Here is a 285,356-nt window from a genome sequence, read left to right on the forward strand (position 1 = left end):
CTCATGGCTCACACGGGTCGGAGCTGTGGACATGCCGTATGCCTCCGCAGCAGAGGTGGACCAGGGGGCCCTAAAGCAGAGGTTCTCAGCCTGTGGGTCGCGACCCCTTCGGCGGTCAAACGACCCTTTCACCCTGCATATCAGATATTTAGATTCCGATTCCTAACAGTAGCAACATTACAGTTATGAAGTAGCAACGAAAACAATTTTATGGTTGGGTCACAACATGGGGAACTGTATTTAAAGGGCCAGAAGGTTGATAGCCACTGCCCTAACGGCTTAGTGTTTGTGTGATGCAAAGTTGCATGCTGAATTGTGGGCACGTGCACACCTTCTGAGAAAAGGCTTCCCGACCTTCATCAGGTTCCCAAAGAAGAGTAGATTCAAAACCAGGTTAACACCCACCACTCTGAGAGAAAAGAAGGAAGAGGAGGGGGCGGAGAAGGAAAAGAAGGGGAGGAGGAGGAGATTGTGTGAATTTGTTCAGATCTCTATAAAAGAAATACAATGTAACTGTTAAAAGAAAAAAACAACCCATTACTCTAAACTCTCTTTCCAGGCCCCACCCTAGGGTGCCTGGATTCACAGCCACATGTTACTCCAAACTGTGTTCTAGCCATTCTGGAACATTCCACATACAGGGAAGGCCCTGTGTATTGGCCCAGCCTCCTCCCTCTGCCCCACCCCCACCCCCACCCACTGCTGAAGCTAGATGGGGGTTCAGGACATGGGAGTGATCATCTCGGGTCCCCATTTTCCTCCTCACTAAGCTGCAGACTCAGGCACCTGGGCAGGGGGGTCGATGTGCTGGGCGCTGGTTCCTTGGTGCCAGTTCTTCTCTCTGGGTCCCAAGGAGTCTGAACCCCTCTCATTTCTCAGTGGGAAGGACCCAGAACCCCATGCCCTCCCCACACTCTCCAGGTACCCAAATCCACAGAAGTCTGGTCTCACCACCTGCCCTTTGGGCACTGAGTGTTTTATTAGAGTCCCAAGTTTCATCCGCACCGCGGAAAAAAAAAAAGGAAGTGGGAAATAGAGAGAGGGGAACCCGGACCAAACCCTAGACCCCTCCCCCCAGTGGAGCCCAGGGCATCTGCCCTATTGGGCCAAGGAAGACTTCATTAGATCCCTGAGGGCCCCAGGAGGAGGGGGCTGGGAGCAGCAGAAGAGGGCTGGGGGCCACTGCTTCCTGTCAATGCCCCAGGCCAAGGCCCTCAGTATAGATCCTACCCTTCCTTCCAAGGGCTATAGCACCCTTCTCTGGGAAGCCTTGGCTGGCCACCTCCTCACCAAACCCTGAGGAGGAAGTGCTCCCTTGGGCAGGGCCTGAAGCTACGCTATCCTCTGCCTGTGACTCAGACAAGGGCACATGAGAATACCAGGGCCTGCTCAGTCATTAGGCTGCATTGCTTCTCCCTTCTTCTCACAGGCTCTTCTTCCATCCACTCCTCTCTTCCACCTCCTGCCCTGAGCCCCTTTTCATCTCAGGCTCAGATTCAGTTGCGGTCTGTATGTCCCACCTCTTGTCATGCACAAGGCCTGGCTTGTGTGGCCTGGGACCAGGGAATGAGGTGAGGCCTGAAGGGGAGAGACTGGCCTGGAGAGAAAAGGTGGGACGAAGAGTGAGCTCCCTGGCTCTTCCTGGCACTCCTGGGCCTGGGGAGGGGTTTGGGAGGCTGTGGGGCCAGCCTCCAGCCCTCAGCCAGGGTCCTCCTGCAGCCAGCTCAGGAGGAAGCAGCTCCCCAGCCTGGATGGTGCTACACCAAGGGTTCGGCCATTCTTCTTTCTGTCTAACTTATATCCTGCTTGCTGTCCCACCTCCTTGCCTGCCTAGTGGTAGAGAGGATCCAAGGGCCCTGCTGAGTGGGTAGGGGCGGCTCCCAGGATTGGCACCTTCAGAGATGTCCCTGGGTCCACTGAGCTGAGATCCCCCGCCTGTGAGCTGGCATCAAGCAGGAAGTGGGGCAGGGTGATCCCTGTGTTCGAAAAGGCTCTTTGTTCCCTGGACATGGTGGGAGGGCAGAAGGTGGGGGTAGGGACCCTCTAGAAGCAGCAGAACCCAGCTCCTCCTTGTCTGCAGGGCACCTACCCTCAAGGTCTTCCCTGGCCCTGGGACCTCTTTATAGCAATAGGGTGTATGCCCCCCATGGATCCTGGGGCCTGACCCCTCGCGCCTCTCTCTGTGCCAGGGGGCACCACTCGGGATCTGTATGGGCTCAGAAGCCTCCACTTTCTGAGCTGCTCCGGCTGTGGTAACTGGGACTGGGGGTCCGGGAGGGGCTGCGCGTGTGACTTCGGGTCCCTCCACTTCGGCTGCTGTAGCTTCCGTGGCTGTGGCCAGGGCTGGGGCTCCGGCTGGGGCTCCTGCTTGAGTAGTCACTGCTCAGGCAGCTGGAGGAGGAGGAGGAGGGGCTGGGCCGGTAGTAGGGGATGGGCCGCTTTCGGGCACTGCCAGGAGGAAAAAACTGATTACAGACCATCCAGGGCCCTCACTTGGGCCTGGAGCCCCTCCCCAGCAGTGGCCAGGGTTCTGCTGCCTCAGGTGCCCCCCCCTCCCACCCCAACAGGATCGGACAGTCAGTGGTCACTTGCCAATTTCATGTTGATCATTTTGTTTTTCCTCACTTGTCTGCAGGGAAAGGGAACCCGAATCTAGACCTGAGTAGGTGCTCAATAAATATTTGTTGAATGAATGTGAGTTTTAAATATAAACAATTCACATCAACCAAGCTAAGCGGCGGCTTCTGTGCATGGAAAGGTTTGTGGATATGGCCCAGCTCTGCTCCTCTGGTCCCCACAGAATGGAGGACTTGGGGTTATCAGGTCATGTGAAGGGAACAGGAAGAGACCCCTGGCCACTGCTGCCCATGCCCACAGCCTGGCCCAGGCCCACTGGCCCCCTCTCCTCACTCAGCTACCTCCCACCAGCCCTGGAGTTAGTTTGAAGCCAGGAGACTGTGACCCAGAGGAAAGAAAAGAGAGTTGTTAAGGGGGCGGCAAAGCCCCATCGCACTGGGTTAATTCTAAGGAAGAAAACAGGTGTACGTTAGTGGGAGGAGGAGGCAGCCTGGGAGAGGGGCTGCGGTGGGTGCCAGGTGGTAGGTGTGGGAGTCTGCCAGTCTTAGGACTTCCCTCTTACGTCTGGTGATGTCCCAAACCTGGTGGTCTGGCCTTTAGCTCTGGGGTGAAGGGAGGAGACAATGTGATCATCAAGGCCTAGGAATCCGTTTGAGAATCCGATCACATGAGAGCTGAAAAGATGCTGAGGGAGCCCTGCTAATTGCTTGGACATGAGAACAGGCACCCAGAGAGGCCCCCGATCTCCCAAGGCTGCCCAGTAAGGCTGCGGCAGAGCTGGGCTCAGAATTTTGCTTGTGGCCTTCTACCCCATGGTAGGGATCTAGGACTTCTGGGTGATTTCTGCAAACACAGACCATCGGCTCACCTGGAGACCCAGGCCCAGACCCTCCAGCCCTGGCAGAGAGACTCTGATCATGGCACAGCCCCACTGGACTGTGTGGGAAAGGTAAGAAGGAGGGTTCCTCCCACAGCTGCCCCAGAAACCAGGCTGCTGGTGCCCCCTCCTCCAAGTTCCCCAGGGGGCTGGAAGGTGAGCGGTGAGGTTAGTGAGAAAAGGAGAGGCAGACAGACAGCTGAACAGAGCCAGATCAGCTCACATGGGCATCTCCCCTGCAGCCTGTGGAGAGGGGGTCCACTTGGCCCCCAGGCTGGCCACAGGCCACTCAGCAGGCTGGACCTTGAGATGAAGGAGAAAAGGAGACATCATTGCCAGGAGATGAATGGAGGGAGGGCGGGTGGGGCTCCCTGCATGTGGAGCAATGATGGGCTCTTGGCAATGATGGGCTCCTCCCATCATTGCCAGGAGATGAATGTAGGGAGGGTTGGCTGGAATCTTCAGAACTTAATTTCAGGTGTGTCTCTTTCCACCCAGACCCAAGTGCAGATCTCCCTTCCCTCCATGGGCCTTCAGGCCCCCACCGGGGACCATGCCCTTCGTGAGGCCTTCCTCCCTCTGTCTGAGTCCACCCCCTCCCCAGCGCCACCAGGTCTAGCCGCTCTCCTCTCAGAGCCCTCTCCCCTTTCCTGAACCCCCACTCCCTCTCCTCCAGCCTTCTCCCCTCCCTGCCCTAGGTTCAGTCGGCCCCTCCAGGAGGGCCTTCACCCCCTGGGTCCCTGGCTGGTCCCCGGCCCCTTCCTACCTGGTGATGCGCCGCGGCTCCATGAAGCTGGGCGAATCCCGGCGCCGCTTGCGGATGGGCGAATAGCTGCGGGAGCGGCGCCGCGCGCGGGCGGTGTCGGCCTCGCCGTGCCTCGCGCGGCCCTCGCCGTCCTTGTCCCTGCGAGGCCGGGCCCGAGGTGAGCGCCACCGCCGCGCGAGGGCGCCCGGGCCTGCCCTCTCCCCGGCACCCATCCTCCCCCGCTTACCCCCCCCCCCCCCCCCCCCCCCCCCCGGGCACCCAACCTCCCCACCACCACCCCGCGCGCACTTACCGGCCCAGAAGCTTCTTGGGCGACGGCGAGCGGGTGGGGCTGCGGACCCTCCTCTCGGCCGAGCGCGACCGCGATTTGGAGGGCGAGTGGCTGGAGCTCCACGAGCGAGGGTGGGGGCCAGGGCTGCGCGACGAGCTCTTTCCCTCCGGGCCGCCGTGCCGGCCGTGCACGCCCGGGGACGGGGAGATGCTGGCCGGGCGGGCGCGCGGGGGCCGCTCCTTGGCCCTGCGGGAGGGGCAGGGCGACAGGGAGCTCAGCCGGGGAGAGGTGGGCTCAGCGGAGAGGCAGGGACTCGCGCGGAAGGGGTGACGGGGGAGAGGATGTGTTCGAGATCGGGAGGAGGGGGTGTGAGCTGGGGATGGCAGGTTCCTGGAGGGGTACGGTCTCCAGGGAAGGGAAGGGGGGCAGGGAGACATCGGCGAGAAAAGGGGAGAGTGATCAGGGCAGGGAGAGTCCAATGGAGGGAGAAGAAAGCTCGTGGGGGTGGACAGAAGAGAGAGAGAATAGGGGGGAGATCAGGGGGAGGACGAGAGGGCTCCCGGGTCGAAGGGGAGCGGCCAGGAAGGGGAGCTCAGTGGGCAGTGAGGGTGGAGGACTCGGCGGAGGTGGGCGTTCCGCGGGGGTCGGGGGCAGTGCGGGGAGGGGAGCCTCCACTCCCGGGGACCGGGTCCGCTCACCGTTTACCGTGCCCGCCGGAGCCAGGCTCCGGCCCGGGGTCGGGGGCCCCGCCACCGCCCGAGTCGCTGCTGGACCTGGCCCTGCTGAGCGAGCGCGACGGGACCCGGGGCGGCGCGGGCCGGGCGCGCCGGCGGCCTCTGCGGCGGGGCGCGCCCGCGGGGGACCTGGAGCGCCGCCTTCGCCGCCGCCGCCGTCGCCGCCGCCGCCGCCTGGCCTGGCCGCCGGCCGCGCGGTCTCCTCTGCCCTGCGACGATGGCGCCGAGCGCGGGCTCGTGCTCTCCTTCCCCCGCGCGGGCGACGGGGCTGCGCCGGCCTCCGCCTGGTCGCCGACCCTGGGCGAGGGCGAGCTGGGCTTCTGACGGGGAGAGAGGCAGAGGGGAACGGGGGTGCGGGGTGCGGGGTGGGAGACGGAGAGAGTGAGAGAGACAGGAGAGCGGGGACGGAGAGACGGAAGCAGGACAGCAAAGATAGGAGATGAGACCCAGGAGAGAGGCAGAGGCAGGAGACAGGTGAGTGAGGGGAGACGGGGACAAGATAGAGAAGCAGAGACCAAAGGAGACGAGGAGCCCGAGAAAGACAGAGAGAGGACAGATGAAGAGAAGGAAGGAGAGGCCGAGGTGAGAGAGCGGGTGGGTGGGGTGGGGGGAGAGAAGGAGAGAGGGCTTTCACCTGGCTCAGGCCTGGGGCTGCCAGTCCCGGAGCATCGCACACACGGTTCCCCGCGCCTGCCCTGCCTCTGCCTCTCCTGAGTGTCCACCTTCTGGCCTCAACAGTGCAGCTCATGCAAGGTTCTCAGCATGCAAAACACAAGAGGAACGGAGCGGAGGGGTCGGGGGCTGACAGGGAGAGGGCTCCAGGACGGGCACGGGGCTGGCATCGCTCCCCTCCAGGGACGGACGATCCCGGCAGAGAGAAGAGAGAGGGGGGGCACCGGGAGGCCCCGCTAGGGCCAGCCCAGCAGCCCAGGCCCCCAGCGTGGGGGTGAGTGAGGGGATGGAGGGGGCACACGGCACACAGATGGGGATGGGGGCGGGGCAGGACAACTGAACTCAAAACTAAACCGAAGAAAGGGAAGGAAAAAAAAAAAGAAATAAAAAACAAAATCCACAAATGTCATTAGATACCAAAATCAAAAACAATGTCTGAACTCCTGGGGAACTGACATTTTTCTGTTAACATTTTTCTGTCTTTGTTTTCCGGCCCTGCAGAGACCTGTGGAGCTGTCAGTAGCGCCCTACTGTCTTTCTGTTTCTCTCTTTTCTTTTCTTTTTTTTTTTTTTAGGTTCTGATTTTTTTAAGTCCCTCTTGGTTAACGTCCACTTACCAATAAAGTGGCACTTCCTCCTTTAGTAGGTAAGATGTGTAAGAGAAGGGAAAAGTGTGGTAGCGTAAGTTCATCATTAGATTCACAAAAATGCAAGAGAGATAGAGAGAGAGAGAGAGAGGAAAACTCAACCACCCCATTCTAGGCCTAGAGGCCACACTGCCTCTGGAGGAAGGACTGGCAGTGCCTGGCTCCTTGGGCCTGAGCAGGCACCTCCTGGGTAACCATGACCTTTGGATAGAGATGTCACATGTTTTTCCAAAAATGGAGTTAGGACACAAGGATCTGGATACAGAAAACCAGAAAGGACACCTGGTACCTTCAAAAGGGCCCTGACTGGAAATCGGGGTCCAAGAACCTGCCACTACCTCACTTAGGGACACCGGCCAAGTAATGTCTGCTGACTGGGCCTCAGTTCCCCCATCCACACAGTGAGAACGTTGGGCTTTGCTTCCTGATGCTCCTTCCAGAGCAAATATTCCAGGATTCTTTGCATGCCCCCTGACCACCCTCTCCATCCCCCTCCCTCCAGAGAACTGACCCTCCTCCTGTCCTTGGGCTTTCATCTGGTAACAGTTGATTGATTACACTTGTCTGTTTATACGTCTGTCCATCACTCTTACCCCGCCCCCAGTAACAGCACCAACTTGACTTTGACTACCCCCAGGGCAGATCTGGTGTCAATTCAGCTCTGAAACCTGAGTTTTTATCACAGAATTTGGCACCTAGTAGGGCCTCAATGCTGTTTGCTGAGGAAGAAAGGTCCTTACAAGGACCAAGGCTAAATCAGGAAGTCTTAAGTCAGGGGCAGGGTCTAGGCCAAGTTCTTTTGACAGACTCTTGGATGAGATAACCTTGCTGCCAAGGGCTGGAAGGAGTGTGGTTGGCATGACCCTTGTGCTTCCTACAGGGGGCAGGGTGGTGCCAAGGCCATTGTGTACAATCCGGGATCCAGCCTGGGCATGAAGGTAGAGCCAAGAAGTCAGCCCTATTGGTGGAGAGGCATAGCCAGCTTGTGAAGCAGCCAATGAACACCAACCATAGAAGCTGAAAGCAGCTGATCAGAGCCAGATGGGCCATGAAGACCTCCTCCTGGAAGAGCCTGGTGTCTCTCTTTGGGGCAGAGGCAAGCACAGGTGGGCAGAGTAGATATTACCAGGTACCAAGGTACCCTTTGAGCACCCTTACTCTAGCTAGGCCAAGAGACATGGAGGCTGGGTTGTTCAGCCATGGCCCCTCTGAGTATCATTTCCATTCGCAATAGATATTACCAGGGACCCTTGGCTCCCCAGCACATATGCCCTCCACCCCTGCCAGTATAGCTCCCCAGCCCCCAGCACTAGGCTCTGTCATCCAGCATCCTTTTCCTTCCAGAGAAGGCAAATGAAAAAGAAGTCTCCAGGTTCCCCAAATGTCCAGTATCTTTTCTATCCCCTGGGTTGTCAGAGTGTAGAACAGATACTAGGTGGGGGAGTGGGTGCCCTGGCAGCCAATGCATAGTACTCACACCTAAGGAGACACTGGACCCCACCTTTTCGAAACCTTTGCTTGCCACTTTGGCGGCGGTGGTGGTGGGGGTAGCAAGGCAAGTAGGAAGAATATTAAACTTGGGAATTAGGCCCTGGATGTGAATTCTGCTCCAACCCAGACTCTGGATCTAAGCCACTATTTCTGACTCCAGGGGAAAGGCCAGCAGGGAGGGAAGAAGACCAAGGGCTACCATGTTCTTTCCCACAGGCGCTGCAAGGCCCTCTATACTTCCCACTGTTGGTCTGGGAGTATTAGGAATAAAAAGGGTCTGGGTTGGGTGGATGCCCACCCCCATGATGTTGCTGTCCCTAACCATTGAGGCGCAAGTCCCTGGGCCAGACCCCTTGTGCTGAGCTGGACCCTTCCTGTCTGGCTGGTCTTGAAGTCCAATCTCTTTTCCATTTCCCTCTCACCTCCTCCAAGCCAATTGGCTGCCATAATCCAAGATGCTGGTAATTGGCAAAGTGAACACACTGGAATCAACCCTGATGTGAACTTGCTGTGAGGCCTTAGAGAAGTGACTTACCTCTGAGGCCTCAGTTTTCCCATTGGGAAAATGGTCATAACTGAATCTTTCTAACAGGGTGGGCCTGTTCAGGGGTTGAGAGGTTCTTTCCGGAGTACAAATGACTCACTGTTTCCGCAGAGACAAATAGGGTCGGAGGAGTGCAGGAGGCCTCGGGCCCCGTAACATGTCCCCTAAGTGCCAGGATGATGGAGGACGGGAGGAAGATGTTGCTAGGTAGGTGGCAGATAGCGCCTTCCCTCAGGGGAAGACTCCGGGGGCCAATCTCAGCCTTATCCACCCATCCCTCCAGAAGTCCTTATGAAAGGATTGCCATGACCCTGCCAGAGGGTGATCTTCATCCTCAGCTTGGCTGGGTCTCATTCTTCAGGAATTGAGGAAGATAAGGGTCCAGCCACCATAGATCTCATTGCCAGATAGGACTGGTGGCCAGGGACCACCATGCATCTCTCAAAGCCTGTTCTGTGTGAGTCCTGTCACTCTTGCCTGGAACTATTCTCCCCTCTCCCTCTCCTCTCTCACAGCCTGGTTAATGTTTCTTTCTTCTTTACAGTCAGCCCAAGGCCACCCCCTCCAGGAAGCCTCTCCTGAGCCTCACCCTGAGTCAGGCACGCTCCTCTCTGATCCCACAGACCCTTGTTCCTTCCTTCAGTTTGAGTTGTGCCAGCATGTGCTAGGGCTGGGGCTACCCTGATGGGCAGAGCTCCCCATCCATGGTTCAGCTTGTCCCCTCTCAGGTCTGCCTGCCTCGACCCTGGCATGGATACTCAGACAGGGCCTGGCACAGAGGAGTGCTCAGCAAATGCTTGCTGTGTGTGTGTGTGTGTGTGTGTGTGTGTGTGTGTGTGAATGAATGGATGAGTGAGTGAGGCTAGACCTCACCTGACTCTGAGTCCTACTCCCAGGAGCCCCTCTGCTCCTTGGTACCACCTGCTCCCAGATATCTTTTTTTTTAAGTTTCTTAATTGTTTTAATAAAACTTTACCTCGGGTTCAATTTATATGATACCTAAACAGCCATTTGATTCAGTTAATTTGGAGAGAAAAAAGTACAATGATATTGGGTGATCACCAACTTCCTATCCAACATCTTTTCTTTTTGCTTATGTAAGAAATTTTTGAGGTGGAAAGACAAGGGGAAGAGAGCAGCAAGGGACAGTGTGGTTGCCTGAGCCTGGTATTCCTACAGATAAGAATAAGTGAGCATCTGGGGCAATTAGCCCCTCCAGCTCAGCATTTGAGGGTCCTGTGTCTGGGTGCCTGGTCGCATCAGGTACTCCTTGAGGTGGGGCCTCCACTCCTCCATTGGACCAGCAGTGCTCTCTCCCTCCATGAACAATTTCCTTGTCTGCCCTCCTAGCACCACCAGGATTGAAGAATGTTCTGAGAGGGTGAGCAACTGGGGACTTGCCCCTGGTTTCAACATGGGGGAAGATGAGCCCTTCTTTTATCAAAGATGAGGTCCAGGGAGGCCTCACAGGGTTGGGATGTCAAACTTCTGTAGCTGCTTCTAGGTGGGAAGAAAACAGTTTAAAGGGCAGAGATGGGGAGATGAGATCTTTGAGGACCTACCTCTGTGGCTGGATGAGCACTGGGCTGGAAGACATAAATCCCAGGACCTAGCCTAGTTCTGCCCTAACCTTGGGGATATGTGGCCTCTACTGACTATTCTTTCTGGATCATTCTGTACATTAAACTCAAATTTGGAAGATGGAAGGATGCTGGGGGAAGGAGGGAGCCCCTTTCTAGATTGGGTAGTGGTCCAGAGAGCAGAGGGTTAGCTTAGAGTTCCTTCCATCCCCCACAGAGACTTTTTAAGTAAAACTAATAAGTCCAGTGCCTACTCCTGCAGTTCACTCCCCACCCAAAGCCCAACCACCATCACACCCCAAAATGGAGCTGTGGGATTTAGTCCTGGTGTCAGCTGCTGCCCCAAAGTCCTGCAGCTCCCACCCTAAAGGTCTGCCTTCAGCCAGGGCAGCACCTGCAGGAGCCCAGCAGGCCCCAGAGGATGGGAAAGGGCTCTCTTCCCAGGCCTGACCTCAGCCAGAACTTCCTCCAGGATCCGGAGGGCAAAGGCCCAGCACAGGCCCCTCCAACAAAGATTTATTGCTCAAGTCACCCCAGGGGCTGGCAGGGGTGAGGGGTGAGAGGCTTAGCAGTTACTCCAGACAACAGAAATCAAATTGGCTCAACCACAGCATAGAGTTCAGGATGGGAACACAAACTTGGAATGCTAAACCACACAGAAATGCATTCAGACAACAAAATGAGAAAGAGCATGAAGGAGGATTGGGAGGTGGGGGTGGAGGTGTGGTGGAGAGGAAGAAGAAGGAGCAGGGAAGGTGGGAATGAGGGAGGAATGAACCAGAAAAGTTGTTGTTGGGGGGCGGGGGGTAGTCAAGAAAACCAAACGACAAACCAGGAAACACAGCTTTGTAGCTCATTTGGAGAAAATGCAAGTTACAAATGAGTAGTCACTAAAATAAAGAAAGAAAAGGGAAGGGAAGAAAACCAACCAGAGTGAGACTGAGAGAAAGAGGAAGAAAACCACATTCAAACCAAGCAGAGTGGCAGGGCTTATCTGGAGATGGGAGCGAGCGAGCGCACAGCTGAGCTGGGATACCTACCTTCTCAGTGGTCAGGGACGGGAATGCAATAATAAAAAAGAAAAGAAGGTCTCCGCATTGGGAATGCAGAATGGGGAAAGACAGTGACTTTGAGCTGCTCTCCCCCTCTGAGTTGGCATATGGCAACTAAGTGTGGCTTTTGGTCTAGTCCCAGGGACAGCAGGGGCCTCCTGCCCAGCCATTTCTGTTTGCTTCCCCCCCTCCCACTACAGGTTCCAATAGCCAAGCTTTTCTTAACTCTTTAAACAACAGAAAACCTCCAGAGGGCATGCAGGAAGCAGCTGATGGAAGCAGAACCACAGGGCGGGTGAAGGAGGGCTTGCAGCCTGGGGAGAGAGGCCCATTTCAGGGGGGGGATGGAGAGAAAGAGACAGAGAGGCTCAAGGAGAGAGAGAGAGAGAGAGAGAGAGAGAGAGAGAAGAGAAGAGAAGAGAAGAGAAGAGAAGAGAAGAGAAGAGAAGAGAAGAGAGAAGAGAAGAGAAGAGAAGAGAAGAGAAGAGAAGAGAAGAGAAGAGCAAAGGCAGAAGGAAGAAGGAAATAGAGACACAGAGAAAGGTGGACCCAGCCAGAAAGAAGAAAGAGAAGCTGTTTAAACAAGGCCAATCAGAGTGGACAGATGGGGTGAAGTGGGAACTGTGCATTTAAAAGGGAAGGCAACCACAGATTCAATGTGGAGGACTGATCCTGCCTCAAGTCAACCTTATTCCCTTTCCCCCTGGCTTCAGCACCCTTTAGCAAAATTCATCCCTCCTGCTTTCTGGCTTCAGCCTAGAAGAAATGCCAAGGTGTCCCTTCCTATTCTGGCTTCCCCATTCCAGCCACGGTCACTGCTCTCTCCTGGGGTGTCGAGGAGAGAGGCCTGGATGAGACAGGTCAGGTAGTGCCATGGACACCTCTTCTTGGGGTCACTCTAGGCTTCCCATTTTGAGATGAAATTTGAACCAGAGGCCGAGGCCAGAGAGCCTGGGGGCCTTGCTCACGAAGCATCTCAGCAAATGGTGAGGCTTCCCTCGACACTCCCAATGCTAGGGCCAGGTGGAGCCAAGGAAGGGGGCCCTACTCCTATGGCTGCAATCCCTGCACACCCTATCTGGCCAGTTCACTGGGCTTTGGGCTCAGTACCTTACTTTTCTACCCCACATTGTGTGACCTTGAGCAGCTTCCTTCCCCTCATTGTGCCTCATTATTTCTATCCCCACATGGGTGTGAACTTTGAGGGCTTAGGGCTCCCCGAGTTGCTAAAGCTGCAGTCATATAAAGTTGTGCAACACCAGGCTCACCTATACCCTGGGGAGTTCAGAGAGCCAACAACATCTAGAGGGGTCCCCAGGAGAAAGGTAAGAGCTGAGGCCCCCAGAATCCACTTCCCAAGTCCTCTTCCTCCTCCTCCTCCTATTCAGGCTCCTGAAGTGTGCTTCCCATTGACTACCATCTCCACATCTTGGCTGTGGCCGGGGTCTTGAGGTTAGAGGGTCTCCTTTTTAGATCTGCCTCTAAAATGCTGTGTGTCTTGAGCTGGTCATTTGATCTCTGTGAGCTGCAGAGAGCAGTAGGCAGCAGAACCCAGAAATCCCTATGGGGGTTCAGCCCTGGCCTGGGATGGGACAACAAAGAGATGTTGGGAGCCAGCATCCTATGGCCTCAGTCTCAAAACTGGATGGATTTTTTTTCTCCTTGTTGGGAGTGTCTGGCTTTGAAGCCCTCACCTGAACTAAACTCTCTCCGGTGTCTTCAGCACCCTCTTCCAGGCTCGCCCTGCCATGCCTAGCCATCATCTTATGCTAGACAGAACCGAGGAGACACAGGAAGCTCACTGCTCTGGGAAGGTCCCTGGGTGACTGGGACAAGTCTCTCCCTCCTTGGGTTTCCAGTTTCTCTCCAAAGTTCCTTATAGACAGGGACCCAGAGTAAGGTCTGCACCACTTTTGTTCATTTGAAAGCTGAGGCAGTTCCACCAGTGCCCTTTGCCTGGGGTTGAGGGAAGGGAAGGCTGCTGCAGATTTGGCAGAAGCTGTTGGCCTGGGAAACGATTTTTTAAGTGTTATCTTCCCTTTTAAATTCTGATTACAAAGGAAAAATATTTATATAGAGGTATGTATATGATTGATGTTCACTGAGATTCAAAAACCATTTCTGCATTAGGAGGAGAGGCTCCCACAGTAACGCACAAAAGCAAAATTCTAGAACAACAGAGAAGATAGAAAAAACCCCAGAGAGATAGTTTGCATTTCTGTACATTACAAAAGAAAAAGAAAAGGAAAAGAAAATACAAACAAAAATGAAATAAAATAACAGGAAGAGTTACAGAAACTTCCCCACCCTCTTCCCTTGCCACTAAACAAGAAATGGAATCACAATATTACCACGTTTCAAATGGGAGGCTAAAAACAAAAACAAAAACAGAAACATAGACGGGGTTAAGAATGGTGAGCTTTTCTTTTTCCATTTGTCTCTCTCTCTTCTTTTAAAGGTGAGAGTCCAAGAATACCACCCCCAGTGCTTTTCCCAAAAAACATTTTTGGTTAATGGCAAAGTCTATGACCCCCATCTCACCTCCCAGGAGGCAAGAGAGAACCAGCCTCATCTCACTTTAAGAGAGGCTCTAAGGGCAAGGAGGGGATCTGCGTGCAGGTGAGAGGCAGGGGATGCTCAGCAGTCTCTGAACTCCCAGAGCCCAGAGGCTAGAGAGAGAATTGGGGGACCATGTTTTGTGAAAGGAGTAACGAAGTGTTGCCTCCCAGGAAACTCCCAGGGCAATGTCAAAATGGAGTCCCACTTTGAGAGGGAGAAGATTGGGGTGCTGCCAAGGCTTCCTCCCCAGGCCAGCAACTAGGCCACCTTCCCTGACTGCTGGCTCCTAGGGTCTATCTAGTTGCTGTGACCATTTTGTCTGCACGTGCCCAGGCTCTTGTGGGGGCTACTGCTTAGGCATCCAAGGCTGGGGAGGGGACCAGCAGTGGGAAGGGGCCTCCTTTCCATCCTGACCTGGAAAAACATGCCTTTCGGTGCCTCCAGGAGAAGGTGTTTGGGGGCACTGTGCTGTTCAGGCTTTGTGCCCATGGGGTAGGACATTGGGCACATGTCTCAGACCTGTCCCTGTCCTGTTTGCCCTCAGCTACCTCTGCATGCTCTCTCCCACACCCAGGACAGATCCAGGGACATTGGTGTGATCCTTCCCACGTGGCCCGACCAGGTCCCTCAGCGCTCAAAAGCCTGGCACCCTGTCCAGGAGGGGCAGTTTCCACACAGGTAACGTCCTTAAACAAAAATTAACCTTGAGACCAAAAGCCTTTTGTCAGGTGCCCTTCGACTTTCCTTGCTGAGGTCCTAGACTAAAGGTATTTGAGAAAAGAAAGGGAGTGAAACGAAAACAGCCAAAAATCAAAACGAAACTGACATGTACAGGATTGCTGCTGAGACCTGAGGTCTGGGGAGGAGCAGCGCCCCCTCCCTGCTAGGGTTTCTGGGCTGCGTGTGTGTGGGTGTGTGTGTGTGTGTGTGTGTGTGTGTGTGTGTGTGTAGGGGGGACGGGACCTGCAGACTGCCCACCCTAAGTCCCCTGTGCCCGCCCACTGCTCCTGTCAGTGCTGTAGTCCCTTCTCCCTGAGGGGGCCTCTACACTGTACTCTAATATCAACAGACAAAAGGGGGCTACAGGCCTCTCCTGGGGCCTAGGAGAACCCCTACCATCCAGTTGCGAGCTCCTACAATCACCATACCTGCCCACGGGTTTCAAGAAATCTGTGCGCCTCCTGGAGAATGGATGAGGACAGTTTTTGGGGTGGTGTTGGTGTGGTCTCCCAGGGAGCAATGGGTACACTGGAAGGTGCCTTAGGAAAGATGGGAAGTGGAACCCCCAGGTTTGAGACACCTGTCCAGATGAGGGCAGTGGCTGGGAAAAGGACCTTAGAAATGCAGCTCTGTTGTGGCAAGGGGTCTGGGGTGGGGGAGGTCTAGTGAGGGGGCTGAGGGGCAGAGAGCACTCAGAGAGGGGGAAGGGGCTTGGTGAGGAGAGGGAGGCTTAGGGCCCAAGTGATGCCCAGGGGAGTCGTGTCTCAATGGCCACGCCCCCTCCCTCCTCAATATGCCTGGGGGAGGGAGGCTAGAGATCCTGGCTCCTCTTCAGCTCCTTACCTAAATGGCTGAGTGTCGCGGTGGTAACCCTCTCTGACATTCACTTTGCCAAGCTCAAGGGTGGCCCAAGCCTGCAGCACCCCCACCCACCCACCCACCCAGGACACTAGAGCCAGGTGGGCATAACAACCAAGCACTCCAGGCCGCTCCCATTCAAGGGAGGGCGCAGGGGAGGGGGAAGCGGCGGCCTGAGGAAGGCGTGCAGCACCCCCGCCCCGTTACACACTCACTGCCTCCCCGCGCGGCAGCGACTCCCCCGCCCCAGCAAGGCGCAGCCCGCGCGTCGCAGGAACCCTCTGCAAAGCCAGGCATACGTACATCTGGCGGGCTCTGCGCCAAGCCCGGGCGGCCCCCCTGCGCTCCGCTCCGCTGCCGGCTGCCTCCGTTCTGCTGGGGCGACCCCCATCCGCTGCCGCCTGACAGGGAAGGCGATCGGCTCCCGCTGGACCGCTGGCTGCCCGTCTTCCGACCTTCGCCTCGGGGCTTGGGGCTCAGCCTGGGGCAGGGGAGGTGAGGAGAGCCGGCGTGGGACGCCCCTCTACAAGAGGCCGCTTCCCGCAGGAAGGGCAGCCCCCTACCCGCCTTTGCACTGCGCCGGGAACGTTTCTATTTAGAAAGCCAAGCCCCACGCACACTGCCTTGATTTCCATTCAAGGTCTGGGATGCCTAGCCCAGTTCCAAGTTGGCACTGGCACTGCCCTGGTAAACTACCCACTGATTAATTGCTGCTTGTCTACCAGCCGGGCTCCCCAGCCTCGAGTATATTTAATACGCAGAAAGCCGAGCTCAGCCCCAGCAGAAAGCCGGGCTCAGCCACAACCTGAGTGCTCCCAGGGGCCGGGGACCAGGGACCTACCTGCTGGGCGATCTGGAATCACTGTCCTGGGAGGAGAGTGAGGGGCTGTGGGAACTTCCGCTGCTGTGGCGATGGGACCTCCGGCCTGGGGACTCGTGTGGCCTGGGAAAGAAACCAGCCTGTACCTAAGTTCTGTTTCCTGATGGAAGCCACAGCTGACCAATTTCCCCTCCCCAAGTCTCCTACAAAAATAACGCAAAGGCTGTCCACACCGGTGCAAAGCCCAGCCAGTCCCTGTGGGCCATTGGTGGGAATTAGGAGAAGGTGCCTTTTCCTCCAGATAACCCAAGCCCCCCAAGACCTCACTCGTCCCTCAACTGTTGTTCTTGTGACCCTGGAGAGGTGCAGGGGAGTTACAAGGACTGAGCTTGAAAAGACCCTGGACTCGGAGGCAAGAGGCCTGGGTTCCAGTTCCAGCTCTGCCACTGACTCGACTCTCGAGGGCTCTTGGCTTACTCTCTGGGTCTGAATGTTTCCACCTGGGCAGGGGGTACAAAATGAACTACCTTCAAGAGCCTGATTCTGTGATTCCAGGGGGCCGGGTTTGCTGTGTGGGAAGAAGGGCTGAGGAGCTAGAGAATGGGGAAGAGTGCTCACCTCTTCCTCTCTTTGTTCTTCTCTTTTCTTTTGCTCTTGGGGCTTCGAGATCTACAGAAAGCAGAGGCTAGGTGACAGCACAGCCTGAGCCAGGCAGGGGAGAGTGAGCCTCCAGGGAGCCCAGCTGTCCTATGTGTGAACCTGAGATTTGTTACCCCCCTCTGACCTGAGCCTTCCTGGCAGATATGGAATTGCCCATCCCACTCCATGCTCCGGTTCCTTCGATTCTGCCAAGTCTGTCCCTTCCTTCTCCAGTAGATCCTGGCCCATGATCACCTTCTGCCCGGGCCCTAACTGCTGCTCCCTCTGGGAGTGCTAAATGGTGATGTGGCCACACACCCAGAAGGAAGGCTGACCTGCCCTTACTGGTATCTTCTGCATCAGTCTTGGGACAGGCCCCTCTGATGAGTTATCAGGGTGGGGAGTGGCCCTCCACACTTCATTTGTGTCCCCTATGCCCTAGGTCTCCTCGGATGGGGCCGCTCAGGCAGAGCCCAAGCCTCCTGCTTCTCTGTTCTCTAGACTGTGGCCCAGCCCAGGGTCAGTCACCAGGGGCTTCAAAAATAAATGCTTTCCCTTGGGTGTGATTTTCCTGCCCTTGGCATGATCTCCCTGCTTTTGGATTACTCCTCTGGACCCCTATCCCATCCCATCCAGCTCTCTGGGGTGGGCCCCACAGCCCAATTCCTGCCTTTGATTGAGAGCCTTCTGATTAGCCCTCTAAGGTCTCACCTCATGCCGGGTCCCATAGGTCTCTCAGCCCCACCTCCCTGATGCCACCAAATTCTGACTCAGTCCACCAGTCCTGAACAGATGCTTTCTTCTGACCAAAAATGAGGTGATGCTAAGAAACACTGGGAGGTATTTCTCACAGGATCAAAAGGAATGGGAGGCAGATCTGGGAAGGAGCGGGGACGGAGTGCAGGGGCAAAAGTTTGGGTCTAGAACCCATGTTGCATGCTTGGGTCCTCAGTCTCCCCATCTGGAACTGGGGACTCGGCTTCTCCTCAGGGCTGCTGGGAGGGGCTCCGGCTCTCATGCCAACCACAGGGATGTGACTGCCCCACATCTTTCCCTCCATGCTGAGTGTTCTACTTTCTCCACCCCTGCTTCTGCCTGAGCTCCTATCTTTCACTTCCTCCTGTCCTCTCTCCCAATCCATCCTGAGTAAGTCACTGTCCTGCTTCAAAGGTTCATGTTGGCTCCCAGCCCTGCCTTGGTGGAGGCCATCTCCATAGCAGTCAGGCCTGTTGGGGGTTGGCACCTGCCCCTCAAGATTCTCCACCTCTAGCCACAGCCCACCCACTCTGTCTCTGCCAACTGAGGCATCCTTTTAACTGGCATGCCCTTTTCCTGAAAATTCTGCCTTCTAACTGACACCTCTATGGACACACGACACTGGGCCTGCTGTATTGTCTGGAAATTCTTGGGGTTCCTACATCAAGGCTGACTCATGGGGCAGGCAAGGATTGCAAATCACTGGTCTTCATTGTCCTCCCCCGACCCTCAGTCCCCTGCCTGGGGCTAAGAAGGAGTCCCTGGAGGGGGAGGGCAGAGCAGGGCAGGACCCTCAAAACCCGCCTCCCATCATGGCTTCCTTTGGGCCTTGGTCTCTGCAGGGGGGCATCAGCCTCTAACCATATCCTCCTATCACACCTCCACGGGGCACCGCTCACCTGTGCCGTCTCTTCCTCCTGGACCCAGAATCAGACCTGTAGGGCCATACAAGGGTTCTCTTGAGTCCATCTGGGGTGACTCAGGGACACCCAAGCAGCACAGCCCTGGTCCTGGGCCCCATGGAAGTGAGAGGAAGCCCCAGGAGAGGGAGGGTACCTGTCTTTGCGGTGCTTCTTCACACTCTTCTTCTTCTTGCGCAGGGGTGAGGAGCTCCCACAGCTGCGGACAAAGGGGTGGGAGGTGGGCTCTAGTGAACTGGGGCCTGGGAGGTGGAGGGGTAGCTGGAAGGACTAGGGAAGGCTGGGTGCCTAGGGCTCAAAGCTGGAAAGGGATTCCAGGTCATGAAGCCAACTGCCTGCTGTACAGAGTGAACCGAGGCCCAGAGGGTTGGCAAGGTCCCTGAAGGTAGTTGATGGAACTGCCCGTGTTGTCCCTGGTCACCCTTCTAGCCTCCTTGGCATTGTGAGAGGGGGCTATTTCAAACCAAAGGCTGGAGGCTGAATGGTGGGAGTTCTGGGCTTGGTGGGGAAAAGCTGCTGGTGTCCAAGGTCCAGGTGCTGAGGTCCAAGGCCTCCTGCCTCTGGAGATGGCCCTGAATCTCACCCACCCACAGACAACCCCCCCACCCCAACCCTTCCTGGTCCTTGCCCGCCTTCATCACTGACCTGCACTCCGAGTCTAGTCTCCTCTTTTTGCTGAGGGCCAGGGGAGAAAGAAGGACAGACAGTTGGACGGGGTTAGTTGGGTCCCCAGACGATTGCCAGGGTCTCACTCAGGACAGGGGAGGGGGAACCACAGATGAGACCCTGGCAAACCCCTCCAACCCAGGCCACTCACAGAGGGGTGGGGAGGGCAGGGCTACTGGGGAAGGAAGGGCAGAGGGGTACCCATCAGGTGGTCGGGGTCAGTGTGTCTAGTTCTGGGGCAGAGGGTCTGAGAAAGAGGCCAGCGTATCCGGTTCTGAGGTCTGGGACGGGTGAGTGCCGATGTGGGGACTCAGAGGGGACGTGTGAAGGGGAGGGGCTAGTGGAGTGCGGGCCTGGTAAAAGGAAGGGGGTTGAGTGAAGGCGGGGTCAGTAGGGGGAGAGCACTTCGTTAGGGGCCGAGGCTCAGCGAGGGCGGGCTCACAAATGCGGCGGTGGGTCCCAGCAGACTCCGCGGGAGGGGGGACCCACCGCGCCCCTCCCGCCCCCCCGCAGCCGGCGGCGCTCTCACCGGCTCCTCCGGTGGCTGCCTTTCTTTTTCTTCTTCTTGGGAGGGGGCGAGGCCGAGCTGCTGGACCAGTGCTTGGTCCTGCGGGAGAAGGGGCGGGGCGGAGGTGAGGGGGCGGGGCGGAGGTGAGGGGGCGGGGCTGGCGGAGGTGAGGGGCGGGGCGGAGGTGAGGGGGCGGGCGGAGGTGAGGGGGCGGGGCTGGCGGAGGTGAGGGGCAGGGCGGAGGTGAGGGGGCGGGCGGAGGTGAGGGGGCGGGGCTGGCGGAGGTGAGGGGCGGGGCGGAGGTGAGGGGGCGGGGCGGAGGTGAGGGGGCGGGGCGGAGGTGAGGGGGCGGGGCTGGCGGAGGTGAGGGGCGGGGCGGAGGTGAGGGGGCGGGCGGAGGTGAAGGGGCGGGGCTGGCGGAGGTGAGGGGGCGGGGCAGAGGTGAGGGGGCGCGCCCACCCACCCGGGCCCTGCCCTTCCCTCCGCGCCGGGCGCTGACCTGTAGCCCCGGTGCCCGCGGTAGCAGGCGGCCGGGCAGTCGCAGTCCACCTGGCCGTCGTCCTCGTCGAAGGGCGCATACTCCAGGCCTGGCTCGGCGCCCTCGGGCAGCCGCGGTGTCTCCGCCACGCTGCCGGCGACAGGGACGCTCAGCACCGGCCGGGCCTTCCCGCCGCCCCTTTCTCAGTGCAGCGCCCAGGCCTGCTCCGCCCCAGAGGTCCAAGGGAGGCGGGGTGCGGCCGGCTCCGGGGTCTGCAGCCTCGACCCCTAGACGGTCAGGCGGGGATTTGGGGAATCCCGCGGGGAGCCTTCCTTACAGGACTCCCAGCCTTAACGGTGCCATATTTTGCAAAAGAGAAAAAAGAGCAGGGAGCCCTCCCCGTCTAAGTTCCCTCTACAAGTCCTCCCTCTCTCATCAGTGAGCCTCCTCCTGAGTGAGGCCCTCCCCTATTGAGTCCCTTTCCCGCACAGACTCTGTCCCTTTGTCCCATTCATTGCACCCCCAATCCAGCCCTCTTTCCCCCCATTGAGCCCCTTTCACGGATCCCTGTCCCCTTTCCCCTCGCTGCCCCATTCTCCAGCCCCTTTCCCCTCTCTAAGCCCGCTCATCCTCTCCAGCCTTCCTTTTCCCTCACTGAGCCCCCCTCACTGATAAGGTTTTCCTTAACCCCGCTGTCCCAGTCCCTGAGCTGCCTCCCCCTGCCCACCCAACTGCCTCCCTCCCCCACACCCCTCCTTCCTCCAGCCCTGGCTGCCTCTCTAAAATATTCATAGCTTCCCCTCGCCCTCCTCTCTGCAGCCTCCAGCCTCCGGAGGCCGCCTTGCTCTTCTGCTGCCGAGCTGTCATCAATCACTGCCTGGCGGCAGCACTCCGCCTCGGATGCTCCCCATCCATCTTGCAGAGCTCTCCCCTACACTCAGCAGGGCCCCTGGTGGTCCTGGCCCTGCTCTTGGTTCAGGAGCCCAGCCGTCAGCCAGATGTTTGCACCCTGCGGGCATGTCAGAGAATGATGCTTTTTTCCAAATGGCAGCTGGACTTAAGGCAAGCGCATGAGTTTTGAAGCTGCAGTTGTGCCATCATCACACACGGTCCCTAAGTCATTGTATGGCCTGGTGCCTGTCTGCCCCCTCTCTGAACCTCTTCTCCAAGATGAGAGTGATAACTGTGTTATAGGGCTTTGGGAGAATTCGCTGAGGTAACCAGTGCTTTGCAACGTTGCTTTTTAGTAAACATGCCCAGAAGCCACCCTCTAAAAGCCCAGCTCCAGGGTACCGGTTCCAGGGTGGTGCCCCCCCAACCCCCACTATTTTTCATTCCATGCTGGCTCAGACAATGCCCCTTCTGCATGGAGGCTCAGTTACCCTCCCTCATTGCACCCCTAATCCAGCCCTCACCTGGCTGGATTCCATTCACTTGGCTCATTCTTCCTCTGCCCTGAGAGAGAGGCCAGGACTTGGATGGCAGAGTGTTAAAAACATGACATGAGCTTTGGATTCACACAGACAGGTCTGAATCCAGGCATGACCAAGCTCACTGAGCCTCAAGGTCCTTATCTATCCAACAAGGAAAGAATATCCCAGCTTTGAGGAGAGGATTAAGTGAGATTCTGTCTTTGAAGCTCCTGTTGTCCCGTTGTCCCCCCACTGCTCCCCCCCCCCCACATGGTCACCACTGTTAGATGGGGAGCTCAGTCTGACACTCACATACCAACACCTCCTCTTGCAGGGAGAAAAGCAGTTGTGACACATGAAAGAGATACAGGACAAGAAAGGCAGACCACAGCGACAGAGGGAAAAGAATCTTCAGAAACAAATCTCCAGCAATCTGCTAATCTAGAATCTCAGTGATGCCATTCGGTTCCCTAACATGACCCTGGCAGCCTTGAAGTCATCCAGGTAGTACAGGAGGTTTTTCTGGAGTGATAGGGGAGAGGCTGATGTCATTCCCCCCACCCCCACAGAGTCAAACACCCCCACATCCCTTCACTCAAACCTCTGTGCTCTCCCCACGCTCCTCTCCCGAAGCCAGTGGCCTCCCACCTCCTGTCCCTGTCCCTGAAATCCCCAACTCACCCCCCACAGCCCTCAGCCACACAAACGCCTGACACATAAAAGATAGTCTTTAGCAAAACGTAAGGGCATTCCAACCTTGTTTGGAGCCAGTGAGAGAGGGGGCTTCCGCTTATCTGGACACAAAAATGAGGACGGCTACTGACAAAATAAAGTAGCTCAGTTTGGGCGCTGCCTTCTGCAGGGAGCCCTTCTTGCCTCCTAACGTCTGAGCTGAGTGAGCCACTGAGTGTAGGCCCTCACCGAGCCCCAACCCTCACTGTGCCCTCCTTAGTCTGCTGGCCACCCCCTTTCTTCCTCTGTCCTGGGACAGAACTCTCTCCCCTCTACCCCATCCTCCCTCCCTAGGGCCTTGTTATTTGGCCTCTCTCAGTCTTCAGTCCCTTCTGAGAGGTTTACTTGAGAGCAGGCACAGGGTGTGAGTAGCAGGCTCAGGGAGAGGCACAAGGTCTCAGAACCTTCTGGTAAGACCTGTTCTGGGAGTTCCAGGGATGTCAATGGGAGTAGGCCTCTTTTGCTAGTTTTGTGGGGCTGGTACCACCACATCTGCTTTGCAAGATCTCCCAGGGTTCTCCTATCCTGACTTTCCTAGATGACAGTATCACTAACAACAATATTTTCTAATGTTTAAATAGTTCTTTGCAGCTCACAAATCCTATGTAGAGCTACTTAGAAAAATTGCCCCTCCCCCCATTTTATAGATGAGAAAACTGAGGCCCAGAGAGGTTAAGGGACATCCCCTATGGTTTGGGGACTTTTGAGTAAAGAATGTAAGTTCACCTGTGCAATTGGCTTTGAGAAGTTGTGCAAACAGGATAGCCCTTGACTTAGCGGCTGGGCTTCCCTGCTGTAGGTGTTCGCTCAGCTGTCCCCTCCCTACTTTGTAGACACAGTTGAGTGGGTGTGTACTGAGCTCTAGATTTGTTTAACATTTCCTACTCTTAAGTTCATGTGTGTGGTCTAGTTTACTTCTCAGCACGGCCAGGAAATCAGCAGGGGAGGCACTCCTCCCTGGGACAGAACAAATCAAGCCCAGGTAACTGACCACAGCAGGCCCAAAGAGTCCACTGCAGAGGGACCAAGAACACATCGAGGATGAACACAGCACTGCACGGGGCACATGCTGGACGGGCTGCCGCGGGCAAGGTTCTGACCTGGGAAAAGACCGCCTGTCACGTGCCCTTCTTCCCGCCAGCAGTTTTGCTAATTAACTGGTTCTGTTTTCCATTATCCAGGAGCATAATGGCCAATTGACAGATGAATGAGTCCAGACAGAAGAGGGGCAGATCCCCGGCAAAGGCTCTGCCCTCTCTGCTCCTGCTCATTCACTCAGCCAGTGTGCCAGGCCTGCCAGGGGCCTGGAGGGAGGGGGGTTGTGGGGTTTAGTGACGGCAGGAAAACAGATGAGTCAGGCCCGAGGCCTCTCCTCTATCTTCTCAAAATGCCGGGCAAAAATATAACACTGTGCATATTATAATTACTAATGCAAGTGCCAGGTACTATTCTAAGCACTTTACATGTATTTAATCATTTAATGCTCAGAACAAGCCTCTGATGTGGGTACCACCATTAATATTCCCATTTACAGATAAAATAATGAGGCACAGAGAGGTCACACTCCATCTAAAATTAGATGCACAGAAAGAAAAGATGGATTTTCTCACTGTGTTAGAAAGTAGCTTATGAATTTTGTTCTCTATAAACCCTCTATTCCAAACATTTTGTTGTATTATAAAACTATGAAAACAATTATTCTTAAAAGTTGTCATTGTCTATTAGAGTAAAAAAAGAAAAAAGAACTGACAGCAGCCCCAAGAAATAAAGAAAACATATGCATTCCAAAGAAGAGAAGGTTTTACTTTTATCCTGGCAATATGGGCAAAGTGATTTTTAGAGGCAGCCTTGGATGATGGGGTGTTTTGAGTCTGTGCAGAAAAGGCTAGGGTGTTTGAGGCTGAGGGCCCAGAATGAGAAAAGATATGGGAGTGAGAACATACAGGGCATAGCTGAGAATTGCCAGTAGGTCAGGCTGGCTGCTGTGTGATGCTGAGAGTGGGAGACCAGGCTGGGTCTAGTGTGTGGAGGCCTTGAATGCCAGACCAAGGAGTCCAGACTTGATTGCATGCATGATGGGGAACCTACAGAAGGTTTTGGGGGCAAAATAGGACTCCCTACACCAATCATTTCCAAAGACAAAAGTCTCTAGATCTCTGAGACCTCACTATTTCTCTCCATCACCTCTCCCCCAGCTGCTCCACTGTTCTCTCCACAGTTTCATCCATCTGATCATCTTTCAAAGGGTAAAGTCTCCATGCACCTGTCTGACCACATCACACCTTCCACTTACTCCCACCATCTATGGGATCACATCCAGATACTGCAGCAGTGTGACGTTCTGGTATCCAGTATGGAGGGTAGACAGGTGGAGTGTTGGTTGAGGTGGGACTGCCCCAAGAGACTGTCACTCAAACCAGTCAATCAACTTAAGGAAGACTGATGACCCCTGGGGATAAAAAGCTCTGGGAGTGACTCTGTCTTTGTTGAGACCTTTTCCTGAGTGGGAGTTGTCATGGGCTCTTACAGTTCGTAGACAGTTAAAATCAGACACACACACACACACACACACACACACACACACGGTGGAAACCCTTCAGCTGGCTCTTCTTTGTCATCTTACTCTGAAAGGGCATTGAATTTCTACACATCTCAAATTACCCGTCTATGAGTGCGTGTGGGGTATCAGGGTCAGGAAGCCAAAGGCATGAGCAGGGGGATTGCTGGGTGGTCAGAAGGCTTTATAAATCCCTGAGAGAATCTCACAGTTGGCAGAGAGGGTGGAGAAACTCAGGCAGAGGGGAATAAGTTAAGATCATCTAAAACTCGAAAAAAGGCTGGATTAGCGCCTCCCCAGAAGACAGACGTTTTCCGCTCAGCTGATTCCTACAGCCAGTCGGCCTGGTGGTCAAATCCCTCTAGTGTTAACTACAACAATTAAGGCTTGGCTAGAACAAGACTGCGCACAGAGACCACAAGGGGGTGCACCAAGAAAGCATAAAAGATGCGGAGACAAAAAAACATGACAGAAATGGAGGATATGGAGCTAAGAATCGCAATTTTGAGGGCTTGCCATAAATTTGTGCAGAGCCTCACGAAAACTAATGAGACCCTCGATGCTACGATAAAGAAATTAGAAAGTAAGCATACACGGACTGAAATAAAGAATATTATACCCAATAGCAGACCAGAGGAGCTCAAGAATCAAACCAAAGATTCGACAAAAAACACCCAATTGGAAAAGCAAAATGAAAAAAGAATCCGAAAGTGTGAAGATAGTGTAAGGAGCCTCTGGGACAGCTTTAAGCGGTCTAATATCAGAATTATTGGAGTGCCAGAAGATGAGAGACAGCAAGATATTGAAAACCTATTTCAAGAAATAATGGCAGAAAACTTCCCCCACCTGGAGAAAGAAATGGACTTACAGGTTCACGAAGCGCAGAGAACCCCAAACAAAAGGAATCCAAAGAGGACCACACCAAGACACATCATCATTAAAATGCCAAGAGCAAAAGACAAAGAGAAAATCTTAAAAGCAGCAAGAGAAAGAGGCTCAATTACCTACAAGGGAATACCCATACGACTGTCAGCTGATTTCTCAACAGAAACTTTGCAGGCCAGAAGGGAATGGCAAGAAATATTCAAAGTGCTGAATACCAAGAACCTACAACCAAGATTACTTTATCCAGCAAAGCTATCATTCAGAATTGAAGGTCAGATAAAGAGCTTCACAGATAAGGAAAAGCTAAAGGAGTTCACCACCGCCAAACCAGTATTATATGAAATGCTGAAAGGTATCCTTTAAGAAGAGGAAGAAGAAGAAAAAGGTAAAGATACAAATTATGAACAACAAATATGCATCTATCAACAAATGAATCTAAGAATCAAGTGAATAAATAACCTGATGTACAGAATGAACTGGTGATTATAATAGAATCAGGGACATAGAAAGGGAATGGACTAACTATTCTTGGGGGGAAAAGGGATGTGGGAGATGCGGGAAGTGACTGGACAAAAATCATGCACCTATGGATGAACACAGTGGGTGGGGAGTGAGGGTGGAGGGTGGGGTGGGAGCTGGAAGGAGGGGAGTTATGGGGGGAAAAAAGAGGAACAAATGTAATAATCTGAACAATAAAGATTAAAAAAAAAAAAACCATACACCTATGGATAAGGACAGTGGGGGGGGGGGGTGAGGGTGGAGGGGGGGGGTGGGAACCGGGTGGAGGGGAGTTATGGGGGAAAAAGAGGAACAACTGTAATAATCTGAACAATAAAGATTTAATTTTTAAAAAAAAAAAAAAATAAAATAAAAAGATCATCTAAAACTCGCCATTGCCAGGCCTCCCTGTGATCATGGGGATCGTGGATGTTATGGATTGAATGTTGTGTCCCCTCCAAATTCATATGTTGAAACTGTAATCCCAAAGTGATGGTATTAGGAGGCAGGGCCTTTGGGAGGTAATTGGGTCATGAGGGTGAGAGCTCATGAATGGGACTAGTGCCCCTATAAGAAGAGACAAGAGCCCTAACCGGTTTGGCTCAGTGGATAGAGCGTCGACCTGCAGACTCAAGGGTCCCAGGTTCGATTCTGGTCAAGGGCATGTACCTTGGTTGTGGGCACATCCCCAGTAGGGGGTGTGCAGGAGGCAGCTGATCGATGTTTCTAACTCTCTGTCCGTCTCCCTTCCTCTCTGTAAAAAAGATCAATAAAATATATTTTTTTTTTTAAAAAAAAGAAGAAACAAGAGAGCTAGCTTTCTTTTTTGTCATGTGAGGATATAAGAAGGTCGCAGTTTACAACCCAGAACACATTTCTCACCTGAACCTGACCATGGTCTCAGACTTACCGCCTCCAGAACTGTGAGAAACAAGTTTTTATTGTTATACAACAAGGCCACCCAATCTCTGGTATTTTTGTTATAGTAGCCTGAGCTAAGATAGTGGTGCTGGTCATCTGGTAGTGATACATGTCTGCTGTGTGCTAGTGACTATTCTTCACATTTACATTCATTGTCTCATTTAATTTCCTCAACAGTCCTATGAGGCAGGTACTAATATCTCCACTTTATAAGTAAAGAGGTGGAAGCCCAGAGAAGTTAGGGACCTGTTCAAGTCGCACAGCTGGGGTGTGGTGGGGCAGGAATCCATAGCCCAGGCGGTTAACATTGAACTTAAAGGTTTGGACAGATGGAGTGTCTGACACCAGAGCCTGCACTCTCCCTCCACTACCCCGCACTCTGAGCTAAGAATTGAAGGTCTACAATAAGGCACATACAGGACCAATCTCATCTCTGTGCCTCCGGCCTTGGGTTCAGCACCACAAACAGCTCCTCCCAGCCCCTGAGTAATCTAGGGCGCACCATCAGCAATCCTTAGTTTGCTGTAGTCACTTTTTGGAGTGACATTTTCACACCATACTGGCTGCCTGAACTAAAAGAAGCCTTCTGGTCGAACCCCTTTCCTATGTAAAGGAGGAAACTGAGGCTTCAGGGAAGATGGGCAAGCTGCCTTGTTCTAGGCACCAGGGATATAGCAGTAAACAAAACTGATAAAGATCCTACCTTCATGGGGTTCATGTGCTAGTGGGGTCCCAGGATCCTGCCAAGTCTATATTGTCTTCTGCCTCCAGACCAGGAGTTCTCCCTGACTGTCAAGTCTTCCAAGGACCCTTTCCTGACTGACAACCCTAGCCTGTCCCCCTCAGTTTTCCAACTGAACATGCACAGGGCTGAAAGGTTCAAGTGGCCACATTGTCAGGAGCTGCCAGTAATTCCTGGTTTCAGGTTTCAGGTTTGTGTTCCCACCCAGAGAGCAGGAGGCACGTCTTCCCCCTCCTCTCCTCCCTCCTCATTGCACTAGCTCAGAGTTAGGCATGCAGCACAGATCCTCAAGGACATTTCTTTTGATGGTGGAGACACTGCAACACTCCCATGGCATATTTCTCAGCGCGTCCCAGTTCTTAAATGCATCATTCACTTGTTCGTTCACTTAAGGAAAGATAAGATCAAGACTACTGGAAAAGACCTGGGAATCATCCACTAATAGGAGAGCGTTCAGCTGTAGAAGGGATAAGATTCCCCCAGGAGAAGACGGAAGGCAGAAGGAAGGAAGAGACCTGAGGACGTGACAGAACCTTGGGGGGAGGGGTACCAACATCTAGGAAGTGGGCAGGAATAAGGGAGACAGCAGAAGCCATCAGAGAGCCAGGAGGAATTCCCAGAGAACTGCATACTGGAAGCCAGGGGGGAAGTAGGTTTTCAGAAGGGGAAGCATAATGGTGGAAACACAACTGCCAGAGAGGTCAGGCCCACAGCATGGTAGAGGCCATAGCCTGAGCAAGTCACCACATCTGCATGGCTTAAGGAAGTGGAGACAAAGCATGCCACACACTCCAGAAAAATGTGATTAAGCCCTAGCTGGTTTGGCTGAGTGGATAGAGCGTCAGCCTACGGACCAAAGGGTCCCTGGTTCGATTCTGGGGAAGGGGACATGCTGGGTTGCGGGCTCAATCCCCAGTAGGGAGTGTGCAGGAGGCAACCAATCAATAATTATCTCTTATCATTGATGTTCCTATCTCTCTCTCCCTCTCCCTTCCTCTCTGAAATCAATAAAAATATATTTTAAAAATTTTTGATTGAGAAAGGAGAGAAAAATGTGGGCTGGTAGCTGGAGGAGAAAGCAGAATTGAGGAAGGACAATAACTAGATTAACAGGAAAGAGCCCAGGGGAGGGAAAAAGGGCAGGCTTGAGCTGGAAGGGCCCAGGGAAGGTAGCAGGTAGAGTCCAGAGGAGGCCTCACACCCTCACACTGGATCGGAGGGGAAAGGGCAGATGAATTCCAGAGGAGTCCTGGGTGATTTGAGGGGGCACCAGTCCGAAAGCCAGGCCCTGTTGGGTTTGGAGGTGGTGCAGGCAGCAGCAGGAGGATCTGGTTTACCAGGAGGTTTGAGAGAGGAAGAGAAGGGCTGGCCTTGCTTTGTAGGGAACTGGCTGGCATGAGGGGGAAGGCACAGGAGCTGTTGAGGGCTGCTGGGAGTTCTGGGGGGCTGGAGAGAAGGAGTTAGTGGTGGCATCACCTATTCCCACCAAGAGGAAGAGGGAGAGGCCAACTGGGCATGGCTCCCCATGTCACCTGTGAACCCCTCACAAGCCTGAGGCTGCTCTGACTCTGCCTTCACTCCTACCCAGGCCAGAGAGGGGAGGTTTAAGCGAGGTAAGAAGCAGGGAATGCCACAACGGGGCAGGGACACTGAGGCTTTGCAAGGGGAAGATCGATCAGAGTGAATTCAGTGACACCCAGTGCACACTGCCTGCCAGGCATCTGGCCATCCAGACATGCCTGGACACTGGGGCAGGCTGTCCCGCCCTCCCATGGCAGTCTGCTCCATTCTGTAGTTTTGAGTGGTCCCCAGTTCTTCTCTAAATGAGACAAAGTTGACCTCCCTATAACTTCCCTGTTTATCCAAAGCCCTCCTGGGGGCCTATAACCCACCAGTCCTGTGACAGGTATCTCCTGCCCTATGACAGGTGCAGAGATGTCACACACACACACACACACACACACACACACACACACACACCCCAGCTCATGCTCTCTTTCTCTGACAAGACTTTGGCCACGCTAACAATGGCATTTGGTGTGTTGAGTCTTGCTTTCGAGAGTACATGTTTACTCTAGAGGCCATTGTATGGGTGGTAAGAGTTGGGGCACAGGGACTACCTTGGGGTCCCACTGTCAACCTATGACAGTGCTTGGGGTCAGAACATTTATCAGGTTTCCTGATTTGCAGCCTATGATTCCCTGACCTGAGTTCTGGGCTGCCTCTCCCACTGTTGGGCCATAGATAGAACCCAGGGAGCAGGGGCAGGTCCCAGTGATGCCCTGGGGCCCTGCCTTGTGCCTGGGCCAAGCTGGAGCTTCCAGTAGACAGAGTCCATGTCTCTCTTCTCTTCCTTGAAGACCCCCAACTCTCAGAAGGAGCATTTGGAAAGGCCCCTCTGGCACCCAGCTGCTGTCTGAGCCTGCACCCTCCCTTCCCCTGCCCCCACACAGGTGGCACTCACATGTGGCCTCCAGGCCGGTCCTCCCTCGTGAGCATTCCCTCCTTCTCCATCAGCATCTGCCGGAAAGTCCTGACCTTCTGCCGGGTTTCCTCCTCAGAGTACCTGCAGGGGTGCAGGGAGGGTGATGACTGCTCTCTTCCTGCCTGTGTCCTCCCCTGCCCCTCCCCCAGCCCTGTCAAAAGAGCACTTTCCAGCTTGGGATGATCTGTCCAAGCAAGGCTTTCAACGCCGCCGCCGCCGCCGAGGAAGCTCAAGGCCTGCCCACTTTGTACCAAAGCAGCCAACCAACCAACTAAACAAACAACCAGCCAGGCAAACAAATAAACGAAAGGAAGATCTGTTCCCAGAGGTGGGGAGACCAGCGAGGTGAGGCTATGCTCTTCCCCTGGCCCTCACCCACCCCCAGGGCAGGCCCCCTCCCACATCCCGACGACATTCACTCTGGACACATTTCAGGGAGAAGTGAGAATCCATGGCTTTTTCTGCTTTCCGAGCCTCAAGGACATCTGATCCTCACAATAACCTTGGGAGGTTATGGAGCATCCCCATCTCTGCAGGATCAAGGCTGCCAAGTGGCTTGCTGGGGATCCCAGTGCTAGATCCATTGTCTCTCTCTGTGTGGGTGGTGGGGTGGGGTGGATGAAATCTGTGCCTTGAATGGAAGTTCTCACTTCTCTCCTCCCTTCTCCCTTCCTCCCTGAGCCAGGTCTCAGGCTAGGGATCAAAGGCCAGAATTCTCTACTCCTTATCCTCACTCCTACACCCTGGAGTCAGTCTTCACCCTCTCTCACTGCTCCACTTTGACAGCTGCTGCCCATTATTGGGCAAACAGGTCTCAAGTGTGAGTGTGACCATCATTTCCTATTCTCCTCTCTCCTCATATCTCTTGAGGTCAAGCCTCTCAGCCGAGGCTATGTGGGACAGTGATTAATGGGTGAGGCAGGAGAGCCAGGCAGTCCTATTTTTGAGTCCTGGCACCCCTCCCCGCCCCCCCAATTGCCTAGCTTTGTGACCTTGGACAAGTTCATACACTTCTCTTAGCCTTAGCCCTTACATCTGTGACATGTGATAGTAACCTGCCTTTCAAGGTTATCATAATGATTAAGAGAGATGATGCATATACGGTCCTTTGCCCATCACATAGTAGGTGCTCAATAAATCATAGTGATTGAGGATTTTTGTTCCAGAGTGATGGGAACAGAGGGTCTAGCTATCCCAGGCTTTCCGCCGTTTTCTACTCCAGACCCCTGCCAGACCAGCAAGGTCCCAGGTCAGGAGCCACCTGGACCACTTCTCTCTGCATTCCCAGGAGGCAAAGGCTGACATGGAAGGGAGGCTGGTACCCAAGCCATTCACTCTTTGTGGAAGTGGCAGCATCTGCCAACTTCAGGCCACACAGGAGGCCTGGCTAGCATTGGCCAAACCCTCAGACTAAAAGTCAATGATGTCTGTGTCCCTTGTCCCCACTCCACGGTATGGGAAGGACATGCCAAATTTGTTCCTGCTTTGGGGACTTCCTGGGTTGCCCTCTGGGGCTGGGGTGGGATGAGGAGACACTGTATTTTAAAAGATTTCCCCAGAGTGGAAAATGTTTCATTCTGCTGTCCTTGCCCAGACCTAGGGCTCCTAGATAATCCCTTTCTTTGTCATTAATTTGATTTTCACTGTAGCTCTGAGGGGGTGGATGGCCTCACTATTCCCATGTTATAACAGAGGAAACGGAACAAGGGAGAGGGGAGGGCTCAAAGCTCCACGCCCAACTAGGCTACCTTGCCGCCACCACCATTGCCATTGTGTCCTCACAGGAAGGGACCTTGGTAGGGTGGGTGGGGGATGTTTGTGGTGGGGGTGAGAACATCACATTGCACGGGCTGTGGGCTCTGTCCCCACCCCTATGGTGATTGCAGGCTGCACACAGAGGCTACCCTGGAAGGTGTTTCCAAATGCAGCATCAATCACCAGTGAATTAGCCGGCCATCCATCAATATTAAGGAAGGGATTGCTTTTTAATGAGGCCAAAGAATGCGTGTTCCTGTGACTAGTGGGAATATTTGTCAAATGCCTGAGAACCTGGTAAATAAACGCGAATGAACCAGTGTTTCTAGAAATGGATATTAATGACTAGCTTTGATAACAGGGCAAGGGTCCCTAGTGTTTGTGGAGCACTTGCTGGGGACTGACTGGGGGCAGAGGAGCCCTGTCATGCCTTAGTCCACAGGACCCTCAGAACAATTCTGGAAGGCAAGTAATTGGGGCTTGCCCAAGGTCACAGGCTTGGGCTAAAAGCCTGGGTTGTTGGGTTTCAGAGTGGCTGTGGCTTTCACCCACCAGGCTGCAACTAAGAGATGGGAGGGGAGGGGGATGGTGACTGGAGAGCTACCTTTGTGGGAGACTCCAGTCTAAGGACCACCTGCAGTAAAGATTGGGTGGGAGGAAGGGCCCTGACTGAACATCTGGAGACCTAGTGGGTGCTTCCCAGAGAGGTACAGGTCCTTAATGCCTGGGGACTGACAGCAATGACATGGCCAAATGTCTTCCCCTTCCATCAAAGGCTGCCTTCACCTGGTAAAGGTCCTCCCAAGTGCAGTGAGGGGCTGGGCTCATGGAGGAGGAGGGGGTTCAGCCAGGGGAAAGAAGGGTGGGGAGGGAGAGGAGCTTCCTGAGGAATGTGCCTTAGGGTTCCCTGAAAGAAGTCATCCCTTCTGTTCCCTACCCACACCCAAGCTCCCTTCACTCCTCTCCCCTCAGCAGGGTTTGCAGGTTTAAGGTCCTGGGGCTCTCTGCAGAAGGAAACTCCATCCTATTCCCTACTCAACCCTGCCCCGGGGATCTCCTTTCTTCTGCCCACATCCACAGCTCATGGAACCTGTTTTCAGCTGCCAGCAGAGGCCTCCTTTTGGTCTGTTTTCAGTAGCCTTCCATCCATCACTCTTTGAAGAGACCCTACCTCCCCTGTCCCTCAACCTGGTCCCCAGCTGGAGGTGAACACCAAGTCCCCGTGCCCATGTTTTTTCCTTATAAACCCTGCAGGAGGCCCTGGACCCGGGCCTGCCTTTCTGATGGCCTTCCTGATGGCCTTCCACTGGTGGCTCTCTCTCTGTTTGAGCCTCAGTGTCTTCCTGGGCTCCACAGGGACAGTGAACTGTGTCTTGGCTGCCTCTTGAGAAGTCCAAGAGGACTGGATGGACAGACAGAAGTATGGTTTGGAAGGACTGCTGTACCCAGGCTGTCTGCCCCGATGTGGCTCCAGGCCCAATCCCACCCACTGGCATTTCTGACTTCTCAGCTCACTGATAGTGCATATCTGATGGACAGGCCCTGCTCCCAACTTTGTCTCTCTCCACAGCCAGATCACTCCTTTCAAAGTACTCAGGACAGATGCAAAAGGGAGCTTTGGGACTAGTAGCTTTCCTTGGAGCTGCACAAATGGGTAGGCTTTGCTCCTAGGTTTGTTTGTTTGTTTTGCTTTTTTTGTCTTCAGCCTCATGTGGAGGGCTGTCTTCACTAGACTTGCCAGGGAGGTCCCTCACAACTCCTCCTTCTCAGCTGGACAAACTCCTACTCGTCCTTCAAGGCCCATTCGAATGTCTTCTCCTCTTAAAACCTCTCCTCTGAGCTCCTGAAGCACCTGGCCCTCTCCTGTCCTGTCCTGTCCTGTACCGTGATTCTAATCTGTTTGTGATGGCGCTGGTTGTTAACATGCTTGTTTCCCTTTGGAGATGGGGAGAGACTTTGAGGAAGTAACTCCGAACCAACGCTGGGTCCCAGCATGGCTCAGCACAGTGCCCAGCACACTTATGTGCCCCATGACTGGCTCTCACCTAGAGAGGATGAAACCAAGCTTCCAGATGTGGCTGCCAGCAGCATTCCTTTGCTGAAGCCACAGGAAGCCCTCGCACATAGTAAGGGTCCATTGTGCTTTCTTGTCTGGCTGCAGCCCGTGCTTGGCAGCGTTTAGGCGCTCGAGCCGCCGATTTTATAGAAGGGGAAACCGAGCATGTTTACATGCCTCTCTCCCCCACTGGACTGGACTGGATGTTTTTCAAAGGCATGAGTTGTGTCTCCTTGGACTCTGTGAATCTGAGCTGGACATAGAGTGGGTGTTCAAGACAGTTTATTGGCTGAATGAACAAGTAAATGAATAAAAAGTTCGGTTGGGCCGAAACCAGTTTGGCTCAGTGGATAGAGCGTCGGCTTGTGGACTGAAAGGTCCCAGGTTCGATTCCAGTCAAGGGCATGTACCTAGGTTGCGGGCACATCCTCAGTAGGAGGTGTGCAGAAGGCAGCTGATCGATGTTTCTCTCTCATCGATGTTTCTGACTCTCTATCCCTCTCCCTTCCTCTCTGTAAAAAATCAATAAATATTAAAAAAAAAAAAAAGTTCGGTTAGGTTTGCAATGGTTCCACTCCTACTATTTCAGACTCCCTTCCCTTGGTCCCTTGCCTGACTGGGTTCCAGGGTCCCCACACTTGCCTAGCTCCGCCCTCCACCCCCGCCCCGCCCCCGCCCGCTGGCCCTGCCCCACAGCCCACAGGTTCCCCGTCTTGGGCCCAGCGGCACGCTCACCCCTGCTCCTCCATCATCTCCTGCAGCTCCATGCACTTGAGCTCCACGCGCCGCTTGCGCTCGTGGTCCAGGATCTCGCGGTGCGCGCGCTTTACCAGCCCTGGCTCGGCGGCGCGCATCTCCTCCTCGGTCCGCGGCCAGTTCCCCGAGGAGGCGCCTGGCTGCGGGAAGCCGTTCGCAGCATCGGGCGGGGACGGCATGCTGGCCGCCCCGTTGTTCACGGTGGAGGACATAGCGGCTGGCCCCGGAGCTGCTGGCCTCGGCCCTGTGGGACAGACACAGACACGAGGCGAGATGGTCACTTCTCGGCCACCTGCTAAGCTCCTCTCCGCGCGGGTTAATCCTGAAGATTTAAAGGCCCACTCATGGCTCTAATCTGCTTCCCCTCAGACTGCGGAGGGGGGTGGACAGCAAGTCTGCACCTTTGGGTCACATCTCAGAGCAGGAGCGGGGATTGGACACTGTAAGATGGGTGAATGCAGGCGGGACTATAGATCATTTCTAAGGGGCGTTGGCTTGGAATAGAATCATTTTCAGGGACCTATAACCACCAGGGCAATCCTCTCTGCCTTGTACCAATGCCTGGGCCTGTCCGCCTAGCCTTTGCCTGCCCACCTGCTTGCATCTCCCCAGGCAATCAAATTAGTCCCTGGGAAAATTTGTTAGTTTTATTCTTGTTTTTCCTTCAGGGTCAGTTTAAATCTCCTTCTCCCCAAAACACTCATTATCCTGGCTCTGGCTGGTAGGAATCACAGACCACATGTGCTCCCACCTCCCAGGGCAGCCCTGCAGAGATGGGAAGACAGAGCCTTCTCCAGGCTTCGGGGCACTCCCACCGCAGATGCAGTGTTCAGTCCCCACTTAGATTTGGCTAACTGCTCCCAAACCAGCAGGCCAGGTGGGGGCCTGATCCAGATTAGAACCCTCCTTTGTTCTGGAAACACTACTTCTGAAGATGTGACCAAAAGTGGCACTGACATTAGCTTTCCAGGCAGCCACATCCTCCTACAGGCTCGGGGTGACATGGGAGTCAGCACGGCTTGGGAGGTAAGAAGTCCTGGCTCCACAGTAGGCCCAAGGTAGAGCATATGCATGCATTTGCGTGGGCACACACAAGTATGCGTGCACACACACACACACACACACATACACACCAAGGACCTATCTTAACAGAGGGAGGCACCTTCTGAGCTATTTCCATTTCCTTTCTCCAAGGCTCTGCTAGTTGCTAAGCAACAGGGAGGCCTCCTTCTCAGGGAGTGGGATGCCAGGGAGGGGAAGGGTGGAGGGAGGTGGGAAGAGAAGAAGAGACTGGGCATATCTGGACATCCTGGATGGACCTTCCCTGCAACACAACCCCCAACACACACTCCCCTTACTGGCCTCAGTGTGATGGGGATGGGGGACATTCAGAGACACAGAGATTGGAAGGCAGAGAAGCAAGAGGGGGACTGTGAGAGGCATAGAAGCTCTAAAGGGGACAGAGTGAATATGGTTATGAGAACATAAACTCCTTTATATGTCTATCCTCTTAAGTCCCAAGTCCCTGGGTTCCAGGCCATGCTCCTCCACTCCTTTCTGAGTGACCCTGAGATCATCACTCCCCGTCTCTGAACCTCTGACCCCCTCCTGTGTCTGGGAGCATCATCCAGACTCTTCAGGAGAGGAGGGCTCTTGGGCGTTTACAGACCAAAAATGTTCTTTTAACCTCTCTCCTCCCCAAACCCTGTAGGCATCTTGCCTGTCCCTATCCCACCGTTGCACCCCAGCTCCACCAAGGCTTCTCCTGGGGCATCCATAAGCATCACCTACTCTCCAGCCCCCATGCAGAGCTCTGGGAACTCTGCTCCCCGCCCCCCTGTCTTGGCCACTGTGCTTAGCTCATGGGTGACACCTCTGTATATTGCTCACCTGAACCAGGGGCATGTATAGAGCTTGGAGACCACCACTGTCCTGGCCCACTGTAGCTCACCTATCATCAAGTTTGGCCCCTCATCCTCTCTTTTCAACATTGCTCACATTTATCCACTTCCTTCCCTCCCATTACCATCTCAATCCAAGCCCCTCACTCTGGTCCACTTCAGCCTGAGTGTCCTGCCCCCCTGGCCCCTCCCCCCCACCCTCTCCATCCATCCTGCATCAGCAACCTGGGAGATCAGTCCAGGAGCAAATCAGGTGTCATGCTCTGATTAACAGCCTCTAGTGACCTCCTGTCACTTTGGCTGAAAGTTGTGACACAACCTGCCTTTTGATCTGGCCTCCAAGCCCCTTCCAACAGATTCTCCATCTTTCTTGTCTCTCCCTTTCCCTGGGACACTTCCCCTGACTCCTACATTTCTTAAAGTTACTGCTCGTAGGCATCACCACCTTCTGGAAGCCTTCCCTCAGCCCTCTGGAAGGTGCTGCCCTCCCAGAGCTCTTGCCACTCACTGTTGTCACTATGAGTTCACGGGCCTGGCTCTCCCAGGCTGGGGGCAGTTTAGTTTTCTGCTCCTAGTGCCAGCAAAGTGCCCGAGCAAGTGGAACTCAATGCATATGGATAGAACAAATGGAAAACAATTATAACGGGAGGCGGGATGGAGGAATGCCTGGTACTGCCCTCAGTACAGCCTGCAAGACCCCTTCATGCTTTGCCCTGTGCTATCCTGCAGCTTCATTCCTTGATACACTTCATCCTGCAACCAACATCCAGCCCCTCAGTCTTGGTCATGTGTTCCCAGACAAGCATTCTCACTCCTTTGTGCCTTTGCCCATGTGGTTACCTTATACTGGAATACCTGCTCCCCTCTTCTCCATCTGGGGAACTTCTACTCATCCTTCAGGGCCCAGCCCAAATGTCACCTCCCCTGGGAAGCCTTCCCCACTTCTGAGGAAGGATGAGTCATTCCCTGCTTGACTCCCACTGCTTTTGTCCTCACCTCTTTAGATACAGTGGTTCAACTTGTTTTCATCTGACCCCTGTTCTAGACTGTGAGCCCTTTGAGGGGAGGAGACCGTCCCTTCATTACAGCTTCTCAGAGCCTCCCCAGAGCCTGGCAATGCCGGAGGCACATTGAAGGTGTGGGTAGAAAGCCAGGTTTTTAGCCATGTTGCTCTGCAGGCTTACCTTCTGATGCGAGTAAGGCTCCCCAGCCTAGAGCTTGGCCCAGCTCCTTGCGGGCAGGGGAAGAAGAGCTGATGGGGGCAGTTCTGAACAGCAGAGTCAGATCTCCAGACCCTGAGGAATTCTATTCCCAGCACTAGGAAAATGTGTGGGTGAGATTGCTGGGCTTCTGGGGGCAATCTTTCAGGGTGCGAAGGTACAGGGGGCAGGTGCAGTCTGCATTTTCACTAGGACAGATGGTGGATTCTCCCAACTTCTGGTGAGTTGGAGGGTGCCAGGCTGGCATCTGAGGCTGGTTATTAAAAGGATGACCCTTTAACCCCTAGAGAAGAGGCAGGGGTCATTGCTCACTATGTTAGGGTTGCTGGGCCAGCAAACCAGGGAGCTACTGCAGGCACATGGTCTTTCTGTGAGGCACTGACGTTATCTTTTATGAAATCCTTGTGAGATGTCAGAGGGCAAAGAGACATCGTGCTGGTGGGAACTAATAGCCTGTATGGTTGTAATTGGTGGATAGAGTGACCTGTGTTTAAGAGAGATACTTAATAGGTCAATGTCACATTAGATGGAGGTATTTAATGGGGGACCATAGGGCTCTGTCCTCACCATTGATCCAATATGTTCACCATTGACTGGAGGGAACTTTGACAATCTGATAATCAGATTCACCAAGGATACAATCTGGGAAGGCTCATGAATTCAGAGTCAGAATCTAAAAGGACGCAACAGACTGGAGCAATGGAAGGAATCTAAGAAGGTGAAACAGGATAGTGAAAAATGCCACATTCTGGAGCTAGGTCCCAAACTAACTTTCTAAAATTGGAATGGGTAGAAATGCAGTGGTTCTCAACCTTCTGGCCCTTTAAATACAGTTCCTCATGTTGTGACCCCCAACCATAAATTTATTTTCGTTACTACTTCATAAGTGAAATTTTGCTACTGTTATGAATCGTGATGTAAATATCTGATATGCAGGATGGTCTTAGGCGACCCCTGTGAAAGGGTCGTTCGACCGCCAAAGGGGTCGCGACCACAGGTTGAGAACCGCTGGTATAGAGGCATCATATTTAGGAAGGATTTAGAGGTTTTCAATGGTCAGAGATGCAATCATGATGTGGCTGCCAAAAGTCTATGTTATCCTATGGTATAGCAACAAAAATATGATGTATAGAATAAGGAAATGATAAGAATATACAGATGATCAGAATCCCTATCTTTAAATATTTAAAGGATTGTAGAGGATATAGGCCAAACCTAGCTGAATCTGCTGGAAGCTTATAAGTAGGTAGGGTTGCCAAATTTGGCAAATAAAAATATAGAATGTGCAGTTAAATTAAATTTGAATTTCATGAATTTCATATTTGGGACATACTTATACTAAAAAAAATTATTCACTGTTCATCTGAAATTCAAATTTAACCTGGTGTCTTGCATTTTATATGTTCATGTTACCTGGGACTCACCCCAGATCTAATGAATAAAAATCTCTGGAGGTTAAATTGTTAATGTTCCCCAGATGGTTTTGATATAGATCATGGACTAGCAATTGGGAGCCCTGTCAGAGCAGCAGTTCTCACATTTTATCAGGCCTCAGAGTCACCTGGGTGGCTTGTTGAAACCAGAGGACTGGGCCCCACCCTGAGTTTCTGACTCAGTAGATCTGGGGTAGTGTCTGAGAATTCGAATTTCTAACAATTTCTCAAATGCTGACCTTTGACCACACTGAGAGGAACAAGGTCCTAGCCAATCTCTCCCACTATCATTCTGTCCCCTTCAGAGACTCACCCACTGTTGGCCTTTGTCCCAGAAGACAAAGCCAAATTCCTTCAGGGAAGTCATCTAGAGTGAACTTCAGCTAAGTCCATAAAAGATTGCCCCCCCCCCCCACCCCAACAATCAAATCTTAATTAAAAACAAAACAAAACTAAGCAGTTCAGTTCATCCCAGGATGAGTGAGTTCCCCATTACAGAGACTGTTCAAGCAGGAGATAGATACTATATTCACCCAAACACTCACCCAACATCTACTCTGGGCCCCACCCTATGAAAGGCTGAGGATTTGGACATGAACAAGAGTCCATCCTGGCTATCTGGGAGCTCGAAGGCTGGCTTGGGAAACCAATAGTTATCAGGTGTAGTGTCTGCAGCTTTGCCTGGTTGGTCAGGGCAGGATTCCCAAAGCGGGTGGGAGGGGCTGTAGGCAGGGACACCGGAGCAGGTGAGGCCTGAATAGAATTCAAGAAATAGACTCGGCAGGATGTGACTGGATGTGGATGAGCTGATTTGAGTGACCAGGTAGATTGTACAGCCATTTACTGTGATGGGGAACGTGGAGGGCAGATTAAGAGTGTGTTGAGGGTGTGGGGCTTGTGGGGGTCAAGCAGGCAGATATGACATCTAGAGCCATAGCCCTAACCCTGACCCTAACTTGCCAAGGTCCCTGGGGACACTGACACAGTCTCTTTGGAGGCAGAGCAGCAAATGAGAAGTCTTTTCTCAACTGCTAATTGGCTGTTGGACCTGAAGAAGTCTCTTCCCCTCTCTGGACTCTTGTTTCCCCCACTGGCCAATGCAGGGAGCGGGGCTGGACTCAGAGACTCCACAGGTCCTTTCCTAGTCTGGAAATCTAGGTAACTATAAATGTGTACTGCCAAGCCTTCAGCCCCCCTCCTTCCTGCTTCTATAGCCACTGCTGCCGCGTCCCCCCCCCCCCCCCCCCCCCCCCCCCCCCCGCCAGAGCTCCGCCCTGAGGCTGTCTCCAGCACTGGGTCAGGTCCCAAGGGCAAGCCCATGGGCTGGGCCAGCCAAACCCATGTGCAGATTAAGTCCTGCAGATCTGAGTGGTTAAAGAGCCAGACCTCTAATTTACAAGCCTCATAGCTGAGTCCCTGGGCATTCCTTCTACTCCCAGACCCAAGCCTGGTCCCTTGAGTAGAACTGGCGGAGACAGGATGGAACAGTTTGGCTGCTGGTACCTGCAAGTCCAGCCCTGCTGGTAGAGATTAATTGAAGGTGAAACAGTCCATCTGTACTGCAGTGTCCAGTCTGCTGACAGGCACGGAGCCTCCCAGCTAATGAGATCATCACTCATCCTGGGCTCAGAAGGGTGAGATGCTCGCTCAGATCGGTAGTGACCTGGCTGGGTCTGGGGAGAGGGAGCAGTGGACGACATATGTGTCTGAGGGGGAGACTGGGCCTTGCCTTGGGGAACTCTGGTTTGAGGCAGAGACAGGGCTATGCTCTTTGGGAACTCATAATCTGAGTGACCTTGTCATGTGCCTTAAATTCTGTGCCTTGGTTTCCTTGCCTGTAAAATGGAACTAATAACAGCACCCTCCCCAGAGGTTTGTTGTAAAGGATGAATACATGTGAAATGGTACCACAGTGCTTAGCATGCAGTGAATATCTCATACATGGTACCGATGTTCGTTATTATTTGTCAGTGGTGACTGTCCTGTTTTGGACTTGGTGGAGTCCCTAGTCATCCAGGGGGAGATGTCTAGGAGCCTCAGATCATGGGTCTGGCACTCGGGAGGCTGAGCTCGGGCCTGATTTGGGAACTGTCATTACATAGTTGGAGACTGAGACGGGAGAGTGAACAGGTTGCTGATTGTGGAGGGAAGAGAGAGCAGAAGCAGGAGCTCAGGGCAGGAGGTGGAGGTCATTTTGAGGAGCCTGCTGAGGTGACATGGGCCACTATCCTATGGCTGGCCTCAGCAAACTCCTCCCCTCCCCACCTCACTCCCAGGGCATCAGCCTCCAGCACCAGTGGCACCCACCTAGGGCCCCCTTTGTTCTGGAGGCTCAGAAGCCTCTCTCACCAGGGGGCAGCGCTCACTGACCTGGGGGCCCTTTTCCCTGCCTCCACCTGCCAGACACCTCTCTCCCCATTGATGATGCCAGGACTCAAGGCCTCCACACCTCAAACGTACAGGTTCCCAGAGCTTTAAGTAAGCTCTCGATCCCCAGTCACATACAATATAACCACATTCTTGCTACTAAGGTGTTTCTGTGGTCCCCCACAGGCCCAGGAAAGCCAGGTGTGGGGTGGGTGGACAAGGAGCACTGGGTTTGGAGTCAGAGGACTTGAGCTTGAATTTTGGTTCTACCTGTGTGACCAGGAAAAGTCATTAAACCTCCTGAGCCTCAGTTTTCTGATCTGTAAAATGAGGACAATACTCCTTACCTCACAGCATGGTGGGATCGCTCATTCTTTCAGTGACAAGCTTGTTATGAAGACAGACCCTAGTTACACCCCTCCGTGCACCCTGGCTTGGTGCTGGGGTAGTAAATATGAGACCAGGGAAAGTCTGCTTGGCCTGGGAAGGTCAGGGAAGGCCTCACAAAGGCCATGGTTTTGAATTGGCCCTTTGGACGACAAATTGCTCCTTGTAAGGAAGGGAAAGTCCAGGTGGGGGGCAGCACAGGCTAAGGGTAAGGGCAGGCAGGGGGCAGCCCTGGGGCTAAGTGGACCAGGGTGGAGTGGAATCATGGTGGGGACTGCCTTCCTTTGAGGTGGGGGCTGTGAGCGCAATGTGAGGCCTTCCAGAGAAAAAGCCCAGCGTGAGAGAGAGGGTGGAGAGGGACATGCCTCCTGGATTTCCTGGAGGAAAAGAATTCTTTGTAACTGTCAGAAACATGATGGAACTGACAAACACACATGAAACCACATACCTAGGTTGTGAAACTAAGTCCAGGTCTTTGTAAAAATGAGTGTGCAACAACAATGGTTTGTCAAGACATTTATCCAAGCTGGGAAAGAACACCCATCTCACTGTGTCCAAGGAAGCTCAGGGTGTCACCCCACCTCAGTCCCTGACACTGAAGCCATGCGGTACCTGTGACACCGATGTGTTTCCTGAGCACTGGGGGGAGGGGCTCTCCTGTCAACCCCACCCTTCCCTGTGGGGACCTTCTCCAGACTCCATGAGCCTCTCCAGCCCAGTGGCTACAACACCCTGAAAGCCTTCCCCATGCTCCCTGCCCAGGAGGGTGGGTTGGCGTGGGGGGGGGGGGGGCGGGGGTAAAGGCCACAGGATAGGGTGAAAGCCCCTCAGCTTAGGAGCAGGTCAAGCCCTCATGTCACAGCTATTCAGCGAGTGGGCACTCTGGGGCCCAGCAGAGGGCAAGAGAGAGATATAGGGGGAGAAGCAGTGATGCCTATAATGTAGCAAGGTAAGTGCTGGAATGGCGGACATGTAGAGACATTAGCTGAGAGGGTGTGTGTGAGAGAAGGAATATAGTTAGGAGGTCTTCCTGGAGGAGAGGTCTTGAAGTATACGTAGGAACTGGTGGGACAAAGATGGGGAGGAAGGATGTCGCGGGTAGAGTGTGGGGCGTGTGTGAAGAAAGCTTAATGAGGAAAGAGGGAAGAGCATGGCTTGTTGCACAGCTGAGCACAGTGGGTGGGAGGAGACAGCGGAGCTAGGTCTGTACCTTGCAGGCAGTAGGGAGCCAGAGAAGACTGTGGAGCTGGAGAGGCCATGATCAGATCTGCATTTGGGAAAGATCTCTTTTGCTAACCGGTGCCTTCACTTTTGCTGGCCCTTACCCTTTAGAGAGAGGTGTGAGCCTAACTCCACATGAACTTGGTCACCATTAATCAAGGCAGACATAAAACTTGAAATGCATCAATAAATAGACTTGATTAAAAAAAATCAAGACGGACATGTGCAGATCAGCAAGTGACAGAAGAGCCAGCCTATGTTCAAATCACTTACTATGTGCCCCACGGTGACCTAACTTCTGTGCTGTTTCCTCATTTGTAAAATGGTGTTAATATTAGTAACCCCCTTAGGGTTGAGGGAGTTAACCCATTAGTTAAGGGCACTTACTAAGTTCCATGTCCAAATACCTTTGCTAGTATTACCATAAACAATGCCAACCAGTCTAAACCACTACAGGCATGGGTTAACCAGTGGGACATATAGATCAGTATCAATCACAACAGATTATGTAGATAATTTACCATTCCAAATCAGTACCAACTTGTGAAGACTAGAAGGCCAACAAGGTCACTTTTCACAGATAACAACCCACATGGACCGGTGGAGACCAGTATTCACTGCTAAGAAAATGCTGCAGGGTGAGGCCTGGGAGGAAGGCGCTGGGCCGCTGGCAGTGAGAGGGTTAGCTAAGCGAGCTTCCTCTCTGCCTCCTGGGGACTCTCTCAGGAGGGGAGGGCAGGAGATGCTGGCTCTGCTACTTGTTACCCAACCCTCCTGAAGATGCTGTGGGGGAGGGGGGAGGGAGAAATGCTGAAAGCCTTCCTTTCAATTATTCAGCAGCCAGAGCTTCCTGCCGCCCCTGTTGGAGCCGGAGGAAGTCCTTGGCCAGAGTCCCCAGGCTGGGGCTGGCTGGGATGATGGAGTGCTGGTTCCAGGAGGGCCAGGCAGCCTGGCCGACAGGGGTGCTGGTACCATATCCTGGGCCTGGGCCTCAGTGCTCTTGGTCCTCTCCTGCCCTCCTCTACCCAGCCCTGTGCTGGAGCTGTCCCCTGCCCTGCAGTCTCAGTCTATGCTACGGAATGGAGGTGTTGGGGCTGGCTACGTGCTCAGAAGCAAAAGGGGAGATCCAGGGCAGGCAAAGGAAGGAGGGCAAGCCCACTGACCACAGGAGAAAGCCCAGGTAACTTAGCTGGCACCTGGGTCCTGGGCATCCTGTCCAGCCCCCGATATGTCTCAGACACACGGCACTCTGCTCCACCCAGGAACACACTGGTCTATGCTGGTCCCTCTACTTGGAATGCTCTTACCCTTCCATTCATCCTACAAGACTGTTTAAGCATCACCTCCTTGGTGAAGCCTTCCATGACCTCCACTGGGGGACACACATCTGTGGTGCTCCTGGAGCCTAAGCCCCCTGGCTACCACTCTCAGCATTTACCTCTGTTCTATTGCGGCTGTTGGCTCCCTGGCCTAGTGAGCGCTCTCCAAGGGCAGTGACTGGGATGCTTCCATTTTCATGTCCCTGATGCTCAGCATAGAACTTGGCACAAAGCAGCCATCTGTGAACGCTTGTGGAAACCCAGACTGTGTTTGGACTGACAGTGAGCTCACTACTTGTGTTTTATTACTGCCATCTCTGGGGACCTCAGTGAGAAAGGTCTCTAGTTACTGCTCTTAATATGCCTAGACTTTGTGTGTTGACATTTGCATGGGTCACATGGTCATATACTTTGTAAGCCCTGGAGTCCAGCTCTGTCTTTGAAGGGATAGGATGGACTTGCCTGCCTCTCAGCCTAGGGTCCCTGTTCCTCCTGTTCCTGTTGGCTTTGATTTGGGTTCCCAGAGCAGAGGATCCGAGTGGCAGGTCCCAGGGACAAGGAACCTGCTACTCAGAGAGGCCCACAGGACAGGCCATCCACCTAGGTGAGACCAGTGCAGACCACTGGAGCCCAGGACAGGCCATAGTGGGCCTCAATCAGACTGGATACATCAACAGAAGACGGTGGGGAACTCACAAACCACAGTAAACCAGTAATATACAGGTCAGTGGAATGGAGCAGAACCCGTAATACTGATCATTGAAAATAATACAGACCAGTTCCACCCAGTAGACAGATCTGTATAGAGCAATACTGACACCAAATAAGCAAGTAGTATTTTAGCCTCCCCTGCACTCTAGTGGAACAAATAAATTCCTGCCCCTACCCAGCCCATTCTGCTCCTATTCAGGGCCCTCGTTGGCCTTCAGGGAGCTGTAGCCATCCAGCCAGGGAGCAGGCAGCTTCCTGTTGCTGTCTGAGCTAGAATGTAGATCTGGGAGCCTGAGAAAGGATGTCTGATGGCATGGGCTCCCACGGAGGTGGTGATCTCTGTGTCCGGGGGAGGGTCCAAGCCAGATGGCGTTGGTGAGGTGTCCTAGGGAGAGCCGTGTAATTACGTGTCAGGACTCCATGCTCTCCAAGGACCCTGCCATGCTGACCCTGGAGTTAAATCAGAGGAACCCGTATGCTCTCATCTGCTTCTATCACCCCCTTCATCTCCGTCTCCTCCCCATCAGGACCCAGCCCTCCCAGGCTCACACCTGGGAGCTGGGCTGAGGAAAGGTAAGATGAGCTAGAAGCTCTGTAACCAGATATCTTTTCCTCTTGGTGCCTCAGTTTCCTCATCCAGATGACATGTCAGGAGCCTGGGCCAGGGTAAGGCTGGGCTGAGTCCCTGGCAGTCCAAGACAGAGAATAATCAAAGCTGTGGGTGATGTGCCTCCCTAGGAGCTATCAGGAGGAAGGGTGTGCTGGGACAGTCAGATAAGCGCCTTCTACCCACTGGGGCTGGTGACAGGAGAAGCCAGGGGCAGCTGCCTCCACTGCCTACACCATCTCATTATGGAAAATTCCCTCTATTGACTCTTCTCTAATCAGGCAGGCTGCCCTGGGCATCCCCCCCAGGTTTCTGCTGGGCCGGGTGAGATCAAAGAGAGCCGGGCTGGGGGCTGGAGCCTGGAGCCTCAGCTGCCATTCTCATCGATCCAGATGCGCCTCTTGTTGCTAGGCAACAGCCTCCAGTCTCTCCTGTTCCTTCCTCCCCCCAGGGGCTGCAGGATAGGGCAGTTAAGGGGTGGGGGAGAGACCCCACATTCATTCTCCAGGTTTTCTCACACCAAGCTAGAGAGCTATGTCACCAAGTGGGGAGCCCCTCCACCTGCCCAGGAAGTGCTCCCCATTCTGGAAGCTTGACCCTCTCACTAAGATGAACCCCTTTCTCCCCTCACATTTGAATTCATCTCTAGAATATTAAAAATCCACACCTCCTCTGCTCCATGTAAGCACTCTCTCAGGAGTACAGGCCAGGGACTCACCAGAGAGGGGAGGGGACCCTCAGGGGGTCAGTGACAAAGTCAAAATAAGACTGCAGGCTACCAACTTCCAGCTCAGTGTTGGACTAGATATGAAAGCCATTTAATCTTGAGAGAATGGCTCTGAAGACAAACTCACACTCCCAGTTTTGAGTGGGTTGGCTTTTTTTTTTTCTTTTTCCAAAACGTAGGATGCATTTCATAGTAGTTTTTTTTTTCTTTTTTGTTTCAAGTGCTATAATTTAAAACTGTAAGTTGTGCTTTAAAACAGGCATTAAAATGTACTATGAGTTTTGGGGGCTGTAATTGACTAAATAATGGAAATCTGATCATTTTGTCATAGTTTAATATTTTGCATATTTTATCTCCCTGATACTGCTCCTCCACCCTCTTTTTAAAACTGAATATGCACATTTCATCCCAGAAGTTGTTATGTGGTGACCTACTTATATCATGGCTGATTTAGGGTTTTAATGTCTCTCCCCCTCTGAGGTCTTCACAGCCCTTTGGGATTGAAAGTATCTGGCTCTTCCCTCTGGTCCCTCATTAAACCTTTCTTTCTTTCTTTTCCTTTCTTTCTTTCTTTCTTTCTTTCTTTCTTTCTTTCTTTCTTTCTTTCTTTCTTTCTTTCTTCCTTCCTTCCTTCCTTCCTTCCTTCCTTCCTTCCTTCCTTCCTTCCTTCCTTTCTTTCTCTTTTAATGCAACTAAGGAGGAGGAAGAGGTGATGCACTTCCTAAAGTGTGAAGATCCAGAACTCAGCTGTCAAGGGTCCAGCCCTGAGAACCGCCGGGAGGTGCACAGGCCCTGGGCAGCAGTCCTGGTGTCCACTGCCTGCCACCGGCTCCCCCAGCTCCACAGCACAGTGACAGCTCCTCCCTGACTCCCCTGCCAGCCCCCGTCACACACTTCAACTCTGAGAGGCACAGCTTTGCAGGGTCCTTGACAAATGGTAGCCAATTAATGTCAATTAATCTGATTAGCCTAAATAGTTAATTAAGCAGTTAATTAAAACATCATTGACAATAACCTGAGGGATTGTGGGTGGGAGGCATGAATGATGGGGAGAGGGGTCCCTCTTTGCTCTGGGAAGGCACAAGCCCTCTAAGGTCAGATTGGCAGTGAGGGCTGCTTCTGCAGCTGGGGCTTCTCCCACCTTGCTCTGCCGTCAGCCCATAGAATTGTCACCAGGTTGTCTAACCAAACCCAGCCATGAGATTGCTCCCAGCCCCTGGCCAGTGTCAGAGGGTCTGAATTCTATGGGAGAGGCTGAACTTAGGGGAAAAGGCCTTCTTTCTGGGAAACTCATCCTAAAAGCCCAGAGAGGATCCTGGCTTTTGTTGCTGGACCCTCTCACCAGCCCCACCCAGACCACACACCTCACAGCTTACAACCCCATTAAGACTGAGGACTTCCCCAAGCTGCAGAGCAGCCCTAGAGGGGAGCTGTCATCCTTAAGCCCATCCTACAGATGGGGAAACTCAGCACGTCCCACATGCCATGCCCTGTGCTTGCACTGGGGACCTGCAACCACAAGTGACACAGGGTCCCTGCCCTCAAAGAACTCGTAGTCTGTGCAGCCTCTGTGGTCCTACCACATCTTGCCTGGGTGATGCTGGTACCTCCATATCCTCTGCTGTGACCTGGGTCCTTCATAGGACGTTCTGAGGACTACATGAGTTAGTACATGAGACCCCTAGAGCAGTGGCTGGCACGTGGGAAATTCTAGATGAGTGTTGATGCTGATTACTGAGCGAGATGGAAAGGCAAACCGGGCACTTGGGGGCATGCAGAGGAGAGAGCCCGGAACGAGCATTGCACAGAGACATGTGAGCAGAGTCTGAAGCTCAAGGAGGTAGAAAAAGAGGAAGAAGGGGATCCAGCTAAAGGGAACAGCAGGTGCAAAGCAATGAGGCATCAACTCTCAACTCTAAATGTACAGTCACCTGAGAGCTTTAAAAAGTACAGACCCCCAGGCCCCACACTCAGATTCTGAATGGGACGGGTGGGTCCCAGAAATCTGCTTTTTATAGGATGTTCTAGAAATGCTGAGGCAGGTACTCTGCTGTGGTTCTGGATGTCCCAGGTTGGGAGGAGCAGAGCTGCAGAAGGAGAGGCCCCAGGCCATGTGACCTGTGTCCTGAAAGCACTCTGCAGGCCCCCCCTCTTCTCTCCATCTGTCCAAATCATGCTCGCCCTTCAGGGGTGACCTTCCTAAAACAGCTCTGGCTGTGTGCTTACCTGCTAGAAACAGCCCTTGGTTTCTCTGCCACCTACAGAAGAAAGGTTAGACACCCCACCTAACAATAAGGCCCCTCCCGAGGCCTCTCTCCAGCCTGGTCCTTTGTCCTTCAGGCCAGGCCCTGATTCTCCAGCCACACTTTTCTACAATTGCCTGGTGTTCTTCCCTCCTCCATGGTTCTGCTCATGCTGTTCCCTCTGCACAAAATGTTCTTCCCCTTCTTCCCCTCCTGGCAAACCTGTGCTCAGTCTATGAGGTCCCATCTGTAAATACTGGCTCCAAAGTCACCTGGTCAGGCAACCCTCCCGCCACCACAGATACCCAGCAGCTCTAGGGATGCTCCCACATAACCCATATTCCATGCCACAACATCCACCAGTTATGGGCCTTGCTCCCCACTAGACTGAGGCTGGCTCTTCCCTTTCTCCAGTGCCTCCTACAGGGTTTGGGGATGACAATGATAATTGAGCTTTTCAGTTCAGAGGACCTGCTGATAAAATGTTCAATGAATGAATGAATGAATGACCGACCATCTATGCTTTCTGAAGTATGAGAAGAAAGGGACAGAGGAAGAGAGAAGAGAGGTGTTCTGGGGATAATAATGGGTGGGTCACAAGAATCAAGATGCATGTGTCAGACCATGCCAAGCAAGGAGGGGAGACAGGACTGCGGAGGCAGGGCCTGCTGAGTGTCCCAGCTTCTTTACAATCCCAGAAGCCCCCTCTGGGATCCTATTTGGAGAAGGGGTGGCTGGGCTCCCCTGCCAGTCCTGAAGCTTACCCTCCCCAGCCTGGGGTTCTCTGTCTGATACTGAAGTCTGTGCCAGCAGCTGGGATGGGCATGGAGGACAGGCTGCCCCGCTTCTCATTCTGCCCTTGCCCCGTGGGTTTTCCTTTCTCCCTGAGTGAACCTAGCTTGGAGCACGTGCACATACACCCCTGTCAAATCTCCCAGAGGAGTGTCTCTGGTACCTGTCCCCTCTCGCACTCTGCCATCACCTCCTCCCTGGCCTCTCTGCCCTTGGTCTCTTTATCTCCATCCTCCTCCTTCCCCCACCACACGCAGCCATAGCAGGCTCCCTAAAGTGCACATCTGACCATTTCATGACACGGCTCCAAAGCCTTCCATGACTCGCATTGATTTCCAAATAAATTCCCAGCTCTTACAGTGGTTTTCAAGGTCCTCATAGACCTGAGCCAGACCACCACTCACGCTGGATCCAGGAACGCCCTCTGTGTTATGACTACATCAGATCATTCATTGTCCCCTTAGTTCACCAGGACGTTTGTGCTGCTGCCCATGCTGTTTTCTGGAGTGCCACGCCTGTGTCTGCTCTGTCTGGTACCTTCCCTGTCGTTTTCCAAGGTCCAACTTCAATGTCCCTCTCCCAGAAGCCTTCTTTGGCTGCCACATCACAGTGGACATCTTAGTCCCAGTAGAATCTCAATAGGTTGTCACTATCAGTTCCCTCCACTAGTCTGGGAGCTCCTCAAGGTCAGGGTGTCCTCAGTGTTCCTACTGTGCCCAGAATATAGGAAGCAGTGATAGATGTTGATTGTGTGGTCACACACTCACATGACCACCGTCTCTGGGGAGTACACTGGGTATTCTCCTTCCTCGGGAGCATTCAGACCCACCACCGGAGTCACTTCTCACGGCACACGTGGAGGAAGGTATCAGTTTGCCCATATACAGGAGAAGATTAAGACCTGATTATGGAGGTTGGGGCCCAGGTGAGATCGGAGCCCAGAAGATTAGCAGTTGCCAGATTTCCAGTACTGAGCTCTTTCTTCTAAGGTTTTGTTGGATCCAGGCTCTCGCCCTCTTCAGGGGATGTATGACTCCCTCATGCTCCCCCTCCCCCAGGAGCCTTGACTCTGCCCACCTTTGTACTGACAGCGGGTGGACTGAGGACACAGCCTCACCTTAGTCCCTGGCTGACACTGTCACAGCCCCATAGCCATCCTCTCCAAGGGAAACCACAGCCAGCAGCCCCTGAAGGTGTGCCCCACTCAGGAGGGCAAGGGAGGGGCAAGGTTCTCCCTGCAGCTTTCACTGGTTCCCTGGGAAGCACCTCCACCCATGCCCAGCCTTCGTATGGCCATTAATTGTAAGCTTTTTGAAGAAGCTTTAAAGACATCAGAAAATTTTCATGATAGAGTGAAAAAAGAGGATGCCATTTTCCCCAACAGCATCTTCCCAGTTATTTAACTCTAAGTACCTATGAACACAGGGACAGAATCCTGGAAGGGAATTCTCCCCCTTGCTTTGTTCACAGTGGCTCTCTTTGGGTCGTAGGTATCTTGATGATTCTTATTTTATCTGCTTCCCAAATCTTGTACAATAAAGATGTGTCATTTTTTAAATCAAAGCACTTCAATGAAACTTACTTTTACCTGTCTCCATCCTGGGGAGTCTGGGGGAATGTGGTGGGAAGGGGCTCATTATGGGGAGAGGTTTCAAAGCCACAGGCCATACTCAATGCTAGAAAATGAAGGCCAAGAGCTGCTCAGTACAGTAAGCTGCCTGTACCCCAAGGTCCTGTTCACTGGGTCCAGGCTGCCTCATGGCTCTCACAGGCCCTGCAGGATGCTAAGGGAGCTATGGCACTGCCCACCAGCTCCAGCTGGCAGAGCAGCTTCTGCAGTGGGCAGCAGGCCAGGGTGGGGGTGGCAGGAGACTGAGGCCAGGCTCACTGCCCAGGAAGTGGTGCTGCAGACGGCTGGCTTTTGGTGGCAGGGTGGGAGTTCCTGGGGGTTGGGGCTGCTCAGGAGCCAAGGCCCACATGGCCCCTGAGGTCTTTCTCCCAGGCCAAAAGCCTGGGCAACCTGGAACTGGCACACCTGCCTAAGTCCCCTGAGAGCCCCATTCTGGATGACATGGAATCAACAGGACTTGGCCTTTGGGGATGGAGCTGTGCCCTCCTGGGCTCATGACTCAAAGGAAGGTGAGGGGGCAGAAACCCAAAGGTGTCAGCAGGCACTAAGCCATTATGAGGATCTAGGCTGGGTCAGGCTGGGGTCTCTAATGAGCCCATCACTGTCATAGGCCCTTCTGCTCCTCCCACCCTCTCACTGATCTCTCTGTTCCCTCATTAAGCACCCCCTATCCCCTTCCTCTCTGAATCCACTCTCACTGTGTGCACTCTCTCTGGTCCTTTCTTTCCTCACTAAACCCTTCCCCTCTCTGAGCTCCCCATCCTTTCACTGAGCCCAGGTATTGGAATTAAGAAGGAACTTCTCCATTTCTTATCTGGCTGCCCCTCCCCACTGGACCTGGACTAGTTATCATATCGACCCACCCCCTCTGCAGGGCCCTGCATCCTTTCTTTAGAGCAATAGCTGCAAAATCCCTCCCTGTCCCCAAGACTCCACGAATAAGCCGCAACCATTGCACCTGGACAAGGGGCCTGTGCCTATGTGCCTTGGGGCCTCCTGGACTCCGGCAAACAACTCTGGGAGGTGTGTGCAGGGCATTGTCAGTGAACCTGCAGGTCATCTCAAATCCTGGGCCAGAAGGCTTCTGGCTGGAATGTCCAGACGAGTTATGGGCCTAAGTCATGTTTTCTCCCTTAAGTTAAAACCTCAAGTTTATAGGTGGGAGGGATGGGTACATTTTACATCTCAGCTCCAATGAATAAATCAAACCTTGAAACCCTGGAGGTGACTTCTATTTCTGCAGATGGAACCACAGGATTTCCAATGTACAGATTTATAGAGCAGAGAGATTTAAAAATCTCGGTGCTAGCAGGACCTTTGGGGTCATTTACTCAAGACCTACCATTTTGTGGTTGAGGACACTGAGGCCCAGAGAAGAAAGAGACCTGTTCAAGGTCATACAAGAAGCCAGGGTCAGAGATGGGCCCAGGAAGAAAGTCTTTGGACTCCTGTCCCAGAGCCCTTTAGTCACCTCGACCACGTGCCACCCTCCAACTCCCACTGGCCCTCGGTGCTCTGGTTGACCCTCCCCCGGGGAACCTGGGGAATTGATGACACAGTGGTGTGTGGAATCCACACTGGCTCCTTAGGCAGTGGGCTAGGGTTGCTCCAAGACTTTGCTCCATGACCTTGGGAAAGTCACATCGCTTCCAAGCCTTGTTCTGCTCCTCTGTGAAAAGGACCAGGTTACGAGGATGAAATGTACCAGGTTATGTGAGCGTGAAATGAGATAATGTATGTGAAGTGACAGGTCTATGGCAGGGGCTCAGAGTGTGTATAGGAGGTAAAGAAGAGGGTGGGCTCCTCCCATCTCCTCAGCAGAGCCCCAGGCTGACTGCTGGGACAGGAGGAGCTTGATTCTGCCCCTGAAGGCAGTAGGAAGCGGCAGAGGAAGGGGAACGTCAGTAGAGGAGGCACAGGACAGCCATGAGGCAGTTGCTTGTGACCAAGGCCCCATCTCAGGGGTGAGGACTAACTGCTTCAGAAAGGAACTGGCAGTCACCAGCTTGCCCAGGTCAGCAAGAACCTGGCAGGCTGAGGAGGAAAGAAATGGGTGCAGCAGTGAACAGATGGACCTGTCAGACCCAGACTCCTCCTTGGCAGGCATGAATGACAGTGGCAGGGGTGGGTTGAGGTGGGGGCACCCAGCTGGCCAGTTCAAAGAACATTCCACCTCCAAATATCCCAGCGACCTTGAGGGAGTCAGCTCCTTCCCGCACTGTACACCTTCACCCATATGCCTCAGGCTCCCCACCTGGAAAGCTGGCGGCATGAGTCAAGAAACTGACACTGAACTGAGCTTTGATATCAAGGGACTGGGACAGGTCATCAGCTCCACTTCTGCCCTAGGGAAGACTGCTTGTGTGGCTTCATGACCTTGGGAAAGTCAGTCAAGTCTCCTGTCTCAGCTGTGAAATAGGGGCAATGATGGCTGCCTTGGGAAGTTTTTGTCAGGATTTACTGAGTCAAACGTAGCATTGTGCCTAGCATGGAGCTGGTGTCAGGCCCTCAACCAATGCCCACATCCCCTGGGAACAGAAAGATGTGCTTTAGACATGCTAAAAACTTTCCCACCTTTATCCAGCTCCTTCTTAAGAAATTCTTACTTGCATTCAATTGACTAACACTTGCCCAGTATTTTACAGCTTAAAAATAGTTTCCCATCCATTATCTGGATTATTTCTTTGAACAGCAAAGTAAATACTATTAACACTATACTTGTTTCACAAATCAGGAAACAGGCTCAGAAAAGTTAAGTGGCTTTTGAAGTCACATAACTTAAATTTGAACCCATGTCTCTCAGACATCATAATCCATGATTCCAAACCTATCCACCCCCACCTCTTAAAATCCAATCAAGTCTTTGGTCACACTTCAAGAATTCCTCCCTCACCCCTCACCCCTCACCCCTCACCTCTCACCCCTAACAGGAGAGTGGGATGGGGTATGAAATTAAGGAACCAAGAAGATGGCGTTATGTGGGAGCAATTTCCTAGCCAGTTTGGTCCTATTTTGGGCTGGAGAAGAATCTGGCATATGCTGGGAACACGACCTTAAGATGCCCCCTTGACAGAGAAATTCTCCAGCTCCTGTCCTGCTCTCCATCAAAGTGTCTGCCTTTTCTCTGGACTTAGGACAAAAGACCAGCACAGGCCCCCTGTTGCCAGAAGTGGGTGAGTGAACGAGGTCTCAGGGGAGTAAGAAGTTGTGGCTAAGATAGAGCACAGGCATCGGAGTCCCAGGCCAGAACTGGCTGCCCTTCTCTTGCTCTCCCCCAAATCCTTCCCCACCATGAACCTGCTGTCAGGAGCAGGAACTGCAGGAGGCTTCGGCACTGTCCAGGCAGGAGCCCTGAGAGGGAGGGGGAGGAGGATGCATGACAGAGGCTGCGTCTCTTCTCTCATATCTCCTTTTTACCAGGGATTTGCTCTGGGTTTAGGCTCACTCTGAGCTCCAGAAACTCTCCTTGGGCACCGAGAGAGCCCACAGAAAACCCCACTAAACTCTTAGTGGCTATTTTCACTTCGATGTCCTCCATCCTCTTCCCAGTGTGAGGGTAAATGCCATCCTGTTGGAGACCCAGTTCTCATTGCCAGCTCCTGCCTTCCCCGGGGGCTTATGGGCAGGTGAGAAAGGGGCTACTTCCTGCTGGACAGAAGCCGAGCATTCAGACGGGGGGCCGGTCCCTCCACCACTCCCAGTGACCAGCATCTCCACAGGGTCTCTCCCTTCCCCAGGGAGCAGGTCTTACTCCTCAGTTGAGGGAGGGCAATTGGACTGCAGTTGGAGGGCTCTCCAGCATTCTCATGGGCAGGCCATGGTCATTTATACCCAGAGGAGTCTGTCCGTGACCCCGCAGGGTTCTCACTTTCTCCATTCCTCTCTGTGAAATGAACAACGTTCCTCATCTCTGTTCTCCAGGTGCCTCGCATCCCCGACCAAACACTCCAGCAGTCCCCCAACCTACCGTCTGTTAGGGGGCCTGCAGACTCTGAGCTCCCCAGCCCAGCTAGGGAGGCCCGAGATTCAACCCCGCCCCAGCCCCTCTGGGAAATGCCCCCGCCCCACCAGGGGCTCTCACCTCCCTGCTGACTGCCGCGCTCCCCCGGCCGCTCGAGCCAGGCTCTCCCGCCCCGCTTGTCCAGACTGCCTCCGGGCCGCCTCCTCAGCTGGGCAGGGCAGCTCCGCGGGTCTCCACAGCCCCGCGCCCTCGGTCTCCGCGCGGGCGCCGCCGCCACCGCCGCCGCCGCCGCCGCCGCCGATTGCTGAAATGCTGGACAGCGCACCACCATGGAGGCGGCCTCCCTGCCCGCCGGCGGGCCAGAGCGACTGGCGCCCACAGCGCCCTCTGTAGGTGTGGAGGCCCTTCCACCTCCCAGCAGTGGCGAGAAATGGGGCACTGGGGGATTTCCACTCAGGGAAGTCTGTTCCACTCCTTGCGGGCGGGGGCACGCCAGACCCGAGAGGCATCCTGAGCAAGGGAGGTTATTTATTTGGACCGGGAGTGAAGTTCGGGATGCTGAGTTCTGGCTAGGACACTGCACAGCAGATATCTAAGAGGGCCCACCAGTGAATCATCTCCAGAGCACCCCTTTAATCGTGCATTCTGGTGGCCGGACTGAGGTCGGGTGGGCTGCTAGTGGAGGACGTCTCAATGGAGGAGAGGAATTTTGAGACTGGGGTCACTCGACCTTCCGTAGTGCTCACTCGGTTGGGCGTCTGGAGTCCTGAGTTCAAGTCACCCTTCCGTTACTTTTCTTGATTTTGGATGATCTGTCTGTTCTGTGGCTCTCGGCTCCCTTTCCTTGAGTGAGCTGGCTGAGTGGCAGAAATTCAGGGGCGGGCTCCCAATGGGAGTTGGGAGCCCAGAAACCTTTCCCTAATGGCAGCCAGGAACGTGGAAGCCTTCGCTTGGAGCCCACCAGTGGTGCCCCCCTGGAAGCTTCCCTGCCCCAGCAAGCCAGGCTGAAAGTACCTGAGTGGGCATGAGCAGGGCTGGGAGGAGGGTGAGGCAAGTGAGGCAGCTTTTAAGAAGGCATTTATATGACATTGAGAGTCATCCCTGGGTCAAGTGTATGTTTGTTGTGAGTCTGTGTGGGTTTATGTGCATGTGTGCCCATCTGTTTATATGTATAACTGTGTGTGTCTGTCTGTCCGTGTCTGGAGTCTGTGTGTGCCCTCCTCCTCTCCTCTCTCTTTTCCCCCCAAGTTTCTTCACCCCACCCTCACATGCATCTCCAGTGTGTGTGTGTGTGTGTGTGATCCTGATACTGCAGGCCCAACCCAGTCTGCAGAACAAAGCTTGGGATGTGGGAGAGGGATGGGCTACAGCTGCTACTGCCATTACCACTGCCCCATAGCCCCAGCAGCGAGTCCTCTGCTGGTCTCCTGCCTTCTGGCTGCATGAATATTTCATCTGCTGGGCTTTTCCTTGGGTTGGCCTAGCACCAGTGTGCTTGTTCCCCTGTTTGGGAGGGGCTGCCCCTTTCGCCAGGCTGATCAGGGAGTCAGCAGATCAAGGGCTGGGGAAGGGCCCCTGGAGGGCCTGCAGGCCTTTCCTTGCCTGGTTATCTGTGGCTGGGTGTGTGGAGAGGGTGTGGGGGAGGCCAGAGAAGGTACAGGGAGGGTATCCTCTCTGAGTGAAGCCCATTTCTTAAATTAAGTCAAGTTGGCTTTAAACCTCACCACACTGATTTGGTTTCTGCCAAGCCCTGGCCTATGTTTGAGACTATGCCTAGGAATACGTTGCCCCAGTTAGGCATACCTCCTCCTGCCCTCCCCCTCATCTGCCTCTTGAAGCCCCTGCTCCACCCCCCAGCTTTACAGTGGGAGCTGCTTCAGGGGAGAAGGAGAGAGGGCCCTGCAAGCTGGCTGGAAGCAAGCTTTCCTACCTTCCTTGGGCCATCTATTCTACTACACATGAGATGCAGAGCCCCGTTGCACTCTCACCCCTTGCACTCCCTGGCCCTGGCTCAGGGGAATAGACCTCTATCCTGGTTTCCCTATCGGCCTGCTAATTTTCTAAAAAGGGCTCCTTCCCTTGTGTTACTCATTTCAATGAATGGCATCACCATCTGTGCTGGCTTCTCTCTGTTTGCTCCTCAGAGTCTCTTCCCCACCCATCTCTGTCCTGCTCTGGGCCTTGGGAAGCTGACCTCTGCAGACAGGTTCCCCAAGCTCCCTTGCTCTTGACTTCTGGTTGGATTCATCTGAGGAGAAGCATCACCAGGAGAATGAAGGGTGGGAGGAGAGAGAAATTAGGTATTTATTCCCTTGCTGAGCTCCTCTCCAACTCTGGTCCAATAGCCCTTTGTCCACAGCTCCAGGTCTTCTGTCCAAGTTCTGGCATTTCTGGCATTTTTTTCTTCCTTGTGGCACTTCAGGCCTTGAGGTGGTAACAGTTCCCACTGTTATAAGTCTATTCTTTATTGCTCCGTTCTCATATCCCCACCCACACCTCTGTGCAGAGTCCCGTCATCAATCTCTCTCCAAGTAAACCTGTGGAGGGGCTGTCTACTTCATTCTGGGCCCCTGATCCATCCACCCTCCTCCTTTAAGTCTAGTCTCAAGTCAGAACTCTGTGAGACCTTGAGTCCTCCAGTTCCCCCTTCCTACAGACCTTCCACCTCCTGGAACTGTCCCTCCTCTTCAGCCCCCTCCCCATGGTGTCTGCCTGGGCCAGGCCTTGCGTGGTCCTGGTCCCCTGCATAGTATCCGCCCCTCCCCGTTTACTGTCTCCTGGAACACACATCTCTACTCCAATAGCACTTGATAAATGAACCCTTCCAAGACCTCCCCATATAAAACAGCATCTCCTCGCCCAACACTATTTTTCACTCCTCTAAAGGAATTACTGTGGTAAAGTATACACAAAAGTTACCATTTTAACTATTTAAAATGTACATTTACATTGTTGTGCAGCCATCACCCAAACTCAAACTGAAACTGCACACATGAAACATTAACTTCCCATCTCTTCTCCCCTGGCACCCACCATTTTACTCTCTGTGTCCATGAGTTTGACTACTCTAAGTACCTCATATAGACAGAATTATACAGAATTTGCCTTTTTGTGTCTTAGCATAAAATCCTCAAGGTTCATCCAGGTTGTGGAATGTGATAGAACTTTTTTCCTTCTTAGGACTGGATATTTTATGATATGGGTAGACCACATGTTGTGTATTCATTCATTCATCTATCAGTGTACATGTGGATTGTTTCCACCTTTTGGCTATGGTGAGTAATGCTGCTATGAACGTAGTGTACAAATATCTGTTTAAGTCCCAGCTTTTAATTCTTTAAGGTATATACCTGAAAGTGGAATTTCCATGTCTTAATTTTTTGAGGAACCACCATACCATTTTCCATAGCAGCTATAACATTGTAATTCCCACCAGGAATGCAAAAGGGTTCCAATTTCTCCACATCCTTATCACCACATATAATTTTCTATTGTTTTTGAAAATATAGTAATCCTAATAGGTGTGACTTGGTGTCTCATTTTGGTTCTGATTTGCATTTCCCAGATGACTAATGATGTTGAGCACCTTTTTGTGTGTACCTTGCCATGTGTATAGCTTCTGTGGAGTACCCCCATTATTTTTATCTTATTGCCATCTGTCATATTACCCATCTACTTACGGTTTTTCTCTCTCTCTTCACACTCTAGACTTTGCTCACTGCTGTATTCCCAGTTTCAGCACATAGTAGGTATTCAGTAAATATTTGTTGATTGAATGTCTAAATGCTTCCCTTGATGGTTTCTCAATCCATCTTCTGCCTAGCTTCACCACCCAAAATGTTGTCTGTCTTACATTCTGCCATAAATAAACCTCTATGGAACAATAGTGCCATAAATAAACCTTTCCAAAGTAGGCTTGAGACTCAGTGTCTGATTCAGAACCCTGCACCTAGAGCGATTCAAGCTCTCCCATAGCCCGACTCACTTGCCTTCAATCTGTCACTAAATTTGGCATTGTCCGCCTTCCCTGTCTCCTCGCCCACCAGCCAACGCTGCATCTCCCACTAGCCTTTATATTTGCTGCAGCACCTTTTTCTGTTTCCATGTCCTTCAACACTCAGCTCCAGGGCCAACTCCCTTTCCAGGTGCCCATCCTCCCACCCCCTGTTGCCTGATCATCTCTGCCAGGGGCCTCGTGCTCAGAGGCAAGGGCAGGAAAGACCCTGTGATGAGACACCTGGCCAAGCCAGGCTGGTGTCTCCACTCACCAGAGTTCCCAGGCCCAGACAGTGGCTTATAGTGACCTTGACCTCAGAATTAGCTCTGCTCTTTCTCTCTTATTTTGCCCTACCTCTGCCACCCTCTCTCTGTGCCACCCTGTGTCTAGGATATGAACTTCATGAAGGCAGGGTTGGGTCATGGCTACCTCCATATATCCAACACCAGCAGAGGGGAGGCAAGAATCATTGCTTGTTGAATTGAGTTGTCTGGTTTTTTTGTCTGTCTCGAAGCTATTGTCTGTCCTCCTCCTCCACCCCTTTTCCTCCCTCTCCACCCCTCAGTTTGCTCTGCTCTCTTTTTCTCTGGCTCTGCCTGTCTCTTTCCATTTATATTTTTGTATAATGTGAGGTAGACACACACCTTGGGGGCACTTGGTTTTGAAGTCATTCCCTCTCATCAGGTGCTTCTCAAAGTGTTTCCTCAACTCTCTGCATCAGGACCACCTTAAGTGCTTGTTAAATGTAATGGTGTCTGAGTGCTCTCCAGACCTACTCTAATGGCCATCTATTGCTGCGTAACAAATATTCCAAAACTTAATGACTCAAACAACAACCATTTTATTAGATCTCACAAGTTTGTGGATCAAAAATTTGGGCAGGACTTGTCTTAGTGACTCTTCTGCTCCATGAAGCATTAAATGGAATCACCTGGTGGTTTTCAGCTGATTAAGGGTTGTGGATTGGAAGGTCTGGGCTCTGGTGGGGATGGCTGGAGGGCTGGGCTCAGCTTTCCTTCTTGCCTTCTCCAGGTTGTCTCAGGCCTCCTCTTGTGCTGTCACTAGCAGAGTTGTCAGGCTTCTCATATGGCAGCTCAGGGATCTGGAAGCAACTGTTCCAAAAGAGGGAAATTAGAAGCTGCTAATCTCTTAAAGCCAGAACTCAAAACACACATCACTTTCCCCATTTTCTATTGGTTAAAGCGGTTACAGAGCCTGTTCGATTTAAAATTGCACTCCCTCACTTATATTCAAAGGTGGGGGACATAGATTCCATCTCTTAATGGGAGGAGGGGCCAGGAATTGGTGGCCGTCTTTAATCTGCCGTATCTCTGAAGTCATACTCTTTGAGTTGGACCCACAGTCCCTCCTGAAATTGCAGAACTGATGCTATGGCCCTCATTGACACTAGAACTCATACTCCTCGTACTCCTCGTGCCTGGTGCTGTTCCCCTGCCCAAAGCCCAGATTGCTGCTGACTAGCTGTGTGGCGTTGTGAAAGCCTCCCTGAGCCTCAGTTTTTCTAATCTGTAAGATGGGGCTAGTAATACCTCTCTCTGAGGGTTGTATTCCTTTTCTAATTATTATAGATCTTCTCACTGCCATAGCTTGCAGTGAATTGGTGATGTAGGGGAAAGGCCAGTTCTGGTGTCTTTTTACCTGGAAAATAATAAAAACTGGCCTCTATATCCCTCTCCCCATCTGATACCTTAATTGTTCACTCTTTGCCCCTGGTCCAATCCATCAGTGTTTCTCTGCTGCTGTCCTTTCTCTCTCCACACTCCCTTCCCTGTCACCCTGGGGCCCCCTCAGAGTCCAGCACTCTGCTGGGCCCACACTGTGTTCGAGAACCACACTGCCTCTTCCTCTCTGTGCCTCTCTGCCTGGCCCACCCCAGGCCTCTTCCTCTCCATGCAGCCTCTCTCTCTCTCTTTGCAGAGCCTGGGAAATTGAGGAGGCCCTTGTGGCAGACGGGCAGGACTGACCTTGAAGCAGATCTTTAATAAAAAATGAGCAGAGGCGGCAGCCTTCCCTATTCACCTCCCCTAGGCTCGCTCCTCCTTTAGGTCTCCTGCTTTCCTCTCAACTTGTAAATCTACCCTAAGGGGCCATTGCTCCGGTTTAAGCATTGCCTTCATTTGGGTCCTTTGGGAAGGTGCAGATCTCTGGGATGTAATGTGAAGGAAGGAAGCTTTTGCTGGGACCAGGGGAAGGGGTAGAAGAGAGGAAGGGGCTATACTCTGAGATTGTGGGCTCTGCCTGCTCTGCCTTAGGACTTTACATGGGAATTCCGTCCCCTACCCAAGGCCTCACAACTGAGGCAATGGTTTAGCCCCACCCTGGCCCAAGGCCATCCCTGGCTGGAGTTGGGGGATTATACACTCGGGGGACTTGGAATTAAATTCCCCACAGACCCAGGTTCCCCTTAGTCTGGACCCAGGAGTGAGAGTGGCCCACTTTGAACTCTGCCGTATCCCAGAGATTATGCTCATCCTCATTACCTCTAATTCTCACAATGAGCCCATGAGCTGAGGATCATTGTCCATCTCACAGATGAGATCACTGAGGGTCAGCGAGGTTCAGAGCTGCCCATAGCCCCCTAATCCATAGGTGACCTGGCCAATGACTTGAGCCACAATATGGCTGACTCAAAGCCAAGCTTGCCCCCTGAACCACTGGCCTCAGAGCTGTGCATAGGTCTTATTTCTACTTCCCAAGTCTGCGGCCCTGGCCCCTGCCATGACCAGGGCATACAGCTCCTTCTCCTTCCTGAGGCTCGAATCCACTCAGGCCCTCGAATGTGGGTCCTACGGGAGGGACAGACCTCCTAGAACCAGATTGCCAATTCCTCAGCTCTTCATATGTCCCCTTCTCCCCCTGGACCTCTTGGGACCCCAGAGCCCACCGTGAGCTGTCCACATGGTGGGTGTGTGACTCTGGCCAGTGGAGCTACTCTGCCCCTTAGTTCTTGACAGGGTATATAGAAGGTGTAGATATACGTATGGATGTGTGTACACAGAACGTGGATATAGTGTTGTAAAGATGTGGGGAAAATGAGTAAATGAATTTGCAAATTAATGAATGAGTGAGAAATCATTCAAATGGATAAGTGAATGAGGCACTGAGTCAGTGAATTCTGCCCTCCCAGCAAGGTAGAGGCAGAGCAAAGAGATTGTGTCCTTTGTGAGCTCTCCCTCCCTATGAGGCCCACAGTGACAGAGAAGCCCACCAAATGTTCATTCTCTGCTTCCTGAGAAGAGAATTGTCAATGGGACATGAATGCCCATCCAAGGACTATATCTCCTAACATTCCTTGCACGTATATAAACCATGTGACTAATTCTCACCAATGGAATGTAGGCAGAAGTGACATTTTCCTGGAAAAGGCACCTAAAGAGCAGGTGGCCCTCTTTGTCCTCTTCTCCTGTCTGTTGGCAGGATGCTCAAAACTCCAAGTCCCTGGGGAGGGGAGAGAGAGCCACAAGATGGAAGGAGTTTGGGTACCTGTATCATCACATGGAGAAGAGCTGCCTGCTGACCAAGAACATCAGCATAAGACTGTTATAGAATAAGAAATAATAAGTAGTGATAAGTTACTGAAATTTTAGAGTTTGTTATAGCAGCTAACATTGCCCTAACTAACACACTTATATAAATTAACTAGAGGCCCAGTGCATGAAATTTGTGCATGGGTAGGGTCCCTAGCGGCTGCCTGCCGGGGCCATCCTTCATTCCCCACCGCCCCCTGGTGGTCAGCGCATGTCATAGCGAGCAATCAGACTCCCAGTAGGTTGAGCTCCGGAGGGGACACTGCATATTAGGCTTTTATATAGAGAGGTTATTCATTGTCAAGCTATGGATTTTAGCCCTGAAACACTCAAGCAGGGGCTGTGGAGACTCTTGACAGGTATCTGTGATGAGGGCCAGCTAGGTCCTTCATCCTTTGCCTGCCGTCAGTGGGTAGGGAAGTGGGGACAGATAGCATGACCACACTGCTTTCTCCTCACCTCTCACATTCAGGAAAGGGTTAATGTTGCTCCTGAGTTGGGAAGGACTCAGGTGCAGGGGTTAACAATGACTAATTAGACAAAACTAATCTACAGTGTTAGAAGTCAGAGTGGTTATCCTTGGGAGGTGGTGACTAGAAAGGGTACAGGAAGGCTAGTAATATTCTGTTTCTTGATCTGGATGCTGGGTACATAGATGTGTTCAATTTGTGAAAATTAATTGAGCAGTATATGGAAGATTTCTACACTTTCTGGGTGCATATCATATTTTAAGAAAAAATAATTAATGCCCAGGAGAGGGAATGCTAGAGTGAGGAGAGAAAATGAGTGAAAGAAGACGGGATGGAAACAAGATGAGAACGTCAGAAAGGGACAAAGGAGGGTTTTGGGCAGGGCAGAGAGCAGCCCTGCCCCTTTAGCCATCGCTGTAGCCTTGGACATACGCCTTTTCTCTGTCCTTGGCAGGTCACTATAAGTCATCACCCACCACCCATTGTCCCTCCATCTTACACTGGGCACCTACTATGTCCAGGAAGCATTCAGACTGTCCCCCTAGTGCAGGGGTGGGCAAACTTTTTGACTCGAGGGCCACAATGGGTTCTTAAACTGGACCGGAGGGCCGGAACAAAAGCATGGATGGAGTGTTTGTGTGAACTAATATAAATTCAAAGTAAACATCATTACATAAAAGGGTAGGTCTTTTTTTTTTTTTTTTAGTTTTATTCATTTCAAACGGGCCGAATCCGGCCCGTGGGCCGTAGTTTGCCCACGGCTGCCCTAGTGGGTGTCCTGGCCTGAGGACCCTTACCCCCAAGAAGTGTGTGGCGAGCTATCCTTGGAGGCCTGGGGCAGAGGCCCCTCCACATTTTCCAACCTGGTCAGGGCACTGGTGGGGGGTGAGAAGGGAGTAGGGGAGGCTGCAGAGATAGCAGCTGAGGCTATCTTGAAGGATGTGACCCAGTTTTATCTCCAGCATCTGTCTCTCAGCAGAATAGTTTCCAGTCACCTGAACCCATTGCACACATCCACATAACACACACGCATCCAACTCACACACAGCTCACATGTATCTCACATCCATGCCACATGCATGTCCCCATGCTCCTATATATGCCCCATATACACGGCCCATAGACACATCCCAATTACCTGTCCCACACCTGTGCCTCATATGCACATCCTGTGCACACACCCCATACATGTGCCACAGTCATGCCTCATTGCTGTTGTTATGTGCCATTGAGTTCGCTCTGATTCCTGGTGATTCCTGTAAATGAGTGATGGTCACGATGTCCTGTCCTCAATAGCTCTGCTCAGCTGGGCTCATGTCTGTGGCTCCTTTTATGGAGTCAATCCATATTTGGTCTTCCTCTTTTCCTGCTGCCTTCTTTTTTTCCCAGCATTATTGCTTTTTCCAAAAAACCCTGCTTTCTCATGAAGTGCCCAAAGTAGGACAGCTTCGGTTTTGTCATTTTTGCCTCCAGCAATGTTTCAGCTTACTTGCTCTAGGATCCATGCCTTGTCTACTCATCAATGTACACACACTCACAAACCTATCTACACCTCCTCTACACCTGTACAACCTCAGACACTCATCGCATCACACAACTCCTGACATACACAGCACACACTTATACACACCATCATGTACATCCATGCACAGAAACATGCACCAGCAAGGTGTGCTGGGACAGAGATGCCTAGAGATGGCCTGCCTATGGGAGAAGCACATCCACAATGAACCAGACCATCAGGGACCCAGAGGTAAGAGTGGATTGACTGAGGGTCCCTTCATGGGATACTAGCCCGGGTGCATCTCTTCTATGAGGCCTGACTGTGGTCCCAGAGGAGCCTTCTCCGAGCTGTGGAAATCCTTACATGAAAGGACAGATAACTCATGTCCTTGCAGGGATCTGCCAGAGCCCCAAGCTCAGCCCGAGCTGACCCAGCAGGCTGAGTGAGCTGAGAAGCAGAGCCAGGAAGGAACTCCTGGGAGTTCCCGGGCCTTGGACTGGACCAACCCCAGCCTGCCCACTCCAGCGGCCCTGTTCTGGGGAGAGGCAGATGACTTGGGGCAGGCTGTCAGTGTGGGACAGGGAGAGAGCTGGCCTGTCTGGAAAAGGCCCGCACGTGTGTGCGTGCACACATGCAGCATTTATGCACTTAACTGCACACTAAAAACCTCCCAATGCACTAATGTCAGCAGGGTCTCTTTCTGCCCCCTGGTCTTGCTTTAATTACTCCTTCAGGGACCCTGGCAGGCTGAATTTGCTTTTTGAGCTAGAGGCCAGCCTGCTCAACTCAGATAAACACTCACAAAACTATCTATGCCTCCTCTACACCTGTACAACCCTCAGACACACATTGCATCACACAACACCTGACATACACGCACATACTTAACCCCACATCAACATGGGCCCCACATGTGCATCCATGCACAAAAACATGCACCAGCAAGATGTGCTTGTGTGTTATGTGTGCAATGGATTCAGGTGACTAGAATCATGCTGGCCCAGCCCTGTGTGTGTGTGTGTGTGGGTGTGGCGGGGGGGAGGGCGGGGGGGTTGGGAGGGATGTAGTGAGACCCTGTGCATCTGTGAGGCCTGTGGCTGCTCCTCAGACCCTGCTTCTTTATCTCTGGCTCTTGCACGGCCGAGCCAGAGCCCTCCTCCCAGAAGCCCCACCCTCAGACCAGGAGGCTCCTTGTGAGCCACCGGGGCCCTGACCTCCTAGTGAGGAAAATCCCAAGGATAGTCACCAACTATTGAGTGCCCACTGTGTGTTGTAACCTTGGATACTTAATCCTGTCAGCAAGCCTGGCAATGGGCCTCATCAACTCATTTTACTGGTGTGGAAGCTGAAGCCAGAGAAGTTAATTTGCTCAAGGCTCTACAGCAGTGATGGTGAACCTATGACACGCGTGTCAGAGGTGACACACGAACTCATTTTTTTGGTTGATATTTCTTTGTTAAATGGCATTTAAATATATAAAATAAATATCAAAGATATAAGTCTTTGTTTTACCATGGTTGCAAATATCAAAAAATTTCTATATGTGACACGGCACCAGAGTTAAGTTAGGGTTTTTCAAAATGCTGGCACGCCGAGCTCAAAAGGTTCGCCATCACTGCTCTACAGCCTTGGGGACCTGGAGGGGTGGGGAGGTATAGAGTGAGGTGAACTCTTTTTTATTTTATTTTATTGACTGGTTTTGAGAGAGAGAGAGAGAGAGAGGAAGAAAGGGAGAGGGGGAGAGAGAGAGAGAGAGAGAGAGAGAGATTTGTCGTTCCACTTATTTATGCATTCATTGGTTGCCTCTTGTATGTGCCCTGACTGGGGATCAAACCTGCAACCTTGGTGTGTTTGCATGACGCTCTAACCAACTGAGCTGCCTGGCCAGGGCACAGCGGGAGGTGAGCTCTTGTTGGCCTTCAGCAGCCTCATCTTCTAGGCTGTCCTTCAGGACTACTCCAGCCTTCTGGACTCTTCCTTCTGGAAGGTTCTGTTGAACTGGGAAGCATGATGTTCAATTTATAATGAAGCATGGTGCCACAGTTTGTGTTCTATCTTCACGTTTTGCCCCTCTGAATACCTTCTATACGGCTATTTAGCTTTCTCTTTAAATCAGCTCCTGTTTGTACTCAGCCTGTATGAGCAATGCAGGCCAGAATGTACTGTTTCTAACCTTTAAACACACATCGCAATAAATGTGTCTAAGTCACGTCAGGGCCCGTTAGGGAGACCTTGCCTGGCACCAATCACCGGTCGTGGCCTCTGCTTCCGTGCCAGCACTCTCCCCCCTCTCCTGTGGCCTCTGCCACAGTCCTTCCCTCCCAACAGTGAAGCCATGACCTTGCTCCTCCCCCCTGGAAGGCACCTTGGGCTGGTGTCTGCTCAGGCTTCTGTGAGGACTCAGGTCCCACCCACCAATCACTGCTGGCAAGGTCACTTGACTTGAGCCTCAGTTGCTAATTGTCCCTACATCCCCATGCCCAGTAGGTGCCTAAGACAGAGAAACTGTCCCGTAAAGGCAGCTAAAGCTGCACTGGGCTCATACTGGGGTGGGGCTGGCTGGGCAGTTCCTCTCTGCTTTCCTGTTTGTGACAGAGGCCTCCTCACAGGCATGCAAGGAGATGGCAGCCGTGGAAGTTTCTGGGCGAGAACAAGATGCTCTTCATATACACTTCATATACACACACCACATATCATATACACATACTACGTGTACCACCCCACACAAACATAAGCACATCAAATATCACACACACCACGCAACACACACACTCACACACAAAATCACCCCAGCCCATGAAAAGAGCATTTCCATTTCCAATCACCCCTACCCAGCCCCACCAGCCCGCCTGCCCCTGTCCCTGGCAGGAGGGAAGTTAACCTAATTACTGGCCTGCAGTCTGCCTAGCACGAGGCTCTCAGCCTGGCTGGGAGAATATTAACACCTGCAGGAACCCAGGAGGGAGCAGCACAGCGGAGGGAAGTTATTTTTAGTCAGTGGAGGTGGGGTTTGCGGTGGAGCTGAGCTGGTGGCTTAGGGAGGAAGGGGCTACACAGAGTGATGAAGAGCTATGGTCAGGCAGACCGGGCAGCCTGGCTGTGACCTCTCCTAAGAGGGACCAGGCCAGCCTGAGGCTCCCAGGAAGGGAGGGAGGGGGCTGAGAGAAGGGGAGGGGCTTGCCAAGACTTCCTACCAGAGCTGTCCGACTGGGCTGGGTTGCCAGCTGGGGAGAATGTGAAATGGCTCTAAAATGGGGAGAAGGCTCTGTGTGATCTGACAGCCTCCCTCCCACACTCACAGGCAGACATACAGGATGGGAGAGCAGGGTGGTGCTTCTCTGTCAGGCCTCTGAGAGTAGCTGGGCAGTTGCAGGGGCTGTGACTTCCTCAAGGCATGTCAGTCTGTGAATGGCCGGTCCCTCCATTCAGGCCCCTGATCTGAGGTCAATACCCTCCTCCATCCCTTAAGGAATGCTGCCAAGAACCTGCCTGCCAGCAGGGGGCACAGTGAGAGCATCTCCCCTCCAGAAGCACATAGACTTCAGAGCATAGTGAGCCAGGAACCCAAGAAATCCAAGGTCTGGTTTCAAGAGACAGAACCAACCCACATGCAGGGAGAATCTGCCCCGTGGTGGAGGGAGCTACTGGGAGACACGAGATGTCTAAGACACACCCCTACAGAGGCTGCAGGCACCTTGCTGAAGGGCGAAAGTTCTGCAGCTGGACTTCCAGGGTTTTAATCCCAGCTCCCTTTACCTGCCGTGTGACCTTGGACAAGCTCCTCAATAGTTGTACCCACCTTCAAATGTGATGAGGAGTAAAGGGATTATGCCTGCAAAACACTTAGGAGGGGTACACCAGTTTCCTGTGCTATTGTAACGATGATTACAAATTTAGTGGCTTAAAACAACACAAACTTATTATGTAACAGTTTTGTAGGTTAGAAGTTCTAAAACCAAGTGTCAGCAGGGCTGCGCTCCTTCAGAGGCTGTGGGGGAGAATCTGTTTCCTTGCCTGCCTTTGCAGAAGCCATCTGCATTTATTGGCTCGTGGCCCCTCCCTCCATCTTCAAGGCTCAGTGTACCATCTCTAAATCTCTCTCTCTCTCTCTCTGACCTGCTTCTGTCATCACATTTCCTCCTCTGATTCTGACTCTCCTGCCCCTCTTTGTAAGAACTCTTGTGATCACAGCAGGCCCAACCAAGTAGCAGGGAGAACCACCCCATCTTAAAGTCTTTAATTGAACCACAACTACAAAGTCCTCTTTGCCATGGTAGGTGACATATTAACAGGTTCCAGAGATTAGGATGTAGACATCTTTGGGGGCCATTATTCTGCCTCCCACAAGGAGGCTTGGGAAGCAGTGAGTGCTCAGCAGACATGAGAGAGGGAAAAATGCTCACTGCATGGATAGGGTGATCCAGGCCCACAGCTGAGGGATGGTTTAGCCAATAAGGGTTTCCAGGGGCTGCTGGGGAAAGTTGGCCCTGTTTTAGGCAAAAAGAAACATCAGGATAAGGTACTAGAGACATTACAACAAACCCCTGGTACACAGCTCTTTACAGTTTGTAAAGGGCTTTTCATGATGATGTCATAGATGAGGAAACTGCGACTCACCAAATGGGTGACACTTCACCCAAGGTCACTCAAGTATAAATAACAGAGTCAGGATTTGAATCCAGGACTGTTTGACTCCCAGTTTCAGGGGTCTTCCCACCACATCCTAGGTGCCTTTGCCCACCACAACTGATAAATGCATGATGGATTAGAGGCCAGAAAGTCGGGAAAGCTGGGAGTGGGCCCCAGGAGACGTACACAGGGCACTAGGCTTGGGGTCCAGCCGCCAGAGCTCACACAGCTTGAGCTCCCTGCACTGTCACTCAAGCTGTGTGAGCTTGGGCAATCACCTCGTCCATAAAAGGGCTGGTAATGGGTGGTTGCTGCGTAAAATGACAAGACCCATGTATCAGCACAGGGAGTGGTGCTAGAGTGTGGGATTAGCTCAATAACATGCTTTGCAAAGATACACTTTTGATTTTTAATTTCACAAGCAATACTCATTGTACATTCTGGCCACTATTGCAAGGGATTTCTCACTGCAATATTTATCAAAGTATATTTGTTTCCTGAGGTGGCTGTACAAACCACCACAAACTGAGCGGCTGAAACAATAGAAATGTGTTGTCTCACCATCCTGGAGGCCAAAGGCAGAGTTGACTACTTATGAGGGCCATGAGAGAAACCTGTCCCAGGCTTCTCCCTTGCCTTCTGGTGGTTTGTGGGCAATTTTTGGCGTTCCTGGGCTTGGAGACGAACCACCCCTGTTCTCCCTGTGCACATGTCTGTGTGCAAATGTCTCTTTTTTATAAGGTCACCAGTCATTTTAGGGGCCCACCATACTTCAGTGTGATCTCACCTTAACTAATACATCTGCCACAGCCCTATTTCCAAATAAGGTCCCATTCTCAAGTGCTTGTTAGGACTTCAACATATGAATGTTTAGGGACACAATTCAACCTACAACTTAAAATACAGAGTAAAAATCTGGGAGCACCCTACAAACAACACACACTCCAAAGACACTTTCCTCCTCCATTCTAGAGATTCTGGAATACATTCTAGAACACACACTAACTGGCATGTATTCCTTCAAGACCTTTTTGTATGCATTTACAGTGGGGCCTTGACTTACGAGTGTCCTGACTAAAGAGTTTTTGCTTTGAGTTGCGAGCTAAAATTCGGGTTACGAGCCAGCTTCAGATACCCCACCGCTAGTTGGCGCAGCGAACGTCACAGTGAACGCCACATCAGCCCAGCATCACATGTCTCACTGTTCACTTTTTGATTTGACATACGAGTAATTTGAGTTACGAGCTCCGTCACGGAACGAATTAAACTCGTAAGTCAAGGCCCCAGTGTACATTCAAACACAATAGGTTTTTGGGAGTGTTTTATCGTGTATGGAATCATTTAATACATTCACTAAGTTGTGGAGAGCCTTTCTTATCAGATGAGCGCTTCATTTATTAGCTTTGGCCTCAGGGAGGTTGATGGGGTAGATGAAACCACTGGGAAACCACCCCAAAGCCAGCATCTGGACCCTCCCCTCTGGCTAAAGCATGGCTAGAAGGTCAGCAACTCGGTGCTGTGCTGGGGGCGGGGAGCTTGATCTCTAGGCCAGCTCTCCATTTCTCTGGTCAATGAAAGAAAATACAAACCTATAGAAATTTTTATGAGTTTATTTGAGAACATGCCCAGAAGTAAGACCTCAACGGGTTGAGAAAATGCTCTGGAGAATGGTAGTTATGCAGTTTTTTAAAAAATGCATTTAGAATCAAAGAAGAGAAAGTAAGGAAGGTTACATAAAATCCATTGGTAGAAGGTTAAGGAGGCGTGAGAAAGCAAAGTGGGAAATTCCTCGGATTGGATAAAAAGCAAAATGGAGAGAGACTTCTTTTACGTTGGTGGATACAGGAGAGTTAACATTTAACATGTACAGCACATAGAGATGGTATGCAGGCAGCAAGATAACAAAGAGGAGTCTCATGTTTGTGCTCTGGCGCCTGGAGTTGTGCCTCCGAGGGGTCTGGGAAAGAAAATTACTCTGACATTTCTGTCATCACATAAGAACAATGTGATGAGCTGCGTAAGAACAATGGACAGGGCTGCGTAGGGTATGAAGACTGACCTTGGCTAAGAAAGCTATAGGACGGGGACGTGACTACCTTCTATGATCTGCCCAGTTAGGAATTTATGACCAGACCATTCTGTGTGGGTACTTTCCATCACTGAGCTTGTCAGGTCTGCCAAGGAGTCCCCTTTACATTCACACTCTGCAGAAGGGGCCCCACTCCATGGCAGTACTAAAATATTTGATCATCAGGAGCACTTTGGCACTGGCTAATCAGTTCGGAAGATGCCATGCTGCCAGGCATTACCCCTTTACCGAGGGGAGGGCCAGGGTGTCCCAGGGGATGAACTGGCAGATTGGGGCAGCAGCTGTTGATTTGTTGGCTGGTGTATTTATTTCACAACCAGATCAGCTGTACTGGTGTAAGCCAGTGGCAGACCAACCCACCTGGCCCTCCTTTTGGCATCTGGTTCTGGGTGGCCCTATTCGACTTTGAGGGAATTTAATTTAGCATTCAGAAGAGGAAGAGGCGTTAAGAAAAACAAAGTTTTGGTTGGTCAGCTCCCCTGCTTTCAGAAGTTGCTCCCAGCAGTGAGCCCATAGGCCCAGGATGGCAGGCAGGGGAGGGTGTGGGTGGCCTCTTAAAGTGGGTTAATTGAGGAGATCCATCTTGAGATGTCTGGGAAGCACTCTTGTGAAACTCAGAAATGCAAGCCCCGGGAGGCCCCAGGCCCAGTGCCCTTGTGGGGCCTGCTGGAGGAGCTGCTGCAGATGCCTACACAGCTGCAGGCCTCAGGCCCTGGGCCTTTCCCCCTGGGTTTGTGTTACTTAATCCTCCGCCACCCGCTTCTGTGGCCTGCCTTGCTGTCTATACAGGGAGGAGCCCAGGGTTCCCCATTAACAGAAGTGGGAAGTTATCCCCCAAGCTGCTCTGCCAACTCATTTTGTGTGGTATGGCCTTGAGTGTATTGCGCCATTTTGTGGGGAGGAGGGAGTTTTCTTCCCAGACCCACTTCCCCCTGTTAGTTCCCTGCACTGATATTGTCTCTAGGCCCTGCCTCCAAACCTGGGTGCCAGTTACCACAGCCCTCCCTGGCCTCCCTCCCACCTGCATTATCCCTGTTTGAAAGTGGCTGCCCCTCCAGCCTGGGTGATCAGAGACCAGACAGGTCATGGAGCCAGACTTGGCTCTGGAATGCTAATCTCACTCCACCACCTGACCTTGACAGTCCCAAGAAGCAGTTTTGTAGCCCCAGCCTCTGTCTCCCCCTCCAGGCTACTTGGTGGAACTGCAGTATAAATCTCTCCTATGCTGAGAGGTCAGGGTCATTCACTCTGCTTTCCTTTTTTTTTTTTTTTTTTTTTTTTTTTTTTTAATATGGAACGCTTCACGAATTTGCGTGTCATCCTTGCGCAGGGGCCATGCTAATCTTCTCTGTATCGTTCCAATTTTAGTATATGTGCTGCCGAAGCGAGCACCACTCTGCTTTCCTTAATAAAATTACCCAACTTGGCTATGTCTCCCTTGGATTAAATGGCAGCCTCTGCAGAACCAACTCTTTCACCATCTAATTACCCTCATTGTGGGTGCCCCACTGCTTCCACACCAGCCTCCTCAGCTCTCTAAAGTCTGGTTCTTGCCTTCTCCTGGCAAAGGCCTCAGCCAGCTCATTATGGTCATTAACACCACTAGTGGCCCAGTGCACGAATTCATGCACATTGAAAGGAAATTAATTAGAAGAAATGTTTTAATATCACTATTTGCTCTTTCTCTATAATAGAAGTATCAACCAAATTCACGATCAACAATGACAGATCGAAACACATGTGTGCAATTGGCGCCAGCAAGAGCTTTATATGTATCAATATATATGATATATATGTATATATATCAATATATATGTATATCTATATCTATATCTATATCTATATATTAAACTTGTTTAATTAGGCCTGCTTTCTGATTTAGCTAAACTTTTTCCAGCCCAGTGAAGCACCTCAACTTCTCTTTCAGGTAATTGTCAGCAGCACAGTAGTAAATATCAATATGAAGCAGATTATTGTGGATCATGCACAGGAGAACAAAGGGTAAAATATTAAACTGCAATGTTTGACTATATTCTGCGCAGTGAGAAAACCTGAAGTCATTTTCAAGGTCCACCATTTCTTACTTCTTTTCAGTTGGGTCAAGTTTCTAAATCTCCGTTTTCCGGCCAATTAAAAGAAAAATAGGATTCCACCGAGTCTCCTATCTACCTACTCCAGGACTTCTGTGAGGATCAAATGAGATGAACCATGGGAAAATGCTTCACAGACATTTGGTTAAAGTGTGAAATGTTTCCACCTGGCTATAAAGCAGGTCTGTTCCTGGGCTAAAGAAACTGCAAGGAGGCTAGTCACTAGGGAGCAGAAGCTGGGCATGGCTACTTGACATCATTACTCAGATGCTTAGCATATTACCCTTTTATATATACACTAGGGGCCCGGTGCACGAAATTCATGCACGGGGAATGAGGGGTCCCTCAGCCCGATCTGCACCCTCTCCAATCTGGGAGCCCTCAGAGGATGTCCTACTGACGGCTTAGACCTGCTCCCCATGGTCCTCTGCTCTCTGCGGACCTGCCTGCTTGATGCCACCGTAGGCCCTGGTGTCTGCTCTCTGTAGGGGACTGCCTGTCCTTCACCGCTGGGGTCAGGGGCAAGCAGCGCCCTGCTGTCTTCTCTCTGGCTCACCACCGCAGGGGCAAGCAGGGCCCTGGTGTCTGCTCTCTGTGGGGGCCCTGCAAGGGACTGCTTGCCCCTCGCTGCCACGGACAGTGGCAAGCAGGGCCCTGCTGTCTGCTCACTTGCTGCAGGGGACGTTCCGGCCCCGTTCCTGGCTGCTTGGGTGTGCGCCAGCTTGGAGTGCCTGGGTCCTGGGGATGTTCCCACCCCAAGCCCGGCCGCTTGGCACCTGCAAGCGTAGGCCCGGCATTCCGGACTTCGGCCGCTCTGGGCCTATCCACCTGCCTACAGGCTCAGATCGGCCTGGCTCCAGAGGACGCCTGGCCCTGTGACAGGGCTGTGGCCAGTTTCCCCTCCTGTCCCAGCCAATCCTGCTGGGTTTCCCCTCCTGTCCCAGCCAATCCTGCTGGGTTTCCCCTCAGCTCCCAGACGCTGTGGCGGGTTTCCTCTCCCGCTCCAAGAGCTGTGGCGGGTTTCCCCTCAGCTCCCAGGCACCTTGGCGGGTTTCCCCTCAGCTCCAAGGGCTGTGGCGGGTTTCCCCTCCCGCTCCAAGGGCTGTGGCGTGTTTCCCCTCAGCTCCCAGGTTCTGTGGCGGGTTTCCCCTCCCGCTCCCAGGGCTGTGGCGGGTTTCCCCTCAGCTCCCAGGCGCCTTGGCGGGTTTCCCCTCAGCTCCCAGGCACTGTGGCTGGTTTCCCCTCAGCTCCCTGGTGCTGTGGCGGGTTTCCCCTCCCGCTCCTATGGCTGTGGCGGGTTTCCCTCCCGCTCCCAGGGCTGTGGCGGGTTTCCCCTCAGCTCCCAGGCACTGTGGCTGGTTTCCCCTCAGCTCCCTAGTGCTGTGGCGGGTTTCCCCTCAGCTCCCAGGGCTGTGGCGGGTTTCCCTCCCGCTCCCAGGGCTGTGGCGGGTTTCCCCTCAGCTCCCAGGCGCCTTGGCGGGTTTCCCCTCAGCTCCCAGGGCTGTGGCGGGTTTCCCCTCCCGCTCCCAGGGCTGTGGCGGGTTTCCCCTCAGCTCCCAGGGCTATGGCGGGTTTCCCCTCAGCTCCCAGGGCTGTGGCGGGTTTCCCCTCAGCTCCCAGGCGCCTTGGCGGGTTTCCCCTCAGCTCCCAGGGCTGTGGCGGGTTTCCCCTCCCGCTCCTAGGGCTGTGGCGGGTTTCCCCTCCCGCTCCCAGGGCTGTGGCGGTTTACCCTCCCGCTCCCAGGCGCTGTGGCGGGTTTCCCCTCAGCTCCCAGGCGCTGTGGCGGGTTTCCCCTCCCGCTCCCTGGTGCTGTGGCGGGTTTCCCCTCAGCTCCCAGGCGCTGTGGCGGGTTTCCCCTCCCGCTCCCAGGGCTGTGGCGGGTTTCCCCTCCCGCTCCCAGGCGCTGTGGCGGGTTTCCCCTCAGCTCCCAGGGCTGTGGCGGGTTTCCCCTCAGCTCCCAGGCGCCTTGGCGGGTTTCCCCTCAGCTCCCAGGCCCTTTGGCGGGTTTCCCCTCAGCTCCCAGGGCTGTGGCGGGTTTCCCCTCAGCTCCCAGGGCTGTGGCGGGTTTCCCCTCAGCTCCCAGGGCTGTGGTGGGTTTCCCCTCAGCTCCCAGGCCCTTTGGCGGGTTTCCCCTCAGCTCCCAGGGCTGTGGCGGGTTTCCCCTCCCGCTCCCAGACGCTGTGGCGGGTTTCCCCTCAGCTCCCAGGGCTGTGGCGGGTTTCCCCTCAGCTCCCAGGCCCTTTGGTGGGTTTCCCCTAAGCTCCCAGGGCTGTGGCGGGTTTCCGCTCAGCTCCCAGGGCTGTGGCGGGTTTCCCCTCAGCTCCCAGGCTCTGCCCATTCCCCTCCGAGCCACTGCCCCTCCTCGCAGCTGCTGTGGCTGGGCTTGCCCTCCCAGCTCCCACCTCCGACCTCCGCAGCCTTGGCTCCGTTTCTGTCCTCGAGGCCTCTACTTAGCTCCCTTCTGTACTGCTTGGCCTCTATGTTGTCCTCAAGTCTTCCCTTGCAACTGGTATATGCAAATTAACCGCCATCTTTTAGCTTCTATAATTGAAACATTGTATCTTTTGGAGATGCTGCTTCAGGAGCTGAGCCAGGCGGCAGCAGGCCTGGGGAACCTTGGCTTCCTCCGTCACTGGAGCAAACAAGCCTCATGTTCGGCTTCAAGCTGCCTGGCTGCCGGCCGCCATCTTGGCTGACAGTTAATTTGCATATTGCCCTGATTAGCCAATGGGAAGGGTAGTGGTCGTACGCTAATTACTATGTTTCTCTTTTATTAGTGTAGACTAGAGGCCTGGTGCACAAAAATTTGTGCACTCGGGGTGGGGGTGGGGGGTGTCCCTCAGCCCGGCCTGTGCCCTCTCGCAGTCTGGGAACCCTCAGGGGATGACCACCTGCTGGCTTAGGCCCGTTCCCCGGGGGATCGGGCCTAAGCTGGCAGTCAGACATCCCTTTGGCAGCCCGGGAGCCCTCAGGGGATGTCCACTTGCCAGCAGGGAGCAGGCCTAAGCTGCAGTCGGACATCCTTAGCGCTGCTGAGGAGGCGGGAGAGGCTCCCACCACCACCACTGTACTGGCAGCCATCATCCTGGCTTGTGGCTGAGCAGAGCTCCCCCTGTGAGAGCACACTGACCACCAGGGGGCAGCTCCTGTATTGAGTGTCTGCCCCCTGGTGGTCAGTGTGTGTCATAGTGACCAGTCATTCTGTTGTTCTGTTAGGATCAATTTGCATATTACCCATTTATTATATAGGAGGATACAGGCCTGGTGCATGGGTGGGGGCAGACTGGTTTGCCCTGAAGGGTGTCCTGGATCAGAGTGGGGGTCCTGCTGGGGTGCCTGGCCAACCTGGGTAAGTGGCTGATGGCTATTTGCAGGCTGGCCACAGACCCTTCAGGGTGGGGGTTCCCGCTGGGATGCCTGGTCAGCCTGGGTGAGGGGCTGATGGCTGTTTGCAGGCTGGCCATAGCCCCTTCAGGGTGGGGGTCCCTACTGGGTGCCTGGCCAGGCTGGGTGAGGGGCTGATGGCTGTTTGCAGGCTGGCCATGGCCCCCAGCCACCCAAGCTCCCAGTGGAGGATGGCTGGAACCAGGTATCTGGAATTTATTTATCTTCTATAATTGAAACTTTGTTGCCTTGAGCAGAGGCCACAGCCAGCCAGGGCAGGCAGGAAGCTTGGCTTCCTCCATTGCCGGGGCAACCAAGCCTCCTGCTTGCTCCAGCTCTGTGGCTGCTGGTCGCCATCTTGGTTGGGTTAATTTGCATATCACCACTCTGATTGGCTGGTGGGCGTGGCTTGAGGCATAGCTGAGGTGCGGTCAATTTGCATGTTTCTCTTTTATTAGATTAGACTAGAGGCCTGATGCACAAAATTTGTGCAAGGGGCTCAGTACCTCACAGCCATGGTGGCTGCCATGGCCCTCAAAGCCCCAGCATTGTCTGGAAGGTTGTTTGGCTGCCTGGTCTAATTAGCATATTATGCTTTTATTATTATAGATAGATACACTCAATCCCTGGGTTTTTTTTCCTCACAGAGGGGAACAGGAATCTTGTGTCAAGAGGTGACCAGAAGGCAGGGATAGCAGCCAGCTCTGGGACTGGGAGGGGTGTATAATTGAGGCTTGAAAGTAGGGGTGCAGTTAGTTTAACCCACACTGATAACTAACTGGCTGATGCACTTCTGGGAAGTGGAAATGGACCTGGGAGATGCTGCTTTTCCTCCATGTCCCTGTCATTTTTCCTGTTCACTATCATCCCCTTTTGGGCCCTCAGCCTTTGAGCTGTGGAGCATCCCCAGTAGACATCTTTCCTACGTGGGTGGGGTCTGCATCGTAACAAGTCCCATCCTAGAACTGTGTCACCAACCTGCTCAGCACCTTTGTATCCTGTTCCCACTACCCAGAGGATGACCTAGCATTCAAGACCCTCCAGAATGACCTCACTACCATCATATGCCCTATGCTGCTAAACACTTTACCACTTGTCCAACATGTCCTGAGCCCATTTCAAGCCCAACCCACTCCTGCTGCTGCCTGGTGTGCCCAGCCTGCCCTCCCTGCTGGACTCCTACCCAGCCTACAGGGCCAGCTCAAATGCCATCTCTTCCTCCCTCCTGGATTATCTATATGGAGCTATCTTCTCTGATCCTGGCCTCTGCCAAATTATCTAGAAGCAACCTTGTCCTCTATCAAGTCCTGCACTCTTCTAATTCTTACATTCCTGGCTTCTTTGTAAGCCCTGCAAGGGCTTTAGTGAAGAGCTCTGGGGTAGCCAGTGTCAGTGTGGTGGGCAGCCCCACCTCTCAGCATAATCTGGAAGAATCTCAAACAGTTTAGCTTCTTGACCCTTCTTATTTTATAATCCTCACCTGAGGATATTTTTCCATTGATTTTTAGAGAGCGGAAGGGAGGAGACAGAAACATCAATGTGAGAGGGACACATTGATTGGTTGCCTCCTACACCTGCCCCGACCTGGGCCAGATCTCTAGCCTGCAACCGAGGTACATGTCCTTAACTGGAATCGAACCCGAGACCTTTCAGTTCGAGGGCCGACACTCTATCCACTGAGCCAAACCCTTCTTGGGCTGTTAGATCAGAACTTCTGAGGGGCGAGGCCAGAAATCTGAATTTTATGCAAACTCTGGGAGGTACTGATGTGGTAATCACTGGTATATGGGACGGGCACTGACCTTTGTAAACCAAGACAACCTTCTCTGAGTCATCTGTACTAGGTCCTGCCTGTCAGGGTTGCTTCAAGGAAGGATCCCATGAAATAGCAAACACACCCAAGATAGAGCTAGCACAATGCTTCACATATAAAACCACTGGGAGGAATTAGTACAAAGTACAGTGATGTTCAGGACTACACTCTTTGTAATAGTGAACATCTAAACCACCTAGTTATCCAACAGTGGAATACATTTTCTAGTACATTCACCCTAGGGTTATCCAGCTATTAGAAGTGATAGAGGAAAATACATCCACACTTTCACCTGTGGTGGCTAATCTCCAAGTTGGCTCTCATAGAGCCAGGCCTCCTGGTACTCAGATCTTATGTGGTCAGTGCACTCCCACCAGGCACCTGGGCTTGCCTTGTAACTTGCTTTCACCATGATGTGGCAGAAGTAATGCTGTGCCAGTTTTGATCTTAAGCTCAATGTCTGACAGCTATTACTCTTGCACTTCTGGGAACCCTGAGCCATAAAGAAATCTGCCCACCCTACAATAGAGGCCTCATGAAGAGTGAGGCCCGAGACCTCATGGAGAAGTCCCAGCACCCCCCCCCCCCCCCCCCCCGCCCCCCAAACACCAGCTATGTGCCTGAGCCATCATCTTGAGTGTGCCAGGACCTCAAAACTGGAGGAGCAGAGCCTTCCAGCAAAACCGGGTCAACCGGCAGGATCCTGAGACATAATAAAATGGCTTAAAAGCAACTAATTAGGTGTGTGCGCTACATGGTAACAGATAACCAGACAAGCTGCAAAATGGCACATGAAGCATTATCTCAACTTATGAAATATGCAAAATTAAGAGGACAAATACTATTTATTAGCAGTGATTTTTTTCTGCTTTATTTTTTGCCTAAGTTTTAGGTTTTAAACAATGAACATGTATAACTTGTTTTAAGAAAACAATGATGTCATATTTGACTGTAAAATCCATTTGTTTCAGTTCCACTGGGTGTACCTAGCTCCACCCCAACCTGCCCTTTCACCTTCAGTGGAAGGCCATCACCACTTGTCAGAAAGTTCTCCATTTCCACTGCAAAGACTATGGATCTATGGAGCAGATGCACCCAACACTAAAGGGAATCAGGTCTCCCTTTAATTCCTTGCGTTTGTCCTAAGCCCAGCTAGTACAATAAAGTCTTTCTCAGGTCACTGAGGAAGAGAGACACAAAGCTGCCTTTCGTCAGGATAGACAGCACTGTGTCCTCAGCCCTGCCACCCAGCTGGCATTTTGGTCTTTTCTGCCCCCATCCTAACTTTTCTCACAATACTGGCTATGGGAGGTTAGTCACTTGAATATTACGTTCCAACTGAAGAGGACAAAATTCAGAGTGGAACAGAGGTCAGCCAAGGCAGCCCCATTGTAGAAGAGGGTACTGTTCTCTTAGCCAGAACACACCACACAGAAAGAACCAGGGGCAGAAAACAGTGGCCTGGCATCAGGCACCGAGCTATTACGCCATGCGGGTGAGAGGACACTGAGGAATCAGGCCTGAGCTGACCCTTCTTAGTTTACACTGTGGAATGCAATGGTGAAAGAGCAGAGCTGGGAGGAGCCGTTACTGATATTTTTGACTTTCTTGAAGCTGCAACTGAAACCATCTAGCTTCGGTCTAATATTTAAATAACATGTAGTTTTTATTTGTGATGAAAGAGATGCCAGATACTCTGAAGTCAGCTCTAATGGGGAAGAAAGCACAATTTTTATGGAAGAGACCTTGAAAAAGAATATCAAAGCCTGCTTTTATTGATGCACCAGTAGTAAACTGACCCATGATCTGGAAGGGATGGTAATGTTAATAGATATCCATCATCAAAACTGAAACAGAAAGATACCTGAAATGGCTTTTACAGTGACATGATGCCTTAATAACTTAAGGAAATGGATTGCTCACTAACTGCTTTCTCATTTCATGTTCTTTACAAAGTCTTCTCCTTTCTTGATTGAGGCTTTCAGCTCAGGAATGGCCTCAGCTATCATCTTCTCTTCAAAAGAGGAGATTTTGCCAATGCCTAGATTCTTCTCAATGCCCTTTTTCTGAAAGAGAGAGGAGACAGAACCGTTTTTACAACAAACTTAGTTTCCATGAATGAGTTTGTTATGGAAAACCCAACTTTAACTTCACCACCTCTGCCTAGATGATCCACATCTGTGGCTCTGGGCAGCCGCTGCAAATACCCAGAGCTCAGGCTTCAGCCAGACAGTCCTAGGCTGGGATCTGGGCTGTGACACTATCATGTACCCTGGACGATGGTTTCCACACCAAGACTACTTCCTTACCTATAAAATGAGCAAACTATCTACCTCAAGGGAGGCTGTGCATACACGTGGAAGACTTGGCACATCAAGTACTCCACAAGTAGTAGCACTTCAAATTATTCTCCCTGACACAGAGCATACGTTTGGGTTCTAGTTTCTTTTCTAAGTTGGTAAAGACTAAACAAACATTTTAATATCCACCTGAACTGAATGTAATTAGGTAGGTGAGAGTCTGACACTAGGAAAACAACACTGTCTCTGCTACTGTCCATCTCCGTGGAAAGCCCTTCCTGACCCAGACAATCAGCCTGTGTGCTCCTTTCCTAAAGGTCTCACCACATCCTGCTCCTGCCTGTGCTGAACTGGTTTCTGAATTAATCTATTTAGTGTCTGTCTGTCCATCAGAGAGAGCCCCTGAGGCCTGAGGCCATGTCTTCATTAACCTTTGAACATCGGGTGTCTGTGGGAAGGGCCTCTTTATGGCCCAGAAAGTACCTAATCTGTTTCTTTCCGGGAATGAGATGAAGGCCCGCACACATTTACCTGATTTCAGCAGTTCCAAACTTAAGAAATGGAAACCTTGGCTTGATGGTGTGTGTGAATGAGATCTAGGGGCAGTGGCTCACTGAAGACTCAAGAGTCAACCAAGCAAAACACCAGCCTGTCTGAAGCCAGCAATGTGACCAGATGGGCTCCGTCCTAGACACCAGTTTCAAGGGAACAATCAGCAGCACATTCCAAGAAGGAAAACCAGTGGGATGAGGAGCAAGGAACCAGGAATGCCTGAACTGGGAAGTGTAACAGCTGTGCATCATCTCCAGACTTCTCTCAAGGAAGAACTAGGCTTGGCAGGCCCTGAGGTCAGAACAAGAACTAACAAGTATAAGTTACAGGGAAATGGCTACAGGCTGGGGTGGAGAAGCCTCTTCTTTCAGAGCAGCCTGTGGGAGCATCTCTTTCAGAGAGGGTCTCATCAGGAAACACACTCAGGCAGCCACTGATGACCAGCTGTCAGGCCCACAGGCAATCAAATTCCTGTGCCAGGATGTGCCACGCCCATAGTTTCTCCTTGCTCTTAATTCTGTGATGCTCTTCAACCCTCAAAAACCTAAGCACAGGCCATGCAGTGAGATGCAGTGACTGCAAAAAAGAACTCTGAATTATGAAGCAGCCAGACAGGGCAGAGCTAAGTCTTAACTAGCGCGAACTCGCTGTCCAGTCAAGAGACCCAGCTTCTGGGATACATACCCCCAGCAGCAATGGTGTGGAGAAATAGGAACAGTCCGTTTCTTGGGACTTAACAAAGGAACATTCGACAACTCCTTCCTTTCCGTTGATTGCATCCAAAAGGGAAAAGACAAACCGCGCTCCAGCATATGCCATGGACAAGGTGGCAGAGCCTAGGGGGACACAGAAAGGTTAGCCAAGCTAGCACAGAAGACTGTAAAATCCTGGTAAGCCTGCCCTGCCAGCTAAATAAAGCACCTGTAAAATCTCTAGCTTTAGTCGTCGAGAATTTAGGTCAGCAGTCCTCAATTCACCAACTCATGAATGGCATGAATTAGCTTTGCCAACCTCAAACACCACTCTACTCCACCGAGTGGGCCGAGCTACCCTCTGATATAGGGTTTTCTATCAAGTGAACATATAGGAGACTTAGAAAAAGGTTTGCTCCTTCAGTCTTCAACTGTGAACTCTTAACAGTGACTCTGGCATCAGCACCCCACCCATGAACTGCCTCTGAGACCCTACCTGCTCCAGCTTTAGCCTTGACCACCTCCGTGCCAGCCTCCTGGATCCGTCCAGTGAGGGTTGTCAGCTGGTCCTGGGGGAATTCCACCTTGGGAGTGCACTGCAAGCAAAAGTCACAGGGATCCTGTGAGCAGGTTCAGATCCCATACTTTCCTCACCCTATTCACAGAGAGTTCCTTGCATCATCAATACATGGAAAACCAAGAGCTTTTCTTTAAAGAAAAAGTCAACTTTGTTGGGAGGTGTAGTGTATTCCCCAATCATTTTAAAGAACTTTTTATATTTTTACTAATTTTAGACCCAGAGAAAAATTGTAAAAACAGTACGAAGACTCCCCTCACTTGTTTTCCTCATGTTAAGCACAGTGCAAATAGGAAGAACAGGAGATGAGTACATCCAAACTCCAGACCTTATTAAAATTTCACCACTCTTCCCCCTACTGTCCCTTTTCTGTTCCAGGACCTATTCAGGACCTTACCGGCAATCGACTAGGTTATTTCATCGTAGCAATTCTCTAACAGTTTCCGTCTTCCCTTGTCTCTCGTGACCTTGTCAAGAGTACTGCCACTCATTTTGTAGAATGTCCATCAGTTTGGATCTGTAAGGCGCTTCCTCAGGATTTTGTGTAAGGTTATGCATTTTTGGCAAGATTAGCACAAATATTTTGTGTCCTTCTCAGTGCACTGTACTCGGGTTTATGAGGTTGATTTGATATTATCATTCTTAGTGGTGTTACCTGGTCTCTAGTCTAGTTTTCACACAAAGCAGCTTTGCCTGCTCTGACCTCAGCAGAAATTCATGAATGTTTCTATCAGCAGTTTTCACTGTATGCTGGAGCTGGCTGCTTTGAGCACCTTCTGACTACTCTCACCCCATACAACTGTGGACCCCTGAAACACTGACCACAGCCCCACACCAGTCAAAAAACCCCTGGACAACTGGGGTGGGCTGCATCCATAGCATCCTTTCAAAATACAACAGATCTTTGTTATCTTTGTCAGTCTGTCCTGAGTGCCTCAAAGTGGATCTTAAGGCTTCTTGGCAAGGTCACAAACATACCTGAGAGATCAGGGGGATGATGGTCTTCCCAGCATGGCCACCAATGACAGGAACATTGACTCGAGCTGGATCCAAACCCTGGTCAACAAAATGTGAAACATGATTAACTTTGAACAAGCTCTTTTGAATATAAAATATGTCACATCTATCCAAAACACCGATATTGGAAAAATCCACAGAACTCAGAAAAAAACAAAAAAATTAGAAGAGACTGACTCCAGCCTTGCGCAAATCTACCATGGCCCCACCCCATAGTCTGACATCAGTCTGAACACAGGCAGTGAGGAGTAACTTGTCATCTTGTGAGGTCACGAGGTTTCCCCTTTATAATGAGTTGAAAACTGCCTCCTTGTAGGCACCCCCTGCATTGGTCCCTACAAATCTATCTTCTCAGAATCAAAGGATAGTCCTTTTTCCCACAGCTACTGTTATTCCAATGCACAAGTCCAGACTCATGTGCCCACACTTTGTCAAAGAACAAGTCAAAGTAAACTTCAAAACAATTCCGGGAAACGAGGGGAGAGAAGTCTGTTAACTCACACAGTGATTGGGACAGAAAGAACAAAACTGGGAAGGCTCCGAACACCCTGGCTCATTAGTGGGCTAGCCGAGAGAGGCTGGTTCGTTTGTTAAACTGAGGTACAATGCCCCTGAGAATCTGTGAGCCAGGTATTCTTATGACAGTCAAAAAACGAATCTGGTGGAAGTTATGGGTCAGAGGTAAACCTTTTCCAAATACTGCAGGTGCTGAAGAGAGCAGCCCTAAGTTAGGAACCACCAAGCCTCTGGTGGGTGGGTGGGTGGGGAGCGGAGGGGACCTGGGTAGACAGGAACAGCAGGATCGACTGAAAAGCAGGGAGCTCAGAAGCCAAGGTGCTGTGCCAGTCACCAGGGTTGCAGGCATGGAAAAAGCCCCTGCTTTTGAGAAACCTGATGTCTAATAAGACGATACAAAGGGCCGTTCCAGCACAACACTATGGAAGCCAGAGGAGCACTTCATCAGCATGGGAAGGCTTCCTGGGACTGACCTCATTCCTCTGGGAAGGAACAGGACTTCCCCCAAGGGAAGCATATTCTAGGCAAAAGGAGAAAAGGCCAGGGGGTATGAAGAACGCATATAACATCAGCAGAGTATGACATGTAAACTAGACAATTTCTACGAGCCTAGTGGAAAGGGAATGCGGAAGTAAAAGGGGTCCAGATGGCTGAGAGGGCTGAGGGAGGAACCAGGCACTGGGAGCTTAAGGGATCAATTTTGACTCAGGCAATTTTTCAGAATGTCAGACTGAGGTAAAGGGCAGTTTACTTAACTGACACTTGTCAAGCACCAGATTCTCTGGGAGGGGCCAAGATCCTCCATCCCCCACCTCTAACAGTAAAGCTTCTAGGCTGAGAAGCACTATCTAATAGGATTTTCTATAAAAATACAGCAATCAGCCCTGACTGGTTTGGCTCAGTGGATAGAGCATCGGCCTGCAGACTGAGGGGTCCCAGGTTCGATTCCGGTAAAGGGCATGTACCTTGCTTGCGGGCACATCCCCAGTAGGAGGTGTGCAAGAGGCAGCTGATCGATGTTTCTGACTCTCTATCCCTCTCTCTTGCTCTCTGTAAAAAATCAATTATATATATATATAAAAATGCAGCAATCATATGTGGCCATCCAGAGCACCTGAAATTTGACTAGTGTGATGGAGGACATGCACTTCTAATTTGATTTATCTAATTTAACAGCCGCATGTAGCTACTGCACTGTGCACAAGTAGGAGCCCAGTGGAAACGGTGTGCTCTGACAGCTGGCAGCACCACGGGAACCCTAAGAGAATGAGCACTATGGCTTCCCGGAAACGGGGGTACAAGCTTCAGGAAGCTAGAACTCTGGCTCTCCAGCCTGTGCACTCTCAGCTTCAATGTGATCTTCTCCACAAAGCCTTAAAGTGTCTCTCCATTCAACAGAGCTCCCAAGGCCTGGGGCTATGTCTTATGGACCTTGATGACCCCCACACCTAGAATCAAGCCTGAAGAACATGGTGAAGTATGAATTAAAGTGGGTCGTCATCAACACTCCAGAGACAGACCTGTCTGGTGCATAGGGGAGTAAAATAAAGGCCAATAGTCCTGTGTGTGCACTTCTCACTAAGGTGTGTGCATGACAATGATCCCTACTTTAGAGAGGCTCCTCTCATCTGAAAAGTCAGGGGAAAAAATGGTCTGAAGTTCAAGGAAACTTTTTGGGGCCAAAATAAATGGTTCTGCTGGATCCACAACCAAAAAGATTATACAGCCCTAACCGGTTTGGCTCAGTGGATAGAGCGCCGGCCTGCGGACTGAAGGGTCCCAGGTTCGATTCCGGTCAAGGGCATGTACCTTGGTTGCGGGCACATCCCCAGTGGGGAGTGTGCAGGAGGAAGCTGATCCATGTTTCTCTCTCATTTTTTTTTTTTTAAAACTTAATTTTTTTATTTTTATTTTTTAAATATATTTTTTACAGAGAGGAAGGGAGAGAGATAGAGAGTTAGAAACATTGATGAGAGAGAAACATCGATCAGCTGCCTCCTGCACATCTCCTACTGGGGATGTGCCCACAACCCAGGTACATGCCCCTGACCGGAATCGAACCCGGGACCTTTCAGTCCGCAGGCCGATGCTCTATCCACTGAGCCAAACCGGTTTCGGCTTTCTCTCTCATTGATGTTTCTTACTCTCTATCCCTCTCCCTTCTTCTCTGTAAAAAATCAATAAAATATATTAAAAAAAAAAAAAAGATTATACAGCGAGTTGAGGCACGGAAAACCCCAGACCTAGCACTGATGCCAAACCCACGCCAGGGCGAGTCCACAGCTCAGTCCAGCAGCCCAGGAAAAAGCAAACAGCTGGCAAGATCAGAACTCTCCGAGAAAAGCTACCACAGGTAACCCAAGAACGGGAGTCAGAACTACAGCCCGGGGACAGCAATTCTGCTATCTTGTCCAATAATTTATTTATTTATTAACAGGTAAATCCTGTTAATACTAGTTTTCAGAGGCAATAAGCTTGGAGAGCACAATTCAGTCTAGCCAATGAGAAACCCAGAGAAAACCTGAACCTCTAAAGCATCAAGAAGAGAAGAGTAAGCTAAGTCAAGATTAAAGCTACTGGTTTAAACCTGCAGGGGCCTGCTGATGCCCCAAGAAAATGTGAGAGCTACTTCCCACCACAGGGCAAGTTATTAAAAACATTTAAGCCCAGCCAGGGTGGCTCAGTGGTTGAGCCTCCACCCATGAACCAAGATGTCACCGGTTTGATTACCGGTAAGGGCACATGCTGAGATTGCAGGCTTGATCCCCAGTAGGGGGCGTGCAGGAGGTAACCGATTGCTGTTTCTCATTGATGTTTCTCTCTCTCTATCCCTCTCCCTTCTTGTCTAAAATCAATAAAAACATATTTAAAAAAATAAAAATACTTAAAACTCCCAAATTACAAGTGACCTGTAAATGCCCTGATGTCTTCTATGCCCATAAAAGAACCAAGGATGGCCCAGAGAAGTTCAGAAACGGGAGCTTGAAAGATACCCGATGTGGCTCTTACCTTCAGTTCTGCAACAAAAGCATTGGCTCTGACAACGTCCAGGGTTGTCACCCCAAATATCTTATTGGGGTTGTATACTCCATGCTTCTTAAAAACTTCAGATGTGATTGGGATGGTGGAGTTAACCTAATAAATCCAAGAGACAGGTATAATTTGCCAGGCATTCTGAGAACACAGTCATATATCGAAGGAGATGGGTTACAGCGGTGGACTTCCTCTTCTGCCAGAGTGCCTCCATCCCCCTCCACATGAACAAAGAAACTATGCACTGCAGCAGGCACTCTTCCTCTTGGTGGCCCCTGAGCCCATAGTTCAAATATGCACGACACCCTTGAACTATCAACTTTAAAATGTGATGATGGCTACACAGGGCATCTCCGACTCCAGCTAGAACTTACACCTGAATGGCCATTCCTAACAAAAGAGCATAGCACAGGGCTAAAAGCTCAGATGGCAAAGGGTCAAGTTCCAGTTCTTGTCACTCCATGTGGTTACCCGGAGAAAGCTACTTTAACTCCCTAAGACTTGGGTTCTTTATCTGTAAACGGGGATAAAACTACCTCATAAGGCTGTTGAGAAGATTAAATGACTATGTACATGGCAAGTGCCTAACACTTGGTTCACAGAAACATTATCATTAAAACAAAACAGCAAGATATACATCAGGCACTATTCAGCTCCCTGATAAAAGAAGCAACTGCTTCCTACTTTTGATCAAATGGCCCTGTAATACTCAGAGGCCAGAATCCAGTCAATCAGGAGGGAGGAATGAATGAAGAGGGCTGCTGCTAAATACAACCCAAGGGCCTGCTCGGACAGTCGTGGGAACCTTCTCAGAGAGGACACAGCACTCACAGAGTTTCTGAACTGAAGATTAAGCAGGCAGGACCTGATGTGACTGCATATGAGAAACATGTGTAAGTTTGAGAAGAAAGGGAACGTTGGGGGACCAGGAATTGCAAACCCTGGGTAGAACATAGTAAAAGGAGTTCAACAGGCTCCCACAATCATGGCTGGAAGAAGCCTTAAGAATGGACTTATTTTCCAGGTTGAGAAACTAAGATTATTCAGATAAGGGAAGTGATTTGCCCAAAGGTATACAGTTGATGAAAAAACCAGGTTAAAACTCACTTAGTCTATGCCCGAAGGAATCCTTAGGAAATAAATGTAAGGACCTCTTTTTAGTTCCCCCAACTTACATTTCAGTATGTTAGTCTGATTATTCTCCCTATAAGACATTAGCACACTTTTGCTGTGAGCTTTCATATGTATCAGCAACCTACCTGACAGCAGCACTCACCGGATTTGCAATGACACAGATCATGGCCTCAGGGCAATTCTGGGCACAGGCAGCAGTCAGGTTGGCCACAATTGTGGCATTGGTGTTGAACAGGTCATCCCGAGTCATGCCTGAAAATGATCCAATTCAAGATGTTCACAAAGCACAGGACAAATTTCTAAATATGTGCCAAGAGCTGTTTATTAGCTGGTATAGGAAATTCAAACAAGAGTGACACAGGGTCCCCATTTTATTTATTTAAATATATTTTTATTGATTTCACACAGGAAGGGAGAGGGAGAGATGGAAACATCAGTGATGAGAGAGAATCATTGATCGGCTGCCTCCTGCACACCCCACACTGGGGATCGAGCCCGCAACCCTGGTATGTACCCTTGACCGGAATCGAACCTGGGACCCTTTAGTCCGCAGGCTGACGCTCTATCCACTGAGCCAAACCAGTTAGGGCAGGGTCCCCGTTTTAAGTTAAACTACCTTGTAGGAAAAACAGTTCAGTGTGACAAGTGCTGAAACAGAGGTCTGTGAGGGTGGAGAGTGGGGATGGGAGTCAGGAAGGGTGATATCTGAGGAGGAGGGTCATGTCATGAAGAATTCCCAAAGTGGAGACAGGTGGAAGAAAGGGCATTCCAGGCTGGGGAAGAGGGATGAACAGGAAACACATAAGGCCTTGATTTTTATCCCACAGGCATGGAGAGCTTTGAAATTTTTTCTGCAGCATAGAGATCTGACTAGATCCATTTTTCATGGAAAGTCACTTCCTCAACTGACTTGTAGGGCAGTTTTTCAAATACACACCTGGTTTTCTTGGGACTCCAGCTGGAATAACCACCAAATCACAACCTTTCAGGCAGTCTGACAGTTGCTCAGGTCCGAGGTAGCCTAGAAAAAAAACACCCAAGAGAGCAATCTTATAGTTTGCAACCAAGAGAGGCTAGCACATCTATGGGGACAGAACCCAGAGAACTGCCCTACCTGTGTCCAATGCTGACCATAGGCCACAAGAAAGCCTGGCAAGCCCACCTGTGATGTGATTCCTTTCCTTGAGGACTGCCACTCTGTGAGTCTGACATTTCTGGCTGGCAGGAATGCCCCCCTTTCACTCTACTTTCCTAGAGCCTCCATTTGCCCAGGTCTGGATTCAGAACGGATTACCCCTCCAGGTTTGCATAACACCAAACCAAGCCAGCTGCTAATCTTTACTCCCTAGCATATGTAAGTCCTTCTCAGCTCCCAGTTAGAAGAGTTGCTTACTCTACATCATGATCATCCTAATAAAAGCGCCATCTTAGGGTCAGACCAGAAGGCACACTGAAGGCCACGAAAAAAAAAAAACCAAAACCCTGTGCTGATAAAAAAGAACTCTAAGTATTAGTACCTATTTTGTTTATTCCTAGCATCTGAGGAAAATAAGGTCTACATTCAAGGATTTCAGGGAAATTTGCTCCAAGACCAAATCTGCTTTGATTTTAATAGACTTTTTCCTTATTTGCAAAAGCTTTCAGAAACTGCCCTGACCGGTTTGGCTCAGTGGATAGAGCATTGGCCTGCGGACTGAAGGGTCCCAGGTTCCATTCCAGTCAAGGGCATGTACCTTGGTTGCGGGCACATCCCAGGTGGGGGGTGTGCAGGAGGCAGCTGATCGATGTTTCTCTCTCTTTGATGTTTCTAACTCTCTATCCCTCTCCCTTCCTCTCTGTAAAAAAAAAATCAATAAAAAAATATATTAAAAAAAAAAGCTTTCAGAAACTCAAATCTACAACAGAAAAGAAAATGAGCAAACAAATTCAGAGGGACTATGGAAGGCTCATAAACATATGACTTGACAGTCAGCCTCCTGTGTTGTTTGCACCTTTCTGGACAGTAATTTGGTACTTTATAGTAACAGCTTTAATGTAGTCACACTTACTGTAAGTGCCCTAAGGACTCTAAGAAACAAGATATAAAGATGAAGATATTTATCACAGCTTATATATTTATATTTAGAGGAAAACAGGAAAGAACCAATGGCCAACAGTATGGGAATAATAATAAGTGATAAATTATAGTAAAGCTTTAAAAGGATGTCACCAAGAACTTGGTACATGGGAAATGTTGCTAAGATGTGAGGGTAAAATAAGCAGGACATAAATTTTTATAGACTCAAGTCCAAAAAAGTGTGATCATTTGTAAAAGTTAATGCTAAACTGAACATGAACATCCCAAGTCTCTGAACATCTAGTTTCAACTAAGGCTCTTACTATAAACTTGGATCCTAGCCTCTTAGGGAGAAGAGATGTAATCCTCCAGGCCCAGCGTTGCCCAGTACCTTTCACAGATGCTCTGGTCTCAATGTGGCTCAGATCTGCGGCCACTCCGGGTGTATGAGCAATATCATAGAGGGTCAGGCGGCTCACCAAAGGGCTATTCTTCAGGAGAAGCGAAAGGGGCTGCCCAATTCCTCCGGAAGCCCCGAGCACAGCTACTTTAGCATTGTTCTAAAAAGAGCACAGAGAAAGAACTAAGATAGAATCATCATTAAATAGATTCACATTAAAAGGATACCTCCTGCAAAGTACTGCACTGGCCTCTTATTGCACAGATGCCAAAGGAAGATACAACTGTAATTCTACCATCCAAAGATCCAGTTTCCTTGTGAAGGTTAGAGGCATGCCTCAGGAACATGGGGAAGAACTCAGGTCTGTAGAGATTTGTGACAGGGTATACTTATAGCAGCCTCTGAAAGATGAATAAGCTTTATTCATTCAGGCAGCTGGACTGGTAACAGCAGCCTTACTTTCAATCTGCAATTTTAAAAACTATAAACAAACATTTATTGAGCACCTACCCACAGGCTAGCCATCACACATGGGACTGCAGGAATGAAGACTCCTGCTGGCTCTGGAGGGGACAAGCAAGCAGATGTGTGAGGAGCTGAGGGAAAAGAGCTATGTATACTGTGTGCAGAAGAGACAGGGTGGCAATCAACTGCCTGGGGAAGAGGGATCAGGTAAGATTCCAGCATAATCTTAGCTGGAGCCTAAGGCAGGATTAGGAGGGATGGATATGTTTAAAAAGCTCCTTCTCTCCCAGGTAAGTTATATCTGCATGCAGCCCTAGACTCCTTACCCCAAATCAACTCCCAAACTCTGTTTTTTATCAGAATCACCTGCTGAGGTCACAAAACAAACAAAAACAACAGGCTCCTTCAAATAGGCTCTATCAAGTTCCCCAAGTGATTGTGACACCAAAGTTTGAGAATCACTACTGCTCCACATCAAACAGCAGTTGGCTTGGGCATGTCAGCTGGAAACTTTAAAAGTGATAGCTTAGTTGGGGGTAGGGGGTGGGGGAGGAGGGGAGGTCGGTCCAAAGAAACTGCCTCATTAAAATCTGAAACGACAAACCTAGAAGCATCTGTATCACTTTATTGGTCAGCTTACTGGAACTAAAGTCATAAAACCTGACTTTAAACAGCCACTCAGAGCTAAGTAGATCTAACTGGTCATCATCTAATTGCATTCATTTTTTAAAAAACAGCTTCATTGAGATGTTAGTTTCCATACCATACAATTCACTCATTTAAAATGTACAATCCAATGGTTTTTAGTATATTCAGAGTTGTATAATCATTACCCTATAAAGCAACTTATTTCCCATTTCCCCGGCAACCACTAACCTTCTTTCTTCTCTATGGACCTGTCTGTGCCTATTCTGGATATTTCACATATGAATGGTATCGCACAACACATGGCTTTTTGTGTTGGCTTCTTTTACTGATCATAATGTTTTAAGGTTAATCCATGTTGTTATCAGTACCCCATTTCTTTTAGCCATTCATCAGTTGGTGGACAACTAGGTTATTTCTACCTTTTGGCTATCATGAATAGTGCTGCTATGAAGATGCATGTATAAGTTTTTGTGCAGACATGTTTTTTTAATTTTATTGATTTTTTAGAGAAAGGGAGAGGGTTAGGGAAAGAAAAACACCATCGATCGGCTGCCTCTTGCACACCCCTACTGGGGATTGAGCCGGCAACCCAGGCATGGTGACCTCTTGGTTCATGGATCGATATTCAACCATTGAGCCACACTGGCAGGGCTGTTTTTAATCTCTTGTTATATACCAAGGAGTGGAACTGATGGGTCATGTGGCTACTTCATGTTTAACCTTTTGAGAAACTGCTAGACTGTTTTCCAAAGTGGCTGATATTCATCCATTAAAGCTCACTACAATTCAACAGGCATCTACATCTATCTGCTATGTGCCAGACTGACTTGCCTGCAAAGTCTGGCAAACTTCATAAACACCACCTAGTGTAACAAGTGACACTGAGGCAGATTCTCAGAAGAGCAGCAGCACAAATAGGGGGTGGAATAAACTGTTAGAGGGGGTTTTGAAGGATGGTAGTTTACCTGGTAGATAATGGGGGGAAGAGACAAGTAGTCCCAGCAGTTCTTTATGACTCTAGCACTGTTGGATACATATGGAAAAAGGAAGACAGGAGGGGCCAAGCACAGAATTATCTGGTCCTGGTAGGCAATGGGGAACCACTGAAGGGCCTCAAAAGCTGGGAAGAACATGACCAGATCTGGGTTTATGAGACAGAGTGGAAGATGGACTGGAAATATACAATAGAAGCAAGGAGACTACTGTAATAGTTTAAACATGACTGAAGAGTGGGATAAAGGGAGCAGCAAAGATGGGTAGATTATGAGGGATTTGAGGAATAGTAGCTATAAACTAAGTCACCCCCTTCCCATCTTCACCCAAATGGTGAGAAGAGGAAGGAACCTGGGGCGACAATTTTCTGGCTCAAGCAGACAGCATTGCCTTTAACCAATAGAGGGAACTGAGGAGAGTTTAGGGGTTTTGAAGAAAGAATGAATGGTTTGGCACACTGAATTTGGGCCACTTGAAACATCCATGCACTGTAGGTCCCTGGACAAAAGACTTGGTCTGGAGATCATAGTGTCTGCACTGGAATTAATGGAAGCCAGGAACATGGACAAGGCACAAAAGGGAATAGAGTGAGAAGAGCACTAGGGACAGAACACCAGCATTTAAGGCAGCGGTTCTCAACCTGTGGGTAGCGACCCCTTTGGGGGTCGAACGACCATTTCACAGGGTCACCTAAGACCATCGGAAAAAACATATATAATTACATATTGTTTTTGTGATTAATCACTATGCTTTAATTATGTTCAATTTGTAATAATGAAAATACATCCTGCATATCAGATATTTACATTACGATTCATCACAGTAGCAAAATTACAGTTATGAAATAGCAACGAAAATAATTTTATGGTTGGGGGGTCACCACAACATGAGGAACTGTATTAAAGGGTAGCAGCATTAGGAAGGTTGAGAACCACTGATTTAAGGGGTGGGAGGAAGGTCACCCCCAGACATCTTTAACAGCCAATTCAATTACTACTTCTTGGTGATCTTTCCTACAAGAGGCAGACTTTATTATATAGTAACTAGAGGCCCGGTGCACAAAATTTGTGCACTTTGGGGGGGCGGGTAGGGAGGGAGGTCCCTCAGCCCGCCCTCTTGCAGTCTGGGAGCCCTCGGGGGATGTCCGACTGCCGGCTTATGCAGGGAGTGGGCCTAAGCCCGCAGTCAGACATCCTTAGCGCTACAGTGGAAGCGGGAGAGGCTCCCAGCACTGCTGCTGTGCCCATCAGCCATGAGTCCAGCTTTTGGCTGAGCAGCGCTCTCTGTGGGAGCGCAATGACCAGCAGGGTCAGCTCCTGCATTGAGCGTCTGCCCCCTGGTGGTCAGTGCACGTCATAGCAACTGGTCATTCCGCTGGTGGGTCGATTTGCATATATTAGCCTTTTATTATATAGGATACTTTGCCTGAAACTCAAGTCATCCATCAACCTCATTTACTGGGAACAAAATGTTAACAGCTGGCCATTTATCAGGGTCTGCTCTGTGGCAGGCACTGAGCTTCATCTTTCCACATTTAATTCTCACAACTCTATCTATATATATAAAAGCCTAAGTGACCGAATGACAGAACGACTGCTCAACACAGGAGCTGCTCCCTGGTGGTCAGTGCGCTCCCACAGCAGGAGCGCCGCTCAGCTGACCGACAGGTGCCAGATGCAGGGCTCATGGTTGGTGAGTGGTACGAGCCTCTCCCCGATCGGGACTGACTGGGCGTGAGCCTTTGGCAGGTGCAGCGGGGCCAGGATGAGCGGGAGAGGCAGGCGGTGTCGGACTGCCGGTTTTAGCCTGATCCCCACAGGCGACACTGAGGGACCCCACTGTGCACCAGGCCTCTAGCTACATAAGTAATATTAACAGACACATTTTATTTTAAATATATATTTTATTGATTTTTTTACAGCAAGGAAGGGAGAGGAATAGAGAGTTAGACACGTCGATGAGAGAGAAGCATCAATCAACTGCCTCCTGCACACCCCTCCTGGGGATGTGCCTGCAACCAAGGTACATGCCCTTGACCGGAACCAAACCTGGGACCCTTCAGTCCCCAGGCCGACGCTCTATCCACTGAGCCAAACCAGCTAGGGCAACAGACTCATTTTATAGGTGAGGAACTGAAGCATAGAGGTTGTAATATACCCAGACTCACAAAGATAGCAAGTGATGAAGCTGGGGTACAAGCCTCACATAGGCAATTTGAATCCAGAATTTGGGATCTTAAAAGGAGTCATAGAGAAAATAGATCTATTCTAAGTCCTCTTCTAGCGCTTACTCCCAATATTATACAAAAGGCATTCTTCCTGTCTAGGTCTCACTCAAGTCCCAACCAAAATTCCAGATATTCTCTGTGTTGTTGTTTCTAAACTAAACTTACAAATGAGAAGGGAACCTATTCCTGGCTGGCAGCTGCCAGGAAGTTAGGAGACAAACTGAGAAAAGATAGCAGATGCAAGAACTCGAAGCACTGTGTGTGGTCATCTAGGACAGCCATCTACTCTGGATCCTTTCACTATTACTACTCATTGTATTCGACAGCAACTGATACTGGTAATAATGAGCTTCTGTTATCAAAAACAAAAATCAAACCAAACAAACCCAAAACCAAAACAACCCCACACAGTGCAATCTGCTTAAGGAGTGAAAACTCTAAATGCATATACTACAACAAAGATTTGCATTTTTTTAAAAAAATTCTCACCTGAGAATATGTTTTTCATTGAGTCTAGAAAGAGGGAAAGAGAAAGGGAGAGAGAGAGAAACATCGATCAGTTGCCTCCATACTTACCCAGACCAGGGATTGAACCCGAGACCTTTTGGTGCATGGGATGATGCTCTAGCTAACTGAGCCATACTGGCCAGGGCTTTTATTTAAGTTGTTCCTTTAAAGATGAACCCTAACCGTGGCTGGTGTGGTTACAGCGTCATCCCACGCACCAAAGGGTCTCAGGTTCAATTCCCAGTTAAGGGCATGCACCTGGGTTGCAGGTTAGATTCCTGCGGCATATGTGGGAGGCAACCAACTGATGCATCTCTCACATAGATGGTTTTCCCTCTCACCCCTCCTCCTCCCTTGAACTCTCTCTAAAAATATCAGTGGAAAAAATATCTTTTGGTGAGGATTAAGAAAAAAAAAAAAAGATGAACCCTTGACTTCATAGAAAATTAGTCAGACCAATTCAGAGCCTGAGGTCTGGCAACCATATCCACTTCCAGATCTTCAATTATCACTTCCATATCTTTTCCCTAAAGGCAGGGACTTCTAAATTACAACTCCACATTCCCAGTTGTTAGGCATTCCACTGGTCCCACAAACCCAACTGTCTAAATAAATTTATCTTCTTTACCTCTCCCATCCCAAATGGCACCTGTGTTCTCCCAAATTCAAACCTTTGAACCAACTTCTGCCTCCTCCCTTATTAGAGACACCCAGTTAGGACATGAAGGACTTGGCACTTCAAATATCTTCCCATTATCTAACTTAGGTCCTCAGTATCACCTCTAAACCATCCTTTGTAAAATTCCAAGTTTTAATCATTTCCTTGCTCAAAAAGCTTCTGAAGTTCCTCATGCCCAAATTACTCAGCCTGGCTTCTAAGGCTGTCCAGAGCAGTGGTTCCAATGTGGGAAACAGGATAATTCCAGGATAAAAATGGCAAAGTCTGTGTTTTTGTTTTTATCTGATAAAGAATTAAACTCTAGCCCTAGTAGGTTTGGCTCAGTGGACAGAGCATCGGCCTGAGGACTGAAGGATCCTGGGTTCGATTCTGGTCAAGGGCACATACCTCAGTTGCAGGTCCAATCCCAGCCTTGGTCAGGATGCATGCGGGAGGCAACCAATCGATGGGTCTCTCTCACACCTGTCTTTCCCCCCTCCCTTTTACTGTCTCTAAAAATCAATGGAAAAATATCCAGGTGAAGATGAACAAAAAATAAAAAAGGAACTCTAGCAAGAGACAGATTGACCTGATGCCCTCACTAGGGTCCTTAAGTCAATCAGTCCTATATGACACACAAGATGAACACAACATAGCAGCAGGAAGAAGGGGGATGACCTCCTCATTCACTCTGCCACTTCAGTGTGCTGAGGTGGTTATTGTTTGTATATTACAAAATCTCATCAACTTAGTTAATATTTATAAAAACACAGCCTTTAAGTAGTGGAAGCTTTACAATGAGGTGAGAATCTTTGGTAATCCAGGTTAGTTTAGTTCATGATCTCTTTGGAAAAGAGCTGTCTCCAAACGCGTTGACCTTTTCCAGGTTGAGCAGTGGTTGTCAACAGTATACTGCTTAGCAACTGTCTTGAAAATGGACATAGAGTAACACTTGCTTCATTTACACATGCTTTTTAAAGTCTCTTATAGTTTGTTTTTAAATTTCTATTTTTTGTTTGTGCTATGCTCTAGCAGATATCTGTAGAAATAAACATATTGAGGTTGCTGTGTTCTACACATTTTTACTGTAAAGGATACAGGACCTTAAGTCTCTAGACCAGCGGTTCTCAACTTGTGGGTCGTGACCCCTTTGGGGGTCGAAAGACCCTTTCACAGGGGTCGCCTAAGACCATCGGAAAACACATATAATTACATATTGTTTTTGTGATTAATCACTATGCTTTAATTATGTTCAATTTGTAACAATGAAAATACATCCTGCATATCAGATATTTATATTACGATTCATCACAGTAGCAAAATTACAGTTATGAAGCAGCAACGAAAATAATTTTATGGTTGGGGGGGGGGTCACCACAACATGAGGAACTGTATTAAAGGGTCGCGGCATTAGGAAGGTTGAGAACCACTGCTCTAGACCAATTGGCTCAAACTCATCTTTCTGACACACTGCCTTTCCAGCATCTCTACTTGTATGTGTAACAGGCATTTTAAACTCAACATATTCTCCACCTGCCCCAAGCTGCTCTCTTCCAGAAGTTTTTTCCCATCTCAGCAAACCCCAAAGCCTCAGAGTCCTCCATGCTCCTCTTCCTCTCAGCACCCCTCACCAAATCATGTCAATAAATCCCACTGTCTTACCTTTGGGTCAGTTCCCTTCTCCCACTCCTCAGCATCAATCTTCATCACCTCTACAGTCTTAAATTGACTCACTTTTGGCTTATCTCAAGTGCTACTTCTCATTCATCTTGATACCCCCTGCAACACCCAGCCCAATTCTTGACAATCACGGATACTCAAGATGCTTATTTTTCACATGAATTAAATACACAGAAAAGTGATCTGAAGGACAGAAACTAAATAAGAAATCTGGAATCTCCTTTAATAATCACCTCCCTTTTGGGTGTGGCAAGGTAGGCATCTCCTGGGTTTTGATTTTGTCTTCACCTGGGGCACTTGGTAATAATAGAGGCCTACATCCTACCCTCTTTGAATAAATCTTGGCCTCTGTTCTTTATTAGCTTTTTGGTGGTGATTCTGCCACACGCCAGAGTTTGAGAACCACTGTCCTAGAAAATATAGCTAAAAATAGCCTAGGCTTTAGTAGTCCCAGGCCAAGTAACGCACTGTTACAACACCGGGGGCAGGCCCAGTCCACTACAGCATAACGATCCTTCATACAAGTCTGTAAGAGGAAGTAGTGTTCAGGTTCTTGAAGGCTTGATGGTGATCAGGAGAGCTGCATTTTACTACTCTTAAATGACTGTGTTAACTGTGGACCAGTTCTCTACCCTCGGTACCACGCCTATCTGCACTATGGAGTTAATAATTACATATTATTTGTACGGATGCTGCAAGAACAAGGTTATTCACTCAACGTTGCATAAAAACATAAATTACTTCCGACCCTAGATCCCTGGCTTCTCAACCTTGAAGGATTGGAGTCTAAGAGCAAGCAAGGCCTCCGGAGGACCCCGGGGGTGGGGGTGGGGGGCGAGCTTGGGGATTCGAAGAGGTGGCACTGGTTCTGGAGTTGGGCCACCGCCCCCTCTCCCCCCCGCACTTCCCGCCCGGTATCAGGACCAGCCTAGGGTGCCCAACCGCCCACCAGTACCCGGCGGCCCTGCGGTGCAGGCTGGCCCCCGGGTCAGGGCGGCTCGCGAGCTCGGGACGCACATGGCACAGGGCCGGGGGCGGGCGGGGGGGGGGGGGGGCTTCCGCCGGCAGCCGGCCCCTCGTCGGGCCTACCTGGGCCGAGGTGCTGAAGCTGCGGCGGAGAGCGGCGCCGGCAGGCCGAGCGAGGGCGGAGAGCATGGCTGGGGCGGGCAGGGCGCAGACCAGAAAGCGACAGAGCTAGCGCGGTTTAGTGACTCCAACGACCTCCACAGGATGCAGGGCCTTCTAGCTCCGTTCCGCGGGGCCTCGCGAGAAGAGCCCAGCTTCCGGCCCCGCCTCATCTCCCAGATCTCGCGGTATCACGGCTGTCCCGCAGGAAGGCGGGGCGACGCTCCCGGCCCAGTGGGAGTGCCGCCCGAGGCTGGTTCGAATCGAGTCCTGGGTGGCGGGTCGCGGGGAGCGCTGTAAGATTTGGGGGCGACACTCTCCCTCCCAAGCGGTGCAAGAGGACGGGGTTTAGGCTGGAAGAGCCTTAGAGGAGCCATTTTCCAGGTGGGGCTCCAGACAGACTCTGGCAGGGAGACCGGCCACCAGTCCCGCAGCCGGCCTGGCGGCCTGGGTGCGGTCCGAGCCCCCCTGACCGCAGCTGAACCCGCCACCCCTGCCCCTGGAAGGGAAAGGGGCGGGGAGGAGAGGTTGAGAGTCCCAGAGGTGGGGTGGCAGGATGGGGGCTCCTTGAATCTGTCCCTCTCCTGCACCCCTTTCTCACACTCACGTGCCGCCCACCCCCTGTCCCACTGGGGCACCGCAGCTGAGAATGAGCGACGGTGAGCCCCGACTTAGCTCTAGGTACTGTTGAACGAGCTTTACAGGACAGCAGCCCCGGGGTACAGAGGAAGAAACAGGTATCTAGGTAACTCTGTTTTCACCCAGTTCCTGCCCGTCAAGTGTGGCCAGCAGTGCTGGGAACACGACCACATTGTTTGTGCTCTGGGGACGAAGAAACTGTGGCTGCAGTTAAGGGGCTTTGTTCAGAGTTTACTCAGACAGAAAATAACGATGTGGTTCCTGCTCAAAGGGAGTTGATAATTTAAATTTAATATTCATTTCCTCCCTCCTCCCTGCTATTTCCTGGGCATATAAAGGAGCCTTGCTGTCAAAAAGTTCAGAGTCAAGTGGGGCAGGTGGATTTGCTGCAGTTTGTTGCCTTCAGAGAGGAATGCACAATCCCAGTGTGGGTTGGTGGGGAAGGGCGGGGCGGGTGTGTGTGTGTGTGTGTGTGTGTGTGTGTGTGTGTCTATGACTAAGCCTGCTTGGAAGCGGTTAGTTAGGAAAGCAAAGATTAAAAGAACAATTCCCATTCGTGCTAAAGACAAGGTAGTGCATGGCGACTGGTTCACTATTTCCTCCCTCCCTTCCACTTGTTTATTGAGCTACTAAAATATGCCAGCCCAGTCTTGGAGCGGGGTGTTCCACTGTGAACAAGATCCATGCATTTTATGCCTTTAAGACACTCAGCATCTAGTGAGAAAGAGGTAAATGGCAAGCAGCATGATGTGGGCAACACTAGGAGAGTTATGAGGTACCGTGGGAACACAGAGGCGGTGTATCTAACCCAGATTTGGGGTGTGGGTGGGGCCCGTGTGAGAGAGGACCTCCGGAGGATGAAACATCTAAGCCAGTGGTTCCCAAATTTATTTGGCCTACCGCCCCCTTTCCAGAAAAAATATTACTCAGCGCCCCCTGGAAATTAATTTTTTAAAAATTTTAATAGCAATTAAACAAAGATATATGTATTAATGTTTCTACCTTTTTCGTAAAATATAGTAAAGAAAGGTGTAAATTAGAAACATTGAAGTTTGAAATTATGAAACTGTTTATTGAACTCAGAATAGAAAGGTAATACAAAAAAAGTTAAAACAAATGCACCTGTGGCCATCACCGCCCCCCTGGATCGCTGCAGCGCCCACCAGGGGGCGGTAGCGCCCACTTTGGGAATCACTGATCTAAGCTGAGAGACGTACAGGAAGAGTAGGACTACTCAATGGGCGGATTCAGCTCCAGAGGAGGGAGAGATCCTTGCCTGGGCACTGGAATTCTCAAAGGAGAGGGCACTAGGAGCTGGACCTTTTACCATGGAAAGTGTTTAAAGGAGGAAAGAGCCCAAAGAAAACCCTGGAGGTAGGAAAGCCTAGGCCTATATTCAGGGGACAGTGAATAGATAATTTCTGATGGAATGGGGTTGAGAACAAGCAGTGTCCTCTATCTTGCCACTGACCACGTTCTCTGGTTAATTATTTACCTCTCTGTCTTACCACTAGAACTTTGAGCACCTTGAGTCAGGTATGTCTTTCATCTCTGTGTCTTTATTGTCCAGCATTAACCAGGCTGAGAATGATGCTTTGAACTTGGGGAAAGTTGAATGGTTTTACATAAAGCTGGAAAAAGCAGGTTGGAAAAACCAGATTGTGTAGGACCTGTGAACGTTAGCTGAGAAGTTTGTATTTTATTTCTTGGGAAGCAAGTGTTTATCAAAACTGTGAAGATTAGACTGACCTGGGCATGCTAAGGGCTTCAAGGGGAAAAGGTGGGGGCAGGGAGATTGTGTAGGAGGCTATCTTATGAGATCAAGATCTGAGCGATGATGGTGTTCATAGAAATGGAGAACATGGGGCCAAAGAGGTAACAGACTTAAGGGCTTAAGAAATGAATGGAGGAATGTGGGAAATCAGCCGGAGAGAAGTATATCTGTATAGAAATGGAGTTCAGGGATTGTGTGGAAGGAGAGCTGGCTGGAGAAAATAAAGAGCTCCATTTAAGATGGGCTGAATTGGAAGTGATGGTGAGTTGTCCATATAGAAGTAACAGTAGACAGGTGGGGAGTTACTTCTAAGAAGAAATGTGGGATTGAAATTCAGGAGAGAGGCCAGGCCTGAAGTCATCCCTCTCAAAGGGAAAGTTAAGGCCATGAGAGAGAAGCTAGAATCACAGATTCTCAGGCTCACTCCCACAGATGGGGCTCAATACCCTCCCTATCCCTGCCAAGTTAGCCCTGTCTTCATCTCCACAACAACTCACTACCTCCCAAGTCCTTTACTGGGGCCATGCCAAACAACTTGACAACAAATCTGCCTTTACAGTCAGCTCCTATCTGCTGTATCAAGCATTAACTGTGCCAGGTGCTATGCTCTGCTTCGCCCATGTAACTTTTCACTGAACATACAGGTCTGTATTCAAGAAGCCGAATGCATCATAAAACAGATTTATGTCTTCATTCACACTCTTTCTTGAAATATTTGGTTGCCCTTGGATTACTTCTAGTCACCAGGACAGACTCATTGCAATAGCCTAAATGTCTAGTTCACATTAATAGTGAAAATTCTGAATTTGATTCAAAATTAAAGCAACTCTCCTCTAGCTTTCGTTAGGCTTCTACCTTTCCAGAGGAGGGTGGTTGACGTCTGTATTTCTCCATCTTGCTCATCTCCCCTGTACCACCACACCATGCAGACTGAGGCTTCAGACCCATTAATATTGGTGGAGGGGGATGTAAGAGTAGAGATGGGGCAAGAAAGGTCTCTTTGTCATGTGGCATTAGTAGTCTGTGAGCTTGATGAGAGTTTACCTGATTCTTTCCTCCATGCAGTGCTTTTGTGGGTCTCTCTTAACTGCAATTTCCTTGACCTAGGGGTTACACTTGTCTTGCTGCTTTCAGTTGCTCCCTCAGCCCCTGGTTTCGGGAATCCTATGCAATTGGTCCCTTAGCCCTCCAGGTCACTCCTCCTAGGCAAAGTCCATTTAACATGGCTTCTAGTTGGCCCTCTCTCCTGCCTGGGACACATCTGGTCTATAGGGAACACTAATGCATCTTTTGCCTCAACAAATTATGAGGGTACAGACCCTTTCAATGCAGCTGCCTCAGACTTTTCCAGGTGAGGGCCTACCACCAGCTTCTGTGCCTGGATAAGCTTCAGAGGGCACAGTCCAAGCTATTCTAGTTTCATGAATTGTGTATGTTTGAAACTTGTGTTTCAATCTTGTGAGACATGGATTTTGAAAAAAGAAAGAAGGGTGCTAAAAGGAGGGGGCTAAGGGGAAATGAGGAGGGGGAAGGATTAGGTCAAAGGATGCTTATCTCTCTGGGAGAAAGCTGGAAGGGTAGTCAGGGGCAGTTGGGGGGGGGGGGGCGTGCTTTCATACCCAGTGTCTTTAAACTTTCCAGGTAGAACTAGAAAATTATAGAGAAGTTGCTCAATGAGGACTCAAGGAAGGTGAGGAGGTTTGTATAAGAGTTGTAGGCCTTGGGGAAATCCTGGACAAATGAGAAATGATGAAAAAAGGATTCACTGGTGGTTATGGGAGCCAAGCTGAAGTTCTATAGTGTGTACTTTCTGTGTGTCCAAGTCCTCATCGTTCCCTATGCCCAGATCCCACACGAAGATCATGGACATACAAGTTGGGCTGCAGATTCATATCCTTATACACACCTGTGTATTCACATCTTTTTTCTTTAAATCCTCACCTAAGGATATTTTTCCATTGATTTTTAGGGAGAATGAAAGAGAGAGGGAAAGACAGAGACAAACATTGATGTGAGAGAAATACATCAGTTGGTTGCCTTCTGCATGAATCCCAACCAGGGCCTGGGCCGGGGAGGAGCCTGCAATCAAGGTACATGCTCTTGACTGGAATTGAACCCGGGACCCTTTGGTCCACAGGCTGACGCTCTTTCCAGTGAGCTACACTGGCTAGGGCTGTATTCCCATCTTTGAACACATAAACACATATATCTACACGGGATTTATTTTTAGTTTTGATTGTCATATATGATACAGTATACCAATCTTAAGTGTTCAGTTGGTGGGTTTTGTCCATTTATACCCTTGTAACGTCCACCCCAAACATGTGACAGAATATTTTCATTCCAGAAAGTTTTCTCATGATTCTTCTCATCAGTTCCCCAAGACAGCTACTTCCTGTCACCATAGATTCATTTTGCATGTTCTTCATTGTATATTTTTATACACAATATACAAATACATTGATACCCACCTTGCCCTAATCCCACACGAAGACAAGCCACACATATCCACATATACTGACCATTTTGTACCTTAGGCTTAGACGTGTTTATGAGCTATCAGATGTTTGCTATTAGGTCACATACTGTATAATAACCTACTTTCTCTTCAAACCTAAAATCGTACCTCAAGTGAAATATTTTAAATCTTTCCTTTCAGAACCTTGGAGCTAAAACAAAGAGAGAGGAGGTAATCATTCCACCTTGCATGGTAGTTTTCTTTATTTTCCTCTAGGGTATTGGAAAATGGGGACACATATTTTAAAATAGCACCATATTTAGATAGATAGATTTAACTTTTAGTTGTGGCCCATTCCTGCTTAAAGTCAAAAGGATTTGACTCTCCAAGATACATTCCAGTAGAACAACTATAAGGTTATGGACTGGCAGAATAGAGGCAGCAGGAAGCTGCTAGCAAAGGGTTCCCAAGAGCTTAGAGTCACTGATGGTGATAGAGCTAAGTCAGAAACAAAACCTTCAGTCTTCCAGACCAGTCAGAGGTCAGGGAAGTGAGAGAAAAGCTGAGTCCAGAGCCTGGTCAGGGCCAAGAACCCATGTAAGGAGCAGAAGGTGAGGCCTAAGCCCATCAAAGAGCAGGCGAGTAACAAGTGCTTGGAGGCAGAGTTGGAGGAGGTGAGACCAGACATGGTGGCCACAGCTTTTGGGAGATGGTGTTGCAGTTCACCAACCCTTATCTCCGACAACTGATTTGCTGCATAGGTAGACCTGTCAACTTCACAAGACCACTAGGTATCTCTCGGAAGCAGTGAGCCTAGTTTTGGGGACATGGAAGTGAAGGTAAGATAGAAGGTAAGGGATAAGGATGTGAGCAGCTGGGTCTAGACTTCACGCCCATACCTGATACTTCTAAAATACAGAGATACTGGCAATCACTAATAGGACCTGTTGCCCTTCTGAAACAAGAGATTTCTGTACCACTTCTGTATCCTCTGAAGCTCTGGGATATTGTGGCCTGGGACTATGACCTCTAGCTTTCAAGGTTCAGGCACAGGAAGTGTTAGGCTGGGATCAAGGAAAGACTGTATCAGATCCTCGGGTAACACCCCTGGTCCCTATCCTATATAATAAAGGCCTAATATGCAAATCGACCAAACAGTGGAATGACCGGTGGAAGGACTGGTTGCTATGATGCTCACTGACCACCAGGGAGCAGACGTTCAATGCAGGAGCTGCCCCTAGTCCGCAGGCCCTAGGCCAGCCAAGGGATCCCCTGATCGCCCCGCCGGCCACCCCACAGATCAGCTCTGATCGCCAGCCAGGCCTAGGGACCCTACCCATGCACGAATTTTGTGCACCAAGCCTCTAGTCACTTTTAAGCTTGGCCCGATCCTGCTATGGTATTTGGCCTGAGATTCTTTGAAGGGTGCTTTCTGTCTGTTGGATTTGTAGCCATCACCGGCTCCTAGATGAAGTTGAAAAGAGAGAGAGGATAGAAGTAAAGGAACTTCTGTTTCCTAAGCTCCCACTCTATGCCAGGGTCAGTACTGGGCAGTTTATATCAGTTATCTCAATGTAACAATCCTGTAGCCTTTCTATTGTGTATTACTGCCTCAATTTGCAAGTGAGGGTATTGATATGTGCCACTGTATTTAAGCCTTGGTTACCCTGGCACAGCCTCAGTTTCCCACAGAGAACCAGGGGGTAACGGGGCTGGCTGTGGACCCTGACTCATATCTGTGCAGTTCTCTCTCTGGTCCCTGCTCAGTCTAAGTCAAGAGCCCAAAGTGAAGTTCATGGTCTCTCTGGCTTTTCCAGGGGCATTAAGTGATACTCCTTTTCCACCAGAAACCAATGCCCATGAATTGTGCCCACCCAAATTGAGTTGCGATGAGCATTAGTCTAAGCTCTCAGTGTCTGGGAACTCCTGTGAGAAGCCTGGGGTCAGGCCTAGCCTCTTACAGCTATGCAGTCAGTCAGAATGGAGGGGCCAGGCATTGAGAAAGGCTGGGTCCTCCAGTTTCCCCTTCAGTTTCAGGCTATGGCAACCCCTTCCAACTGACTGCTTTCCTCAAATATAGACGTGCTCTCAGTAGAGCTGAGCTCACCAGACCCACTGCAGGACTGCTCTGGCCTGACTGGGAGAGCCATACACAAGCCCCCTGGTTTAGAGTTAGGTCATCGCAGGGAGGGTGAAGAACCTTATTGGTGGGTGTCTAGTGTTTTCGGACAAGGCCTGTGCTGGCACACTGCTCTCCTGACAGAGTAGGTGGCTTTGCTTGCCACCCAGAAAGTTGTGTGGATTTCCCTAATGGGTCAATGAATAGAAGTTCAGTCTCTCATTCCATCAAACCAGATCTGCAGAAGGTGCTCCCTCAGACCTCCCTTCCCACCTGCATGCTTCATCAACCCAGCAAGAACTATCTCACTAAACTCCTTGAAAGTCTCTTAAGAAGAGCAATGCTGTGCTGAAAGAGTCCAAAGGGTAATGTCTTAATCTTGCCTTTTGACTCCACTGTTGAAAACGACTTGGTAGAAATAATTAGTACAAATGAAATTCACAGTGGCAGAAACTGTACTCAGTAAAATCTGATCGAAGAATCAAATCTTTAATGTAAAATTCACATGGAAAAAAAAGACTTGATTTTGGAAAAAATAATCTTGGCTAAACAAAATGGAAAGTGAAAAAAATGGGAATTAGTTAACTGAAATATATAAAATCAAGGAATAAATTAACTTAATGGAATCCATTAAGGAAAATACTTTTGGCAAAATCTCAAAAATAGTGTCATAGTTTTATGTAAAAGTGCAATATCAAAATATTCTTAGGGCTCAAACAGTGGAGCCAGAGCATCTTAAATCCTGTAGATTTCAGTGCAGCGTTCAAAGGGATGTTCGCTCTCAGCCCTCTACCCATCCGGGCTAGTGGTACCAGCTCATGGGGTTGTGTCATCTCTCAGAACCCTGTTGTGAGGTTCAGAAACTGCTCTCATCCCCCTGCACTTGACCAGCACATGAGGGGCAGTTCTTGCCTGACCAGGGAGAGTGCTCTCTGGGAAGGAGATAAGTCTGAAGAAGTTGATCCCTGTGGCTGAGTTTTTACCTGGATGCCAAGAGGCAATCCCTTGGGCTAGTGAATAAAGTGATGGAGGTTGTAATGGGGAACTATAGGTGGGAATTTAAGGATGGGGTGTGAGCGATAGGCCCGATAGGTGGCAGCCAGTTTTTAGGTTGGCTTAACGAAGTGGTTGGACCCAAAGCCTGTCCTCTCTCCCCTGTACTCACCACCTCTAGAATGGCCTGCAGACAGGGCTTTCAGAGGCTGAGGACCTGACCTGAGGTGGGGGTGGGGAGAGCCTTCAGAACCTTCATGTGGAATCCTACACGTGGAATCTATATGTATGACATCATGTCAAGAAGGCCCCATTGGTTACCATAGTAGTGAGCAAGAAGGACAAAGTCCCTGTCCTAACAAGCCATACATTCCAGTGGGAGGAGACTGTTGATAAAACCAACAAACAATGAGTGATAATGTCAGGTAATGACAAGTGGGGTGAAGACAAAGAAACTTATATTTTGAAACAATCACTCTGACTGCCATGTGAAGATTAGACTGTAGGGAGGAAGCAAGAAATCCAGTTGGCAAGTATTGCATCATCAGGAGAGAGATGATATCTTGGTCTATGTTAACCCCGGAGATGGAAAGAAGTAGATGGATTTAGAATATATTTAGGTGGTAGAGCTAATAGAGTAGATGTGAGGGGTGGAGGGAAACGGATTAGTGATGTGGACTTATGTAACTAGGTGGCTAATGGTGCTATTTATTGAGACTGAGAAGACTAAAAGATAAACATGCATTGGAGGTGTGGGCATGTGTGAATTAAAAGCCCAATATTGGTTATGTTATATTTGAGATGCTAATTAGGCATCCAAGTGAAGTCGAGCTCAGTGGAAAAGTCAAGCAGGGGTACAGTTTGGGACTCTGTTATACAGGAGTGAGATGGATCAGCTAGACTCTAGATTTTAGAGTGGTGGTTCTCAACTAGCATTTTTAAAATTAAGCAATAATTTTCAGTTTACTAAATGAAACAGACCTGCAACATAGTGTGCATGCATACAAAAGCCATCTATAGCAAGTGATAAGGAAACCGGGTAAAAGTGGGAAAAGCATTGGAAAAAAGATTCTCTTGAAATAAAAAAATCAAACCATTATTATAAAGGACGTTACCAAGAACTGTTATATTTTCCCCATCTCACTGATGGAAGTCAACAAGAGCATCTAGCACTTTGTTTTCATGTCAAATGTCAGATCAGAGCATTCTAACAAACAAAAAAGAAACCCTTAATCTCCCAAACCATATAACAGTATAACAATAACTAACTACAGAGTTCAAATTCAAAAGAGGAGAAAATGGCAATTGAAAAAGTTGATGTGGCAGTAATCCTATGAATGGTTTTTTGATATCTCTTCTTCCAGGGAACATTTGGCAACTTCTGGAAACTTTTTTGGTTGTTACAGCTGGATTGGGGGAGGTTTGCTACTGGCAACCACTGGGTGGAGGCCAGGGATGCTGCTAAACATCCTACGATGTACAGGTCAGCCCCCACAACAGAAGATTGGCCTCAAATATCAGTACTGCTGAGGTTGAGAAACTCTTTCCTAGAATGAAAATATAGCTAGAGAGGAAAGGTGACTATGACCAAGGGCATTCTTACGTAAAGATAGAGCCTCCCATAAAAGAAGACAGCAGGAGCAGTCCAAGAGGTAGGAGGGAAGCCTGGAGAGTACTAGTATGTGTGTGTGTGGACTTCGGGAAGTGGAGAGTACTGGGGAAGGAGGAATGCTGAACTGGGGTAAATGCAGCTAAGAAACTTCATCATTTGAGCACAGAGAGAAGTGACTAATGGATTAGGTGAGATGGACATTGTTGATGACCTTGATAAGAATAGTTTCTGTGGTTTGATAGGGTTAGAAGCTCCAGGGGAGAAACGTGCCAACAGCCAACACTTACTGAGCATTTATTTCCTCCCTGCTCAGAATACCTTATGTGTAATTTCATTAACCCACACACTACAAATAGGTACTATTATGCTCATTTTATAGAAGTGGCAAAGCTAATATTACCCCCACTTTACAGAGATGCAAACTGAGGCACACAGAGGCTAATTACTCACCATAAGGCAGCCCATAGTAAATGGCACAGCTATGATTAGGATGTACAGAGTTTGGAGCTGAGGAAGTGGAGACAGTGAGTCAACACCACTATTTTGAGAAGTATTGCTGTAAAGAGAACAAAGATGGGTACAGAGGATGTTTGTGTGCTAATATGAATGATCCATGTAGAGGTTGAAGTTGATGGAGGGGAGGCTGAGAACAGAAGTTCTTGAGGAAGTGTCAAGGGTTTGGGCTCTCCCTGAGCATCATACTGGTAACTGAAGTGGACCCTAACTGTTCTGATCAAGATTACCTACCTCTGGATTCAACTTTTCCAAGAGTTTCTACTGGTGCTGGGCCCTTGAAGCCTCAACCCCTTGCTAAAAGGAGGCTTCCCTGCAGGGAGCTGCTGCACAGGCCCAGCCCTTCCCCTTCAGTGTCCTTGGAGCACCAGTCATGCTCAGGAACCAGTATCTCATCCCTGCAGTCAGGAGCCAGGGCCCAAGCTGGCCAGGTGGTTTTGTCAGTACGCATCAGCAATTCTCCACCCAATATTGACCTTCATGATCCTTATCATAAGCCTCCTCAGGGTCTTCACTCATTACTCTCTCCTTGCTGTTGCCATACCAGTCTCCTTGAACTCTCTCAGGTACTGAATGTTCTTGCCTTCTTTTTCACCCTCTCTTCTTCTGGCTAAGTCTTGCCTAGCCTCCTGTCTCAGCTTAGCAGTCACATCTCAGACAGCCCTTCTCTGATTCCCACAACTAGGTTAGGTCCTCTCATTAGCTCCTCCTCCAACATGGGACACTGACTCTTTTAATAGTGCTTTTCTTACTTGTATTTTGTGTCCAGTGTCTGCATTCCATGATAGAATGTAACCTTCATGAAGGTAGGTCTAGTTTACCACAGTTATTTTCAGTGCCTGGCATGTAGTAGGTGCTCGGTGATTATATGCTAAAAAACAAATGAACTGTTGACTATTTTATAGCTTGGTTGTTATTTATATAGTTTATATATTATTATATAGTTCAATATTTTATTCTCTACACACATTTCACTACAAAATTTATTCTTATTTTTATCAATCCTTACCTGAGGATATTTTTTCATTGGTTTAAAGAGAGGGGAATGGAGAGAGAGAGAGAGGGAAAGGGGGAGGGAGGGAGAGAGAGAGAAAGAGAGAGAGAAGATGGGAGAGAGAGAGAGAGAGAGAGAGAGAAGATGGGAGAGAGAGAGAGAGAGAGAAACATTGATGTGAAAGAAAAACATTGATCAGCTGCCTCATGCATGAGCCCTGACTGGATCAAGCCCACAATGTTTCAGTGTAAGGGACCATGCTCGAAACCATGGAGCCACAGCAGCCAGGGCTCACTACAGAATTTTGAGGCTTTCCTGATTATGTTCATGATTACTTTAATCTTTTCCTGAAGATGCATTAAGAAAGAGTTTAATTCAGTATGTTAACTTTTTGAGCACTCATCCTATATAATAAAAGGGCAATATGCAAATTGACCCTAACAGCAGAACAACCAGGAATGACCAGTCACTATGATGCGCACTGACCACCAGGGGGCAGATGCTCAATGCAGGAGCTGCCCCCTGGTGGTCAGTGCACTTCCACAGGGGGCCCACAGCTCAGCCAGAAGCTGGCTCATGGCTGGCCAGCTCAGGGGTGGTGGCAGGAGAGGCAGTGCTATGGATGTCCAACTAACGGACATGGCAGTGCTATGGATGTCCGCCTAACGGCTTAGGCCCACTCCCCACAGGGTCCCACAGGGAGTGGACCTAAGCTGTTAGTCAGACATCCCCCAAGGGCTCCCAGGCTGCCAGAGGGATGACTGACTGCCAGCTTAGGCCCGTTCCCCCGGGGAGTGGGCCTAAACTGTCGGTTGGACATCCCCTGAGGGTTCCCAGACTGCGAGAGGGCGTAGGCCGGGCTGAAGGACCCCCCCCCTCCCCCGCAAGTGCACGAATTTTCGTGCACCAGGCCTCTAGTTTAAAATAGAAAGAGGTAATATGCTTTATGTGATTAATGTGATTGTGGAAGGATGATGTGAGTACTGTGTTTACACTACTGTCTTGACCAGAAGTCCTGGCTATGTATGCTTTATGTTTATTCTTCCCTATAGGATGGCTGATTTGGTTCTATGTGAACCAACAGAGCTTTACAACATCTTGAATCAGGTCACAAAGCTATCCAGATTGACTGAACCCAACTATCTCTGTTTATTGGGTAAGTACTTAAAAATATTTTGTAGATAGCACTCTTCAAGCATTATTTTTGATGAACCAAAAAACTTTTGGGAATAGAGGAAAAAATGACTAGAAATCAGACTTACTAGGCATAGTGTAAAATGCTGCTACTCATTCACATGACTTGGAAATCATTCCAGATTAATCTAGATGTTCCTGAGTCCTCTTGTTTTAGTGAAATATAGCAAACATCTAACAAATATATAGTAACACTAATAAACACCCATGTACTCAGATTTAACATTAATTAAATGTTACATACACAGATGTACTCCTCTTCTGTATCCCATCCTGAACCCACTTCTTTCCCTCCCCAAAGATAACTGCTTCTGTATTTTTACATTTTTACTGCATATGCAGGCATTCCCAAATAATGTGTTTAAATATTTGTACAAATAGTATCATAATGTACAGTCATTATGCAACTTGCTTTTTTTTGGCTTAAAATTATATTTTTAAAATTCCCCCCATGTCTAAATGTGAAGATCTAATTTATTTACTTTGACTGTTAGTTATGATATGGATCTATTCCTAATTGATTGCAATGTGTTTCTTGCATTGTGTGGCTCTAATGGATAGTGCTGCAATGAACAACTTTGTGCATCCCTCCTTATTCATGTGCAGCAGTTTACCTACCTATGGTACAGGCTTAAAGTAAGTCACTGAACAGGGAAACAAGTAACATAATATTCCTGGGTCCCCATGATCTCCATGTTTATAGGTAACTGTTATACCTGCTCAAGTATGGAACCATGATAAGAGGGGATACTCTCTCTTTATTCTCAATAAGTTGAAATTTGATTTTTAAAGCTACTTTCTTCCATAGAAAATATATTATTCTGAGACAGTCTAAGGCAGTATGCAAATAACATCTGTACCTGCCACAGATGTTTATTTTTTATTGTGATAATTTATACATATAAAATTTATCATTTCAAAGTGTACAGTTCAGTGACATTAAAGTACATTTACATTGTTGTGCAGCTGTTGCCACTGTCTGGCTCCAGAACTATTTTTTTATCCCAAATTGAAATTCTGTGTCCATTATTTCATTTTGAAACAAGAATGATTTTCATGGTTAAATTCATGGCTCCTACCCTCAGTATCTTCTCTTGCTTTCCTATCCAGCTAACATTAGTTTCACTTGTTTATATATATATATATATATGTGTGTATATATATATATATATATATATATATATATATATATATATATTGCTTCAAGTATTACAAAGGGTATTACATATGTCTCCTTTTCCCCCCCACCCTTGACAATCCCCTGGCCTCCCCTGCCCCCCAGTGTCTTATGTCCTTTGGTTATGCTTATATGCATGCATACAAGTCCTTTGGTTGATCTCTTACCCCCTGCTCCTGCCCCCCAACCCTCCCTGGCCTTCCCGCTGCAGTTTGACAGTCTGTTTGAGGCAGCTCTGCCTCTGTATCTATTTTTGTTCATAAGTTTATAATGGTCTTTATTATCCATGAGTGAGTGAGATTATGTGGTATTTTTCCTTCATTGACTGGCTTATTTCACTTAGCATAATGCTCTCCAGTTCCATCCATGCCGTTGCAAATGGTAAGAGTTCCTTCTTTTTTACAGCAGCGTAGTATTCCATCGTGTAGATGTACCACAGTTTTCTAATTCATTCATCTACTGATGGGCACTTAGGCTGTTTCCAGATCTTAGCTATGGTGAATTGTGCTGCTATGAACATCTGGGTGCATATATCCTTTCTGATTGGTGTTTCTGGTTTCTTGGGATATATTCCTAAAAGTGAGATCACAGGGTCAAATGGGAGTTCCATTTTTAGTGTTTTGAGGAAACTCCATACTGTCTTCCATAGTGGTTGCACCAGTCTGCATTCCCACCAGCAATGCACGAGTGTTCCTTTTTCTCCACATCCTCTCCAGCACTTGTCATTTGTTGATTTGTTGATGATAGCCATTCTGACAGGTGTGAGATGGTACCTCATTGTTGTTTTGATTTGCATCTCTCAGATGATTAGTGACTTTGAGCATGTTTTCATATGTCTCTTGGCTTTCTGAATGTCCTCTTTTGAAAGGTGCCTATTTTAGATCCTTTGCCCATTTTTTGATTGGATTGTTTATCTTCCTTTTGTTAAATTGTATGAGTTCCCTATAAATTTTGGAGATTAGGCCCTTATCAGATAAATACATTGGAAGGAATACACAGGCGATTGGGGGAAGCTGAAGATTGAATCAGTGAATTAGAAGACAGAATTGAAAATACCACTCAATCAGAGAACCAAAAAGAAAAAACAATTAAAAAAACATGAGGATAGCTTAAGGGAGCTGTGGGACAACATGAAACATAGTAATATTAGAAGAGCAGGTCTGCCAGAAGAGGCAGAAAGGGAGAAAGGAATAGAGAAGGATTTTGAAGAAATAATGGCAGAAAACTTTCCTAACCCAGTAATGGAAAAAGTTACACAAGTTCAGGAGGCACAGAGAACCCCAAACAAGAAGAACACAAATAGAACCATGCCCAGACACATCATAATTAAACTGCAAGAAATTAAAGATAAAGAGAGAATCTAAAAGGCAGAAAGAGAAAAGAAATCTGTTACCTACAAAGGAATTCCCATAAGGCTGACACCTGATTTCTCATCAGAATCTCTACAGGTCAGAAGGGAATGGCATGAAGTACTCAAGGTGATGGAAAGCAGGGATCTGAGACCAAAATTACTATATCCAGCAAGGCTATCATTCAAAATAGACAGTCAAAGAGCTTCCCAGACAAAAAGAACTTAAAGGAGTTCATCACCACCAAGCCAGGATTACAAGAAATGCTAAAGGTATTGCTGTAAGGGATTGCTGTGAAGAAGAAGCAGAGAGAGAACCTAGCCATACAGAATTAAAATGGTTATAAATAAGTTCTTCTCAATAATAACCCTAAATGTAAATGGATTAAATGCTCCAATCAAAAGGGGTAGGGTAACTGAATGGATACAAAAACATGACCCAAGTACATGCTGTCTATAAGAGACCCACCTCAAAACAAAGAAACACAGGATGAAAGTGAAGGGATGGAAAAAAATTTTCCATGCAAGTGGAAAAGAAAAAAGCTGGAGTAGCAATACTCATATCTGACAAAATAGACTTTAAAATGAAGGCCATCACAAGAGACAACAAAGGTCACTACATAATCCTAAAGGGATTGATCCAACAAGAGGATATAACCCTGGTAAACATATATGCACCCAATATAGGTGCACCTAACTATATAAAAAAACTTCTAGAGGACTTTACCAAAGAGACTGACAACAATACAGTCATAGTAGGGGACGTTAACCCCCCTCTGACATCACTGGACAGAACTCCCAGACAAAAATTTAACAAGGAAACAGACTCTAAAGGACACAATGGATCAGATGAATCTAATAGACATTTATAGAACATTTCACCCCAACGCAGCAGAATATACATTCTTCTCAAGTGCACATGGATCATTCATAAAAATAGACCACATGTTAGGGCACAAAACAAGTCTCTACAAGTTCAGGAAGACTGAAATCATATCAACCACTTTCTCAAATCACAGTGGAATGAAATTAGAAATCAACTACAGTAAAAAACCCAAAACATTCAAACACATGGAGGCTATATGGCATATTATTAAACAATGAATGGGTTACCAATGAGACCAAGAAGAAATAAAAAACTTCCTGGAAACATGAAAATGAACATACAACAACCCAAAATCTATGGGACACAGCAAAAGTAGTCCAGAGAGGGAAGTTCATAGCACTACAGGCATACCTCAAAAAACAAGAAAAATCAGCAATAAACTATCTAACCCTACAATTTAACTAGAAAGAGAACAACAAGAAAAGCTCAGAGTAAGTAGAAGGAAGGAAATAATAAAGATTAGAGCAGAAATAAATACCATAGGGACTAAAAAAAACAATACAAAAAAAATCAATGAAACCAAGAGTTGGTTCTTTGAAAGGATAAACAAAATTGATAAACCATTAGCCAGACTCATCAAGAAACAAAGAGGACCCAAATAAATAAAATCAGAAACGAAAGTGGAGAAGTAACCACAAACACTTCAGAAATACAAAGCATTGTAAGAATATACTATGAATAACTATTATGCTAACAAGCTCGGCAATGTGGATGACATAGAGAAATAGAATCTCCCAAAACTGAATCAGAAAGAATCATAAAACCTGAATAGGCTGATAACAATCAATAAATAGAAGCAGTAATAAAACAATTCCCGCCAAAACCGGTTTGGCTCAGTGGATAGAGCGTCGGCCTGCGGACTGAAGGGTTCTAGGTTTGATTCCGGTCAAGGGCATGTACCTGGGTTGCGGACACATCCCCAGTAGGAGATGTGCAGGAGGCAGCTGATCGATGTTTCTCTCTCATCGATGTTTCTAACTATCTCTCTCCCTTCCTCTCTGTAAAAAATCAATAAAATATAAAAAATAAAAAATAAAACAAACAAACAAAAAAACAATTCCCACCAAACAAAAGCCCAGGTCTGGACGGCTTCACAGGGGAGATTTTCCAAACATTCAAAGAAGAACTAACACCTATACTCCTCAAACTATTTCAGAAAATCCAAGAGGAATGAACACTTCCAGACTCTTTTTATGAGGCCAGCATTGTCCTAATTCTAAAATCAGATAAAGACACTACAAAGAAAGAATTATAGGCCAATATCCCTGATGAACATAGATACTAAAATTCTCAACAAAAATATTAGCAAACCACATTCAGCAATATATTAAAAAGATCATACACCATGATCAAGTGGGATTTATTCCATGGATACAAGGCTGGTACAATATTCACAAATCAATAAATGTGATACATCACATAAACAAATTGAAAGAAAAAAATCACATGATATTATTAATAGATGCAGAAAAAGCATTTGACAAAATCCAACACCTGTTTTTGGTAAAAACTCTTAGCAAAGTTGGAATAGAGGGAGCATATCTCAACATGATAAAGGCCATATATGACAAACCTACAGCCAACATCATATTCAACGGGCAAAAACAAAAACCATTGCCCTTAAGAACAGGAACAAGACAGGGATGCCCACTTTCACCACTCCTGTTCGACATAGTACTGGAAGTGCTAGCCATAGCAATTATACAAGAAGAAGAAATAAAAGGCATCCAAATTGGAAAAGAAGTACAACTATCCTTATTCACGTGACATGATATTGTACATAGAAAACCCCAAAGACTCCATCAAAAAACTACTAGACTTAATAAATGAATTCGGCAAGGTAGCAGAATACAAAATTAACACCTAGAAATCTATGGCTTTTTTATACACCAATAACAAACACAGAAACTAAAAAAACAACCCCATTTACTATTGCAACAAAAAAATTAAGATACCTAGGAATAAACTTAACTAAGGAGGTAAAAGACCTATACTCGGAAAACTACAGGACATTGAAAAAAAGAGATAGAGGAAGACATAAACAAATGGAAGAATATACCGTGTTCATGGATTGGTAGAATCAACATCATTAAAATGTCCATACTGCCCAAAGCAATCTATAGGTTCAATGCAATCCCCATTAAAATACCAATGACATATTTCACAGACCTAGAACAAACTCTCCAAAAATTCATCTGGAAAAAAAATAGACCCCAAATAGCCGTAGCAATCCTGAGAAAGAAGAACAAAGTTGAAGGGATCACAATACCAGATATCAAGCTATATTACAAAGCCACTGTTCTCAAAACTGCCTGGTACTGGCACAAGAACAGAATATAGATAAATGGAACAGAAGAGAGAACCCAAGCCATTATACTCAATTAATATTTGACAAAGGAGGCAAGAGCATACGATAGAGTCAAGACAGTCCCTTCAATAAATGGTGTTGGGAAAATTGGACAGATACATGCAAAAAAATGAAACTAGACCACCAACTTACACCACACACAAAAACAAACTCAAAATGGATAAAGGACTTAAATGTAAGATGGGAAATCATAAAAATCTTAGAAGAATCCATAGGCAGCAAAATATCAGACATATGTTGTAGCAATATCTTTACAGATACAGTTCCTAGGACAATGGAAACTAAGGAGAAAATAAACAAATGGGACTACATTAAAATAAAAAGCTTCTGCACAGCAAAAGAAACCATCAACAAAACAATAAGAAAGCCCACTGCATGGGAGAACATCTTTGCCAATGTTATCTCTGATAAGGTCTAATCTCCAAAATTTACAGGGAACTCATACATCTTAACAAAAGGAAGATAAACAATTCAATCAAAATATGGGCAAAGAACCTAAATAGACACTTTTTAAAAGAGGACATAAAGAAGGCCAAGAGATATATGAAAACATGCTCAAAGTCACTAATCATCCAAGAGATGCAAATCAAAACGACAATGAGGTACCACCTCACACCTGTTAGAATGGCTATCATCAACAAAGCAACAAACGTCAAGTGCTGGCCAGGATGTGAAGAAAAAGGAACTGGAGAGCATCATGCTAAGTGAAATAAGCCAGTCAGAGAAAGATAAATATCACATGATCTCACTCATTTGTGGAATATAATGAACAACATAAACTGATGAACAAAAATAGAGCCAGTAGAGAAAATAAATATTTTAGAATCTAATAGAAGTAATCCTGTTATTTGCAGATTTTTAATATTTCCTACAACTTTTTGATCTCATACAATGTTGGTACAGTTTTGATAATATTTTTTTATTTTTTTTTATTCTTTTAAAAAAATATTATAATAATTATTACAAATGGTATTACATATGTGTCCTTCCCCCCCCCCCCCGCCCTTGACAATCGCCTGCCCTCCCTTACCCCCCAGTGTCTTATGTCCATTAGTTATGCTTATATGCATGCATACAAGTCCTTTGGTTGATCTCTTACTCCCCTCCCTTCTGCCCCCCAACCCTCTCTGGCCTTCCCACTGCAGTTTGACAATCAGTTTGAGGCAGCTCTGCCTCTGTATCTATTATTGTTCAAAAGTTTGTAATGGTCTTTATTATCCATGAATGAGTGAGATCATGTGGTATTTTTCCTTCATTGACTGGCTTATTTCACTTAGCATAATGCTCTCCAGTTCCATCCATGCCGTTGCAAATGGTAAGAGTTCCTTCTTTTTTACAGCAGCATAGTATTCCATCGTGTAGATGTACCACAGTTTTCTAATTCATTCATCTACTGATGGGCACTTAGGCTGTTTCCAGATCTTAGCTATGGTGAATTGTGCTGCTATGAACATCTGGGTGCATATATCCTTTCTGATTGGTGTTTCTGATTTCTTGGGATATATTCCTAGAAGTGGGATCACAGGGTCAAATGGGAGTTCCATTTTTAGTTTTTTGAGAAAACTCCATACTGTCTTCCATAGTGGTTGCACCAGTCTGCATTCCCACCAGCAGTGCACAAGTGTTCCTTTTTCTCCACATCCTCTCCAGCACTTGTCATTTGTTGATTTGTTGTTGATAGCCATTCTGACAGGTGTGAGATGGTACCTCATTGTTGTTTTGATTTGCATCTCTCAGATGATTAGTGACTTTGAGCATGTTTTCATATGTCTCTTGGCTTTCTGGATGTCCTCTCAATGCCAGATATCAAGCTGTATTACAAAGCCACTGTTTCTCAAAACTGCCTGGTACTGGCACAAGAACAGACATATAGATCAGTGGAATAGAATAGAGAGTCCAGAAATTAGCCCGAACCAATATGCTCAATTAATATTTGACAAAGGAGGCAAGAACATACAATGGAGCCAAGATAGTCTCTTCAAGAAATTGTGTTGGGAAAATTGGACAGATATATGCAAGAAAATGAAACTAGACCACCAACTTACACCATACACAAGAATAAACTCAAAATGGATAAAGGACTTAAATGTACGACAGGAAACCATAAAAATTCTAGAAGAATCCAAAGGCAACAAAATCTCAGACATATGCCAAAGCAATTTCTTCACTGATAAAGCTCCTAGGGCAGTTGAAACTAAAGAAAAAATGAACAAATGGGACTACATCAAAATAAAAAGCTTCTGCACAGCAAAAGAAACCATCAACAAAACAACAAGAAAACCCACTGCGTGGGAAAACATATTTGCCAAAGTCATATCTGATAAGGGCCTAATCTCCAAAATTTATAGGGAACTCATACAACTTAACAAAAAGAAGATAAACAATCCAATCAAAAAATGGGCAAAGGATCTAAATAGACACCTTTCAAAAGAGGACATCCAGAAAGCCAAGAGACATATGATAATATTATTATACCTAAAATCCTTTTTTTCTTGAAATACTAATGTTTATTGCATGTAATATTACTATATTTAAGATCACTTTTTTCTTGAATAATTTCATGTAACATTATATTTAAGATAATTTTTCTTGAAATGTTAACGTTTATTGCATGTAACATTTTTATATTTAAAATCGTTTTTCTTGAAAAAAAATAAATTTTCACTTCTAAAAAAAGTAAGTACAGATTTTAATCAGTAATATACTCCTGCAATAAGGAGAAGAATGAACTGAACTCAACTTCAGTTTGCACAGAGTTGACTGGTGTTTTAAAGGGAGAGTGAGGGAGTACGGTGTTGGGCAAACACGGGCTCCGTAGAGTCACGGAAGTGAAAAATCACAACAAAGGGGATGGGGACTAGTCCAAGTGAAGTCCATCTGGGTTTGCTAACTAGCACTCATCCAAGTAAGGCTCCTGTCTCCCCAGAGGCTGGGAGACAGGGCCCCCCTATCTTCAGGTGTTGGGTGGAACAACCAGTTAAGTTCTTGTGGCAGTCTTGAGTTTTCTTAGGCAGGTACTTTAAGGGGGGGCTGGGATTATTCTAGGGATGTGACCTTGAGCTGTTTCTAAACACTTGGGTTGCGGGTGAATTTCCCGCCAAAATATAAGATGGCGCGTTAAAATGCCTATATCTTTTGAAGTATGGGTTCGATTGAAATGAAATATTTGGTAATACGCAGTTACAATCGGCCCGAGTTTACATGTTTCCCGCACTCCACCGCAAATCTATATGAACCGAGTTTAAGACGGCTCCCGCGGAGTACGCGCAATTCACGCGAGCCGACTTAACTCGTTTCCCGCAACCCAAGTGTAAAGATGTCTTAAAATAAAGATATCTTCAGATGTCTGAAGTTTTTTTCTCCTCCATTGGTTTATGAATTCTTTATACATTCTGGGTACAGATCTTCTGTTATTTGTGTTACAGATATTTTCTTTATTCTGTGGCTTGCCCTTTTACCTTCTGAATATTGTATTTTTTATGAAAAGAGATAGAAATTCTTAATTTGAAGGATTAAATTTGTCAATATTTTCTTTTATGGTTAATGCTTCCTTATGTTTTTTTTTAAATAGACATTGTTTTTTAGGTTTTATGTTCAGTTTTAGCACAGCAAAATTGAAAAGAAAGTACAGAGAGTTTCTATATATTCCCTGCCCCCAGATAGCCTCCCCAGCAGCTATCAACATCCAGTACCATCACGGTATATATAACTGATGAAGCTACTTTGACCCGTCATTATCACCGAAAGTCCATAGTTTACATTAGGGTTCACTCTAAGTGTTGTACATTCTGTGGGGTTGGACAAATATATAATGAAATGTATCCATCATTATAGCATTATACAGAATAGTTTCACTGCTCTTACAATCCTCTCTTCCCACTAACCCCTGGAAACCACTGATCATTTTACTGTCTCCACAGTTTTGACTTTTCAGGAATGTCATATAGTCAGAATCATACAGTATGTAGCCTTTTCAGAGTGGCTTCTTTCACTAATATGAGCATTTAACTTTCCTCTGTCTTTTCATGGCTTTGTAGCAGTTTCCTTTTTAGCACTGCATAATATTCCATTGTCTGGATCTACCATAGTTTATTCACTACTTAAGCACATCTTGATTGCATTTAAGTTTTGGCAATTCTGAATAAAGCTGCTATAAACATCTGTGCGTAGGCTTTTGTGTGGGGAAATACAGAGGTAAAATAAAAGGAATATGATTGCTGATAAGAATGTGTTTAGTTTTGTTAGAAACTGCCAAACTGCCAAAATGGTCGTTCCAATTTGCCATCCCATCAGCAATGAGTGAGAGTGCCCGTTGTTCCACATCCTCACCAGCCTTTGGTGTTGTCCATGTTTTGGATTTTTGACATTCTAATAACTGTGAAGTGATATTTCAGTGTTGTATTAATTGTCCATTCCCTTCTGACATATGATGTTTAACATCTTTTCATTTGCTTATTTGCCATCTGTGTAGCTTCTTTGGTAAGGTGTCTGTTCATATATTTTAACCATTTTTAAATTGGGTTGTTTGTTTTCTTATTGTTGAACATTAGGAACTCTATATTTTGGATAACAGTCATATGTAGCATTTATGCATTAGGCTTAATTTCTGTTCCATGTTTCCCCAACTTTGAGGAGTATCAATAATGTACCTTTTGTCCTTGCAGGAGCATTAGAACCTTAGCTCTTAGGTTTTAGGGCAGTGATGGTGAACCTATGACACATGTGTCAGAGGTGACACGCGAACTCATGTTTTTGGTTGATTTTTCTTTGTTAAATGGCATTTAAATATATAAAATAAATATCAAAAATATAAGTCTTTGTTTTACTATAGTTGCAAATATCAAAAAATTTCTATATGTGACACGGCACCAGAGTTAAGTTAGGGTTTTTCAAAATGCTGACATGCCGAGCTCAAAAGGTTCGCCATCACTGTTCTAGGGTCTAAAATCCCATGGGGGCACTTAGAATGCGCTCACCCTTGCTTTGATTTCTCCCCTCCTCATTCTTTTGGGCCTCAGAGAAAACTGCCCCTGAATCAAGATACAAGGTCTCACTACCCCTTAAAGGGATGTGTGGTTGTAATGGGGCAGGTGAGTCTTGGTATGGGCAGCTCAGAATAGTGGAACAACACCTGGAGTTTTAAGCTGACAGTAGCTATCACTTACCAGTCAAACAAATATATGATGATGATGATGTGAATTTTCTAAGTAGTTTGGTCATGTGCTCTTTTGCAAATACAGTTATTAGTTAAATACTCTTCTTTTTCAGATGTGCGTTCCAAACAGGAGTACGATGAAAGCCATGTGATTACAGCCCGTCGAGTGAAGAAGGTATCCTGGTAGAGTCAGAATCTGGGGCAGGCTGGCTGTCTTACAGAGGATGGGAAGAGTGGGAAGTTTTATCCTAGATCCAGGAGGTGGCATGTACTGTTGGACACTTTGGGCAGCAGAGGCAGGACCACCCTTGTGCATCCAACATGAGGGTCTCCCACACTCTCACACACTCCCTAGAGTGTCCCTCTTACCACCATGGTCAAAAGCTTCATCAAACAAATATTGATTTAATTCCTTTATGTGCCAGGCACTGTTCTAGACCCTGGCGATAGAACAAAATACAAGATGCCCTTAATTCATTGTCCCTGCCCTCTTAGAGCTTTTGTTCTACTTAGGGAACAGACCAGAAGAGAGTCTGTTCCATATACATTTATCCAATATGGTTTATTCCACTTGGAACTCAAAGATTGAAACAGCTTCCTCCCATTTCCATCAGATCCCTCCCCATCTTCCTTTCTCCATTCCAACTATTTAAAAAGACAAAGCCCTTCTTCAGCAGTCACCATGCCCGACTCAGGGAGTGAGGCCCTTTTCTCTACCTCCGCGGAGTATCTTCTTTCTCAAGACATTGTCAAGCCTGGCAGCCTTCACTCAGGATCCACCTCTTATCTCTGCAGTCCTAACCACATTCTCTGCCCTTGACTTCCAGGCTCTTTCTTACCTCCCTGGTTCCTTCTCTGTCTCTTTGCGGACTGAAGGGTCCCGGGTTCGATTCCGGTCAAGGGCATGTACCTTGGTTGCGGGCACATTCCCAGTAGGGGGTGTGCAGGAGGCAGCTGATCGATGTTTCTCTCTCATTGATGTTTCTAACTCTCTATCCCTCTCCCTTTCTCTCTGCAAAAAATCAATAAAATACATTTTTTAAAAAAGATCTTACCCAAGCTTCCAGCTTCAAGTATGCACATAGTTGAGCTGTCCTGTCAGTTTTACTTCTAAAAGTGTGTCCCACTGCCACTTTGGTAATTCTAACTCTAGCTCTTTTTTTTTTTTTTTAAATATATTTTATTGATTTTTCATAGAGAGGAAGGGAGAGAGATAGATAGTTAGAAACATCGATGGGAGAGAAACATCGACCAGCTGCCTCCTGCACACCCCCCACTGGGGATGTGCCCGCAAGCCAGGTACATGCCCTTGACCGGAATCGAACCTGGGACCCTTCAGTCCGCAGGCCGACGCTCTATCCACTGAGCCAAACCGGTTTCGGCCTAACTCTAGCTCTTTCCCAGACATAACTCGACAAGGAGCATGGGCCCTGGCTCATGTATTTTTCCAGGATAAGCTTGCTGCCTAATATGCTTTCCCAAACACAATCCATCTTTATCTTTTTTTTTTGGTGTGTTTTTCTATTTGTTTTTTTGCTCTTGGATTTTCAATTCCCTGGCTCCATTCCTCTAGCTCTAAATCCCCTGCATTTCCTTCTTTGCTTTTTGTAGCCTATTCAGAGCCCCTTCAAGATGTATGGCCTTCGGTTTTCAACTCAACTCTCAAGTTTGCATGTCCCTTTGATTCTGTAGCACCCCCAACTCTGGAAAAGAGCCATTCTATCTCAGCCCTTCAGAACCCCTTAGGCAGACTGACACCTCTTGCCTCCCTTCACCATTGTTTATGCCAGTAGATTGCGCCTTTAGGGAACTCCCAGCCTCTGTAGGACACAGAGCCTCTCTACCTGATGCACCTCCCTCTCCAGCCTTATCTCCAGCATGCTTCTCTCACCTAACACCTCAATAGCATTGCCCTGCTGCATTTCCTTGGTTCTAAGATGCCCAGCCCCCCATATTTTCACATTTCTAAAATTGGAATGTATCCTACAATTGATCTGCCTGAAAAACACATCTGTTATTTTCTGCCTGGCACTCCCCCTCACCCCGCCCTTTTTTGAGGGGGAACTTCTCTCCCTGCTCAAACCAGGGGGGTCTAGTGGTGCTCAGCACAATAGTATCCAAACCCTGGCCACAAATCAGCCAAGGATAAAAACTGAACAGCTTAGAATTGAAATTAAAGAAGGCAGATCTTTCTATTTTGGTAATGAAGTTTGGAGGATGGGAGTCTGAGCATCGCTATCCCTAGTGGCCATGACTTGGGCCTCAGGAAAAGTTGTCTGAGAAGGTGAAGTCAGTGTGCAGGGGAAGCTGAGGAGTGGAGCCTGAGAGGGAGGTCTGGGCTTTAGAGCCCTGGTTCAGGTTTTACTCGGGACCAGTTGCTCCCTGCCCTACCTGAAGTATTGTTATATGCCAATAAATCCCCCTTTTTATGTACACTCCTGATTGCAACTGTTGTTAAATTGGTGATGCATCTTACAACCAGTGGTCTCTTAAGATCTAGGAAATAAAGTCCATGCGGATCTCTGAACATACTGCTCTCTCTGAGTCCAGAGTGGGAGTATGCTTTGTTCATTATTGCATCCTGGATGCTCTGTCTGGTTCCCGACATCAGGTCGGTACTCAGTAGCTTTTTGTTGACTAAAGGGAATGACTGGAAGCTGTTCCTTCTGCCTCAAACACCCCTCCAGTCCTTGTCCATCTGGCAAATTTCCACTTGCCTTTGCAGCTTCATCTCAAATGCCTCCTGCCCTGTGCGCCTTTCTGAGTCCTCCAGACCAACTTAGGCAATTTCTCTTAAAAAATTTTTTTTTATCGAACCATGAACCAAGAGATCACTAGTTCAATTCCAGGTCAAAGCACATGCCTGGGTTCTGGGGTCAATCCCCAGTAGGGGGCATGCAGAAGGTAGCTGATCAATGTTTCTCTCTCATCAATGTTTCTGTCTCTCTCCCTCTTCCTTCTTCTCTCTCTAAAAAATCAATAAAAATGTATTTTAAAAAATCTCTGTATTCCAGAACCTACAGTGTAAGTGCAAAGTAGGTCCTGAATGAATGTTTATTGAATAACTGGATGAATGTCCAGCCACACCTCTCCCTGCTCTCCCATTTGCTCCACTTTTCCCTTTGCTCATGCTTTTTCCACACCCAGAACCCCCCTTTCCTCATTATCACCTGAATGAATCCTGCTCATAATCTGAGCACCAATGGTCTGCTAATTCCTGTAGACAAATATGATTTCTCCCCTTCAAGTTCCAGAGAACTTCCCTGTACCTGTATGGGTTTTATCTCTCTGCCTTGTAGAGTAGATGTGTACTAGTCCTAGCCCACATGCAGGTCCTCTGTCAGGGCCTCTATGTCAACCAGACTAGTCCTAAGGGACAGAGTAAGACTCAGGTTCCCCTGAGTTAGTGGGGACTTTCAGGAAGCATTGAGAACAAATGAGGACTAACCTCCGGGCCGGTGCCCTGCCAGGTCTCTGGGGCTCTGGAATACCCTTTGGGATCCTAGGAAAGTCTGGTTCTGTGAGAGCTCATTCCCATGTGGGCAGAAGGCACCCGTTGTTCCTGCCCTTGTGTCCACGATGATGGTGACTCAGCCACTTCCTAACTACTTTTCATGACCTCATGGACCTGTTTGCCCATTCCTTCCTTTAACCATATTTATGGCCTAACGTGCCAGGCATTGTTCTAGAAATTCAGGATACATCAGTGTTCCTGCTCTCACAAAGCTTATATTTGAGCTTATGGTTGGCCTCATTTTGTCTGCTTGCTTATGATTTCTGCTTATTCAGATGTTCTTATGAGGGATTTTGGCTTTGGCCCCTATCAACAACCCCTTGCCCCCCAGAGATAGGATATGTTAGTTCAGTTGGTGAGTCAGTAGGCAGGCTGTTCTTTAGCCAGGCACTTATTTCTGGTCCAGTCAACTGTGGTCAGCTTTTCCTAGCAGGGGATGAAGGTGTGGAAGATCATTGGAATTTAGTAGACTCTCCAGTCAGCTCTCAGTGCTCTGTACCCATGTGCAGTCAGGCAAACAGGCACAGTCCTACCTCCAGCTCCTCCTGGTGCTGGTGTGCATCTGAACCCACCTGCCAACAGGCTTCTCTTGTGGTTTCTTTAGAAGGCAGATGAATATCTTATCCCGGAGTCTGTGGATCTAGAGTGTGTGAAGTACTGTGTGGTGTATGATAACAATTCCAGCTGCCTGGACCTAATCAGAGATGACAGTGACAACTCTGGCAGTGAAAACGGTAGGTTTTACACTAGCCATAGAATAAGTTAACAGTTATTCAACACTCCGACACATGCCAGGAACCATGTCAGGTGCTCTCCCTGGATCAACTCCTGAAGTCTGCAGTACATCCCTATGAGGATGGCAATATGAAGAACTGGGAAGAGCTCTGAACCTGCCACCGTTTCAGAGATGCTGGCTGAAGACATGAGGCTCCTGGGTCAGAGACAAAGGACTTTATTACTCAGAACAATTAAAAATAACCAGAATGTCTTCATTTTCCTGCACTCGTGCCCAAGTCTCAGTTCTCACAGGGTGACATGAAGACAGCCAAGTATACTTATTCATGTAGTGCATTGTATTTTAGAAGAACTCTGAGCTTAGGGGGCCTGAATCTCTTATAATGGGCAGAAGCCTACCCATCCTTGGCTCCAGAGGAAAAAACAGTCTATCTTCTAAAGCTGTTGGTTATATAAATATCCTTGAAAAGCCACTGCCTTGTTTAAAGGACGTGTCAAGATGTGAGAGACCATGGAGAATTGTCTCCTAAAAGGTAACATCCCCATTTTATAGATGGGGAAATTAGGGCCCAGAAAGGCAAAGTAACTTGCCCAAGATCTCACACCTAGAGAATGATCTATTGCCATATAACAAACTACCACCAAACTCAGTAGCTGGATATAACAAACAGTAATTATCTCATAGTTTCTGTGGGTCCAGAATTCAGGAGCAGCTTAGCTGGCAGGTTCTGGTACAGTCTATCCTGAGGTTGTAGTCAAGGTGTCAGCCAAGGTTGCTGTCATTGGGTCTGACTAGGCCAGGATGATCTCCATCTGAGATTACTCTCTCACATGGCTATAGCCAGGAGGCCTCAGTTTCATTCCGGCTGTTGGTAGGAGACTTTAGTTCCTCACCACATACACCTCTCCATAGGACTGCTTGCATGGCCTCGTGACATGGCAGCTGGTACCTCCCACCCCCCAGAGTGAGTGATCAGAAAGAGAGAAAGAAAGGGAAAGCCACGTGTCTTTTATAACCTAGTCTTGGGGCTTATACACAGTTGCTTCCACCACATTCTATTCATTAGAGGGAAGTCACTGAGTATAGTCTACCCTCAAGGGGAGGGGAATTAGACTCAACCTTTTAAAGGGAGGCATTTGAAAGAATTTGTGGACTTTTTAAAAAAAAACCACACCTTGTAAGTGGTGGGGCCAGGATTCAAACCTAGGCAGTTTGGCTCTATCCAGTCTTCTAAGGCCTGAATAGTGATGTTAGAAAACAATGCAAAGTCACTCAAGCCCTGAGCTGGAGCATTAAAACGTGATTGGTTCTAATGTGCTTTACTGATGTTCCACAGCAATCTCCATTGACATGGGGCTCTGCTGTTTGTGGCTCAGTCACTACGTGTAGGTGGGTCTCCATGAGCTGGGGCATTCACACAAATGGTCACTGGGTGGCACTAGGTTTCCACCTTTAATAAAGTCAGTCTTCCCAGGAGGTCCTTAGCCAGGAAATTATCTTCCCCAAGTTCTCAGAGTCTGCAGTACATTCCTATGAAGGTGGGTCTGGTCTGCCAATCCTGAGATTGTAGGCTGGACCCTGAAACCCTAGGGAACAGTGCTCAATAAAAATAACCCTCTCCACATTGTATAACTGACCTCACTGTGCTATGCAGCCCCTGTTCTCACTGAGTAGGTAACTACAGTCACAAAATAACAACAAAACAATAAAAACTAAAACCACACATGCACGCACCTTGCCCACTCAAGGCAACTTTTCTCCTTTAAAGTGGCATCTTTCAGGTAAATTCAGTCTTTGGGGTAGAAGACCATATCAAGGTTTCTCTCACCACCCCTTTCTCCTTTCCACTGTTAAGCACCCACCTCCCTGACCCTCAAGAAATTCTGGGAAAGATTTCCTTGAGGGGGAACCTTCATCACATCCTCGAAGCAGGTGTTGGTCTCTATGTAGACCTTTTCTGCTGACCTCTGGAAGAGGTGCAGCCAGCCTATGGGGCCTTTGGCCATGGGCTGTGCCCAAATTGTCCACGTAAGTCATGAGCGGTTCCCTTTGCCTTGTCAGTGCATGGCGCTGGATCCTGGGGGACTCAGCCTTGTGCCTTCCTATCCAGGCTTTTCCTGACATTCCACACGTGCTCATCCCTGGGCCTGCTGCAGCTTCCAGTGTTAGGTTAACCACTCCACAGCTCTGCTGTGGGAGTCTCAGAATCCTAGTGGGAAATGGGGCACAGCTGGTTTTAGCTCTCTACCCACCTCAGCTGGGTGTCTTCTTAGGAATCCAGGAAATATCTTCCCTTGTCTTAGTCTCTACGATGCTCTCTCTAAGCTCTTTTTAGCATGCAAAGGGCAGCCCCCTTCTTGTATGAGCAACATTTCCCTTATGTTAAATCATCCTTGCAAACATGGATTAGAGACACCCACAATGTGCTCATGATATGTGTGGGTGGAGCTCCCTGGACCAGGACATTTACACCAACTGTGAACAAAAGCTTTGGGAATTTTTGGATTCCTTTCCTCCTTCCTCAGAACAGTCTGACTTTCAAGACAATTGTTTGGCTAGGGACCTCAAATAATTTAACTTAAAGGTCAGGCTGAATGATGACTCCCTTGTACCAGGTGGTTGCCCTCCTCCCCTTGAAGCAGTGGGTGACCCAGTTCAAGGTGTCAGAAACCTCATGTCAATGGAGAACTCAAGATTAATGGGAATAGAAATGAACAAATAAAAAAAACCATTTTTTTTTTTGTTGTTGTTGTTGTTAATCCTTACTGGAGGATATTTTTTCCATTGATTTTTTTTAAGAGAATGGAGGGAGTGGTAGAGACAGAGAGAAAGAAACATTAATGTGAGAGAGATACATCAATTGGTTGCCTTGGGCACATGCCCCGACCTACCAGGCTGGAGACCAAGCCTGCAACTGAGGTATGTGACCTTGGCCTGAATCAAACCTGCAACTCTTCAGTCCACAGGCTGATGCTCCAACCACTGACCTAAACCAGCTAGAGCGAAATGAACAACTTTAATGTTTCAAAAACACTAACTCCATTACATCCTTGCTGGATAACCTGGGCCCTGGCTTTCCTTCTGAGTCTCTATCTCCTGGAAATTGGCCTTCCTCCATCTCTGACCCCATCATCCCTGTATGTGAATACTCCAGCTGGTTGTGTGACATTGGCAGGGGAGCAGCTGTCTAGTTTAAAGGCAGTAGTGGCCTGGAACTCTCTCCCTAAATCAGCTGGACCCCCTGACCTACCCCATTAGTCTCTGACTCAAGAGGGAGATGGGGCTGTGAGACCCTGGGAGATCCAGGGCTCTCTGGCATCCAAGTCAGGCTCTCAGGGGTGGGCTTTGGCTCCTGTTTTGCCAGCTACAGGTTTCCTCCTGGCCTTGCTATTGTCTGCAGGCTCTTTCCCCAAATACAGTTTCTCCAGATGGGTCTCAAGTGGCTTTCGTCCTCAGCAGCCCCTGCTGGAATTGGCCTTCTTTCCCTGGACAAAAGTTCATTATAGCTGTCAGAGTCCATGCCCATCCCTTTCTCCTTTAGCTAACTTTCCAGAGTCTGCTGCACAGTATTTCTCTTTAGTGGTCAGATCCTGGCCTTGGAATATTTTGGCTTAGTCTTTTTTTTTTTTTTTTTTAATATATTTTATTCATTTCTTACAGAGAGAGTAAGGGAGAGGGATAGAGAGCTAGAAACATCGATGAGAGGGAAACATCGATCAGCTGCCTCCTGCACACTCCCCACTGGGGATGTGCCCACAACCAAGGTACATGCCCTTGACCGGAATCGAACCCAGGACCCTTCAGTCCCCAGGCCGACGCTGTATCCACTGAGCCAAACCAGCTAGGGCATTGGCTTAGTCTTAATTATACAACTTCCTACCACATATATCTAATTTGCATATAGTCTAATAGTGAATCTATAGATCAATGAAAGCATTTTAAATTAAATTGATGTCAAAACCACAATGAGGCCCTGGCTGGTTTGGCTCAGTGGATAGAGTATAGGCCCGGGGACTGAAAGATACCGGGTTTGTTTCCAGGCAAGGCACATGCCCAGGTTGTGGGCTCAGTCCCCAGTGTGGGGCTTGCAGGAGGCAGCCGATCAATAATTCTCTCTCATCATTGATGTTTCTATCTCTCTCTCCCTCTCCTTTCCTCTCTGAAATAAATAAAAATATATTAAATGAGATAACACTTCACACCCACTAGGTTGGCTATAATAAAAAAGACAATTGTTGACGAGGATGTAGAAAAATTTCAACACTCATACACTGCTGGTTGGAATGTAAAATGGTGCAGTCGCTGTGGAAAGTTTGGCACTTTCCTCAAAAGTTAGATGTAGGGTTATTACATGGTTCAGCAATTTCACTCCTAGGAATGTACCCAAGAGAAATAAAAACATGTGCACACAAAAACTTGCTCATGAATGTTCATAGCAGCATTATTTCTAATTGCCAAAAAGTGGAAACAACCTAAACATCCACCAATATTTATGAATGGATTATGAATATTATATTGTGTGGTAGAGCCACACAATATAATATTATTCAACTGTAAAAGGAATGAAGTGCTGACATGTGCTACAACATAGATGAACTTTGAAAACATTATGCTAAGTGAAATAAGTCAGACATAATGTATGATTCCATTTATATGAAATGTCCAGAATAGGTAAAACCATAGAGAAGTTAGGTTAGCAGTTGCCTAGAGCTGAGTCTTTGGAGGGAAATGAGGAGTGAACCCCTCTCACTGGTACAGGGTTTCTTGGGTGATGAAAATATTCTAAAATTGTAGTGATGATTATACAACTCTGTGACTAAACTAAAAACCATTGAATTGTACACTAGCTGTACCCTGTACAATAGGTGACTTGTATGGTACACATAATGTGGCATACAATATATGATACTATATATATTTACAGAAAAAGATTAACTTTCTTGATGGTAAGTTGATTTTACATTTTAATTATAACACCCATATCTATATTTGCTTCAGCCTCCTAGATAATTGCTTTTCAGAATAAAGTGGCCATTCGTTGAAGCTTTAGACAAATGGGGAACACAGGACACATTCATTTCTTTGGTCTCCACTCTTAGAACTGTTGCCCAGAGGAGCTGCCATTGAATGTGGCAAAGCCTTAGCTCACCTCACCCGCCACCCCGTCCAGATCCTGAGAGGGGGCTATGAGTCTTTCTCAGCCAAGTACCACTTTTTCCGGACGCAGAAGATTATCTGGATGCCGCAGGTAAGGCAGGGTGCTGAACACAGGCAGGCTCAGATGGGAGCGTGGCCTTCCCTTGAAAACCATGGGTTGGGGAACAGGGTAGGAGAAAGAGGAGACAGACAACATGGAAAAGATGGAAGAAATATTGAAGGCTGGGCTTGGGAAGTGAACTTGGGGTAGCCAGGAGGTCCAGTCCAAGATTATGAATTTATAATTGTCACATTTGGGGAAAAGCCAACATGGAGTTTAAAAGATGAGGCCTATTCAGAAGGCAGGGGAATTCTGGATTGTGGGTTATAGTCGAAGTCAGAAAGGCCGGGATGATTCAAGCTGCCTCAACTTTCTTAACTTTTGGGTCCAGAGGATACAAAAAGGTGAGAAAGCAGTCCCTGCCTTTGAGAAGTTCTTATCTAGTAGGGGAGTCAAGGGGTGTGGCCAAGAGGCACACAAGGTGTATGGAGCCCAGAGGAGAGGCACTACCTTCTGGAGCCAAATCTAAAGGAGGAGGAGCTTGTGAGGAAGAGGGGTGAGGGCATATAAAGCAAGCATTGGATAGCCATGATTGGCAGGCAGGAATCCATCCCTAGGCGGCATTGTGCAGTACCTGGTTTATTGAGGAATCTGACTGCAGTGGAATGCAAATATCTAAGGGTTTCATTCTTTTCAGTAATTGCCTTTAGCTGTGCTCTCATTTTTGCCCTTAGTACCATCTTGTGGAGATTCCATACTTTCTGGCCACTTTCAATTATGAAAAATTTCAATTTAGTCATAAAATGATTTGAGAAATGTGCATATTAACTGGGCATTTGATAATAGTAAGGAATTATTATACAGGGTAGGACAAAAGTAGGTTTATAGTTTGTATGGAAAATAATAATTAATAAATACTAATACAAGAATAAACTCTTGTTTTGTATACTCACAACTGTAAACTTTTGCCCCACCCTGTGTTTCTTTCTTTTTTTAAAATATATTTTATTGATTTTTTACAGAGAGGAAGAGAGAGGGATAGAGAGTTAGAAACATCGATGAGGGAGAAACATCGATCAGCTGCCTCCTGCACACTCCCCGCGGGGGATGTGCCCGCAAGCAAGGTACATGCCCTTGACCGGAATCAAACCATGGACCCTTGAGTCCGCAGGCCGACGCTCTATCCGCTGAGCCAAACCTGTTAGGGCTACCCTGTGTTTCTTTACGATGTGATGACATTATTATGGTTATATTTTTTAAAATATGAGTTGGGCCCTAGCCAGTTTGGCTTAGTGGATAGAGCATCGGCTTGCGGACTGAAAGGTCCCAGGTTCGATTCCGGTCAAGTGCATATACCTTGGTTGCAGGCACATCCCCTGCAGGAGGTGTGCAGGAGGCAGGTAATCGATGTTTCTCTCTCATCGATGTTTCTAACTCTCTATCCCTCTCCCTTCCTCTCTGTAAAAAATCAATAAAAATATATTTTAAAAAATGTTTAAAATATGAGTTGGTATCTTTTAGAGAGACATACTGAAATATTTATGGGTAAAATAATATGATGTCTGAGATCTCCTTCAAAATTATCTGGGATTGGTTGGAAGTTAGTATAGATGAAACAAAATTGGCCATTAGTTGATAATGTTTGCAGAGGGGTGATAGATCTAGGGGCTTATTACACTGTTCTTTCTACTTTTGTGTATTTTTGAAATAATTTTTAAAAGGGAATAAGGAAAGTCAGTCTAGTACAAGCTAGGCTGGTTTAACATTCCAATCTCAAACCAAATCTCATCTCTTCTCATTCCCAGAATTGGGCAGCTTTGGGTTTGCTGGGGGCTGAGAGTGGGGAAGGGTGTGGGTTAGCTTCAAGGACATCTCCTCTCTTCCAACCTTCGGGGCCTGGCCCCTTTGGCTGCTGCCGGTGGAGGGGAGGTGCCTTTTTCTCACTCTGACTTCACCTGGTTCTGTGTGTTGCTGGTGGCCTTTGTTGCCAGTTTCCTTGGAGCTTTGTTGGGGAGGAGGGCTGTTAATTATTGAAGATTCCTCAGAGAGAGAGCCAGCTGAGATTTTAAGCCAGGAATACCCTTAATTCCCAACCTTTTCCTTCCTTTGGTAGCCCATGATCCCCCATCCATCCATACTCCTTCACCTGAATTCCCGAATGAGTCACAAGGGACTGTGATCACTGTAGCCTCTCCTTGCCTTGCTGACTTGGCAGTTCCAACCAGCCTGTGCAAAAGGTGAGGACACATGTCTGAGGTCATACCTGTTCCCATATCTAGCTCTCCAAGGGACTATCTTCTGTACTTTCATGGAGGTAACCACACTATGATTTTCAGCTCAACAGGTATATAGCCAATCTCCCCATCCTACAGACACTCCTTACTCCTAGAGGAGCACCGCCTACTGGCTTTGCAGTGTTCAGAGGCAGTATTTCTCTACAAACATGACACTGCTGATAACTCATTGCCCCTCCCCTTTTAAAGTTTTATTAAGCTATAATTGACATAGGAATAACTGCACATGTTTAAAATGTACAATGTGGTGAGTTTTGACATGTATGTACATCTGTGACTTGCCTTATATATATATAGACTAGAGGCCCGGTGCACAAAAATTTGTGCACTCGGGGGGGCGGGGGGAGGGGGGTCCCCCAGCCTGGCCTATGCCCTCTCGCAGTCTGGGACCCCTCGGGAGATAACGACCTGCTGGCTTAGGCCTGCTCCCGGGTGGCAGAGGGCAGGCCCAATCCCTAAGTGCAGCCCCTGGTCAGGCTCAGAGCAGGGCCGATTGGGGAGTTGGGGCGCCGCCCCTGTCACACTCAAGGCAGGGTCGATGGGGAGGTTTTGGCGCCACCCCCTGTCACGCACAGAGCAGGGCCGATCAGGGGGCTGGGGCGCTGCCCCCTGTCACTCACAGAGCAGGGCCCATCAGGGGGTTGGGGCGCTGCCCCCTGTCACTCAAAGAGCAGGGCCCATCAGGGGGGTTGGGGGTTTGTACTCTGTCACTCACAGAGCAGGGTCAATCAGGGGGTTGGGGAACGCCCCCCTGTCATGCACAGAGCAGGGCCGATCAGGGGGTTGGGGCGCTGCACCCTGTCACACTCAGGGCAGGGCCAATGGGGAGGTTATGGCTCTACCCTGTCACACACAGAGCAAGGCCCGTGGAGGGGGGTTGAGGCGCCACCCTCTATCACCCACAGAGCAGGGCCGATCAGGGGGTTGGGGCGCCACCACTGTCACACTCGGGGCAGGGCCGATGGAGAGGTTATGGCTCTACCCTGTCACACACAGAGCAGGGCCCATGGCGGGGCGGGGGGGGATTGGGGCGCCACATCCTGTCATACACAGAGCAGGGCCTATCAGGGGGTTGGTGTGCTACACCCTGTCAAACACAGAGCCGCAGGGCAATCAGGGGATTGGGGAGCTCCCCCCTATCAGGCACAGAGCAGGGCTGATCAGGGGGTTGGGGCGCCTTTCCCTGTCACAAACAGAGCAGGGCGGATAGGGAGGTTGTGGCCCCGCCCCCTGTCACACACACAGCCGCAGGGCAATCAGGGGGTTTGGGCGCTGCCCCCTGTCACGCTGATCCCGGTGCCGGGAGGCATATTACCCTTTTACTATATAGGATAGAGGCCTGGTGCATGGGTGGGGGCTGGCTGGTTTGCCCTGAAGGGTGTCCTGGATCAGGGTGGGGGTCCCCACTGGGGTGCCTGGCCAGTCTGGGAGAGGGGCTGAGGGCTGTTTTCCGGAAGCGAGTGACTGAAGCTTCCAACCACTCCTTGTTTTCTTTTCTTTTTTTTTTTTATTCTGGGCCAGCTTTAGCTCTGAGGCCTCGCTGCTGAAAACATGGATACAAAGTTTCGGTCCGCTGGCTTTCAGTCCGGCTGGTTTCTGGAGTTTTGTTTAGCTTCTTATTTGCAACATAGTATATAGTTGCTTAGAGTTGCAGCTGAGAGGCTGGCAAGTGAGGCGGGGAACGTTGGACTCTGCAGCAAGCAAGCCTCATGCTCGCTTCAGTGCCTGGCTGCCGGCCGCCACCTTGGCTGACAGTTAATTTGCATATACTCACTGATTAGCCAATGAAAAGGGTAGCGGTCGTACGCTAATTACCATGCTTCTCTTTTATTAGTGTAGATTGGGAAGAGGGGTGGGGTGGTGGCTGATGGTAGCTATCAGGGCCTGGTGCGGAGTTCTACCCTAATTGTTTGTGGTCTTCTCTAGAATGTAGATGCCTACTGCTTGTCTCTTCCTGCTCAGTTACTAATTCAGGAGCAAGAGTGAAAGCCCCCTCCCCCCCCCCGCCCCACTTCTTGCTATTGTTCTGCTACACTGTAAAGCAGGGGTGTCCTTGCTCCCAAGGAACTCCTTCTATGAATGGAGATGGAGAAACCAAATTTAGGCTCTGAGACTGCCCCTCTACCTTAGACAGAGTGACCTATAATTTCCTGTTTTACATGTGGCAACCCTTAAATAAGATTTCACCTTGAGTAAAGGAGTTCTGTGACTAAAAGGAGTTTGTAGGCCACGCTAGAGAGAGATGATGGTAAGCTACTGAATATTTTTACATTGAGGGGTGGCATGGTCAGACTGCACTTAGATCAACTCTGCAGTGCAGAGAGCAGATCAGTGGGGACAGAGTGGATTTGAAGAGACCTGCTAGGAGGTAGGGATGGAGAGGAGAGAATGGATTCAAGAAATACTTAGAAAGTGGCATTGTTTCATATGGAGTCGGAGGGACCCGGATGGCATGGCTCAGTGGTTGAGGGTGGACTTATGAACCAGGAGGTCACAGTTTTATTCCCGGGTTGCGGGCTCGATCCCCAGTGGGGGCCATGGAGGGGGCAGCCGATCTATGATTATCTCTCATCATTGATGTTTCTATCTCTCCCTCCCTTTCCCTTCCTCTCTGAAATCAATAAGTATATATTTTAAACAATATGGAGGGAGGCAATGGGAGAGGAGGAGGAGATTAGTATAATGCCTGGTTTAGGTGTGGATGACGGTGGATGTGGTGTGCTCATTGAGGTGGTGGACACAGGAGAAGGAGGCAGTGGGAGGAAAGCAGTGGGCTCAGTTTGGACATGTTAATTTGATACCTGTTTATTTTATTTTTTAAAATATACTTGATTTTTAGAGAATGAGGAAGGGAGAAGTAGAGAGAGGGAGAGACATGTATTGGCTGCCTCCTGCCCGTCCCCTACTGGGGATTGAGCCCACAACCTGGGTATGTGCCCTGACCGGGAATCAACCAGTAACCTCTCCATGCATGGGACGATGCTCAACCAAGTGAGCCACACCAGCCAGGGTAGATATCTGTTTGTTTTGCATTTGTTGATGTGGCTATCAAAATTAAGTCATTTAGAATTAACATGTGCTTGCTCTTTACAGCATAGCATGTTATTATCCATGTCACACCCTCTTCCCCTGCAGCCTGCACAGGCACAGGAAAGGAAGGAAACTGGTTTGAAAGCAGCAGAAAGAGAGTTGATAGATTTGTGATGGGTGTTTAGTGAGGTTTTCTAAATGGAACTAGGATTTCATTTGGCTCCAGCAAGCTGAACATTCTGAGTGGGTGGGTGAAGTCAGCCTGAGCCCTGGGGATGCTTTGGGTCAACATCTACAAATAGTGGGTCTCCCTGCAGGTAAAAAAGTCATGAATATCTTTTGCAAACTTGAGGATTTGCTCTGTTCTTTGATAGAGTTTTTTGAGGCTGACAGCTTGGGAAGGATGTGGGCTCACAGTGGGTTCACTGGGAGGGGAGATGTGCTGATTCCAGAAGGCTTTGACATGGACAGTGAAGTAGTCTTAGGTACTTAAGATGCTATTTTTGAGTTAGACTCAGAGCCAGAGGAGTTTTTAGAACTGGGTTTGACCTTTGAAGTTACATAGGTCAGCATTTTCCATGAATACTGATGGAAAAATTATGACTTAACAGATATTAGAAACGTCAGTTTATACAATGTTAGTGGAATTCTTTTTTCTTTTTTTTGAGGTTTTGCCTAGGTTTTATTTTACTAAATATCACAAGTACATTTTCAATTCATGCCAGCAATAACTATGTAACCACTGTTTTATTACAAACATCTAAGCTACAAAAGCTCAGTCCAAGGAACCATTAGGAAAATTTTCACCAGCCCTCTGTTCCCTGGAGGCACACTTTGAGAACAGGCACACTTTGAAAAGCATGTCTTAGACTGATATGCTTTTCTGGCTGTTTTCCAACTTGTTTATAAAATTAGTTTTATTATTTAATGATGATTTTTTTTCTAACCACGTGATTGGCAGTCTAATAATCTTTCCTTGTAACTATCATATTTTTAATCCCCCAAGCCTTATTCATGTGTAATCCATACTAATAAAAGGGTAATATGCAAATTGGTTGGGACACCTTCATGGAATGCCCAAACAGCAGGCTGCATGGGGCGACCAGGCTGGCAGGGGCGGGGGGGGGGGTGGGCAGTGAGGGGCGACCAGCCCAGTAGAGGGGGGCAGTGAGGGGCAACCAGGCCAGTGGTGGAGGCAGTGAGGGGCAACCAGGCCGGCACGGGGGGAAAGGGGCAGTCAGGGGCGACCAGGCCAGCAGGGGGGCAGTGAGGGGCAACCAGGCTGGCAGGGAGGGCAGTTAGGGGCAACCAGGCAGGTGGGGGAGAAGTTGGGGATGACCAGGCTGGCGGGGGGGCGGGGGGGCAGTTAGGGGCAACCAGGCTGGCAGGCAGAGGCCGTTAGGGATGATCAGGCAGGCAGGCAGGTGAGTGGTTAGGAGCCAGCAGTCCTGGATTGTGAGAGGGATGTCCAACTGTCAGTTTAGGCCCGATCCCAGGGATGTCTTAGACTGATATTCCCCAGGGATTGGGCCTAAACTGGCAGTTGGACATCCCCCGAGGGGTCCCGGATTGGAGAGGGTGCAGGCTGGGCTGAGGGGACCCCCTCCCACACACACAAATTTCATGCACCGGGCCTCTAGTAGATATATAACATTGTATAAGTTTAAGGTATACAACATGATGATTTATATATGTATATACTATGAAATTATTACCATGATAAGGTTAACACATCCATCACCTAGCAAAATCACCTTTTTTGTGTGTGCAGTGAAAACATTGAAAATGTACTCTCTTAGCAATTTTAAAGTATATAATGCAGTATATTAGGACTTCAGGACTTATTTGCCTTATACCTGGAAGTATGTACCCTTTCATCAATATCTCCCTATTCTACTCTGCCCCAGCCCCTGGCAACCACACCTCTACTCTCTGTTTCTATGAGTTTTGCAAATGTCCACATATAAGTGAGATGATTTGTCTTTTTCTATCAGACATTTCACTTAGCATAATGCTCTCAAGGCCCATCTATGTTATTGCAAATTAATAAGAATTCCTTCTTTTTTATGACTGGATAATATTCAATTGTATATATGTGCCACATTTTCCTTATCCACTTACCCACTGATGGACACTTTAGTTGTTTCCATGTTGTAAAATATGGCTATTATAAATAGGTAGAGGCCCGGTGCATGAATTCGTGCACCAGTGGTGTCCCTTGGCCTGGTCTGTGGGATCGGGCCGACACTGACTCTCTGACATCCCCCAGAGGGTCCCGGATTGCGAGAGGGTGCAGGCCAGGCTGAGGGACCCCACCGGTGCACAATCAGAGCTGGGGAGGGATGCGAAAGGTTGGCCAGCCAGGGACGGATCATGGGAGGGTTCCAGGGCATGTCTGGCCAGTCTCACTCAGTCCCAACTGGTCAGACCCCAGCAGCAAGCTAACCTACTGGTTGGAGCATCTGCCCCAAGGTGGTCAGTGCATACCACAGTGAGTGGTTGAGCAGCTTTAACATATCATTAGCATATTATGCTTTGATTGGTGGAATGGATGACCAGACACTTAGCATATTAGGTTTTTATTATATAGACTAGAGGCCCGGTGCACAAAAATTTGTGCACTCGGGGCGGAGAGGGGGTCCCTCAGCCCGGCCTGTGCCCTCTCGCAGTCTGGGACCCTTCAGGAGATAACGACCTGCTGGCTTAGGCCTGCTCCTGGGTGGCAGAGGGCAGGCCCAATCCCTAGGTGCAGCCCCTGGTCGGGCTCAGAGCAGGGCCGATTGGGGGGTTGGGGCACCGCCCCCTGTCACACTCAAGGCAGGGTCGATGGGGAGGTTGCGGCGCCACCCCCGTCACGCACAGAGCAGGGCCAATCAGGGGGTTGGGGTGCTGCACCCTGTCACACACAGAGCAGGGCCGATCAGGGGGTTGGGACGCCGCACCCTGTCACACACACAGCCACAGGGCGATCAGGGGGTTTGAGCACTGCCCCCTGTCACGCTGATCCGGTGCCAGGAGGCCTCGCGGCTCCGCTGATCCCGGTGCTGGGAGGCATATTACCCTTTTACTATATAGGGTAGAGGCCTGGGGGCCAGCTGGTTTGCCCTGAAGGGTGTCCTGGATAAGGGTGGGGGTCCCCACTGGAGTGCCTGGCCAGCCTGGATGAGGGGATGATGGCTGTTTGCAGCTGGTCACACACCCTTCACGGGGGGGGGGGGGGGTCCCCACTGGGGTGCCTGGCCAGTCTGGGTGAGGGGCTGAGGGCTGCTTTCAGGCTGGCGGTTGTTGACTGAAGCTCCCAACTGCTCCTTTATGTCTTTTTTTTTTTTTTTATTCTGGGCCAGCTTTAGCTCTGGCTCTAGCTCTAAGGCTTCTGCTGCTGAAAACAGGTATCTGGTTTGTTTGCGTTCTATAATCGAAACAATGTATAACTCCAGCTCTGAGATCCCGGCTGGCTGAAAGCTGGTTTCTGGGGTTTTGTTTAGCTTCTATATTTGTTAGAATGTTCCAAACTGTCAGCTCAGAGGCCGGCAAGTCAGGTGGGGAACGTTGGAGTCTGCAGTCACTGGAGCAAGCAAGCCTCATGTTCGCTTCCAGCTGCCTGGCTGCCGGCCACCATCTTGGCTGACAGTTAATTTGCATAAGGATATGCTGATTAGCCAATGGGAAGGGTAGCGGTCGTATGCTAATTACCATGTTTCTCTTTTATTAGTGTAGACTAGAGGCCCGGTGCACAAAAATTTGTGCACTCGGGGGGGGGGGGGTCCCTCAGCCCGGCCTGTGCCCTCTCGCAGTCTGGGACCCCTTGGGGGATGTCCACCTGCTAGCTTAGGCCCGCTCCCTGGCGGATTTGGCCTAAGATGGCAATCAGACATCCCTCTGGCAGCCCGGCAGCCCTCGGGGGATGTCCACTTGCCAGTGGGGAGCAGACCTAAGCTGCAGTTGGACATCCTTAGCACTGCTGAGGAGGCAGGAGAGGCTCCCACCACCACCACCACTGTACTGGCAGCCATCAGCCTGGCTTGTGGCTGAGCAGAGCTCCTCCCATGTGGGAGCGCCCTGACCACCAGAGGGCAGCTCCTGCATTGAGCATCTGCCCCCTGGTGGTCAGTGTGTGTCATAGTGACCAGTCATTCCCAGTCCTTCTGCTGTTAGGGTCAGTTTGCATATTACCCTTTTACTGTATAGGATAGAGGCCTGGTGCATGGGTGGGGGCCGGCTGGTTTGCCCTGAAGAGTTGTCCCGGATCAGGGTGGGGGTCCCGCTGGGGTGCCTGGCCAGTCTGGGTGAGGGGCTGAGGGCCGTTTTCAGGCTGGCGGGTGACTAAAGCTCCCAACCTCTCCTTTTTTTCTTTTTCTTTTTTATTCTGGGATTTATTTACCTTCTATGGCTGTCACTGGAACTGAGAGCTGGCTTTAGCTCCGAGGCTCGGCTCCAGCTCTGAGACCTCAGAGCTGAAAGGGGGATGTCTGATTGCCATCTTAGGCCCAATCCCCCGGTCGTATGCTAATTACCATGTTTCTCTTTTATTAGTGTAGACTAGAGGCCCAGTGCACAAAAATTTGTGTACTTGGGGGGGGGGGGGCGGTCCCTCAGCCCGGCCTGTGCCGGGCTGCTGAAAGCAGGTATCTGGGTTTGTTTGGTTTCTATAATTGAAACACTGTTGCAACTTCAGCTCTAAGGCCCAGCTGGCTGAAAGCAGGTTTCTGGGGTTTGTTTAGCTTCTATAATTGCAACATAGTTGCTTAGAGTGCAGCTCAGAGGCCTGCAGCGGCAGGCAGGGAACCTTGGCTTCCTCCATCACTGGAGCAAGCAAGCCTCATGTTCGCTTCAGCTAGCTGGCTGCTGGCCGCCATCTTGGTTGGCAGTTAATATGCATATCGCCCTGATTAGCCAATGGGAAGGGTAGCGAAGTTACGGTTAATTACCATGTTTGTCTATTATTAGCTAGGACTAGAGGGGTGTCCCTCAGCCCAGCCTGCACCCTCTCCAATCTGGGACCCCCTTGAGAGATGTTCGACTGCCTATGGGATCGGGACTATACCAGCAGTCGGACATCCCTCTCACAATCCGGGACTGCTGGCTCCCATCCGCTTGCCTGCCTGCCTGCTTGGTTGCCCCTAACCACTTCTGCCTGCCAGCCTGATCACCCCTAACCACTCCCCTGCCAGCCTGATCGATGCCTAACTGCTCCCCTGATGGCCCAATAGCCCCCAACTGCCCTCCCCTGCAGGCCTGGTCGCCCCCAACTGCTCTCCCTTGCAGGCCTGGTTGCCCCCAACTGCCCTTCCCTGATGGCCTGGTCGCCCCCAACTGCCCTCCCCTGCTGGCCTGATCGCCCACAACTGCCCTCCCTACTGGCCATCTTGTGGTGGCCATCTTTGATGACATGGGGGCAGCCTTCTTGTGTGTTGGAGTGATGGTCAATTTGCATATTACTCTTTTATTAGATAGGATGCTCCAATGAGCATCTGGGTGCAGATATCTCTTTGAGGTAGTGATTTTGTTTCCTTTGAATATATACTCAGAAGTGGGATTAGTGGATCATAGGGTAGTTCCATTGTAATTTTTTAAGAACCTCCATACTATTTCCATTAGTGGCTGGAGTTAGTGGATTTCTTTACTGCCAGACTTCTTTGAGCCTTTCATTGCTAATGTGTATGGTGAGTTTCTGAGAGAGGAATATGCTTCCCATATGTACTTGGTTCTCTGAACCCTTTTTTTCACAGTGCATTGTGAGGGACCAGTGCTTCTTAAACTTCGGAGAATGTAGAAATAATCCTTCTCTTTGTTTCTTTGTTTTTCAAAGAAATCAACATTTTTCTTATTATAACTTTGGACCTGGAATTCAGTAAGCTTCCATTTAAGTGGTAGCCTATTCTACCTACCTCTCTGTCAAAACTCATCAGAACTTCATCAGAATTCATTTCCTAATGACAAATAGGCTCTTGTGAGGTGTTGTGTTTTTTTTAAGTATTTAAGTTCTGGTGGACTCTGAGTATAATAAAAGGGCTGTTCTTTCCAAGCCGGTGTGGTTCAGTGGTTGAGCATCTACCCATGAACTAGGAAGTCACAGTTGGATTCCTGGTCAGGGCACATGCCTGGGTTGCATGCTTGATCCCAGTAGGGGGTGTGCAGGAGGTAGCCAATCGATGATTTCATCATTGATGTTTCTATCACTCTCTCTCTTCTTCTCTTGAAATAAATAAAAACGTATTTTTTAAAAAGGGCTGATTTTTTTTTTATGCAGTTGTTGGCCGCAGGGTATTAGACTCCACGGCCAAATGCAAACATGTGCCAAGGAAGGAAGAAGGATGCTGATGTTCAGATTCAGCATGCTTTAGCATGGTGCTATGCTATAGCTCAGTCCTATGTTACTGCCAGCCCTGTACCTCCTCATGCAAGTTGTTACTTGCCAATCTCTTTGAATGCCCAGATCTCAATTTCATTCACTGTCCTGGATGAACTTTCTAAGCGTGTTTGCTGAGCCACATTTTAAGAGACCAATCTCCCCAACCCCAAATGAAAACAACTTCCCTGGGGAATATTTATAGCAACCTCTCTCCTTCCCCACCCCAGGAATTGGATGAATTTCAGGCCTACCCTGTTGAAATAGTGCCAGGAAGCATCTACATGGGAGATTTCAGGCAAGCCTGCGATCCTAAAATTCAGAAGGATTTGAAAATCCAAGCACATGTCAATGTCTCCATGGAGATAGGACCATTGTAAGTAGCAATACTATTGATTTTTTAAATATTAAGTATCATTTGTTTATATAAGATTCCTGGTGACATGCATATAGAAAGTTGAAAGGTCTCTTAGAAGACAGCATATACTGGAGTAGGGTCTTCACTTTTAACTTCACCTGTTCCTGGCGTATAGTCTGTTTCCTGGCTTCGCTGTGGCATCCTTTGCTCCTAACCAAGACCCCATACTTCCTTCAAATCTTGCCAAAAGTAAAACTTTCCTGGTTTTTAACATTGTGGTCAAAATATCCTATTCTACCCTGCTGTGCCATCTCAGGCCCTCTGAGAAATAATTCCTATCTTAGTTCATTCAGGCTGCTATAACGGAATACCATTGACTGGTGGCTTATAAAACACAGAAATGTATTATCATGGTGTGGAGACTGGGATATGGAAGATCAGTGCAGCAGGGATTTGCTATCTAGTGAGAGCCTGCCTTCTGGTTCATAGACAGCCATATTTCCACTGTGTCCTCACATGGTAGAAGGGGCAAGAGAACTCTCTGGGGCCTCCCATCCATGAGGCTCCAAGCTCAGGGTCAGATTTACAACAACAAATAAACGGACAAAACATCTAAAACAATGTTTTTCAGACAGTGGTTAATTGCACAGGACAATGATTCCAGAATGAATGGAAAAAAACAAAGTGAGCCCCACAATCAGTCTAGCTTATTTCTTGGAGATTGCTAGAGCCCTACAATTAATTTAGCTTACTTCTTGGAGATTGTTTGAAGGGGACCAAAACAGATCTTCTCATTCTTTTTCTTTCTTTGTTTTTTTTTATTGTTATTCTTTACCCGAGGATATTTTTCCATTGATTTTTAGAGAGAGTGGAAGAGAGAGGTTAAGACAGAGAGAGAAACATTGATGTGAAAGAAACATATCAGTTGGTTGCCTCTGATCAGGGTCTGGGCCCTCACTCTAACCACTGAGAAACACTGGCCAGGGCCTGTCATTCTTTTTGAATTGAGGGTATAGAATAGAGTCAAGAATCCAGAGAGGTCAAGTTGGCTAGAATTCTCAAGAGAGACCTGCATGATAAATAGAGGGCTGAATACAAAGAAAGGGCTCTGGACATCTGCAGAGAGCCCCCCTGTGTCTTCAGCTGAGTACATATAAGCACATGCATGTGAGGAAATGACTCAAGGCTGGGAGAAAAAACAGTGGAAATTATGGACAGTACAATCCTCAGAGATGATGTGGGGCCAGGAGTCATTTGTATTTCAAGTCAGAGTAGACAAAACTCATAACATACAGGGCATCAAATAGAGTACTGAGAAGAGTATTGTCTCAGTAATGAGGAAAACCTAACCCCAAATTAGGGATGAAAAATCCAGAGCCAGAAATGAAAAATACTCTAGATCAATGGTTCTCAACCTTCTGGCCCTTTAAATACAATTCCTTATGTTGTGACCCAACCATAAAATTATTTTCGTTGCTACTTCATAACTGTAATGTTGCTACTTTTATGAATCGTAATGTAAATAACTGATATGCAGGATGGGTCTTAGGCGACCCCTATGAAAGGGTCGTTCGACCGCCAAAGGGGTCGCGACCCACAGGTTGAGAACTGCTGCTCTAGATGAAATTAATAGAAAATTAGACACTACAGGAAAAAAAGATTGGTGAATTTGAAGATATAGCAATAGAAAGTATCCAAAATAAAACATAGAGAAGAAAAAGACAAATAAAAAAGAACAGAACTGCCCCTAGCTGGTTTGGCTCAATGGATAGAGCCATCGGCCTGTGGACTGAAGGGTCCCAGGTTCGATTCTGGCCAAGGTCATATGCCTGGGTTGCTGGCTCAGTCCCCAGTGGAGGGCATTCAGAAGGCAGCCAATCAATGATTCTCTCTCATCATTGATGTTTCTCTCGCTCTTTCCTTCTCCCTTTCTCTCTGAAATAAATAAAATAATTTAAAAAAAGAACAGAACTCCAATGAGATTAACATAGTTTCAAGTGTCCTACTACCATATGTGTAATTGGAATTTCCAAAGGAGAGGAAAGTGGGGAGATATTTGAAGAAATAATGGTCAAAATTTTTTCCAAGTTTGATTAAAAACAAACAAACAAAAAAAAACACCTATAAATTCACAGACCCAAGCATTTCAACAGAAAGAAAACCACTGTAGGCACATCCTCTCAAATTGGTTAATATCAATGAAAAAGATAAAACCTTAAAAGTAGCTAGATAAAAAAGATGTATTACATACCAAGAAATAAAGATAAAGATGGTAGCAGACTTCATATTAGAAACAAAGAAATTGAGAAAACTAAAGTATTAAATGGAAAATGTGAACCTAGAAATATAATCAGTAAAAAATATCTTTCAAATATGAAGAGAAAATACTTTTTTCAGGCATGCAAAAGTTGAAAAAATTAATCAACAAATAGATGTACACTACAAAAAATATTACAGGGAGTCTTTTAGGTAAAAGAAAAACAATACCAGATGGCAATCTGAATATATACAAAAAGAATCAAGATCACCAGAAATGATCCTATATAATAAAAGCCTAATATGCAAATCAACCAAATGGTGGAACAACTGGTGGAACAACCCCTCACTATGACATGCACTGACCACCAGGGGGAAGACACTCAATGCAGGAGCTGCCCCCAGCCTGCAGGCCCCAGGCCAGCCAAGGTGGATGCTAGTGCCCACCCCCCGATTGTCCCACAGATTGGCCCTGATTATTGGCCAGGCCTAGGGACTCTACCTGTACACAAATTTCGTGCACCAGCTCTCTAGTAATTATATAAAATACTTTCCCCTTGTTTGTAAATCTTTTCAAAGCATATTATTTAAAGACAAAATAACAACAATACGTTTTGTGTTTATAGCATAGGTAGAAGTAATATGTATGCCCACAATTTACTAAGGCAGGAAGAGGGAAAATAGAACTATATACTTGTAAGGTTCTTACTCTGTTTACATGAAGTGGTATGTTAACTGAAGGTAGACTACAGTAAGTTAAAGATGCATTCTATACACTCTAAAGCAACCACCAAAAAATAGAACAAAACAAAAATAAAAGAGATATGATTAGTAAGATAACAAAAGATAAATGGAGTCATATAAAAATTCAGTAATCATACTAAGTGCAAATGGTCTAAATATTTTAATTAAAAGGCAGAGGTTGTAGGCTGTCTACAATATACTTTAGCCCTGGTTGGTTTAGCTCAGTGGATAGAGCATTGGCCTGTGGACTAAAGGGTTCTGGGTTCGATTCTGATCAAGGGCACATATCTAAGTTGCAGGCATGATCCCTGGGCCTGGTTGGGGCGCATGCAGGAGACAACCAATCAATGTGTGTCTCTCACATCGATGTTTCTCTCAGTCTCTCCCCCTCTCTTCCATTCTCTCTTTAAAAAGTCAATAGAAAAATATCCTCAGGTGAGGATTAACAACAACAACAAAAAAACCTATTGTAAATATAAAGAATCAACTAATTAAGTATTCGTCTCAAGAAATTCCCCAAGGAATAGTAAACTAATCCCAAATAAAGAAGAAGGAAGGAATAATAAAAGAAGATAATTGAACTAGAAACAATAAAATAGAGATGATCAAGAAAGTCAAAATAGTTTTTTTTAAAAAACTAATAAATTTGATAAACCCTTGGCAAAAAAGAGAAAAGGCACAAATAACCATTTGTAAAAGGGGACTCTACATATCCTACAGATATTTAACAGGTTTTAGGAGGATATTAGGAAAACTTTACTGTGATAAACAAGAAAACTTAGATGAAATGAACATTAAAAAATACAGTATCAAAACTGACAGCAGACAAAATAGAAAAATTGATTAGTATTAATAACTAATAAAAATTTTCTCATAGAGAAAACTTTAGTGATAAATTTTACCTAATAGATAAGGAGGAAATAAAGCCAATATTAAATTATTTTATATAATAAAGAAGAGGAATAATTTTCAATTTGTTTCATGAGACCAACATAGCTCTGATTTTATAACTTGACAGACATTATAATACAGAAAAATTATAGACTAATTTTCTTCATGAACATAGATGTACAAATCCTAAACAAAATCTTAGCACATTACATACATTAATATCCTTATAAAAAGGATAATACATAATGACTAAATTGAGTTTATTCCAAAGATGTTAATTTACCATATCAATAAATAGAGCAAAAATCAGGATTATCTCAACAGCTTCAGTGAAAGCATTTGATAATATTCACTACACATTCATGACTTAAAAAAAGACTCTTAGCAAACTGGGAATAGAAGGAAAACTTCTTTGCTCTAATAAAATAACTACAAAAATCTCTGCAGCAAACATCACACTTAATGGTGAAATGTTGGAAGTTTTTCTTCTGAGTCTGGGAATAAGACAAAAATGCCACTATCACCACTCCTATTTAACATTGTACTGGAGGTCCTAGTTGGTGAAATATGGCAAGAAAAATAAAATTTGAATCAAAAGGGAAAAAACTTTCATTATTCACAGACAATATAATTGTATACACAGAAAATCCAAAACAACCTGGAGATAAATCAGCCCCGCTGAGTGGGGGGCGTGGCCTCAGGTCCCCTGGCCTGGCCTCAGGTCCCCCCGCCCAGTGCAGGGGCAGGGGCACAGCCTCAGGTCCCCTGGCCCTGGCGCAAGGGAGCGAGGGCGCGGTGACCATTGCATATTAGCTCTTTATTCTCTTTATTATATAGGATTATCTGAATAAACAGAGGATGTGCTGTTGTTATGGATTAGAAGAATTAATTTGTAAAGATAATTGATTCTTGCCCAAATGATCTGTCAGTTCAGGGTAATGCCAGTAGAATCCAACATGTTTGTGGAAATTGATACAGTAATCCTAAAATTTATAAATTTTATGGAAATGCAAAGGGCAAAAATAGCTAAATATTTGAAGAACAACAAATGAGAAAATTTACTTGACTAAATATTAAGACTTAAAAACCACAGCAAGTAAGGATGGTGATATTGGTGCAGGATAGAAAAATAAACTAGTGGAGCAGAATAGAGTTCAAACAGACCCATGCATATATGAACAGTTGAGACTTTTAAAAATTTATTTTTGTTAATCCTCACCCAAGGATATTTTTTCTATTGATTTTTAGAGAGAGTGGGAGGGAGGTCCTAGCTGGTTTGGCTCAGTGAATAGAGCATTGGACTTTGGACTGAAGGGTCCCGGGTTCGATTCTGGTCAAGAGCACATGCCCAGGTTGTGGGCTAGATCCCCAGTGGGGGGCATGCAGGAGGCAGCCGTTCAATGATTCTCTCTCATCATTTTTTTTTAATTTTTTTATTTTTTTTATTGCTTAAAGCATTACAAAGGGTATTACATATGTGTCCTTTTTTCCCCCCCCACCCTTGACAAGCCCCTGCCCTCCCTTACCCCCCAGTGTCTTATGTCCATTAGTTATGGTTATATGGATGCATACAAGTCCTTCGGTTGATCTCTTGCTCCCCTTCCTCCTGTCCCCCAACCCTCCCTGGCCTTACCACTGAAGTCCGACAATCGGTTTGAGGCAGCTCTGCCACTGTATTTATTATTGTTCAAAAGTTTGTAATGGTCTTAATTATCCATGAAAGAATGAGATCGGAGAGACCAAGATGGCGGCGTAGGTAAACACCGGAGACCGCTGCCGCAAACAACCATTTCAAAAATACAACTAAAAGACTGAACGGACATCACCCAGAACCACAGGAAGGCTGGCTGAAGAGAGACTCTACAACTAGAAGGAAAGAGAACAGCAAATCGAGGCTCAGAGGCGGCGCAGTGTGGAAAATACAAAGGTACCGAGGTGCGCGCGCAAAGCGGGCTGGTGGCTGAGGGCGCGGTTGTCGTTTTCTGCCGGGAGTGAGTCTCAGACTCTGGGCTCCAGATCCGGGCGAGTCTCTAGGGACCCAGACTCAAACGGGAGAAGCGGGATTATCCGGCATCAGTTGGGACCTGAGGGCAGCTTTCTCTCCGAGGTTTGCAGTGGCTGCCGGGGTTCTGAGAAGCAGAGCCTCTGGGAACGGGACTGAGCGTGGCCATAACTGCTCCCTCCGCCCGCCCTGTTGATCCCGCCCCGCCCAAAACCTGCGCACAGCCATTTGCCGATCGCCTCAGGCAAAGGCTGGATTAGCACCTCCCCAGAAGGCAGACGTTTTCCACACAGCTGATTTCCACAGCCAGCTGGCCTGGTGGTCAAACCCCTCTAGTGTTAACTACAACAATTAAGGCTTGGCTAGAACAAGACTGCGCACAGAGACCACAAGGGGGTGCACCAAGAAAGCATAAAAGATGCGGAGACAAAAAAACATGACAGAAATGGAGGATATGGAGCTAAGAATCGCAATTTTGAGGGCTTGCCATAAATTTGTGCAGAGCCTCACGAAAACTAATGAGACCCTCGATGCTACGATAAAGAAATTAGAAAGTAAGCATACACGGACTGAAATAAAGAATATTATACCCAATAGCAGACCAGAGGAGTACAATAATCAAACCAAAGATTCGACAAAAAACACCCAATTGGAAAAGCAAAATGAAAAAAGAATCCGAAAGTGTGAAGATAGTGTAAGGAGTCTCTGGGACAGCTTTAAGCGGTCTAATATCAGAGTCATTGGAGTGCCAGAAGATGAGAGACAGCAAGATATTGAAAACCTATTTCAAGAAATAATGGCAGAAAACTTCCCCCACCTGGTGAAAGAAATGGACTTACAGGTCCAAGAAGCGCAGAGAACCCCAAACAAAAGGAATCCAAAGAGGACCACACCAAGACACATCATCATTAAAATGCCAAGAGCAAAAGACAAAGAGAAAATCTTAAAAGCAGCAAGAGAAAGAGGCTCAATTACCTACAAGGGAATACCCATACGACTGTCAGCTGATTTCTCAACAGAAACTTTGCAGGCCAGAAGGGAATGGCAAGAAATATTCAAAGTGCTGAATACCAAGAACCTACAACCAAGATTACTTTATCCAGCAAAGCTATCATTCAGAATTGAAGGTCAGATAAAGAGCTTCACAGATAAGGAAAAGCTAAAGGAGTTCATCACCGCCAAACCAGTATTATATGAAATGCTGAAAGGTATCCTTTAAGAAGAGGAAGAAGAAGAAAAAGGTAAAGATACAAATTATGAACAACAAACATGCATCTATCAACAAATGAATCTAAGAATCAAGTGAATAAATAACCTGATGTACAGAATGAACTGGTGATTATAATAGAATCAGGGACATAGAAAGGGAATAGACTGACTATTCTTGGGGGAAAAAGGGGTGTGGGAGATGCGGGAAGTGACTGGACAAAAATCATGCACCTATGGATGAACACAGTGGGTGGGGAGTGAGGGTGGAGGGTGGGGTGGGAGCTGGAAGGAGGGGAGTTATGGGGGGAAAAAAGAGGAACAAATGTAATAATCTGAACAATAAAGATTTAATTTAAAAAAAAAAAAAAAAAAAGAAGAATGAGATCATGTGGTATTTTTCCTTCATTGACTGGCTTGTTTCACTTAGCATAATGCTCTCCAGTTCCATCCATGCTGTTGCAAATGGTAAGAGTTCCTTCTTTTTAACAGCAGCATAGTATTCCATCGTGTAGATGTACCACAGTTTTCTAATCCATTCATCTACTGATGGGCACTTAGGCTGTTTCCAGATCTTAGCTATGGTGAATTGTGCTGCTATGAACATCTGGGTGCATATATCCTTTCTGATTGGTGTTTCTGGTTTCTTGGGATATATTCCTAGAAGTGGGATCACAGGGTCAAATGGGAGTTCCATTTCCAATTTTTTGTCTCTCTCATCATTGATGTTTGTCTCTCTCTCCCTTCTCCCTTCCTCTTCCTCTCTGAAATCAATAAAAATGTATTTTAAAGAGAGAGAGAGAGAGAGAGAGAGAGAGAGAAACATTGATGTGAGAGAGACACATCGACCAGTTGCTTCCTGCATGCACCCTGTCCAGGGTCGGAATTGAACTGGTGACTGTTTAGTCTGTGGATGACGCTCTAACCACTGAGCAAACAGGCTGAGACTGGGCACTTGAATTTTGACAAGGATTTTCTTCTATATTTTTTTCTAAAAGTTCATGGATTTAACCTTCACATGCTTTTATTTTGAAATAATTTTTGTGTACGGTGCCAGAAATGGAACATTTGTTGTTTTGCATGTGGAGATAATATAATCATTTGTTGAAAATATGATCCTTTTCCTGTTGAATTGCTTTGATACCTTTATTGAAAATCCTGGTCAAGATAAAAAATTCTGGATTATTTTTCATTGGTATATGTTTCTTTCTTTCTTTTTTTTTTCAGAGAGAAAGGGAGAGGGATAGAGAGATAGAAACATCAATGATGAGAGAGAATCATTGATTGACTGTCTCCTGTACGCCCCACACTGGGGATTGATTACATACATGCAACCAAACCATGTGCCCTGACTGGGAATTGAACCATGACCTCCTGGTTCATAAGTAGATGATCAACCGCTGAGCTGGGTGGTATGTTTTTCTTTACAACAGTTCTACACTGCTGATTACTGTAGTTTTATAATAAATCTTGAAATCAAGTAGTGTAGGTCATCTAATCTTGTTCCTTTTCAAAGTTGTTTTCTTTGCATTTCCCTATAAATTTCATAATCAGCTTGTCAGTTTCTACAAAGAAGCTTGCTAGAATTTTGATTGGGATTGAACTGACATCTTAACAGTGTTGAATCTCTTGATCCATGAGCATTGTCTATTTCTCCATTTACTTTGTGCTTTAACTTCTCTCAGAAATATTTTATAGTTTTCAGTGTATAGTTCTTGCACATTTTGTGTCAAGATTTCATCCTAAGCATTTGAAGTTTTTTATGTGATTATAAGTGATATTTTAAGATTTTCAATATCTGATTATTTCTTGCTAGTACATAGAAATCCAATTGATTTTTAAAAATATATTTTTATTGATTTCAGAGAGGAAGGGAAAGGGAGAGAGATAGAAACATCAATGCTGAGAGAGAATCATTGATCGGCTGCCTCCTGCATGCCCCACTGGGGATTGAACCCACAACCAAGGCATATGCCCTTGACCTGAATCAAACCTGTGATCCTTCAGTCTGCAGGCCAACACTCTATCCACTGAGCCACGCTGGCTAGTGCTCCAGTTGATTTTTATATATTAGCCATGTATTCTTCAACCTTCTCCACCCAGATGCCATCTCCACTGTAAACTCTCCCCAACTCCCTTGACTCCTCCCTATTCCTCCTCTCACATATCATGTGTAGGTCTTTTAAAAATATTTTATTGTTGACACTATTGCAAATATCCCCCATTTCATGTGCAGATCTTTATCCTAGCATCTAACTAATTGGAGTGGTGCCATTTGTTTATGTGTCTGCCTCCCCCATCAGACTGGAAGCTCCTTGAAGCTGGGAGGGGCCCTATTTGATATTTGTGTCCACTAGGGTCCAGCCTAAGGTCTGGCACACAATAGGCATTGAGTGAGTGTCTGTGAGGGAAGAATGGTTGGGTGGGCATGGGTTGGTGGGTGGAGAGGGAGGGAGGGAGAGAGGGATGGATGGAGAGAGAAAGATGGATGGATGGATGGATGGATGGATGGATGGATGGATGGATGGATGGTTCGTTGTGCTTGTATTTGTCACAGCAAGTGCTCATACAGAAATTAAACCAGCCTATTTTTGTTTCTGAATCTACTGAACTTTCTGCATGCCACAGTGGTCTGCATACTGAATGTCACCAGTAGGCCATAGTCTTCATAAACAACGTTATAAAGTGCTTACAGCATTTAGGGCATAGGGCCAGGCTCCTTGCAGGCACACTCTCATTAAGCATGTCACACACCTCATCTCTCCTCCACCATGTTCATAAAACTCTAGCCACTCTAACCTCCCTGTTGTTTCTCAAATACACTAAACATACTGTCTATCAGGGGTTTTGAACTTCCATTCTATACCGGGAACACACTTTCCTCAGATAACTGCCTGGCTTGTTCTCTCACCTCCTTTAAGCCTCTGCTTAAGTGTCACCTCCTCAGTAAAGCCTTCCCTGACCACCCTATCTCACTCACACAGCAACCCCGCTGTTCTCTATCCCTCTTACCTTATTTTCTCCATTTAACATAGCAGGCTCATTCTCCAAAATCATGACATATTTCCTCCCATCCTCATTTTATTATTTGTAGCATATTCTAGGAAAGTACCATGTTTGGTTAATAATAATAATGCCATATTTACTGAGCACTTACTATTGCCAAGCAGATTGCTAAATGCTTTATATCAGTGATGGCGAACCTATGACACGCGTGTGAGAGGTGACACGCGAACTCATTGTTTTGGTTGATTTTTCTTTGTTAAATGGCATTTAAATATATAAAATAAATATCAAAAATAAAAGTCCTTGTTTTGCTATGGTTGCAAATATCAAAAAATTTCTATATGTGACAGGGCACCAGAGTTAAGTTAGGGTTTTTCAAAATGCTGACACGCCGAGCTCAAGAGGTTCGCCATCACTGCTTTATATAGATTAATTAACTTAATCCATACTCCACTCCTATGAGGTAGGTGCTATTTTTCTGACAGGGGTTCAGATCCTTGCCCACATTTCCCTGATCTAGCTTAGCATCCCTACCCTATGGTCCTGCTGCTATGAACAAGGGACACCACAGTGGGACTGTGTGTGAGTCTGCCCAATTACTTGTGCTTTTCTTCTGTTTAGTTTTGTAGGTGACGCTGACAAGCTTCTGCACATCCAGATAGAAGACTCCCCGGAAGCCTTCATTTTCCCCTTTCTGCGCCACCTCTGTCACTTCATTGGTAGGGAGCATTCTCTAACAAGGCAGCTACTGGCCTATGTCCAGGGGACACAGGGACTGTGGCACCTCGTCCACATGCCTATTCCTGATTGGGACTCTCAGTGCTCAGGAGAGAAAGGGCAGCACATGCCCAACTAGGTGTGGACAACCCCAAGACAAGCGTGCTTCTCCAGGGCCATCAGCAATACGCGCAGGCCCGTGTTTACCTCCGGGGCAGTAGGGCCAAATAAGAGCTCCAGACTGGATCGAATACCTTATGTTGTGGCCTTGGCTGGACTGGTAGGCCCTTTTGGGCCTGGCTTCACTGAAATGAGGGTGTGGCCCCACCATGAGTGCATATGTTCATGGAGACCTGCTCTGGGCTGTGCTCTGGTGACTCAGAGGTGACTTGTTCCTGCCCTTTTGTCTGGTTAGCGAGAGGAGGTGGAAGGAAGGCTCCAGAGCTTCTGACTTCTCTGATTTTCATTGTGTATGCCCAGTGCCCCTCTGCCCTCTCACCACACACAGCAGTGCCCAACAGTGGCTTACCTCATTGAAGGCAGATTTTTCAGTCATTCCCCAGGCTCAGGATTGCCCTAGTTGAGTAAGATACTTGGAGTGAGTGAGGTTGAGTCAGGTCAGAGGCCCCTCGCCAGGACTACCTACGTGGCACCAACTCAGCCCCCAGCCTGAGTCGCTGCACAGGGGGGCAGAGGATGGTATTTTGGCTCAAACATCTCTTATTTTCACAGGATGTTGCAACTATCACTTAAGTAGTAGCTGAGACAGACTTGCCACATGTCCCATGGGATGGTGGAGCTCTATGGCACAAAGAGGCCCCCTCTCCAGCCCTGACTTACTGGGTGGCTGTGGGCCAGTCCTTAACTGCTTGGTGCCTCAGTTTCCTTATTTGTATGATGAGTCAGTTGGCCTTAATCATCTCTGAGTCCTGCTCCAGCACAGGAATGGTTATCTTCAGTTCTTGGGGGTTACCAAACCAGCCTAGGATGACAGCTTAGATTTCCTCACCATCCCTCACTGGGCAAGACTCAAACACAGACTCAGTGTCATTTTAGGTATGCTTACAGCTGACATTTCTGTGCCAGGCACTGGGCTAAGCACAGCACAAAACTTTATGAGGTAGGCAGAATACTATTATCCCATTTTCCAGATGAGGAAACTGTAGCTAAGAGTAACATGCCCAAGCCCCACAATAGTGAGTGGCAGAGCCAGGCTTCACACCAGCAACACTGTCTCCGTCAGTACCATGTGCCCTTGGGGGGACGATCCTCTCATTCCTACCTAAGGAGGCCAACTGGTAGCAGACCTTCCTGGTCTGAAAGCCTGGAGAGCCAAGAAAAGGCCTTTGCATGAAAATGCTGAATGCCCAGGTGTGATTCTCTTGAATTGCCAGCTAGATCTGAGAATCCCCATTTACCAGGTGACAAAACAGTGGCCTAGTGATGTCATGTGACTTACCTAGGACATGGTGTACTGGCTCTGAATCCACTCTTGGACCCACTAAGGCTAGTCATCTTACATCAACTCAGGTCTACAGGGAAGGGGCCTTTCTCTCCACCCCCCCTCCCCCAACCTTCCTTCCTCTTGCAGATGTCCACCTTGAACTTGGCAATGTCATCCTGGTATTTTCCACCCTGGGCATCAGTCGCAGCTGCGGGGCCATCTTGGCCTACCTCATGCACCAGAACGAGCAGACCTTGAAGGTATGCATTCCCTGGTCTAGGTTCTAACCATAGCCTCCATGAGGTGGGGTCTGAGCTGCACCTGGGAGAAATGGTCCCTGGCACTGCCTCAGGACCCTAATTGGGGGATGAGAAGGAGAAGGGTCAGGGAGGGGCGCTCCAAGTCCAGGGCTTTACCTAGCACACCACACTCAAAGGCAAGGACCGACTATCTGTGCTGGAGGTCTGAGGTTGGGCACATGGAACAGGCCCAGGGACTCAGACTGTGCAAGGCTGCAGCTGGCAGTACCTTCTACATGTCCCCTACTGCCATTAGTCTGTCTATTAGGGTTTGTTCATGGTTCTTCAAGAGAGGTGCATTGTTGTTGCTGCTTGGAGTCATAGAATTGCAGTGCTGGCAGGGCTTCAGCAGGCACCCACTCCAACAATTATTTTATCCTTGAGGGGAGCAGAGTCCAGAGAGGGGAAGGAAGTAGGGACCCATCACAACAAACCCCGTGGGAACTCAAGGCTCCCGACTCCCAGGGCATTACTTTCCCACTGCCCACTGCCATAGGAGATCGCAGGCCTATCCCGATGGGAGGGCGAGCCTAGTTTGGCACAGCTTGTACTTGATTTCAGAGGGCATGGATAGGACCTGACAAGCTCCCACATTTGTCCAGGAGTGTGCTTGGAGGGACAAAGAATGATCGTGGTCAGAGCCCATTGCCAGTGGTTCTGGCTGTTGACCCAGTGTGCTCTTTGCAGGTGCAATTACAGGCAGAAAGAGTCTTGGATAGCCAGCAATCCCACTTCTAGATATACACCCAAAAGAAGTGAAAGCAGGGACTCAAAGAGATGTTTGTACACCCATATTCATGGCAGCATTATTCACAATAGACAAAAGGTGGAAGCCAACCAAGAGTTTATTGACAGATGAATGGATAAATAAAATGTGGCCTATTCATATAATGGAATATTATTCAGCCTTAAAAGGGCAGAAAACTCTGACATGCAACCTTGAGGACATTATCCTAAGTGAAATAAGCCAGTCATAGAAGACCAAATACTGTGTGATTCCACTTATATGAAATAGAGAAGTCAGATTCATAGAGCCAGAAAGCAGAACAGTGGATGTTGTTTAATGGGCATGGAGTTTTAGTTTGGAAAGATGAAAAAGTAGAGATATATGCACAATATAGTGACTGTACTTAATGCCATTGAATTGTATGTCTAAAAATTATTAAAATGGTAAATTATGTGTATTTTACCACAATTAAAAAAGAAGAGTCTGAATGCAAAATCAGAGGTCCTGGAGTGAGAGGCCTAGATGCCTGCTCTCTCACCCCATCAAAGGTGAATTGTCAGGCACACTCACACTGGGGTCACTGCCTGCTTGCGGCTTGCTTTGGTGTGTGCTGGGGCGAGGAGATGTTGCTAATAATTCTGGGAAAGGAGGCCTGTGTGGTTGCACCAGTAGAGATGCCTCTCCAGCCCTCTTCCCAGCAATGGGCTCTCTCCTCTGAGGGGCCACGTCTTCAATGCCCTTTTGAGCTGGTAGGGGAGGAGGCAAAGAGCTGGCAGAAGGCAGGCCAAGCTCACCTACCTGAAGGGGGCTTGGGAGTTCTAGGACTTGAACTCCCTTGGAGTTTGAATGGGGCCAGTCTGTGAATTTCAGCAAGCCCTGCCCTGCTGTGGTCCCTGGTGTCTTCATTGTTCATAGGGAAGCTTGGGCACAGAAGGTCTTTGGAGCCTTCCAACTTTGACATTTAATGAAATGTCCTAACCCTGACAAGCAAATCACAGGCCTCTCTCTGGCCACATTAAAAGCAGGTGTTCCAGAGCCAGGTGGGGTAAAAGCAAAGAGAGGAGTCCCCTCATCCACTTGGCTCCTCTAAGTTCTCCAGCAGCGAGGACCAGGCCCCCACAGTAATGTGGCACATGCAGGCCTGCACCTGATCTTTACTGCAGGGAGATGCACAGCTCCAGCAACGAGGGTAAGGGATAGCTGGGCACAGGTGTTCTGGTCAGTGGGTAGACAGGCACTTGGGCACCTGAGACTTAAACAATTCTGGTCTCAGGATACACTCAGGTGCTCCCTTCCTGGAGCAGCAATTTTCATCTCATCTGCAGAGAAGTCCTGATATGGGACACTCTGCAGAGATGCCATCTAGATAACTCTTGGCCAAAAAAGCACAGCTCCTGGAACTATGGGTGAAGCACTGCTGCTGTGACCTGGCTCTGTCCTCTCCAGACTCGGTGAGTCCTGTGTAGTCGTTAGCTTCTCCTGCTACCAATCAAGCACCCTGGATCACTGACACAGGTGAACCTGAGCTCAGCTCTGCGGCTGCCTGGGATCTGGCAGGGACATACCTGCCTTCCATTGTCTGTGTGGTCTTGGGGATGGTCCTCAGTGCACTGGGGAAGCTGGGCCCTTGGCTGCTTCAGCTCAGCTGTGATAGTCAGAACCCACAGGACTAGCAAGAAGAATGTAGGTCACTGTCCTGCAACATACTGCTTCCTGGGCTTGTAGTCCCAGCTCAGCTCCTCAGGGCACCAAGGACAAGAGTCAGAAGTCACGGAATGAGCTGGGAAGAACCTAGCACCAGAGCCTCTCCTGCCTGTCCTGGGCTTTCAAAGCTTTGGTAGAAGGTTGTGTGGGACCCCAGAGCTAGAAAGCCTTTAAGAAAGCAATTTCCTTTTGAATTGCTGGGAGTAGCTTTGTCCCTTAAGATCTTCAGAGAAAAACAAAAGCTAACTCCTGAGGCACTGTAATAGCTTACATTGGCAGAGTCGTTCCACATGCAAGGCTGTTTTAAGTGCTTTATGTGTAATGAAAACAGTGACCCCACAGCCTGTTATCCCATTTTGCAGGAGGCATATAGAGGCTGGGTAATTTGCCTGAGTCCTTACAGCTGTAAGTGGCAGAGCCAGATGGCTCGGATGGAGAATCTGGGCTGTTTTTTAAAAATCCCCCCTGAGGATATCTTTTTATTGATTTTTAGAGAGAGAGGAAGAGAGAGAGAGATTGAAACATTGGTACACACCCCAACTGGGGATCAAACCCAAAACCTAGCTATGTGCCCTGATCCGGAATTGAACCTGCAACCTTTTTGTGTATGAGCAATGCTCCAACCAACTGAGCTTCTGGGCCAGGGCAAGAATCTGGGCTTTTAACAAGCCCCTACGGCGGCAGGGAGAGCACTTCCCTTGCAGTCTGAAGAATGGGGCACTGCCAGGTCAGTGTGGCTTAGTCGTTGAGCATTGACCCATGAACCAAGAGGTCCCGGTTCAATTTCCAGTCAGGGCACATGCCTGGGTTGTGGGCTCAGTCCCCAGTAGAGGGTGTGCAGGAGGCAGCAGATTGATGATTCTCATCATTGATGTTTCTCTCTCTCTCTCTCTATCCCTTTTCCTTTCTCTCTGAAATCAATAAATATATATATAAAAAAAGAATGGGGTACTGCTCCTTATCAAGAGTGACCTGGGCATGTCCCTTCACCTTTCTGTCCCCTCGGTAGACAGAATAAGGCCTGTTTTTCCAGCTTGCTGCATTTGCTGTGAGTCCCAGCAGATACATTGTGGGCTGGAAATGGAGTGTGTGGATGGGTATGGGGTGCTATGGTTATGGTTGGTTCTCAAGGGCCTGTTCTGACCTGGTCAGGACTTAGAAATCTTATAACTGCACAGCTTTGCCCCTGGTATCACTGTGTTTTATTTATTTTAAATCGTGACAACACACAGATAACACAAAATTTACCACTTTAACTTTTTCAAGTGTAAAGTTCAGTAGTGTTAAGCATATTCACATTGTTTTGCAACAGATTTCCAGAACATTTTCATCTTGCAAAACTGAAACTCTATACCCATTAAACAATAATTCCCCATTCCCCTTCTCCCCCAGCCCCTGGCAACTACCATTCTTCTTTGTCTCTATGATTTTGACTATTCTAGATACCCCACATAAATGGGATCAGAATGTTTGTCCTTTTGTGACTGGCTTGTTTCACTTAGTATAATGTCTTCAGAGTTCATCTATGTTGTAGTATGTGTCGGAATTTCTTTTTTTTTAAAAGATTGACATAATATTCCATGGTATGGAGAATTCACTAGTGAACCTATCTGGGCCTGTTGCTTTCTGTTTTCAAAGGTTACTTTTTATTGATTCAACTTCTTTACTAGATACATAGGGCTATTCAGATTGTATGAGTTTTGTCAGATTGTGTCTTTCAAGGAGTTGGTCCATTTCATCTAGACTACATGTGGGCATAGAGTTGTTCATAGTATTCTTTTATTATCCTTTGCATGTCATTGGGATCTGTATTGATTCCTTTTTATTTCTGATATTAGTGATTTGTGTCTTCTCTTATCTTTTCTTTGTTAGGCTGGTTAGAGGCTTACTGATCTTTTCTAAGAACCAGCTTTTGATTTCATTGATTTTCTCTATTGATTTGTTTTCAATTTTATTGATTTTTGCTCCAATTTTTATTATTTCTTTTTCTCCTGCTTACTTGGATTTAATTTATCATATATTTTTAGTTTCCTACGATGGAAACTTAGATGATTCAGCAGTTCTCAACCTGTGGGTCGCGACCCCTTTGGCGGTCGAACAACCCTTTCACAGGGGTCGCCTAAGACCATCCTGCATATCAGATATTTACATTACGATTCATAACAGTAGCAACATTACAGTTATGAAGTAGCAACAAAAATAATTTTATGGTTGGGTCACAACATGAGGAACTGTATTTAAAGGGCCAGAAGGTTGAGAACCACTGATTTAGATGACCATTCATCTTGGTGAATGTCCCATGTGAGCTTGAGAAGAATGTGTATTATTATATTGTTGAATGAAGTATTCTATAGATACCAATTATATCCAGTTAACTAATGGTGCTGTTGAGTTCAACTATAGCCTTACTGACTTTCTGCCTGCTATATCTGTCCATTACTGACAGAAGGGTGATGAAGTCTCCAACTATAATAGTGAATTCATCTATTTCTCCTTGCAGTTCTATCAGTTTTGCTTTACATATATCGATGCTGTATTAGTTGCATACCATTACAGGTATAAGCCACATTTCCTTTATCCATTCATCTGTGATGGACACTTGGGTTGCTTTCACTTTTTGGCTATTGTGAATAATGCTGCTATGAACATAGATGTGCAAAAATCTCTTTGAAACACTGCTTCCAACTCTTTTGGGTGTATATCTAGAAGTAGAATTGCTGGGCCAAATGGTAATTCTATTTTTAATTTTTTGAGGAATCTCCATACTGTTTTCCACAGTAGCTGTACCATCTTACATTCCAACAGAAGTGCACAAGGGTTTCAATTTCTCTATATCCTCACCAGCAGTTGTTTTCTGTGTTGTTTTTTTAAATAAATTTTGTAAAAATATATTTTTATTTCAGAGAGGAAGGGAGAGGGAGAGAGAGAAAGAAACATCAATGATGAAACATCACTAATGTTTAGTGATGTTGATCATATTTTCATATGTTTACTGGCCATTTGTATATTTCTTTGGAGAAATGTATATTTAAGTAATTTGCCCATCTTTTAAAAAAGAATAGTTTGTTGTTGTTGTTTTTTAGAGAGAGAGTAAGGGAGAGGGAGAGAGAAACCTCAATGTGAGAGCACAACACATGCAACTTTGATGGCTGCCTGCTGCACACCCCCCATGGAGGGTTGAGCCTACAACCCGGGCATGTGTGCTGACCTGGAATCAAAGCAGCAACCTCCTGGTGCAAGGGAGGATGCTCAACCAACTGAGCCACACCAGGCAGGGCACTTTGTTAATTTTTAAATGGATTGTTTTTTGTTGAGTTTTAGGAGTTTCTTATATTCTTCATATTAACATTTGGATATATATCTGGATATAAAGCAGGTATATGACTTGCAAATGTTTTCTTTCACTCTGTGGCTTGCCTTTTTACTCTGTTGATTGTTTCTTTTGATGCACAAAAGTTTTTAACTTTGATGTAGTCCAATTTATCTATTTATCACCTGTGTTTTTAGTGTCATATTCAAGAAATAATTGCCAAATCTGGTGTCATAAAACTTTCCCCATATGTTTTCTTCTAAGGGTTTTATAGTTTTATCTCTTACATTTTAGGTCTTCGATTATTTTGAGTTCATTTTTTGTACATGGTGTAAGATAAGGTCCAGCTTCATGCTTTTGCATGTGTATATCCAGTATTCCCAACACCATTTGTTAAAAAGGCTGTCCTTTCTCCATTAAATGGTTTTGGCACCTTGGTGAAATCACTTGATCATATATCTGAGGGTTTATTTCTGGGCTGTTTCACTCCATTGGTCTTAAGTGTCTTTATGCCAGGACTACACAGTTTTGATTATTATAGTATTGTAATAACTTTGAAGGTTTGAAATTAGGAAGTGTGTGGCCTCCAACTTTATTTTTCTTTTTACTTCATTGTTTTGGCTATTCAGTGATCCCTTGAGGTTCCATATGATTTATAGGATGTATTTTTCTATTTCTGCAAAAAATGCTGTTGGGTTTTGATAGAGTTTGCATTAAATGTGTAGATCACTTCAGGTAGTATTGACATCTTATCAATATTAAATCTTCCAATCCGCCAAACCGGTTTGGCTCAGTGGATAGAGCATCGGCCTGTGGACTCAGGGGTCCCAGGTTCGATTCCAGTCAAGGGCATGTACCTTGGTTGCGGGCGCATCCCCACTGGGGGGCGTGCAGGAGGCAGCTGATCGATGTTTCTCTCTCACTGATGTTTCTGGCTCTCTATCCCTCTCCCTTCTTCTCTGTAAAAAATCAATAAAATATATTTTTAAAAAAATCTTCCAATCCATGTAAATGGGATATCTTTTCATTTATTTATGTCTCTTAATTTCTTTCATCAACATTTTATAGTTTTGGGGGTACAAATCTTTCATCTCCTTGCTTAAGTTTATTCCTAAGTATTATTTTTGATGCTATGATAGATAAAACTAGAGATCCAGTGCACGAATTTGTGCATGGGTGGGGTCTGGCTAGCCCAGCCCCAATCGGGGCAGATAGGGGTGGGCCTGTGGGGAGGAGGACACAGTGAGAGGCTGGCCAGTGGCCTGCCCTGATCAGGCCTGATCGGGTCAGGCTGGCTTGGGGGAGGGGCCACAGGCAATTGGCCAGCAGGCCCCGCCCACAATTGGGGTGGGAGGGCCGATTGAGGGACCGGCTGTGGGGATGGGCTGGCTCCACCCCCAAATGGGGTTGTGGGCCAATCAGGGGTCAGCATCTGGGGAAGGGGCCATGGAAGGTTGGCCGGCCAGCCCCACCCCCGATTGGTGTGGGGGCGTGGCGATCCGGGTGGAGCTGGCTGGGGGGAGGGGCCCCCCCTCCCCCGGCCAATCGGGGTGGGGGGGGCTGAGTGGGGACCAGCGGCCTGTGGGAGGGGCCATGGGTGGTTGACCAGCTGGCCCTGCCCTGATCAGAGTGGGGGAGCCGATTGGGGGCAGAGATGGCTGGGGGGAGGGTCCATGGGCCAATAGGGGGGTGGGGCCCATCGGGGGTGGGGCCAGGTAGGGGGAAGGGCTGCGGGGGGGGGGGGGGGGTTGGGGGGCGCAGTTGGCCAACCGCCCTGCCCTCGATCAGGGTGGGAGAGGCCGATCAGGAGCAGGGCTGGCTGGGGGCAGGGGCCATGGGAGGTTAGCCAGCTGGCCCCCACTCCCCATCGGCCCATTCGCTGGCCGCAGTGGGTGTCGTAGTGACCAGTCGTTCTGGTGGTTACTGTGTTCCGGTTGCTGGCTTTTTATATATAGAGAAAATTATTTTCTTAATTTCCCTTTTGGAATGTTCATTGTTATGTATAGATATGCAACTGTTTTTTTGTTGTTCTTGACAGTATTACAGATGTCCCACAACTGATTTTGAGTGTTGATTTTATATCCTGTAAATATGCTATATTCATTTATTCTAACAAGTTTTTTTTTGTGTGTGTGTGTTACCTTTAAGGTATTTTACACATAAGAACATGTCAGCTGCAAAAAGAGATTATTTTACTTCTTCCTTTCCAATTTGGATGCCTTTTATTTCTTTCTTCTTGTTCTTGTTTCTCCTAATTGCTCTGGCTAGGACTTCTAGTACAATGTTGAATAGAAGTGGTGAAAGCAGGCATCCTTCTTTTGTCCTAATCAAAGAAAGGAAAAGCAGTCAGTCTTTCATCATTAAATATGATGTTATCTGTGGGCTTTTCATATATGACCTTTCTTATGTTAGGATAGTTTCTTTTTATTCTTAGTTTGTTGAGGCACCACTTTTGTCTTTTTCTTCTTCCTCTGTTCTCAATCCAGATCATACCAGCTTGTCACTTGACTTCCAGTAATAACCATTCCCACATTTTTCTGTGGACAAAGAAGGCAGCTTTGATTTTCCTTCTTCAGAGAATTAGCCCATAGTTTTCTTCCCCTTTCCCTTAATTTGTCCACTTAAAACACAAACCTCTGTTGAGGCTGCACCGTGTGCCAGGCATGGGCATGATGCTTTCTTGTTCACAGGAGGTTTTATGTATGTTGCCTCAACCTTCACAGGAGCCTCTGAAATAAGAATGATTCCTGTCTCTATATTCAGAAGCAGAGATGCAGAGGGGCTTGCCACTCTGACTTCTTTGTCCTAATGTATTAACCCTTGCTATTTGTGTCCAGCCCTTAAGCCATGTTGCTGGCCCATGGGTAAATGCCTCCTGTCCCTCCTGAGCTGGCTGTGATCTAAGTGGGAAGGGCCCAGGTCCAATTCTGAAGTCTTTCTTTCCTTATGTTCACAGAAGTCCTGGGAACACGTCAAGAAGTGCAAAAACAACGTGTGTCCAAATCGGGCCTTAGTGGCTCAGCTGTCACAATGGGAGACGATTGTTCTCGGAGGCTTCATCACAGATATCTCGGTTCCACTCTGCTGATCTCTGTGGCCCAGCTATGGGTCCTGAAGAACTTTGCTGGGAGCGTCTTGTGGGTAGTGGGCCGGGATGTGTAACCAGGTTGGTGTGGAAAAAGGCCTTTGCTACCTGGAGCCTCTTGTCAGCCTCCTGCATTGGTTCTTCCCAAGCTCCTTGTTCATGCCACATAGCAGATACTCTGCTCAAACTCAGCGAGCACCCTGATGTCCCCCCGCCGCCCCCTGCCCCGTCATCCTGGACCACCCCCACTGCACTCCTGAGGCTGCCTCTGGAAGAGCATCTGGCTGCCAGAGCAGCCCCATGTCCCCCCATGACTTGGACCCTTTGAAGGCTACCTGGGGGGAGCTCTAGGGGTTCCCTCTTGCCAGTGGTGGATTATAGGGGTATCACAATACCCACCCATGGGCACATTCCCCAGTCCTAGGGATGCAAGCCCAAGCTCCGCAACTGAGAGGCTCCGGGCATAAGGGTACACTTTTGTCTCATCTCCAGTCCCAGCGTGCCCCACCACTACATCACTTGTACAAATTTCCTTGCCTTCCTCCCACTCATTTCTGCCTACCTGTGTTCACCAAGAAGAGATTCCTAGCCCTCCCATCTTCCACACACAGGCTTCTGTAAATTCCTCAGGTCATAAAAGGAGTTTTCTTCAGAATGGGTAGCACCCACAGAACAAGCCTGGAGTCAGAACAGGGCACAGACAAGGGGACGGATGAGGAATTTAGGATGTCCATCAATTAATTGCTCATTCAGCAAATATTCCCTGCCACCTGGGCAGGGCTGGGGACATAGAGGTGAATGCCATCTCACCTCTGCAGAAGGTTGGAGGCCCCGCCTACCCCAGCAAGCCTAAGCCCTCGAGTGGGTACGGGCTTTTCCGGCCGCGCGGGCTTCAGTCAGGATCTTAGCGGGACCACGTCCCGGGATGGCCGCGGTGGTGGCTCTGACGTTAGGGTCCCGGTGGTAGGCAGGGCAGAGCCTTTGGGAAGTTTTTGCAGGGACATGGTGGGGATTCGCCTTGTGTTTTCGGAAGGGCAGTCTGGTAGCTGTGTGAAGGGACAGTAGCGGCGAGCCTGGAGGCAGGGAGACAGGAGGCCGCTGTAAAAATCCAAGCGAGGGAAGAGGTTCAGAATTCCCTCCTCGCTGAGGCGCAACTTCCCAGGAAAGAAAGTGTCTGAAGCAGGTGGCACCGCTGTGGGCTTTAGATTACGTCCAGCATGACGGGCCGGGGCAGTGCTGGCTGCACCACGCGGTTGGCACAACTAGGGGAGCCCAGCGAGGGACCGCCGCCGCCCCGGACTGCGTCCCGGCCCGGAGTCGCAGGGCAAACGGCTGGGAGTGCACTTGGCCCCGCCCCGGACCGGGATTGGCTCAGGGAGGGGCGGGGCCAGCGCGTTCGCGGCCCCAGGCCCTGTTCCCATTGGTGGGAGCCGCGGCGCGAGCCCGGAAGCGGACGGGGGCGGGGGCGGTGGACACTGAGGCACCTCGGCCAGCCCGGGTGGCAGCGGCGTCCTCTAGCCTCCGCTCGGCTGGCGCGGGGCCTGGCAGCCATGCCTCCCACGCCCCCGGGCCCGTTGGGCGACTGCCTGCGGGACTGGGAGGAGCTGCAGCAGGACTTCCAGAGCATCCAGGTGAGCGCCAATGCGGGCGCCCGTTGGCCCCGAGCCATGCCTCTCTGGCTCGGGGTCATTGGTCGGGCCGCTGTGTGTCTGGCCGCGGGGAACAGGGGTCAGGAGTTGGGGACCTTGGCGTCGTTCCCGAGGGCGGCGAGGCCCGGGGTCCTGGGGTCCCGCCTGGACTCTCCTCTCGGCCTCATGTCAGTGTCCGACGGAGGCACACTGCGGACCCCACTGCGCCCGGCGGACCCAGGGCCTCCCGCGAGGGCCTCGGAAAGAGGCCGCGACCCCAACCTCGCTTTCTTACCGAAGAATGGCCGCTTGAGTGAGAGCCGGCCGGGTCCAGTGTTGGGCCAGCCACTCAGCGAACAAGCGGTGGGCGCCGCCCGACCGGGGCCGCGAGTAGTGCGGTCCCGCCCCTGGGGCAGCACATCTGGCCCGAGTGCACCTGGGGCGCAGCCCGGGAGGCAGGAGGGCTGAGCCGGGCGGTGGTGTGTAGGTGACGTCCGGCCTGGACGGGGCTGCAGCGGAGTCGGGGGGAAGTGGGTGGACCAGCCCCGCAGGCGCCTGGGGGCCTGGCCGGGTCTGGAGTCTCCGAAACCAGCGGGAGCTCCTGGAGGAATTGGCCGGCCCAGCTTGTATTGGCCGCTCTGCTGTTCGGCGGGGAGTCCAGGGAGGAAGTGGGGAAGGTGGGGCTGGGTGTGGGCAGAGGGGGAACCTGCTGGGTTCTGAGGGGCGCGGTGGCAGGAGGAACAATACTCATTCAGGGCAGAGCTCAGGAAAGCTGTGTTTTTGGTGAGGACTTTACCTCTCCTGGGCTGATTCCAGTCCCTGCCCACATTGAAGCCCAGCTGCCACCCTGGCCAGCCATACCTGCTGCCATTAGTGCTTCTTCCTAGAGTCCTAAGTGGAGCCGACCGAGTCTCCCAGCCTGATCACCACTGGCCTGGCCTCAGCCCCTGCCTGACCTTCCTCACATTGCCCCTTGCCCAACCTCCAGGCTGCTTCTTCTCTAGACTCACCCACCAGGGCAAAGTGCTCTGGGAGGCTTTGGGCCAAAGGTGCTGGGGGAGGTGTATGGGACTGGTCTTACAGTAGGAAGACCAAGAACTGAAGCCTGATGACCTTTAACCTTGGAGGAAGATGAAGGGAGTGCCAGAGCAGAGGCCATCTTGGACAATCCCAGCTCCCTCTGCACATGTGGCTGGATAGGCAGGAGCATCGGCCAAGGCCAGGGGTGGCTTCAGGTAGCCTGTTTGGTTCAGAAGGTGGACCTGTGGGCTTAGAATCCAGACTCAGGGTGGGACAGAGAGGGGTGGAAACAACTAGTAGATGAGTTTAGAGTAAAAAAACCTTCAGGGAACTAGCCAGTTTCTGGAAGCGGGGTGCCGTGGGTGCTTCTGGGCTTGCAGAAAGAACCCTGTCTCCTTGCCTGCCTTGGAGAGAGAGAGAGCAACCTTAGGGAGGTCCCTGGGCTCGCACAGCTGGCTGCCTCATCTGCTGAGACGCTCCCAAGGAGCCCTGGAGGAATCTGTGCCCCAGTCCCTGCCCAGCAGGCTCTGGCTCAATGGCCCTCCAGCCAGTCTGACCCTTCTCTCATCCTGGTCCTCAGGAGACCCACAGGCAGTACCGTCTGAAGCTGGAAGAGCTGATCAAACTGCAGAACAGTTGTACCAGCTCCATCACTCGGCAGAAGAAGAAGCTCCAGGAGCTGGCCCTCATTCTAAAGAAGTTAGGACCCCCCCTCTGCCCCCCGAGGGCCCCTCAGTCTTGGTCTGGGTGTGGGTGTCTCACCTGGTGGGGTGGAGGGCTGGTGCTGACTCTGGGAGTGTCTTTGGCACAGCTCCTCCCCTCCCTCTCTGAGCCATGGTAGCCCTCTTGCCCCACAGGTGTCAGTGTGATACTCCTGCTCTGACTGGCTTCTGTGGTCCCACCTGCAGATGCAAACCCTCCCTTCCAGCGGGGGTCCAGGAGGCTTCGAAGGAGCTGGAGAACCAGATCAAGGAGCGCCAAGGCCTCTTCTTCGATATGGAAGCCTATTTGCCCAAGAAGAATGGGTGAGACCCTGCCCCCAAATTCAGCTCACAGCCACTCCTGGGAGACAGGCCTGAAGTGCACTCTTCCTCTGCTTGATCATTGAGTCAGCAGATGTTCCCTGGGCCCACTCTGGGCTGAGCAGTCTGTCTCAGGGGAGACAGCTGAGAGACAGAAAGCTCACTGTGATTGGGTGCTTTGAGGTGAACCTACAGTGAACAGGGGCTAAGGGAGGCCCCTAATTCAGCCCAGGAGGTCAGAGAGAGCCTCCTGGAGTAGCTGAGGTCTGAGTGGAGTTGAACCTGGTCAGAAAAGCAGTAATAGCAGTGGGAGGTGAGAGGTAGTGATGAGACCGCAGGGGAGCCAGGCTGCAGAGTCCCCAGCAAGCAGGGGTGAGTGACAGATCACGTAAGTATGCACTTCCACAACTGAGGAGGATGAGTAGGTACAGTGCAGAACACTAGGCTGAGCGAAAAAAAAGTCCAGCAGAGATGGCAGGTAGCCAGACAGCTGGGAGAGAGCATGTCCCAGAGGGCAAGGTAAGAAGGAGTACCAGCCTCAGATCAGATGGCCTCAGGGGTCAAATGTAGTAATGAAGGGGAAATATTTCCTGGAAGTCATGGTGACCTTGGAGAGAACCACTTCACAGGACGGTGTGGGTGGAAGTTGATATTGGGAATGACAGAAGAGCTGAGGAGACAGCCAAGTTTAGGTTACACTTCAGAAGCTTGGCTGTGAATGGAAAGAGGAACTAGTACCTAGAACTTATTGTGAGGGTTGGGGCTGGGGTGCGGCTTTTGCTTGAGCGTATGTGTAACTTTGAACAATAGGACAAATGAGTGTATCTACCTGCTGGAAGGTGGGCCAGCAGAGGGAGAGACCCAGAAAGGGAACACCAAGTGATGGAGGAAAACTCTTGGGAAGATGGAGAGGGTTGGACATAGGCTCCTGTTGTTTGGGGATGAGAGGGGGTGCAGAGATAAGCGTCACAGTGCAGGCAGGAGAGGTGTCGGATGCCAAGAAGGCGAAAGGATGGGATAGGGAGCCAGTGGTGGTCCTGGGAGGCAGCCTTGTCTAAGTGTCCACTATGCCCCTTAATTTCTTCACAGCCTTGGGCAAGTCCTTTAACCACTCTGAACCCATCCATATGGCTTGAACAAGAGCCCATGTGTGGGTGTAGTTGCTTAGTGCATGACCGAGACTCTCTGGTCACCTCTTGAGGTTTCTCTGGCAGAGAAGGACAAGACAAGCTTAGCTGATGGGTGTGATGGTAGTGCCAGGAATTGGGAGTTACAAGTTGGCAAGAAAGTGGTTGACATGTGAAGGAGGGCTTGGGGACTTAGCTGGCTCAGGAAAGAGGAGCAAGGTCAACAGTGCCTGGGAGCCTCCATGTGGGGAGGGTCCATGTGGTGAAACGGGCTGCACGGCTGGGCACTCTGATCAGAATGTAACCAGCCTTGCCGAGGAGGCCATTCTTGGTTGGGAGGAGGTCCTGGAGTGGTTGTGAGTGTGGGTTGCTGCAGTGGACTTGGGGCTGCAGGTTCTCAAAAGTAGCAGGAACTGTAGGGTAGCTGATAGATGGTGATCATGCACCCAGACATTGAGTCCACTGCCCAGACGCACAGGAGCGATCTGAGATGTGGGCAAGGCTTTCATGGGGTGGAAGAGCCAGGCTGCTCTTGAGGACCCACGGTGGGGGGCGCTCGGAGAGCGTGGGTGACGATGACAACGGAGGGAGGGAAAGTTATTTACCTTGAAGCAGGATTTAGGAGTAGGCAGGAACAAAGGCTGCGCGTCAGTGTTTCCTGGTCTGCAGCATCCCAAGGTCAGAGCCCTAAGCCAAGGCCATGGGAAGGCTGAGTGGGGGTGGTGATCCAGATACTGGTCTGGCACACTCCAGGGCTCGGCTTTTGGCTGCTTTCATTTGGGGCCTCTTCTCACCCCATCTCCCCCTTCCCTAGGTTGTACCTGAGCCTGGTTCTGGGCAACGTCAACGTGACACTCCTGAGCAAGCAGGCTAAGTAATTGGTTATTGTAGGCTGGTTCTCAGCCCAGCTCTCCACCCTTCTGGGGCCTTTCCACTGCTCCAACTGCCCTGGCTAAGCCTTGGGGTTCAGGGGCTACTCCCTCATGCTGGCCCATACCATGCATGCAGCTGTGTCTGGAGCAGGTGCCCCCCTTCTCAGGCAGAGGTGAGGGTGGGTCCCACCAGCATCCCAGCCTGTCCCATGTGTGTGTGTGCCCACCCCAGGTTTGCCTACAAAGATGAGTACGAGAAGTTCAAGCTCTACCTCACCATCATCCTCATCCTCATCTCCTTCACCTGTCGCTTCCTCCTCAACTCCAGGTGGGTGTCCTACAGCTCGGGCCAGACCTTGTTTCCTCCGGCTCCAGCACCAACCCTGTGTTCTCTCTGTAGGGTGACAGACGCTGCCTTCAACTTCCTGCTGGTCTGGTATTACTGCACACTGACCATTCGAGAGAGCATCCTTATCAACAATGGTTCTAGGTGGGCAAGGGCCTGACCCCAGCTCCTGGGGGCGGGGGTGAGGGAGGGGGTACTGGAGCTACCCTAGAAAGTGGAGTGGTGGTGCCACGGCCCTCTGAGAAGCAGGAACTGGGCTGGGGTGTTGGTTTCTTCCCACCTCAGACAGCTCCCTGTCCCTGAGCACCAGTCCTGGGGGCTAAGGGTTACAGAAGTGACAGCAGCTTCCTGATATAGGATCAAAGGCTGGTGGGTTTTCCATCATTATGTGTCCACGTTCCTGTCGGGAGTCATGCTGACATGGTGAGTGGCCCACCTTGGCTCCCAGGGCAGTGGGGGAGGCGGGGAGCCAGGACAGGAAGACTCGGCATCCCCAAGCTCCCACACCTCCCTCTGCTTTCTGCCTTAGGCCCGACGGCCTCATGTACCAGAAGTTCCGGAACCAATTTCTGTCCTTCTCCATGTACCAGAGTGAGTGTCTCAGGGCCTTGCTCAGCTCAGGACTTGTCCAGAGAGAGGGGGGGGAAAGGACTTGGGGCTCCAGCCCAGTCCTGATGTCCTCCACCCCCCAGGCTTCGTGCAGTTCCTGCAGTATTACTATCAGAGCGGCTGTCTGTACCGCCTTCGGGCCCTGGGTGAGAGGCACACCATGGATCTCACTGTGGGTGAGTCGGGCGTGGCCCCTCCACTGGACCATGACCAGGAAGCTGGGAAGGGGCAGTCCTTTCCTCTCTACCTGAGTGATAGTGTCTGTCTCTGTCACTGGTTATTCTATGCCCTGCCCCTTCTCCCTCACAGAGGGCTTCCAGTCCTGGATGTGGCGGGGCCTCACCTTCCTGCTGCCCTTTCTGTTCTTTGGACATGTAAGTTGTATCTGTGTCCCCTTCCATCTGGCTGTCCAGCCCCTGCTCTGGCTCGAGCAGGGACTGTGTTCTATGTGAAATCCCCCTCCTTCCCAGTTCTGGCAGCTTTTTAACGCGCTGACATTGTTCAGCTTGGCCCGGGATCCTGAGTGCAAGGAGTGGCAGGTGAGCCAGGGACACTGGAAAGCACGCTGGGAGGACTGTGGTTCGGCCCCTGTCCTAATCCTGATTCCTTCCCCAGGTGCTTATGTGCGGCCTCCCCTTCCTCATCCTCTTCCTCGGCAATTTCTTCACCACCCTGCGGGTTGTGCACCAGAAATTCCACAGTCAGCGGCACAGGAGCAAGAAAGATTGAGGCTGGGTCTTCTGCCCACTGGCTTGGAAGGGGCTTCTGTACCCCATGTGTTGTTTTAGGAGGTGGGACTCCCTCGTCCAGAAGGTCTCTCTGCTCTCTCTGGGTCTTGTGGGCTCTGTGGGCCCCAAAGACTATGCTGGAGAAGACCTGGACCTGTGTCCCAGCCTGTGGCGAGCTGGGGGCCAGTGGCCTTAATAAAGGAAGAGAGGCACAGAGGTGGTGCGAGGTGTGTGGTCTTCTGGTGGTTCTCTGTGCTGCCACAGCACGGGTTCTTGGGGCTCCTGAGTTGGTCTCTCTGGTGTCTCAACTAAGCAGACCTAGGTGAAGGCCCCAGATCTGTTTGAGGAACATCAGGCAAGTACAGAAAACAACTTTATTCCAAGGGCCAGAGGTTATTTAAAATTATTTACATTCATTGAAAATCATGTGGAGGGGCCAAGCCCCTGCTCAGCTGAGAGAAGAGCCCCTTCTGTACAGCCACTGGAGGCCTGAGGTGTTCACAAAGTGAGGACCTGGTCACCCTTGGCCAGGTGCCTTTAGGCAGGAGGCCTCAGTCTTTGTCACTGAGTCTGCATCCTGGGACAAGGCCCAGCAGAACCCATCCAGGAAGCTGCAGAAGGGGAGGAAAGTGATTATATGGGGAAGCCAAGTCTATAGGGCGTGAGGGCAGAGTGGGCTCTTAGCTCCACACATCCAGGGAGTATCGGCCCTTGGTCATCAGTTTCTTGATGTAGTCCACGGCCTGGGTGTGTTCCATGGACCCCAGCTCAGACACGATGTCGTAGAAGGTGTTCTGCACATCCCTCGCCATGTTCCGAGCATCCCTGTGGGGGAGGAAGGTGGCATTGGGGGCTGGGCAAGGAGTGTCCCCATGGGCAGACAGAGCCTCAATCTTCCCACTCCTCTACCCTCACTCACCCACAGACATAGATGTGGGCGCCCCCCTCGTGGATCAGCTTCCACAGGTGCTCCTTGTCTCTCTTCAGTAAGTGCTGGACGTAGACCTGAGAACAGAGGGTGGTGCCCGTGAGGAGGCCAGTCTCGCAGCCCTCCACCCCGCCAGAGCGGTCGGCCCCTTCCTCACCTTCTGAGGCTGTTCCCGGGAGAATGCCACATTGAGCTGGGTGAGGGAGCCCTCCTTGTGGAACTGGGCCAGCTCTTCACGGTACAGGTAGTCCTCATCAGAGCGGCGGCAGCCATAGTAGAGCAGCGTCTCACCCACCTCCTTACCTGGAGGGGGGAGTGCCCAGGGAGGGCATGGAATCTGTCCCATCTCTGCCCCTTCCCCCACTCCCCTCACATCCACTTGGGCCCACACACTCACCCTGCTGCCGCAGCCAGGCCCGCTCCTGAATGAAGCCTATGAAGGGGGCAACCCCAGTGCCAGGGCCCACCATGATGACAGGTGTGGTGGCCTTGAAGGGCAGGCGGAACTGGGACTTGCGCACAAACATGGGCACCAGGGCCCTGCAGCCGTTCTCCCCTGCGGGCTCCTTGGCTCGAAGCCAGCTGGTGGCCACACCCTTGTTGATTCGGCCAGACTTGGTTTCATATTCCACAACCACAGCACAGATGTGCACAGAGTTGGCGTGGACCTGGCAGAGGGCAGGAGTGAGTTCAACAGTGGTGCCAGAGGCCCCATTCTGCCACCAGCCCTGTCACCTGAGCTGCCTTAGGGCTTCTCCATACCCTTCATGGTGCCCAACCCCCAAAAGCCCCTTTCCAGTAGCTTTCCTGACTGGCTCTTGCTACCAGGGCTGGAAGCAGTGTGCAATCTTACAGCCAGCCTACTGGGATTACTGCCCAGTGAACGGAGTGAACTGTCCCAGGAGCTTGGGTCAGAGCTGGAGCCGCACTCGGGGCTCCCATGTCCCTCAGAGACGCCAATGCTATGCTTTCTGTAAGTTGCCAGCCTTTCCCCACCTTGGAGGAAGAAGCGATGGAGTAGTAGCGGGCCTGCAGCCGAGGCAGCAGCTCACACAGGTGGTCGATGGGGGGCCGCAGGGATGGGTAGTCCTGCAGGATGGCCAGGATGTGCCTCCGAGCCTCCACCACCCAGCTCAGGTACAGCTCCTGGGGAAGACAACTTGGGGTGAGCCACGGTGAGGGGACACAGTGGTTCCAGGGGACAGGGCTAAATTTGGACCCAAGCCCCTTGAAGAGTGGCTTGGTGGAGCTGCAAGTTTGGGTGCCAGGGGTGAAAGCAGCAGACTTACCTTGCCCTCGCCGGAGGAAGAGGCCATCTTGCGCAGGTGTTCCTGCTCCGAGGGCTCGGAGGCGTACTGCGCCAGCTCGTAGAGCACGTTGGTGCGTGGTGGGTTGGTGATGTCCAGGTAGTAGGTGAGGGCTGTGCGGTAGGAGGTGGGGCAGGGGAATGGATGCTTCTTGTTGGATTCCTCTGCAGGGACAGAGAAGGCAGGATTTGGTGTGAGAGGGATGCCATGGGGTTGGGGTGGGAGAAGCCGAAGGCTACTCTGCAGGAAGCAGGCGGCCCAGCTGGCACTGGAAGCAGGGCGAGCTCTTTGCGGGCCCTGGGGCTGAGCCTCAGGCTTTCAGCCAGCCTCAAGCTTCAGGCCAGACAGGTAGTCCTCCTCAGGCGGGACCTTTCCACTCCAGGAGAGTCAGTTCCTAAGTGGCTCAGAGAGGGCTGCAGAGGCAGGGCTCCCGGTGTGTCTGCCTGCCTGCGGGCTGAGCCCAGTCTCCTGTGGGGGCCCCAGGCTCATGACTGAGATGCCAACACCGTGGCTTTCAGCTGTGATGGGAGGGCCCCTCTAGGTCAGTTTTTATGCTTGGATACACCTGGAGGTCTACACAGGGCACACAGCTGAGCTCTTGGTGCAGCATCCGTACGCTCCAGGTGCAGGCACTGGTACAGGCCCCACTGCCAGCCCTTGCTGCAGCCTTCTCTGCCACCAGGCACCAGGCCAGCTTTACTGACCTCCTCCCTCCAGACTAGAGCAGGGCCAGCCTGGGAGCTGCCAAAGAGCATCTCCCCCTCTTAGAAGCATGACTGTGGGGGCTGTTTATATAAAGCCTGTGCAGATGAGCCTCTGCCGAGGACACTGAGGGCCTTGGCCCAGGAAGGGCTCAGCATTTAAGGGTTTGGGTCTAGTTTTTGAAAGGGTTTGAACTTCTTACTGCAGTATAACCTACATGAAGCATACAAGTTAGATGTGTATAGCGTAATGAATTTTCACAACATCCTTGTGTATCTAGCACCCAGATAAAAGGCTGGGTATTCCCAGCACCCCGGAGTCCTCTGTACTGAGCCCAGAAACAGGGCTCAGGCTTCACACTGCAGGAAATGCTGTGAGTGCACCTTTCCTAAAGCTACACTTCTGCCGTGGGAAGTTCTGAGCCTCTGCACCTCTTTCTGGGCAGTTCTCAGCAGTGAAGGGTCCCCTGCAGGGGTTCAGATTGTCCTGGGGGGAGAGTGAGCACACCACACCCTCCCCTGCAAGGTGCCACCTCTGATGGTACAGGGACATGACATCCTCCACAGAACGAGAGAGACAGTGTGTCCACTGTGCCTCCACAGCTGGCATGACTAATTATAATATAAGTCAGCCCCCTTTTCTGCTGTTCCTTTCAAAGGCTGACTTAAGCTGGTGAGAAGGTGCAGCCAGGCTAGGATGACCGAGGACAAGAGTGAATGGGGCAGCACCAGGTAGAGCTGGGCCCCAGGTGGATGGTCAGTGGGGGTACCAAGCGGTCAGAGCAAGAGGCCAGAGGCAGGCCCTTGAAGCCTTGGGAAAATCCTATACCATATTTAGTGCCTCTTGCACTCTGAGTACCCTGCACGGACATGGGGGGCTGTTAGCATTGCTGACTCTGATCCCCAAGTTTACAGGTGAGGAGATGCAGGCTCTGGAACAGGGAGAGGGCAGCCCTAGGTCCTCAGTAGCCAGTAATGGTGGAGCCAGGCCTAGGGGCCAGGGCCCTTGCCAGTAGTCCCCTCTTTAGGCACCGTTCCCTCCCCCACTCCCTCATAGGGCTATGCCAGTGAGGGGATGGAAGGAACCCCAAGGTAGAGGACTAGACACCATAGCTACTTTTGTTCCCTGCCCCCCAAGTTTGCTACAGGACTGATAACTGTGGGTACCAGGGCTTTAGATCTAAGCAGCTCAACCTACAGGCCTTGCCAAAGGACTTATTCCTATTAGCCACCTCAGGCCCAGGCAGGCAAGGGGAAGTGGCCTTGATTCCAGAACTCACCATCAAGATTGTTCAGGGACATGACAACATCCAGGTCAGCACCCAGGATCTCGCCAATCTGGTTGACCAGGGCAGAGTCATTGGCTGGGTAAATAGCTACATGGTCACCCGATTCATACCTGGTGGGGAGATAGATGTAAGGCTCAGGAGGAGGGTGGAAGGCCTCTGTACCCAAATCAGGAGGCCCCAAGTGAAGGTGTGGGAGAGGGAGTGGCAGTAGCTGGTACCTGATTTTGGAATCTGAGATGTCTAATTCCAGATGCATGAGGTGTCGCTCAGTTCCCTGGTTCAGCTTCCGGTTGGTGGTGACGACAGCCAAGAATGGATTCTTGGCATCAAAGGGGCTGGGTGGGAAGGAGAGCAGCTCAGTGATTGGCCAGGTCTTCAATCTGAATCTCCCTGTCCCAAAGGGGCCCTTCTGGTTTCACAGGACACAGAGAACCTCAGAGCTGGCACCAAGGGCCACGAGGAAACCTCTCCAAGTATGTAAAGGGTTCTCCCAGCCCGATCCCAAGCAGTGCTCTTGACAACTCCACAAGTAGGCAGAGCTACGTTATCAATGTCTCCATTTACAGATATGGAAACTGAGGCTGAGAGACCCTCCATACTCTGAACCCATTTGTGAGTTTAGTGCAAGGGAGGACTAGGCCCATGAAGGTAGCTCCCCAAGGCAGAAGGTGCTTGGGTCCCTGGGTGACTGTGTGGAGCAGAGTGCTTCACCCAATGTGCCTGGGACTACAACAGGAACAGGAGGTGAACTTTTACTCTGTAAAGTCACTGCAATGTTTGGATTTCCTGTTATAGTGGGACTCCAGCAGGGCTAAAGCAGAGCTGCTGGTCTTGAATCCTGGTGGTACAAGGAGGACTTTCCTGGGCAGCTCCAGCAGGAATCTGGGCAGCACCCGGGTGGAAGGCCAATAAAGGGCCCAAGTGAGGAACATTATGTTTCTGGACAAAAAGTTGAGTGAGAATTTAAGGAGTGTGCCCTTTTGCCAAAGTTCAACCTAGAACTTATTTCCTGGTTCAGGAACTGGTATGCACCTCCCACCCCAATATATTTACAGAGCAAAATGTCAGCAAATAACATACAAACTGAGCAAATGCCAGTCTCTCAGAGACTGTGCCCTGGACTGAGGGACCACTGGGTGGGGAGAGGTCCTGAGGGCCCTAAACATGGAGCAGCCTCCCATCTCCCTGCTCTGGGCCTCATGCTCTCCTCTGTGTAGACAGCCTCACTCATGCCCACTTCTGGAGAAGGGTGGGGATAAGGACACTCCACAGGATGGGGTCTACAGGGATACACACACTACCAGTTGTTTTCTGTCCCCAGGCGCCTGAGATGGGTGTGCCAAGAGCCACAGGGCCTGGCCCAAACCATGCTCTCCACTCACGGTTTCTGGTTCTCGTAGCTCTTCAGACGTCCCATCTCACCCACGTACACCTTGGCCATGTCTATGTCTGTGTGAACCACAAGCTCATACTGGCGAATGCTGAAAAGGGAAGATCAAGTGTGAGGCTGGGAGCTGGTGGCCGGTAGGAGGCTCAGGGATCAGTCGCAAGATAGGAGGGAAGCTGCGTCAGGGAGTGACACTGTCAGGAGATGGTACATGAGGGTCCAGATTGGACACAAGAGGCGGGAGGGAGCCAGCACAGAGCTGGGGAAGGGCTGGTGAGGCCTGGGGTTCAGCAGCTTCCTAGGGGTTCTGTGAGAAGGTAAGGCAGGCCCATCACTCAGGCAAAGCCCAGCACCTTAGCTGGGGACTTTGCACCCTCCTGTAACTGACTGAGCTTTCACCAGCCTTTCATTCTCGAGACCCACCACCACCAACCAGGCCAGGTCTCCCACCCTCAGGAGGCACTCCCACTCACCCTCACCCCCAGCCTCACCCTCACCCTCACCCTCACCCTTACCCTCACCCCCAGCCTCACCCTCAACCTCACCCCCACCCTCACCCTCACCCTCACCCCCAGCCTCACCTCCACCCTCACCCTCACTCTCAACCTCACCCCCACCCTCACCCCCACCCTTTCAACCTCACTCTCACCCCCACCCTCACTCTCAACCTCACCCCCAGCCTCACCCTCACCCCTAGCTTCACCCTCACCCCCACCCTCACCCTCACCTCCAGCCTCACCTCCACCCTCACCCTCACTCTCAACCTCACCCCCACCCTCACCCTCACCCTCACCCCCACCCTCACCCTCACTCTCAACCTTACCCCCAGCCTCACCCTCACCCCCAGCCTCACCCTCACCCCCAGCCCAATCTACAGGCACACACTCACCTGGACTCCTCTCCAGTGGCTTCCACCCCAAAGTGCTCACACACAGCCGGCCAAAACTGCTCTCGCCATGTGATGAAATCCTCCTCCAGGCTGGGGAGAGGAGGTAATGAGCCAGGCCACCCAATTGTGGCAATGGGCTGGTTTCCCCAACGGTCTGGACTCCCCAGCACTCCCAAAAGCTCATTTCATGCTGGCCCACCCAGTGATATAACCCATGGTATCAGGAAGTGTCTACAGTATCTGTCCTAACCGTGGTGGCTTCTATCTGAGCTGGGCAACCAGGAGGATGAGGAAAAGCAAAGAAAGCCTGTCGTGTGGGGCTGGGGGTGGGTGACTCCCTTCCCCTGTGTGTCACGGAGTTCCAGCAGACACCATGGTTTTGCACTCCCCTCATGGGCCACAGCCAACCCCTAACCCTGAGGGTTCCTGACATCCGGGGTGGGAGGCTCTGGGGAGGGGTCTGGGGCACTCACTTCCCGTCATCGTCGCCCATCCCCAGCTCAAAGATCCGCTGGGCACCAAGCTGCTCTAGCCGCTTATCCACATACTTGCCCATGGCATTGAAGTGCTCATAGGTCTTGTTCCCAAGGCCAAACACCTGTGTGGACAGAGGGGCGGGTCTGAGGCCCAGCCAGCAGTCAGGGGTGGTTTCCCTAGAGCGCTGGCCAAGCTGCTAGGCAGGCAGCACTGTGAGGTGGGCCACCTTTGGCCCTGGAAGTGGCTTTGTTTTGGTGACCTGCAGACCAGGGTCCCCTCCACAGTCAGCCTCTGAGCCTCAACCCTGGGTGGCCAGCAGGGGCAATTCACCCTTCCCCCACCCCCGGGCTCTCCTTGTCCAGCCAAACCTTGGTCATCCCGCCACACCTTTCTTGTCTTTAGTCTCCAGCAACAAATGCCTCCTGGAGCAAAGTAGGGCTGGGGACACGGGAGCAGAGGCTCCCTTGTGCTGGAGTCCAGGGTGGAAGAGGGGGTTGTTCCATTGCCCCATCAGCAGCCTTCCCTGAGGCTCCCTGCACAAGCTACCTGCCAGCCTCCCCCGCCCTGTCCTGACACCTTGGCCTGCCCTCCATGATCAGAATAAGGTGAGACCTCTTAGACGTAAGGGTCCAAAGGTCGGGGGCGGTACCACAAGCTGCCACCTGGGAGCCCCAGGGAGCCACTGGAGGAAAGATGGGGTGACTCACCGCATACTTGACTCCAGAGAGGTCCACATCTGTCTCCTGGAGCCAGTCATAGAAGTCCTGAGCATTGTCAGTGGGGTCACCCTCGCCGTAGGTGGCCATACAGAACACTGCCAGGGAGTTCTCTATTTCTGGCAGGCTGCCCAGGTCGGCCTGGAGAGACAAGGGCAGGGCCCAGGCCCAGCGACCATGACTCACCCTGCCTGAGGTCAGGTCTGTACCTGATGGGATGCAGACAAGCGAGTCCAGGGGTCGAGTGGAGGGAGTACACTTACAGAGGAAAGGGTGCTGACAGGCACAAACAGGCTGGATTCCAGGCACCTAATGGCACTCAGAAGGTGGTTCCCTGTGTGTCAGCCCTGGGCCATCACAGTGAACCTCACTGTCCCTCAAAGTCCCTGGAGCATGGCAGGGCCTAGGCCAGTGATGGCGAACCTTTTGAGCTCGGCGTGTCAGCATTTTGAAAAACCCTAACTTAACTCTGGTGCCGTGTCACATATAGAAATTTTTTGATATTTGCAGCCATAGTAAAACAAAGACTTATATTTTTTATATTTATTTTATATATTTAATGCCATTTAACAAAGAAAAATCAACCAAAAAATGAGTTCGTGTGTCACCTCTGACACGCGTGTCATAGGTTCGCCATCACTGGTAGGCTCTCACTAATTCCTAGCCAACTGTTCTCTGACTCCAAACCCAGGTCTAGAGATAGAAAGATAGATGCCTATCCCCAGACCAAAGGCAGCATGGCGAGGGTGGAGGGCGGTTTGGTTTGGGAGATGGAGTGGCAGGAGCAGGAAGCAGCTGGCACTCAGGAGAGAGTGGTTCTGAGGGAAAGAACATTTGTTGTGCTGTTGGAGCTGCAGGAGCAGCCAGGCAATGAATAGCAATGACCCCACCAGGGGAGAAGCCAGAAGGCAACTCCTGGAGGATTCTCCTCAGGACCAGCGGCTCACTGCCAGCCTGCCTCCCTCCTGGGTACCTAAGGCTTGGCTTCCCCTCCCCTGTCCACTGCTTCCACCTGGGGCAGGTGGCTTGGCTGTCATTAGCTCTCCTGACCCAGAAATAGGCAAGCGGGCTGCTGGAAGTTTCTTGCACTTTGAAGAGCTACACCCATGCGAGGGGCAGAACAAGGACAAAGGAGCCACTCCAGGAGGAGAAGAGCAAGGCAAGCCTCCCCCACAGCCCTCAGAGACAGGCTGCAGACAGACTGGGCAGCTGAGGCCCAAGTCAGGGCTGAGTTCTGCAGACAGTACTGTGGTCCCAAAGGAGTGACAGGAGGAAGGGGGATGGAGAGTGGGGGGAAACCAGGCAGCTCCAAACAGGGCCTTTCCCAGTTTTCAGGTTCTCCTGGTCCCTCTCCAAGCTGCACTCTTCCCTCGGGCCCTGTCCCTGCTCCTGCTCTGGCCCAAACATAGGAGTTTATGACCTCATTTCAAAGCCCAGCAGAAAGGTTCCCAGAGACCGCTAACAATCCTCATCTGTAGATGAGGCAAGGAAGGCTCACAGGGGCAGGGGCTCGCCCAGGGGATTAGAGCCCAGATTCCCCCTCCATCAGCTCCCTTGCCACTGCAGTTTTGCGGGGAGGGTGGGGTGTTCAGATGGAAAATTCCTCTCCTGACTGGCTTTCATTTTTAAATGGGCTTTCATCATCTGTACATTGTATTTTGTGTTCACAAGTCTCCTTCCATCACCATTTATCCCCCCTGTACTCTCTTATACCTCCCCTACCCTCCTCAGGTGTTCTTAATGTCCTTAAAACTAGGGCCACCTGGCTTTTAGTACAAATGATAGGAGACATCCATTCCTGTCCGTCCCTTTGGCCAACTCAACCCTTTAAGCACCTCCATGACCCAGAGATGCTGTCCTGAAATCAATGCTGCTGGCAGAGCTGGGAGGAAGGGCCACGGCGTGGTGAGAGCTCACCAAGTCATACTCCTCGGGGTCTGCTGACATGCCCCGCATGCCGTAGCGGTGGGCGTCCTTGGACAAGCGGTTGGCAAACTCCTCGGCAGTCCCCGTCTGGGAGCCATAGAACACGATGACGTTCCTGCCCTGGGGAAGGCCAGATACTCAGGGTCAGTGAAGGGCCAAGCAGCAAAGGCTTCACCAGACTCCAGGTGACCACAGGGGCAGGCCAGGCAGGTGGGGCACCTCAAGGACACCCTCCTTCCTTGCTGCTTCCAGTCCTTTCTAAGTCATTCTGGGGCTAGGATCTCACGGCCACAGCTCCCAGGTGGATGAGGGCAAAGGCCACCCAGATGATGCCAGTCATCAAGGTAATCTCACACAGCTACTCAAGATCACACTTTGGACAGATTTTTAAATGACATGCAGAAAAACACAACATGCTGTTTAATAAAAAAGGATGACTAAACTATGTATAGTATAATCCAATTTTGTTATATATCCACACCCGTGTGTGTGTGTGTGTGTGTGTGTGTGTGTGTATATTTTGTTTATATACATACATACACAAAAGAAAAAGACTGGCAAGAAATATATCAAGAGTCTCTAAATGGGGGATAAGGGTGGGTTTTCTGGATGAATATAAAGATAACATACTTAGGAAAATGTAGACAATAGGGAAAAGTACCATATGGACTGGGTCACACACTCATCCCACCCTCCTGCTGTGCCTTCTACAGCAGCTACTGAAAAAGCCCCAGCTCTATCCCCAGATTTCCTGCAGCCAGGGATGCAGCACATTAGGCGCAGCCAACTGGATGGGCTCCTTGAGATCTGGAAGGTGGAAGTGAGGCACAGGCCCCCTTCTGGTCCCCTATGGAGACATGAGGTTTCTCTGCGGTGGTCTCCAGAGCCCAAGCCCCACAGTGGTCTCTGGTTTTTGCACCGACCCCCCAACTGATACAGGTACAAATGACAAAATAAAAATATGGGTTACAATTGGTTTAAAGTGTTCTCATCCCTTTTACATTTCCTGAATTTTCTACAAATCATTTAAAAAGGTATTTTAAAATAATCACTACAAAAACTCCTGAATAAAGGAGAACATGCTTCTGATATCAGGTTAAGGGAACCAAACCAAATATAAAATAGTAGCTAAATATTTATGATGGCATCAAAACATATAAAGTACCTAGAAGTAAACCTTGTAAGATTCCAGACAGTGACAGCAAAGGGACCTAGCAGTCATTGCACTCTGCACTCTCCCGCAATTGCAGAAAAGAAATGTTAGTTTCAATTAAGAATGACTTTAATGAAACAGTAAGATTACTAATTGTATTAAGTCTCAACCTTTGAGTGCATGTAATTTTATTTTTTAATATTTTTATTGATTTTAGAGAGGAAGGGAGAGGGAGAGATAGAAACATCAATGATGAGAGAGAATCATTGATTGGCTGTCTCCTGTACGACCCACATTGGGGATCAAGCCCATGACCTGAGCATAGGAATCAAACTATGACCTCCTGGTTCATAGGTTGACACTCAACCACTGAGCCACACTGGCTAGGCAGGTATGGGTTTTTTTGGGGGGATGATGAAAATGTTCTAAAACTGAATGTGGTGATGGTTTGCACAACTCTGTGAATATACTAAAAACACACTAAAATACTTTAAATGGGTGAACTATATGGAATGTGAATTATATTGCAATAAAACTGTTACCCAAAAGAAATAAATACATCTGAAATAAGAGCCAGGAAAACTGAAAAACAGAAGTGATGGGAAGGGACGGAGAAGTGCCTGGCACTACCAGATATTAAAACAAGTATAAAACTTCAATAATTAAAATGGTCTGGCAGTGTACATACTCAGACAGCTAGATCAAAGTATAAGAATAGGAAAATAAAGAAACAGACCCAAAAACCCATGGGAATAATGTGTATGATAAAACCAATGGAGAAATGACAGACTCTATTAAAAGGAATTTCGACTGTGTAAAAAAACCCAGTAGCGGTAGCTGGTGTGGCTCAGTTGGTTGAGTGTCATCCTATGCATGGAAAGGTTACTGGTTTGATTCCTCATCAGGGCATATGCCTGGGTTGCAGGTTCGATCTGTGGCCAGGGTGTGTGCAGGAGGCAACCAATGAAGTTTCTCTCTCACACACTGATGTTTCTCTCTCTCTCTCGCTCTCCCTTTCCTTTCCTTTCCCACTCCCTTCCTCTCTCTCTCAAATCAATTTAAAAATATATGAGAAGAAAAACAGTAGTATTGGATCCATACTTTACATCTTGTGCCAGGATAAAGTCCCAGCGGACTGAATTTTAAATATGAAAAATGAAATCATAAAAGTACTAGAAGAAAACATGAAAGATTTCCTTTATCTCTTTAGAGTGAGGAAGGCCTTTCAAATGATGACTCAAAGTCCATAAGTCATAGAAATAAGAATAAAGTGGACTATGTAACTTTTACACACACACACACACACACACACACACACACACGATAAATCAAGTCAAAGCAAACTATTAATTGGGAAAAACATTTTTACTCATATCACAGACAAGGGGTAAATCTCCATAAGAATTTTAAGCAGTTCCTCAAAAAAGATCAATTACACCAGAAAAATGGGCAAAATATTTGAACAGATAATCTATAAAAACAGGAAAAAAATGAATGCCACTGTAACATGAAAATCTGCTTAACCTCATTCATAAGAAAAATGCAAGTTAGAACTACACAGTTCTCTAGGTTGTTTTAAACCTAGAGAACTGGCAAAACCCTAAACTTTGATAACAAACTGATGGCAAAGCTGTGAGGAACAGGTTTTCTCACACATTGCTAATGAGAGTGCCCTAGTGTGACCTTTATGTGGGGCAATTTGGCAGCTTCCATCACAATTACAAATGAATATACCTTTGATTCAATAATTCCACTTCTGGGATTTTATTGCATTTGCAAATATGCAAATTGATCTACATAGTCACAGCAGCATTATTTGTAAGACCTTAAGATTAGAAATATTCCAAGTGTCCATCAACAGGATATTGTTTAAAGAAATAAGAGTATGGTCATATAATGGAATCATGCAGCTACAATAAAGAATGAGGAAGGTGTGAGGGAGAACCAAGATGGCGGCATAGGTAAACACCTGAAATTGCTGCCTCGCACAACCACTTCAAAAATACAACTAAAAGACAAAATGGACATCATCTAGAACCACAGGAAGGCTGGCTGAGTGGAAATTCTACAACTAAAAGGAAGGAGAAAAACACACTGAGACTCAGAGGAGGTGCGGAAGTAAAGTGCAGAGGTACGGAGGCGCATGTGGAAAGGGCTGGCAACTGAGGACGTGGTTGTCTTTTTCAATCAGGAGGGAGACACAAGCTCCCGACGGCTCTGAACTCCAGTTCTGGGCAAGTCTCTGGGGACCCAGACTCATACGGGGAGAAACTGGACTGTCTGGGAGCAGTTGGAACTCGAGGGCGGCTTTCTCTCAGAGGTGCTTGCAGCAATTATCGCAGGACACTGAGACCTGGGGCCTCTTAGGGCAGGGCTGAGGATCAGCCATAGCTGTTTGCTCTGCCCTGTTGATTCTCTGAGACTCCGCCCCACCCAACCTGTGCACAGAGGCTTTTGCATATGAATGGCCTGGCCCTTTGCAATCTAAAATTACCTAACAAACTGCAGCTGGGTCAGAGAGTCCCAGAATATCCAAGAGAAGGCCCAAGACCCCACAGCGCTTGCATTGCTTCACAGCTGGGCCTCATCTGGGCATCTCCAAAACCCAAACAAAGAAGAGGAAGCTGCAGATCTCTCCATAGCTCCTGCTGGGTAGCCTCAGGCAGAGGCTAAATTAGCACCTCCTTAGATCCAAGAGCCAGTGTTCCCAGTGGTCAGAGTGGGACCATCCAGATTACAACTCCTCAGATCCATAAGGGACACACTCAGGGGGCAGACTCAGTGAGCACCAAAGCCCCACTGAAGCAAGTCTTGCCCCATAAGGGTGTCTCCAGCACAGAAGTTCTCCCATCGTAGACACAGCTGATTCTCACAGCCAATTGGCCGGGAGGTCAATTCCTCCCAGTGACACCTACAACAATCAAGGCTTAACTACAAGAAGACTGTGCACAAAGCCCACAAAGGGGTGCACCAAGAGCGTCTACCTCAGGTAATTGGGGAGGCTGAGCCACTGGGCCCTACAGGACACCTAGCACCGAAAGCCACTCTATCAACACAGGGAAGCAAAATGCGGAGACAAAGAAACAGGTCACAAATGACAGAAATGGAGGAAAGCAAACTACTGGATATAGAGTTCAAAACCACGGTTATAAGGTTACTCAAGAATCTTCTAGAAACTGCTGATAAATTTAGTGAGACCCTCCATAAATCTAGTGAGACCCTCAAAGATATGAAAAAGGACCAACTAGAAATTAAGCATACACTGATTGAAATAAAGAATATTATACAGAGATCCAACAGCAGACTAGAGGATCGCAAGAATCAAGTCAAAGGTTTGAAATACGAAGAAGCAAAAAACACCCAACCGGAAAAACAAAAAGAAAAAAGAATCCAAAAATATGAAGATAGTGTAAGGAGCCTCTGGGACAACTTCAAGCATACCAACATCCGAATTATGGGGGTGCCAGAAGAAGAGAGAGAGCAAGATATTGAAAACCTATTTGAAGAAATAATGACACAAAACTTCCCCTACCTGGTGAAAGAAATAGACTTACAAGTCCAGGAAGTGCAGAGAACCCCAAACAAAAGGACTCCAAAGAGGACCACACCAAGACACATCATAATTAAAATACCAAGGGCTAAGGACAAAGAGAGAATCTTAAAAGCAGCAAGAGAAAAAAAGTCAGTTACCTACAAAGGAGTACCCATACGACTGTCACCTGATTTCTCAACAGAAACTTTGCAGGCCAGAAGGGAGTGGCAAGAAATATTCAAAGTGATGAATAGCAAGAACCTACAACCAAGATTACTTTACCCAGCAAAGCTATCATTCAGAATTGAAGGTCAGATAACGAGCTTCACAGATAAGAAAAAGCTAAAGGAGTTCATCACCACCAAACCAGTATTATATGAAATGCTGAAAGGTATCCTTTAAGAAGAGGAAGAAGAAGAAAAAGGTAAAGATGAAAATTATGAATAACAAATACATATCTATCAACAAATGAATCTAAAAATCAAGTGAATAAATAATCTGATGAACAGAATAAACTGGTGAATATAATAGAATCAGGGGCATAGAAAGGGAGCGGACCGACAATTCTCGGGGGAAAGGGGTATCGGGGGTGAGGGAAGAGACTGGAAAAAAATTGTACACCTATGGATGAGGACAGTGTGGGGGGGTAAGAGCAGAGGGTGGGGTAGGAACCAGATGGAGGGGAGCTATGGGGGGGAAAAAGAGGAACAACTGTAATAATCTGAACAATAAAGATTTAATTTAAAAAAAAAATAATGAGGAAGGTGTGTTTGTATTGCTATGGAAGGATCTCCAAGATATATCCTTAAGTTAACATAGTCTATAACAGCAGTTCTCAACCTGTGGGTCACGATCCCTTTGGGGGTCGAACAACCCTTTCACAGGGGCCGCCTAAGACCATCAGAAAACACATATATAATTACATATTGTTTTTGTGATTAATCACTATGCTTTAATTATGTTCAATTTGTAACAATGAAAATACATCCTGCATATCAGATATTTACATTATGATTCATAACAGTAGCAAAATTACAGTTATGAAGTAGCAACAAAAATAATTTTATGGTTGGGGGTCACCACAACATGAGGAACTGTATTAAAGGGTCACGGCATTAGGAAGGTTGAGAACCACTGGTCTATAACAATGTATATACTATGCCACTTTTTTGTTTTAAGAAAGTGTAATGTAAAATAAGAATCTCTGTTTTTTGTCTGTGCACAAAGAAGCTCTAGAAGGATCCATAAAATACTAAGAACAATGACGATGAGTGGCAGGGACCAGAGAGAGAGTTTCCACTGAATAGTTTGTTTTGGATTTATCCATGTGATTGCCATACCTTTCCATTCAATTAAAAATTTAGATAAATAGCATGGCTGGTGTGGCTCAGTGGTTGAGTGTCGACCTATGAACCAGGAGGTCATGGTTCGATTCAGGTCAGGGCACATGTCTGGGTTGCAGACTCCATCCCCAGTAGGGGGCATGCAGGAGGCAGCCAATTAATGATTCTCTCGCATCATTGAAGCTTCAATCTCCCTCTCTCTTCCTCTCTGAATCAATAAAAATATAACTTTAAAAAAATTTAGATAAATGAAAACAAAGATAAAATTGTACCTGTGCCGTGACCACAGCTATGTGAGGTTTATATCTGCTCATGGTCAGAGCCTGGACTGGGAGGGAGGAGACAGCACAGCATCCTGAGTTGGAGGGACCATTTGTTCTTACAGTTGTTCAAGAAATAAACAAAGTAAACAAATTAAATGGTCCCAGCAAAAGCAGAACAGCTTTGGGGCTTTGGGTAAGAAGATACTCATAAGAGAGCTGGGCCTGGGTTTCCTCCACTCTCTCCGGTCCAGTGCAGCTGGCCTCCTGTTGAACTCCCCTAAGCATCTGTCAGGGCCAAGACTTGTTGGCAAGAGCACCAACACAGAGAGCAAACTCACCGTCTTCTTCATCTTTTCCACGAAGCTGCTGTCTTTGACAGAGGAGGTCCTGAAAAACAAGTGAAAGATAAGTATGGGATCCATGTGGCAGCATTGGGAAGCACTGTCAGTGAGCATGCTGGCAGCCGCCTCTGGCCCAGTGCGGGGCTTCCAGGCCTCCTCCATATTCCCTGACAGTAAATCCAACACCTGGCAGAGCCAGGAGCCCCTGCCCCAGACAGATGAGAACAAAGAACAGTCAAGGACCTCACTTCCCCATCCCTCAGCATCCACAGCCAATGATCCCCACGGCCTTTTCTCACCTCCAATCCCTACCTCACACAACACCCAGGAGTCTTCTGATTATGGGTTTTACTGTTCTGTCTGCTTCACTCTCAAACCTGCAATGGCTCCCATGACCCATAGGATAGGGTACACAAGTCCCTCCAAAATCTCTCCCCTGCCTTGCCTGATTCTCCCCACCACACACCATCTCTCCCTGATAGCCTTCTGAATTCTGCCAAGTCATCACCTCCACTCAGAGCATCTTCATTACACTTCTTCACCAATAGATCCCCGCTCTACCTCAAGGTCCTGCCTAAGTACCAATTCCCCTGTCATCCTGAAGCTCTGAACTAGGCCCTGTCCCCTCAGAGAGCAGCATTACCGCTGAGTACATCACAGCCTCAGGATCCTCTGTCCACTCTCTACCTCCTGGCTGCCAGTCTCCTGCCCCCTCCCTGTTTTCTGTCCTTTTTCTTCTCTCTTTCCTGCCCCTTAGGCCTGCAGGGCCACCTAAAAAAGTCAAGTGGGCCTCTCTAGGGACTTTTAGGCCTAAGGTGGGAAAAACAGAAGCTATTTGAAAAATACGAATATCTGACAAAGGACTTGGGTTGAGATATAAGAAATTCCTATAAATCAATCAGAAAAAAATACATAACCCAACAGAAAAATTGTCAGAAGGCTTAACAGGAACTTTCTTAAAGACAGTACCTAAACAGCCAAAAACTCATGGAAAGGTGCCCAACACTCATGTCCAGGTCAAGTGGTGGAGCAACTAGAATTCTCACACACTTTCAGGGGAGGGCAATATGGCACAACTCCTTTGTTAGGCTGTTTGGCAGTATCTCCTATAACCAGAAATTCACTCTTCAGTATACACCTATTAGAGTGCATTTGTACCGATGCACCAAGAGGAGTACCAGGAATGTTCCTGGCAGCATTAGACATGCGAATCCCCATAGGGAAAAACCCTATTGTCCATCAGCATAATAAACCAACTGTGGTGTACTCACACAATGGAACATTCTCCACTTCAACAACAAAACAGATGATCACTACACAAACATGAATGAATCTCATAAACATGATGTTGAGTGAAATAAGCCAGATAAAAAAGAGTATACATCTATGATTTCCCGATATAAAGTCTCCAAACAGACAAAACTAATATGTGAGGACTGCGGGCAGGAGACGGCAGGGGGCCTCTTGGGGTGCTGGTAATAATCTGCTCTTTGATCGGAGGTGATTACCACGTATTCACATGGCGAGAATCACCGATCTATACGTACCTTTCTGCAGATATTATACGTCAATAAAAAGTTTATACTTATTCTCGGGCAGGCATGGGAGGCAACGAGGTGGAGGAGCCTGCCAACTAGCAGCTGAGTGAACTTGAACCAGAATTAATTGTTCTTCAATTAAAAAAAGGGGATAACAAAACACTTCAAAGGTTTCTGCAAAAATCAAATAAAGAAAAAGTATATAAAGAGGAGCATCCAGCATGAGGCAGGCTCCATGGCTATCACTGGGGAGTTCCAGGCACTCGCCTGGCCACCGTCCCTGCCACACCACCGTCAACAGCAGAGTCTCTGGGCAGCCAGAGGGCACCACCACGCTCCTGCACAAAAGCTGTGGTACAGAGTGACAATGGGTGTGTGCGGGTGTTGAGTATTCCCAGTTTTTCAGAAGTTAGCTGATGGCTGGCCTCCACACTAATGCCATTTACTTACTTAACAAATCTTTTGAATAAACAGCCAAGATTATTCCAAGTTCCACTTCAGACAAGTCCAGCCAAGCCGCTATGTTTTTTATAAAACATGGATGGATCATGAATGGGATCAAGCAGGGCAGAAAGGGACTGGATGGGGTATGAAGGGGCCCAGAGTGGGCTGTGTCTCAGGTTGGATGAGCTGGGATCAGAAGTGAGACAGGGCTGGCCTCGGGGAGGGCGCAGAGCCTCCACCTTCCCTCTTCCCTGTTAGGGCTTTCTGGAGGCTGACTAGAGCAGCGGTTGCCAACCTTTCGGACCTCACAGACCACCAGTGATCCGTGGACCATGGGTTGGTGACTGCTGGTCTAGAGCTCAGTGGCTCCCTTCTGCCTTCAGCCTGCCAGCTGAGGGTCCACATGCTGGTCAGCAATTGTGGATGACCAAGCACTTTGCCCCTGGGGCGACGTGTCAGAAACGCAGGGTCTCAGGGGAGGTGCTGTGAGATCACACTGAAGAAGCTCCTTCCACAAAGCAGGCTCATCCCCAGGCCCAATACAAGGGGTGCTGAATGCCCACTTTACAGACAGTCGACAGAGCTCAACAGCAGCCCAGTCCTCTGGCCAGTAAGTGGCCAGGCAAGGACCAATCCCAGCCTGATTCCAAGGTCTCTGCTCTTTCCCTACATCCTCCAGCACATGGAAAAGTGTAGGAAAGAGTGGAATGCCCGCAGGCGCACACACGCATGTCACGACAGCATAAAAGTGATGTCCCTCAGGAGTAGATGCCTGAAGTCCAGGGAAAAACTCACTAAGTGAGGTTTCTTTTATGAATGCCTCAGCAAAGCTGTTTAGACACGTAATTTTGTAAACATAAAGATGGAATTTTCCTGTTTAAGCCCCCACTGGGTTTTTCACTAGGTTAGTAGGTCCAGGACTATTAGGGCCTACTAACCTATTTAGAATGAAATAGTAGGCGACTTTCAGGGCCTTCGTGGTAAATAATGTTACATGTGGGCCCCATGGGAGGCAAAGCCCCAGTGCCTGATTTGGCCGCTCCAGTGTCTTCCTCTGTCCTGGAGGCCCTGTCAGCCCCTCTAGGGGCCAGGAGGGAGGCAGCTGGGGACCAGCCACGGGCTTGGCTTCCCCACCCAGTGATGGCCTAGCCTCCTAGGAACTCAGAAAGGCCCTCCCCCCAGCTCCCCACTACCCTAGCACCTCCAGGCAGACCCATCCCAACATGAGCAGGGCCATGGCAAGAGCATGAATGGAGGCCCACAGGCCTGCCTCTTTTCTCTCCCAACTCCCAGCTCCAACCTACACTCCAAAAGGGGTCTTGTGTCTGGACATCTTTCCTACATGTCCAACTTCTACCCATGCCCAGCCATCAACATCCACATGTTCACTCCCCCTCCTAGTTTATGTGTAGCCTAAACAGAACACTAAATGTCTGTCTGCACTAACATGGCATGCTCCCCAAGACACACTGTTAGATGAAGAAAGCAAGGTGCACAACAATGTGAATTCTACTGCTGTGTTCCTTTTGATGCAGAATCATGATAATATACCACCTACTCAACATAAATTTAAACTGATGGGTAAGAAAACTATCAGCAACCTAGACAAACGTTTCTGATGAAATATGAGAAAAAAAACATACAAAACTAAATGCAATTTCCATTTATACGAAATGTGCAAAACAGGCAAATCCATAGAGACAGAGTGGTACCAGGGGCTGGGGGAGAAGGGGGCGAGATTGCGTAATGGGAACAGTGGTTCCCTTTGAGGTGATGAAAAGGTTTTTGAGTTAGATAGTGATGATGGTTGAACAACACTGACTACTAAAAGCCGCAAGATTGTACACTTTACTAGTAAAATGGTTAATATGGTGAATTTTTACTCAGTTTAAAAAATGAAAACAAACTAAATGCATTTAGTTGACACTTAAAAAGGGCTAGGCTTGAGTTTTTGGAATATTCACTTATATATAACTCTTTCTCAGTTTCTCAACCACTGCCCGTCCCTAGGTGGGGATGAACATGGCAGATGCCCTGGTAGAAATGTAGAATGACACTGCAGAGCCAGTGGAAACACAAGCCATGGTGTGACAGCAAGGTAATAAACACATTTTCATTTACACTCAGCCTCTTTCAGGGTATAATGTATGATTGGCAGGAGGGAAACAAGAATTTGTGTCCTTAAAAAATGGAGTGCACACTATTATTCATGGAAAAAGGACCTGGAGAGAATATACCAGCATCTTGACAGAAAATATTGAAGGGTTAGGATAATAGGTAAGATGGTTTCTATAATTTTCTAATTTTTTGATTTTCACATTTTTATAACTAAAAATACATTTTAAAGTTTTAAAAAATGGGGGACAACTCACAAGTCTAAAAATAGGGGAGAGGCCACAATCAGCACAATATCTGGCACTCGGCACACATTTGATCAGTTTCTGGGGCGGTCAGTCCTGTAGAAGGTTGGCAGAGGTGGCCTGACATCAGCTGAAAAGCCAAATCCTATTTCTTCTCAAAAGGAAGAGGCTTCCACAGAAGCTACAACTCGAGAAGGTGGATTTGATGCCTGGCTGAAGAAAGGGACAGAAAGCACCCCCACTGCCCAGTGAATGCTGGGCTGTTCCTCCACCTGCAGGTGACACGTGCCAGCTGGGGTGGGCAGGGCACTGTGCCAGCACCAAGGGCAAGAGACTAAATGGGCAGCCTCTTTCTTACAAGGGAGAAATACAGGCCCTGAGGATAATCATGGAGGGACGGGAGAGGCCACACATCAGGAGCAGAGACTCAGTTCAAATCCTGTGCCTGTGACAAGTCATGGCCTCTCAAGGCTGAAGTTCCTCTTGTTGAAAATACTGCATCTTGGCTCTGCAGCCTCCCCGTGCCTTGCACAGCACCTGGGACTTGGTTAATTCTCAGGGATAAAGAGGGTGTTCTCAGTAGAATGAGGTGGTTTGGGTCATTCTGATTCCTAAGGCTCAGAGATGGATCAGACGCCCAGACCACAGGGCTTTGGAGGGAGCAGGCACCATGCCTGGAGAAACCAGAAGGGCCTCTTGGAAGAGCTGAGCTCTAGTCTCAGAGACAAAACGGCTCCCAAGAGAAAGAGCCATGGGAACCGGCAGCCGAGGGGCTCCTAGATGAGGCCCATGTAGCCGGGGAGCTCAGCTACAGCCCAGACAGTGCATGGGGGCTGGGGAGGAGGGCCTCAGTGTGGCCTCCTGATGCAGTTTCACAGGGCGGGAGTCACAGCTGGAAAAGCTCTGGGAGCAGAGAGGGGAGCCCTCTAGGCAGGTCTGGCTGGGAACAGCAGAGGCAGGCAAAATGGCTAGCCCTGCCTGTCCCGGAGGAAGGGTTCTCCCAAGAAGCAAGAGCACTTCTGGAGGCCAGCCTGGTCCCTTCCTAGCTTCAACACCCGGGGAAAGGAAGAACACTCCCACCCTCTCCCCTCGACTCCAGGGATGGCTTCCAGAGATAAGGGAAACCCGGGGGGACTGAAGAAGACTCCATGCCTCTAGCCAGTGCCCCAACAGGCTGTTTCCTGATGTTCTCACTGTTACACCTGGCCCACAGGGGCACCGCAGCACCTGTCTCCACACCTGAGTGCCGCTGACTGGCTTACCCCGCCTGACGGCTCCACTAGGAATTTGCACATGGAACCTGATCTTTCACAGGCACAGGAGTCGGTGACTGGGACCTCCCTGGTTTCCAGTCCATATTCTGTCCTTCGGAAGCAGGACAATGTAGCCTACAAATCCGGGACTGAAGGGACCAACAGTGCCCCTGCCCAACCCAACTATGCTGGTCAACTCTACACAGCACCCTCCTCATGCCTCCAGGGCATCCGTGCCCAAAAAGAAGTTCCAACTCACTGGAGCAGCGGTCGCCAACCTTTTGGACCTCACGGACCAGCAGTGGTCCGCAGACCACCAGTTGGCGACCACTGCCCTCGAGTATAGGTGTCAAGTGTCCCTCAGCCAGAGCGCCATAGACACAGTCTGCTGCCGGGGACACTGTTTGGGACTGACCTTCTCAGGGTGGGCTCGTCCTGCGGAGATGAGTACATGCACCCCATGGTTTCTCACTCCCAGCTCCAGGACTTAAGGAAGAAAGCAGGTTGTAGCTCTCTCCTGGAAACGGGCCAGGAGCCAGCAGCTAGGAAGTCGGGTTCTGTCCATCCTCTACAGTGTTGGCTGGGCCCATTAACTTTGAAAGTGCTCCTGGACACCCCAAAGTCCTCTTAGAATCTCGGCTGAGCCCCTGCGTGCATCTGTCCCCTTAAGCCTGAGAACACTGGAACATCTGGCAGTTCCAGCAGGGAGGAACCAGGACTCTGGGCTGAAATCTCCCGTGATCCCCTGCGTTAGGGCACACGCCCCTCCTCCTTCGGTATGGACCAAGGGAAGGAGAAAACCTCCCACCCCAGCCCTCGGGTCTCCTTGGAAACTGTTTATATCAGAGCCCTTTCTCTCCACAGCCTCCTTTCCTTTCCCATTTGAAAAAAATAAAACGAAAGAAACTCATGGAGGCTGAATAAAGCTCTTCTAGACACTAGAAGGCAGTTGTGCAGGTTGCTATGGCAGGGCCGTCTCTCCATAAAGGAAGCTGCACTGATCCCGCTGCGAGGGGCCTCAGGATCATATTAAATTAGATCTGGTTCCCGTCTCCTTCCCCACAAAAGAACTGAGGGCAACAGAGCCTAAGACACTAGTCTTAGTCTGTCACCTGGAGCATGTGCGCTGTGAGACCAGCATGTGCGGCGGGGGACCGACCGCCTGGCAAGGTGGTCACTGCATTCTCTGCTGAGATGGTTCGCCTAAAGGAGCGCCCCTTCAAAGAACCCAATGTAAACACCCCAACCAAGAGGCCACAGCTGGCCCAGGCTCACGAAGAGACCACGCAGCTCCAGAATGGAGCACAAAAGGTTCCAATTAGGGCTCTCCTAAATTGGGAGCAGGAGTCTCTGGTTCAGGCTTCAGAAGTCAACTGGAGCCCGCTGTGTGGGAACGACGAAAGGGAGGGTGGACAAAAGCACTGAGTCACTTGGACAGAGATGAACCAAGACGTCCCAGGGTGATTCATTTGTTTCCAGTCCCAGGCAACGCTCAGAAGGATTTCTGAAAACTGCAACTCAAATTTAATTTTCTGCACAGCCGAACTGATTTCTTCTGGGACTTTCTCCTGACCTTGGCGACACACAGGGAAGATGCTTTTGAACAGCTTCCTTCCAAAGCCAGTGAGTGATGGCAAGTTCTCCAAGCCCCAGGGTAGCAGGTCCCCTAGTCAGAGAGATGCTGGGAGCTGAGACACGACACACGATGGTGCAGGGCTGTGCACAGGCTGGCCGGCCAGGACAAGCTTAGACTTTGAGGCCTCTACCGTGGGAAGTGGCTCCACCAAGAGGGCCCAGATTTCTCTACCATGGGTCGTCCTTGGAGCAGAAAGGTATTAGTTTGAAAGAACTGACTTTTGTGAAAACAAAGTGGCTGGAGCTTAAATAAAAAACACCGTGGCTCTCTCCACTGATGGGACCAGAATGGAAACCAGCACTGGTGAGAGAGCAGTGTGGAAGGTGCCTCCTGAGACAGCAGCCTTCAGCAGGTTGGAGGTTAAAGCAGGTGTGGGAGGCCATGGGTCAAAGATAAAAAAAGCAAATGGGATCTCTACTAACTGAGTGCCTGCTGCATGCCAGATAGTATTCAAGGAGCTTTATATATATACTAGAGGTCTGATGCACGAAAATTCGTGCATGAGTAGGCCTTCCTTCCCCCAGCTGCTGGCACTGGCTTCTCTCTGGCACCCGGGACCTGGGCTGCTCCTCCAGCCGCTCGCAGGTACCTGGGACCCAGGCTGGATTCCCATCGGATCCAGCTTCATCAGGAAGGACATCTGGTCCAATTAGCATATTACCCTTTTATTATTATTATAGATATTTTTCACTGAATCCTCCAAACTTGTGAAATGGATAAGGATTTCTATCCACATTTAACGCCTGAGGAGACTGTGAGGCTCGGTGGTGAAGCGGTAACTCAACTCCAGGCACCGTGGTCCAGCACCAGGGTTCATGTCTGCTCCCACTGAGCCTGGCTGTGCCTACCCGCCCCACCTGTCTGTCAAGGCACACAAGTCCCAGGTGTGTCACTGGGCACATTCAGAAAGCACACTTTACAGCCCTCCCAGGCATCCTAGGTCCCTGTCCTTTGGGTGCTATAAGACACAAGTGGGCTGCTGTTTCCCTCACAGACCCTCTCATGGACAGCCTTCAACATGTATCCATCAAGATAAGGACTCCTTAACCTGCCAAGGCCCTGACCGCCTGCCCTCTCAACACGCAGGGCATTCTTTGGCCTCTCTCTTCTGAACCTTAAAGACCACTGGGCAGTGACTTGGCCAGCCAGGTGTTAGGCAGGGCTGCTGCAATTTGCAGGAGAGTGAAGAGCAAGACTAAGGTCCAAGGAGCTGCTCAAGGATATTCAGCTGCTTGTCAGTGACAGAGAAAAACAAAATGGCCCTGCCATCATCTGCAATCCAAGGGGGAAGGGCAAGAAAGCAGGGTAGCTGGGGAGCAGCGATGAAGCCAGCATGGGGAGTTAGCAGAAGTGAGTGCAAAGGTGTGGAAACAAAACCCCTGAGGCACCAGTACCAAGTGCCCCGATGATGCCCAGCAAGGTCAACAGATCCACCTGTGTTCAGCTCTGCCTCACTCTTGTAGACAATCAAAGTTGCAGACACTAGCTGGCATGGCAAAACCATCCCCATCTCATCAGAGAACAGGAAAGAAGGAAAGGCAGGTGAAGTCCCTTCGTGGTCAGGTAGTGGAGGAAAACCCTGGCCTGTGCTTACAGGGGAGGGTGAACATCCTGAGCCCACTTCCTCACCACTTCCATGGACAATGGGAACCTTCAGTTGCGGTTCACTTCTCCTAGTGCTTTTCTCTTGGTAAACTCATTTCTGTTTCTATTTTCGTGTTTGGCAGAGACAAAAAACTCTATAGAAAGTTAGATGTGGAAAGAACTCTAGCTCACTTTCCACCTGTCGACACTCAAAAGACAAAACTGATTAGAAACGATGCCAGTAGCCTTGACTCCTGGCTTTCCTGGACCTTCTGTCCAGAGTAAATCCCCAGATACAAGTCACAGGAACATGAGCTCTTTTGTGGCTTTACACAGGCAACCTCCTGTGGGATACAATCAGCAAAATTCAGACTGTGGGAAACTGAAACAAATGATCTGGTTTCTTCAAAAATGCTTCAAGGAAGGGAAGCCCCTGAATTGAGAGACTTCCTGTCATAGTAAGAAGTAGCCAGGCACACAAAGCTGTAGCTACATAATCCCACTTGTGTGACATTTGGGAAAAGGCAAAACTACAGGGACCAAAATAAGACCAGTGGTTGCTGAGGTCGAGAAGGGTGGGTACTGACTGCAAAGGGACCTGTGGGGAGCTTTTGCAGATGATGGAATATTCTGCATATTGATTGTAACACTGAGTACACACCTGCATACATCTCAGCACTTGTCAAACTGTACACTTAAATAGTGAATTTTACTTAATTTTTCTTAAAAGGTAAATTTTATTGCATGTTGACTGCCCCTGCCCCCCCAAGAGCTGTATAAGATTTATTAATCAATTGTAATGTATGGGTCTTGTTTAGATCCTAAATTTAAAAAAAACTTAAAAAAAATTATCAGTCAGTCAAGGAACTAGAAACAAATGCTGATTGAGTATCTAATGATACTGGAGCTTACTGTTGACTTTCAGGAGTATGACTTAAGTTCTGTTTAAAAATGGGCGTCCTGCTCTAGCCGGTTTTGCTCAGTGGATAGAGCGTCGGCCTGTGGACCAAAGGGTTCGATTTCGGTCAAGGACACATGCCTGGGTTGCAGTCTTGGTCCAACATGCAGGAGGCAACCAATCAATAATTCCCTCTCAACACTGATGTTTCTCTCTCTTCCTCTCCCTTCCTCTCTGAAATCAATAAAAATATATCAAAAAAAGAAAAAGGGGGTGTACTTAAATTTTAGAAGACTAAAATATATGCATATTTCCATACAATTTCATAAGAAATATTTCTAATTTCCTATAAAATCGTAATTTCTTTATTCATCATTTCTATGAATTATATGATTAATTATAAAGTTATATGATTGATTTAAGAGAATCCAGGAGCAGTGGAAAAGGTGAAAGAAACAAGACTGGTGAGGAGAGAAGATAATTGCTTTGGTTTTTATTTGAAACTAAAGGCCCGGTGAACGAAATTCGTGTACTCTGTGGGGGGTCCGTCAGCCCTGCCTGCACCCTTTCGCAGGCCAGGAGCCCTCAGGGAATGTCTGACTGCCAGCTTAGGCCTGCTCCCTGCAGTCGGACATTCCTAGCACTGCTGCAGAGGCGGGAGGGGCTCCCACCACCGCTGCTGCGCGCGCCAGTCGTGAGTCCAGCTTCTGGTTGAACAGCGCTCCCCCTGTGGGAGTGCACTGACCACCATGGGGCAGCTCCTGCATTGCATGCGATAGGGCTGAAACCGGCTATCCAACATCCCCCGAGGGGTCCAAGATTGTGAGAGGGTGCAGGCCAGGCCAAGGGACCCCATTGGTGCACGATCAGAGGTGGGGAGGGACATGGGAGTTTGGCCAGCCAGGGAGGGACCGTGGAGGGCCCCAGGGCATATCTGGCCCATCTCACTCAGTCCCAATTGGCCAGACCCCAGCAGCAAGCTAACCTACCATTGGAGCATCTGTCCCCTGATGGTCAGTGCACGTCATAGCGACTGGTCAACTGGTCGACTGTCTGCCCTCTGGTGGCCAGTGCATGTCATAGAGAGCAGTTGAGTGGCCTTAGCATATCATTAGCATATTACACTTTGATTGGTTGAACAGCCGACCAGACGACCAGGCACTTAGTATATTTAGGCTTTTATTATATAGGATGTTCCATAATAAAAAGCTTCTTTTTCTTTTCTTTAAAAAAAAAAATATTTCTTTATTGATTTCAGAGAGAAAGGGAGGAGAGAGAGATAGAAACATCAATGATGAGAGAGAATCATTGATCGGCTGCCTCCTGCACACCCACTACTGGGGATCGAGCCCGCAACCCAGGCATGTGCCCTTGGCTGGAATCGAACCTGGGACCCTTCAGTCCACAGGCTGATGCTCTATCCACTGAGCCAAGCTGGCTAGGGCAAGCTTCTTTTTCTTTAAAGCACTCTTAGGTGCCAGAAGTGAAGCAGAGGAGGGCGGGGGGTCAGGACTGGGAATGCACTACAGTGCTTTTCAGAGCAGCAAGCACAGCAGAGGAGGATCAAAGCAGCCAGGGGGCCTGGGCCTGCTGGATGAGGGCTGGCTACCACCTAACTCATGCTTATCTCTATAAGTTGGTCCTGAGGACCAGAGAGAGGAGTGGTAAGAGGCCTAACCCTGCTAACCACAGCTCTCGATCAGCCTTGAAAAAATTTTTTTTACTTCACTGTCTTCCTTTTAACAGCCTTGATCTCTATTTTCCATTTGCCCCTTATCCCAAAATCTCCTAAATTTGGGCTTTGCTAACATCCCTTGCCCCATCAGTTTACTCCCAGGGGAATCCTCTCCCTCCATGTCAAGCCTTTCCATCTTCCTCCCAAACTTGCTCCTGAGCCTATGTAACTTGTCAGCCTCATTTTCAACTGTTCCTCCTGGCTTCTCCACGCCCAACCAGGCCCCACAGCCCATCAGCTGTGCCTTCACGGTACTTGTTCCTTGGAACGCTCTTCTCAGGCCTCATCATCTCTCTGGAGCACTTCCTGAAAGGCCCCTTTCTGAAATTGTGGTCTGGTCATTTCACTGTTCCACTGAACACTCCAATCAGGCTCCAGCCTGCCATTTCCACACCCCCATCCCCCCTTATCCTGCACACACACCCTCACCATCCCACCAAACGGAGTACTGACTTTCTAACACAACATGTGGTCCTTTCCTCTCGACCTCAGGTGGACCACCATAGCCTGACAAACTCCTACTCTACTTACAGACTCAACTCACATGTCACCTCCTCTTGAAAGCCTTCCACAACCTCAAGTCAGAGCCCGTCCCTGCTCCTGGGTGTCCCTGGCTCTTCACACATGTGTTTTCCAGCACAGCCCACTCCAGATGGATCTATTCTCGTGCCTGCCCTTCCCACGGGACTGGAAGGCAGGGACTTCATTTTAGCCATCTGTCTGTCACAAAGACTTAACACACAGTCTCATATAAAAGTTTGTCTGACTTGATGGATCCCAGATTTCAACATCACCTCCCGCCCCATGCTGCCCCTTTCTACCAGAGGCTGGGTAGCTTCCATGTGCTTCCTCTGTGTTACTGTCAACATTCTAGTCCCACAGTGTTGCTCTTGAGGTAGAACCCTGCCCAGGTGAAAAGTTAGGGCAAAGTCTACTATGACAGGTGTATTAAACCCTCTCCCATCCCTATCCTGGAGGGCAAAGACTGTCTCAAGTACCCTCCTGGACTGATGTTGAGTTGGTTGCGAGAGCAAGCTCCCGCTCCAGAAGTGTCCACAGGTAGTATCTTTGTCGGCCAGCCACTCATGGACAATGACAGCAGAGAGCATCTGGGATCCCGAGGTTCTGAAAGCCAAATCTAGAATGTGATGAAGGCTCCGGAGGCCACCACACCTGGAGAGATTCACTTGAGCACACAGGGCCTCCTCCTGGATCCCCTGTACCTAGAAGTCCAGGGTCTAGGGACTGCAGGTATGTGTCTTATGCCCCATGCTATTCAATGTGCTTGCTGGTCAGATGTAGTTGGTCCCATTGATTTTGGTCCCATTGGTTTGGTTTTTAAAAATATTCATGGCCAAGGGTTTAGACACAGTGTCCCCGGTGGCTACGGCCTTAAAAAACCTTAAAACACCAACCAGAAGCCACCAGAAAGCATAGTGAGAATTCATGGTATAGCCCTGGGCCACACACAGTCCTCACACTAAGCCCTATCACACCCCACTGACCTACTAGGTAAGGGAAGCTCTGGGCTGTGGCAGAAATCACCTGTGTGTGCTCAATGAAAATAAGCAGTCAGGGACCATAATGTAGGATTTATAGTGGAAGGTCTAGGCTTGTGGCCAGTTGTATCAGCTAAGTGGTCTCTCTGAGTCTGTTTTCTCATCTTTGAAATGGAATGTTAACAATATCTAAGAGACTGAAGGCAACATAGCAAAGTGTGGGAAACATGGGTCGTGAAGTTTGCAGATCTGGGTTTAAAAGCCAACTCTGCTACTTATAAGTTAGATGCCCTTGAGCAAACTCCTCAATCACTAGCATCATAGTTTCCTCATCTGCAAAATCTATATATATAAAAGGCTAAGTGACCGGCTGACCTGTCGGTAGGTATGACGCACACTGACCACCAGGGAGCAGACACTCAACGCAGAAGCTGCTGAATGACAGCAACTTTGCAGAGTGCCCTCTCGCACTCTGGGACCCCTCAGGGGATGTCGGACTGCTGGTTTTGGCCCGATCCCTGCAGGCCAGGCCAAGGGAGGGAGGGACCCTGCTCACTCTGCAGACACCTCGGGTGCAGCTGGCTAGGGAGGGACCATGGGAGGTTGGCTCCAGGGTGTGCCTGGCTGGTTGGTCTTGCCCAGTCCCGCCCCACCGGCCACCTTCTAATTAATTTCCTTTCAATGTACACAAATCCGTGTACCGGGCCTCTAGTGAGATTATAATGCCTTCTTGGAAGGTCTCCTGTAAGACTGGAGATACCAATAATAAAGAAAAAACAATAACAATACAATTTGAGGCTCATCATGCACCAGGACTGGGCAATAAGCTCTACAACGGATTAAGTCATTTAATTTTTGCAATCCTATGAGGAAAGTACTGTTATTATCTTCAATTTACAGCTGAGGATATGGGCTTCAAAAGATTAAGTAAGGCAAATGTCACATGGCTACTATGTGGTAGTCAGGATTCAAGCCTTAATCACCCAACTATAAGGGCCCAGAACTTAGCCACTGTACTATAAATGTTTCCCTTTATAAAATCCCTGGCCATAGCAAATAGTCAACATGATATAATGAGGGATGAGAAAATGTTCTCCACTGTACAGTGTAGAACACTACATTTAAAAGGTTAAAATTTTATGATCAAGAAGAGGGAACTATAGTTTCAGCATCCTGGCAAAGAGAAACAATTAGAATCTACAAAATGAAAGTGCTCCCACAATCTAGGAGTTTTTTGCAAGTCCATCTAGCAAGGCCAGTGAAGTGACAGGGAGAACAGCACTCCCATGTGCTCCCATGGAACATCCACATCCACTCATTGTGGGTGTCGGGGGTACACCTCCATTTTACAGATGAGGAAATGCAGGGCTACTGTAAGCAGGGAACTGAATGCTGGTCCCCTTATCTTGAGTATCACATTTTTTCCACCAAAAATACTCTGCTATTCCAGAAATCACCTGAATCAGCCCCAGTTGGAACAGGCTGATTCCGGCTCACCTGCCCATCCTCCTGTCCTCCCTCTGGCCCTCTGATGACAAAGCCCTCTCAGCCTCCGGATGCATCACCACCTTTTAGGACGTTTGCAATACCACCTCCCACAGCACATCTTCCGGTCTCTCCACCAGGGGAATACCTCTCTAAAAGTTCTGGCAGCCAGAGTCTCCCTCTCTCCCAACAACCTCTTCATCCGTGGCCTCTCTCTGATGAGCCATGAGGCCACCCACCCTGTCTAGCACACAGTTCTGTTGCAGAGGCCCTGATTAGATAATGCACATGAGAGCGCTTCATAAACCACTTGTTAAAAGTCCTTTTCAACATCCTCACTTCTCAATTTCTATAATGTAAATGCCACCTCTTATTCTCATAGCACCTAGCTAGAGCTTGGTGCAAAATACGTTCTGACACAAACACTAAGCAGCTACCATGGAATAACTCGAGGCGACCATCATAAATATTATCCCATTTAATACTTGCAAGAGCCCCGTGAGATTGGGGTTAGTGGTTCCCCTTAACTCTTGCTTTTATCAAGCCTGTGGCAAAACTGGTTTCATTATCTATCAACAATATTAAGTGAGGACTTAAAGAATTGTATTCCCTGAATATCTGCTGGAGGACTATAACTTTTCCGGGAGAAAAAACTGTTACCAGAAGTGGAATAGGGAATTAGGACTTGACAGAAACCTGAATGTTCACCCTGCCCAACCCCGGGAGTTCTGACCTGAGCATAGCCCCATCTTCTGCACCTGAGACTTGTTCCTTGGATCTCCCCAAGGAGCTGTGCCCTGGGGTTCGCTCAGCAGAGCCTGGCCTGGTAGATCCACTCAAACCTGCCTGAAAGAACATGACCTGGTTGCAGGAATGATATGGAACTCAATCTTGAGGAGACAGTGATGCACCTCATTTTTTCATACCTAAAAACCATCTTTACTCTTACTTCCTTAATATTTTTCTTTAAACTAAGTCACCTTTTAAATTAAACTTTATTAAAAGGAAGTTTTATGGAAGCCTAAAAAAATTAAAAAAGAAAACAGTGTTAGTAAAGTCAGGTTGGATACTGCCTGTGATATTGTGACATAAAAAAATGCAGCCCGGCTGGTGTGGTTCAGTGGTCAATCATCAACCCATGAACCAGGATGTCACAGTTTGATTCCCAGTCAGGGCACATGCCTGGGTTGCAGGCTTGATCCCCAGGAGGAGGCATGCAGGAGGCAGCTAATCAATGATTCTCTCACATCACTGATATTTCTATCCCTCTCTCCCTCTCCCTTCCTCTCTGAAATCAATAAAAATATATTTTTAAGAAATACATATTTCATCTTCATCCTGTTTCTGGCCCAGAGCTCCTAAAACCCCTAGAATTTACTAAGTGATAAGCGAGATAAAAGTATCTTGTTATTTGTAACAAGCCTCTTTCAACCACACCTGAGTTTATAATGAAGTGCCTTTTGGAAAGCCCTTAAGGATGGGGCTAGTAGCCAAGGGAACCAACCTTGAGATTTACTTTCAGCCTCATCCCTGACCTCTGGGGAGGGGAGAGGGACTGGAGATTGAACTAATCCCCAATGGCCAGTGATTTGATCAATAATGCATACATAAGGGAGCCTCCATAAAAACCCAAAAGAATAGGGTTTGCAGAGCTTCAGGGTTGCTGAACAGGTGATGGTGCTAGAGAGTGGAGCACCTGGAGAGGGCATAGAAGCTCTGTGACCTTTCCCCATCCCTTGACCTATTCACCTTTTCCATCTACTGTTCCTGAGTTATATCCTTTTATAACAAACTGGTAACCTCGTAAGTAAACTGCTTTCTTGAATTCTGTGAATCACTGTAGCAAATTAATCGACCCTGAGGAGGAAGTATGGGAACCTCTGGTGTACTGCTGGTTGGTCAGAAGCACAGGTGACAAACTGGACTTTTGACTGGCATCCAAAGGGGGCAGGGAGTCATATGGGACTGAGCCCTTAACCTGTGGGATCTAACTCTAGGCAGTTGGTGTGAGGAGAGTTTGAGAACTGCTTGGTGTAGGGCAGGGGTGGGCAAACTTTTTGACTCGAGGGCCACAATGGGTTCTTAAACTGGACCGGAGGGCCGGAACAAAAGCATGGATGGAGTGTTTGTGTGAACTAATATAAATTCAAAGTAAACATCATTACATAAAAGGGTACGGTCTTTTTTTTTTTTTAGTTTTATTCATTTCAAACGGGCCGGATCCGTAGTTTGCCCACGGCTGGTGTAGGGAGTGTTGAGAGTTGAGGGGAAAAAAATAGTTTTCCTCTTATATTGTCACTCTCCAAAACTCTAAGCTGGAGATAGCCCTCTTCACTTACAAAAAGAAATTAGCAACTGTTAGATTTAAGGACATATTAGCACCAAACTGCAACTTTCTTCTTGTCAGTAATGAAAAGAATGGAAAGAAAATTTTAAAAGGAGTAATTGCCTTGCTTTATGGTCCTGTGTCAACAGCACCTCTATGATCCCATCTGTTTACAAAATGGAAATGTAATAGGCAGCTACACAGACATGAGCAAAACATGGACCAGGTACAAAAGGTCACCTATCAAGGGGCAAAATTGGGAAAACAAGGACCTCGCCCCCAGAGTAACCTCTCCTCACCTAGCATATCACTGGTCATGTGCTTGGTTTGAACTCCTGACTTTTCATATCAGCTAGTCATATGGTTTAGACCCCTGACTTTTCTTCCCTAGAGTTAACATCTAGGCCTCAGTTGTATTTCAGTTCTAAGCCCGGAGAAGCAGCAAAACCAGACAACTGACACCATGGCTACCTCAGACAGCTGCATTGACTAATCACCCCTGTCCTGGCTCCAACCAATCTGCCCATGACTCTGAAAGAGCACACCTGGAAAGCTAATGAATATTCTATTGAGACCCTTCCCTGAGAGTTCCCCTAAGAGTCCCACCTGCAAGAGAGAGAATATCCTCAATGCAAAGTACCCAGCAGGAGTAGCTCATTTTGGACTAACCCCCTGAACCTGTCTCCAAGACCCCCTTTACTCTGACTTCCCAGTGAGCTAAAGCAGCTCCCCGCCAACTTAGGTCTCTCCTGTTTCTTCTTCTATGCCCTTCCTTATTTCACTGTCCCAAGTGTGTTTTTGCTGTAGCCAATAAATTCTTGCTTGCTTTGCTGCATTTTGTCTCTTGTCTGAAATATTTCTTTCACGAAGACAAGAAAAGAGGTCTCATCATCTTGTGGGTAAACAGAAAGACCCCAGGCTGGGAAGGTGCCAGTTCCAGCTCTGCCTTATGCAGATGATCCCAAGCAGCATCTGTAACATCACTGAGCCTCAGGTTATCTATCAGTAAAATGGTGCCTTCTACTCTGAATGGTCCCTGTGAAGTTCAAATAAGACAGACAGCCCTAACCAGTTTGACTCAGTAGATAGAGCGTCGGCCTGTGGACTAAAGGGTCCCCGGTTCGATTCCGGTCAAGGGCATATACCTTGGTTGCGGGCACATCCCCAATAGGGGGTGTGCAGGAGGCAGCTAATCGATGTTTCTCTCTCATTGATGTTTCTAACTCTCTATCCCTCTCCCTTCCTCTCTGTAAAAAATTAATAAAATATATTTTTAAAAAAGACAGACATAACTCTAAAGTGCTGTGTAAACATAAAAAGATCTGAAGCACAGTGTGCCAATAAGGCAAAAACCAAGATTCATCCCCAAATGCTTCAGGGAACCTGTGTCTCTCCTGGCTGGCTCACTCCTGATCGAGGCCCAAGTACAGGATGCTGCTTGGACTGCCAGAAATGTCCCAGAGCTCCAGAATGCTGAGGAAGAGAGATCCCGACAGCTTCACTTACATTGCTTGAATTTTGGTGAACTCAGGGATTTCGTCTTTTTTCTTTCTGAAGAAGAACCAGTAGGTCAGGAGACCCACAATGAGTGAAAACAGAATCATGTCCGTCATGCTGAAAAGAGAAACTTCCTCAGCCACAGTCTCAGACCCGGTGGCGCTGGTATCTGTGTTGGAGTCCCCCATGTTGATCACGAACCTGTGGGGGGAGAGAAATAACAGACGTCAGCAGGGAGGAGCAGGGTCCATCGGAGGCCTGCTGGGGAGACCCCTGACAGCTTCAGCCTGGGCCTCATGCCCATGGGCTGCAGCAACAGGCTAAGCACCAGGGTAGGAGCTGCTGGCTCCTGAGGAATAACCTCTAAGCCCTTGGTATATGTTACCTGGTAAGAGTTTCTCTGTATACACAGACAGTTTAGGCAGCAATGTCATTTAAGGTGAATACCTGGGAATCTGAATCTCATTGTATCAGTCTGACTTCTGGGGTGCTGGAGATTAAGATTAGAGACACTGGCGCTCCATGTCAAAAAGACTGACCAAAAAACCCTGAAAAAAACACACACCAAAAAACAAAACCTGGACACCAAGGATCAAGTGAGCTTCCTGGCTGGTGATAGATACTTCATATGCATTGCCACACACAGTTGCTGGGAGAATTAAGAGCTGTCCGTGTTACTCCCGAGAGAGGAAAACTGGAAGCTACAAAGACAGATTTCCTGGTTTCTCTACCCTATGAACCCTTCTGCCATAATGAACCATAACTGGGAGTAAAACAGCTTTTTTGAGTTCTATGAGTCCTGGTGAATCACTAAACCAAAGGATGGTCCTGGGGACCCCCTCAATACACCAACCCTCCTAGTTTCCTTGAAAGATGCTCAACTGGTTCTTCCACCATTAAAACCTGACATACAGGTAGATGTTATATGAGTCAACAAAGACCAAAGTAAGAGTACCAGAAACCTCAGCAGCCCACTTCTGCCACCTATCAATGAGGCTAGGCTCAGCTCTGAAATTGCATCATTCCATTATGCAATCACTGCTTTTACCAACGGGGTTGCTTTCACCACAAGCATGGCTTCCAGACTTAGTCAGAAATGCCTGTCATATCTCAGCAACTCAGGCAATAGGAGATTGCTACATATCTCACTTCCGTTAGCTGCCACTGCCTCCAGGAAAGCACCCTAGCATCTGAGGGCTCCTGGCATCAGCCCTTCCCTTCTGCAACTTGTTGGGAATGGGTTATTCAGAATGGGCCCTCAAACTTCATTCTTTGCTTTATTAACCTGAGGTGCTTTCTAATGTCCGAGTTCCTGAGATAAACTCAACTCATCCCTTTTGATATCTTACGTTATAAGAAAACTCAACTCTAGTGCCCACAGAGAGGATTATTTAAGTATTAACTTATAAACACATTTAATTCAGTGTTAGTCATCTTTTTATCTAACTCAGTCGTGTCATCTGTCATGCCCACAGCCTTCTGTCAAGCTCTCACAAAACCATGGAGAGAGGACCTGCTGGGATGGATTCCGGAAGGACCACAAAATCATGAGGCAGCAGACACTCAGAGCTCTGGTGAAACCAGCAGGGGGTTCTGGTCAGGACTAATGTGCTGCCATGGGAAAGCCCCCAGCTGGCATGCCTCACAAAGCAGTAGTCAGAGGACTTCTGCTTCCTGTCCTTCTGCCCTTCTGACTCATGCCACCCAGCCCCCTTTCTTTACCAAGGGGTAACTAAAGCTAAAACTGTTGATAGGTGTGTAAGTTGACTGCACAACTCAGAAGAAAAAGCTCATTCCTGGTAGGTGGTTTCAAAGCAATGGTGCCTTGGAGGGCTAGGAAGACTGCACGTCGGCACTCTCACAATCCCATTATTTTAATAACGTTTGGGTTCAAGCCACCCAGACCACTGCAAGAAACTCCTAACAAGCCCTTCTCCACACAGTAGCCAGAGGGATCCTTTGAAAAAGGAAGTCAGATCTTGTCACTTCCCTAATCAAAACTCTTAAATGGCTTCATACTTAGTATAAAATCTAAAGTCTTTACCAATGAGCGTTATATGATCTGGCCCCTGCTTACCACCCACCACGTTTCTTACTACTCTGCCCTTTCTCACACTTCACCAGTCACACTGGCCTCCTTGCTACTCCCCAAGCCTCCTTGTATCTCAAGGCCTATGCACATGTTAACATGTTGCCCAGGGTTTTCTCTCTCTCACTTCATTCAAGTCTCACTGTCACCACCTGAGAGACACTTTGCCTTGCTATCATATCTGGTCCCTCTTCCTTTCCTTGCCCCTTCACAAGACAGATCACTACCTGACATACATTTTTTCCCACTGGCCATCTCCCTGAAAACAGGGTTAGCCAACAAGGGCAGGGACTTCACTTTGTTCACAGCCTGGCAGATAATAAGCACCTAGTATCAACTTGTAAATAAATAAAGGAAGGATTCTAGAGTAGCTGGGTTGGTAATACAGATTACGGAGTGGTTTTATAATCTGAAAAGCACAATACAGATGCGTCATTAGAACACAGTTTGTGAAGCTATGTCCACTCTTCTTCACTCTTGCTCTGTCTCTAATACCTGCACTTACTGCTTCTTGCAATAACTCAGGCCTCTGTCTTAGTTCAGAGTCAGACCACCAGAAATTTCTGCCCCCAACAGTGAAAATAAGTAGGCACTCCCACTGGAAATGTAACTGACTCCCTGTAGCAGGTAGCCCCCCATCAGTACACTGGCCACTGTCAGCACTCAGATGTGGGGTCTCAACAAAACTGAGAATGTGCCCTACCTGGTTTGGCTCAGTGGCTAGAGCAGGGGTCCTCAAACTACGGCCCGCGGGCCACATGCAAATACAAATATTGTATTTGTTCCCGTTTTGTTTTTTTACTTCAAAATAAGATATGTGCAGTGTGCATAGGAATTTGTTCATAGTTTTTTTTTTAAACTATAGTCCAGCCCTCCAACGGTCTGAGGGACAGTGAACTGGACCCCTGTTTAAAAAGTTTGAGGACCCCTGGGCTAGAGCATCAGCCTGTAGACGGAAGGGTTCCGGGTTCGATTATAGTCAAGGGCACATGCCTGGGTTGCGGGCTCAATCAATCCCCAGTAGGGGGCTTTGCAGGAGGTAGCCGGTCAATGATTCTCTCTCATCATTGATGGTTCTATCTCTCTCTCCTTCCTTCCTCTCTGAAATCAATAAAAATATATTTAAAAACAAAACAAAACTGAGAATGTCCCCAGCAGCTCTGACTCTGAAGTATGAAACTTCAGACAGACAAGAGCTACAGAGGAGCGCTGGAAAACACCTGGCAATCATTTGTCTGAGGCCGGTCTGCAATTTGGAATTGGATGATCCAAATAGGTAAGCACCTTGCCAAGTGGCAAAACTACAGCTTCCCAGGGGAGGGCTAAGTTCAGTACCCGTCCGAGTAGAAAGACCTGTTGAACACATATCTCTCCCTTGCTCTGCTGTAAACTCCTGAGGGAAGAATAGGCCCGTGGGCACCTCTGAATCTGGCACATTGTGGGAAGGGCTGGCAGGCTGGCAAGAAGGAAGTCAACTTGGGGGAAAAGCCTTGGCCCCACACTTCCTACACTAGGACACAGCATCGTTCCTGGGGTCTGAAGCTGTGAATAAGCTGTTAAACCATTACTATGATCTACTTAAACCATTATTTTCACACTGAAGCCACACAAACACCCACCCTTGTCTCCAGCCTGCATCTTTGTATCCCTGCTCCAGAGTCTTTTTGTGCCTGAAATGTTCTTCTTCTAGTTGTCTCCTACTCAGTCTTCAGACCTCAGCATGAATGTCACTTCTATGGGTCACACTTTCCTGGCAAATTACTTGATACATAATCCAGTGCTCAATAACTACCCATGGAATGAGCGAAGGCAGTCAATAAATACATTATGCCACAGAATGTAAAATTTACATCAATTATTAAATTGAAGCTTATGGATTTAAATGAAATTTGGCAATGGGACAGAGGCTCCCAAACTCTCTCAATTCACGGAATCCCTGGTATCTCAGTAAAATTTTTGGGGTATTCTAGGCCCAAAGCAATACCTAATAGTTCCATATGGGAAGTAGTCAGGTCTAAACAATCACTAAAAACCCAGCTTTGCAAAGACACAAAGTTATCAAAAGAAATGTACATTTCTTCCCACTGGCCATCTCCCTGAAAACATTGAAACTGAACTACCCCAAGACAGTACTAACGTGGACAGATGTGGACTTTCACTAATGTGGACTTCCACTGCATTGGAAAAAACCTCTGGAGGTTTACTGTGGTGCCTCAGCAGTCTGGGAACAAAGACCCTTTGACAAAGTCACTCTCCTCTGCTGTGTGACATATTTTGATGGGAAAGTTTTGGATGTCCTGCCTGATAAGTGTCCTCCATTTCAGGTGTGACAGGGTGACCATAACACTATCTGAGGTCCCCGCAGGCACTCCAAGGAGACTTTGGAAGCCCTGTGCGACCTTTCTGCCCTGTGAGTCATTTCTTCTTTTCACGTGCAGAACTCATGGGGCCAAAGGCAACATTTGTCAGCAACAGAAAGAGAGAGAGAGAGAAAGAGAGAGAGAGTAATTTCTTAACTAGACCAGAGTCTTGCCACCCCTGCCACCAGCTGGCTGGGCCTCTGTAAATCTCTTAAGGGCAGTAGGTTTGGATGTCCCCACCTGTAAAATTAGGCACAGAAAAGACCACCCCAAAGAGAGCAGGTCTGACTTGATCTTTTATTATAAATTAGGTCTACACATAAGTTTTTATTTTGGTTATAAAAGACAAAAATGGACATAGATAGACCGATGCTATTCCTCCCGAATTTAAACAGCCAGCCAATTTCCACTAATGGTGTGGGCCAAGGTTAGCAACTACACAGTCCCAGCACCAGCCAGCAGCAGCCCCACGATGCAGACAGGTGAGCAAACCACTGGCCTCTCAGGCAGGGGCAATGGTGGACCTTCACCAGCTTCTGAAAGAACAAACAAGGTAAGAACAGAAGGCCCTTCCCCCATCCAACTGTTTACAATATTAAAGAGTAAAATCACCTTCCGTGAAGCATTTGTGGCTTTCATTGACTATATTCAACTTCTGGTCAGTAAACAAGACTGGTCAACCAACCCGGCACCGACATCAGAGTGAGCCCATCACCTGATGCAGCAAGAAGGAAGTGAGCAAGCAATTTAGTCATCCCCTTCAGCATGCAAATCACCCAGCAGCAAACAGTCACTGTCACCTTTCAGCATGCAAATCACCCAGCAGCAAACAGTCACTGTCACCCGAGGCAGCCCAGATGAGTCTGGCATCCACCCCCCAGCTGCAGTGAGAACAGGGTCTGCTCAGGCCCACAAACCTCTGCCAAGATTTAGTGGCTTCAAGGTGAGGGAAAACCCTCAAGGAAACAAAGATTGCTCTTGCCTAAAACTCATCCTCCAGAAACTGAGCGGTGCTCAGGGACAAGTACCTTTCCCAAGGCAGCCTGCTAGAGAATAGTGCTCAAAAGGGCAATTGGGATGGATTCCTCTCTAGCCAGTGTCCACAAAGTTCATCATCCAAACTGAGATGTGGTTGGTGTGGATTTCTTTGGGTTTATCCTATCTGGGATTTTCTCAGCTTCTTGAATTTGTAGATTTGAGGACTTTTCAGCCATTATTTCTTCAAATACTTTTTCAGCCCCACCCTCTTTCTCCTCTCTTTCTGGAACTATGATGACATAAATGTGTTTTATATTAGTCCCATAAGCTCCTGAGGCTCTGTTCAGTTTTTTTTTAAATATTTCCTTTATTGATTTTAGAAAGAGGAAGGGAGAGGGAGAGAGAGAAACATCAATGATGAGAGATGATCATCAATCAGCTGCCTCCTGCACGCCCCCTATTGGGGATTGAGCCTGCAACCCTGGCATGTGCCCTGACCGGGAATTGAACCATGACCTCCTGGTTCATGGGCCGATGCTCAACCGTTGAGCAACACCTGCTGGATTCTGTTCAATTTTATCAGTCTAGTTTCTCAGTTGTTCAGATTGGCAATTTCTACTGTTCTATCTTCAAGTTCACTGATGATTTCCTCTGTTTTCTCTATTCTATGGTGGAGCCATCCATTGAAGTTTTTTATTTTTCAGTATTGTACTTTTCAGTTCTAAGATGTCTGTTTGGGTCTTCTTTATATCTTGTATGATTCCAACATCTGTATCATATTGATGTTGGCATCTGCTGATTGTCTTTTCCCAGACAAGTTGAGAACTTCCTAGTTCTTAGTATGGTAAGTGATTTTGTTGTTGTTGTTTTAATCCTCACCCAACAACATGCTTATTGATTTTAGAGAGAGGGTGAGAGGGAGAGAGGGAGAGAGGGAGAGAGGGAGAGAGGGAGAGAGGGAGAGAGGGAGAGAGAGAGAGAAAGAAACATTGATCAGTTGCCTTCCCACCTGGGCCCAACTGGGGACTGGACCTGCAACCTAGGTATGTGCCTGCGTGGGAATGGAACTCACAACCTTTCAGTGTACAGGTCCATGCTGTAACCAACTGACCCACACCGGCCAGAGCTGGTGAGTGATTTTTTACTGTATTCTCTCTTTTTATTTAAATCCTCTTTTTCAGGCCTCCTCTGCCACCACACTGGTGGGGAATGGAGAGCACCAACTCATTGCTGTCATTCATAGGCATAGCCCAACAGCTGCAATGCCACGGGGAAGCCTGGTGTGGGGCGGAAATAGAGATCTGAGGACAAAGAAAGTAAGATGGTCCAAAACAGTAAAAGAAGTTATACCAGCATCTGAGCTGGGTCATGAAAAATGAACCAGTCCACCAATCAGATAAGGAAGATAAGAGAAATCCACGACAGAATTAGCATGTATCAAGGCCTAAACCATGAAAGAATAATAGCTACAGAATCTAGTGTAATTCAAGTGTGGTACAATGAGATGCATTTATATGCGTGGGTGCAAGGGTAGTAAGAGATGAGCCTTTTAAATGAGACTTGAGACCAGGACCCAGGAGCCCTCTATGTGTCTAAAGCAGTGATTCTCAACCTTGGCTGCACATTAGAATCATCTGGGAATCTTTTTCAAATCCTGTTTCTTTGTTATGGGGTGGGGCCACAACATTAGTAACAAAGAAACAGAATTTCTGGAGGCTGAGGCCCAGAAATCCGGATTTTAAAAAGATTCCCAGGTGATTCTAATGTGCAACCAAGGTTGAGAACCACTGGTCTAAAGTCTTTGGGCCCTGGGTAGCCAATGACAATAGGGCAAGGGTGTGACATGATTAGAAAGAACTATGCCATAGGATGATAATGCTATACAATGATGCTTGCACCATGTCATGATATCAGTAAGTCACAGAGTCTTGACCAAGGCAGTCTAGACCCGTGGTCAGCAAACTGCGGCTTGCGAGCCACATGCAGCTCTTTGGCCCCTTGAGTGTGGCTCTTCCTAAGCCTTAGGTGTACCCTAATTAAGTTAATAACAATGTACCTACCTATATAGTTTAAGTTTAAAAAATTTGGCTCTCAAAAGAAATTTCAATCGTTGTACTGTTGATATTTGGCTCTGCTGACTAATGAGTTTGCCGACCACTGGTCTAGACGACAACACGTTCAGGCCAATGCTCCACAGCAGATGCTTAAATGCCTCTAGCTAACAACCTTACCCCTAAATAACAGGATTTATGAGTGTGATCTAGAGACACATGACTGGTATTGTGAAAGCTGGATCTGTGCAAGCATGACTTGGCAAGAACCAGACGGAAGAGCCAGCATCATTCAGCACAAATTGAGCTGACAATTTGTGGAACCGGAACTGCTAGCTGATCGTGGAGAGCCTTGCAGGCTTGTTTCAATCAGTCTTTCTGGAGCCTTGGCCACTTAGCCTGAACACCATGTGGGGTGAACCCACAGATCCCTTAAGCCCTTGGCAACATACTCCAGAGCCTTTTGTGGGTATAACTTAGTAACATTATTAAAAGTTAGCACAGGGCAATTGATGGGTACAAGATACTTCAGAGGAGTTCTGTGAGATAATAGAAAATATATACTGGTCTCTGTCTCTGGTTCCTGGAACAGCTCCTAAAACCCTTGGAATTTCCTGAGTGATACAAGTATCTTTTGTTCTAATGAGGCAGCTCCTGGATGTCTCCTGGATGGGGACTGGTGACCAGAAAGACAAAGTCATGAATAGAAGCTGGGGATTTTCAGCCCCAACCCCCAATCTCCAGAAAATGGAGTTAATAATTGATGATGCCTATGTGATGAAGCCTCCATAAAATTCCAATAGTATGGAGTTTGAGACCTCCAGGTCAGTGAACACACCCACATACTGAGGTGACATGCCCCCACTTCCACAGGACAGAAGCTCCAGCACTCAGGACCCCCTCACACCTTGCCCTCTGAACCTCTTCAGCTGGCTGTACATCTACACCCTTTATCATGTCCTTCAATAAACTGGTCAAGGTAAGTAACTGTTTTCCTGAGTTCTGTGAGCCACTCTAGCAAATTAATTGAACCCAAGGAGGTCACTGGAACCCCCATTGATAGCCTATCGGTCAGTAGCACCTGCACTTGCGACTGGCTTCTGACAGGGTGGTGTTGTGGGACTAAGCCCTTAACCTGTGGGATCTGATGATATATCTGCAGGTAGACAATGTCAGAATTGAGTTAAATTGTAGGACTCCCAGCTGTTGTCACAGAAAATGAAGGGTTGTGTTTGGGGTAGTAGTGTGAGAGTAAAGGAGAGACTCAGGAAGGAAGACTGGGTTTTTCTAACACAAGTTCATCCTCCTGACCATTCCTTTGCCTCAGTTAGGTTTGAATACAAATAAGGCAAAGAGAAACACAAATTTGAGGACTTGCCTTAATTTACTCAGGTGCTGGACAGACCAATTCTGAAGGCTGCTTCTGCCTCTAGGACATCAACAGGAATAAGGGGTGACAGTCTGACAAGAACCCTTAGAGAGCAATCAGACCCGACCCCCCGCCACCAAAAAAAACCCACACACACACACACAACAACACACACACACACACACACACACACAGAGAAGCCTCCTTCAGAGGAGTTCTGTGGAGATAATAGAAAATATATACTGGTCTCTGTCTCTGGTTCCTGGAACAGCACAATTGTAGGACTCCCAGCTGTTTTCACAGAAAATGAAGGTTTGTATTCTCTCTTTTTATTTAAATCCTCTTTTTCAGGCCTCCTCTGCCACCACACTGGTGGGGAATGGAGAGCACCAACTCATTGCTGTCATTCATAGGCATAGCCCAACAGCTGCAATGCCACGGGGAAGCCTGGTGTGTGGGGGGGGAAATAGAGAATGAGATGGGCCAATGCCCGTATGACCTCCCAAAGTGAATGTGCACTAAGGGCTCATTAATAGAGGTACAGATGGACTCCACACTTAGCATCAAGGACAAACTGGAACACAACCAGGAAGAGTTCCCAGGATGGGGCAATCCCAAAACATGTCACCTGAGAAACAGTAAAGGAACTGGAAGGTTTACTATTCTAAGGAAAAGGAGAGTCAGAGGCAGCTGATACCTTCTTTGGGTAGTCAGAAAACAGAAAGGAGAGGCCCCACAGTGCAGAAGTGGGGCCTGGTGATGGAGGGAAGAGTTGTATACACTCTGTAAGAAGAGCTTTCTGACAAAGGTGCCTGGAAAAGGAACAAACTGCTGTGGGGCATGGCCCCCTATCTTAGCAGATGTGCCAACAGAAGGCTGGGTGATCTGAGTTTAATGACAGAGAGAGTACCTGCCATCCTAGGGCCTGGGACACAGACCCACCAAATTAATGTTCATTAAATGGAACTGGTTGATTGGTAACCATGTTGAGGGAAACCACAAGGCTCTGACCTTTAACACTTAAATGCTGACTTCTGGATCTCTTTCACTGAACACTCTAAATGATTCTCTCTCTCTCTCTCTCTCTCTCTCTCTCTCTCTCTCTCTCTCTCTCTCTCTTTCTCTCTCTCCCCCTCCCTCCTTTCCTCCTTCCCTCCCTGTGTTTACATTAAATAAGAGCTACGGAAAGCAAGGACACAATGACAAACATCCCACAATGATATGTGATCCCATAGCATATCCTAAGGCCTCAGGAAAGAGGCTTAGGATAGATCTCTGAAAATGGCAGGAAGGGTGAAGTACTAACTCTTTCATTTAAAAAACTGGTCCCATATGTTTTTGCTCAGCTAAGGAAACCATCAACAAAATGAAAAGACAACCAACTGAATGGGAGAACATATTCCCCTGATAAGGGATTAATATCCAAAATTTATAAGGAACTTATAAAACTCAACGCAAAAAAACCCCCACAAACAATCCAATTAAAACATGAGCAAAGGACCTGAATAGATACTTTTCCAAAGAGGACATACAGATGACCAATACGCATGAAAAGATGCTCAATGTCACTAACCATCAGAGAAATGCAAACTAAAACCACAATGAGATGTCACCTTACACCTGTCAGAATGGCTACCATCAATAAATCAACAAGTGTTGGTTAGGATGGAGAAAAGGGATCCTTTGTGCACTGTTTGTGGGAATGCAAACTGGTGCAGCCACTGTGGAAAGCAGTATGGAGTTACCTCAAAAAATTAAAAATGGAACTGCCTTATGACCCAGCGATTCCACTTCTGGGAATTTATCCAAAGAAACCCAAAACAGGAATTTGAAAGAATATATGCACCCCTATGTTCATTGCAGTGTTATTTACAATAGCCAAGATTTGGAAGCAGCCCAAGTGTCCATCAGTAGATGAGTGGATACAAATGTAGCTATGGTACATTTACTAGTATACAATGGAATACTACTCAGCTGTGAAAAAAAAAAAAAGAAGAAGAAGAAGAAAATTTTACCCTTTGCAACAATGTGGATGGATCTGGAGAACATTATGCTAAGTGAAATAAGCCAGTCAGAAAAACAAGTACCATATGATTTCAGTCATATGTGGAATTTAATGAACAAACTAAACTACCTAGCAAAATAGAGACAAACTCATAGATAGAGAGCAGGCTGATAGCTCTCAGGGTGGGGGGAAGCAAGAGGCATGGAGGGATGGAGCAAAAAAATAAAAACAAGACAAAGAACTCATGGACACAGACAACAGTGTGGTGACTGGGGGGTGGGGGGAGGGAGGTGGGTGGAAGTGGTAGAGGGTATAGTACAGGGGTGGGCAAACTTTTTGACTCAAGGGCCACAATGGGTTCTTAACCTGGACCGGAGGGCCAGAACAAAAGCATGGGATGGAGTGTTTGTGTGAACTAATATAAATTCAAAGTAAACATCATTACATAAAAGGGTACGGTCTTTTTTTTTTTTTTTTTTAGTTTTATTCATTTCAAACGGGCCGGATACGGCCCGCAGGCCGTAGTTTGCCCACGGCTGGTATAGGGGGATAAATGGTGATGGAAATAAAATAAAATTTAATTTAATTAAAAAAAAAAAAAACACCTGGTCCTAACAACAGCCTGTGCTTCACACAGAGCTGTCTCAGCTTTATCAAGGAGCTTCTTACCTGGTAAATGGCCTGGCTCCCCCCTGCACACCATTATCATGTCCTAATTATGTCTTTAAAACCCAACTCCAGCCTCTGGCTGAGTAGCTCAGTTGGTTAAAGCATTCTTATAGTACACCAAGGTTGCAGGTTTGAACCCTGGTCTGGGCACATATAAGAAACAACCAAAGAATGCATAAGTGAGTGGAACAACAAATCCATATATCTTTCTCTCTCTCCCTCTTCCTTCCCTCCTCTCTCTCTCAAAATTAATAAATAAAAAAATAAAAAAGACACAACTCAGGCGGCACAGACACAAATGCTGCTCCCTAGTGGTACTTTCACTGCTCCTTCTGGCTCCAAGAGGGAGGACTTGGTATCTGCAAACAGTGACAGAGAGAAAAGGAATGCAGGACTAGTGGGCCTCACCACTCAGGCACCTCAACAACCATTTGTGCCAGAATTTCCAGACTCTCCCTGCATCCTCCAACAGCAGAGGCCTTACTACTTCCCAGCCTTGGCTCACCCTGCTCAAATGTTTGATTAAAAGCCAGGACAGCCCTAGCTGGTTTGTCTCCGTGGATAGAGTGTCGGCCTGTGAACTGAAGGGTCCCAGATTAGATTCCGGCCAAGGGCACATGCCCAGGTTGCGGGCTCGATCCCCAGTAGGGGACGTGCAGGAGGCAGCCGATCAATGATTCTCTCTCATCATTGATGTTTCTGTCTCTCCCTCTCTCTTCCTTTCTGAAATCAATAAATTAAAAAACAACAACAACAACAACAAAAAGCCAGGCCAGAAGCTCATCACCCACATAGCGTTTCTCTCTAGTATTTTCTTTCATTTTTTTCCATACATAAATATATTATACACACACATACACATACACTCATACATAAAACAAAGAAAATGTATTCTATTTTATAAACTTTTTTTTCATGCTGCTAGAGGACACTTTATAAGGATATTTCCTTTGGCTCTCCAATAGTCCACTGATTTGATGTACCCTTACTTAATTACTTCCCTATTCTTCATTCATTGAAATATTTTTGACCACATAAATATATATGGGCACGAGAGAGAAAAGCACAGCCCTGCTGTGCAAAAGTTCACAATCTGGCCAAGGAAACACAGAAAACACTGCAGTCAAATGTGAGAAATGCAACAAAATCACAGTGCTGTGAGGATAGAGAAGTGAGCAACCTGCCCCAGGAAAATGGGGGAATACTGCACAAATGGGCAATTTGAGCAGGGTTGCTTCCAACTCCTCACTTAAATAAGAGTAGCAGTGGTTGCCCACTATAAGCAAGCACGGGGCCTGGCACTTCCTGGGTGTATGTATGTTACTGTGTCAGCCACTTCACACTGAAATTACTATTATGGCCTAAAATGATGAGCTCAATGCTCAGATCAGTTTAAATGGTTTGTGTGATGTGGTAAGTTGTAGAGATTGAATTAAAATTGTGTCTATAAAAAATAATAATAATAAATAAATAAAATGTGTCTACTTCTGAAGTCCATTCTGATTTCCTCCCTAAATAATATTAGTAAAAGCATCTTTAAATAAAAAAGATTTTATCTCTAAAAAAATTCCTTAAATTCTCAACTAGATTTAAATTTATAGAACTCTTGATTCATACATTGCCTTCAAATAGGATCAATCTCTAGCCAAGCTGATAAGAAAAAAAGGGGGGAAAAAGACATAAATTACTAATATAGGGAATAAAAGAGGGGACATCATTAGATTCTAGAGACATTACTATGGTAATATGGGAAATTATGAACAACATTATGCTAACATTTGATAACTTAGATCAGTGGTTCTCAACCTTCTGGCCCTTTAAAACAGTTCCTCATGTTGTGACCCAACCATAAAATTATTTTCGTTGCTACTTCATAACTGTAATTTTGCTACTGTTATGAATTGTAATGTAAATATCTGATATGCAGGATGGTCTTAGGCGACCCCTGTGAAAAGGTCGTTCAACTGCCAAAGGGGTCGCGACCCACAGGTTGAGAACTGCTGACTTAGATGAAATGGACAAATTTCTTTATAGACACACACTATCAGAGCTCACCCAAGAAAAATAGATAATCTGAAAAGTTTTAAAATAATCCAAATTCCATTGTTAAAACCTTCACCAAAAATGAATACCAGGAGCAGATAGCATTGGTAAATTCTATTAAACATTTAAGGAAGAAATAATACCAACTATATACAACACCTGTCAGAAAATAGATTTCCCAACTCATTTTATGAGGCCTGTGTTACCCTGATACCAAAACCGGACAAAGATAGTACCAAAAAGAAAAACTACAAACCAACATACCTTAAAACATAGATGCAAAAATCTAAAATATTAGCAAATTTTAAAAGATACTACAACTTATAAAAAAGATACTACATCATGATCAAATGGAGTTTACTCCAGGAATAAAGGTTGGTTTGATATTCAAAAACAATGTAATTTACTCAAATAGGCTTAAAAAACAACGACCCATATGATCATCTAAATAATAGATGGAGAAATAGTATCTAACAAAATTCAACATCCATTCATGATGAAAACACTGGGTAAATTGGGAATAATAGAGAACTACTTCAATCTGATAGAGTCATAGACATGTTATTACAATGATAGTACTCACTTAATTGGGTTATTGTGAGGGTTAAGTAAGCTCCATTTGTAAAGGTTTAGAGCAGTGCCTAGCACAGAGTATGTAATAAATGTAGCTGTTACTATTAAAAATCTGAATAAGAAATAAACAACAAAAAATTAAGTAGCTGCAGCTATGCTATGAAAACAAATGACCTACTGCTACATGCAATAATAGGATTAATCTCAACAGATGTAATACTGAATGAGAGAAGTCAAATATGAAAAAGTACCAACCACTTATAGTTTAACTTCATGAATAGACAAAAGTAATCTATGGTGATAGATATCAGAATAGTGGTTATCTTTGGAGCAAGGGTCATGAGTAGGAGACAAAAGGGAAGTTCTGGCATGCTAGACAATGTGTAGTTTCTTGACCTGGTATTTCCAGGGTAGTTACAGGGCGAGCTGATCTATGTAAAAATTCGTGAAGCTGTACATTGAAGGTTTGTGAAACTTACTATATACAAGTTACTGCAAAATAAGTAAGCTTCTAAAATACAATAGCATATATGCTATGGCCCCAATGATGTACGTATTTATGTATGTATAAGCAAAAGATGATATATAAAAGGATCATCACCAAAATATTACCTCAGGGGTGAGAGTTTATTTTTCCCCACTTTATTTTTAATGTATTACTTACAGCTTTTAAAAAAATAATAAGCATGTGTTATTTACCTAATCAGAAAAATATTCTTAAAGCTATTTTCTTATGGAAAAAAACACACACACATCCTGGCCCCCAGATCCAGGGATTCTCTTCTTGGAATGTGCCTCTCACTGGGCCGGTGACAAGTTCACTGCAGCACTGCTATGTTTTCCATTCCAAATTACAGAATGCTATTCAGTAGTTAAAAATAATTAGATGAAATTAATGGCACGTTAGACTGCCAAAACACATTAAATAAAAAAGAAAGGTATATTCTCATTATGAAGCAATTAGTGAAATAAAAGGAAAATTACATATTTCTCCAGAAAATGATCCAAGAGGATAGGTACAATATAATGGTGATTTCCTGAATGTCTAGAACAGTGATGGCGAACCTTCTGAGCTCGGCGTGTCAGCATTTTGAAAAACCCTAACTTAACTCTGGTGCCGTGTCACATATAGAAATGTTTTGATATTTGCAACCATAGTAAAACAAAGATGTATATTTTTGATATTTATTTTATATATTTAAATGCCATTTAACAAAGAAAAATCAACCAAAAAATGAGTTCGCGTGTCACCTCTGACACGCATGTCATAGGTTCACCATCACTGGTCTAGAATATGACTGGGGTGCTGGGTATCTAAAGAGAGCTTTGCTTTGTCTGTGCTTTTATAATGAGACATCTGATATTCATGTGCTACTTTGGAAACTATAAATAAATATATGGGAGCTGGACTGCATACTGAAGAAGGAAGTTACAAATATGGAAAGAGAGAATGAGAAATGAACGCTGTGGTGTGGATTGAAATTGGAGGTATCCATGTGCACAATGTTTTTTTAAAAAAATATCAAGATAGATCTAGACATGTATATATGTTTATGTGTATTTCCTAGTTTTGTCTGCCGAGAGGGCCTAGAATTACTCAGGAACAAGGAGCCATCTAGCACCTAGATCTTGGTTTCTAAACCATTGGCCATAAAGGAACCAGGGCTCCTTGGAAAAATGGCTGACTCCAGAACTAGGGAAGGAAAAGTAGTGAATGAACCTGAAGCATTATGCTGTGCTAAAGAATAGGGAAAGGCTTAAGTAATGACAGGACATGTCCAAAGGACATAGAAATCTACAAGGATGGGGGGTTGACTCACTGGCCAAATCTGGGACAATTTGAACATAAAGAACATAGTGACAGATTATAACCCATAGGATAAAAAAAATAACCTATTAGTCAATGCTGACATAAATATATAGATGAATAAATACATGGGCAAAAAGAGGAAGTTCTTCATTACAGAAGAATGCCAGCTAATAAATATAGAAGAAATGAAAGATCGAAAACCACTCATCAGCAACCACCATAGTTATAACTATCTCAGACAAGAATTATGAATGCTAAAACTTGTGGGTAAAAGTTTGATGAGAAACTTATTGATTACATAGGGGAAAATAGAATTTCATAATGGAGAACCTGGCTGACACCACCATAACCAAGTGATCAAAGTTAACAGTTCCAATATTGGGGAAAAGTGACATCACCTGCCACCTGATATGATGTTCCTGTGTTCCTAAGTACACAGTACACATTTCTGTGATATCCCGCCAAAAATACATAACCTTAATCTTATCATGAAGAAACATCAGACAAATCCAAACTGAGGAATATTCTACAAAGAAATGGCATGACTTTTTGAAAAATGTCAAGGTCATAAAAGACAGAAAAAGACTGAGGAATCAGTCTACATCAAAGAAAACTAAAAAGTGATTACAGTTAAATGCAATCTTAGCCCAGGGGAAAAAATTGTTTTTCTTTTGTTATAAGACATTAGTGGCAAAATTTGAAAAAACTCTATGATTAGACAATATAGTATTTTCAATGTTCATTTCCTGATATTGATTATTGTACTATGATTATGTAAGAAAATGTCCTTGGTTTTTAGAAAATAAACATTGAAGTACTTAGGAATAAATGAGCACCATATCTCAAGTAGGGCAAGAAAAAAATGTTTAAAAACATATATAGACAAATGATAAAGCAAATACAGAATAATGTTAATACTTTGGAATTTTAATTGAAAAGTATTCAAGAATTCTTTGGATTATTTTGGCAACTTCTCTGTAAATCTGAAACAATTTCAGAATAAAGAGCCAAGAATAATATATGCCTACTGAAGAGATATGCTACATTAAAAACAAAGTTAAAGAAAATGCAATCCAAACACCTACTATTTGTTTATGTTCTACCCGTTTTTTTACATGTATACTATAAAATATATTTATTTTTAACATTATTGAGTGCATACTACATATAATTTTTAAAATTTATTTTCAATTTTTCCAGATATTTAAAAATTTAATTTACCAGGGTAACATTGGTTAATAAAATTATGTAGGTTTTGCCCTGTGGTGTGACTCAGCTGGAGCATCATTCCATACACCAAAAGGTCACAGGTTCAATTCCCAGTTAGGGCACATACCAAGGTTGCAGGTTCAATACCTGGTCAGGGTGCATACCGGAAGCAACCAATCCATGTTTCTCTCCCACACTGATATTTCTCTCTCTCTCTCTCCCTCCCACTTCCTCTCTCTCTAAAACCAATAAAAACATATCCTTGGGTGAGGATTAAAATAATTATATAGGGCTCAGGTGTATAATTCTATAATACATCATCTCTGTACACTGTATTGTGTGTTCACCACCCCAAGTATACTACATATAATTTTGTTTTGCTTTTTTCATTTATTAAATTGTAAACATTGTAAATTCTCAAATGTTATTCCAGTGTATAAATATAATCATTTTTTCCAATGTTACAAATAATGCCATGATAAACATGATGAATATTTTTTCAAGATAAATCTTCATGCACCTCTGATTACTTCCTTAAAAATAGTTTCTGAGCTTATCTTAGAAATATTTCTGAATCAACAGGAATAAGTATTTTTAAAGCTCTTGATCTGCTATCAAATTATTTTCCAAAAAGCAACTCATTTTCAACATTTCTCTGCAGCTCTCCCTCTATAAGACCCACTGCTAACCAGGAGAGAAGGGAGCAACTCTAAAAAGCACTGTGCTCACCAAAGCCTCTGAAGCAATCAATCCCAGTCATGTGTCACATGAATGTTTGTTTCCTCCTTTCCTCTGTTTCTCCCTCCCTCCCCCCTTTCCAGTCTCTCTGAAAAGCAATGGAAAAAATATCATTGGGTGAGGATTAACAAACACACACACACAAAAAGCTTAGAACTCAGAACTCGTGCTAAACTCCAGTGCCCCTCTGCCCGCCCCCCCCTTTTTTTTTTACCATCATTAGACAACATCAGCTCAATCTCTGCAATCTTCCACGGGCCAAAACAGAAAAACTATGGCACTTAATCCAACTTCACCTGTTTACTGTGGTGTAAACAGTAGCCTGTACTCGTTCCAAACCATTTTAACAGGGTTATGAAAAACTCACAACATAAACAAGTCAGTAATAATCAGATGCCATGGTGAGAAAGGACTGTCCTGTGGTGTCTATAAAAGCATCCACAATGAATACACCCCTTCTACAAGACTGTGCATCAGCATAAACCATTAGCTAATGACAGTTTCATATTGACCTGACCATGTTCTCTTAGTGAATAGGAAGATAAACTCCTCTGAGGCTGGCCTGACATTATACCATGCTGTCACCTGGGACAGGTACACTAGGTCACTCAAGGTGCTCCTGACACTGACAGTGTCTGACAGACACTATGAGGAGAGCTGTGTACCTGGCTGCAGTGGGCTGTAGGGACACAGCTGGGTTATAAGAACTATGGCGCCATTGCATCTGCTGTGGCTTCCTGTTAGAAAAAACGCCTGCCACATCAAATAGCACACCTGTGTGAGGGGAAATGAGGTCACAAGACTAGGAAAAGGTGTCCTCTAAGCATCAACCCATACCCAAGTGCCTTAATGCATACTCATGCAATGTCCACCTTATGCAGGCAAGGTGAATGCTCTGCACTTGGCCTCCATAACAGGTCTAGGTAGTTCAAGCAGCTTTTTCCTTGTGACTTCACCACCTCGGCATATAACTCCTAGGTTTTCTGTGACGGGGAGAAGACTCTGGGAGGAATCAGCCCCAGGTCTTAAATGCTTCAGGCCAGAAGTGACACATATTACTCCCTCTCAGAGGCCGTTAGCCAAAGCTAACTTCAAGCAGGATAAGAAATGTGGGGGAGCACGGAAATATGCAGTGAGCAGTAAGTGTGTCTGCCACAGGTGTGTAGAGCTTGTTCAACGTGATGGGGAGCCAGCAGCAGAACTACTAGGAGTCTAGCTGCTCAAGGATTCATGACCTATATATAAACTGGACTTTTTAAAATAGAGATATAATTCACTTACCATAAAAGTCACCATTCTAAAGTGTATAATTTAATGGTATATTCACCCATTGTACAACCATCACTGCTAATCCCAGAATAGTTCATCACCCCCAAAAGAAATCTCATACCCATTCCTGGCTTTTCTTCCCCTTTTTGCTCTGGAAATCATGGAAGAACCTCTACACTATCCTTAACCCTAGGTCCCATTCTCCCCACCCCCATCATTTTCTATTTGTCTCATCTATTTTTTCCCTAAATAAATACTAATTGTAATAATAATTAATATACTTAAGCACTTACACTATTATATTCTACTATTTAATTTCATCCTTACAAGGCCCTCTGACGTATAGGAGCCATAATTATCTCAGAGATTAAAGTCTGTGTCCAAAGTCAGGGAAGTGATATGTGATAGAAGCAGGATTCAAACCAGGCTAACTGGCAACAGAACCACTCTGTCATCCACCTGCATGCCCTTCAAAACCTTTTTAGAACAAGGCAAAGTTACAGATAGAAGTTGCTTCCTTAATGACCTGGGATTCATTTGCAGTTGGCATCCTGGTTGTACCATCAGGTGACAGTATTACTCAAAATTAAATAAACCCTCGCCTAGAGGCATGGTAGAAGCTGGTGTGTGGCTGGAGCTATCCTGTATTTCTTTTTTTTTTTTTTTTAATACCAGTAAGTTTTTATTTTTATTTTATTTCTTGTTAATCCTCACCCGAGGATATTTTTCCATTGATTTTTAGGAAGAGTGGAAGAGAGAGGGAAAGATAGAGAGAAACATTGATGTGAGAGACACACATGGATTGGTTGCCTCCAGCACAGGACAGGGAGAAGCCTGCAACCGAGGTACGTGCCCTTGACTGGAATTGAACCCAGGACCCTTCGGGCCACAGTCCGACGCTCTATCCGCTGAGCCAAACAGGCTAGGACGGAACTATCCTGTATTCTGTTCCTCTAGTGATCAAGAAGCTTGGCATAACATGGTGCTCAATACATATATTTGCCCAATGACTGAATCAATAAAATCTCCCAAACCAGAGTTAACACTCCATACACGATTACACAGCATGCTGGCTCTTCAGCCATGAGCATCTGAACAGAACCGGTGCTTCCTTCTGAGAACTCTTGGCTCTGCTTAAAGTCACCCACTAAGAGGCAAAAAGCCAAGCCAGGCTTTTCAATTTTCATAGCAAAATGGCAGGACACTACTCATAAGATGTGCTTAAAAACCTCGGACCTCCACTGTGGACTGTCTGTCTTCTGCCTCAGGCAAAGGGTCTCTCTGTACTCACTTTCCCAGATTCTCCCGCTTTACCCCTGATGATAAAATACATCACTCTGAGTCTATTCTCTTGCTCCCATCCCCTATATCTGCCCTTACTATTATGGTAGAGCCTAAAGTTCTCTGCCCTTACCCAAGATGGGTCCCAGAAAGGGCTACCTACCTGTGGGTCATGCTCTTCTGTTTTTTAGAATATTCCCTCCACCCCTGCACTTAAGCCGTCATCAACCTGTTGATCTTGTCCACACATACGCAGTCCCAGCATCTCAAAGAGGGCTGACTACACATGAAGTGCTCTACAAACGCCTGCTCAATCACAACAGCTTCCCTTGACTGTTTTTTGGTACAATTACCTGCCTCCCAGGGTCCTTCTCTCAATTACTAGTTCTTTCCATGGTTTTGCTGAGAAGAGTGTGGGCCTTGAAATTCAACAAACTTAAAAGCCAGGTGAGCCATGAAAGAACATGGGCTTTACAGGTAAAAAGACCTTGCTTCAAACCCCAAATATGCCGTCTACAAACCATGAGGGCTCTTTACTTATGACATTACTTATCACACAACCTCAATCCCCTCGTTGACCATCCTCACAGTTATGATCATCACACTGGACATAAAACATCCAACACAGGACCTGACTTACAACATACATTCAAAGGTCAAACTAGATCTCTTTTATTCATTTCATTAGAATTTTTAAAATAAACAAATTTATGCATGTTTTTGGCATCCAGATAGCTGATCTAGAAATATCTAAATAGAAGTAGACTACTGTGGGGTGGGGACTCAAGTTCTTTCTCTTCTTAATGATTAATTATTGAATTAAATTTTTAATAAACTATCAATTGCTGGAAGAACTTAAAACATTTATAATTTTACACCTACATGGAAAACTAAAATCCTATAAAAAATTCAGGCGGCACCTTAGAATAATCTTGAAAAATACAGATAAGACTCAATATTAACAGTCAATATGCAGAAGAAAGCTTGGCAGTATACTTGGGAGAGAGAAACCATAATCAGTCATTGATCCATTTATTCCTTCATTCACCCAGTTAGTATTTAATGAATGACTACTTTTATACCTGGCACTGCTGCATGCACTGGCTTATACTCATGGAAATGCTGGGAAGTTCCCTGTACTCACTGAATTCACATTCTACTCCAAGCATATTGCATTAGGCAGAGGGAGATTCAGACTCGTTTTATTATAAGCTACGTCCATATCCTTTATGGAAGCAGGTGGAAAGGGAAGAAAAACACAAAACAATAAGACAGTGAGGCCAACTGTAAATTCTAGAGCAAAGGAGGGGTGATAAAAGCAGGGCTGTGAGCCCTGGCTGGTGTTACTAAGTGGTTAGAGCATTGGCCTGCACACCAAAGGGTCCAGGTTCAATTCCTGGTCAAGGGCACATACCTGGTCTGGGCGCATGCAAGAGGCAACCAAATGATGTGTCTCTTTCTCTCATCAATGTTTCTCCCTCTCTCCTATCCTCCCTCCCTCCCGGTCTCTCTGAAAAAAAAAGAAAAGAAAAATCAATGGAAAAAAATATCCTTGGGTGAGGATTAAAAACAAAAAATAGGGCTGTGAGATCAATCTAGCAATGGTACCATGGGCAGGTCTTGAGACAGGGGAAGGAGCGGGGAGGAGGAATTATGGACTCAGAAGGCCATTTATGGGTCTAGCTATAGCACAACCAGGAAATGACAAGGGGCTACAATAAGGCTATGGTAGTGGAAAGAGATTCAAGGACAAAAACCCTGAAGGACAGCAAGGTGGTGGAAATCCAAAACAAAGACAGGAAAAAGGGACAGATGTCATTTGTCCTTAGAGCTTTAGAGACCTGGAAGATGGTGAGGTCACTAACTGGAATGAGATCTTGCTGGTGGGGTTTCCAGGTAGGCCATGGGCCATGGGCTTTTTCATCTCTGTTGTCATGCTAAACGACCTTTCAGACTTTGCAAGTTGCATTACGTAAGGAACTTCATCCAACAGGTCCACATAACATTGCAAAGGTTCTGAAACCAACAAAAGCTCTTCCTTACAAGACCACAAATCCCTGACTCCATGCCTGGAATGTGTCCTACCTAACCCCCACCCCTGAGCACAATTGGCTAATACATTCTCCTGTATATTCAAGAACCATCATCCCTCCTTGCAGTGTGAAAAACCGACTCTAAATGACCTAAGATACAGAATAAGCAAATCTGGGTTTAGAGAAGGTGAGCACGAGTTCATGTGTTCCTACCCAGTCCTCAAAAAACCTTTGTACAGATCCAGCTTACTCAACGCAATGATGATGTGTGCTTGTGAGGATCGAAGTAGTGCAAGATCATGGTGCTCTTACATAAGCACCAAAGAAAGAGGGAATGTGGAAGGCTGAGCTTGGCAAATCGGGTGGGGAGGGCAGGACCACAGGAAAAGGCACTAAAGATAAAGCTACGGGGAGATTAAAAAATGACTAAACATAATTCATAAATGTCACCTGGAAGTAAATTATATAAGTCCCACATCAGAGGGCACACTCCCACAAAACCCATTTCCCCCTGTTATTACAACCAGGTAGACAAAAGCCAACTACTTCCATTCTATTTTCCTACCACAGGATGTCTCCTAAAGAATCCAATTCTCTGAGAAACAGTCCACAGCTGATGGCACCACAGTTTGATCCAACATTATATTCTAGTCTTAAAACTGATTAATTTCTGGGAGCATCTGTACATTCTCTGAGCTGTGCACAGACACTGTGCAAAGGATATTAGAATGCCTCACCCTCCAGCACCACAATTCAGGATAATCCTCATATTTCTCCCCAACATAGTCATCTTTACAAGTAAAATAAATAAGCCCCCCACATCAGCAGTTTTCTCCATAAGCCACTCGGAAGGTCCCCCAGGTGTTTTGTTCATTAACCAAGCATTGACCAAGTTACCACACCAACCAGCATCAGGCATAACAGAGGCTGATGAACCTGGCTCCATGGACCCAACCAACAGGAGCTATTAACCTTCAAAGAGCCATAGTTTGCCCTGGCTGGTGTGGCTCAGTTGGTTGAGCATCATCCCATGCACCAAAAGGTCGCCAGTTCAATTCCTGATCAGTGCACATGCCCGGGTTGCTGGCTTGGTCCCTGGTAGGGGACGTGCAGGAGGCAGCCCAAGGATGGATCTCACATCAATGTTTCTCTCTCCCCACCCCCTTCCTCTCTCTCTAAAATCAATAAAAACATATTTGTAAAAATTCAAAGAGCCATGGTTTGCCCATGGGACTCCTCTGCCACCTTCACACACACACACACACACACACACACACACACACCAACAGGTATACAATTAATGTAACTACCTTATGTGGGGAGGGGGTGGAGAAGAAAAAAAACCTTTTAGGATGTGGAGCTCTAAAATGGTATGATACAGATTCAGGCAGAGTTAGATTCCCAAATGATGAAGTCACTCAGAGAGAAAGATATTGGGCAAGAAGAAAGTCTGAATATCCAATACAGGAAAACACTTCTGTGCCAGTCACATCACTGGCCTACTTAAAGGCCTTCCCATCCCAGCCACCTTCCCTGTGCACAGCTACCTTCAGGTAAGCCCCAAACCCTCCAACCCTCATGCAAACTACACCTTACACCTCCCAGAGGGTGTGTGCCTTGGTGGGTTCCCTACCTACCCTCCAAGACCCAACTCAAATGTCACCTCTTCTATGGGGCCTTGCAAGACTCCCCCCACATAAGGACAGCTCATCCTGAGTGCTTCCCAGCACACACCAGGCTCAGCACCAAGGATAAGCACCTCATATGCATTATCTCGAGAATGAACTCAACATTCTGCCATAATTGTTTACTTCATGTTTGTTCTCCTTCCAGGCAGAGTTCGCAAGTGCCTGAACCAGGCCCTAAACATAGCTTAGACCCGGAAAGCCAAATATGTGTTTTGTGTCATTCCACAGGACAGAAACACTGCCAAGGGAGCATTACTGCAGAAATATGTATAAACATCTCTTGAGCTGTTCCAGGGAAGAAGGGGAAGTAGTCCTTCATTCCCCTACTTCATGGATGAAGAAAGTAAGGCCTGGTGTGGGCCACTCCCTGTATAAACTCTACGCTGACTCTGACCCAGGAGCTTCTCCCTACCTGCCCAATGAGCCTAAGTTTCCGTCAAATGCCAGATAACAGAACTGTACAGAAAAATGAATTTTGTTCTGTAGCCTATATAACAAGAGTAATAAAGAACTGCCATCATCTATCTCTCTATCAGATATTCATTTAAGTTTCTTACACTATAATTAAATGTACAGTGAAACATACAAGAAATACATGCTTATTGTGCTTTGCGGTATTGCAAGTGAGGACGAATAATCATGTTATTAAGTACTTATATGTATTAGGAGATTCTTCTTCCATCAAAGCAAACAAACAAAAAAACCAATCCTCTTCAGTCAGAAAATGAGATACAGCACAAAAAGAGGAGTGAGGACCCTGGAAAAAGATGGCCCTGGATGAGGCCTCAGCTTCACCCTCACAGCCTTGAGCAAACGATTTCTGCTGAGATCCCTCCCCAGCTATGAAGTGGGCAAGGAAACACCAGCTTTTGGAGTCATCAGAAGAACTGAAAATATATACGTGTGTGTTTGTTTGTGTACACATAGGTGGGCATACATAATATAAATTTAGTACAGAGTCTGGCATAAATTTTTCTGAAATAAGAGCTTCTATTTTATTTGCAAGTGGCCTTAGAATTATGAATTTTAAAATGACGAGTCTCTGTTGGTGGGAACATACAAGGTATCATATTTGGAGGGGAATTTGACAATATCTATTGACATTTAAAGTCACACCATTCTACAAACACTCTTCTCTCTCTTTCTGTCTCTTTTGCACTACTTTTCTCCATAGGGGGGAAAAAAAAGTCTCAGTGCAAGGCTATGAAGGACATTCACTGTCTATATTGCATATTTTTATGACAGTCTTTTTTATAATGAGCACTTAAAACTTTTTTGTAAACAGAAAAAATACATTTTTATAAAAAGTAATTTCTCCATTTCATTTCTTATGTTTTTTTAAATATACTTTTATTGTTGTTATTATTAAAATATATTTTTATTGATTTCAGAGAGGAAGGGAGAGGGAGAAAGACAGAAACATCAATGATGAGAGAGAATCATTGATCAGCTGCCTCCTGCACTCCCCACACTGGAGATCAAGCCCACAACCTGGGCATGTGCCCTGACAGAGAATCGAACTGTGACCTCCTGGTTCATAGGTCGACGCTCAACCACTGAGCCATGCCAGCTGGGCTGATTTTAATTTTTAAATGAATCTCACATATAATAAAAAGTTAAATCCCAAATTATTTATCACCATTTGAAAAAGCATGTGTGTTATTTGGTCCCCCCCCCCCCGCCCCCTCCCCACACACACACTAGACAATCAGATCTATGGGGGACTTATCTGTTTGGTCACTGTTATACCCATGACATTTCAAAAATTGCCTGGTACATAGTCAATAATTGTTAACTGAACACACTTAAAAGCTCACATTGTTCCAGCTCTTCCACCTCTAAGAATTCATTATACAAAAATATTTGCCCAATTGCACAAGATAAAGGACAAGACACTCATCCAGAATTCATAATAGCAAAAAGCTACAAACCACATAAATTTTTTTCAATAATACTGCTTACTAGAATATTCTGTCATTTTTAAAAGCATGAGGCTTTACCCTGGTAGGTGTGGCTCAGTGGTTGAGCGTTGACCTATGAACCAGGAGGTCATGGGTTGTGGGCTGGATCCTCAGTAAGGGGCATGCAGGAGGCAGCCAACTGATGACTCTCTCTCATCACTGATGTTTCTATCTCTCTCCCTCCACCCCCCGCCCCCCAAAATCAATAAAGATAAAAAAAAAAGAATGAAAGAATGAGGCTTTAAAAAAGAATGAGTTGGTTCTCTACATAGTGATATAGAAAGACATGTTAAGTAATAAAAAGCAAGCCTCAGAACAGTATGACTAGTTATATCTAAGTTTTTGTTTAAAATTAAAATAGTAAAAAGGTTCTGTTGTTTTAAGTTAAAAATAGATAATAAATGTTTTTTATATGCGAAGAAAAATATCTGGAGAATATATACTACACCACTAGCAGTGATTTTTTTTTTTTGTCTCAGTGAAAGGCTATGAGGGATGTTCACTGTAGTGTATATTTCTTAATAGTTTTTAAAATAATGAGGACTTAATATTTTTATAAACAGAAAAATAGTTATATGGAAAGTCATTTCTCCATTTTACTGTTTTCTGATTGTAACTTTCAAATGTATCAGACATACAAATTAAATCCCAAAGCACTAAACTGAGGTCCACGGGTTTTCCAAAAGAAACAGTGCTAGTGCCACAGCTTGAACTCAGGTTCCCTGACTCCCAATCCAGTGCTCTGCTCCTTCCTACGTCACAGGAAGCAGAGATATTGCAGAGACAGCTGGGCTCTCTGGAACCATTAAAGGTCTTACAACTATACAGAAGCTTCCATCAGGGAAAAAATAAGAAGTTGCTTAAGAGCTTCATTCTTATTAACTTAAAATGTTCCATGCGTTTAGCAAGTAAATGTTCAGGATTGGCCAAGAAGTTCTGATTTCAAAGTCTATTTCCCAAGTACACTCGGACTTACTCAGGTTCTGATTTTCAAAGAGGACCAAGCCAGTCATTGGCAGGTCCTAAAACTTCAGGTTCCTCAGGCAACTGACATCTGTGGCTGATTATAAACTCACTAGAGGCCCGGTGCATGAAATTTGTGCACTGGGGGTGGGTCCCTCAACCCGGCCTGCACCCTCTCACGGTCTGGGAACCCTTGGGGGATGTCCGACTGACGGCTTAATGAACAGCACACCCCCTGTGGGAGTGCACTGACCACCAGGGGGCAGCTCCTGTGCTGAGCGTCTGCCCCCTGCTGGTCAGTGAGCATCATAGCGACCGGTCGTTCTGCCATTCGATTTGCATATTAGCTTTTTATTATATAGGATTATATAGGATACCACCCAGGGATATTTACCTGCCTGATTCCTGTTGGCTGCAGTCAATGCTGCTATTTCCAAGTGCTGAAGTATAACCCTGGGGTTCCTTTTATCTAAAACCTACCTGCCCTTTTTTTAAAGGGCAAGACATGAAGAATTTTACAGTTAAGACCACTCTGAAGTTTTCAACACCATAACACAACTGGAAGCTAATATTCCATTCTCTGAAATGCAGATCTGTTTTTTGGACTCTTGAGATAATGATTAAGCTATGCGCCCAATGAAACAGCTTTCTACATCAGGAGTATGAGAAGTATGAGAAGCTCAAGAACTGACCACTTTCTCAAAAGGAAAATAAGAACTCCTCTTAGAGGGACACAAAGACAAGAGGGTGATCCCTTCTGGGTTTTCTCCTTTACTGAGACTTTTGGACTGTTTCCCTGACCAAGCCAACCCCACAACCATTCGAAGGGGATTTGTGTAGGCAGAACTTGTGTGTAGTTAACGAATCAATGGCTTCTCCCCAAACAACAGGACTTATAGCACTGCACAGTGAGGACAATGAATCCCAGAAGGTTAGTTAATTGCCCAGCTTAAAGGAATTTAAGTTCTCAATGTCACCCTCCCTCCTAGCCCCTCTTTTGAGCCACAGAACCTCACACCTGTGGTGGCAGCAGGGTGGGCTGTATGTATCACTGTCTGTGCTACTGAGAAGGTAACAGAGGCTCAAGAAGGTAAGTGTCCTGCCAAGCTGCCAGGATTCAGACCCAGGACCATCCCCTCCAGCCTTGTCTCCCTTGGTGCCGGTCTAGCTTTGGCCAAGCTCAGAGGGAAGGCTGCCTTTTGGAGGTCCAACAGACGAGGCAGTCTCGTTCATTACAATGTCCCCAATCTCCTCGGGACTGGTCACCAACTTACACAGTGGTAACCAGCCTTAAGAAATAAAAGCAAAAAGTCAAGGTCAAGTTCCCGTCGCCCAGGAGAGACCTTCACCTCTTACCCAATAGCTCCCAAGAGCTAAGTAAGGGCGTCAAGGCTGCCCAGCAGAGCCCGGCAAGTATTGGTCGCAGCGGCTGCCAAGGCACCTGCCTGCGACCCGCACTGCTCCCCAGGGATGCCTGGGCCCGGGCCACACGCAGCGTGATTCCCAGAAGAGGCCGGGCTGCCCCGCTCAGCCCCTGACTGAGCCCACCTGATGCTGCTGGATCGGACTCGGGTCCCATTCGCACTCACACGGCGCCTCCTACGTGAGGTGCCCCCCAAACTGCCGCCTGGAGACCCATCGTACCGACGGGGAAACTGAGGCTTGGAGAGGAAAAGTGGCTCAGCCCCAGGGTTCGCGCGGGCCCTGGAGCCGGAGTCCTCTGACACCGAGACCCGAGGGGCTGGTCTGGCGTCCTCGGTTGTGGAAAGGATGACCCTCAAGCCGCCGCAAGGGGTCAGTTCGAGGGGAAGGTCCGCCGGGGATGAGCCGAGGTGGGAGCCGCGCTTGCCGTGCCAGCGTCGGGTGAGACACTCAGCGACCCGGCCCAGCGCCACCGGCCCGGGCGGTTGCGGCGACCACAAGGCACCGGGCGGCGGAGCCACAGCACCCCGAGCCCTGGCGCCTGTAGCTTACCGACCAGGCACCCTGAGTCCCCCTCACTCACCTCGAGCTGTCCCGCAGCACTGCCGAATCCGAGCCGGACGCAGGCCCGCACCACCGAGGTGCTACCACCGCCCGCTCCTCACGCGGGGGTGGGGGCGTGGCCGTAGGTGGCCCCGCCCCGCCCCACAGGGCCGCGCGCTCCCGGGCCAGGTTTCCCCCCTGCGAATCCGTGTTCTTGGTACGGGCCGCCGGGCCACGCCCCCTCCGCGGCCGAGCAGGGCATCCGGGCACGGGAGCTGGCACGTGGTTGGTGGCGGGCGGGACTCCTGGGCGGATCGCTTGTCCTGTGCCCCTAGTTGCGGTCCCCAGGCCGCTGCCCACCCTCTCATGGGCCGCCACGGGGCCATGGCTGTGCACCGCGGTGTCGAGCCGGCTGTAGGTCGCGCTTGGAAAGTGTTCGCCGCTTTTTCTCCCCCACGGCCCTCAGTTTCCTGACCCAGGCTAGGTGCACAGGTGGTCCGGTCCCTCCTGCCCAACCTCGGATTGGAATGCTGGCCTGCTTGGGTCGGGGGCGCGATGTGACCTGGCACCTGGCACCTGGCAGGGGCGAGGACTGGAGGGACCAGAGGTTGGCGCCTCGGGTTGGAAAAGCCTGGCTGTCTTGGTCCCGGGCAAGACTCCCCACTCTACCTTCTACTGCGGATCCTAAGTTATAGGTGTCACGGTGCCCTGTGACGTCATAGGACTCCTTAGGACATCTTACGTTATAGATGTCCATGTAAGAATGTCCATACCTCGTTTATTTGAGCCAAACAGAATATCCTGGAAGCAGGATCTCATCAGACTGGAAAAACAACAGTTTGGAACTTATTTTATGTTTTTAGAATTAAGGAGGGAATGTAAAGAAGAGTACATGAAGGTGGTAGAAAGCAAGGGGGCGATCTGATTACAGCAGCGATTTTCAGTCTTTCCCATTCATCTCATGGCACACATAAACTACTTACTAAAATTCTTCAGCACACCAAAAAAGACATTTTTTGCCGATCTGACAAAAAAAAAAATAGGTATAAGGCTGACGGCTATTGTGTTGGTTATTTTTTTATTTGACAGTCTAATGTCAGTTCCCCTGACTAAATAGGTATTGCATGTTTTAAAAATTCTTGCAGCACACCAGTATGCCACAGCACCCCAGCTGAAAACTGCTGGATAGTGAACAAGATTATGTGCCCTCTTGATGGTGGCCATTGCTTTAGAACAAGTATGTCAAATTCAAAGGCTAATGGGCCAAATAAACAAGGTTTAAGTTTATGTGGGCCACAAAAAAAACAAAAGCTTCAATTTTTCATAGAAACGTAGGTTTATTTCCATAGAGCCATGCTGAATACAAAGGGCTGAAATAAATGAGTAATCGTTAACATAAAATAATAGAACATTTTAATAAAAATTAATATTTTTTTCTTGAACATTTACCAGACACTAACTGCACAAACTAATAAGCATAACGTAAATAAACCTATTTTTTTGTTCTCTAAAAGCGAAATATTTCCTGTTGTGCACACTAAACAAGTCAGTCCAAGACTAATGACATGGCAATCGGCTGCTAAAATATTCACTGCTAGTATTAGTGGAGAGAAATGGTGCGCCCGCGCATAAGGCGCCTAAGGGAAATGAATGCAACACGATTATAGTAATCAGTCATTAGCAAATGTTGTAGTTCGTTATTAATAACTAGAGGCCTGGTGCACAAAATGCATACACTAGGGTGGGGGTCCCTCATCCCGGCCTGTGCCCTCTCACAGTTTGCCCTCTCACAGTTTGGGACCCTTACTCCTTACTGCCCGCCTGCTTGCTGCTCCTTAGCTCTACCGCTGCTGCAGAGGCAGGAGAGGCTCCTGCCAGGCTCTTCGCTCCCCAGCAGCAAGCAGCTCTGGCTGAGCAGCACTCCCCCTGTGGGAGCGCACTGACCACTAGGGGGCAGCTCTTGCATTGAGCATCTGCCCCCTGGTGGTCAGTACACATCATAGCGACTGGTCATTCCGCCATTCAGTCGATTTGCATATTAGGCTTTTATTATATAGGATTATGTATAAAAGGATATTGTAAAAATTAAGTTATGAACTTTTTATTAGAACGTTTCTTACATATTGGCTGGGCCGCAAAAATATTCATTGTGGGCCGCAAGTTTGACATGCTTGCTTTAGAAGGAGAGGTTTGAAAGGGGACATTTCAGTGCTGTGTTCATCTCTAGATGCACAAAAACTATGGACAGGATCTGCTTAAGGCAAAGATAAGCCTTTTAACCAAGAAGTTATATATGCCTGGGGCTTGACCATGATCTGCCCAGTTAGGAATTATGATCAGAACATCTTGTGAGGTTACTTTCTATAGAACCTCTTTTTCATCCACATAGGGTTTTGAGGATTAGGTTATATAACTCCTGAAGGATTTATCTCAGTGTGATAGTAAGTTCTCTAGAAATATGTCATTGCTATCATTATTACTACAGGCTGCACTGGAAATTTCTTTTGCAACAGTGGGCAACTCACTTCATTCAGAGCTGACAACCAAATACTTTGAAAATAGTAAAGTCCTATATAGAGGGAATTATTATGGTGGACCCAGTTTCAGGCTTCCTGTAACCAGGAACCAGTCCCTCCAACAGGTTTGATGAATAACCTTCAGGATGGGGCACACCCTGTCCAACTAAAGGACTAAACATGTAACTTCTACACTATTTCCTCAAGAGAGCAGTGGGGAAATTCATCACCCAGATCTCTGTTACTCCCACCTTTCCAACACCTTGTTGACCATCTCCTCTGAGTGTCCCAGTGAGGTCTCCAACTTTGTGGATCCTTGCACCTGCTCTGTGAAGCCAGACTTATTCATAACACTGAGTGCTGCCTCTCCCTAATAATAGCATCCCTGAGTCAGGAAATAGGCATCTTCTGTTGCTTTTTCCCATTGAACCAGTAATTGAATCCTATGGATTCTATCTCCAGGACCTGCCCCAGCCCTAAGTCAGTCCTACCTGAAGGGTTGGCCTTTCCACTGGATGACCTCAGCAGTTAGTGACTGCATGCCACTTCCAGTTTCTTCTACACCCACTGCTAGGAAAACTTCCTCATACACGTACTACTGTGCTGCTTTTCCCTGTACCCTTCTTTCTCAGAACACACTCTCACTAGCCAGCTTGGGGGGCAGAGGGGAATAGGTAGATACACATCTCACACTAACAAATTGTTGATGGATAAAATATTTAAATGATTAAAGAGAGCAAGAAGAAAAATCCTACAAGAAACCCTGGGAGAATTTGTGTTAGTCTACAAAAGGCCCTTCTGAGTTATGACACAAACCCCATGTATATATATGACCTCTCTGGAAAGAAAAAAAAAAAGGTAACGTGGTTGTTTCCAGAGGTGAGTTGGGAAGGCGAAGGGGAGTGTCACTGTTTGCCCTTTGTATCTTTCACTTTGTGCCTTATGAATATTTTATTTATTCTGAGTCAAATACATAAGTACGTATTTTGTTTTGTTTTTAACACCCAAATAAGCTTATTGCTGGCCAAAGAACCAACTCTTTTTAGCAGCTTCCAATACTTAAATAGTGACTATACACTTATTTTTCTTAACTTAAAATTGTATATATATATGTGTGGGGTTATAGACAATATCTCTTGCCAGCTCACCTTTGTTTCTCCTCATCTTCACTGCCCAGAAAGAACCACTTATTGCCTTATTTAGCCCTTCTTCTGTCCTTATTTCCATGCTGCTGGCTGTTGTCCTACATTTTAGGTCTTATCTCTTGAATCCTACTAATGATGGGTTGGGTCATGTCACAGAGCCTGCCTTATCCTCCCCAACCCCCAATATTTCAACATAATTATTTATATACCTACTTTACTTCCTCTGTTAGTCATCTTTATAAGTGAAGTAAGCCTGGGACCATCCCCAGCCGGCAGTATCACGCTATGTTATACAATGAAGCCAGCAGCGTCCCTGCCCTTCCCTTTGTGGCCCCACCTCTGCCTTCCAACTTCAGTTATCGGAATTCTGGGCATTTTCATTATTCAGCTGATAACATTTACATTCTACATATGTGTTCTTTGCTTTGTCTGTCATTTGGGTTTAAAAGTCAACTCAGCAAGCATTGACATTGTTCTAACGTTGTTCAGGTGTGTGTGCACAGCCAACTCAACCACCCCTGTGATTACAGGTCTCTTCTTGTACAGCTGTCCACTTCCTGGAGGTTCATTTTTTTTCTGGCACGATTTAAAAGAAGCAGATCCTCAGTCTCTCTTTGGATTTGGTGTATCAAGCTTTCTCTAGAGCAGTGGTTCTCAACCTTCCTAATGCCGTGACCCTTTAATACAGTTCCTCATGTTGTGGTGACCCCCAACCATAAAATTATTTTCGTTGCTACTTCATAACTATAATTTTGCTACTGTTATGAATCGTAATGTAAATATCTGATATGCAGGATGTATTTTCATTGTTACAAATTGAACATAATTAAAGCATAGTGATTAATCACAAAAACAATATGTAATTATATATGTGTTTTCCGATGGTCTTAGGCGACCCCTGTGAAAGGGTCGTTCGACCCCCAAAGGGGTCTCGACCCACAGGTTGAGAACCGCTGCACTAGAGACTTCCTCCAGGGTTCTCAGGCTGCCTCCTTCCCCCATCTAGATTAGCTACTGTCAAGGATCGAGGCTGAATTCCTATCTGGGTCTCAGTTCTCACATCAGGTTCTCAATCAAAGTTTGTGGAATGAATAGAGTTCCTTAGTCTGGAACATAAGAGCATTCAAACTCTGGCCCCAACCTGTGTTTCCAGCTTAATCTTCATAACTTTCTTCCACAAACTTTACACTCCAGCAAAATTGGATGGATTCTCATACATGGTATGGCATTTTGATTATTCAGAGCCATCAGGAATGTAGTTCTTTTCCATGTCTATATCTTACCAATTCTTCTACCCCCCCCCCCCCCAGAAAGCTGTCCTGACCCCTCCAGAAGTGATGGCACCCTCGCTTCTGTCCAACCATCCAAGGCCCAGAGTATTTTCTACTTTAAATCATGTCTCCAAAGTCTTGGTCTTCGGTCCCTCCAGGGCGGGTCTGTGTTAGAGGCCTACTCTCTCTATCTCTCTACCCCCAAGTCCTGCCAAATGAGATGAGAGGAAGCTAGGGAACTGGGCTATGGTCATTGCAGAACAAGGACTTTGTGGTGGATCCAAGGCCCTGCTTTGTTGGTTTTTGGGGGCTGTCTTCACTGAAATGGAATAAGGTTTGTCCAGGTATAGGTGCAGATGCCACTAAGGGAGAGATGGAGGACCACCAGGATAGTGGGTCTTTCTCTGATGCAGACAATCCATTTCCACACCCACACTGTCCCCCCATAAGTTTTTCTGAATGCAAACAACCAGAAAACTCAAGACCTACAACAGACAAAAAGCTTAGGGACTGGGGGTCCAGAAGCTGGCTCCTAAAGCAATGCTTCTTTTCCCAGGAGAAGCTTTTAAACATGTAGTATCCCATGAAGCTAAGGGAGGCATTGACCTGCATCAGTACCTTTTGATGGCCACAATCCCTTGAAACCTTTCCCTGTTCTATAGAACCAAACATTTCCTGAGCGCTTACAGTGGCTGCCACTTGCTATAGGATGGAGGTGAGGGGTTAACTACTGAGCACCAACTAGATCCTAAGCACTGTGTTAAACATTCTACAACACACATTACTACAAATCTCTCAAAAATATTTGCTATTATCCCCACTTGATAGTTGAGTAAACAGAGGCTCAGAGAGGTAAAGGAATTTGTCCCAATATCCCCAAGATCCCACAACTATTAAGTGTTTAAATTGTGATAGGACCTTGTGCCCATCGGTGATCTTGTCAAGCATGTCCAAATCCTTCCCACTTCTGACCTTCCCCAGTAATGGGTCTGGCTCCCTTGGGGCACCCACCCAGCTCCTGAGGTCTTTGTTCAGCTCTCAATTTGTAGTGGAACCACTCCTCACACTAGTGAGGCTCCCCACACTCCCACCCAGGGCGGCCCCATTGGCTGAGGGCTCCACCCTCAGTCTCTCAGGGCTCCTGTTCCAGTCAACCTGACTCTTCCCTGCTCCCTCTGACTCTGACTTTATAACTTTCTTTTATAGGCACACAGAGTTTTAAAGAACCTTTAAGGTCATGCTATACAACCCCCTACCTTGAACGGGAACTCATTCCAAGCAGGTCTAAAAGGGGCTGACCTGTCCTTTAGTAAGAAAAAGAGGATTCCGGATCAGCTCAGAGAAGCTGGGTTGACATTCTCACAGAGGAATGTGGTTGATAAACTGATGTACCTCTCCTTTACTTCTCAAAAATGACAAGTGTGCCCTAACTGGTTTGGCTCAGTGGATAGAGCATCAGCCTGCAGGCTGAAAGGTCCCAGGTTTGATTCCTGTCAAGGGCATGTACCTTGGTTGCGGGCACATCCCCAATGGGAGGTGTGCAAGAGGCAGCTGATCAATGTTTCTCTCTCATCGATGTTTCTAACTATCCCTCTCCCTTCCTTTCTGTAAAAAAATCAATAAAATATATTTTAATTTAAAAAAATGACAAGTGTCACACCAGCTCTCTGACATAGTGTCAGAAAGGCCACTCCAAGCCCTTTGAATTAATCATTGTCCTGTCCCTTTCTCTTGGGAGGTTTCGGTGAGAGTGCAGGACAAATGAGTTTGCAGATTTCCTGATCCCCCAGGGCTGCGATGACCCTACAACAGGGATGGGAGAGTCACCAAAGCACAGAACCACAGAACCTCCATCTGGATTACGCCTCGACTGCTAACCACATTCATGGTCTTGCCCAAGTTTCTTTATTTCCCTTCTTAAATAAGATATCAGTTTTCTTATTAGCAAAGTAGGGGAAAATCCTGCCCCTGCCACTTCCATGTGCGCTGGGGCTCATGATAATGATCAAAGGATGAGTATGTGACAGCAGGGTAGAAGGCAGGTCCATACCCAGGTGAACATTAGTGTCCAAGAGGAAAGGGGGAAGGAACATGAAGACACACCTCCCTAACCTTTTAAGTCCCTGGCCAAACCTCACACCTGACCTTGTGACTAGGAGGACCCTGAACTTCCTAAAACTCTTTGATGAGCACTTGGTCTTACCCCCATTCTACAAATGAGGAAACTGAGGCAGAGAAATGAAACAGCCCCATCTAGTTGGCACTCCAAAGTTTGTCCTTTTTCTACAAATGGGATGCTACTCTGCCCAAACCTTTTTTACAAAAGACCTCAGTCATCCTAGTTCTTGTCTGATGTCAAGGACAGCTGGCTTAGCCTGCCCAAACCTCCTAGATCAGGCCTCCTGTCTGGTCATGATCCAGATCTTTATAAAACAGAGCAGAGCCCTGGCCAGTGTGGCTCAATTTGTTGGAGTGTTGTCCTGTACACTGACAGGTGGCAGGTTCAATTCCCAGACATGGCACATACCTAGGTTTCCGGTTTGATCCCCAGTTTGGGTTCATAAGGGAGGCAACTGATGGATGTTTCTCTCCTTCCCTTCTTCTCTTTAAAATCAATAGAAAACATATCCTCAGATAAGGATTTAAAAATCATCTACACTAATAAAAGAAAAACATGCAAATTGACCGTACCTTCGCTACGCCTTAAGCCATGCCCACCAGCCCATCAGAGTGACTATATGCAAATTAACCCAACCAAGATGGCGGCCGGCAGCCATGGAGCTGGAGCAAGCAGGAGGTTTGGGTTACCCCTGGTGATGGAGGAAGCCAAGCTTCCTGCCAGCCCTGTCTGGCTCTGAGCTCCACTAAAGGCTACAAAGTTTCAATTATAGAAGGTAAATAAATCCCAGAATAAAAAGAAAAAAAGGAGAGGCTGGGAGCTTCCATCGCCAGGGGCCTTGGCCAGCCTGAAAATGGCCCTCAGCCCCTCACCCAGACTGGCCAGGCACCCCAGTGGGGACCTCCCCACCCTAAAGAGGGTGTGGCCAGCCTGAAAACAGCCATCAGCCCCTCACCAAGGCTGGCCAAACCTCCATGGGGTGAGGGTCCCCACTGGGGGTGGGGGCTTGACCAGCCTGCAAACAGCCATCAGCCCCTCACCCAGGCTGGCCAGGCACCCCAGTGGGGACCCCCAGTCCTGAAGGGGGTGTGACCAGCCTGCAAACACCCATCAGCCCCTCACCCAGCCTGGCCAGCCACCCCAGCAGGACCCCCACCCTGATCCAGAACACCCTTCAGGGCAAACCAGTCAGCCCCCACCCATGCACCAGGCCTCTATCCTATATAATAAAAGGGTAATATGCAAATTGACCCTAACAGCAGAACAACTGGGAATGACTGGTCACTATGACACACACTGACCACCAGGGGGCAGATGCTCAATGCAGGAGCTGTCCCCTGGTGGTCAGTGAGCTCCCACAGGGGGAGATCTGCTCAGCCACAAGCCAGGCTGATGGCTGCCAGCACAGCGGTGGTGGCGGGAGCCTCTCCCGTCTCCTCAGCAGCACTAAGGATGTCCGACTGCAGCTTAGGTCTACTCCCTGCTGGTAAGTGGACATCCCCCGAGGGCTGCCGGGCTGCCAGAGGGATGTTTGACTGCCAGCTTGGGCCCAATCCTCCAGGGAGCGGGCCTAAGCCAGCAGGTGGACATCCTCCAAGGGGTCCCAGACTGCGAGAGGGCATAGGCTGGGCTAAGGGACGCCCCCAAGTGCACACATTTTTGTGCACCGGGCGTCTAGTATATAATAAAAGGCTAATATGCAAATCAACCAAATGGCAGAACGACCAGTCGCTATGATGCACAGGAGCTGCCCCCTGGTGGTCAGTGTGCTCCCATAGGGGGAGCACTGCTCAGCCAGAAGCTGGGCTCACAGCTGGTGAGCACAGTGGGAGCCTCTCCTGCCTCTGCAGCAGTGCTAATGATGTCCGACTGACCAGCGCTAAGGATGTCCGACTGACGGTTCCCGGACTGCAAGAGGACTCTGGCCAGGCTGAGGGATCCCCTGAGTGCATGATTTTCATGTACCAGGCCTCTAGTAAATAAAAACAGAGTAGAGGCCCTGGCAGCAGGGCTTTTAAGTCAGGTATGGGTGGCCCTGCTGGCTATAGAGCAGTGGTTCTCAACCTGTGGGTCGTGACCCCTTTGGCGGTCAAACGACCCTTTCACAGGGGTCGCCTAAGACCATCCTGCATATCAGATATTTACATTACATTAACAGTAGCAACATTACAGTTATGAAGTAGCAATGAAAATAATGTTATGGTTGGGTCACAACATGAGGAACTGTATTTAAAGGGCCAGAAGGTTGAGAACCACTGCTGTAGAGTGAGCTGGCCTGGCCAACTGGGTGCTGATGTGGATATGCTGCCTATAGGTAGTGATATGGGGACTAGATAAATTGCTCCCAGGGAACAGCTAAGAAAAAGAGAAGGCAGCCGAAACCGGTTTGGCTCAGTGGATAGAGCGTCGGCCTGCGGACTGAAAGGTCCCAGGTTCGATTCCGGTCAAGGGCATGTACCTGGGTTGCGGGCACATCCCCAGTGGGAGATGTGCAGGAGGCAGCTGATCGATGTTTCTCTCTCATCGATGTTTCTAACTCTCTATCTCTCTCCCTTCCTCTCTGTAAAAAATCAATAAAATATATTTTTTTAAAAATGGGTTAAAAAAAAAAAGAGAGAGAGAAGGCAGAGGCAACTGTGGCACTGGACGAGAAGTCAATGCAACCTGAGGGCTTCCAGAAGAGACCATGCAAGTACAGGAGATAGCAGAGGCCCTGGGTGACTCAAAAGGCAACCACTGAGCTACCTGCATCAGAATCAGCATGGGGCCTGCTAAAGCTGTCAACTAGGGCATCTCTACCCCCAGCCACTGGATCAGAATCTCTGGAGGTAAGGCAGAAATTGAAATTTTAAATAAGCTGCATTCTTATCCACACTGGAATATAAGAACCAGTGCTTTATTGGGTTAACTTCGCCATAACTGTAGGACACAGGAGTCTACAATACAGCTCAGATGGATCCAAACAGGAAAGCAGATAAAGAGGAGGGTGTGGATGCTGTGAAGGGTGAAACCCAGATGATGACCAGCCTGGCTCCCTAAGGTGCTAAAAAAATTTCTCCAGACCAGCCTCCCTGCCATCCCCACACTGAGAGTCCCTCTCACCACAGCCAAAGTTCAGCAGTTTCCAAGGGGCAGTCCTGAAGTGAAAGAACAAACAGCCTTTGGCCAAAGCAGATCAGGTTTCCAATCTTGGTGCAGTCAAGGCCCAGACAGCTGCGTGACCTTGTATGCTCCTGTGGGCCCTTGTAGCAAGGTCTCCAGATTTGAAAAGGTTAATGTGCATGAAGGGGCCAAGTATGCAGTGGTTCTCAGGGACCAGAATTCCTTCTTCTTTCCTACTCCTTACCTCCCCCCAACCCCTTCTCTTTGTTCCTTTCTGTGTTACACAACCAACGTTTAAATCCTTCCTGGGTTTGTGGGCAGGAGCAAGGCCAAGTTACAAATGGGAGGGCGTCCTGGTAAGGGGAACTTTGAGAGCCATCCCCTGTCCCCTCCCCCCACATTCTTTTCCAGGTGTTGCTAGGCTGGGACCTTTGCCTCTCACCCAAAGGCAAAGAGCTCTTATGTTCCCCAAATTGCCTTGTTGCTGCTGGCTGTTGCCATGGCAACCAGAGCCCACTGACAACCCTTGTGAAAGGACCTCTGAGGAGGAGCCTGCTTGGTATCCATTCATGTTTAGTTCAAACACACTGAGAGCATCTACTATGTGCCTGTGCTGAGCAGTCACTTAGCAGAAATGGGAGCGGTTAGAGCTGGTCCCTGGTTTTGAGGATCTGACAGTCTCCTGGCCAACTCACGTTCAAGCACCTACTGGTCTAGTTGAGCGATTCTTGAAGTGGGGTCCCCAAACCAGTTGCATCAGCGTCACCTGGGAATTTGTTAGAAAGCCCAGATTTCAGGCCCCTTCCCAAGTTTACTGAATCGGAAATTCTGGGGGAGTGGGGGTCCTGAAATCTGTGTTTTAACAAAAGCTCTCTAGGAGGTGCTGATGCAGGCTGAAGTTTGAGAACCACAGATGTAACCAAAAACCGCACACATTCCCAAAAGATGGGTACTATGGTTCCCATGTTATAGATGAGGAAACTGAGGCTCTGCCTGCTCAGGTGTCAAGACTAGCTGACAGTTTACAAAGGGGTTAGAAGACTCTCAGATCCCTCAAATTCTACCTCTGTAGCACCTGGATGATGAGATAATGAGCAGATGTTTTTCCTGGGTCCTGCCTAGAGACACGTAGGCCCATGAAGCTGTCTTGCACTGTATCTAGCAGGGGCTAAACTGGGACTGAGATGAGACTTTCCCAGCTGATCCTGTACCTCTGAGCATAGTGACATATGCAGGGTGAAATGAGAGCCTCACAGTAGAGCAGAGAAGACAACCACCAGCCCCAAACAAGGTGACATTGAGCTGACATCATGGCCCCCAGGCAAGGCAATCCCAGCTTCTCAGCCCCTTCCTGCCCAAACCCCAATCCTGTGACCTGGTCTCCTGTGGTCACTCACCTACAGGCTAGGTTGGTCTCTTTCCAAGCTTCTGCCCCCACAGACTCTTAGGGTCCCATCTCACATAGCATCTGCCTGAACACCCCTTCCTCACGTTTGGAATCGCCTCTTTGGCAACTAATGGCTCACAGTCTTTTGCACATATCCCATGACGGCACTCACTGCTTTTGGGGGCAACCCATCCATCTATGAGATCTCTAACTAGCTTAAATTTCCCTTTGAATGAGCTGACATACATCCCCATGTGATTTTTACTGTTTACAATGGGAGTTAGTCTAACGCTGCTTAACAGAGATTACAGGCTTATTTTCTTAAAGTGTGATATGAAGTAAGAATACCTATTTGAATCGTATCCAATGACTCTACCACCCACCTTTGTAGGTAAACAAAGCAGGTAAAACATACCAACCCTTTACCTTGAGGACCGAAGGAACAGGACCCTGGGTGGCAGGAAGGACAGGAGGAAACGGAGGGCAAACAGCTGACTTGGAGCCTCCATCCTGCCACTTACTCCCTGAGAGACTGTGGCAGGACTGGTATCAGCTAATGCATTTTGGGGCCTCTTTTTGTTTGTTTGTTTTCTGAGGCCTCTTCCAAAAAAAAGAATGTAAGATCACAAATATAATTATTCAGAAGTTGTTTCATTCTGTTAGATAAAGTCACAGATGGATTGTTTGTAATGACAAAAGTTAAAACTCACTCCATAGTGTTTTCAGTTATAATTTGTCTTATATGTTATTATTTTCAGAAAATGGGGGATCCTAGAGCTTAAACGACTTGAGCTTCATGGAAATCTGCCTCAGACCCTGGGAAAGTCATTCCCTTCTCTAGGTCTCAGTTTTTCATCTGTAAAATGGGGGTGAACAGGCCCAATTTCTGAAGTTAATTTAAGGATCCAACAAACTAAACGAAGGGGAAAGTATCTGCTGAGATCTGATTGTATTTTCTGATATTTAAAGATAAATGCTTGGCATTGGGTATGAGGGAAACAGGTGGAATGTTCCTGAGACGAGGGGAAGAGGGCCTGACAGCCATCCTAGCTTAGCATTCTGCCTGTGGGAGACCTCAGCAAAAGCTCAGTGCGACAACTAGTGAAATGGGCGGACTAGCTCTCTAGTAAAAGACAATGGAATGACCCCTTGTCACCAATCACTATTTTTTGTTTTCCGGATTATTTTTCACACGATTCTTTCCAAAACAGCCATCAGTGTATTTCTGGGGGAGGAGTTTTGCCCACATTTGGGCTCAGAGAGACTTTTCACACAGAGGCAGCTCTCTGGGGCCTACAAAAAAAAACCCCTTTACTTCTGGGGGCTCCTGTCTGACAAGGAAGAAAACCTGATCAGCCTCCCATGCAGATCCATGGAAATGATAACAGGATTATAATAATTATGTTCACAACATTGCCTCTGCCAAGAGAAAAAAAGGTGATGCTGTAGCTCAGGAAATTAAAACAACTCTGGCCTCATTCCCCAGAACATGTTTTTCAAGAGGGATTAGTGTTTCACATGAGAAGGAAGGAGACCTACAAATTTCCGTCTTGCCTGGGCTTCCCAGCTGGCACATGGCTATCCACACTCTCGGGTTGAAGAGGGTGTCGAGGTCAGCCTCCTTCCCTTTGTGTTTTGCTTTTTGTTGTTGTTATTGTTAATTCTCACCCAAGGATATTTTTTTCCATTGCTTGTTAGAGAGTGGGAGGGAGGGAAAGGGAGAGAGAAACATCAATGTGAGAGAGACCTGTTGATTGGTTCCCTCCCACATGTGCCCCAGTGGGAGCATGGGATCAAACCTGCAACCGAGGTACATGCCCTTGACTGGGACATGAACTGGAGACCCTTTGGTGTATGCGCCAATGCCCTAACCACTGAGAGTGCCGGCCAGGGCCTCCTCCCCTTTTTAAAGTCTCCAGAAGACAACCTACTAGTAATTCCTGACCTAAGCCAGGTGGATTGAAGTCCCCAGTTCCAGATGCTGCTGATACCCACCCCAGAGAATCTAGGCGCCTCCCGGCTGCAAGTGGACCCCCATCCATCTCTGTAGGCCTGTTTGCAGAGAGACTCAGTCTCCCCCAGGTGTTCTAGAGCAGTGGCTTCCAAACTTGATTAGGCAGAGGAATCCCCAAGCTCTGTGCCAGGGAGCCCCATTCAGGAAGCCAGGGGCCAGGAATCTGTGAACATTTTCACAAGCATTTTTACCCTGTATGTAGTCCAGGAAGCACAGAGCTAGAGATATTTGGGTGGTTCTTCAGGGACTAAGCCCCACACCCTGCAGCTGGGCCCCCACTGCCCACCCAGGCCCCCTGGAATTGTGCAGCAGGCAGTGCCCTTGACAGGCCAGCCCTGTGCTTTCCTAGCTGTGTGGCCTTGGGCACTCCCCTCCACTCCTCTCGGCCAAAAATGCTTGCCTGGCCTGCCTCCAGGGAAGAGAAGATGACCATGAAGAAGATCTGTGTCCCATAAGACCCCGGGAAATTAACCAGAGTCGCCAGTTCTTGGCTTGAGGACTTAGGGCGGCAGGATGAGATGAGGGTGAGAGCTGGTCAAGTGGGAGATGGAAGAGTGAGGCTCACTAACTCAAACTTCAAGCAGAGATGCTCAGCACAGAGAAAGTTTCAAGCTTATCACATGCAACCTCCTTCCTCATTTACAGAGGAGAAAATTCAGTCCAGAGAGGTTGAAAAACTTGCCCAGTCAATGGCATGGCTTGGACTAGAGCCCTCCGTTCAGCATCCATATCCAGGACTTTTCCTACCGCACCACAAGGCCTAGGTCCCACACCTGTCCTTCCCTCCTCCTTCCCTCAGAGCAGGATGGGATGAAAGGCACAGCAGAGCCTTGCCAGCTACTCCACCTCCTCACTGAGGCTTGGCTTCCACCATCCTGCCCCCCGCCCTCCTTAGGTCTCAGTTCCAGTTGACCTGATCGGTACAGGCATAATGGTCTCTGCCCTCCTTGCCCCAAACCACGCTTCCCTCATAAGGGCGAGGAGGGATGGGGCAACTGGACCGCCCCCACCTAGAGCTCAGCCTCTGGCCCCTACCTCTCTATCCTGCCCTGTCCCCATGCTGAGGAGGCACCCACCTGGGAAGCTGGGAATGTGGGTGCCCCTGGCAGGGATGATCAGCTGGGGCAGGTCCTGTGAGAGGGCCGTCCTGTCTTCCCAGGACTTGAGCCCCATGGTGGCCTCTTATGGGTCAGAGAGGCGTGGTCTGGGGGATTAGGGGTGTAGCCCAGGGTATCTGTATCTGAGAAGTATCCCCACCCTCAGTGCTCCTACCAGGCACTGAAGGCAGCAGGCTGAGGCTAGAGCTGGTTTCAGAACAGTCTCTGTCTTGGTCACAGTCTTCACCCCTCACAAAACAGCACAGAAGCCCCATCCATCCACGCCCAGGCTTTCCATGGGGCTAAGAGCAGGGCCCAGGGGAGTGAGGCCCATTTGGGACACATGATCTCCCCAGCTCCCTGCAGTCCTCTCTTGGGAGGCATCAGGAGCCAGACAGATATGGCAGCTCCCACCTAACTTTGGGACCTTGAACAAGTTATGACACCTCTGAGCCTCAGTTTCTTCATCTCTAAGAGAAATAATTATAATACTTCATAGGATTGACACTGAATCTGTCATTTAGGTACTCAATCTTTATTTGGATGGATGGATGGATGGATGGATGGATGGATGGACGGACAAATGAATGAACAGAAAGGTGACTAGGATGGTGAGGGATCTGGAAACCAGACCAAATATACCATAGCAACCTTATTTTCTAAACATCTCACCTTGCCTGATCCAGACATGCCTAAGGGCTCTCCTCTTTTCCTACCTCCATCTATGAATGTTTCACCACTTTGCTCTCACTGTTTCTGGCCAATAAAACAGGAGGGAAGGTCTGCTGAGAGGCTGCAGAGAAGGGGCTCCCCAGAGAGACAGACACTAGAAGAAATAGCCCCTTTCTGCCTCTGGATATTGTCATGTTGCATTGTGACACCCAGTACAGCGTCTTGTGACCATGACGGAAACTGGCCCAAGGACAACGACAGCGATGAGGACTGTAGAGCAGAGGATTCCTAAACTGTTGGTCACACCATGCTGGCCACCCACCCTGCCTCTGGATTTCTTTCCCTTGAACATAATGAATGTCCTTATTTGTTAAGCCAATGAGAGTTGGGGTTTTGTTACTTGAAGCTGAATGCATTCTACATGACCTTCTCCCCAGACCTGACTTGCATCACTCCCCATCACTGGTCAGCAGAACCCCCACTCATATGCCCAACCCTGGGCTTCGTTCTCAGGACCGCAAGATGACCCAGGCTCTGTACCTGTCTTGGTAAACCTCATAGTTTTGAAGGGAGGGACTGGCAGGTAATTAGATGGCTACAAGCTTGTGAATAGAGGCTGAGGGTGTCTGGGGAGGGACAGACTAACTGTCCTGGGCAATTTGAGAAGGGTTCTGGGAGTTGGCATTTGTGGTCGGAGTCTTACAGACAGACAAAAAGAATGTGTTTCAGGCAGAGCTATCAGGGTCAATGAAGATGTGCAGTTTGCTAAGAGAACATCTGGTGGGGTTCATTTAGGCCCATTGGGGAGGAGGGGAGTGGTGAGCAACATGTACATTTTAGATCAGAAGAACCTAAGTCTTCAGGAGAGAAGTGACAAGGATCTCACCCGGGTAGGGCCGGTGGTGAGAACTGGTGAAAGAGGCATTGTAGAGGCCCAATACTAGGCCTCAGAGACTGAGGGAGAGAGTGAGCATGAAGGAGGAGGGCAAGGATTAGGCTAGGTACTTGGTATGTAAGGGAGGGCTGGTGGCTGTGTAAGTCTTGGGCAGATGTCTGACTATAGGACAAAGGCATAAGGTCCACCGTAATGAGAAGGTATCTTTATTATTTAAAAATGTATATTTTTATTGGTTTCAGAGAGGAAGGGAGAGGGAGAGAGAGATAGAAATATAAATGATGAGAGAGAATCATTGATTGGCTGTCTCCTGCATGTCCCCACTGGGAATCAAGCCCACAACCTGGCCATGTGCCCTGACCGGGAATTGAACCATGACCTCCTAATTCATAGGTCGACACTCAGCCACTGAGTCACATCCGATGGGCTGAGAAGGTATCTTTAGACTGAAAAATGAGGCAATGCAAGCAACTCTATAGAATATAACAACTTATTATAGGGTAATTTACTTACAGAAAGATTGGGTCAGAGCAGACAGATGACCTAGCAGTCCTCAAAGATTATTCCCCACTAACATACCCCTGTTACAGTATTTTTAAAAATATTTTTTATTGATTTTTTACAGAGAGGAAGAGAGAGGGATAGAGAGTTAGAAACATCAATGAGAGAGAAACATAGATCAGCTGCCTCCTGCACACCCCCTACTGGGAATGCACCCGCAACCAAGGTACATGCCCTTGACCGGAATCAAACCTGAAACCCTTCAGTTCACAGGCCGATGCGCTCTATCCTCTGAGCCAAACCGGTTAGGGCTGTTACAGTGTTTTTATAGTATAGTTCAGTTACTAATGATTGACAAGACAAAGAATACAATACAAACCAGAGGCCATACCTTTTGGGGGTCTTGTGATAGATGGTTGTTTATGATCAATACTATCACTAGGCAAATACTAACAAACATATTTATGACTACTTTCGTTGTTAATCCTCACCTGAGGATATTTTTTCATTTGTTTTTAGAGAGAATGGAAGGGAGGGGGAGAGATCCAGAGAGCGAGAAACATGGATGTAAGAGAGACATATTGATTGGTTGCTTCCCACACAAGCCCCAACCAGGGTCAGGGATTGAGCCTACAGCTGAGTTACCTTGACCAGAATTGAATCTGGGACCCTTTGGTCTGCAGGCTGATGCTCTATCCACTGAGCCAAATTGGCTAGGCTGGCTACTTTTTTTTTTTTCTGTAAGGGGTCAAGGACAGTGGGTTACACCTGCCATCCCAGTGGGGTTACCTACAGCCCCCCTCTCCCCAGTGCCCTGGTAGGGACGATCATTTGCAGAGTTATCAGCCCACTGAGGGGATCCACATGGGCCCCAGCTCCCAACTCATGGACAGGCAACTGCAGGGAGCGAACCTCTAGCAGCCCACCCGGCCCAAACTGACCAAGCCCCTCCTGCTCCTGAAAGTGCTCTGCTTGTCTCAGGGTCCTTGGAGTGTGGGTGCTCATGTGTGAGGTGGCTCCGACTGCCCACCCAGGGCCACGGGGAGCTCACACCGGCGTGTGGTTCTCAGCCTGGGATTCGCACACCTGCCCACCCACCCAGGGACTGCTGCTAAGAAGTCCCAGCCCAGCCCTACGAACTCATTTCCAGGCAGGAGACCCTATGCAGGTCAGTCCCATGCGTTTGCCATGTGCATCTGCACCCACCCCACAGAACAGCCTCATCGTCCAGAGAAAAAGGAAAAGCGAAGTGCTGAGGGTCTCACATGGAACACAAACGCCAGACGGCCAGGTGCGCCAGGAATGTCAGGCTACAAATCATTCTCAGTGCTCACTGTTCTGAGCACTGCGCGTAGAAATAGCCACTTCTTCTGTGCCCCGATGCCACAGGTGCAGCACGGCAGCCGCATCTGTGGTGCCAGCAGGTCCAGCACCTACAGGGCAGGGGCTGGCTACTTTTTAATGGAACACAGACACTCATCGACTAGAAGGCTTTGAGATGCTTGCTGAGGACAATGAGGTTGGTCAAAGGTCACACAGCATGACACAAACCCGCTACACAGAGATGATCATTCTGTTGTATAGTCCCCTCCCACAGAATATCAGGACTGGCCTATGTGACCACCACAGAATACACAGAAAGGATGATAGGTGACTCCCAAGCCAGGTCATAAAAGTCATGGAAACTTCTAACTTAGTCTCTTGGATCTGGAGGAGCCAGCTGGCATGAGGGAATATGTGGTGAGCCGGCACAGCCATGGCATACTCAGCCCCATGTTGGGCACCATGTGGGTCGAGCCAGCTCAGCCAGGTTCGGTGAGCCTGAGAGGAGGCGGTGAAGGATTGAGAAAAGACAGACAAGAGAAAAAAGCTGGGTCTGGATGGGACACTGTCCTAGCTGATGGACAGCTAGCGACAGTGCCACAGCCTGAAAGCCATGTCTTTATTTTATAGTCAGATTCCACGAGGCAAAGTAAGGGTGTGATCAAGATGTTTACAACATTCTCGTGGGTTTCAAACCTACTCAATTACATGTACCTGAACTCTAGCAAGCCCACATCACTCAGACATGTGGGACCACGTGTTTGGACCATAGGTTCAAGCTGAGAGGGTTTTGCCCTCCAAGCTGGGACTTGCACGTGGCTTTGTCACGAGAGGACCGTGCCTTCTCATCAGTCCAAGGCTTGAACCTGTCCAAACACTGTGGCTGCTCTCCACAGGAATACTCAAGCAGCTTCATGGAGAGGCCCATGTGGTACAGGACTAGAACCTTCTGCCAATAGTCAGCAAGGCACTGGGCTTTGCCCTCCACCCGCACCCCAACCTTGTGAGTGAGCAATTATGCAAACAGATCCTCTGGCCCCAGTCAAGCCTGTAGGTGACTACAGCTGCAGCTGACGTCTTGGCTGTAACCTCAGGAGAGGTCTTGATCAACTCAGCTAAGCTGTTCTCTAATTTTTAACCCACAAAAATCTTGAGACAATAAATATTTGTTATTTTAAGCTGCCAGATATGGGGATAATTTATTACGCAGCAATAGATAACCAAAACAAGGACCTAGACCTCCAAGATCTTATTCTCCTACCTGTCCTTCCTAGGATGAGGGAAGGTTATTATTATCACTTTGGCCCCAGGAATAGCCTCTTCCCTCACAGATGAGGCCCCACCACCCATGCCCACTGCAGAGCCCATGAACACAGGTGAAGGGACCTTGTAGAAAACTGCCCTAAGTAGATTTAGCAAATAAAAATACAGGATGTCCAGTTAAATGTGACTTTTAGATAAACAGCAAATAATTTTATATATATATATATATATATATATCCCGTGTAATATTTGGTATATATATACTGAACATGCTTATACTGAAAAAGTGTTCATTATTTATCTGGAATTCAGTTTAACTGGGCATCCTGTATTTTACCCGGTAACCCTTTTATTAAGTCTCGGGAGTCACTGCTGTTTCCACACCCACCTGGGAGTAGCCTTGGTCCCCATAAATCTTCTCTTCGGTTAAAAATGTACCCACAAAAATTTAAAAATTTAAAGGATAATAAAATAATATTATGAAAAAATAATAATATACCCTCAAGGGACTCTAACTCACTGCCAAAACCCTGCTGAATCCTAAGGCCCTGAAGACTAGGGCACGATCCCCACTCTCACGGAGCTGTCAAGTGGGGGAAGGAGATGTGCAACAAAATAAATTACAAGATTTGGAAAGTGCTGGGCCTCAGGGAGGCACTCAGCCTCAGCTATCAGCAACAGAAAAGCCAACCAAAAAGGCTTAAATAAAGGTTTTATTCCTCACACAAAACAAGAAGTTCGAAGTATGCCTACTGCTGGCTTTGGCTCAGTAGGTCAAGGGTGTCAGAGCCGAGACTTCTGTAATTTTCCTGGCTTTTCCCTCATGGCAGCAAGGTGCCTGCCACAGCTCCAGCCATCATATCGGTGTTCAAGACTGAATAAAGAGTGGAAGGCGAAGGTTTTCCTGCCTTCTGCAGTCGATTTGTTCATGTTTTATTGGTCAGCACTGAGTCACATGGCCACCTTTCATTGCAAGGGAGGCTGGAAAAATGGACCATAGGATTATCATGATTGGATTAGACCAGGCCCAATACATTGCTGAGTAAGGGAGAAGAGGGGAAGGGTATTGGGCAGGCCCAGTTATGTCTGCCAGGTGCTCCAACAGAAATTCATACAAAGTGCTTTGCAAACTCACGCTCTACCTGAGGGATGGTGGTCAGGCTTCATGGAGGAGGTAGCCTCTGAGCTGAGGCTTGTGGAATCACCTGGCATTTGCCAAGAGGAAAAGGGACAAGAAAATTCCAGGCAGGGAGGACAGTGGTAACAACTGCATATTGGCCAGGGGATGGGTGGAGATATCAGTGATGCCCGATCATGAATGGCCTTGATGGCCATGCTAAGCAGTTTGTGCTTAACCGGGTGGAGAACATTTTTCTCTCATCTTACTAGCTTCTCAGCAGCATGGGACACATTTGGCCACCCCTCCTTTCTTGCTTTCTGCCATATACAACCCTCTGGTGTTCCCTTCCTGTGCTCCTGCTCAGGGTCCTTTGCAAACTCCTGCTTCTCTACGTGGCCGCCAGAGTTTTGTGTTTATCCCCACACTGAACCATGTTTCTTCCTCCCATGGCACTTGCCACAGTGGTAATTAGATATTTATCTGTGTGGCTGTCTGATTACATACTGTCTCTCCCTCTGCTAGCTTATAGGCTGATTCTGTGCACCAGTCCCTGACACACAGCAGACCCTTCACAAAAATCTGTTGAATGAACTGATGAACAAAGGCCAACATGTGTGTGAAGGGGTGTGAGCTGGGAAGATCTGCGGCTTGTCTCCTTTTGTTCCAGTCACTCAGTTGGTTATGATAGGAGGGGGACAGAAATTGGGGATGAGATGCAGGCAGGTTCGATAGGGGAGACCAGATAGGATTCTGCTCCCAGGTCTTTGGTTCTGCCTCTGAGGACCACTGACGAGAACAGGGTGGGGCCCCATGAGGCAAAAAGAGATTTAATTCCAACTGATGTGTCTCATGTCTGGGTATCCCACTTCCTCCTTGCAAGGAGAGGATGGTAACACTAACACTCCCCCCAACACACACACACACACACACACACACACACACACACACACACACTGGCCAGCTGGGGGAAAGGTAGCAGAGAGAGTGACACCATTGTTTTTGAGTGGACCCCCTTCCTGGGTACATGGCTCCCTCACTGCACCTGCTGACTCAGGATGGGCTCTACTTTCTGGCTGTTGGCAGGAACATCCTTAGGGACCCAGCAATTATCAGGAAAGCCTTGAATAAGGGACCAGGGACCAGAGAAGGACAGCATCTTGCAGCTGTGCTTGCCCTGGAACAGTGAGCCAGATCCTGAAGAGGTAAGGTCTGTTGATCCCACTGCCTCCATCTCCTGCCCACCCTTTTAGAGCCCTCAGGAGACATGGCCTGCCAAGAATGAGACTCAGATCCAGGGCGATAAGGGAGGAGAGGAGTCAGGCAGGCTCTGGAGTGGTTTCAGCGGTCGCCAACCGGTGGTCCACGGGACACTGGTGGTCCGTGAGGTCCGAAAAGTTGGCGACCGCTGGTTTAGATGGATAGAAAAGAGACAGAAGCCTAGCTAGCATTTGGGAGAAATGCCTATTACATGAATGAGGCCTGGGTAGACTATAATCAGCCAAAGTCTGAGAGTTAATGGTCTTCTGGACTCTACAGCTCATCACGTTAGCCCTCTGTGGTACCCTTCCTCTGCTCACTCAGTGACAGAACCCCCACCTGCCAAGGCAGGCTGTTCACCTTCAGACCGGCCCTACCCTGCCACTGCATGAGCCACAAGGTTCCCAGAGAAGCTGGCTGAAGTGGGCAGTATGATCTCCATCTTACAGCTGAGTAAACTGGACTGGGAGGCCAAGGCCACACAGTAAAGCAGGCTCCTGATGCCCATGCCAGGGCTCCCTCCCTCTCCAATGCTCGGCCCTTCCTGTCAGCCCCTACCAACTCCCCCTCCTCCCAGCAGAAGACACACACACACACACACACACACACACACACACACATACACACACACTTCCAGCACCAAGGTTTGTCTGCATAGGAGATCGAACCATCCAACACCCTGGCTCAGTTTCCCAGTTCTCCCTGCCCTGTGCTGAAATCTATCCCTTTGCCTTCCACAGCCGCCTGAGGGGCATGTGGACCTTTCCCAGGAATTTTTTCCTTGTCTGTTTGTCTGTGTTCCCATCTGGTCACAGCTCTTGTCCACCCTAGAGAAAAGCATTGCTGCGCTCTCACTGCAGGGGACAGGAGGAGACAGGGACTCCCAACAGGGGCTCAAGAAGACTGGGCATTGTCCTCCCCAGGCCTGCCTGTGGGCCTGTCACCAGACTGGGACCCGGCAGCAGTGGGTCTGCCTCGAGCCGGGCTTTAGTGTGTGGGTTCTTGACTTTGTGCAGGAAAGATTTCACAATACAAGTCCAGGTGATTTTGAGGGTACGTTTATTAAAGCTGGGGACAGTGACACACGGAAGGGCTTAGGGTAGAAGAAGCAACAGGAGAGAGAGACTAGATGGAGCTCTGTTTTCGCCCCCTAGAATTGTTATGGGAAAGAAGTGAGCCATGGCGGGGCTGCTGTCAGCTCACTGGAAAGTCAGAGAAAAGGGGCCTTGGAGACGGGTTTAGGGGGTTAGTCCAGGATGAGCTGCTACTGCCCGCTGCTCTCATGGTTACAAATTTCATGGGGACCCTTAGAGTTTAGGAGAGAAAAACAAAGATGCAAGCCTGAGAGGGAAGAAAAGTGTGGACTTGCTCCAGAGAGAGAGCCTGCACTGACATCCATTGTTTTGCTGATTTGTATCTCTCTTCTTCAGGGGCTGGAATCCTAGGGGAGGGTTTCAGCAGAATATTCATCAGTTTTCCAGGTGTGCTTTTTAATATGCTGATGGATCAAAATGCGGGTATAGGGGAGTTTGGGATCATTCTCTGGTCAGCTTCACTGCTTTACTTTTATCTTGGGTTTGCTTTCTGGCTCTTACTGTTTTCTGTGTTGCTAGTTCCCCTGACTTTACCTGTCCTTGGGTTTGGCTGGTACAAATGGCACTAATTGGAGCTCTGCTATCTATTTGTCTGATAAGGTGATTTAAGCTATTTATTCTCTTGTTAGAGAGGAGAGTATAGTATAAACCATTTGCTCTCAAGTGTCCTTGATTAGGAAAGATAAGGTCTTGCGATTCACTAGCTCAGCACTTTTCGATATTTTTCATCTCATGACATATATCAACTAATTACTAAAATTCTGTGGCACACCAAAAATATATTTTTTGCCAATCTAACAACAAAAAAAAGATAGGCACAACGTTGATTCATTCACACCGGATGGCTATTGTTGTGTTCACTGTTGTCATTTTTTTGTTTGACAACCTAAGGGAAAAAAGGTCAGTGCCCCTGACTAAATAGTCAGGTATTGCATGTTTTAAAAATTCTTGCAGCACACCAGTTGAAAATCACTGCATTAGCTATCTGTGAATTAAATTGTTTGGCTTTATTTAATTCTTATTCTTGGGGCGGGGGGGTAGAGAGAAAGAAGAAGGGAGAAAGAGAAACATCAATTTGTTGTTCCAATTATTTATGCATTCATTGGTTGCTTCTTGTAGGGTGAGACCCAGATGTGACATGGGACATGCCTGTACTGACCAGGGATCGAATGTGCAACCTTGGCATATCGGAACAATGCTCTAACCAACAGAGCTGTTTGGCCAGGGCCAGTTTAATTACTTTGTCTTAGGTTTCCCATTCCATTTGCCAAGAAATTTCCCTTCTTCTCACTATCCTGCCTCACGCCCATGAATTGTGTTCCCAGCTGATCATGACACTTCATCACACTGTTGTAGTAAAATGGACCCTGGCTGTCCCCCAGCAGCTTGGCACAGTGGTCAGGGGCCAGAGCTGTGGTGTTCTGCCACCTGGCTTCAGTCCTCACTTCATCATATCACCTTCCGTAATGGATTTTGCTTCTCTGTTTTGCTGTATGAATATGACGATGATAGTAATTCCTGCTTCACAGGATTGTTGCAATGATTAAATGAGTCATTTACCCAAGAAACAGTTATTGAGCGCCTGCTATGTGCCAGGACAGGGAAAACCAGAACTGTTCTGGGCACTGGGATTAAGGCTCTGATCTCAAGGGACTCCCATTCAGTCCAAGTATACTGATGGCCTGCTGTAGTGCCAGAAGCCAGACATCTGGTGACATCTGGCCATTATCTACAGCCTTTGGATGCCACCAGCCAACAAAGGGGTGCATTTGGAGGAAGAACAGCAAGACAGGTGGGCCAAAGTGAAGTCTGGGTCTTTCCTACATGCCTCAACGACTCTTCCATCAACGCTCATCTGCTAGGAAAGGCAGCTGCAGGCTGCTGCGGAGAACAGCGTCAGATCTCACCCCTCATTTTCTCACCCTTTCCTAGCTCCGGACTTTGCCTTTTAGGACTGGCAAGGAGGATGGGCCAGGCTCCCTAAGGCTGGAGAGCTTGAACTGTTACCTAATGCCACTGGGCTCCTCCCAGGGCCAGCAGCAACCTGAGCTCCAGCCTCCTTCTCCCTTTGTCCCCCACCTCCTTCCTGCAACCTGACTCCAGCCAGACCTTGGGTCTCAGGAAAGCCGAACCTTCCCCAGGTGCAGAATCCACCAGGAAGGCCTGGCACCCTTGGAAAGGGAGGCTCCCAGGGCCTGCAGGGAGGCCCAGGCTTCTGCCATCAGGACTAGCATTGACTCCAGAGACAAATTCGGCCTAAACATTCCAGAGGGCTTGTGGGGCACCGAGAGAGACTGAGCCACATTGGCTGGAGAGGTGTGGGTGGAGGCCAACACCGGCCAGGGCAGGGCCAGGCAGCCTGCACCCCAGCAGAAAGTCTCTGGGGGAATGGGATGCTGCTGGTGTGTGGGATTTGCCTTCACTCCCTGTGCAGCCTCAGGAAACGCTTCTTTCCCTTCAGGACCAGAGGGGTTCAAAGGACCTTTCCAGCACATTCATCCATGACTCCAGGCCAAACCAGCTTGTGAAGGGCTTTTCCACAGGAGAAACTCCCCATATGCAGTCCCTGTACCGTGTCGTCTGCTTCTTCAAGCTTATCCACCTGCTCCCATGTTAAACCCACACACAGGATGCATCCAACCGTCACCTCCCCAGGCTGCCACTCTCATATACACACTCAACACTCCTCCGTCCAATCCAGGGCTACTCCAGGGAGGAGGACTGATGGGGGTGCTGTTATTGGGACCTCCTGCCCTCTCCCCCTGGTCCCAGGAGAGGTTCTGCCCCCTCCTCTCCTCCCTCTTTGCATCTCAGGTAAGGAGAAGGGAAACCAGATTAGCAGGATTTGACACCTGCAGCTCAGGCCAGCTGTCTTCTCTGATAGCACGGGGAGGGACATGGGCTCGGTGCTGTCCCGGCACCATGGCCAAGATGGCAGAGAGCTTTCCTTCCCCTGACAGAGCCCTCGGGAAGTCAGGGCTGAGACAGCCTCCTCCTCTCTGTCTGCCCACTTCCTTAGACAGCAGAAAGGGGAAGAGTGTGGAGCAGGTGGGATCTGGGAGAATAGGATGCCTGGGCTCCGTCCTTCCATCTGGGGAGATGGTCTATGCCAGCCGTGGGCAAACTACGGCCCACGGGCTAGATACAGCCCATTTGAAATGAATAAAACTAAAAAAAAAAAAAAGACCGTACCCTTTTATGTAATGATGTTTACTTTGAATTTATATTAGTTCACACAAACACTCCATCCATCCTTTTGTTCCAGCCCTCCGGTCCAGTTTAAGAACCCATTGTGGCCCTCGAGTCAAAAAGTTTGCCCACCCCTGGTCTATGCCCTATCTCACCTCTAATGCCAGGTAACTTTTCCATGCACCTGGAGCCCTGAGAGTAATAGAAGAAGGACCACACCCGGAAGTGTAGAACCACAAAAAACAACAGAGGGCTCAAGGGTTTTAGATTCCTTTTCTGCCAACCACAGGAATGCCCCTGGCTGAAAGCCCGTGACCGTAAGCCTGTCCATCGCATGGCAGGCCTGGAGACCTGCGGAGAGCCAGCTCAACTTGTGGTAGAGATTTCAGGCCCCTGGATGGGCCAGCTCTGCTTGTCCCTAATCATCCAACCTTGAGCCCTCGGTTCACAGGGGCAGCTCCAGGGGAGAGCTCAGTTTCAGCCTGGTTCTGTCACTAGGCAAATTTGTGTGGCTCCCTTCAGACCCCTTCACCAAACAAGCAGGGAACCGCACAGTCTCTACCGCCCACAGGATCAAGTCCAAGTTCCTTAAGCTGGCCCTCAGGGCCTTTCCCACTATGGCGCCTGGCCTCTCCACGTTCATGTCTTTGCACTGGCCCTGTGGACCCTTCCACACCTAAGTTCCTGGCTGGTCAGACTGAACATATTTGCCCTGGCATATGCTGTTCTTTCCTCCTGGAACACCCTTCTCTACATTCCACTCTGAGAGGGCTGCTCAGCCCTCCAGGCCAGGTTCAGGGATCAGCACCTCTGGGACACCATCCCTGGGCCCTACAGTGCTGACTGCTCCCTCTTCTGTGCTCTGCAGTGGGGGAGCAGATGTCTCTTTTGGATCTGGTAAAATATGGGTTCCATCTGCCTCACCAAATGGCACTGGGACCAGGCCTTGGTTGTTTTTATGTCCCCAGGCCCTGGAATGAGGCCCAGGATGCAGCAGGTGCTCAGTAAATATTTGATGAGAAGTGAATAAGTGAATTAATGAATAAATTAGTAAGTAAAAGGGTGAGGGTGGACATTGCCAGGGGTTAGGCTCCCAGGATCTATGTATGGTGCTTGACTCTGAGTTCCCTGTGGGCCAGGTGGCTAGGTCACTAGGTTTATAGCAGTAAACGGAGCCTGGGTATGCCCTCCCTCCCACACTCAAGCTGCCCACATGCAGTTTCCCAGGGTGATAAGTACTGATTGGGCAACTACTGTGTGCAACACCACATGCCATCTATCCCCCCGCCCCCCCTCCAGCTATTCTGTTCTGTTCCTTGAACCTGCCCAGCCCATTCCCACTGGGCCCTCTACTCTTGTTCCTCTGTCCCCCTGGACTGCTCTTTGTTCTGATCCTCTCATGGCTGCTCCTTGGATTCTTTCAGGTCTCAGCAAAAAACTCACCTCCTCAGGGAGGCCTTCCCTGATCTCAGGTTGCTGCTCTGTATTCTCGTTAGCCTGTTTAATGCTCTGCCCCATGCTAACTCATATTTTTCTTGTTTATTTATTTGTCTGTTTGCCAATTGTCTGTCCCTCCCCCACTCCTCCCACAACATACGCACACATTGTTAAGAAGGCAGCACTTGGCTACCTTGTTCACTGCTGCATCCCAGCCCTGGAATAGCACCTGGCACACGGGAGCTGCTCAGTAGATGTTCAGTGAGTGAGTATAAGTGAATGCCAGGCTTCTGGGACAAGGGTCCAAGCCAGACAGTCTTGTCCTCAAGTGCAGTAGTCAGACAGGTACCCGGAAAAGGCTAAAGGAAATTGATACAATTTGCCACAGTTGATAAAACCTTTCACCACCCACAGAAGCTGCATTGATTGCACATCACGCCAGGTGCCTCTGTTCTTTAACGTTTACAACCTCCCTACAGGTAGGAATTACTATTTCCACTCGCAGGTGAGGGAGCAGAAGCTAGGGCGGTATGCCTGCCTCCAGGTCAAACATGAGAAAGAAGCATGGTTTTAACCCCTCCCCTCTTTAACATCCTATATAGTAAAAGGCTAATATGCAAATAGACCGAACAGTGGAACAACCAAACTATGACGTGCACTGACCACCAGGGGGCGTGCGCAGAACAGGGCGGCCATCAGCTGCAGCGGGATGGTGGAGCAGGTAAGCGGGGGCACCAGACCAAGGCGGGGTGCCGGTCGCTGTCATCAGGGAAAGCCTCTGGTGGTTACTGAAAATTCTTTGCTCCCGCGTGCCACAGTCCCGCCCGGCGCTTGCACCTGCTGCCAGTGTCCGGCACCGGCCCCTATTGCTTGGCGCTGTTAGCGGGTGCGAGCAGTGGCTGCTGGCCCTGATTGTCCCTGAGGGTTTCTCCACTTCCCCCTGCTCCTGAGGGGCGATTGGGGCAGCAGCTGACCCTCGCACCTGCTTCTGGCACTGGCCCCAATCACTTCGCACCTTCAGCGGGTGCAAGCATGGCCAGTGCCATCAGCATGTGGGAGCTGCAGTGGTGGTGGCCGCAGAAGTGGGGCCGCCAGAAGACAGGTGACCGGGGGGGCCCGCAGCAGGAGGGGCCGGGCGGGGGCACGAAGGATGCGCCGAGACCCTCCCCTGTGTCTACTGCAGCCTTGCGGCCCACAGTTCCTTTCAAGGTGCACAAATTTGTGCACTAAGCCCATAGTATATAATATTCCTCTGTAAGGCAGGCAGGATTCTTCCTTTTTACAACCAAGGACCTAATTCTCAGAAAAGCCAAGTGATCTGCCCTCCGAGGCAGGGAGAGGTTGCTGGAGACTTGGATGCCTCCCTTTGCCTCTGATCAGAGCTCCTCCCTTGGGCTTCAAAGTCATCAATTCTGGCCCTTCTTGGAGGCCCCTCTGCAGGTTTCTCTCTCTCAGGCTCAGGCCTGGTGGGTGGGTGTGAGGGTGTGTATATTCTCCAGTCTGGGTTCTAGCACCATTTTTCTCCCCAATGCAACAGGCCACCTCTGACTGCACAAAATCAAAGTGCCCTAAATGACACATCTACTCCCACAGCCCTGCCTACAGACCACCTCCCTTTTTCAACCTTCTTATTTCTAGCTGGGACTCCAGTTACCCAGGTTCAAAATTTCATTTTTCTTCCACTTCCCTTCCTCTTTTTCCTCCCACTGAATGGGAAAAGGATGTTATAGAGCCAACCAGGTTGCTACTGGAGAGCTGGTGAGGGGTGGGATGGGAGAGCAATGGGAAGGAGGTGAGGTGGGGTGGCCTTGAGTGCCAGGTGTGCTGGCAGTGGGGAGCTCCCAGAGGTTCTGAGCAGGAGGACCATGTGCTGAATGTAGCCATCTGGGGAGCTGAAGTTGCCTGTATTGGTTTCCTAGGGCTGCTGCAACAAGTACCACAAACTGGGTGGTTTAAAACAATAGAAATTTTCCCCACCAGTATGGTTCAGTGGTTGAGCCTCGATCTATGAACCAGGAGGTCACAGTTCGATACTTGGTTGGGGCACATATCTGGTTGTGTGTTGATCCCCAGTGGGGGTTGAGGGGGTGCAGGAGGCAGCTGATCAATGATTCTCTCTCATCATTGATGTTTCTATATCTCTTTCCTTTCCTCTCTGAAATAAATAGAAATATTTTTTAAAAATAGAAAATTATTCTCTTACAGTTCTGGAAGCAAGAAGTTCAAAATCAAAGTATCAACAAGGTCATGCTTCCTTGGAGGAGTTCTCAGAGGGAAAAGAATCCTTCCTTTCCCCTTTCCAGCTTCTGGTGTCCTCTCAAAATCCAAAGACCCATCACTGGCTTATAGACCCACCACTTCAATCTCTGCTTCTGTCTTCACATGGCCGTCTTCTCCCTGTGCATGTCTCCCTGTGTCCTCACATGGCCATCTTCTCCCTGTGCATGTCTCCCTGTGTCCTCACATGGCCATCTTCTCCCTGTGCATGTCTCCCTGTGTCATCACATGGCCATCTTCTCCCTGTGCATGTCTCCCTGTGTCCTCACATGGCCATCTTCTCCCTGTGCGTGTCTCCCTGTGTCCTCACATGGCCATCTTCTCCCTGTGCGTGTCTCCCTGTGTCCTCACATGGCCATCTTCTCCCTGTGCATGTCTCTCCCTGTGTCTTTACATGGCCATCTTCTCCCTGTGCATGTCTCTCTCTGTGTCTTCACATGGCCATCTTCTCCCTGTGCATGTCTCCCTGTGTCCTCACATGGCCATCTTCTCCCTGTGCGTGTCTCCCTGTGTCCTCACATGGCCATCTTCTCCCTGTGCATGTCTCCCTGTGTCCTCACATGGCCATCTTCTCCCTGTGCATGTCTCTCCCTGTGTCTTTACATGGCCATCTTCTCCCTGTGCATGTCTCTCTCTGTGTCTTCACATGGCCGTCTTCTCCCTGTGCATGTCTCCCTGTGTCCTCACATGGCCATCTTCTCCTTGTGCATGTCTCCCTGTGTCCTCACATGGCCATCTTCTCCCTGTGCATGTCTCTCTCTGTGTCTTCACATGGCCGTCTTCTCCCTGTGCATGTCTCCCTGTGTCCTCACATGGCCATCTTCTCCCTGTGCATGTCTCCCTGTGTCCTCACATGGCCATCTTCTCCCTGTGCGTGTCTCCCTGTGTCCTCACATGGCCATCTTCTCCCTGTGCGTGTCTCCCTGTGTCCTCACATGGCCATCTTCTCCCTGTGCGTGTCTCCCTGTGTCCTCACATGGCCATCTTCTCCCTGTGCATGTCTCTCCCTGTGTCTTTACATGGCCATCTTCTCCCTGTGCATGTCTCTCTCTGTGTCTTCACATGGCCGTCTTCTCCCTGTGCATGTCTCTCCCTATGTCTTCACATGGCCGTCTTCTCCCTGTGCATGTCTCTCCCCGTGTCTTCACATGGCCGTCTTCTCCCTGTGCATGTCTCTCCCTATGTCTTCACATGGCCGTCTTCTCCCTGTGCATGTCTCTCCCTGTGTCTTCACATGGCCGTCTTCTCCCTGTGCATGTCTCTCCCTGTGTCTTCACATGGCCGTCTTCTCCCTGTGCATGTCTCTCCCTATGTCTTCACATGGCCATCTTCTCCCTGTGCATGTCTCTCCCTGTGTTCTCACATGGCCATCTTCTCCCTGTGCATGTCTCTCCCTGTGTCTTCACATGACCATCTTCTCCCTGTGCATGTCTCTCCCTGTGTCCTCACATGGCCATCTTCTCCCTGTGCGTGTCTCCCTGTGTCCTCACATGGCCATCTTCTCCCGGTGCATGTCTCCCTGTGTCCTCACATGGCCATCTTCTCCCTGTGCATGTCTCTCTCTGTGTCTTCACATGGCCGTCTTCTCCCTGTGCATGTCTCTCCCTGTGTCTTCACATGGCCGTCTTCTCCCTGTGATGTCTCTGTGTCCTCACATGGCCATCTTCTCCCTGTGCATGTCTCCCTGTGTCTTCACATGGCCGTCTTCTCCCTGAGCATGTCTCTCCCTGTGTCTTCACATGACCATCTTCTCCCTGTGCATGTCTCTCTCTGTGTCTTCACATGGCCGTCTTCTCCCTGAGCATGTCTCCCTGTGTCTTCACATGGCATCTTCTCCTTGTGCATGTCTCTCCCTGTGTCTTCACATGGCCATCTTCTCCCTGTGCATGTCTCCCTGTGTCTTCACATGGCCATCTTCTCCCTGTGCATGTCTCTCCCTGTGTCTTCACATGGCCATCTTCTCCCTGTGCATGTCTCCTTGTGCATGTCTCCCTGTGTCTTCACATGACCATCTTCTCCCTGTGCATGTCTTCCTGTGTCTTCACATGGCCATCTTCTCCCTGTGCCATTTATTGATCATCAGCCTCATGTTGGGGGTTCTCTGATCTCACTGACCTGGGTGGACTTGGACTTTCATCTCAATCTCTAGCCCCAACTTGAGGATTGGCAGGCACCTATTTTCAGACATGGGACACACTAGTGGATGACTCAGTAGGAAAATGGGGAGGGGCCTTGGGTCCCCTCTAGGCCCTCTAAAATGTATGTTGAGGGGAGAAATGGCCCCCTCTGACCTCGGTTCAGGCTTCCTGCTGTTAGCTGTGGCCAGACCAATGAAAGCCCAGAGGAACAAACAGACTAAGAAGAACCAGTCTCAAAGCAGCAGTGTGGTAGGGCCCACGTCAGGGGCTGCTGCTGGCTGCACTGCCAGCACCATCCTGCCTCCCTGGAACTCATTAGTAAAACCAGGGCAAAGGAGATGGTTGGACTCAAAGACCTCTGAGGACCCTCACAAGTCTGTTACTTGGGGACCTGTGAGAGGGTCCCCCGCCAGACCATCTCCAAGGCCCACGGCTTCCGCAGCTCCACAGCACAGTCCACGCAGGAAGGCAGACACAAGGGATGTCGCCCTGCCACACTGGGAGCAAGTGCCCTCTCATCTGCTTCTGGGGACAGGCCTGAGACTAGAGTGGAGGGAAAATGTTTAAGGAACACAGCAGCCTGTGTTCACTGAATGACACTGTGGGAAAGGTGCCAGATGTGGTTGGAGACAGAAGCCCCAGGCCAGGCCCTGCCAGACCTGCTGTGACTGCAGACAAATCCCAGCTGTGGTCTGGCGCCCAACTTCTTGGCTAGCAACCCTACTTCACAATCCCCCTGGGAGTCATCCTCTGGGCTTTCTCCCCCACCCCCTGTCTAGTGTAGGTGCCTGTCACTGTCTGCCCTCACCTGGGCTGGGTGGATTTGTAGGTGTCTTATTGCCTCTAATACCCAGAATGTATCAAGGAGCCAGCCCAGAGTAGGCCATCTGGCTCCTGGAATTAACAAATGTCATGTGTTAGGATGTCCATGAAAACACCTGCAACTGGCATGCAGTCTCAATGTGAGCCCGCTGCGAGGAGCTCCGGCTGATGACTTATAGAAGCCATGCGCTCTCCTCAGGCTGGCCCAGTGTCTGTTGGCTCACATTCCTGTCCTGTTTTGCATCAAAGGAGTCCCTTCCACCCAAAACTACATTTCCTGGGCCCACTTGCCAAAAGGTTCCTGGTTAATTTGGCCCATGGGAGACCCTGATGCTAGAGGACAGGTGGAGAAGCGAGGGCTCTTGTCCCCCACTCTTGCTTCAGATGCCATCACTGCCAGTGCCCGTATCACCCACTCCTTAGTATAAGCCAGTGATGGCGAACCTATGACATGCGTGTCAGAGGTGACACACGAACTCATTTTTTTGGTCGATTTTTCTTTGTTAAATGGCATTTAAATATATAAAATAAATATCAAAAATATAAGTCTTTGTTTTACTATGGTTGCAAATATCAAAAAATTTCTATATGTGACATGGCACCAGAGTTAAGTTAGGGTTTTTCAAAATGCTGACACGCCGAGCTCAAAAGGTTTGCCACCACTGGTATAAGGTCTTGCCAGGGAGTCCTTCTCATGGTGATCCCACTTCTGGCTCTGGTAACACCCTCTCTTCCCAAAGAGTAGTGGCTTCCTGCTGTCGCCAATCTCAAGGTTGCCAAACCTTCCTGTCTGCCCTTTTAGTTCTCCCAGCACCTTTGCAACTCATTCCCCCTACCAGATCCCCATTGGGTGGAGGCCATTTGCCTGACTTGACCCCTTCTAGATCTCTCCACTTCGCCATCACACCCTATATAACCCCTGTCCAAATCCTGCTCTCCCTATTCTCCAGCCAGACCAGAGACCACAAACCAACAGCAGGTTAGAGGCTGTTTCTTTATACAAAGGTCATCAATACCATGGATCCACCAGCATGCTGCTGCGGTTCACACTGTCGTCCTCACCACTTCTGGGGCAGAAGTCTAAGGGGTGGGGAGTGGGCAGTCACTGCAGGGAAAAACACTATGCATGCTGGGGACTGCCGAGCACACCGGGGACTGCCGAGCACGCCGGGGACTGCCGAGCACACCGGGGACTGCCGAGCACACCGGGGACTGCCGAGCAAGCCGGCTGGGAGGTCCCAAAGGGCAGACACAGACCCTATACAGTCGAGTACTATACACAGTGACAGGAAGGAAATGCAGAGCTGGAACTAACCATTGGTGACTGCTGACAACCAAGAAGCCCAGCTGTGCCACTAGAGCTAGGCGTCGTCATGTAATCAGTCTTGCTTCTGCAGCTACAAAATGGGGACAATAAACTATACGTCACAAAGTTGTCATGAAAGTGAAATAAGGGCCTAGCTGGTTTTGCTCAGTGGATAGAGCATCGGCCTGTGGACTGAAGGGTCCCAGGTTCAATTCCAGTCAAGAGCACATGCCTGGGTTGCAGGCTTGATCCCTCGTAGGGGGTGTGCAGGAGGCAGCCAATCAATGATTCTCTCTTATCTTGATGATTCTATCTCTCTCTCCGTCTCCCTTCCTCTCTGAAATCAATAAAAATATATAAAAAATAAATAAAAAGAAAATGTAATAAGGACATATAGTAAAGTACTCAACACAGAGCCTGGCACAGAGGTGTTTAATAAATAATTTTTTGTCAAGAAAACCTTAGATCAGAGACGACCTTCTTCGGAAGGTCAGATGTAAGATAATTTCCCTAGAAATTTCCCATCAAGGGATCAGGATCCTTGAGCATTCCTTGGAGTCTGTAGTCTCTGGAGTGGGCAGGGCCCTGGAACATTCAGTGGCAGGGCCGTTGAGGGAGATGAGGGGCTGGACCCCTAAGGAGACCGCTACGGAACCTGGGTAGGCACAGGAGTTAGGGGCTGTGCCAAAATGGTTCTGCACGTAACACAGGCCGGAGGCAGGCTGGTAGGGAGGCAGGCTGGGCATGTGCCCAGGAGCACAGGCTGGCCAGGAAGCTAGTTTCTGGCCACTGGCATGCTGCATCTGGGCAACAAGGGGGCTTGGGGACAGGTGAGGGTAGCTGCTCTGCGTGGGGTAGGAGCCGGGCACAGGGTTCAGCCTGGAATAGAACAAGAGAAAAAATGGTCATTCAGCTAGAAATGCCAAGGCACACAGCACCCCCAGCTGTCATTCCACATGAGAAAAGCTTGGGGTCACTGTGCTACTTCATATTACAATGTGCTCTAGACACTGCTTTAACGGACTCTAAGTACTTAATAGGGAGAAAGGTTAAACTCAACCAAACAGAAAACAGATGCCCAGAGAGGGAAGGTCCCACTCACGGTCCTGCAGAAAGCCAGCAGGATGAAGGGATATTGGGCTCATGAGTGAGACCACCTGAGTGTAACCTACTCGCAGCAGCTTGCAAACTGGGTGGAGATGGGGAGCAGATCACAGTAATCAGCGGCTGGCTCAGCAATTCTACCCAAAGAGAAAGGATCCATTCCTGTGGGAAGGAGGGTGGGAAGGCTCCAATGGGGTAACAAAGGGCTTGGGCCCAGGCCTTGTCTGCTGTGAGATTTTCTACCTGTGATTTCAGGAACAAACACTCACTCACAGCTCAAAGTCCTGGCCGGCAGAAACCAGTGACAGATGTGGGGAGCTATCTGTGCTGAGGCTCAGGGCCCCAAAACAGACACATGTGGCTGAGACTGTGAATGGAGACACAGCCTAAGTTTTATCCTCTGAACTTTTGTGCAAAGTTCCAAATATGGAGAATGAATGCCAACACCATTGATGTCTGTTAGGTGACTGGACTAAACCTGTGTACATTTTAATTAAAACCCAACCTTACAAATCAAATGTACAAGTAAGTATGGACACCAGATACTTAATAGCACGTCCAGGACATTTTAAAATGTAGAGGTTTTGGCCTACCAGAAGTTCAACAAGAGCCTCCAGAGAGGCAAAGCTGTCCAGAGAGCCATGTCAACTATCCAAACACGTGTTGTTGTATTGCCTGTGTGCCATTGTCAGACCATCTGACACTGTGTCCTGTTCTGGGTGCCAACAGCAGGCCAGGATAATGAGGGACCAAACATGGGAGGAACTGAAAAAGTTACCATGTCCCCCACCCAGAGCTGAATGTCACAGTGAAGCAGGATCACACCTGCACCAGTGAGTCACAGTTATAGAGAGGTGACTGCAATTCAACATGGAAGAACTTTCTCATCAGGGGCTGCCTTGGAGGAGCTCCCAGCCACTAGGGGGAGAAGGTTAAGACTGGGTGACCGTGACCACAGCCAGCCGTTTTAGAGGGGACTCTTTCACAGAGTGGGAAATTGCATTCGAGGACCCTTAAGTCCTCTCTGGACTCCATGAGAACAATTAAAAGTCCAAAAGCCACAATTCACCTCATTCTATATTTAAACAGTCTCCCAACATTTAGACCTCAGGAATTACTTGTCTGGAGCAAAGTGGGTGAATGTGCATTTTTTATTTTTGCAATTATCCACCTCCACCACATATGTGCTTTTGAAAAATGGTCAAAGGGCTTTGAGGCTGTGAAGGCTGAGAATGTCCACCTCCAATTTAACCCAAACCCCATATCCAGGCAGTCACAGAGGGCAAAATGTACCTCACAGATGGCTGAAGGCAAAAAGGGGCCACTGGCATCCTGACTTCACAGTGAGCCCTTACTTTTGGAGGAACCGTGTCATCTGAGCATTGACAGGAACCAGAGGAGGACAAGAGGCTGACAGTGTGGCACAGTGGAAAGGGAGTAAGGAAGACCTGGAAGCAGGGGACCCTCGTTCTAGACTGAGCTCTCCTGCCTGTGTTACATAGAGAAAGACTCTTGTCCTTCCTTCGGGCCAAAGGAAGCAATGAGGCTACAAGAGCTCTGACAGCTTGCTTACACTGTTCATTGAGAGTTAATAAGCCTGGACTAGAAACAGTAAACTTCACCTTCTCTTGCTGGGTGGCCAAGAAAACCCGATCTCTCAGGTCTTGGGGTGTGCTACCTCCTAAGCCACCAAGTCAGCTTGTGGCCTGTCTGTGCTCCTTACCAGTATGCCATGCTAGAGCCCAATCCAGCCTGCAGAGTGCTTGTCAGTGCTGAGGGTTGGTAATAACACTATCTAGGACCGCTCCCTCAAGCTGGCTGTCACAGTCACTCACAAGTGCTTCTAATGCCTTCCCCCTTCCCACTCCTGCTCATTCCCTACTTCAGATGCAGCTGGCCAGAATCTAGAGTGCTCAGGAGACATCTGTGCATAGATTTTCTGGGCCCAGGGCTACTCACATCCTGTTCCTTTTTTCCCGTGACACTGAACTAGTCACACCATCTACAGGCCCTGGAATTGCTTTAAGAATAAGATTTAAGAGTTCTGTAACTTACTTCCGGTTCCGGGCTGCTCTTCTTTCGGCTGAAGAACCTGAGATGTATTTGAATATCGAAATCCTCCTCATAAGGCTGAAAGGGAACTTCTGGTCAAGCTTCAATGCTATTTTCTCTGAGATGTCGAAGGAATAGCAGTATGTGAGGCCATCTGAGGTTGGCATATTAAGTAAAATTGGAGGCAGCTAAAGAGAGGAGTGCTGAACACTCCCCAGAGAAGAATACAGGTTCCCACATTTAATTTACAGGGGCATTAGTGCTTTTTCCACCATAAACTCTGATTGGTTTTTCAAGCTCAGGGGAAAACAAAATTTGAGTTTCTATCCCCTATACCTCAGAGGGAACAAGGCCCAGCAAAAGGAGAGGGCAGAGCCCTGGCCGGTGTGGGTCAGTTTGTTGGGCACCATCCCAGGCACGGAGGGGTTGCAGGTTCGATTCCCAGTCAAGGCACGGGCCCAGGTTGCGGGCTCAATCCCAGGTGGGGATTGTGCAGGAGGCAGCCAGTCAATGTTTTGCTCTCACATTGATGTTTCTATCTCTCTCTTCCTCTCCCTTCTTCTTCTCTAAAATTAATAAAAATATATTTAAAAATAAAAAATAAAAGGCAAAGATTAGAGAAGCAACTATATGCTATCTATAAGAAACAAGCTTTGAATATAAAGACATATTAAAAATATAAGGATGAGCCCTGGCCGGTTTGGCTCAGTGGATAGAGCATCGGCCTGCGGACTGAAGGGTCCCAGGTTCAATTCCGGTGAAGGGCATGTACCTTGGTTGCGGGCACATCCCCAGTGGGGGGCATGCAGGAGGCAGCTGATTGATGTTTCTCTCTCATTGATGTTTCTAACTCTCTATCCCTCTCCCTTCCTCTCTGTAAAAAATCAATAAAATATATTTTTAAAAAAAAAATATATATATATAAGGATGAAAAAATATATACCATGAAAATCCCAATTTTAAGAAAGTAGAAAGTTGGAATAACTATTAGTATTAGACAACGAAAACTTTAGGGCAAAGAATATTAACATAGAATAAAGGGGTCTATTTCATAATGATAAAAGGGAACTCATTAAGATGACATAACAATCCTAAATGTGTATGCATCTAATTATAGAGTTTCAAAATATTTGAAGCAAAAACTAATGAGAACTGAAAGGAAAAAAGAAATCCACAATTTTAGTTTGATTTCAACAGTTCTCTTAGTAATTGAGAGAACAAGTATAAGGAGAAGGCTCTGCCCTCTCCTTTTGCTGTGTCTTGACCTAACTGGCATATATTAAACTTTATACCCACCAACTGCAGAATGCACCTTCTTTTCACAAACACACAGAACATTCACCAAGATGTACCAACTGCTGGGCCAGAACTGAAGTTAAAAGAGCTGTAAAATTACTAAGGATAGTTCTCTTACCTCATGAAATAAAATTAGAAATCAGTATCAAAAAGAAATCTGGAAAATCACCAAACATTTAGAAATTAAGCAACTCACTGATAAATAAACCCTGGGTCAAAGAAGAAATCCCAAGGAAAATTAGAAAATACTTTTAACTGAGCGATGACACAAAATACCAAAATTTGTAGAATGCAGTTAAAATAGTGTTTACATGGGAGTATTTAGGTTTCAATTTTCATATTAGGAAGGTTTAAAATCAATTAAATTAAAAATAGCAGCTATGTTATCAATGTGTATTTATATACTATCTATCCCAATAGATAATTGAATCACAAATTAAAAGTGATTTTAGAAATGTACCTATCTAACTCCAACACTACCAATTCTAATGTTTAAAAGAGAAACCCGCCCTGGCCAGTGTGGCTCAGTTGGCTGAGTGTCGTCCCAAAGTTACAGGTTCAATTTCTGGTCAGGGCATATGCCCGGGGTTACGGGTTAGATTCCTAGTAGGGGGCATGCAGGAGGTAGCTGATGGATGTTTCTCTCACATTGATGTTCCTTTCTCTTTCCCTCTCTCTCTCAAATCAATAAAAACATATTTTAAAATAATAATAAAATAAATATTTTAGATCCCCCCAATTGCCAGAATATTTAGATAAGGGATATAAGGCTTGTCCTAAGTTTTTAACCACCCATATGGTAAAAGTCTATCATAAAAAAAGTGGGTGGTTTTTGTTGTGCACATGCACACACATGCGTGTGTGTGTGTGTGTGTTCTATGAGAAAAAGACTAAACCAAACAAAATTAAGACAAACAAATCTGTTTTCTATTCCTTTCATGGAACATCTCCAGCTCATGGATATTTCAGATTCTTCTAATGAAAACTCATAACATAATTAGTCAAATGTACACTTACACCTTAGTTTACAAGGGGAAAAAAAATCAAATCAGAAATTTTTGTTGTTAATCCTCACCCAAGGATATTTTTTCAATGGATTTTTAGAGAGAGTGGAAGGGAAGAAGGGAGAGAAAGAAAGAGGGAGAGAGAAACATCAATGTGAGAGAGACACGTCAATTAGTTGCCTCCTACACTCGGCCACGACCGGGGCGGGACTGAACCTGCAACTTAGGTATATGCCCTTGACCGGACTCAAAACCGAGACCCTTTGGTGCATGGGCCAATGTTCCAACCACTGAGCCACACTGGCCAGGGCTAAATCAGAATATTTTACTAACTGGTAATACTACACTGGCATGAAGAGAGAGCTGTACTGATATTTTCCAGATGAGGAAATTCTAGCCTAGAAGAGGGAAGCAACAGATCTACCCAAGACCGTGTGGTTTTCAAAGCTGAAAGCTATAACTCAGATTACCTATATCTGACCCCATGGCTCTACCTACATGACCCCTCTAGACTCTCCAACTTGGTTTACTCTTTGGGATGTCAACGTTCTATCATTCCCTTCCAGGAAGGATACATGCTAGCCCAACTCCAAGTCCACAGACATTACTGAGAAAAGAGGTCTGAGGAATGAGCCAGGAGGCACACAGCAGGAGCCATGGCACCAGGAGGGAGGGCACAACCATGCCGAATACCAGGGCCCTCCTCATGCGGGAGCGGACAACACTGACTCCCAGCATGGCAAAAGCCACTGGGGTGAAACCTCTGGCGTCCTCCACCTCCCCCAACTTCAACAGCGACGACACGGCCTCAAAGGACAAGTAGATGATAGCGGAGATGAGGGCGAAGATCACGGTGAAGAAGCAGTGGCGGACGGTGCCCACAGTTCTCTCAAAATTGCCAGCAAAGCGCCAGATGATGATAGCACCACAGAGCAGGGAAACTGGATTCTCATACACAAAGATGTAGGTCACCAGCCTGTAAACTGCAGAGGGAGCTGGGTTAGAGGCCTGACAATGGGTTGCTCCAAGGTGGGAAAGACAGGTTACAACCCACCTAGAAAAGGGGGAGGAGCTCCTATGACAGCGCACTGAGAACCAGTGAGAATCAGCCAGGAGCCAAGATAAGCAATGGGAAGCAACAATGATCAGAACCCAAGACTCAAAATAGAGGCACGAATGTCTAAATCCCTGCTCTTTCCCACACCTGGAGTAAGTCTTTTCAGTGACTGATTTCCATGTGGAAAAAAATAATAATAATACTTTTTAGCATGGGATAGTCTTTGAATTTGTAATTTGTTTTATGCCCCCTTTTTAGGTTTTAATACTGACCTATCTCACCAGGCAGTTTGAGGGTTAATTAATTGTAACAGCTTCAGGGTGGATTGAGTGGGTGCCCCTTAACACTCTGTATGCCAGTCTCCTCGGCTGTAATCCTGACCTCTCCTTCCATAGTGGCTGTTCAGAGGAAGAAAAAAGGGACCATGAATTATTTTGCACCTATAAAGATCACTGTAATCTAGATATAAAAGATATAAAATTATCACTAATAATATAGGTGTAAAACTCACAAGTCTTCCTTAAAAGTGCTTACCCAATCCTACAGGTAGAGTGACACTTTATGTGCAATAAGACAGCAAAGAATTTAACTTCTATTTTTCTAAAAGCAGACATGTCTTATGTACTTTTGTCCTTGTAGGCCAAAACATTAAACGGAAGGAGGGGGACTGGTGAAGTGGCAGTAATACTGGACTTGGAGCCTAAAGACTTGGAGTGGAATCTTGGTTCTATCATGTAAGGGCAGGCTGAACTTAGGTCACCGGGCCTCGTGGCTTATTTCCTCAGTATGAAGTAACAGATTATACTTGAGGCCTTCAAAGGTCTTTTATGTGTCTAATACTCATTTGTCCATGAACCCCACACTCGGGGAAGCTGTAAATGAAAGAAAATGGGGAGCTCAGTGTAGGCTGACATTTTGCATCTGTCTATGACCTGCTCTGCATCCCAGTGGGGGGAAGTTTTAGATTTGAACAGGGAGGCAGGCTGTGGTCCTCAGTCAGGCCATCTCTGTCAGGCCTCATTATCTGAAGCATACATGGTTATTTGTCAAATACTTCCACAACTGAAATTCCAAGTGTAAATGTGAAGATTCTAGAAGCAACGCTCTATGATTTGAGGATTATATACCCCAAAGCTCCAGTTCCAAAACATCACACGATGAAAAGAAAAATCTGGGTTCTGTCTCAGCTGACTTAATAGTTCTGTTTCTCTGCATGAAGCCCCAGTCTCATCTAAATGATGGGCAATAATAAAGCCTACATCATGGGATCATCGAGAGGATGAAATAATGTGAGTGCGCTTTGCAAAACAGCAAGTCGTATAAATTTCCCACGTCCTCCCCAGGAAAGAATGGAAGTTTACAAGCAGATGTTTATACTTAATCGCTCCGCAAATTTCTCTCCCCCAAAGAAATCTAGCCCCTCTCCCCACGAGCTGGGAATCTGACTCAGGATTAAGATACAAACGAAGAAGCAGAAGAAATTCTAAACCTCAAGAGGCCAGGACGCTTATACAGGGGTAGTCACAGATAAAGTTGTAATGTCTTGATGAAGATGCGAGGGGGAAAAAAATTCCAGTGGGAGGGAGTTAGGCCCTAAAGCAGACTTGAGTGTGTATATGACAAGGGAGGGGGAGAGGAAAAATCCTCCGGGGAGCGTGCGCACGGGTGAATGAAACCTGTTCCCTAGGGAATGAATTGAGGGGGCCTTCATCAGTCCAGTGGAGACAGGGAAGGGAACGCATCAGAGTGGGGAAAGATTGCAATGATGACGAAGGGGGGGCTCTGGAGAGACAAAGGCGTGGAACATGGGGCTGGTCCTCCGGGTGGAGAGGATGATGATGCGGACGGAGTAGCTGGAGGTGAGGCCTGATGGCGCCGGTGCTGGGAGCCCAAAGCCCAGGGCCTGGCGAAGTCGGAGGAAAAGGGCTGACACCTGGCGCTCGAGCCCGCCCAGCTCACCTTGCCAGTTGCGCAGGCAATCGGATCGCAGAGAGAGGCCGGAGGGCGGCAGGGGCGGCTGCAGCAGAAACAGGCGGGGCCCGGACACCAGGAGCGAGAGCAGCGCGGTGAAGAAGGTGGCGGACGGCACCTCCGGACGCGAGCACCAGCTTCGACGTCCGGGCTCCGAGGCCGCCATAGCCACCACCGCGCCCGCGCCGGCTGGGCGCCACCAATTCGCCGGCTCCTTCCGCCTCCCAGTGGCTATCTCCCCTGGCAACAGCGGGGGAGGCGGCCGGAAGCTCCGCCTCCCCCAGGCCCCGCTCGCTTCGAGCTGCCCAATCCGCTTGCGGGGACCAGCCTCCCTCGCGCACAGACAGCCGGGAGTCCTGCCTGCACCCTCTACCTCCGCGGGCTGGTGGCCCCGCCGGCTCCGGGCTGTGATTTGGCTTTCCTCTCCGCTCTAGGTACCTAATGACTATGGTCCCTGTGGTTTACAGAACACGTACCCCCCCCCGCCCCCCCTCGCGCTCTCTCACACACACACACACACACACCACATACCCCCTTACGTGTGTTTATCCCGGTTATAGGGACGAGGAAACTGAGGTCTGGGGAGGTCCCTGGCTAATTCAGTTAAATGGCAAAGACGGAATTAGAACTCAGGTCCTCCCACTGCTAAGGAACGGGTTGGGCACCGGGACACCTATGCTATGGCCTGGATTTGGCCAGATGTACAGCTGGGGCAGCCTTCCGTGGCTGGGTTGGAGAGGCAGGAACGTGAAACTAAAGAGGGATTCTCTGAAGGCCCTGAAGAGGTAAGAATGTAATATCCCGCCTTAGTAATCAGGGTGTCGGCGCTTGAAGTGAGACATGCGCTTTTGCCAGAGAACAGCTGTTGAAGGTAGAATGCTGGAATATTGTTTCCCTGAGGACAGATGCTCTAGAAGTTGAGGCAACTTGCCCAAGGTCCCAAGTGGGAAATTGTAGGACTGGGATTTGAACCGGGCTTGCTAGGCTCCAGTGTTCTGCCCTTTTCCCTATAATATTTCCCTCTCATGCCCTGCCTCCCTGTCTGTAAATTTGCCTTGAGGCCACACAGACTACTGAAAAATAAATGCTTCGCAGTCTGTGCTGGATATTCAGATCCATTCTCAGGCCCTACTCTGCCCCCTCTCTGTAGCTTTAGCCGTGTCTGTGTTCCCTTGAACATCAGGAAGAGAACCAGAGATTCTTCTTTTGTGTTTAATACTAAAATAGAAGCATAATTTCCCAGACATAAATATAAAGCAGTGGGACATATTTAAATGAATACTGTGTACATGGAAACTAATGCTGCTCATGACACAGCAGTGGGCATGAAAATTAAGGTTTTACTCAACAGGGTGCGAGATATAAATCAGGAATCAGGATTGTGGTGGAGCTGCTAAACATAGGGGACGGGAACTGAGGCTGCTGGAACTGAAGTCTGAGCCGTGGAAAGAGGAAGGGGGTGGTGGTCCCATCCCCTCTGTGCCAGTCAGGCCATTCCAGGAGTTCTGGGTCTACTTCTAGACACACATTCTGAAAAAAGATGTGGAAAAACTAGAGCTTGTCCAACAAACAGTCACCAGGATTGGGATGGGGAAAGGAAGAGGCAACAAAGAGACTTCCCTTCCAGAATGAGCCACTGTATCTGTCTGAAGGGCTTTCCTAGAGAAGAGGGAGTAGATTTATTCTGGGTTTCTCTGGAGTGGAGCACTGAGGCAGAATGGTGGAAATGGCACAATGGAAACACGCTTAAGAAAGAACTTTGACAGTTTGGGTTGTCCATCCATGGAATGAGCTGCTTTGATCAATACTGGGCTCCCGGGGATGTGCAAGCAAAGGCCATCTGGTGACTTGATGAGAATGTTGAAGAGCGTCGGGTTGAAGGTGGAACTGGATGCCTTTTAAAATCTTTGGGTCTTCAGTTCTAAGACTCTGTAAACAAACACCAAGGCATATGGAGGGTTGATACACTTACCAGAGGGTCGAGGGTCATCTCATTTGGTCTGGCAGAATGAGTTGTGATGACTGCACATATCCTACAGCAAAGGCTGTGAAGTCGAACGCAGGGAGCACCCAGAGGTCTCCTGTCTCTAATTCTGGCTGTCTCTCTGATTCTGCCTTCCTCTACTCATTTTTTTTTTCCAATTATGCCTCCAGGAAACCCAAAGACCTTCCTTAAACTCATGGGGTGGAGAACTGGAATGAAAAAAACAGAGCCTCCTTCAGCAGGAGGACATGGGGATGGGGCACCATGGGACTGTGAGATCATTTTTATCCTATCTGCTTTGCCCTTGGTCCACAAAGAGACTTCCAGCCCCAAACGAGCTACCCAGAGACACCTCTGTTTACAGTTCTGCTGGGTATCCTCCTCCTATGTGGAGAGTGCCTGGTTCTCCACATGCCAGACTTTGAGGCTGGGGTACAGACTTCTCAGGGAACACGCACATCAGTGCAGTGAGGACATTTTTAGCTCAAATCTGTCAGCAAATGCTGTAATCTCTACCTGCAACCTATTCCTCACCCCGCAGCCTGGGCAGTTTATTAAAAAGTAAATTAGAGCCCGGTTGGCGTGGCTCCGTGGTTGAGTGTCGACCTATGAACCAGGAGGTCATGGTTACTTAGATTCCTGGTCAGGGCACATGCCTGCGTTGTGAGCTCGATCCCCAGTGTGGGGCGTGCAGGAGGCAGCCGATCAATAATTCTCTGTCATTGATATTTCTTTCCCTCTCCCTCTCTGGAATCAATAAAATATATATTTTTTAAAAAGAATGCTTTTTTTTAAAAAAAGTAACTTAGAAGGTACTCTTGTTACAATTTAGAATTAATAGGACACCCCAAATGTACAATTCCTTTCTAACCTTCTTCAGCTCATCTTCTGTCACTACACGCCCTGTGGGAGACAAAATAATGACGACACCCCCCCCCCCCCAAAGATGTCCATGTCCTAATCCCCAGGACCTCTGTGTAGCAAAAAGGGACTTTGCAAATGTGATTAAATTAGAAATCTTGAAATGGGAAGATTATCCTGGATTATTTGAGTGGGCCCAATGGAATCCTGAGTGTCCATTTAAGGAGACAGGAGGGTCAGAGGGAGAGAAGCTGATATGATAGAAGCAGAGGTTGGAGCTATGTGCTTTGAAGATGGAGGCAGGGGCCACTAGCCAAAGAATGAGGCAACCTTGAGAAGCTGAAAAAGGCAAGGAATCTGATTTTCCTCTAGCAGGGGTGGGGAACCTTTTTCTGCCAAGGGCCATTTGGATATTTAGAACATCATTTGTGGGCCATACAAAATTATCAACTTAAAAATTAGCCTGCTATATTTGGTCAGACATTTAATTAACTCGCCCCTAATGCCTTTGCAGGGCCAGACCAAATAATTTTGTAGGCCTTATATGGCCCAAGGGCTGGATGCTCCCACCCCTGCCCTAGAGCTCCAGAAGGAACAGGTCTGCTGACACCTTGATTTTAGCCCATTCTGGACTTCTGACCCCAGAACCGAAAGATTATAAAGTTGTTTTTCCCCCAATTCTTTTTATTATGGTAAAATACATATAACACTTACCATTTTCACCATTTTAAGTGTACAGTTAAGTGCTATTAAGTACATTTAATGTTGTGCAACTAGCGCCACCCCCCATCTCTATAACTTTTCATCTTGTAAAACTGAAACTCTGCCCATTAAACAATAGCTTCCAATTCCATACTCCCCCAGCCCCTGGAAACTGCCATTCTACTTTCTGTTCATAGAGATTTTGACTAGGTACCTCACGTAAAAAGAATCATGCAACATTTGTCTTTTTGTGACTGGCTTATTTCACGTAGCATAATGTCCTCAAGGCTCATCTATGTTGTAGCATGTGTCAAAATGTCCTTCCTTTTTAAGGCTGTGTAATTTTTTCTTGTATGGATATATTACATTTTGTTTATCCACTCATCTGTCAATGGATACTTGGGTTGCTTCTACCCCTTAGCTATTGTGCATAATGCTGCTGAGAACATAGGGGTACAATATCCCTTTGAGACATAGATTTCAATTCTTTTGGGTGTATATCCAGAAGCAAAATTGCTGGATCATATGATACTTCTATTTTTAATATTTTGAGCAGCTGTACCATTTTACATTCTCACCAACAATGCACAATTCCAATTTCTCTATATCCTTATTAACACATTAATTATTTTTCATAGTAGCCATCCTATGGGTGTGAAGTGGTAATTTGTGGGTTTTTAAAATATATATTTTTATTGATTTCAGAGAGGAAGGGAGAGGGAGAGAGAGAGAAACATCAATGATGAGAGAGAATCATCGATCGGCTGCCTCCTGCACGCCCCCTACTGGGGATCGAGCCTGCAACCCAGGCATGTGCCCGTGACTGGAATTGAACCCAGGACCTTTCAGTCCGCAGTCTGACGCTCTATCCACTGAGCCAAAACCAGCCAGGGCAATTCGTGTTGTTTTAAGCCACTAAATTTGTAGTAATTTGTTAAAGCAGCAATAGGAAGTGAATATATTCCCTCGCTACACTGGTGTCCTTTCTGTTTTCAAACCAGCCAAAATCGTCCTCGCTTCAGGGCCTTTGAATGTGTTCTTCCTTCTGATGAAGCATTCTCCTGGGTCTTAGAGTGATGGCCTTCTCCTTAGCCATCAGGTCTCCAGCCCTGCTTCCTCAGAAAGGCCTTCCCAGATCGCCCTCCTGTTATTTCTTCTTTCAATGCAACTTGCCACAGTTTCATATCATCTCATCTACTCGTATGTCTACTTATCTGATTGTCTGTCACTATTACTAAACTGAGCTCCCCAACGGCAGTGACTTGCTATATCCTCCTCCAGCACCTAGAATAGACCTGGCACGTAGTCAGTGCTCAGAAATATTTGTTAGTCCCTCCTCTGCATAGCTGGTGTCTGGAGTGCAGAAGAGAGGGCCGCAGTGGGTCAGAGGGCTTGCGGAGGCGATGGCACCAAATGTCTCACTTTGCACCGCCGAGACAGCTCTGGGGTCAGTGCCAACCACCCACTCACCTTGGCCAGCTCCCACCTGCACCCCAGGACGAGTCTGAGGAAGGGACTGAATGTTCTGGAGGGGCGGGGGTAGGGTGAGGACTGCAGTGTGGCTCCCTATTGCTCTTCCCTCTCTTTTGTCCTGTCCTGTGAGGATGGCAGTGGTGCAAAATGGCTTTTGTTATCAGTTCCCTACTCAAGCTTCTTTTAGCAGCACTCACACCTCAAAGCCATGTCCTCACTGTCCCCTGGTGGACAGTTCGGTGCAGGGTTCCTTGAGTCTGGTGGAGAAATGGTCCCCTCTCAAGGCAAAACACTGCCCCCTCCTGGTTGTCTCGGGAGGCTGCTCGCAGTTACATGGATGGCTTTAATTTGGGGACGACTGCAGCCTTATGTGGCATTCATTTGTCAAGCCATCTTTTCCCAGTTCTTTTTCCACACTCACAGGATGGAATACAGAGCAGTAAGCCTCCTGCCTAAGCACATTATCCCCAATGCACCAAGGTTGTGGGTTCGATCTCCTGTCAGGGTACATGCAAGAAGCAACCAATGAATGCATAAATAAGTGGAACAACAAATCTCTCTTTCAAATCAATTTTAAAAAACAAAAATTATCTCCAATGTTAGTAAAGTGGTTGTGTGTTTACGGTGTAGTATGCTATAGCTACGTGCAATATTACGCTGCAATTTAAAATTATATTTATCGGCCCCCGGTGACTTCACAGCCAAAGCGGGTGCCGGTCGTCGCGACTCGGAGGTGGGATGCTATGGATTTTGACTCTGACCGGTACAGGTAATTCTCCCTCTTCCTCTGCCTCCTCCTCTGCCTCTAAAGCCCTTTCTGCAGATCTCCTCGGAGAAGGAAAACGCCCGAAATTGGAGTCTAGGACCATCACGAGCGAGGAGTGGGGTTGAAGGTGGAGGTGGGTGCGGATGGAAGGTTCTCCTCCCTGAAGAGTCCCCCCTTGGTCGCCGTCATCCAGCGGGTAGCAGAGCAAGTTAGTGCTACACGTCATAGAAGGGACCAGCTCTCCCCCACACCCCCCAAAAAAAAAATCGGTGAGAAAACAGCCAGGAGAGCCTGAGGCTCCTACACCAACGACTTCAAGGAGTCACTTGATAACTGCACGCTCACCTCACCCGTGCGTGGTGAGCTTCCGGTGCCAAGTGAGGCTGATTCCAAAATGGAGATAACAACATGAGCTGAGTTTTCTTTCTTGAAATCTCAAAAACACTCCCTTCAAAGGTCCATCTGACACCTGGGCCCAACAAGGTAACCTCCCAGCCTCCCAGCCTCCGTTTGGAAACGTTGCCTGGCGAGCATTCAGTTTCCCCATCAAATGGGAATGACAGTCCTAAGTA

The 285,356-nt window shown here is 48.3% G+C and overlaps 6 protein-coding genes, 3 long non-coding RNA genes and 2 other non-coding genes across 13 annotated transcripts in view; 3 read left to right on the forward strand and 8 right to left on the reverse strand.

Moving 5' to 3' along the window:
* Window positions 1–947: 947 nt before the first annotated feature.
* On the reverse strand, window positions 948–55,651 carry SRRM3 (serine/arginine repetitive matrix 3). Its single transcript, XM_070412755.1, has 15 exons — window positions 55,574–55,651; window positions 34,914–35,178; window positions 30,347–30,448; window positions 20,157–20,285; window positions 19,679–19,756; window positions 19,129–19,158; window positions 18,620–18,682; window positions 18,463–18,498; window positions 16,787–16,837; window positions 16,190–16,291; window positions 15,652–15,829; window positions 5,190–5,545; window positions 4,513–4,737; window positions 4,221–4,358; window positions 948–2,448 (listed from the first exon to the last, which is right to left on the reverse strand). Exons 2-15 carry the CDS (start codon window positions 35,144–35,146, stop codon window positions 2,217–2,219), a joined length of 1,953 nt encoding a protein of 650 aa, XP_070268856.1. The 5' UTR covers window positions 35,147–35,178; window positions 55,574–55,651; the 3' UTR covers window positions 948–2,216.
* Window positions 55,652–60,271: 4,620 nt separating this feature from the next.
* LOC139008211 (uncharacterized) lies at window positions 60,272–62,974 on the reverse strand. The gene is made up of 2 exons (XR_011471118.1): window positions 62,798–62,974; window positions 60,272–60,562 (listed from the first exon to the last, which is right to left on the reverse strand). It is a non-coding gene; the product is annotated as an uncharacterized lncRNA (long non-coding RNA).
* A 10,001-nt stretch (window positions 62,975–72,975) lies between these two features.
* On the reverse strand, window positions 72,976–73,082 carry LOC139009721 (U6 spliceosomal RNA). Its single transcript, XR_011471422.1, has one exon. It is a non-coding gene; the product is annotated as a U6 spliceosomal RNA (small nuclear RNA).
* Window positions 73,083–80,723: 7,641 nt separating this feature from the next.
* Window positions 80,724–99,699, reverse strand: MDH2 (malate dehydrogenase 2). The gene is made up of 9 exons (XM_070412756.1): window positions 99,522–99,699; window positions 91,246–91,414; window positions 89,736–89,819; window positions 88,941–89,050; window positions 87,641–87,766; window positions 84,077–84,154; window positions 83,018–83,117; window positions 82,514–82,665; window positions 80,724–81,043 (listed from the first exon to the last, which is right to left on the reverse strand). The coding sequence occupies exons 1-9, from the start codon at window positions 99,585–99,587 to the stop codon at window positions 80,912–80,914; spliced, it is 1,017 nt and encodes a 338-aa protein (XP_070268857.1). The 5' UTR covers window positions 99,588–99,699; the 3' UTR covers window positions 80,724–80,911.
* A 107-nt stretch (window positions 99,700–99,806) lies between these two features.
* STYXL1 (serine/threonine/tyrosine interacting like 1) lies at window positions 99,807–165,809 on the forward strand. Of its 3 annotated transcripts, none has more exons than XM_070411537.1 (9): window positions 99,807–99,941; window positions 111,712–111,815; window positions 122,901–122,962; window positions 126,906–127,035; window positions 132,137–132,285; window positions 144,138–144,283; window positions 154,992–155,089; window positions 156,679–156,791; window positions 165,528–165,808. In XM_070411537.1, exons 2-9 carry the CDS (start codon window positions 111,713–111,715, stop codon window positions 165,657–165,659), a joined length of 933 nt encoding a protein of 310 aa, XP_070267638.1. In that variant the 5' UTR covers window positions 99,807–99,941; window position 111,712; the 3' UTR covers window positions 165,660–165,808. The 3 variants fall into 3 exon arrangements, with proteins under 3 accessions (XP_070267638.1, XP_070267641.1, XP_070267639.1); XM_070411538.1 differs by having other exon boundaries at window positions 99,817–99,853; window positions 165,528–165,809; XM_070411540.1 differs by lacking the exons at window positions 126,906–127,035; window positions 132,137–132,285 and having other exon boundaries at window positions 165,528–165,805.
* LOC139008213 (uncharacterized) lies at window positions 164,776–166,813 on the reverse strand. The gene is made up of 3 exons (XR_011471119.1): window positions 166,467–166,813; window positions 166,219–166,334; window positions 164,776–164,894 (listed from the first exon to the last, which is right to left on the reverse strand). It is a non-coding gene; the product is annotated as an uncharacterized lncRNA (long non-coding RNA).
* A 307-nt stretch (window positions 166,814–167,120) lies between these two features.
* TMEM120A (transmembrane protein 120A) lies at window positions 167,121–173,224 on the forward strand. The gene is made up of 12 exons (XM_070412757.1): window positions 167,121–167,287; window positions 168,885–169,003; window positions 169,213–169,329; window positions 171,268–171,327; window positions 171,558–171,653; window positions 171,726–171,815; window positions 172,029–172,094; window positions 172,201–172,262; window positions 172,364–172,456; window positions 172,590–172,654; window positions 172,751–172,819; window positions 172,896–173,224. Exons 1-12 carry the CDS (start codon window positions 167,207–167,209, stop codon window positions 173,007–173,009), a joined length of 1,032 nt encoding a protein of 343 aa, XP_070268858.1. The 5' UTR covers window positions 167,121–167,206; the 3' UTR covers window positions 173,010–173,224.
* A 144-nt stretch (window positions 173,225–173,368) lies between these two features.
* POR (cytochrome p450 oxidoreductase) lies at window positions 173,369–236,693 on the reverse strand. The gene is made up of 16 exons (XM_070412758.1): window positions 236,610–236,693; window positions 207,525–207,716; window positions 189,258–189,306; window positions 182,620–182,748; window positions 180,694–180,843; window positions 179,983–180,107; window positions 179,510–179,599; window positions 178,616–178,714; window positions 177,452–177,568; window positions 177,225–177,343; window positions 175,226–175,407; window positions 174,933–175,082; window positions 174,334–174,604; window positions 174,094–174,239; window positions 173,928–174,013; window positions 173,369–173,833 (listed from the first exon to the last, which is right to left on the reverse strand). Exons 2-16 carry the CDS (start codon window positions 207,701–207,703, stop codon window positions 173,689–173,691), a joined length of 2,037 nt encoding a protein of 678 aa, XP_070268859.1. The 5' UTR covers window positions 207,704–207,716; window positions 236,610–236,693; the 3' UTR covers window positions 173,369–173,688.
* Window positions 236,694–254,588: 17,895 nt separating this feature from the next.
* Window positions 254,589–254,724, reverse strand: LOC139009652 (small nucleolar RNA SNORA43). Its single transcript, XR_011471373.1, has one exon. It is a non-coding gene; the product is annotated as a small nucleolar RNA SNORA43 (small nucleolar RNA).
* A 16,205-nt stretch (window positions 254,725–270,929) lies between these two features.
* On the reverse strand, window positions 270,930–279,212 carry RHBDD2 (rhomboid domain containing 2). The gene is made up of 4 exons (XM_070412759.1): window positions 278,987–279,212; window positions 276,546–276,953; window positions 273,674–273,824; window positions 270,930–271,393 (listed from the first exon to the last, which is right to left on the reverse strand). The coding sequence occupies exons 1-4, from the start codon at window positions 279,162–279,164 to the stop codon at window positions 271,039–271,041; spliced, it is 1,092 nt and encodes a 363-aa protein (XP_070268860.1). The 5' UTR covers window positions 279,165–279,212; the 3' UTR covers window positions 270,930–271,038.
* A 139-nt stretch (window positions 279,213–279,351) lies between these two features.
* LOC139008951 (uncharacterized) overlaps window positions 279,352–285,356 on the forward strand; it is an 11,029-nt gene continuing 5,024 nt past the window's right edge. Inside the window, exons 1-2 of the long non-coding RNA XR_011471232.1 lie at window positions 279,352–279,432; window positions 284,830–284,917. This is a non-coding gene — a long non-coding RNA (uncharacterized lncRNA). The remainder of the gene's footprint in view (window positions 279,433–284,829; window positions 284,918–285,356) is intronic.

The sequence above is a fragment of the Myotis yumanensis genome, unplaced genomic scaffold (genome assembly GCF_028538775.1).
Source record: "Myotis yumanensis isolate MYYU_CA2020_CCGP unplaced genomic scaffold, mMyoYum1.0.hap1 SCAF_4, whole genome shotgun sequence".
NCBI classification, from domain to species: Eukaryota; Metazoa; Chordata; class Mammalia; order Chiroptera; family Vespertilionidae; genus Myotis; species Myotis yumanensis.

Bases quoted from the DNA above. Each gene is read 5' to 3' on its own strand.
- SRRM3 (XM_070412755.1), bottom strand. From the start codon at position 35,146: ATGTCCTCCACCGTGAACAACGGGGCGGCCAGCATGCCGTCCCCGCCC. The intron at 19,159-19,678 runs GTGAGAGCGCCG...CCTGGCCCTCAG, and splicing joins GGCAGCCACCGGAGGAGCCG to CAAAAAGAGGAGACTAGACT. The intron at 18,683-19,128 runs GTCAGTGATGAA...CTTTGTCCGCAG, and splicing joins AGACTAGACTCGGAGTGCAG to CTGTGGGAGCTCCTCACCCC.
- MDH2 (XM_070412756.1), bottom strand. From the start codon at position 99,587: ATGCTCTCCGCCCTCGCTCGGCCTGCCGGCGCCGCTCTCCGCCGCAGC. The intron at 82,666-83,017 runs GTAGGGTCTCAG...GTGTCCCCCTAG, and splicing joins CAAGGCTAAAGCTGGAGCAG to GCTCTGCCACCTTGTCCATG. The intron at 81,044-82,513 runs GTATGTATCCCA...TCTCTCTTTCAG, and splicing joins CCACACCATTGCTGCTGGGG to AAAAAGGGCATTGAGAAGAA.
- STYXL1 (XM_070411537.1), top strand. From the start codon at position 111,713: ATGGCTGATTTGGTTCTATGTGAACCAACAGAGCTTTACAACATCTTG. The intron at 111,816-122,900 runs GTAAGTACTTAA...CTTCTTTTTCAG, and splicing joins CAACTATCTCTGTTTATTGG to ATGTGCGTTCCAAACAGGAG. The intron at 127,036-132,136 runs GTAGGTTTTACA...CTCCACTCTTAG, and splicing joins CAACTCTGGCAGTGAAAACG to AACTGTTGCCCAGAGGAGCT.
- TMEM120A (XM_070412757.1), top strand. From the start codon at position 167,207: ATGCCTCCCACGCCCCCGGGCCCGTTGGGCGACTGCCTGCGGGACTGG. The intron at 171,328-171,557 runs GTAATTGGTTAT...TGCCCACCCCAG, and splicing joins CTCCTGAGCAAGCAGGCTAA to GTTTGCCTACAAAGATGAGT. The intron at 171,654-171,725 runs GTGGGTGTCCTA...TTCTCTCTGTAG, and splicing joins CGCTTCCTCCTCAACTCCAG to GGTGACAGACGCTGCCTTCA.
- POR (XM_070412758.1), bottom strand. From the start codon at position 207,703: ATGGGGGACTCCAACACAGATACCAGCGCCACCGGGTCTGAGACTGTG. The intron at 175,408-177,224 runs GTGAGTTCTGGA...CTGTCCCTGCAG, and splicing joins GTCCCTGAACAATCTTGATG to AGGAATCCAACAAGAAGCAT. The intron at 174,240-174,333 runs GTGAGTGTGTGG...TCCCCCCTCCAG, and splicing joins GGCCTGGCTGCGGCAGCAGG to GTAAGGAGGTGGGTGAGACG.
- RHBDD2 (XM_070412759.1), bottom strand. From the start codon at position 279,164: ATGGCGGCCTCGGAGCCCGGACGTCGAAGCTGGTGCTCGCGTCCGGAG. The intron at 276,954-278,986 runs GTGAGCTGGGCG...CTCCCTCTGCAG, and splicing joins TTGCCTGCGCAACTGGCAAG to TTTACAGGCTGGTGACCTAC. The intron at 273,825-276,545 runs GTATCCTTCCTG...TGCCAACCTCAG, and splicing joins ACTTGGAGTTGGGCTAGCAT to ATGGCCTCACATACTGCTAT.